The sequence below is a fragment of the Ammospiza nelsoni genome, chromosome 3 (assembly GCF_027579445.1).
Source record: "Ammospiza nelsoni isolate bAmmNel1 chromosome 3, bAmmNel1.pri, whole genome shotgun sequence".
In the NCBI taxonomy this organism is placed as follows: Eukaryota; Metazoa; Chordata; class Aves; order Passeriformes; family Passerellidae; genus Ammospiza; species Ammospiza nelsoni.
The window spans coordinates 101,320,614-101,548,972 of NC_080635.1; the positions used below are offsets into that span (position 1 = coordinate 101,320,614).

Consider the following 228,359-nt stretch of genomic DNA (forward strand, 5'->3'; position numbering starts at 1 on the left):
GTAGTGAAATCTCTGAAGAAGTTGAAATTTTGATGACCCTGACAGACCAAGGTGCCCTCATCTCCCTGCCATTGCTCTGCAAGGACAGACCTCCTGCCTCGCACCCAGGCTCCTTCTCAGGAGTTTCCAGTGCCGCTTCTCTTATCTTGTACCAGTCTAAGCTCCAGAGTGTGTGTGTTAGTCCCTGGCTGTCATCCTATGCTGCCCACTGTGGTGACTGGCAGCTGAATTCCTGATTCTCCAACACCAAATTTTCCTCTGTTTCTGTTTCTTCCTTTCTACTTCTTCCTCTCCTGTTCTCCCTCCTTGCATTCAGTTTATTGATTAGACTTCTGTTTGGGTCTCCACTTTTTTCCTGCAGCTGATTATTTTTCTGACCTCTGTGCTGCATGACAATCTTATCACCAGGCCTTCCAGTTTGCACTAACCCACTGGAGATAATGGAGATACACATCTGTTCAGAGGTGGGAGAAATTCCCCTTGCCTATTAATATACAAATTTATTCAAAGGCCTGCTTTTATTCTCAACTTATCAACCTTCTTGAAGTTTTGCTTGAACAGATTAACAATGTACTAAAAGATTATGGAAACCTTTCAAGATTAAATCCTCTAAAAGGAATTAGGACTTTGGTTTGGAGCAGGATTTTTTTACCACTTGAGTTTTCAGCATTGTGTCTTGGGACAGCCCTGACAGGCATTAGCCTGCTGAAAACTGATGGAAAGAGGAGGAGTTTCCAGGTGTGTAATGGAGGAGCTTCTGTCTCACACACCAGCTGATCACTTATGTGCACAAAGGGCTGTTAGGATTCAAGGCCAGCTTTGGATAGGGGGTCTTGCCCAGAAATGTCTGTATTACGTTTCTTCTATACAGAGAGCTATGAAACATGACCAATGAGAGAATGATATATTAAAATACAAAATCAGGGTGTAGAAACTCAAAAAAGAGGACTGGTTGCAATGCAGCTCTTCCCACAACTGACATCAGTGACCTGACCACAGCTTCAGGTTCAAAGCCACATAGACTCCAGGCCCATTGCCAGGTAGGTTTTTAGAGTAGGGCTGAAGCATTTCTGCCAATCCCTTGGCAATATAATCTGTTGTGGACTCAGGACTTGCCTCAGGACTTGCTCCTCCTCTGTCCCTTTGCCACCAGATTGTTTTCAGTTCCCTCTGCCTTTTTCTTCTTTCCCTTTTGTCAGGTCATTTGACTTTGAAGCTGGGTGCATACAATAAAACAGTGCCCAGCCCTCAGTCACAGGACTTGCAGCAAGGGCAGAGGTAAATAAGAGGTTGCATCTTTGCATGTATGACATGTACAGTGATAGACGTGACTGGACTTTGTCCATGGAGAGCTGCAGTTCACAGACATTATATTCTTTCTGTGTGATTCACTTCTCTTCCCACTAGGGGAAAAAAAAATCCAGAAGAATACAAAACCAATTGTCTGCATTAGAAAAAGTTAATTTTACTTAAGCACAGGGAATTGTCCCACTGACATCCACACAATCAGGGAGCCTGTCTGCACCTAGGTTTGCAGAGTCACAACAGGGTCTCATCCTGTTCCTGTTAAAGAGAGAAAATTTCTATTACATTTCACAATGCCACATTGGTGACAGACCTGTGCCAATAAAGCTTTTTTCCTACAATATCATAGCATCTTGTTTCTCAGTCGTAATGATCAAACATGAAATAGTTCTGCCAACTTTTACATATATGGAACTTATTTAACATACAGGTTAATTGTTACTCACACAAATATTTCTATTCCTACATTACAATTTTGAACAGTATCAAATTAAATAAAATTCACATGAAGTAAGCCTATCCTGAATATGGAAATAAGCAAACAAAATCGTAGTGTGAAGAATCACAGCATGTTTTTATGTGTTTTAGCAACTACACTTCAACTTAAGTAATGACACCAGACTTCAGATAAATGCTGTTGTTTTGGCAAAGTCTTGCTGAGATCAGGGAGGCATCAGAACAATAAATCCAGTCAGTCAGTCAGTCAGTCAGTCAGTCTTTCCTGGGGAGCACCAAGGGTTTTGATGCAAACCTCTGGTATGACTACTGCCACAGAACAACAACTACCATAGTAATTGTTTGGTGAAAAAGGCATAAGTAGAATAATCTAAAAAAACATTCAAAAGAATATATTAATGACATAACTAGGAAGTGCCTGTGATACTTCAATGTTTAGTTTGTTTAGGGCATCAGTTAATTTAGGGCATTTTGAGAATGCCTTCAAGCCAGAGAAACAGCCTCTGAAAGTGATGTGCATGTGAGGTCAAGCATTGTATAGGGAACAGCTGCTTGTTTTCTGTTTTCTCCTTCTTCTCCCAATCTCGCTTTTACCATTTTCCTCAGCCTACTCATACAAACTCCTTTCTGCTCTACCGGTGTCTATAGATGGTCCTGTCCAACTTGCTTCCCTACCAGTTAGTGAATTACTGACGTTCACCCATAATTGCCCACATGAACACATGACTCGGGTGAGCAGAAGGTCCCAGTGATGTTGTGATAGCTGGAGGGGTGGGTGAGGCACTAAGCAGGCACAGTCTCCTTTCAAGGTGTTCCTCTCTGTCCTTCAGTTCAGACTTCAAAGCCCGCTGACTGGCTCCCTGCTGGAGGGAAGGGCATCTGGCCTCCCTAAAGTTTGGGAAATGTTATTGTGCCCAATTCTGGGCTCCTCCATACAAGAGGGACATGTAGCTGCTGTGGGTCCAGTGGAGGGCAGCAAGGGTGAGTGTGAGACTGAAGCATCTCTCTTATGAGGAAAGGCAGAGAGAGCTGAGCCTCGTTGCTGAACATGTGACTGAAGGGAGACCTCATTACTGTGTGTAAATACCAAAAGGGAGGTTTCCAAGACGATGGAGCCAGGCTCTTCTGGGTGGTCTCAACCACTCGGATATGAGGCAACAGGCAGAAACTGATGCATGGGAAGTCCCACCTGAACATAAGGAAGAACTTATTAACTGTGCAGATGACCATGCACTGGAACAGATTTCCCAGAGAGACTGTGGAAGTTCCCTCACTGAAGGGACAAGAGCTGTCTGGACGAAGTCTTATTCCACGTGCTTTAGGACGACCCTGGTTAACCAGGGAGGTTGGACCAGGTGACCACATCGGTCCCTTCCAACCTGACCCACTCTGATTCTGTGGCTCTGTAGCGCTTCTGCTCCCACGCAAATTATTATGAGCTTCCATCATTAAGCTGCAAAGGAGCTTCGCTCCAGGAGAGCGTCCAGCCCTCGCGGAGCCTTGCTGCGGGCCGAGCCCTGTGTTCCTGGCCGGGGCGGGGGCCCGGGGCTGTGTCCCGCTGGCCGGCCGGAGGGGCGGGAGGCGGCGCGGCTCTCTGGGCGCTGCCCGCCCGCGCTCCGCGGCCGCTCGGTGTCGCCCTCGCGGCGGCCACAGCGGCGGCGGCGCCTCCCCCGGGGCAGCCCCGAGCCCGGCCCGGCGGCGGAGGCGCCGCTGGAGGGGCAGAGCGGAGCGCGGCCCGGCGGGAGCGGCGCCCGGGAGCGGCAGCGCAGGTGAGCCCCGCCGGGCTCCGTGTGTGGCTGCGGGGCCGGGGGGCGCGGGGGGCCCGGGCGGGGCGGGGGCGCTGCCGGCCCGGCCGCACAGGTGATGGCGGAGGTGGTGGCGGGACCGCAGCTGGGCACGACCGCGGCGGGGGCAGTGCCCCGGAGCGGAGTCGGGAAAGTGTTCCCGTATTCCAGCCCGGAGACGGACCCCCCCCGTCCGGCAGGTAGGACCCTCCGGGATGCCGCGCAGGTACAGCAGCCTGTGTCGATGTAGGGGCTCCTCGCTTGCGGGTTTGGGGGTGAAAATGAGGAGAAGTAACGCTCTTGTTCCAACTTTTAAGGCCGCGTTTGATGAGAAATGGAAATCTGGCTCCAAGTCATCCTTCCTGTTGTTGACATCACCTGAAAACTCCGCTGGAAATATTTCCACTAGTTTGCTGCAAACATCGCCTCCCCCCGAGGTCTCAACACCTTGTGAGTACACACTGGCTGCTTGTTGAGCTCTGATTGTGGAAATCCATGGCTACGGCGTGTCATTGTTCTGCAGTGTTCTTTTTATTGCAAGCATTAATAAAGAGCTTATCGTGCCCTGGGGTGTTGTGTGTATTACAGCATAGGCTGTAGAGAGCGCTCTGTTTTTTTAAAAAGGCATAACCAATATCTTCATGTTTTTATAATTATATGTGAAGCGATTATTTGGATTTCTGCTTGGTATTTCTGCAATGCACATGACCAAAAGGACATGTTGTCTGCTACTGATATATTTTGTTCACAGGGAAAACACTGAGAGAGTTAGAAAGTAGCTTGCTGGTAGGTGGATCTTTGCCCCCTGAGTTGTTTAAATGAACTTAGAATGTCCTACCAATGTTAAAGGAGCAATTGGGAAGATCAGTAAGTCCACCTCTGTCCAAACACAGAAAAATATAACCATGTCTTAACTCTTATGCAGCATTGGTTAGGCATGGATCAGATCCCCTGGTAGGACTGTTTGAGTCTATGGGTTAGTCTGAGGAGAATGTTATTTACTTTCTTTCAAGGTGATGTGTCAGGCTGTGCAGCTAGTTTTATAACAACTTATTTTGGCAGGCTCAACTTTCAGGTATTGTGTAATCTTCATTCTCCAGATAGCTGGAAAACAAGGTATTTCTGGAGATGTGTGATTACATGTAAGATCTGCAGTTGCATTGCAGACCACAAGACATGGTATAATGACTCTCCTTCAGAACTTCATAACAATTTCTGAGCAAAAAATACTCAAAAATAGTTAAATACACTGCATGTAGCAAAACTTGCAGTTGGATAGCTACATAAAGTACTTACTTGCCTGGTATGTAGATGATGTATGCCTGTTTATCTGTGAGAACCTATCTGCAAGGGTAAATGGGAATTGTGCAGCAGCAGTAGTAATGTCACTGCTTTTCTCTCTGTTTTTTTGTTTTGGCTTGGTTGTTATGTTTTGGTTGGGTTTTTTTTTGTTCGAAAATAAACAAACAAAAAAAATTAAAAAGGAGTTTTATGGTAGTATTCAGCTGGGAAGTTTTCACTTTCCCTTGCTACTTAATACTTACCCAGACAGTGCTACCAACCTCATACAGGAGACTGGCTTTGAACACAAGAAATGAAATAACCAGTAAATGATTGGCAAAAATACAGTGGAAACCTCCTGATCATGCAGGTGTTTTCCTTCAAGATTTTTTCACAGAGGTCCTTTCATTTTTGAGGAACAGAAATTGTGAGAAGTTGTCTGTGCTAGTGGGGCTCCCGTGTTGGCTGATCTGATGTAGTGGCAGCACCAGGCTCAGCCTCTTGCCCTGTCACAGGTGGCATGTTCTGGAGTTCAGATTATCACACTTACCATGTTCTTAGACTAGATGAGATGAATGATACCTGAGTAAATCAGGTGCTTGTAGGGTGTGGTAGTGAGCAATTGAGCCTCAAGCTGCATTTCCCCATGTGTGTTAGCTTCACCTCTGTTTGACTTTGCCAGTGAGACATGTGATGTAAAAGAAAAAGATCTCACTGTCCTTTACTCACTAAATCTGTATAACAGGATGAACAATGCTTATTGGTTTGGATAGGTGGTGTACCAATGAACATTTTTAAAGCACTTTCAGGTTCTTAAATTAATTATACTGACAACTGTATTTATTCTCATTAGTTTCAGATGTGCACTTTCTCTTTTTCCCTCAACAGTTAGGACTTTGGATGAACTGGCAGAGAACTCACAGTTGTATCTTTTTTTAGAGCTGTATCAGTACAACAGGTCCCTGGTGGAAGTATTTTATTTAAAACCACAAATGAGGTGCCATATTTTATTGGCAAGATTGATATAGGGATATATTTGTCAAAGACATAAATTGATTGGAATTGCTTTGGGCAAATAAAAATTTGAAATGAGTATTTTTAGTTCCTTTTGTTTATTCAGGAACTAAATATGTGACTTAAATGATCCAGCCAAAAATACAAGGTGCAGAACTGCACTTCAGAAAGACCTTAATTCATAACAGCAAGGGGCTAATTTTCTTCCCTGCCTCATATCCAGCTATTTTGATCCCAAAAATCTCCAGAATAGCTTCTGAAGTACAATACTAGAAATACTCTTGCATACCATTGCTAACTTGTGAACCATTTAGGAATAGCTTAGTTATTTCTCACTTGGCTACTCCACTCCCTGTTAGCAGGTGCTGATGGAGAATAGTTTGTTACAGTTCATTGACAGCAGTTGTGAGAATAGTGAAATACTGAAATACCCCATGTCTTGCTGTGACCTGTCACTGAATTATGTGTACTGGTCTCTTTCCTTTTGTTTGTATTTGGTTTATCTCATGCTGCCATTCAGAAGACTGTTGGATTTGTGAAGGCAGGTGTTCCAAATTTCAGAAGAGTCAGAATAAATATGCGGACTCCTTGCTTATTTGTTGCATAGCTTTCAAACACATGAGTGTTGGGATGTTCTCTGTGTGTTGCTTCCTTTGGCAGGATGTGCATGACACAATGATGCTTTGTATTCAAAGCTGCTGGTTTGGCCAGACAGGTATTTTTCTTCTTTTCTAGAAAATACTGAGGTCGAGTTGGAAACGTGAAGGTGTTGAGAGTGAAGCAGGAAGGATACTGTTGGTGTGCAGTAGTTTGATACCAAGGTCAAGAATGCATTAAAAAAAAACCAATGATGAAATGAGTGTCAATTTAGGACACATTTTTAGAGGTGTGTGATAAATGAAGCATTAAGGCTGCACAGGACTTTGAGGCTAAAAGCAATCTAGTTTATTACCACTAATAGTTAGTTGGGTGTATCCTGTTGCCATAAATCAATCCCCATTGGATGGCCTAATGGATACAGTACAACAGCTTGAATTCTAGCATTATCCAGATGGGGAGAGGTTGTCTTGGTAGCCTCAGTGATGTACTTCTGATGGAATACCAAATGCACAGATCACTCATGGTACAATGCAGGACTGTAGATTGCTGGCTTGCTCTTGCACTGTTTTACTTTTGATCTTTTGGCAGAGATCCTGCTATGTGTGAAATGTAATTAAAGGTTTTTGGAATGAACAGGAAGACGCTTCCTTCCAGCGAGCACTCGTGTCTTCCTGGTGTCTCCTCTGTGGCTCTCTCCTTCCCACAACCCACACCCACTGCTGCTCCTCCAAGCCATAGGTGCATCTCAGCCAAGCCACAGCCATGGGGGGGAATCTGGCTGTGATTAGGGATGGGATTTGGGCACATCTGTGGCAAGTGGTGGATGGGAGTATCTGGTGTGGCTGCCAGCCAGATGGAGCATACTGGGGCTACAGGGTATCTGGGGTGTGATGTGCTGAGCACAGGTACCGTAGGGGGATTGCCATAATCCTGAAGAAAAATTGATATACTCCTATGCCAGAAAAGTCTAGGCTTTTTAATCTTATGTCATGATCAAAAGCATTTTTGGAGTACTTTTCAAATCATTAAATCATGCCTCCTTCAAATCCTGGATTTAAACAAGCTTCTTCTAACAGCCTATGCCTTCCTCTCTCTCTCATGATTTGCTACCTTCCCCACCTAAACCACCCACTTTGAGAAGTGGCCCCTGAAGATATAGGTTTTGTGTGCATGTCTTGGCATGCTGTTGGACAAAAGCATTTTCATTTGCATTATGGAAAATGCATTTGGAATCGATGGAAGTGAGTTCCTTAAGGGTGTGCATCTTCATTGTGTCTGCATTGCAGTGGGATAATTCCTTTTCCAGTTTGACATGCCAATTGCTTTAAGCCAGTCAGGAATATTTTCTGTTGGTTTTAACAGCATCTGCAATGTGACATCTTAGGAAGATCTGTTGCTAGGTCTATTTATATTGTACCAATACACTTCTGAGTTAAAGTGCCCTAAATTATCTCAGTTGGGTCAGTCACTGAGGGAAAGTGCCATGAATGTATGGTAATTATATATGAGCTTAATATTTGAGTAACATTTTAATAGTGGTCACAGTGAATCATTTTAGGTATGATTTACTTCTGCTCAGAGTTTGATGTCTGTCTGTGCAACAGATGCAGAAATTGCAGCTGGTGCAGAGTCTTGGGCGGGATGTGATCTTTTCACTGTTATCATTACTGTTGCAAATAATTGCACTAACTGCCAAGCAGATCTGTTCCTAACTCGGTATTTAGCATTTTGTAAAGCTTACATATGAGTAATTTTCCTTTATTTTCTGTCTGAGCACTTTTGGGACTTGACTTTGTCTGGCTGAAGTCTTTCAAGAGGATTATGGGATGGAGGAAGTCTTTCTTCTGGCTGCAAAATTATCTGCCTGACATCTACAGTTTTTCATTGATGTTATTGTTTTGGTTTGAATCCAGATTTTAAAAGTGCAGCATTTTCTTATCAGTTTGTTTTTTCCAGACTTTGCAACAGCTCCTGAATTCTTGCAAATATATGGTGGTGTTTTTTCACAGCTTCTGGGTAAAATCCAACTATACTCTTTCAATGTGCTCTTTTTTATTATTATTTCTAAGTTTATGGTGATTTTTAATGGTTATTTTTAATGGTGTAAGTATTGCTATGAATGGCAGACTCAGGTGTGGAGTAAGCTTAAACATGAGTTTGAAGTGTAGTATTTTCTTAATGAACAGTCTGCTACCAAGTTGGATTCTCTTCTTTCCTTGTAAGACTACACTTAATCAGTTTGGAGAAGACAGGTTTTAAGAAATCCTGACCTGGCATGCACTGGGTGAGGCTGTCATCCATTTCACTTACTCCCTGGTGTCTTGACAGACAAGAGGAGGTGCCCCTGCAGGTGAGCAGCTTCACTGCCAGCATGCCTGATAAAGCAGAACTGGATTTGGGGATGAGTGAGGACAGCTCAGTAAAAAGATGGTGTTGATCTTGGCTGCCTTAGTTGCTGCTAGCCTCAAAATAAGCAGGATCAAATTTAATTTATTTAAATTCTAGTAATGTAAAGAGTTTTCAAAAACTTACCAAGTGTCATAGATGCTTTTGACATAGGTGGAATAACAGAGTGCCTTGCATCAGCTGCTTCTCTGTGTGACCTTTTTTTAACAAATCATTCTTTGGTTGAAGACAGTGAGAGGTGGATATCTCTTGCTGACTAGGACAGGACTGTCTGTCTGGGGAGAATTCCTTCAGCTCTTCCATCTCTGTGGCCAGGAGCTGAGCAAGTCCCATGGCTGCAGGAATGATGAGCCTGCTTTGGAGATGTGGGTGAATGGTGTCATGGTCAGCCTCACCAATTCTCATCTCTAGGTTGGCTGTGTTTCATTTACAGGGAGAGATGACACATATTCTCTTTAATGCCTTTCACTCCTGTAGGGCATCTACATCAGTGACTCTGTCAAACTGAGGAGGGAACATGAGTGAATGGGAAACAGCCTGAGAAAATCAGAGAAGGAAGACAACAAATGACAAACATAGCTTGAAAGTTGCTATTTGATAAGAAGAGTTATTTCTTCTCACTTGTTTTTGAGCTTGAAATATGCTGGTTTGACCTGATGTCTTCTAGTATTTCTCCAACCTGATTTTCTTCTACTTAATTATCCTACCTTTGGTTGTCTTATGTTCTCCTTCCTGGAAACTTTTCTAGTTTTGCTAAACCTTTTTAAAGATGAGAAGGCCAGACTGACAACTTCTAAGATGCAATTGCATTTCTTAGATGATTGAATAAAGGTGAGATTGGATGTACTCTCTGCAGTAATTTTTAGCACCCTTCCTGCTTTTTAACTGTGCTGATGCTTTCAGAAGACCAGTCCACTGTCAATCCAGGATCTCATTCCTGAATCATCCCAAGCCCATCATTATGCATATGAAGTTGAGGGTTTTTTTCCCCAGCCCAAATACCAGACTGTGTTTAAATGGTATTTGAATCTACCAGCCATTTTTAACAGTTGTAATCTTTCCCTGTCCCCTTGCGATTCATTAGTGGGTGTAATGAACACAATATATGCTCAATGCAGATGGCTCTGGGGCTGCAGGCTCAGTGTCCTTCTCTTGGGAAGACTGACCTTGTACTGTTTATTTCCTGTCTCACTGGTTCTCTGTACAGATGAGGACTTTTCCTGTTATCCCATGACTGCCTAGCTTTTATAATACTGGGACTTTTTTTGTGTTTGTTTGTTTTATTTCTTTTCTTTCCTTTTAAGCAGCCTTCTTTCCTTTGGAGGGAATCTTTGGGGATTGGACATGAGTTATTGGGAAATCACATCAGTGCAAGTGTGGTAACAGGCTATGTGTATGCTCACCACAAATGTGAAGTAGCTTAGTTTAAAGGTCTGTCTTGTGCCCAAATAATCAACATTCAGCTCCATCTATTTTACATTGCAGTCACATCCCAGCTTGCTTCATAAAATTTTAAGTTTCAGTATTCTGTTTGGGATTTAGTTTTGGTTAAAGAGAACCCTGTGTGTATTACAGTAACTCACTTCTGCTTCTCATTCTTCCTACTTGTCAGAACAGGTTGACTGTTTCTATATTTAGCTCTGCTTTGTTTATTCATCCTTTCTCAATAAGAATTTTACACTTTGTTTACCTGGAAGCAAGATGGGTCCCAATGGGAAAGTGAATGGCAGAATTAAAAGGGTGGTATGAATACTTGCCCTAAGTAGCATGCCGTATCAACAAATCAAAGCAGAATTTGCAGGCATAAGCTCTGGTCCTTGCCAGAGTCTCTTAACTGAAAAAAGCCCTATATATTTTAAGAAATTAATCCCAGATTCATTATCTCCATACAAGAGTATTTTAGGTTGAAAAAAACAAACTCAATTTTTTTTCTCCCTCCTTTCTGTTCCCCTTATCTCTACCCATCAACACGTGGTTGAGAAGTTTAAAAGCAAACTTCTGGATTCCATATTCTTTCAGAGAATTTAGTCTTTCATGTCTATAACTGCAGACATACAAATGAGGAGGATGCTGCTGCTTCATTTACTAGAACTGTGCCAGTTTTTCTTCTTTTTGTTTGTAATCCTGAAAGTAGGATACATGTTATGGAAGACAGAAACATATTCAAAGCTTGCAGAACTTGGATACATGCATTTACAGCTTTTAAGAATGACTTTTTTGAAAAGTTGTAATAATATGAATTAGCTTACATATCATATGTGGGTTTGTACATGCAGCAAATGTCTGCATATACTTACATGGGGTGAGCTGGTTTTGGTGAGCAGACGCACCAAGAAAACAGGTAAGGGTGCATTCAGAAGAACTGAGCACAGCGCTCGAAAGGAAAAAACAAACCAACATTTTAAAGGTTTATTTGTTCTCCTCACAATTTGAAATTAAGACTCTCTCCTTGACTAGGCTGAAATAAGTGTTGAGGTACTCAGGAGCTGTGGTTTAAAGCTAGTTTTGTCTGGGACCCATTCTCAGCCTTTCCCAGACATGGAATAAAGAGTGTCAGTGAAATTGAGAACTTGCTGTGTTTCAGTCCTGTGTAACTCTCGTGAAACACAGGATACTCTGCCTTAGCAGAAAAAGCACTAAATGTGCTTTTCAAGTAAGCTAAGCCAGAGAAGGTTATCAGAGGAGAGTGACACTATGATGGAATTTCTCAGAACATTAGTAAATATGTGCTACAGTGTTTCACACTAAGATGAAGGATTTTTCTGTCTTTCTAGGGGGCTGTATACTTGTCATCTTCCCCAAAGGACTGAGATTTTGGAAAGCATTAACTATATAGGCAGTGTCTTAGTTTGATGGTCATTAATAAAGTCACATTGTAAGTTTTAATACAGCAGCAAGCGTGTGTTGTATGTCTGTCCTTTTTGCCTGTAAAAAGCATAAAACTGACCTTCAGTTGATCAGTTGTCATTATTCAAATTTTGAGAATGAGTATCCACTTTTCTGCTAACAGAAGTTTTTCATGGTTTGTCTATGTTAAGCTTAGCTCAAAATACATATGGTGTTTCAGGGAAAACAGAGTCAGGCAAAGTGTAATGCAAAAGTTAGCAGATTTTAGCAAGTACCATTTGAAAATCACTTCCCTTATGCTCCGCAAGTGGGATTTTCAGGCCTTGCTTAATTAAGGATCAAGAATAAAGTGATACTGAAATAATGACTTTTAAAAAAATTCTCATGATTTGTACTCAAATAACAGTATGGTCCACAGAGAGGTAATTATCAACAAATTGTTTGCAGCAAAATTATAATTAATTTAGTGTATTACATCTTAGAAGGGTAGAACTGAAAAACAAAACCTTCAAGTAGTTTTTGCATTATTAGATAGTTTAAAGATGGGTGCTTATTATCCTGTTCTTTTAAAATTTTATGTTGTATTTTGTATCAGTAATACTGGATTAAAACCTGATTTCCCTGCTTCTGTGGCTCATCTCATTCAGTTCCATGACTGTTTATGTGAATAAGACTCAAAGAATGTGGCTTTGTATGAAAAATATCCTCCCAGAGGGAGTTGTAGTAGGCTCACACTTAATATAAAGGGAAAAAAGACAGAAGTGAATGTTTACGTTTCATTGTCTTGTTGTACAATGATTTTCAGTGAAGTTTCATATTCCGTGAAATTAAATCTGTAGCCAAGATAATATGATATTGGACAATTTTTATAATTCAGCATGCAGGTCTGTGCTGTTGAAACAAAAGGCTGAGTGTTTTTAGGTGCAGATAGCCTGACTAAAAGAACATGTTGCCAAAGAAGTTGCAGTGCATTTTTGATAATGTTGAGCAGAGAGATAATTGTGAACTCTGCATGGTGTGTTACAGTCATGGGAGTAGTTAACAAGATAAAGAAAATCTCAGCTTTCTCGCTGTTTACAAAACTGGCCTTTCTGGAAGGACTGGAAAACAAGAATACAAATATATGATCTGCTTGCATTCTCTTTCTACCCCTCCTTTTTGCCTCCCTGTCTTGAGCCAAAAATGGAAGACAAACTGTAGGAAAACAGCACGAGAGTCAGTTGTCCTTTTCCTTAGTTTTCTATCCCTGTTTTATACCTCACTGGGAGCTGGTGGTTTTGTGGCACCTGCAGCTCCCCTGGGTAGGTGTGATTCAGTCCTGTAGTGCCAGGAGAGAGCAGAACTCCGCTGGTAACTCCTTACTCACACTGCAGAACCAGCAAATCCAGAGATGGAGCAGCACAGCTCAGGAGTGAAGTTTGGTCCTGTCTGCCCTGAGACACCAATGTGTGCTTCTACCCTATTAGGCCACTCCTGTGATTGTAAGGTAATGAAGATGTCCTTGTCCTTTTTACCATTTAATTTTCCCATTTTCTCTTCCTTCTGTGCCTTTTCTAAAAGCTCTGCATTGTTCCCCAATTTCATCTTCCCCCCTCTTTTGTCCTAGTACTTTCGTACCATTGATAACAGAATCATCTGATTTTCTTTGATCTGTTTCTCATCTCCTGCAAATCTCCTGTTGTTTTGCTAGTTGTGCTCCTAACAGTGGTTAATAAGTGCTGAGTCAACACTTAGAACCCAAAAGAGATGTGAATAGAGCAAAAGGTTTTTTTGACAATCCTTTAAGAAAGAATTTGTGAATGGAAAAGGATATGTGTCCCTCTTCCATACCTTTCCAGGCCATCTTTATAGATCAGTTTGATGGTCATGACACATCTTCCAAGGCTATTTAAAGGCTTTATGTTGAGTATTTTCTTCCTCATCCTATCCTCTGGCCTTTATCTGTCTCAATTGCAATCTTATTTTTTCTGCTTTCACTTCAGCTCTAGTATTGTTTTGGGTCTTGGGGCATGTTTCCATCTCTGACTGCTTTCAACTCTCTCAGTTCCAATATCAGTAGCTTATGGGCTTTTCTGGTTGTCTTCTAGCTTTGCTAGGCTTCCAGTCCTTATCAGCGTGCTGGTTTTTTGATAACAACTGACCACTGTGTTCCTTGGTAGGAGTGATGGTTAAGGAATATCTATTTCTATCTTACTGGACAGGGACTGCCACCTTCTTGAGACTTTTATTGTGTTTTTCCTGTATGTTGTACAAGTGAAAATGGAATCTCTTTCAAAAGGGTGTCCTCAAATGTAAGAGGTGCAGGGGTGCTGAGCTTCATAAGGGTAGGGAAGGAGATGGCCATGAGGAAAATCCTGTATGCTTCTGGGAAGATAGTCCAGGAATATGATGTCCCTCTAGCATGATCTGCTCTTCTCTGTTTCTCTGTCATCAGGTTTGGGATTTTTTTGCTTCTTATTTTCTTCGCTCTTTAGGACCTGGGCAACCTTTGTAGGCAGATAATGTAAAATGTTCTCCATGTCTTAACAATCTTGAACGAGCTGGGCTCTTGTAAAGTATGAAGGAGACTCTCAGATATGCTGAGATTTCAGAATATTCATTAACTATAAAGCAGATACACTGACCTGCATGATCCTTTTCAGTACTCAGAATAGACCAAAGCATCTATTTTGACTGAAGACTTAAGGAGAATGAAATGAGTGCAACAAATAGCATCATCCTCCATGGTTCCTGATAGTGGCTGACCAAGGAGTTGCTTGTACTAAGGGATCCTGACTTTACCAAGGTGCTGTAGGTAAGCCCATGTAGTAACACATTTCCAGGTTTTCCTTTCTTTCAGGCTGTGGGAAATATCCACAAGCATTAAGAGGCTGAGTGTCTTTAAAGCCCGTTTCAGTTCCTAGAGATGGCTTCTATTGCAGGACTGCTCCTTTGGGTTCCTGCAGTGCCTGTGAGCACCCAGGGGAAAGGAGGGGGATCAGGGGGCAGTGTGGGGTAGTGAGGGTCATTTGTGTTCATTTTGCACTCTCAGCTCTCCATACCTGACACAAGTACAAATATTTCTGGATTGTGAGCCTGTGACTTCTTGTGTGCAGCCATGAGGGCAGAGTCTTCCCTGGGAGCTGAGGTTCTGTCCTACAGGAGGAGAAGCTTTCAAGAAATGCAGTCTCTGTAGCATAGTTTCTTGAAACACCTAAAATTATATTAGTGGTGATCCTTTGAATCTGTACACAGAGCCTGCTGGTGTGGGAGATTTTTATTTTACCTGGTTAGGTGTTGCATTTCAGTGCAGCAGATGGCATGTGTGTGACAAGTGCCCTTTGGTAAGAGAGTAAACACAGCAAGAAATACACCCCAAACCCCTGGCATTTTCTTAGGCCTTTTATAACATCAAAGCACTCTTGTGCAATGCTCATTTCAGTCACCTGATGCAAGAGCCAAGGTTTTGTGATAGCTGCTTTCTTCTGTTGTTCCTATGTTAGTACAGCTGGCAAGATTCTCAAGATACAGGGAAGAGCAATGTGATATTCAAGGTGAGATGTGTTAATTGAGCCATAGCCTGAGCTGAGAGAGATTAACTTCAGTTTCTTGTCCTGGAAGTATTTTGTGTTGATGCATAGGTTTTTAAAATTAGCTGAGATCCTAGTTTGCAATATAAGTAGCATAGGATGGAAGCATGGTTTTGTTTATTTTGGGCTTGGTGGGGAGGCATTCCTTGCGAATCAAATGCTGAGTTGGGACTCTTGCTCTGCATGGCTTGCACAGAACAAATGAAGGAGGACATTTGGGATCTGGGCTGTTCAGTTGGGTTGGAACAAAAGAGCCCTGAGGTAGGGAATCACTTTTGTTATCTGACTGAGATTCCCACCAGTGAACTTCTGCATGGAGTGGGGAAGAGTCTTCAGCAGAACTTGCAAAGAATTTAGCAATAATAAAGATAACACAGAGGGTGCCCACAACCCACTGAGAGGTCCTTCAGCTCCATGTCTGCCAGTGGTCCAGGCAAGAGGATCAGAATTTTCATTGTTTTGTTTGCATGACCTGTTTGGAGATTACTCACAAACATCACCTCTACAGATACAACTGTGAAGGGCAGCTTGACCTTGTATTACAACTTTATAGAGGAATTTAGATTACTTTTTGCAGATACTGTTTCTTATGGTGGCCTTCCTTCCAGAAGAACTTAGGTAAAGTCTGTGTCTGTGTGGTATCAAACTGTCTCTGACTAATGATAATGGTGAGTGCATTAAACATCAAAGTCTTATTTCTGTTGGGAATCAAGTCCCTAGTCTGGTCCCCCAAGTCCAGAACCTGCTTTATTGGTATGGCATATCCCTTTGGCCAGTTCAGGTCAGCTGTCCTGGCCATGCTCCCTCCTGGCTTCCTGTGTCCCTCCTCACTGGCAGAGCAGGAGACCCTGAAAGGGGCTGGACTCAGGGCAAGCACTGCTGAGCCACATCTGAAACATCAGTGTGTGACCAGCGTTGTTCTCACACTAAATCCAAAACACAGCACTGAACCAGCTACTAAGAAAATTTGCTCTATCCCAGCTAAGACCAGGACAAGGAGAAGGTGTAACAAGAGCGGGCAGGGTGTGAAATGGACTGGTGCAGCTGAAGGCTTTGTGCAGATACTTCTTCAGACCAATTTTATTCAAACCAATGCCAGGACTGTCTTCAGACTGTGTTTACATAAACTAAACTTACTCTTGAATTCTCATTTTGTAGTGTCTGAATCAGCAAATATGTCCTACTACTGTATTCAGCCCAGTATGTTTAATGAAACAAAGTCTTGTACCAAAAGTGCTGCTGTCATTATTGTGCAGTCTGTCCCAGCTTTTCTCAAGTGTAACTCTCATTCTTTCCCCAAAATCTAAAATGGTGAAAGTCTTACTGGCCTGCCACCACATGTCTTCAAAGAACCCAAGGGCATTTTGAATGAGAATTGCTTTAGAATTCCTGGCTTGATTTATGAGGTAAAGAAAAAAATAATCACAGAAACATTATCCTCTAACCTGTTAAAATTTTTTTCTTCAGCTTTATGGTGATAACAGCTTAACTTTTTGCAAATGGAATAACCAATGTTTACCTGTTTTCCACTTAGAAATATAGACTGTCTTTGCTTAAATGTAAGACAGCTTGAGAGAAAGGGAAATGGAATTTCTAGTAAAGGACTAGAGGTCTTTGCTCTAAATTGTGGAATAAATAGACATTCAGGGCCTCAGAATTGGATGTTGGCTGAATATTTTTCCCATAACTTGTCTTTGAGAAATAAAACTGAAAATTTTTTTAGCAGTTTACTGTACTTTTCTAAGGAGGTTTTTGTAACTTGCACAGAGAGACAAACATGGCAGCAGGTTTTCGCTTTTGGTTTCCTCCCATCAGCCCACCAGTGTTAATGTATGCACTTTCTTCTTTCTTTTGATCAAGACTACATGACAGCCACAGAAATAAAGCAAGTACAATCATTCTGCACTATTTATATTTATGCATTCATAATCATAATTCATAAGCATGTTCACAGATATAGAAATCCACTCCAGCCCATGCTGAGGTCACCAATTACAACAGGTGCCCTAAGTCTTATCAGCATCTTCACTGCCTTTCAGAAAGTGCCGAACCTGTTCTCATTTATGCTGTACTCAGCCACTAGATGTAATTTCTCACTATTCAGTAGCACCTCCCTCTCCTTTCCCCCCCTCTAAAAAAAAAAAAGCTTGACTCCCAGCATTCCTCTCATGTCTTACAAATACGTGTGAAAGTCTGTGGCAAGGAGCTGACTCTGTTCCTCCCCACTAGCCAGTCCTCTTCTGCTGCCCTGTATGCTTGTGTCTTCCAGAGCTTATTCCTGTAGTTCAGGTGCTGGAGGAGGTGTGTACCGTGCTTTTAAACACCCTCGAGTGCAAGTCCTGTGAGCATTAGCATGGCAAGTGGTAGGAGAGAGCACAGAGGCAAGGGTACTGCTGGATATTTGGTTTTGGTTTTCCATGGCTTTTATTTAAAAAGGAAACTAAACATGAAAAACTGTAAGAAGAGAATGCTGTGGTGTAAACCTTAAAGACATCCTTGAGTATTTGCTGCTGTGTGGGAGACGTGGCCTGTGTGGTGCCCAGGACAGGCCGTGGCTGGGCAGGGCTCTGGAGAGGTAAGAGTGCACTTTTGTGTGGAAGCCATGACCTGGAACCCCAGAGCAGGCTCGCACCATCGGCAGAAACGCTTGACTAATTCCGGCAGTTCTGCTCTCTCTGTGATTTGCTTTGCAGCTTTACTGTTCATTAACTCCTCCTTGGTGTTACATTAATCCAGGGCAAACAAGTTCCTTGGGTTTCTTGTTGCACTCCCAAATAAACACATTCATCAAAACTGGGATAACTTTCTGCACATACCTCGCTTTTACTGTGTTCTTTTGCATGCCCTGACACTGCACAGAAGTCTGAAAAATATATTTCAGGATTTTTGTTTCCTTGTTTTAATATCTATCTCTGTAAGTGCTATACTGAGGGGTTAGATCTCCAGGGAAGTTTATTTACACTGCACTAGCAATGATCAGTTCAAATGAGTTTAAATCCAAGGAATGAAAAATTATTATTATTGTTATTGTTATTGTTATGTCCCTTGTGTGGTCCAGAGCAGAGCTGTGTCTGAAAATGCAGAGAAAGCATTCTTTGAGAGGAGACTGGCACTCTGTTGCAAAGGTTGCCCAGATTCCAGGTCTAGTACTCAAACGAGACATTTCTTGCCCATATTGGTTCTGCTGACTTTGTTTAAATCTCTTAATTGGTTTTTATAAGCTTTGAATCAGAGCAAGAAAGAGCATATTCTTCTCATAAAAATGGTAGTAAAACCTCCTGCCACTTCTGAAGTGAATTTCTGTATATCCTCATCCCAGCAGGTCTGTCAGCAAACTAACATGGAGTGTAGCAAGGGAACTTGTCAAATAGGACTTTTCCTAACCAGATGAAAATAGAAATCTGTTGTTCTCAGTCTTCAAATCTAGCTTATATAAGAACTCAGATGCCTTGTAAGAGGTCAGCTACAAGACTGTTGATGCAAAATTACAAGTATTGTTCTTGTGTGTAAACAGTTTGTCAACATTACTGGAGGTACCAAAACAGAAAAAGTAGAAAGAAAACGGTACTTACCAAGGAGATAGTCCTACTCTGCTGATGCTTCTGACAGATGTTGTGCTGTGTAGGACAGGAGCAGGATCGATTTCAGATTCTTCATTTCTTTACCTTCTGCTGCTTCCTGCTGAACTACCCTTTTTTTTACCCCATTAGCCTGAAAGACATTCCAGAAATGTCTGTGTGAGGTGGAAGAGTAAGAGTGCCAAGGCTGTTGATTAGTAAGAGACTTTGTGATGAATCTTGTAAAATTGGACCTTTTCATTCAGAGAACAGTTCTCAATTACTGAGTCTTTTGTTGCCTTCTTTTGAATTGCCCGGGAGAGGAGGAGATGGTAAGTGTTGTCCTGCAACACTTCCCTCTAGCGTACCTGAATTACCAGAGGGGTGAATTGCTTTGACAGGGAGGGGGGTGGGTGATGGAAAATGCAGAGGAAGTTGACTCAGTTTGTTAAATCTGGAGATGCAGCAATCATATTACCTCACTTTTGAAACTACACCGTTTTGGGATATTTATATTTACATCAGAAGTTTGATTTTGAACTTGCTGATCCAAGCTGAGAGATGATAATGAAAACTTTCAGCTTTGAAATCACCACTTTTTAAACAAACGATGTTCAGGTCTTACTGACACCCAGTTCCTTGGAATAAATCTGTAAGATTAAATTTTTTGCTATTCTAAACTGTTTTGCAACAGTGTTATAATACTAAGATTTCGTTTATTTGTTTACTAGTTGATACTTTGTTGGAGCTTCATACAAGGAGAATTTGGATTGCATGTATATTTTATCCAGGCTATGTCAGAATCCCAAACATACATTTTTTTCCTGCATAGGGTTTTCCTGCAGTAACAGCTGGAGCACTGTGGTGGTTTCTATCTTATCAAGGTGGTGTGCAGTGTGTGGTCAGGGCTGCAGCAGCTGTGTCCCTGGAGTGCACCTTGGAGAAGTTAAGCTTCATGCCTCAAATGGAAGTATCTGATTGCTAACAGGCAATAGTAATATGTACACTTAGATGTGTGAGCTGTCACTTCAAGAAGGGGCACTTGATGCCATGGAGGAGCTGCCTTCTAGTTCAGCAGGAGTCCTTGCTTGTGAAAGCTTGTGGCTAACAGAATTGAGTCTCACAGACTTGTCTCCAAACCCTTGGTTCTTCATTAGGTCTGACAGGGTGTAATACACATCTTTGAAATTAATCCATTATTTGAAATTCCTGTGATGCTTCTTAACTTAAACACCTTGAGAGAGTGAGAGAGAGAGTGCCTTTAAATACTTTCATATTTTCCTGTGTAATTATTGTAGGAGGTCCCGTTGTTTCCATTTGCAAAGTTTCCTTTTCTCCCAAGCTGAGGTGGGCAGCTCTGCTGCAGCAAACACTGTAGCATCCTTTCAGCATTGCTGCCAGAGCCATCAGTTTCCAGCCTCAAGGGAGCTGCCCTGTCTCCACAGATCCTTCCAGCTTTTTGTGTTGGCTATGGTGCATTGGCTTGGCAGCCACTCTTGTCTGGGAGAGCTTTTTAGAAACTCCCATGCTTATTTTTATATGGAAATCTTCTGGACAAAATCTGTAACTCAGGAGGTAGGCAGCTGCTTTCCACACTCCACCACATTCTGTGTTTCATTTCTTTATTGTGTACAAGGGCTTTGGCTGGGAAGGCTGTGCTCCCTCTCTGTGCTGCTTGTTCTTCTGAGCAGTGGCAGCAGCCAGCATCCCTTCAGATCTCAGAGGAGACCTCAGAATGCAGTGGCAAACACCCAAATCTTTTCAGTGCTGGGGCAATGCCCTGGCAGGGGGCTTGTTGAGGAGCACTGCAAGATACCTGGATAGGGCTACTTCTCTCCATCACCAGGCAAGAAAGGAGAGAAACCAGAAGTGGTTATAGGTTTCAAGAGTAAGGAGCCTCTTCTCCCTGTGCCTGTGAAGGAAGCACCCTGATAGCCCATGCCGCCTGCTGCACCTGATGCAGAGCTGCACTGGTGGCTCTTCCCTTCTCCCTGCAGCCTGAGATGTCAGATGGCCTCTTTGCTCTCTCCCTGATGGTTTTGTTGTGGCAGGGCACCCCAAGAACACAGCTGTTCAGTCCTTCTGAAGAGCTTCCCACATTTATAGGGATAGAGCAGGCCTGCCAGACTCACACAGCACAGAGGAGTGAGTGGTATATGATGAACTTGCTCCTGATTTCTAATGTGAAACCTTGCTCACTGATGTAGGGGGAAAAGACAAGCACATGCCTCTTTTAAAAATGCTTTCTGTGACCAGTTTTTTCCTCCACCCTGCAAAAAATGGTATTGAGGGCATAAATATTTTTTAAGGGAATGAGTCCTGTCATAAACCAACATTGCTGCTTTTGCCCGCCTAAGAAAATTTGCTGTGGAGTCTCTTCTTCCAGCTGGGGAGCTCAGCACTGGCCTCTTGGGAAGCAGATAGATAGACCCCTGCAGAAAATAGAGCTGTAGACATATGCTTCCCTGCAAGTGTGCTGAGATACCCTTTTCTTTTGTGCCAGCAGGTGACAGTCTCCCCTCCCAGCAAAGGGACTTTGTCAGTCTTAACTCTTTAACATTACTGTAAAAGTGAGGCTCTATTCTTAAGGCAAGATGGAAAATCTGGTATCCTCAGTTTTTCTTAGGCATTTCCTAGGTTTTTTTATGGACTCATAGAAACTACTGATTTAAGTCAGAAAATACTGAATATTGTGAAAATTGCAATGTGCATTCGCCCAAGAAGATTTTTGGCTGTATGTTGCACTTTCTCCAGAAGGGTGGGGAATTTTCTGTCCATTCTGAGGATTTGGGTGTTTTGTTTTGTAAACCAAAAAACTGGGTTGTTGCCTAGTGTTGTTGCTACAGATCTCCAAGACGTAGTTCAGGACTGAACGTGTTTTGCAGGATGTTTGCTCTCTCATTGCTGCCCTACTCTCTCTAACCCCAGCTTGCCACTTCCTCCTTCATTTAATGAAGACAGAGGGTTCTTTATTGTATGATAGTCAAAATGTAATATGATAGTGCTGCAGGAGAGCTGGTGGAATGGTACCAGGTGTTTGGTATTTTCTGTTTCAGGGAGATCTGCAGCTGCAAGAATGGCTTCTGTCTTACTCAGTCCTTATGCAGGAAGGGAAGGCAGGTTGGGAATTCTTTGCGGTGTGGCACCTTGTGTGCAGCCACAAGCCTTTCCAGGGGCTGCAAGTTGGTGTGGATTGTATTTCTCAACACATGAAAAAACCTCTGAGTTGGCAAACCAAATAGATGTGAAAACCCATACAGAATCTCCGAAAGATCCAATTTTAGATCATGTTTTTTCATGAGGGAAGTTAGGGGAGATCTGTTTTTGTATAAAGGCACTGGGATTGTTCTGTCCCTGGCCTCTTCTGGAAGAAGCAGCTGAAGTTTCCTTATAGAATGTGCTTTTAGTTAGCTGGTTCTGATCATCTGCTGTAGATATTCCCGCTGTTTCTGTTTTAACTTCTGTTGTGCTCCAAGTGAGCCCGCACATCCTACAGTATTGTCTTTCCTGATGGGCATACAAATAAAGCAGGACTGATAAATTGTTGTTTCAGAACTGCTTCTCGAAAGACACATCCATCATTTTGTGGACAAATTCAATATCCAGAACATGCTTTCTTCATTTTTGAACATATGTCTCAGGAAACATGTTATCCCATGAACACATTGTTCTTTGGAAGTACTGTTGACTGTGCTTATTAATGCATAGTGAAAAATCTCTTATAAAGAGAACTTGCATAGCCTGTATGGAAAAGTACCTTAATTCTCCTGTCTTTAAAGATTACTTTCATTTTGGAGCCTCTCTCCCAGCAACAGGTTTAAAATAAGACACTTATTTATAAGTTGTCTTGAACAATTAAGCCATTAAGGCAGTCTCAAAATGAGTCAATAGCAGTAGCAGCCTCCTGTTCTCTCAGAGAAGGATGTGTAACTTTTTCTTCTAGCTAAATTGTATATCAGAATTTAAAAAAGGCTTCTAGTAAATATTCCCTTGCTGAAGGAATGTTCAACCTGCCACTGCATCCAATTATATTCCCATATGAAACCATCCTTTGACCCACTAGTATCTTGCATTTTTTCTGGCAAGTAGAATACATGCAACATAAGCCCTGAAACTGAATTCATACTACAGTCATTGTGCAAATTAATTTATTTTAGAAGAGCAAAGTATTTCCATATTCTCCCAGTATACATGCTGATTAATATTTTCTAATCTCATTCATACCACATAATATTTGGGTTTGGAAGGGATGCCTGGGGAAGCTGCAGACTTTGCATGCTGCAACAGTGCATTCCAACCTGAAGGAAACTAAATCAGGTCCTCATACACCCTGCTTTCCTGATTGAAGATGAAACCACTTTTGGCTCAGTAGCTTTCAGTTGTACTGCTGATCTCCCAACAGTAGCACACTGCTATCGATTTCATCCTGAGTAATCATTCCACAGCTGCCCTTACATCATTGCCATGTTTTTGTCCTTCGCCCTTGACTGAGCTTTTGAGCAATGAGCATCTGGTGAAGGTGATGACAATGATGAAAATGTAACCATTCAGAAAAAAAAAAAACGCAGCCAAGGATGTTTGCACCAAAAGGTTTGTGTTGGGTATTCAGCTTCGTAGGTGAAGCAGTAAAATCTTGTCAGGAGGTCATTCATTTTGAGAGTAATTGGACAGGGCATTGCAAGTTTTCATCTCCTGTTATGAAGAGTGGTCATGCTGGTGAAAATTTCAAGCTAGTAAAAAGTCATTTCTTGATTTTTCTTTTAAAAAGAGATCAGCCAGGTCTGCAGCCTGTCCTGTGTGGTTTTTTTACCTACTGTATTGCTGACATCATTTGGATCTAGCTGCTGCTGAAATAAAAGGCCATTTTGCCACCTGTGTTCAGCTGCTACCGTGAGCAGAAAGAGAGAAATATTTTGAATCCATCTCTTAGGATGAACTAACTGCCAGGTTAGGGGGGCTGTTTGGACCCATGTGAGATCTGAATAATTGTCATAGTCTAGTTTCTTTTACAGCCCCTTAAGGCAAGTGTTTGTGGTTTGTGATTATTCGCTGTAAGATACAAATCAGAAACAATACGTACATTAAGATTTGGGGACCATTGCATTACTCTAGCGTAAGAGGAGAAAAAAGAGCCTGGGTAAATTTCCTCATGCTAAGGGAATTTCTTGCAACACCCGTTATCTGCAGCATAGATGTCATGAAGTATTTTTAAAAGATACCTGTTGAAATCGAATTGCTGAATTTCTCTTTTTAGTTGATGGATCAGAAAGCCATTACCCTCTTGTACAGCTTTTGCTCCAGTATCCTGCATAGTCCTTTTGCTGAGCAGCGGAAGGCACAGGAGGAAGGAAGGTCACTGCATGCTATGAAACCTCTCCTGCAGCCCTGCATTAATAGATTCCATTTTTCTGGCCTGTGTAATACCTGTCAGCTGGCCCTTGTGCCGTGTTTGAACAAGGACCATTCCTGCAGTGTATTTGGCTCCAGTTTGTGCTGTGGCTGAATTAGATCAAGCCAAACCAATATATAACACTTTTTTCTCCTGCATAGATTGACCCTGGGAGTAAACCTGTTCTCTGGGGCTATGTCTGGTTTAATATATGTGCTAGGTCAAGGTATTAACTGTTAGTCAAAGTTGCTGTCTTGTTCATGGTTCATTACAAATAAAGCAGACAAGCTAACACTCAATCGACTGCTCCAAAGCTGTGTTAATGTTTTCCTTCCTGACACAGGTGGGGACCTGAGCTCTTTCCTCTTAATGGTGGGTTTGTATGCAAGAAGCTTAACTTGTCTTTAAAATCTCACTTGTCAGTAAAAACAGCTGTGTTATGAAATACAAAAGCTCATCTCATCAGTGAAAGAAAATACTCTTTTGCCCTGTAACACAGTACATAACAGGGCAATGTGAAAGTGCAATCCCTCTGTCTAACAGAAATATGTAAGTCAACTCTGAAATGTTAACTGATGTAATTTACTGACCCTTAGTGCCTTTCTCACCTATTGAGCATGTCCCCTAGGCAGTTTGGGAGCTGCCCAGTGCATTAAAGGACACCTGAGATGCTTTGTGTTCCCAAGCAGTGCAGCTGCTTTTGTGGATGCAGTGAGAGCTGTACTCCAGTTTCAGAGCTCCTTTTACCCTGTGGGGGTAACAGCAGCTTTTGATGCTGTTTCTGAGCACCTACAGCTGTGAGATACTTGCAGCCTTGCCCCTTCACTTCTATTCAGAAGTGGTAGAACCACTGTATCACTCGGTGGGTTGGGAGGATGCCTTGTAGAGGTTGCATCTGCTCTGTAACTCCTCTACCCAGAGCAGCACAACTCCTTGTGACTGCTGTGCTCTGCTTTTGTCACAGTGGTCCTTGCTGTGCCAGAAAGCATCCAAATGAGACCTTCCACCCTTCTTTGGCTTCCTCAGGGTAGATTAATTGCACCCTTGAGAGTAGTAATAAATGTGAATTTGAATATTGCTATTTAACTTTTATCTTCCGTTCTCAGTGTTTCGATTAAGGCAAATTAAAAATGAATCACATAGCAGCCTGTATTCTAAGGTCATGCAAGTTAGCAATTTGAATTCATTGAGTATGATGGGGGCATAAAGATAAAATGAGAGGTTTCAGGGGGTCTTAAAATACTAATTCTTTAGGGGTGAGCAAAATAACAGACTGAGATTTGCTAGGCTCAGAGGGATCCTGGGATAATCAAACGATCCACAGGTCTGGAATCCTGTACAGTGAGATCCTAGATAAACATCCAGATATGTAGACTATTAGATAATCCATATTACGTTGGCATTTCTTTGTCTGTGCAAAAAATACCCTACTACCCAAATGGGGACAGAATGTCAGGTACACTTTCACCAGTATGACCACATCTGCTCCAAGTATCCTGTGCTTATTTTAGTTCTGGCTGGAGATTTGTCTCTGGTTTCACCCTCTGCAAGGTGGGATATTGGCATCACCAAATACCTTTTTGAACAGCAAAACTAAATGTTACCTTTTTTGGAAAAAAAAATAGGCACTCAGTCATCTTAATAATAATGATAATTTATTTTTATAAAATATCTTACGTAATTTTCTAAAATCAAAGCACTGGGGCCTAAATAGCTGAGCTTCACTAAGAAGATGAAATGAAAGAAGAGAAGCATCTGGCAGAAGAATGGAGGGCAGTGTAAAAATAGAGGCATATGGTGGTTTGAGTAGTATTAGTAATTTCTGAAATTACATTGCCTATGAACCTCTGCTCCATTCAAAGTAGAAGACTGAGCCAACAGAGCCAATTTTCAGGACTCTCACACAGTGTTCCTTTCTTCATGAAAATAAGTTTGGGGAAATCAGAGGTGCCTTTTGGCCAGCAGAAATTTTTGCCACATGGACAATTCCATAATGTACCCTTAAAAAGTCTTCAGAAAGCAAATCAGTTGGTTTTTTTTTTTTTTTTTTTTTGGTTTTTTTTTTTTTTTAATGCTGTTTTCCTAAAGCATGTGCCCTGATTCATTGTGATTGGTTGGTGTAAGTATTATGGAGAATTTTCCTTGTATAAACACAGCCCTGGTTTGCACATATTTATCTGTATAGCCTGTATGAAGAGGCTGGCTTGCTTGGTGCTGGGTTGTGGAGCTTTTGCCATAACATGGCCTAACATGCATTTCAGAAACATTGATGATTTTTCAAACTTTTAATCTTGACCTTAAGAGTCAGTTTCAAACTTCTATTGTAAACTCCTTGTTTCACGGTTTTTGTTTGTTTATTTCATGGGTTTGTTTGTTTATTTTTGCATTCCTTTGTTTTTTTCTTCTCCTCCCTTACATCATTTTCCCCTACTATCTACTGTCATCGTTTATGTTCCTGCTAAGAAATTTAGCTGGGTGTAGATGGTAGTGCATTCCTGCAGTACCACTGTATGTCTCAGTAAATCTGGAATCAGTGTCTCTAAAGGTTGTAAACCACAAGTGTAGGAAAATGAAATTAATCTTAACAGCACAGAGAAAGCCTCTGTCAGACCTGGGACTGGAATACAGGATTTACATATTCTGGTCACATCACTGCACCGTGCTACCTCTGTGTCTGCTTGCTGTTTTGTCTATGTGATGTTTTAATCTTTCTCATCTCACTGCTCTCCTAATTTGAGTCTTCTCAAACAGGCCAGGTTGCTTCAGGCCTGGCCACTCTGGAGCTGCTTTGGCGAAGGTGTTCATCTGGCTCTCCTTAATGCTTTCCACCATGGTTATAATGTAGGCAGGACACTGACTGCTGCTTCTGGGATCATTAAGATGCTCAGAAATAATATGGTGGGATATGGATATGCTATTTATTAGGAAAGACTTCATAATGTGTAACTGTTATTGTCTATGGAGAATAGGGTCTTCAGGATTATTTCTGATTTATGTAATTGTGAACATGTCCAGCCTGAGAGGTTTTTTGTCCTTCAGCACTGTATTCTTTATTTCCATTTAGGTTTTGGTTTGCTGTGTCTAACAAGTGGTTTTCTCCAGTATTCCTTCTGAGTCAGTTCATTCCTAGTTTTGCGTTTTTAGAGTTGATTATTCCTATGTAAATGTGGAACTTTGTACTTTATTGATTGCATCCTCTTTATTCCAGACCCTTTCTGCAATTTGAAATTACTTTGAAAAGTGACCTCTCTCTAAAGAACCTGAAATTTTCCCTGTTCTGATGTTAGAAAGAGATTTCACAAGTGTTATGTCTGTTTCCTTGATCCCAAATGGAGCTGTTTACAAAATTGGACCAGCATATACATATATAGGAGCCCATCAGAAATTTCAGGATAGTTTGATAAAGAAACCTTCAGAGATAACTACTGAGCTATCGATTCTCTAAACCACTTGGGCACCCAACTCGCACCCATAGGCTGTAATTTCTTAGTTCATGTGTCAGTGTCAAAAGCCTTACTGAATTCCAGATGCATACACTGCTCTTCTTTTTGCCTACTGAGAGGTTTCCCTGTCAAAGAGGAATATTACATCAGACATAATTTTTGATGATTTTTGTGCTGTTAGAGGTTTTTTTTATCTTACTTTCATTCTTGTATTCTACTTTTGGCTGCTTAACCATTTATTTGTGGGTGGTAAGGGCAGGGTGGCAGTTTGGAATTCTTTTAGTTTTTCTTCTTTTCACCTTTTCAAAGACAATCTTGACCTTCCTTTGTAGAAATTGTCAATTTTCTCTCTTCTCAGCAAGTTTATAAATACAAACCTAAACAGATGTAGGGACATTGGTGAGCATTTTAATTGATAATATTTTCTAGAATGTCCTGACCTCCCCCTTTGTTTTCTCTCATGGGCTTCTTCTACAAGAAGACAAGGCAGGAAAATGAGCAGCTATATCGTCTTAGCTGGACCAGAAATCTCCTCCTCCTGGCCTCACACAGTGGCCAGAAGTGCATGGCTAGGGAAGTGAAGGAAGGAAAACTGTCTCTCCTTGACTCCATATGATCCTTCAATATCTACATCATCCTTTTTCTGGATAAGATGGGGTTGGATAACAATGACCTAAGCTTGATTTCCTAAGTATTGAATGTTTGTGCTAGTTTCTGAAGGTAAAACAGTTATTTTGCTACAATGTAATTGTTGCTGGATATTTAAATAATAAATACTTATATCTTCATTAGAACTTTCTGGTAATTTTTCCTTATGTTACCCTGTGACTGCTGTAGCTGAAGTGTTCTTTTATTCTAAACTGTGGCATGGCTTTGAAAAGGGTGCCTGGCCTAGAGAGTAAAGGCAGCTACTTATATATTGTGTGAGAATTGAATGACTGTAACATTAATTTGGGGATATGAACATGACTGATAAAAGGTTTATCTAAAATGGTTAGGCATAATTGTTTATATTTTAAATTAAAACAGTAAGCTGCTTTTAGGGAAGAGAGATGAAAGAAGGATGGCAGACTTTGATGAAACAATAGGAGAGAAATATAAGGTGCTGGATACATTTGGTACGACTGGGTGAACATACTGAAATCATGGTGCTTGGAGCTGAAGAGCTGTAGATTTGTGTAAGGTTTAGAGATTAGTCCATGAGATGTGAGTGTCAGTGTTACTTGTGTGTTTTATGAAACTGATGATTGGGCAGATTAGGCTCTGCAAACACCTCACCAGGTCTAGGAATCCAACCCAATGCTTTATTTGCTTGTAGTTCATCTGTGAATGAAAGAAGAAAACTATATAATTTTATTTCAGTGTTGCTCACAGCAAGTCTGAGAGGTTCTGTTGTTTCTCTTGGTTACTTCAGTTGTCATTATAGCAGTGTTTCAAACACCACTGTCTTCTCTGGATGTGCTGGAAGTCTCCATGGAGAGCCAGCATGGTCAGGATGGGCAATATCCAGCTCTAGGCTGCAGGCTGGTGTGATGCAGGAAATGCTTTGCACTTGTACTGAAGTGATGCAACTTCCTGAACATAATCCAAAGCAAAACAAAGTAACAGAAAGGATTTTTTCTTCCTTTGGCACTTTTGCTGTGATGCTTACTCTGACATCACCTTTCCAGTCATTCATGTGGCATCCCAGGAGAGGCAAGACATGAATTTCTAATACAAGCAATAAACAGGAGCTTTCATTCTCCTCAACTAAATATGTAATTTAATATTGCAGGGACAGAGGATATGTTTTCTTTGGCAGGTAATTTTTAAGAGTCTTCCACACAATTTTTATGCCAAAACACTTCACTTAAGTAATTCTGTCACAGAGGGACATTAAGAAGCTCAGGCAAGAAAGGCAAGACATCTTCTCCTTGGGTTTGAAACAGCTTGGAAAGTAGATGAGGGAGGGAGGTTTACAAAGGCTCTTCCGGGTTCCATGGGCAGGGAAATGTTTTGCACTAGCAGTGCATTTGGATGGGCACAGCAGAGGCCTGTGCTGCTTCAGCTAAGAGCAGGAGCATCCTCTAGGGAAGGGATGAAAGCAAGCTCCCGGCTCAAGGGATGTGAAGGGATGTGTGCCATGGAGCGGTGCAGGCTCATGATGCTTTCTGATGCTCTGGCTCTGTCCTGCATGGGCACCACCAGTCATGTGGGCACCAGTGCCAGAACAAAATGTGGCCTCGTCTGAGTTGCTTACAGATGAGGAACATGTGTGTTGGCCCATCATGTTGTTTATTCTGTTTAAATTTGTTAATGTGTAATAATGTGAGAATTTAGCAAGTTACCCCATTCCTCCCCACTTCCCTCTGCACCGAGGCTGCTGCTTGTATTGTTTCCTTTCTTCTTTTCCTTCTTTCTCTTTTAATGTTCACCAGAAATGTGGAGTAAAGAAGTTTTACACTGCTGCAGCAAGTGTAGCACCTGCCATGTGAAATCTCTGCTTTTCCCTTTGAGTGAAAGCCTTAACAACACTTCTCCCAGACGGAGATTAAGGCCTTGGAATTCCTGTGTGGGGTGAACATTTGATTAACACAGGGTCCTTTTATTGTCACCCTGCCTTTCTGCTCTTCCTCATTAGAAATCAGTGACTCTTCCCCAATTCATTCATGGCACAGAGAAAAGAATGTCTAATTATACATATAAATAAAGAAAATATATAGCATGCATTCAGCTAGTAAAATGAGCTATTTTCCCTCATGGGGAGGGGATTAGTCAGGGGGGCATTTGTCTCCTGCAGCTGCTGGTAGAAGTCTCTGACAGATGGCAGTGCAAAAATAAATAAATAAATAAATAAATATGCACATGCATGTTGTATATCATGTACGTGCACACACAAGTAGGAGAACTAAACACAGTTGCTGTTCATAGCTAATTTTGTGTTATGTTTCTGTTTCAGTGAAGGGATGTGGTGGCCTGGAGTTGTGGGAAGTTTTGCCTTTGAAGATTGGAAATAGTTTTGCTCCTGCAAGCTGCTGTTTCCGTTAGGACTTGACAGCACCATTGGATGGAGAGGATTTATTTGCTGGGGATTATCCAGGGAGGGGTGTGGGGGTGTGTTTTGGCCACAGCATGGTGCTCTGGGGACATAATCCTTCCCCTAAGCAGTTGCACAGTTTACAGAATAGAAATGGGTATGTTGATAGTTTGCTGTAACCCTTTTAGCCCTTATCTCCAAGGTTTTCTCCACTTTTTAGTGATGCAGTGCTTCCAGACACAGCCAGGGTGAATATGTGCATCAGTTCACCTGGGGTAGAGTTCCCCAAGTGCTTTTCTGCTGTTCTCTGCCTGCTGCCTCCCAGCTGAGCAGCTGCAGCTCATGCCAGGGCTGGTGTTTGGGGCTGCAGTTCCCTTCAGCCAGGTGGGAGCACGAGCACAAGATCTGTGGTGCAAAACCGAACCAAAACCAAGCTCTCTTGGACTCATGTTACCCTGTGCCAGGGCAGTGTGGAGGGTCTGCTGATGCAGAGAGAGGTGGGAGCTGCCTGGGGGAGACATTGCAGGTCCAGCTGCTCCTGGAGGGGGTTTGATGGGGAGCAGAAGCTTTCTTCTGGAGTGGCAGGATGGTTGTGTGCTGTGTTGGTGGTGGGAGCAGTGTGACCAGGGCTTGCCTTACCCCTGGAGCTTGGGGTGCAGGCTTGGAGCTGGCTGGAGTCTAGCTATAGGGATTCATGCCAGAGGTGCCCAGAGCAGGGTTACCAGGCTCAGTGTGATAGGGGTGGTACAGAACAGAAGGAGGAAGGAAAAATCACCTTAGGTATCTATAAACCATAATGCAGAGTGTAGAAAGTAATGTGAAAAAAACCATACATATATAAATATATTTCATGTATATGTAAATGTGTCAAATACATATATGTATCAAATTGGTAAGGAAAGTTTTGCTTTGCTCACCTTCTTGGTCTCCTCGCTCAGCCCTGGTGGTCTTTGTAGTTTTGTCATTCAAGTTTCTGACAGAAGTAAGGATCAAAACACAAGCCCCCCAGCAACTGTGGTTCAAGATGAGTTCAGGTGAAATGAACATGACTGAGGCAGATGTACTTGCGCAGGTGCTTAGTGCTTTCTCAATGGGAGATGCTTGTCTGTCCACTGCTGTGGAGGTTCTGCCTTCAAAATGTACTGGATCCACTCCAAACCATAAGGTGGCCATGGCCAGACCGTGCCTTCCTTCATCTTTCAGTTGGTTTTACTTCTGTTTTTAATGTTTCAGCATAGTAAAGTTTTTATTATCCCCACACCTCCCTGAGAAGCTTATTCTACTGCTATGTAAATTGACCTGGTTAATAACTCAGTTTCAGTATTAACTTTTTTAATGCATTGTCACATGGGTACCTGAAACTGTCAACTTTCTTTGGCAGTGGTGATCAAGAACCCAAAACTAAGACCTCATAGAGAGGGTGTTTCCACAAACACCTGTTCAGTTTCTTTGTGGAGGCACAGAACGAGCTTCATTCTTGCAGCTCTGGCAAATGAGCTGTGACACACTCTTACTGCTGCTGCTGCTGCAGGTAATCAGCTAGAGGTTACTTTCCTGAATGAAATACATTTAAATGGCAGGGAATGAGAAGACTCTGGTTTATTTTGATTGCCTTTCCCCATGATATTTGAATACTGCAGTATGTAATATGAACAGTTATATACTAAGATTTTTTCTCCATACAATACCATAAATCAAGAGACAGTTTTAAAATACCCAAATTGCTTTTCCTGACTTTGCCTTTTCTCCTGAAGAGCCCAGGAGCTTATATCTGAATGCTTCAAATGAACATAGTGTTCTATTTATGCTGAATAAAACTATAGATTTTTATGTTGGATAATGCATTTCTGAGGCAAATATCATCACCTGAATGTACAAAACATTTAGAGTCAACCCTCTTTGTTTATGTTTTCATTCCCAGGTCAGTGGTAAAGGAATAGTTATAAAACTGCTCATCAGAGGTTTTGATAAACATTTTTGTATAGCTGCAGAGTGATTAAGATGTAATAACATGTTTGAGATATGTTTGAGGAATTAAGCACTTAGTAACCTAGTACATACAATACTAGCTGTTACAGAACAGCGTGGGTTTCTTCTCCTTACCAAAGAGGTGATAAATTAGGGTGTTTTACTGTGCCAACTCCATCCTTTTTCTTAGGTTCAGCTTCTTTTAAATTGACAAGAATGGGAAAATAAATATGACAAGAATAGGTATAATCGCTCAAAAATTCTTCATTCAGAATGCATGAATATAAATTGGGGGCACAGGGGTGAATTTGGAAAAACAGAATAGAAATTTACTCTGTAATCTGTTTGTAACAGACTCAAATGATAGCAGTTTAAAAAGTGGGAGAGCCTTGGAAGGAGCTGAGGCAGCAATGGAAGCACTTGCTCGCTGGCTGGCTTGTGCATGCAGGCGTGTGTGGCTGCTTGTTTTTCAGACAATTGTGCCAGTGCTGTAAGAGCTCTTGTTTGGCACAGCATCACTTGAGTGCCCTGAGACTGGGCTGCTTGTTTCATCCCAGCATCTGGTGAGATTAAGTATTAGTGCTGCTGTTTAATGAACAGTGTGCGGATGTGCATGAGTATTTGGGGTTGTTTTTGTTTCCTCCGGTTTGTAGCCGACAAAGCTGTAGGGATGAACAAAGCCTCCCAGGCTGCCTACTACATAGATTAATTTACAGCTGCCAGTTTATATTAGTTGTTCTATTTATTCTGCTTCGGTGCTTTTTTGAGGAAAGGAGTATTTCTTAGTCAATTGTCTGGCAAAGAGAAAGGAATTCAAGAAATGTGAAGCAAACAAATTCACGGTAATTAGACAAGCTTTTGGCAGATGAACTGTTTGCTCCCTTTTCTTATGATATTATGGTACATGGAAGGACTGAAGTTTGAAAACAGAATTTAAGTTGACATCTAAACTTTGTCTTTACTCTCTTGTTCTCTGTGTTGGTGATGCTGAGCCTTGATGAATGGCAGCTTTAACCACATCTCTTGTCTGCCTGTTTAGCGTAGCCCTACGGGAGGTTTTGACAGGCACAGCAGCTTATGTCTCTTGTCTCTGCAGCTTTTATGATGCTGTAGATTTATCAGGAATGCTCTTTATTTGTGTTTTCCTGTAACTCTCCTTCTCCCTGTCTCTGCACTGAGTCCTGTTGCTGTGTGCTGCCCACCTGATGCAGCCAGGACTCCTGGCTCTTTCTGCTGTAGATATCCAAAGCTGTGCACAGCCCTGCATGCCCTGAGAGGCAGCTCTGTACATTAGGTGGTTATCAGTTAGTGCACAAAGTAAATAGCTGAGAGTTTATCCAAGAGCCTTATGGAAATGTCTGAATATTGATAAGGCAGACTGACTTATCTTGTCTGTCTTCTAAAACAATTGCTTTGAAGGACTCAAGTAGTTCAGAGTGGGATTAGTTGGTTTACTCAGAGCAGGATCAGGCACACTGGGGGATGTGCTCTTCTTCCCCACCCTCAGTGGAGCCAGTAATTTGTTGCCCAAATTATGGAGTATAAGATCAGACTGGGCTAAATATAATCTGGAATGATCCTGCACAGGTCATTCTCCCTCTTCCTTCTGCTGGGTTGCAGGGTGGGGAATAATGCACTGGGGGCCTCTTTGGAAATCAAGTGGCAGCTGGGAAGACAAGAGACACCCCAGGTGCTGAGAAGAGACCTTCAGGAACAGGAGCCTCTGCTCTCAGGACCCCACAGCGTCAGGGGAGCCCATTCTCCACCGAGGTGTCCCTGATGGACTGTCAGCTCTGAGGGAAGGCAAGGAAGTGAAGTCTCTGTAATTCATTCATAAACCTTGGCAGGTAGCAATTAGAGTATCTTGTGTACTTGGATGAAAGTGTCTAATGAGAGATCTGTCATGCAGAGATAGATACAGAGGCATATGTACATATTTATTTTTTTCCTCCTCCTCAGAAGGTGGTTTTGCCTGACTGTTTTGCTCTGTAGTCGGTGATTAGCAGCAGGCATGACACTGGTACTGTGATCTTTGCTTTCTTCTGTCTTGATTGGACTTTGGCTTTGGAGCTTGCAGGTGCCTCTGATGATGGTGCAGGTGTTTGCTGTGCAATGTGCAGCTTCATTTGAGACATGCTTTCTACTCCTCTTTTGATCTTTATCCTTTTGAAGGTCTTTGAACTGATTTGGAAATACCCTTTAATGAATGGGGTTTTTTTAACTGTTTCGTGTCACGTGTTTCAAGTATATGTGTGCTCCATTAATATGAATTTTATTTGTTGACTGTATCAAAAGTTATTTGATATGTCCTATGTGAAAGATTTCAAAACCTTATTAGCTAATCATGTTGTTTTTAAGATTGTGTAGCAAAGTGGAGCTGGTACCGAATTTCTTCAAAGTATACTTTGACATGCAGTGGGTACTTAGAGATAAAAATAAAAAACCCCAAAATCTTCTAAATGCCCCAAACCCCAAAACAACCAGTGAATTATCAGAAAGAAAAATATTATATGTGAGGGGTTTTTTTTGTTGTAACCAATCTTTAAACTTTAATAATTAATAAAACTATTCTAAACCCACTATTTTTCATAATTTTAATGGAAGAATCATTCCCTCTAAAAACAGCTCTGCACAATATTGAGAAGTAGCAGTTGTATTGTATAAAAAATACACCAAACAATTCACTGTTTTCTAATACTTTTCTTTGTCCTGAATACACATATGTGAAAATATAGTACTTTTTGGTTACAAAGTAGAAATGTCAATTTTTAGTTTTATATTTTGTTGCAAGTGATTGTGTCTTTATTACCAGACATGCTAAGCTTTCACATTCTTGATATTACATGTAAAATTAGTTCTTAAAATTAAATCAATTCCTCCCAATGCCTCACTTGCCAGTTAAATCTGCTGCTCAAAAAAAAAGCTCTTAAGGAATCTTTTTGGACATAAAATCTCAGGGCATGTTGGGTCATTTTCAGAAATGTGAAGCTGAGTGAAATGTTTTTTTTTCTGTTGCAGTTGTGGGAGGTTTTATTCCTGGGTTGAAATGGCAAAACATCAGCCCGGCCATGTGCCCATTTAGCTGCTGGTAGGGTTTAGATGTTCAGAGTTATTTGCTCTGTGGCTGGGGTGGGTTTACAAGTGTGCTGCTTCCTTGGTCACATCCAGCTCCTCTGCCATGGGCTGCAGCTGGTGGCAGCCTGGGGAGCTGTTGGCTGCTGCACTTCTCCCTCTTAGTGAGATGAGAGCCCAGACGTTGGATACTCTTATGTAATACTTTCAGGCAGTATTTTCCTTCTTGGTCTTGATACAAACAAGATGACCAGTCAAATGGTTTTTACCTTAATTTTTGAAAAATATATGGACATTTAAATTGCTTTGCTATTAAATTACTGGTTTTTGTTTATGGAGTCGCTTTCAGAAATTCTGTATGGTTCTCTTTTGTCAAGGAAATTTTATTTCTTGTTTTTTATCATATGCATTGTTTTATGTTACAGCTGAATAAAGAATCAAATTTCTTCATTACTACATGCCATACAGCAATCCTGAGTAGGTGAGAGAGAACTAGAGTATATCTCAGTACCTGGCCTCTTCATTCCATGTAGTTTGTGCTGCTTTGGTAGGCATCTAAAATCATTGCACTTGTTTTGATTGCTATCAGAAGGCAAAAAGTCTGACAAAAGTGCAGAGACACTTGTTAGTTTTACTTTCTCTTTCATTCTTTCCTTCTGCAAAAACATTTATCTGTTTTTTTCTATTACACCACCTAAGTCAACAGAAGCTTCATCCTTGTCTGTGTGAAAGGGAAATTGCCTCCTGTGCAGATGAGCAGGGAACAGGAATCAGACAGTATCTCTGTTAAGCTTCTTTAAACATTTACTAAGAGTTTTAGAGTAAAACCTTTGGCAAATGTTGTGGTTGAAGACTTTCACATCAAATGATGGTATAGGTTTCCTGGTTTTCTTTTATGTCCACAAATGACTTAACAAAAATAATGGCTGTTGACTGTATTATAGAAATATATTTTCAGAACGTGCATCATTAATAAGACCTTGAAAATAATTACTGTGTATAAAACTCACAAAATCCCACAAAAAGACTTTAAATTACATATGTTATTTTTTTTTGAACGTTTTCTTTTCAACGCTTTATTTGCCTTTTTTTTTTTTTCTTTCCTTCTGCTGTTTCTATTGGAGCTTACTCTTAAGAGCACAAATAAAGCAGAAAGTACTTGGGATATTTTTAGGGTTTTTTTTTTTCAGATATCCAGGTTGTAGCTATCCAGTTGCGCTAGCTGATTTTGAACCTTTTTCCCTTTTTATTTGTGCCACAGATGGGAAGCAGGCCGTGTGCTGAGCAGGTAGGCAGTCACCAGCACAGCGGGTGTGCCTTCTGACAGACCTGCCTTGCCTGCCCAGATGTGTCTGTGCATCTGCTCAGAGCAGGATTCTTATGGAAAGGCTGGAAATGGTCAGGAGTGGCAGTGCAGTGAATCCCATATTTGGGATTTCAATATCCAAAACTGAAATGGGACTAATCCCTCACAAACATACACGAAAAGTATGCTTTTTAGTTTAAATTAGATGAGGAAAAGTAGTTCCTGTATTTGCTGATATATTTTAAACATGATGATTTGGAATGAATGTGAGAAAGTGAACAGGTCACTTTGCCAAGTCTTTCAGGTGTTAGTTGAAACATCAGACTATTCCAATTTAGACATTTGATTCTTAAACCTGCCTGTCTGCCTGAGACTCTCTTTTAGGGAATGGAAGGAGACATTTTTTGTCCGAAGGGATGTTATGAATCTCCAAATTAAGCGCCTAGCGTGGACTGCCTTCTGTTTCTTTCTCCATAAGCATGCTCTGCAGTCACTGAAGAGAATTGGTCTGGGCTACCTGTGGATGTGTATCCCCAGTTCCTTGTCCTTTCTGAAGGGTGGTTGTGAGGTGGGACAGTGTGGCCAGCAGATTCTTCTAGAGGAAAAATCTAACAGCCTGTTCATTTGTTTGAATTAATTCCTACATATGGTGATCCTAAAACTCCCCATCTTTAGAGAAAGCTGAGTAAGTGACATTTCATAGGCTGTCCATTCTGTTATCTAAAGAGCTCCTCTGTTTTCATGTGGAGGCCACCTCATTCCCACGGTCACAGTGCTCCAGAGCCCTTTGTTCATCTTTGCCTCTCTTTTTGCCCCCTTTGGATGGAGGGGCATAAATCTCTTTGAAACATCCACCTAAAATGTCAGGGTACTTAATGAATCAGTGACACAGCTACTTGTGCTCATCATGAAACTTCTAAACAGAAAACAAATAAACAGACAGTAAGTTCATAAATATAAAGGTTTGTTTTCCTGCATGAACCATAACAATTCCCTGGTGCCTGTGCCTTGCAGCCTGTCACGGTATCTGGTTTTAATGTGTGTGCCCTGCAGTATCTTTGCAGGTAGCTGAATTGTCCTTCCTTTGGCATCCCTAACTTTAAATGGAGTAAGTTCTATCTGCCTAATCTTCCCCTCTACTCTTTCTTCCCTTTCTCATTTGATTTTCTTCTGAAAAGCAGTAGAGAAACTAACAAAAGAGAGGGAAATAAGATAAAATGAAGAAATGCCATAGTTCAGTTGAACCTATACTTGAATTAAGAACTGCTCCTTTTACAATTCATATTTTGGAGTTGTATTCCAGGGTGAAAATCCCTGTTTGCCTCAAAGAGTGTACATGGATTTTAATAACAAACATTACTCCTAGCAGAAAGAATTTTCCAGCATGCTGTGTTATAGATCGAGATCCATGGACTAAATATTCCAAAATCCAAAAAAATAGCCTAAAGATTTAAAACTGTTTGTAAATATGAACAATAATAAGCCTTGTAGCTCTCTGGGTATTAGGAGTTGGAGTGAAATAATCAAAGTTAACAGTGAATTTCCTGTGATGTAATAGGGTCAAGGATCATACTTATATTCTACTTAAGGTTTTGTATATGTGAGGTTAGAAGTGGTGAAGGTGGTACCAGAAATAGCTTTGCTGCTTTAGTGACAGCAAAATGAATGGTGATTAAAAGGTGCTGGGAATCCTGTAGCCTCAGATGGGAGCTAAGGGTTATAATAACAGTTCAGAAGACAGTCTAGAAACAATTTTTAGCTCTTTCTTTAAGAAGATGGAGGCCTTGACATAGCAAAATATTTTCTCTAAAGGATGGCCAGGCTGTTGTTGTACATGGGGTTTGTGCAATCTAAGCAGAGGTGTGTGAAAATTAGAGGTGATGTCCCTTTGTGGTCAGGGCAAGGGCCAGAAAGCAGCTGGGGCACCGCTGTGCCTGCATTACAGTTGTTTGCCTTTCTCCATCCATGGTAGAAGGGAATGTAACCAATGTAAATCAAAATTTTTTCAATATTTAAGTTATCCAGCAAAGTGTATCCAGCATGGTGACTACTGCAAAGCTTTGTGAGGGACTTGTGGGCTCCTGTTAAGAGAAAGAAATTGAAAGAATGAGTAATGTATTGCCTGTATATAGTGTAAAATAATGAGTGGGAGGAGCAGGGAATTGCAGAGAATTGGCTCCAGGGTTTTGTCTTTCCCTTCCCCCTTGCACCTGGGTGCATCAATAGAAAGGGAGAGCAGTTGTGTAATGGCTTTTTTGCCCATCGCTGTGTGCTGTTGCTTTGACACATGCAATTTACTTGGAAAAGCTTAAGTAGCCTTAATAACAGAAAGTCCCAGCAGAGCTGACACTAATGGTCTCCCCCGTTGTCAGTCTCAACAGAGAGATTAAGAGCTGAATGAACAAAGAGGCCCAATTACTGTCTCCCCCTCTGGACGTGGCCCATGAAAGCAGGTGTGAGCTGTGGCAGTGGCTTTGCACAGACTCTGCCATGCCCTGGTGCGAGGGGGTGGTTGCTGTGCTCTCGGGTTACTGCCATCACTGAGGGGTTTTGCTGCAGCATCACCCCGCCCAGCTTGTTTGCGCTAACAGTGAAGCCCGGTCATGCCCTGATAATGCCCATCATAGAGCACTCTTCAGACACTCACCATCCAATACGCTGTGCTAAACCCAGCCCAGCTGAGTCTGCCATTTTTTCTACTTGGACAAATCATCAAATAATTCCACAGACAAATCATCTTTTCCTTCCCAAGCTCTCAGGGAGGTGGCACAGTGCAGCTCTGCAGGGTGTGCAGCCACAGACAGACGTGTCCCCACTGGACTGGACTTGCAGAAAGGTCTCAAAGAAAACAGAACATTGTTTCTGCTTTCATCCAGAGCTCGGAGCGACTTGGTTAATAACAAAACATGAGCACCATCTGTAAATGGCTGCACACTACCCTTTATGAGTGCTGTTCCTCAAATATATTATAAAGCACAGTGCCAGCTCTCTTTTGCCTCCCTTCACTAGGACAGGTTTGTACAATCAATTCAATATTCAGTTTTAAAAAATTGCTGCTGCATGTGCTATAATTTTGTGTCTGTTTTTTATGGCTAATGTGTGGAAGGCTTTAATTGCAGCTCATTTCTCACTAAGACTGGCCTTTTTTCAGGAATTTTTCTCTTCTTCTGTTTCTCTAGCTTGGCAGACCAAAGATTTCTCACCATTAGGAAATAAAACAAATGTGTTTCAAGAGGGCTCTAGATGGGCTTTACCAACATAAGGTTTGATCGATCATGATTGATTTTGAAAAATATGTACCCCACCTTATTCAGTCTCAGTATTGAGGAAAAACATCATCTTTCAGTGAACAGCTGATATTTAAAGATGCTATCCTGTTGACAAACTGTTAAACCAAATCTGTCTCCCTGGGATTTAAAAGATTAAGACCTAAATAATACTTACAGCATCAGTATCCACATTGTCTAGCCTTGCCAGTCTTTGCTTTATAGCTCATTGTATTTTCCAACATCACTTAAAATACCAGGTACACCAGGTGAATGGTGGAGCTCAACATATTTGTATTTCAAAGGCAGTGAAATAGGTGCTTTGCATTTAATTAATTGAATGTAAGTATATGAACATTTAATTGATGTATATGAACATATTTCATTGATGGTTCTGGAGAGGAGCAACTGCTCTTGTTCAATATAATAACTAATATTTATGCTGCTAAAATATACTTAGTATGCATGAAAAATAATGGGTTTGGCTAAAATCAGGTTAGTACAGCTTTGTGTGTTTTTCATACAGCATAAAAAGGAGCACTGCACATCGAATGAATGCAATATTTAATCTAAAGTGAAATGCTTAACACTCATAGCAGCAGTTCAAAGATGAGGACAGCTTGATTAGTGTTTTAGAGTCACGCTTTCTTAAAATTGAATTCTTGTCTTACTGTGATAATTAAAGTTTTGCTGTTGATCTCCAGTGATTAAATTGGCTCCCTTATATATCACAGTTACAGTGTTGGTTTTTTAAGTGATTTGTGCATACATCAGAAATTGCAGGGAGGGAAAAAAGTGTTAACAATCTTTATTAACAAAGACTTGCATGACTGATGAAAATAGAGGAGTATATAAATTTTCTATTCCCATCAAAACAAAATTTGAAATACCTCCTCCTTAATGGACTGGAGTGCATTTTGGGAAATACCTGTGTATTTCTTAAATCATAAGCACTAAACAAATACGACAGTTTATAAAGAAGTAGTAATGTATTATAAATATTTACTCTACAGCCCCAGGGAGGTTTTTGACAGCATGGGCTTGTCCCTGGGAGATTCGCTTTTTTCTTCCTCCAGTTCTCTCTCAGCAATTGTTTTGAAGAGAATACTGGCAAAAGAAGCTTTTTCATTGTTTGTACTCTCTTCTCCTTTCTTAGAAGCCTTTCATTCTTCAGCAAAGGCAGAAGTTCTTTGCCTGCCCTCCTTTGCTAACCCTTCCACTTGCCCTGATGGTCGTGTACAGTCTCAGACCATTTCTTTGCTTTTTCAGCTCTTCTCTTAGTGTCCACCCTCACGTCTCATTCCTCTGGTTTTGCAAGCAGCATCTGAACCTCTTCCACCATGAGAAAAGACCAGACCATCACCAGTTACATTTGCTCTTTTAGATACCTTCTGCAATTCTCTTCTCCCCCTTATTGCTCAATGTGCTGTCAGTAGTTGTTGGTGGGACAGTGACTTTTCCAGTCCAGCTTTACACATTTCATTCTGGGCAATCCTTTCCTGACCTCTCCCTCCTCAAAGCTGACAATGTGTGCTTCCTCCTCAGCCTCACATCAGCGGCCATCTCTCTGCAGTCCCTGATGTCCTTGAAATCCCGCCCATGCTTTTGTTCTCTGATCTCATACAAGATGTTGGGTAGCGTGCCTGGGCTCCTAAACTGCTCATGGCATTGCTGCTGGGTCCCTCCTACTCTGTCTGCCACTCTGTTCAATTGCTGCTGCCTGATTTTCCTCACAAATACAGAACAGGGATCTATTTCACCTTTTGGACCCTTTGAACTGAGTTTCAGATTGTTAGTAGTCTTTAACAAGTAATATGTAAATTAGCAGCATGTTATGTTAATTTCATACTGTAGATGCTATTTGCCAGATAGAATATTTGTATTGCTGTTACTTCTGAGTTACTTCTGCTAGCCTGCAGTTTTCAAAGAGTATAGATAAGAGATAAGATAACCAAGTGAAATCACACTAGCTGTGTTCCCAATTAACCTGCTGAGGTGAACAGAATGACACACTAATCAAATTATCTTGAATTAGGCTTAATTTTTAGGCTTAATTATGTTTTTGCACGAATGTTTCTGGTTTATTTATGTTTTTTTTTTTGGTTTTTTTTTGTTTTTTTTTGTTTTTTTTTTTTTTTTTTATAAAAAGGAACCTTCTGTTTTTCCAGTTTGTACATGAAATTTTAAGAGCACATAACCTAAGGAACTTGTACCACCTCTGAGACATTTTAGGAACCTGTCTTCAGAGTACACCATTTATTCCTAAACTGCAGTAGCATATAAGTTCATCCAAGCTGTAAGAAGGGATGAGCCTGTCCAAGTTCAGTTTCTTGATTTTTACTTTAGGCTGTGTCTTTTTGCACATCATCTTGAACGTGACTGTTGATAGTCTACCTGTAGTTTAAATACAGTTTATTTATTTGGTTCTTTATATTTCAATTGGTATTTCCAATTAAAATGAAACAGCAAGGTGTTTTCACAAGACCGTGACATTGTCATTGACAACTTAGTCAGCAAAACAGTACCAGAAGGTCAAGTCACAGACATAACTAGTGCTTAGTTTTCCAATGCCTCTATGCTTTTGTACTTAAACATTTCTGCTGATCTGAATGTATTAGGAAAAAGGATAGCAAAAGCAGCTAAATTATGTGGTAATTTTAATTAGTAGGAAAGAGGGATGGTAAGGTCTTCCAACAGCATTTTCTAATTGAAGTCACTGAACTGGCATTTCAGCAATGATTTCTGCTTCAGAGATCAAGAGAGATTATTTATCCTTAGCAGTTTTCAGCACTCAAAAGTTCATGCAGGCCAAGTGACTTCCATCATTCATGAACACTGTTGTGAACTTGTCCCTTTCCTGATTTTATTGATTTGTCACGTGATTTCTGGGAAGAAATTAAAGTCTCTGTTACATTTTCCTCATCCTTACAAAGCAGTGAGAGCTGCACAGTTTTATTTTCAGAGGTCAGATAGTGGGAACCAAACTGGAGAGCTGTGGCTGGAACTTGTTTATAATGGGAAGTGGGTGTATAAACCTCAGGAGGAAAAGCCTGGGTTTGCCCAGGTGTGCAGGCAGCTGAGTGCTGCAGTAAACACTGGTATTAAATTTCTGTGTTCTCAGTCTGCTGTGATTCTCCGTTTATGATGTGTTTCTCCTCACCCAGGAGCAGCGTACAGAGACTTGCTGTTGTTGCCAACACTGGAAAGACTGAAGCTGGCACCCCCATAGTCCTTCTCCAGAGGTTGCCTTGCGAGACACAGCTATAAAATGTTCATCAGAAAAAACTGAACCCTCAATCCTTAAGAGTGAGTAAAATACAAAGGCGACCTTTCCGAATTTTTGTGTAAAATGTATAAAAATAATGCCATGGATTTTGTATTTTAGAAATGCATTCCGGTTCCTGGGTAACTAGGGACTCTTCACAAACTAGTGAAGAGTTTGGACTGAACCTGTGGCACTGGGTTAGGGTATTTACATTGCACTGCTGTGTTCTTTGGGGTGTGTAGTTCCTTGCTTCCTCTGCTGTCCTTGTACGCCTCTTTTGAGCTCCATTTTTGAGGACCAGAGGCTTGAGGAGTGTCAGAGGTTGAAATGGGATTTCCCTGAGCAGGAGGCTAGCTTAGCTAGCTTGAGTTCTTCAAGATAAAGACTGTCCCCCTAGGAAGCCCCATCCTCTGCACAAGGAGGGGTTTCTATGCACTAAAGTGTTCCATTGTTTCTGGAAAACAAGGCACTCTCAGTGCTGGAGGACCAGCTGCTCTTGTGGGATCACTGACTAGGGCTTAGAAAATTAGACCTGAGAGTGTGATGCAATTTCTGAAGTCCATGCAGAAGATAAGTCATTACTCAGATTTGCTGGTACTTTCTGCACCGGTTCATTTTTGCATCTCTTTTCCAATCTGAGTGTTTTCCCATGGTAAGTTAGAGTGCTTGCTCCACATGGTTACTCCTACTCTGTGGTCCCACTGTTCTCAGCTTCCATAAAGGACACCTCTGATTGAAGAGGTGAGTTATTTGAGAACTGTTACCTGTCAGTGTCCAAGGAGAGTCTTTTCCCTCAGAAAGCATCCCTCATTATCATGCTATCACCAGTGCACCTTCTGGTCTCACCAGAGATCTTTCCATTTAGATAATCCCTGCACAGCTGTCTACTGTCACCCTTGCAAGCCAACGTGAAAGCACGATCAGCCATGCCATCAGCATGGAGATATCTTCAAGTTAATAGCACAATACAGTCAAGCAACAAAAAATGTAATCTGGTGTGATGCATACAGCCCATAGAATGTGTGCAAAGCACCTTATTTTTTTAGTTTTATTTTTAAAGTTATTTTTATCCCCTAGATTTATTTTTCTAAAGATTTGGCTTATTTAGGTACTTTGTATTGTGGGATGCTGCTAATGAAAGTAATTGTTTTATTCCTGAGAGGACTGAGGCATATTGTAAAACGGGATGTAACCATCCTTTAATACAATATAAAAGGGTTTCCAGGTAGATACATTCTCTGTTGCTGCCTGAAATATTTGTGGATTTTGGCTCTGCAGGTTATTACTGCTTCTGCCCCTCCTGCTTGTGTAACTGCAGAGAAATGAGTGTTAAAACAGGACCATTGGGCTTGTCACACTCAATTGTGTTCTTGGTGACCCCAGCTTATGAAAAATAGAAACAGCATTTAACCCTCAAATCACTAATGGGGTGGTGGGACAGAAAGAACCTCTAAGCAGTGTGGGAGGGTGGAATATGGAGGAAATGCAGGAACTTCAAAAGGAGAGGAAATCCATGGGGATTTAGCTCCTCTCGGTCCAAAATCAAGAGGATTAAACTCTGCTCAGAGTTGAGTGCCAAGCACTACACTGTAAGAATGGATCTGTGATTCCTACAAGGCAAAGAATTACTGCTTAAGCTGCAGAAATAAGTCTGAGAATTTGGAGTGTGTGCTGGGAAGTGAATTTGGTCTGTCTGATGCAGTTGCAAGGAAAGGCAAAGCCCAGTTCCAGGGCTCTGAGATGCAGAAGTTGATCTGTAGAGGAGATCAGAGGGAATTATTAACTGTGTGGTCATCATGACCTGAAGGGTTAACTGGCCTACAGAAATAAGAAGATTTTGACCACGGGGGGTTTCAGGGATCCTGTAGCACAGAAGTGGTCCCAGGGGAAGAGCAGTAAAGCAACAGGCAGAGTCTGGCATCAATGATGAGCCTTGTCACAAAGCTGGGGGTCAGCCAGACATCCCTGAGGAGGGTCAAAGAGTTTGTCTAGAAGATCTTGTGGAAAGTTTGTGTGGGGAGCTCAACCTGTGTAGGAAACCACAAGCAGTGCAGGAAATAACCAGAGGATTTGGGTAAGAAGTCCTTTCTATGGCACAGAGACATTAGAGGGTGCACAACACACTCACCTGAGCAGCCAAGAGGTGCTGTTAATTTGTTTTTCAGCTGAAAGAAACAAGTAGATGATGATGATGATTTCTCACATCTCAGATCACTGTTTCCTGTTCTTGCAGTTAGAACAGCCAGTAGCAGTTGTTGAACCTTCCTTTCTCAGGATGTTTGCCCCTTTTTCCACTTTTCCCACTTCTTTCACCTTTTCAGATGATAAGTTCCTTGGTTTTCTGCTTCTTGATGGTATCTCAGGATGGCTGTGGTTGCTGGACACCCCCAGCTGCCCTTCAGAGATGCTGACTGCTCTTCTCAAGGATGCTGCTGGCTCCAGGCTCACAGTGCAGCAGGCATCTCCTCTTTCAGCGCACGTACTCTGCTCAGTGTTTCTCTCCTTGCAACCAAGTTGCCTTTAGGGCTGCTCGCATCAAGAGCCCTCTGCAAATATTCTGTGTAGTTTTGAGTACCAAGCCTCAAAAGAACTGTGCCAGGGGATGAGCAGAGAGCTGGAGTAAGTTATCTAGAGGGGAGTGGCAAAAACCTCCAGTGTTTTATCTAGACAAGAAAGCAATGAAGGAAATGAAAGGAGGAAAGGGGACAGGGATCCTCTAGAGTGATCTTCCATACTTCATTATGTTTGTCAATATAGGAGATATATATTAGGTGTCATTTTGATAAACCAGCTTATTTTGTGGGGAATAGAGTATTTTAATTGTCTGGAGTACAGTACTGACAGTATTGAAATCTCTGTTCATTGCCCCAGTTTCTGTGCCTTCACATGGCAGTCCAGTCAATTTGCTGAGACTGCTGACAAATGTATCCTTTGATATGTGTTGGAATCATTTTGTCATTTATGAACAGCTTTGCACTAGAATAGGAGTAGAGACCTTCTGTGGGTGTCATGTAGGACCCTGCACAGCTAGGAAACAGCAGTTTTGGTGGCTGACTTGACCTGACTACCAAAGCAGAATTGAGCCCACGGTCTCAAGAGGAAAAGCTTTGTCACCTTCAGCTGCTGCAGTGTGACCCAAAACACTGAGCAGCACAGGAGGTGTGCAGCATGGGGGCTTTGTGCACTGCATCAGAGTCTTTGCTGTCTTTGCCCTAAACTCTGGATAGGATAGGGTAAAGTCTCTGAACTTTTCTCTCCTTATTAGGATCTCCTCAGAGATGATTTAAAGTTGCTCCCCAACTTCAGGTCTTCTTCAGGTCTCTTGCAAAGTCTGCTGAGGTCAGAGAGAGCCTTCTGGCACACTCAGCAAGTTTGGAATCTTTCCTAAAGAGGTTCCCTGTGTGAATCAGATGCAGCTAATTTAGCTCATCAATAATGGTTTTTTTTCTTGGGAGCTACAGCCAGTTTCTCTACAGCAGCACTGGGAGATCAGTGCATGGGTCTAGGAAATGAGAATTACTGTCCTAGCTGTGCTGACTGGTGGGGTGATTCTATGCAAAAAAATGTGACCTCCATGTCTGCTTCCCTGCTGTGTTCAGTTTCTCTCACTTGCCCATTTTCCAGGGTGTGCCAAATCCCTGGATATTTGTGCTTCCTCTTGCTGTTGCAGTACCCTGTGGTGGGAGGCAAATGGAAAAATCGTGATCTCTTGATGATAATGGTGTGCACCATAACAGGGGCACACACCTCTCTGGGGGTTGCAGTGGACATACTCAGCTCTTCCACCCATGCTTGTCTGAATACACCTTTCTCCCACCCTGGCCTCTTCATCCCTAAGATTTCATCCACTGACTTTCAGCTTGAGCCTTGTTAAGCTTTTAATTGACACGCTGCCTGCCAGACTCTTGCTCTCATGCCAGAAGCCCAGCAAAACTGAGGAATATTGTGCCAATATCCAAACATCTTGTGTAGTCACGTTGTCTCCATGATTCAGTGCTGAGCTGGGTGGCACTGGTTCCCCTGCCTCACCCCACCTCCCCGTGCTCTCCCAAGACATCGGCTGTGAAGGTGCAGGAGGGGCTGTGTCATTGCTGCTGGCAGCTCCTGTCGTGCTTTTCTTGAAGAGGAAGAGCATCTCCAGTGCTCTTTTGCCAGCTGAAAAATATTTTGAAGCTGGTAAATGTGTTCTTTTCTTCTCTGCTGTGTCAGCCAGAGCATTTCCTGATCACTGCCTGGGTGCACATCTTTAATAGTGTGTATAAAAGATAGGATCTAGCTCAAATAGGAGTTTGTGCCTTGGTGCTGGTTGGCATTAGATTATTGTAGTGGTGTTTTCTGGCCTTGAAAAAAAAATCTGTAAGTGTAGCAATTAGTTTTTCTTGAAATTTTCTGGAGTGTCTTTTGCAGTATTAACCTGAGTTACTGTTATGTGCTGTCTGGGAGGGTGTGGGGCTGCTTGTGCTGGCAGGGAAGAGGGTTCAGGTCATACATGGGCAGGAGGAGATCTGTGCACCAGCCCTGTGACATGGCAGCAGCAGGGTCCCCAAACTCAATGACAGATGCTGTCCATGCTAAAGATCATGTGAACCCTTGCAGCACAGGACATGCTTTGGGATCAGAAAAGGGAGAACAGCAGAGAAGGACAGGGAGTTGGTTGTGGAGAGGGTTATGGCACTTTCTGCTCACAGTGAGGTCCTGCAGTCATTTTAATAGGTTCCTGCACAGAGGGTGACAGTGAGGGACAGTTCTCCCGTCCAGAAGCCCCACTATGTGTGATGGTAACAAAAAAACCCCACTCTCCCATGAGCACAGCCATGTGTCTGCTTGGTTCCCAAGGTTAGACTCTGGCACTTCTGTTAAACAGCAGTCAGCTGGAAAGATCTCCTAACTGGTTTTATGCAAATGGGAGCAGATATGTCATGCATGTGTGTTTGCACACTGGCACTGTCCCCTATCAAACAATAGATATTGTTTTGTCATGTAAATAGTGCCCAACTGACAGGGCTTTCTGGGAGTTGAGCTTGCTTGTACTGAGTGGTTTTGACGTGTGTGTATGCAGGTGTTGAAGGAGTGGGGACTAACAAAGCTGTGGAACTTCAATGAGAAAAGTCAAATAAACCCCCCAGATCATGTTATATGGAAAGTGGTAAGTATATAACTTGTGTGTTGCATAAGGGAGATCAGGGCTACATGGCAGAGAAGTAAGTAAGAGGGGAAGAAAAGCAATTGTTTTCATACAAGATTGGTTATGTTCAAGCAATGACTTGAAACTGCCTCTGATCATCATTGCTGGTCTCCGTGTGTCCGTGCTTTTCTCCAGGAGCATTCTGCCTGGCAGGTGCAGCTCTGGAAGTTGGTTTTGGTGGCACCAAGGCATTGCCTGAGAGCTGCCAGGCAGCTGAGGGTTTACACTGAGTGCAGCCAGCAGTGGAGGCCAGGCAATGGAGATGGACTGGGCAAAGCAGCTGGGGAATTGGCGGTCGCTGTCTCTGTGTCCATCGCCGAGCGGGGCTGGCTGTCTGTCCAGCCACCTGCAGCGGAGCAGTGGCATCAATCAGCATCAATCAGTCTGCTCTGCTTGTGCCGGGAAGCCTGATGAGCAACTGTCATGCAGATGCTCCCTGGGAGGCTGCTAAATAGTCATTGTTGTAGTAATTACTAGCAACAAGTGGGGGGGGGGCGGGGGGGGAAGCAGCTCAGAAATTGTTTTCAGATGTCTCAGACAGTGGTGATACTTAGGGTGATGAATATGCAACTATCCATATGAAAACTAAATTATTGTATTTTCCACAATAAAATATGTCACGAAAACAGTAAAATCCATCCCCCCAGACTCAAAGTCTATGTAGATGTCCAGTTCAAAATGTTCCTTTGAACCCATAAAACCTAACTCCAAAAATAGTGTTGATGATGTTGTAAAGGAAAGAAGAAAAGTGTGAATCAAAAGCACATTGTTCTCAACCTGGTGGGGGGCTTTACTGTTTTCCAGATGAAGCTTCTGCTGGCTTTCACAATTACACCTTTGACTGATTTTTAACTGTCTTTTGGGGCAGGAAGGGGTGAGAGGCAGTATCCTCTCTTTAGCAAAATATATATTTTTCCTGAGTTGTTTCTACTGGATCCATGATGAAACTAAAGAAAAATCACTGAAAGGGAAGCAGTGCTGCATGTCTCAGACAAACCCTTTTAAAGTCAGCTGAAAGAAATGGCAGATATATCAGCATCCTGCAGTAAATGATAAGTGGGTTCCAGGAAACCCACTCTTTCTAATGCAATAATCCACTCTGCTGAATAATGCTGTTATTCTAAAGTGAATACAATCTTAGTGTTTACGTCATATTTTATGTATGACAAACTGCTTTGCAAAGAGGCTGGATGAGAAAAAGAGCATTTTATAGATTTTATACTATTATGTACTAATAAAAAAAGAAACCCATTTTGCTGTGAGAGTCAAGCAAAGAAGAGCAGTATTTAGATGTAGGGAATTTTCTTAGAAAGACTATTATTATGAATTAGTAGCTTTTAACTACTCCCCCATAAAAAATTTGTATAGTTCCATATTTTAATATTGGAGTGTTCCAAAATAATTTAGACTAATTTTATTCCACTGTTTATGTTGAATAAAATAAAGCTACAAGATGTTGAGATTTTTTCTTGTACTAGATGCTCCCCAGGGCAGTGGTCACAGCCCCAAGCTTGCCAGAGTTCAAGAAGCATTTGGACAATGCTCTCAGGCACATGGTGGGATTTCTGGAGCCATCTTGTGCGGAGTCAGGAGTTGGACTCGGTGATCTTTGTGGATCCCTTCCAACTCAGGAAGTTCTGTTATTTTATGATTCTGTGGTTCTATTCAGCATAATTTCTGATGATAAACTGAAAAAGAGAATTTGGGATCCCTTGCAGAAAACTGGGGGTCCCTTCTTCTTTTTTCCCCCTTTCATCTTGTACCTCAGCACATATGGAAACTTTGTCTTAGCTATGTAAGCATTCTTTTATTCAAATACCAATTTAACTTAGTGATTGCATTGAGAATGACCTGTGCTCTGGCATTTCATCTTTTCCATTTAGCACAGAGAACTTCTTAAAATTGATTAGCTCACAGCTCCTAAATCTTTCATAGTTTTGGCTTTTTTCTCTTCCCTCAGTGAGAAAGCTGCTGGTTTTAACCCTTCGCATGAACTGAGGGGAATCTGTTGCCTAGCCTTTCAGTAACTGTGATGTTGATGTTTCCTAGACTGTCCTTTGGCTTTTGAAAATCATCATTCCTGTGCTTTTTTTGTTACTGACGTGCAGGCGCTAGGGCTACTGAAGCAGCCTGGCAGCAGTTTGGAGGGGAGGGAGCTGGGGAGGGGAAAGGTGCAGAGAGTGTTTTTGCCAGCTCTGCCAGTTGCATGGGAGAGAGGACAGAGCTGGGAGCTGTACAGCCCTGCCACCGAGCAGCCAGCTGCCCACCCACCCACAGGCTGCTGTGCCACCCCAGACAGACAGACAGACATGTCCTGAGTGTCCGTGGGCAGTGTGGCTCAGAGAGCTGAGAGCATAATCCGTGGGGATGCAGCCGGACCTCAGCACCGGGGGACGGTGCCTCGCAGCTGCCGATCGGGAGCACTGATCCACAGTCAGCCTGTCCTTTTCCACACTCCACTGATGGGGTGAGCTCCTTGTCCTCGGCAGGGATTGACCCACAGCAAAGCAGCTCAACCTGTGGGCATCACATCTCGCCAGTTTCCTTGGAGAGGCTCGGGAAGTAGGTGTTGCTTTCCCAGCCCGCTCCAGGTAAGTAATCTGATCTTAAACAAAGAAGCACAGAGATGGCTGTTTTTCATTTAAAAATATGCTAAAGCAAAATAATTTTTTCTGTTGTTGTTTTGAAGGCATAAGGTTTGAATATTCTCATGCTCTGTGCCTCCCTCGAGCTTCTGGATCTTGGGAGTGATAATGAGGGATTTAATTCTGGGCAGCAGGTGCTGGCAGCAGGGATGCGATGCAGCGCCTGTAATCGTGTTGTCGGGTTCATTTTGCACCATCTGGGTGTGAAAGGAGCAGTCAAGCTTTTAATTGCAGTCCTTGGGCATCTGGTACCTTCCTCCTGCTGCTGGGGGTGCAGGCATGGTCAAGGAAAGACACTCTGTGTGTCTGAGGCACGCAGAGAGTTAAAGCTGGGGGCAGCGATGCCACTGCCAGTGTAGCCACTGTGCTGGGGATGGGTCCCTGGGGAGGGGAATGGGAAGGCTGCTCCCACTTCCACTGTTCACCCATCACCTTTTTTACCAGCTCAGGAGAAAAGGAAAGTTGGTCTTTCAGTTGTCTGGGCTTCCTGTTCTAAATGGACTCGCTTTTCTGAATTGCAGATAATCCCAATTGAGGAGATGTAAAGCAGATGTGGTCATAGGGAATGTGACCTGTTGGTTGAGCAGGAGCCAGGCTCGTGCTGTGACTGCCCTCTGGGAACAGGACCAACACCTGCTGGAGACCTGGGCAAAGTGGGAGATACCCCTAAAAGATCTATTGCTGAATCAGCTCCTTGCTGTGTTTTTATGTATGATCCAAGTGGTGGAAAAGACAAGAAGGCGAAATCCATGATAGCAGTGACGTGGTCACAGTCCATCACTCCAGTGTGGCAGGGCATGGCAGGAGGAGGCTCATGATCTCAGTGTGCTGCAGGGATGGCAAAACTGTGGGAGAGAGGGAGAACTATTCAACTAGGGAGTATGATTTCCACCATTTACCTTGCATAGGTTATCCAGACTTTTCCAGCCCTACATGGTTGAGGTATTAGTGTCTTTCTAGCAGTGTGGCTAAGATGTGATGAGCATCTGTGGTTTCTGCAAACTTGCTCAGAAATATCAGTGTATCAGGAAAATGTCTCATTGAGACTGAGATTTTTGTAGTGAATATCTGTCAGTGACAGTGATGTCACTGCATTGTTTTGCTTTTGTTGTTTTTTTGTTTTTGTTTGTTTGTTTTTTTTTAATTTAAGAGGTAAGAAAACCAAGCAGGTTCTGACCAGAGGTGTTTTAAGATGTCAGTGTACATGCCTCCAGCCAAAGTGTTGGCAGGCATCTTAGGGGTAAGGCTGGGGCGAAACAAGTGATGGCACAGTTCACCTGGAAACTATCACTGCCCAGGCAGGCGCTGGCACAGACACACCCCATCCTCTGCCTGAGGAGCTCCCTGTTGTGAGGTGTGCCCTGCACTGTGTCCTGGTCACGGAGGGGAGCTGTGGGGTGTGCTCCTGGGTTATGGAAGCTCCATTTGGGATGTGATGGGAGACTCAGGGATGTTGGGAGCAGGGGACTGGGAGCATGGGCGGGTGGTGGGAGGTATGGAGGGAGGGTGGGTGTTCCACTTGCTTTGGACGCAGGAGTCACTGGAAATCAAATACTTGAGGAGGTAAGATTGAAACTTGTTTGTTACAGTTCAAATTACTAAGTATAGGCCATCTGTGTCACTTTTAAAATGGTTTGTACTATAATGTATACAGCACTCTGCCAGAGGAGCAGGGTATGATGTGCTAGTGAAGGGAGGGTTTTGCTTTCATCTTCCCTATTTTTTCATTTTACCAGGGTACAAACTGTGTCCATTACACTGAGGGTGTAGGTGAAACAGTCCAGTGGCACAGGGTACAGCACCACCCCTCTGTTGTCCTATGTTATGCTGACTTTGAGGCCCAGAAACTCTTTGTCTGGTTTCTCTAAATAAATGTGTAGCTATTTCCACCTTGCTCCAAACATTTAGAAAGGAAGAGAAAGGTGAGGAAAAGCTAACTTGAATCTTTTAAATGGAGATGGCCTTGCCTAATGCTTATACTTCGAAATCAAGAATCAGCTACCTGGAGTTTTTACTGGCTTTGGCATAACTTTCTATTGACCTCAGAGAAAGCAGTAACTTCTCTGTGCTTTCTAGGGCCTTTTTCTAAGATGCATGTAATATTCTCCTGCATATTGCTCACTTCAAAGGGTGTTATAAGAAATAAAGCTCATAAAGCATTCTAAGATTTGCTAATATAAATCACCTTAGGAGTGCAAATTGAATTATGTTGCCTTCTACTACTACAAATTAACCTACACTTGTAGTTATAGCTGTTCTGAGATGGATTTAAAGGATAACATAAGGGTGAAAGACATTGTATTCCAGTATTGATCTCCAGGATCATCCAGGACCCTGTACCTATTACTCTTTGACTATATAGAGTGTTTTGTACTGGTGGCTGTTAAGGGCCAGTGCAGTGATATTTCAAGAGGGCAGGGCAGATAATTTGTAAATACGCTGGATATCTTGAAGGTGTTTTTCCTGTGCTGAAACAATTACATGCTAAAGTGAGAAAAGCACAAATAAAGCTGAAATCTTCCCAAACTAGGCAGATTCTGGATCCCACAGCTCAAAGTGACCAGTGGAGACATTTTCTGTAATTATATCAGAAAACTCTTTTCAGCTCTGATGGCTCATTGGATGGGTCAGTGAAGCCTGGGGAGACAAACATACTCACAGTTTGCATGATGAGTGCTAAATCTGAGTTGTTTCTGGAATCAGTGGGGAATGATGTCAGCTTGATGGGGAGAACATAATTTCTCAGTGACAGCAAAGATGAGTGTTTCCCAATAGCAGGCTGTGATCTTTCCCAGAGGTGTCCTTGGGATGGTTCAGGGGAGGCTGTGAAGCATTTTATACTCGTTAGGGAACAGTCAGCTGCCTTTAATTGCTGACTGCACTCAATCTTTCCAGGGCAGAGGTTTGTATATGTATATCAGCAGCCAGTAACTATAACCTATTCTTGTTCCTTTGGCCAACAGGAGTTAACCCACCCTTGGCTAATTAAAGACCAGGAAACCTGGTGGGGGGAGAGAGGATGAAAGGGGACCACACAAATGGAAGTTAGGCTGAGAGTTAAGCTCTCAGAAAGTTCAAGGATTTTTGTGCTACTGTCTACATCCCTCCACCTTGCAACAGAAGTGCAGTGTCTTCAGGAGGTTCTGAGGAGTTTCTGTGCTCCCCTCCCAAGCCAATGCCAAGATGAACGCTCAGGGAGGAGCTGCTGTAGTGCTCTGTTTCTGAAAGCTGCCTGACAGCAGTGTTGTTTTCTGATCCATAGGTCCAATGGATGGCATAGCAATAGCATCACTGTCCAGGGAGCTGGAATCCTTCCTCGCCTGCCTGCATGCTGCTTGAACTGATCCCAAGCCTTTGTTTTTGGACTGAAGAAACGTGAAAACCTTTCTCTCCTAATTCATGAGCCAGCAGGATGTGGTCGCCGTGCTTTCAGAACGCCTGCTTGTAGCTGCCTACAAAGGCCAAGTGGAGAATGTGGTGCAGCTTATCAACAGGGGTGCCAAGGTAGCAGTTACCAAGGTAACCAGAGAAAAACGCTTTGCAAAACCCTGGGAACTAATGTAACTCTTCTAGACCATTGTCTGTGAAAATGCCCTCCTAGCTTTTCCAATCTGAATGTGACTGAAGTTAGTGTTCAGATTTCCTTAAAGTTTGCACTTAATAGCTCACACAGATTTGTAGTATAGTGTACGTCTCTGTTTATACCCTTTGCAGTGGGTGCAGCTGTGATCAACACTGAGTCCTTGCAAACACAGTGATACAGACAGAGGGGAGCAACATTTTTCAAAGCATGCATTGACTTTTGAACAGCGTGTGACCTGATGAATGGAGCGATTCATCACTGTCAAGGGAAGGCGGGTCAGGGCATCCGTCTCCCTGGGTGAGGGGATGGGGAAAAGCCACCTCTTGTGGCAGGGTAAAGGGATGCAGAAACTGTTTCTTGCTGCTGAAGTCTCTTGGTGCAGCAGCCTCACTTTCACCCAACCTCTTCATTGGTTTGTTTTGTGTAATCCCTTAGTCAGTTCCAAGCTTGGGGTTTGCAAATTGTGTTCCCTGTACCTTTGACAGAAAAGTCAGAGTCAAAGGATTTCTGCTTAGATATAAGTGAATTCAAACTGATATTCACCTGTTCCTAATTCTCAACATGTTATAAATAATACTCTTAGAAAAGATGAGATGTAATTGCCTGTTGCAGAGAAGGTTTGATCAGCAAAATACCTTAAAATAGCTAGGTAAGTAAAATCTTTTGACCTGTAACATAAAATTTGGGGCATACTGTTTTGATGAACTGTTGTTTGCCCTCCCACCTACTTATATTTGTGTTTCCATATTGGTTTTGAACATTACATATGTATGGAAGCTAATATTTACAGATAGAAAGCACATTTGATAAAAAGAGGAAAAGACAGAATGCTTATCTGTCAGTGACAGTTGTTTTCAGTCCCCTCACAGTGTTTGAGTTGTAGATAATGCTTATTTTGAAAGCTGGAGTGATCCAAGGACAACCTGTGCTTTTAAGTTTTGTTTGCCAAAATAAAACTTGCTGGTGGATATAAAGCCCAGATGTTATAAGCATGAATACTCCAACATAGGCAGCTGTTTGCTTCTGTTCTCCAAGAAGCTCTGTAGCTGAAAAACTTTTAAAGGTAGTCAGCAATAGACCAGGAAATACTGACTTACACATACCTGAATGGTAGCTCAGGGTTTTGTGGCTGTGTTTTCTTTTGTTTGCTTGTTTTGGGGTTTTTTTTTAAGATGATGAGCTTTGAGGCTGCTCAGGGACCTCTGCTAATTAGAATAAGAAACAAATAGTGTAGATTTGACTTTGAAACACAAAACCAGGTTAATTTGATATAATGCAGATTTCCTAGATTTGACAAGGTTTTCTTTCCTATATGACATAGGTGGCTCCCTTGCTTTGTTGTTCTGCCCTGTGTGGAAAATTAAAACAAAGCTCATTTCACAGCAAAATTGTGGCCAGGTGCAAAGTGCTGGTGTTTCTGTGGAGACATGTGCTTGCCAGCCATGCTGGAGAGCTATGAGCTCTGATGCCATGCCTGTAGCTCACCAGCTACTACAGCACTGTTGCAATTCTTTCCTAGAAGTTGTGGGTCATCCCGTGGAGCCAGAGAGGGAAGATGACCAGAGCTGTCCCTGTTGTCCTTGTGGTGCATCCCAGCACACTGACAGACAGGACAGATGAGCTGCTTGGGTGGCCTGGTGAGAAGCCCAGCTCAGAAGAGATGAAGCCAGGTCTGCAGGACTGTGGAGGGGTGCACACAGAGGAGCAGCCAGGGCTGTGTGAATGGGGCCTTTTGGAGGCTCACAGACTCTGACTGCTCCCACACCATCAGCCACAGAGAGCTGAGCTCAGTGCCAACCAAGAGGCCTGAGACCAACCTGGTGCCCTCACCAGAGCCCATCCATCCAGGCTCTGTGATGTCCTGTCCAGGTGTGCGCAGCTGGAGTTTGCATCTGGCTTTCACCCAGCCTGCCAGCTGCACAGGGAGAGCATGTGCAGATCTGCCTATGAAACATTCCCTGGAATAGCTTGGTTTGCTAATCTGATGACACACACAAAGGCTGGAAGGGGAAAGATCTGTTTAAAGTTAAAGACAACGTTGTCACAAGAGTGAGGATGTATAAATTAGACTCAAATATATTGAAACAGGAAATCTGGAGGGGCTTTTTAGCAACAGGTTCTTGTGCAGTTTTCTACTAAGCAGAACAAGCGCAAAATAAGAACAACTTTCAGGATAGAGGTTCTTAATTTTAGAATGGAAATTAGATGGCAGAATTTTTGTAGTGCAGTAAAATAGACCAAGCTTTCAGATAAATTGAAAACCAGAACCCTCTTCTCCCCCAAGATAAAACACATTGCACAATGAAGCATAAAAATAAATTTATCCATGTGCCTGCCTTATATCTGGTTTACCTGTATGTCTTCTGCTTTCATTAGTAGTTTACAGTTTGTTCTGCCTAATTACAAATTACAGGGGTGTGCTTCCAAAAAAGAAAAAAATGGATTTGGTCATTGTCAACCAAACTTCCTGCTGAATTCTCTGCATTTTATTGGTGGAAGATACATGGAGACAAAGCTTTTTGGAGGGAAAAAGTTCCCCCATCACAGCAGGCTTTAAATGTATTTCTGATCCACATCTGTAAGCACAGACTAATTGTTGTGAATCACACCACAGAGCCACAGATTAAAGTGTCCAGGATCTAGAGATAAATTCTAGAGTTCTTTATTAAAAAAGAATTAATCAAGCATATCTTAAGAAAATTGAAGGATATTTTCTGTAACAAACCATTTACTAGTAAATGCCTTATAGCTGACTTGTCCAGTTCTGGTTCTGTCCTGTATGTAAGGTCATATGATGTGGTTAATTATTGCTTCAGTAAGCAACAATTCATCTGCAAAATAGTTTTTCATTTTTGTCACTTCTGGGTAGATGATTTCAAAAGAAAAGAGGAAGAATAGGAGAGAAACAAAATCCAATGGAGAATGCACACACACATGTCCAGGTGCTGACTTCAGCATTATGGTGAGGATGCACTTATTTCATTTTTACAGCATTACCAGCAAGGCATCTCTGCAGGTGGAATCAGTATGGAAATGTGCACATCCTCTGACTCCAGTGAGGGAGACTCAGGCTCATTCCAGATTTGGGGCCTTTTAAAATACGCAAAGAGCAGCTGATGGCCTCTAGGTCCCGCAGGTGCTGGCAGTGTGCCATCAGGGAGCCCACAGTGGGAGGGGGCTGGTGGCACTGCGTGGCACAGGCACTGGGCACTCGTGGTGCTGCTGGACCTCTGCCACCAGCCATGTGGGGCTGAGGCCCAGGGCAGGTGCTCAGCAGAGGCCTTGTGGCTCTGCGCTTCCCAAAGGGCACCTGCTTGGTCAGGGTGCTCTGTCGCTGCTCTGCCTGATGTGACAGAGATAGTTTCCATTTTTACACCTTTTTGTCTTCAAAGGTATGAAGAAGAAAGCAAGAAAGTTGGTCCCTTCTTTCAGTCTTTTTTTAGAGCTCTCTTTTAGTGAAATTACTGACAGCTGCATCTTTGGCACAACAGCCCTGGGACTATTACTGAGCTGATGTGCCTTGCTGTCCTCCCAGGATGCTGTTGTCCTTTTCCTGAGGGTATTGGGTTGGCATGGCCAGGTTTTGGTAGCAGGAAGGGCTACGGGTGTGGTTTCTGTGAGAAGCTGCCAAAAGCTTCCCCAGGTCTGGTAGAGCCCCTGGCAGGTGGCTCCAGGATGGATGTGCTGCTGGTCAAGGCCTGGCCAGTCAGCAATGGTGGTAACTCCAACGTATTTAAGAAGGAAGAAAAAAATGTTACAGAAAAGATGTAATCATAGCTGGGGAGCAGCAGTGAGAACATGTGAGAGGAACAGTGCAGACTCCAAGGTTAGTGGTGGAGGGGGAGGAACTGCTTCATATGGTGGAGCTGAGATTTCCTGCAGCCCATGGAGACAGACCCATCCCAGAGTAGGTGGATGCCTGAAAGATTCCAGTGAATTCCATGAGAAACTTGTGCTGGAGCAGGCTCCTGCATTGATCATAGCTTTAAAATTGAATTCTGCAGAGAATGGATGATTATTCAGAAAAAAAAGCCCTAAAGAAATGGAAAAGGTAGTGCTTCTGTTTTGATTCAGTAATTGTTTGATTTAACTTCTGAAATAGTCATGTTATGAATACAACATATGGCAGCACTTCTGTAACGCTGGGCTACTTTAAGTCAGCTTCAGAGCATGTTGAGTTCTTTAAAGCATTCTCTCTTTTTCTTCTTTTTTAAGCTAAGACAGAAGCAAAAAAATAAATCTGTTTTGGTGCTTTCACATTTTTTCACTCCTTCAGTTTGAAAAGCTATTTGTGTCTGTTTTAAACAATAAATAAAGATAAATTAAAAGGAACTAAGAAACACTTAGGAACTTGCTGAATGCCTCTTGAGGTCAATGAGAAGCTTTCTGCTGACTTGAGTGAGCAGGTTATTCATGGAGAACAGTCCAACAAATTATCAGTGTGAACAATGTGACAGGACTTGGATTTTGCTTTCAGGCTTTTCCAATAAAATGTGGACAGGCATGTTTTTCATGAGTGCAGAATGGATGAATAAATAACAGTCCTTGTGCACCACAAGAGTAGGGTGAGATGGAGAACTGGATGTACCTGCAGAAAAGCACCTACACATAGCTAAACACAAGGAAGGATCATGGAGCTTACAGTGCTAAGGCCCCCTGTATGGGTTTGGTTGTGGAGTGCATGGCAGCAGTGCTGGGAGGATTCTGCCTTTAAGTGCTGTGTATTGACAGCTGCCTGTCAATATCTGGAAGCTGGAGAGCAGATTTAATGCAAACAGAACCCTACCCTTGCATTTTATGCTGAATTTCCCGTGGCTGTTTGCAGTGCTTGGCTGTGACCCATGCACCCCACAGCTACAGCAGCGTGTCACAGTGCCCGGGAGCTGCAGCCTCAGCCCCAATGGGTCCCATTTATTTTGTCAATAAGTCCGTGACACAGGGCCATTTGTATGATTTGTTGCCTGATGGAGCAATTGTTTACATTTGAATAGGAGTCCAAATTGCTGCTTTTTTTTTTTTACATATGAATGACTGGTTTATTGGTTCATTAATCCCAAGTTGCAGCAGTGTCTCATTTGTATTTGTAATAACCCCCAAAACATTACAGTTTATATTTGGCACAGCTCACAAGCTTCTAAGTCAGTAATCTGCATGTAGAAAGTCCCTGGGTTTGGTGTTGTGTCCTTGAAGCGAGCATCTAGGAGACACTCTGGTTTGTATGTTTGCTTTCCCTTATGTATATTCAGATAAACTCCCTCTTCCTCTTTGCTGCTGCCTTCAGTGCAGAATGTGTTTATGGAGGAGAGACACAGAGGGAGTTTTGTCTGTCTGCCTTCATCTTCCTGCACCCTGTATATTTTGGGTAGGATGAATCGATGTGAGAGAAAAACTTGGTGGGCTGGTGGTTTGACTTGAAGACATGAAGGCAAGAGCAGCCCTGACTTGCTGCTGTGGCATGGACTTGTTCAGTGTTTGTCTCCAAAGCTTGCTCTGCTCCAAATTTGTCATCACAGCACAAGTGGCACCCAACTTGCCTTGTATCTTCCTCACAGTTTGTTCTGGATTGGTGTGTGCATGTGTATGTACATCCATACCTGTGTGTAAGTGTATTTGTGGGGGGATTTGATGTTTTTCCAAGTGTTTGCATTGCCCACACTGGAACAGTGTCCAGCTGTACCACCCATCTCTGCTCTCATTTCGGGGTTGCTGGGAAGAATATCTGGCACTGCTGGTTCTTGTAGGGTTGTGATTAATCTTGAGATGATCAGTGCTCTTCCAAAACCCTGAGACTCTAATCAGTGTAATAAGCTGGAACTGATCTTCCTTCCCAGTCTCCTTTCCTGGTTAGTGTCAGTTTTTGTTTACAGTGTCCCCCTAAAGTAGCAAGAACTCAAGGACTGCATGTGTGCAGAAACTCTGGTTCCTGAAGGCCTCTCTTTAGGGTTTTTCAGTAGGTGAGATGCCTCTCAACCTATCTTTCTGGATAGAGAATCTGAATAAAAAAGGATTGAAAATGATCCTGTAGTCTTCCAGTTCAGCCATGCCAGCAGGCATCGTTCATGTGGCAGTTGCCCAGGAAGGTGTGCTTGGTGAGGAAAATATGTCCCTTGTATTCAAATAAACTCCTATTCTGCTTTCATAGCTTGCTTTTAACACAGTACCTTTAACTGCATGTCAGCATTTTTGTGGTGGTTAGAGCTGGTTGTCTTATCAGAACGTTTCCCTGCTGGAATATGCATTCATGTTGTTAATGGTTTCTTTTTAAAGCACATGAGCTGGCTTCAAGGTGGGTTTGTTTGGGATTTTTCCTTCTCCATGCACAGATTGCTATAAATTGTTTTCATGGTGTATTAATAACCTTCCAGGAAGTGAGATGGATGCCTGGATTAGGTGATTTACTTATTGTCATTAAGGAATGTAGAAAGTCAGTTCCCGTAAATCTGAATGTGCTGATTCATAATATTCATAATCCAAACATACTGTTCATTGTTGGGAATGGTTTTTCAATTTAGTATTTTACAAAAATTTTATTTTATTCTTTTTTCTCCCCTTTCTTTTTATCTTTTTATCCCTCTATTGCCTGGGCATTTTATGCCTCCTGCTATTGAGTTAGCTGGAACAACAACATACCCCTGGCTCTCCTCCAGGCTGATAGAGAAGAAAGTGTGGTCAGTGCAGGTCAATGCCCTTCAATAAAGGGACAGGATTTTAGGGACCTGTGGCCAGATAGAGCCAGAGGCACCCAGGCTGGATGGTGCCCAGGGGCAGTGGTGACAACAAAAATGAGCCCTTCCTACACCTTTAGCAGGGCAAGAATGGAAATTTCTGTCATGGGAATGAACTGCTGCTGCCAGCAGGGGACAACATTCAGGTTTTGAGAGATCCACGTGCCATAGTGTGAGGGAGAATTTTGTCCTCAGATCTGCCCCTTTAAGTCAATAATGTTGGACAGTTGATCAACACTTAGTGTTTCTGAAGCACAGCACAACTAATCAGTAATGACACAAACCATTGTGTTGATTCCAACAGTGTTTTTCCTTTTTCTCTGAAAAGGCCAAGTGAACAAGGCTTTACCAGGTATGTGGGTGTGGCGTTTGCTGTATGAAAACAATCTCGTCTTGAGCTTGGTTTATTACATACTTGAAGTAGTTTTCTTTGTGAAGAAGTTGCTTAAAACCTCGGAGAGCCAATGGTTGTTTTCTGTGTACTTCAAGCCAATAGTCAGACAACTCTTGAAGTGTTTGCCCCTTCTGTGGTTGATGTGTCAGGGCTGTTTATGCTCCTTTGCAGGATAAATCATTGGGTGGAAAAATTGACAACAGCACCAGTAGTGAAGATTTATAATAAATACAGGTGAAGAGTCATGCGACTTTTAATGTGACCCTCACAAAATGCCTAGTGGAGAAACCAGCATTCTTTGGGAAGACACTTTGTGAATTTAGCAATTGCTGGAATCCTGTTTTCTTTACTGCCATTAAATAATCTGCAGTGAACAGTTTTAGTGTTGTTGTTTCACAGATCTTCAGGTGTTTCACTCACTTTGAGATTTTACTGAGAGAGAGATAAAAATAAGTATTGTCTAAAAAAACCTGGCGGATCTTTTGTAAATTGAAGTTGATTGTCATACACACAAAGTCACTTGGAGTGACTACCTGCCTTCCATTCATTTTCAGGGGAGCATCTGTCATGTGCAACAGCTCAGTAATTCTTATCTCTGTTGCAAAGACAGCACCCATTACAATATATGAATTAGCCAGTTAGTGCAACTTAGCTGTACAGAGGGAAGGTGAAAGCAGTTGATAGTTTCATGCTCCAGAGGGACAAAAACAAGAGGGTCATGAATTCTGCTTAGGTATGGACACAGAGCCAGATCTGAATTTGTAAGGAAGGACCCTTATGTGAATATAGTATCCCTTTTGTAGAGTGTCAACATTTCAACGTAAATTGAAATGTTGCAGAAGGTGGAGGAGAAGTTTTCAGCTTTCACAAAACCAAGGCAAAGCCTTTGTCACACTAATACATGTCACTTGCTACAACTGCAGGTTTCAGACAGTGAGGTACAAAGAGAAGAATGATGAAAAGGAGATAAAACTATTCTAAACTACCATGCCAAAAGATTAATCTTAAGGTATTATTATTTTCTTCTCATTCATAGCATGGCCGGACCCCCCTGCATCTTGCTGCCTACAAAGGTCATCTCCACGTTGTCCAGGTTTTGTTGAAGGCAGGTTGTGATCTGGATATTCAGGATGATGTAAGTAGACACAACCTTCTAACTTGGGGTGGAGGGGAAAAGGTGATTTACAAATAACAGTAGACACTCACTTCTTTGAAGTGGGATTAAATGGAAACAAAATCTGTCTCTATTTTCCAATTCGGAGACGTAACCTCTATTAGAGATGCAAAAGAGCATGGGAAACAATGTAAAATGTGGTGGTTTTCAGTGAATGGCTCAGTGCTCTCATTCAAGCTGCAGAGCTTTATAAGAGCTCTGCTTGTGCCAGGCTGTGTGAGAGTCATCATCTGCTGCTTCTGGCAAAAATGCTCTAGGAGTTCATTGTGGGAACCTGCTGGAGGACATCAGGTAGGGGACACAACCAATTTTTGGGTTTGCCTGGAGTGGGAGATGCTTTTTGAGTAGGCACATCCCTCAGCATCCAGAGCAGCTGCCCACAGCACAGTGCTGTGCCATGGGGAGACCATGCTGATGATGGCACCATGCTCCATGTGGGGGTGCTCACATCTCTGAGGTGGTGTGTGCTGCGGCATCAGCACAACAGCCAGCTTTGAATTTAGCACATGGTAGTTTGTGTTCATTTGGTAAAACACGTAAATTGCTGGAATTTCTTGGGTTTCTATAAGAGTTCTAATCTAGGACTGGGCTTTAAGGCACTTTGGAGTGACAGGTTATGTGGTTTTAGTACCCTCACTGCTGAAAAAAGGTATATGCTGAAATGTGCAGTAGCAGTTGAATAACCATGATTTCTTAAAATTAATTGCTGACTTCTGATGGCATGCTGGAAGAAGTTGGTGGTAGGGTTGCTTTTTTCTCCTGAAATACATAAGGTGGAGAGCCTTCAAAGGCCATAGAGGCCCAAAGGTGTTAGTAGAGCCACCTATATGACTGGTAGAAGGACACAGGAAATGTCTAGGTGCCTTTTAAAAATACCTTTGGGCATTTGTTTACATCTAGAGAGTTAAAAGTCTGTAGCATCTGGAAAACTGGTTTCTTTTTCTGCTGCTGAGTAGCTGATTGCTTGGGAGACGTGAGCAGTCTGCCTGACGAGCTTGGGACTGGGGTACTGATGTGGCCAGCTTTCTGCAGGGAAACTTGTTTTTCTAGGAAGAAAATTTGTTCCCTGTTCTTTATTCTTTCCCTGTGCCCATCTGAAATGGAGCAGATTTGCAAGTGCAATGGGAGAATCAGTTTATCCAGATGTGTCCTGGGTATGCTTTTTCACTTCTCCCAGCAGAAATGGTTCATTAGGTATTTAAGACAAAATTGCAGACACTTTACAAATACAGCCAGTTTTCCTGAGAAAAGTGATGCTTTAAGAAAGCAAGAGATTCCACTGATTTGGTGAAATTGAGTTTCTGTGGAAACTGTTTTTGGAATAAGTCTGGTTCATTTGTTTTAATCATCTAGGAATAAAGTCTATGCTGTTTATATGTAAATGTGATAGCCATGTTAGAAAACAGTAAATCAGTGTTTAGCATCATTTCAGGTCAGTGAAGAGTCCTGCACTTGTGGAAATACTCAGCTCATAGATGACTTACTGTCTTATGAGCTTAGGGCCTTTGTTCACAATTGGATACTGCTTCTACATGTGGTGATTAATATGGGCAGAGTAGCTGCATACTGGATTCATAGATACTGAATCTTTAAAATATATTCTGATGTGTAGCTCTGTATTTAGGTGTAGTAGTAATTTGGTTGGGATTGAGGAGAGCCTCAGGCATTTCTGAATTTCAAAGGGTGTGTTTGGATTTGTCTTGTAGAAGGAGGAAGTCTAAAACTCCAAATGAAGATTTTTGCTTGCAATAGGTATTAACTAAAATATTTCTGCTTTCCTTTTACATAGGTCTTCAAGAAGGTTCTCAGCTTATGGCTTCTCCTTGTATAACTAATTTTTACAGTTTATGCCCCACAGAATGTTTGTAGTGTCTTTTAGTTGCAATCTCTTGATTATGCCTTCAGTCATTTTTACTGTGTGCTTATGTGGCAGTGAAGGCATCTTAGTCTCAAGTGTTGATTAACATCTGTATGTTTCCTTGCTGTTTTCCAGGAATGTGGATTTAGATTCAGATATGAAAACACCTGTAAGAGTGGGGAGTATTGTATTTAATTGAAATGCAGATTATTTTTTTGATTTTGGTCTATGGCATTGTTGTGATAGCACAAAAAAATCCAAAATTATGACCTACATTTTATTTTTCAAAATAACAAGAGAAACCAAAACTCTTAATTTTTGAGTTTTAATCAAATTCAAGAACAATTTTTTATTTGCCAGATGATAAGCAGAAACTTAAAAGCTGCTAATTGTTTCGGAGAGATTAAAATGCTCCCTTTCATGTTCTACAGATATATTCCCTAAACACGGTAAGAGCCTTAAGAATTAGTTGAAGAATGACCTCCAGTGGCCTGGAGTGGGATTATTATGAATTTCAGCCGGTGGAGTCCAGCTCTGTAGAATATGCCACTCCAGGAGCTGACTCCTTCCTTCTCCCTGCCAATGCTGCCAGCTCCTACTGGGATCCCAGTGCCATCTCTGAGTGGTCCATGAGTGTCCATACAGCACACGCCTCAGGAATAGTACAGGAGAAAATTGTCCCGGTGAAGGAAATCAAGGATGAAAAAAATAAGAGAAACCAGAAGAGAAGGGCTAGGAAGGAACCTAGAAGATCAGAAAGAGAGAAGGAGGTTAGAGCTCTTGTGCATCCCCCCTGCGCTGCGCCTGCCCGGTTGCGGTGCATGCTGCGAGCCCTGGTGCAGGCTGAGCTCCCTCTGCGCTGCATGGCTGCTTGGTGCTCTGTGCTCTGCATCCTCTCCTGCCCTGCCTGCACCCTTGAGAATAGCTGGGAAAACAAGCTCAGTTAAAACAAAGGGCAAAGGCCCCGAAACTTCCCTTCTGGAAGCTCCAGTTTAAGAAGCAGAAAATTAGTTTCAAATGGAACAATAGCCCAGGGTTCATAATAATTTCTAGCTGAATGGGAATGTGCAAAGTGGCTTATTCCTGTGGTCCCATTTCATTTAGGCTGTAATTTGTTTTGTTCATGATTATTTTTCATGCCTTGATCACTTCTGCTGGTCATGCATCATCATTTATTGTGCAAGAATGAAGTTGTTCTTAACTGCGTATCACGACTGCCTCTCTGTAGCAAAAGAGGAGAGCAGCACAGGAACACTGAGAAACCTGAGAGCATATTCAGTTCCCTTTGTGTACAGCTGCTTCAGGATATCCACATATGCTTGTAGGCTCCTGCGAGTATTTAACACTTGGTTATATTTTAACTTTAGAGTATTTTGATTCTTCTACTGTGAATGTAGTGACTTGATTTTATATTATATGACCTTACAAGTGCTGTTCAGCACTTTGTATCAGGGATTGAAGCCATGAGTTTTTTCTGGTTGTTTTGGTTGTTTATTTTTTGGTTGGCCAAAGTTGTGGATGCTCTATCACTGGAAGTGTACAAGGCCAGGCTGGATGGGGCACCCTGGTCTAGAGGAAGGTGTCCCTGCTTATGGGAAGGGAGTTGGAACCAGGTGATATTTAGGGTCCCTTCCAACCCAAACCATTCTATGTTTCTGTGATTTTGGTGCAGTTCTCCAGCAGCCAGATACTCTGTTGATTTCTGCAAACACAGAAGTGAGGAGGCAAAGTGTCACATGGGAGAAGGGCTTTAAAGGAGATTGTACAACTGTTGGATGCTCTGGAGAACAGGAATGGCCAGGAAAAAATGTGGTTATAGTTTGGGTTTTTTTAAATCAGAGAAAGGAAAAATTAATGTTTACTACAAACTAATGTAAACCAAATCTCACTTATTTGGGTCTGTAGAGTCTGTAAGAGAGACTCCAGTAATTCAGGAGAGCTGTCAGAAGTCTACCTGAGACTGTATTGGAAGTCACTTTGTTGTTTCGTTCTCTTGGGGTAAACTTCAGATGTAAATAGATACCTGCCCTGTTTCCAAGTGCCTGGTCCCAGTGGTTACATCCACTGTTTTAGGATAGCACATGAGGAAGCTCAGGGAAATAGTTGCAAACATCAGTACACTGAGCAAATGCCAACAGCCATGCCAACAGAACAGTGCTAAAGAAAGGGTAATGCCAGAGTCCATGAGGAAAAATCAAGATTTAGGTGTCTGCCTTTCTTCAGGACTCCCAGCCTGTAAGCCTCTCCTGAAAGCAGGTGTTTAAGCCCTCTGTAAAGAGCCTGGTTCTCCCCTCTTGAAATGTACCTGCTGCTGTGCAGGAACCCTGTTACAGGTAGAGCTCTCAGATGTGCAGTTCTGCATCCTCTGCATCAGTGCATGCAGATTTCTATCCCAGTCTCCAAGTGTCAGCCTCTTACTATCCCAATGAATACCAAGATTTTTTCCTAAAACTGGAGAACTTTCAACACTGCAGTGCTGCCTGGGCAAGACAAAATGACTGAGCACTGCTGTCTCTGGGCTACTGTGGAAAAACCAGTGGCCACTTCCTTCACTGGCTTTATTTTGAAGGGTGGTGTCTGTACCTGCAACATGCCTGGATCTGCTTCCATGAGGTGTGTGGCAAGAGCTCTCTCAGGGCCAGAGAGAGGAGGGGAGCTGCCTGCAGTGGGGCTGTGCAGGGCCAGGGTGTGCTGTGCCACCCTGATGCAGTGCCCTGTACCTGCCTTGCAAGCTGACATGTCCAGGGCATGGACATCTTGGAGTAGAATTCCCTGAGTTTGAGCTGCCTTCAGGGCTAGGCAGAGTCTGAGGAAGGGGGTTTAAGATTCACCAGTGTAGACCTTAGTGCCTTACTTCTGACGAGCCTCACTTAAGGCTTTTTGGCTTTGGGCCCACATCTGCATTTGGGCAGACTGTTGTTTCTGTCAAGGTCATGTTTCTGTGACACAGCTCTGGAATTGTCTCTCTTCATTGCTACTGATCTGCAGTCTGTTCCTAAGGCATAAATCTCTTGGAAACAGAATCATAAATTGTGCCCAACATAATAGTCTGGATGGTTAATACGCATTTACCGATGTAATTGCTCTCTGAGCCTCTGGAACAGACCCCTAATGCTTTGCTAAAGACAGAATTGTAGTGAGTGCTTCCAGAGACATTTATTTCAGTAATTAATAAAAGGTACACAAGTCTGTGATTACACTGCCTGAAAATTCATGCTGTGAAAAAACCACAACTCATCCGTTTCCTTGGACTCCGTGAAAGGCAAGGCAGGGATTTGCTCCTCTGCTGATGGGAAGGGAAGGCAGGTTAGAGTGCAGTGGTGCAGGCACTGTTATTTATAGGATGGCTGGATGGCTGTGCTCTCCATGGCTGGGTTGCTCAGTGGCTGTCACACAGAAGCCATCACAACCTGGTGGTTCAGCTTCCACAGCACTTTAAGGTGACTATTTGTGCTGAGGTGTAAGGGAACAGTGGACCAGGTGCTGCCCTGTCCTACTGACTGAGGGATCTGGTGCTGGCAGGGACAGACCCTCACCAGGACAATGATACGTGCTCTCTCTTCACTGGGAGGTGCCTCAGTTGGTGAAACAAGATTTGAGCTATCTTTTGACACTCCCTGTTACATGGATGAGGTGCTCATTTTGTCCAGTCAGGGTGTGGGTTGGACCTTACTCTTGGCTGCTCGTGTAGGGAAGGTGTCATAACCAAAGCCCATACCTAGGGCAGGAGGCACTTGAGCCTGCCATTTGCAGAACTTGTGTCCCTTTACCTACGTCTGTTTCAGGGACCAGAATGTATTGTGGGACAAAGCTTAGGCATGGCTGAAGCTGTCCCAGGGCTGCTCTGCATCCCCAGTGTATGGCCCCCCACCATATGGGTTGGGATTACCAAGGGGGACCTGGTCTTGCAGCTGTGAGGTGTGAAGCCCACTTTCCAAACAGACAAATGTTTGTATAAAATTGAAATGAATTAATTTAAATGAGATGCTGTTAGAAGTAGCTGTCATATCAACAAAGCCCCAAAAGCTGAATGTTCTTTGACCTCGCTGCGCTTACTGTGATGTGGGGACAGGAGCAGCCTTGATTTAAACTGTCCCAGTAGGAAGATCCTTAATTACAAACCAAATTCTGTACAATTCATTTCTGCCCCAAATTTGCCTTCTCCACAGTAATTTTCCCAAATGTAAAGCAGCAGGAGCCAATCATTTACTGTTCAGATTCCATCCACTGCAATGGCAGTTGCCATTTTGTTTTAGTCTGTTTTATAATATCTTCTGTGGATTTGCTGGTGCATCAATGCCACTTGGCAGGGTGGGTTGGCAGATTACTTTCCACTTCATGATAGTCAGATAAAATGATTTTTGCACTGTCCCACATGACTCACTACTGCAGTAACAGTAGCTGTGCCATTATAAAAAATGAGATATAAAATTCTTCCTTAGTTTGCTGGTGAGCAAATTTCCATGTAGTCATAGTAACCAGTAACTATTTGACATTTGTACTTGTGAGATGGTATAATTTGGACATTTTCCATAACATTTTGGTTGTCTTTGAATTTGGAACAAATACATAAGTTCAGAGCACTTGCCATGCTGTCAGTTTTCCAATTCTTTTTGTTTCCACTTCCTGGAAGCTTTACTGCCTTTGCTGAAATCCTCTAAAATATATTTCCAGTCACAAGAACAAAAGTAAAAATACCTAACCTCTAGAAACAACAACAAAAAATAGATAGGAGGCTTTTAAAAAGCACCTTCAACACTATTTTTTAAAATCAACTTCATTATTATAAGCCAATTTAATGATTTACTGGTAGGGATTACTGAAAGGTTGTGGTTGGCAATGCTCATTTTTTTTTGTAGATTAATAACTATTTTGGTGTCTTTAGCACAAAAGAACCCCACCAAGAGCAATTTTTAAGTCAGCTGCTAATTGCCTTTGAGAACAAATTGTTCAAATAAGCCAGTTATCTAAAGACTTGGACACTCTAGAATAAAAAATAAAGAAATTCCTCTGATTTCAGTATTTAATATAATATGCTATTATCTGATGAAGAATTTTACCAGAGAAATTTTGTGTCTATTTAGGACTTGATTTCCTGCAAGCTTTTTTAGGACACATGGCATATCTCTGCCCTGTGTGTGTTTGTGGTGACCATCACCTAGATAAGCAGAAATGGATTGGATTCCAAATCTGTTTATTAATCCCAAACAAGTCTGTGTGCAGCTTTGAAGCCTGTCTCTGTTCCTGGATTCAGGCTGTGCTTTGGCATTCCTGGTTCAAAGCAACTTCAAAGGAAAGCCAAGACCAGTTGTTGTGGCAGCAGTGGAGCTACTGCAGCTCATTTTCCCACTGATCCCTGTCTTACATCCCTACACGCCACTTCACAAATCCTTCTCTTGCCTCTCTTTTATCAGGTTCTACCAACATGTACATAAAAACATAGATAATCCCTGATGGGCAGGGACAGTGGTTTAAGTTTCCCGAGTCTTCAGTTTCTAGAAGAATTCTGGAAACTGACCTTGGGCTCTCTAGCTCAGCAAATGGGTTCAGCAGTTGTTAGAGAGGAGATAGATGGGCAGTCAGACAAGATGACCACATCAGCACAGTTTCTTTTGGAAACCTTAAAGGAAATAAACTGATGTAGGAGACTTGCTTGCTGCTGCTATGTGGCAAGTCAAAGAGAAAGGAAAGTCATTTGGACTTCAGGATGGCTCAGTTGCTTGAGTGGAACACGTGGATGATCCTGCAGTTGTGGTTCTCATGGTAAAGTTGCCTCCACTCTTTGCAGTAATTGGTAAATTCATCAGAGGTGCTGAAGAGACCAATCTCATCTCGTGCTCCTTATCCTAAGCAGGGCTGATGGAGCAATCAGAGCCAGAGCAGGAGAGCCTTATCCAGTTAGTGTAAGTCCTGGAGGATCATGATGATGAATTACGACAGCCTGTAATTCCCTTTAGTTCCCTACAGACACTGATGACTGTTAGACACGTAGAGCCAAATGTGTCCAATTCACTGCCTTCTGACACTGCCATGTTTTTGGAATGCTTCAGCACTGTATATGGGATTGTGATGACTTGCAAACTTCTGTAAATGGTTTGTAGCTCTGATACATGCAATAACTTCATTAATCTTGGAAACTTCTATGGTAGTTGTTTAGGGGGACTGTTTTCAAAGACAGCTTGGATTTAATCAGTATGTGTGTTGAAGATGCAGCCCCTGTGTGTGTTGTCTGCATTTGCATTAAGTCAAAGTGAGGTGGGAATTGTACCAATTACAAATGTGCTTCTTTTTGCAGGGTGACCAGACAGCACTGCACCGGGCTGCTGTTGTAGGGAACACTGACATAATAGCAACTCTCATTCAAGAGGGCTGTGCTTTGGACAGACAAGACAAGGTAACAAACAAAACAAAAGCCCTGTGGAATGGCAGCTTTGGCAGTCAGTAATGTTAAGGTCTCAGAGAAAAAGTTCATACTCCTTAGTAAGTGTCTGATGCTTCAGGAGTAATTGGAACAATTACATTGGAAAAAAAACCTGTACCATCTCTTTAATACAAATTACTGGTTTAGTTATGCTTCTAATATTAGGCTGATAGTTTTTGGTTTAAGAGTCTGTTCTCAGCTCATTAAGGGATGAATTAAAGGAATGTACAGCCATACTACACCCTACGCAAAAGGCTGCACAGTTCCAATGATTATCCCAGAAACTTGAGAATCCCAGACTGTAAGTTTAATTTAGGAGTAAATATAACTAATTTCAAGTTCCAGACAAATAGCAATGTTCTTACCCTCTTATAAGAATAAGATAGAAAATAAGCTAGTAGAAACAAAAATACTTTTAAGAGAGTAGGTTGGTTATACAGCCCCTAACATTCTGCTCTTGTGTGTGTGCTCCTCAGGATGGGAACACTGCTCTTCATGAGGCTTGTTGGCATGGATTCAGTCAGTCTGCCAAAGTGCTTGTTAAAGCAGGAGCCAACGTTCTTGCCAAGAACAAGGTGAGACCCATGCAGGAGGAGCTTTCAGTTCTGGTCTAAGGTGGCTGATTCTCAGAACTGGGGATTTCTGGCCATGCCATTTCTCAGCAGGTGGGGGGCCAGCTCTTAGTGGGACTTTTTTCTTCTTTTTCTTTTCATTTATCATGCCTGGATGGTTCATCCACAGGCATTAGGAAATTCATATTTTGACAGCTGACGCAGGAGAAACTCAATAACGCGTTGAATGATACATTAATTACAGCTGAGGAACACTGCCATTCCTGTGGAAATCTCCATGGTGCTCTAATTTATACTGAGGAGATTCATTGTGATTGGTGTGATTTAAAATGGAAATCAATTGTACTAATAAGAAAAAGGTATTGAAAACCTGTTTTTTTTTTTCAGAAATTAAACAGCCAAAGGAATGTAAGCCACAGGGGGAAACAAAAAAAATGTGTCTTTTGTTACTAAGTTTTTCCTAATATATCATCATAGTCTCTTCACAGAATTTTGTAATGAACCTGGATTATGTTCCTTTTGGTATTTATAATACCTTGAGAGCCATTTAGAGGAAAGAATAACAAAGTAAAGGGTTTTAGTTCCACTCTAATTGTTATAACTGAGGGGCACTTCAATTCAGTAATTCAGAAGTTAATGGAATAGTCCAGGAAATGGTGGTAGCAGCCCACGGTGTGAGCAGAGTCAGGGTTTGGACAGCTCTGCCCTGTGTGACAGGGAGAGGGCTTTGGGAGTGCTTTAGGGGATCTCTGAGCATTTTTGGTAAATGTGTCTCTAAAACAACAACTGAAACAGGGCTGGGAAAGAAAGGAGACAGCTGGTCAAAGCCTAAGGTTTAGAGTAAAAAGACATGATGCTTGGGCACAGTGTTTCTGTATGTGCACGAGTGTATAGGCACTATAGAAGCATATATTTGCACAGTTGGGGTGACTTTGTGGTCTGCAATTCCATCATCTTTGATATTATTTTATGTGTATTCCTTCTTTTGTATTACTTCGACTACCAATTTTTATTTACTGTAATTACTTTTGCTGTAATGTCCACCTAGATTTGTATCAAGGATATTTTAGAAAACTTCTCTCATGCTTGACTGTAAGCTTGTGAACCATTTTGCTGCTGTCCCTGGATACGCCTGTCTGTGTATACACATACACTTCTGTACGAAGATGTGGGCTTGAGATGCAAGTCTGGTTATCCTGCATGCTTGGGTGCCTCAGGGAATTAGAAGATTTAGCTTACAATCCAGTTTATGTCAGCTGGAGGCAACCTCTCTGGGAAAGTATGTGCACAAAACAGCTCAGCAGGGTTGATGGCTGAAATATGACTGGCAAACTTAAATACTGCCTGAGCAGCTCCTGTGCTAGTCTTTGATGTCTTGCCCTTTGCATTTTACTCTTTGGGTGGTTTTTAATGGACAAGATATATTGTCTGGAGCTGCTGAAAAATGTGGGAATCATGCATGCTTGCACCTGCTTTTACCTTTGTTTTCAAGAAAAATTAAGAGCTTAAGTCCACATAATCCCAAAATGGTTTCTCTGTTCTGTCAGCTTTTTGTGTTACTGATGACAAGGCATTATCATTCTGTCAGCTTTTCTGGCAGCCAGGGTTGAGTGCCATGGGCAGGAGCATCCCACGGGCTGTTCACTTACACCTGGGTATTGTGTGATTTTGGATGGATGGGACAGATATGGGCTTCTAGATTTGCCAAACCTGTGAAGCACCAGAAGATGGGAAGAATTTGACACTGTGTTTTGGGTAGCTGTATTTCTCCTGCACAGTAGTCACCCTGGAGAAGCAGTTTATTTTCATTTACGTTGGCTTAATAAAACCTTTTCTGCTTTGACAGATCATCCAGTGAGATCAGTCATAGATCCTTATTTTTAGATTCTTCATCAGTCTGTACATTTCAGTGAAGATTCCCAGACTGGTACAACTTGGAGCTTCTCTCCCTCTCAGAAGTTGGTGAGAGATTTGTCACCCCATGGGAGATGAGCCAGATGAGCCACTCTGAGCTCTGACCTTGGCACTGCCATTCTCCCAGAACTGAAGTCCTCACCTGCTGCACAGGACCTCTGCCTTCCCACCAGGGCCAACCTGCCAAACACCAAATGATAAAGGCATTGCAGAGGCTTTTCAGAGATAAACCTGTGAGGGAAAAAAATTGACACTTAAACACAGTTTAGCTGAGAAGAGAAATGTTTGTGTCTGCCACAACTTAGAGGCTGACACACATATTCAGGTCTATAATATGGAAGTGAAGACCTAAGACCACATCTAAGAGTTGGCTTTTGTAATTCAAACCCTGCAGCTTTGATCTGTGTCTTGAAAGCAAAGGGGACAAATCAAAGGACAAAATCGAGGTGAACAGACAGCGTAGTAAGCCTGGTAAATCTTTTCACCTGAGGTGATTTAATTTCTAGCTCCCAAGAGCCAAAAACCCTGAATGTTTTCAGACCAACAAAAACGAAATTATGCCAGAAAAACTTGTCAGACCAATAAAATAGTTCACTGTGTTAGAAAGATAATACACAAGCCAGCACTTCTTTGATTTCTGTCCACTTCTGCACATTTTCTTCTTTGAAGAACCATAGCATGTGATTCTCTGCAGCTTGGGTGGCTTTTTGCCCTCCCTTCTGATCTTGGCTAGAGACTGGTGTGCCTTCTGAACACCAAAGCTTCTTGGTAGCCTAAAATCTGTATCCTGCCCAGTGAGAGCACCTGCAGACCCAGCCAGACTTCAAGCTGGTTTGCATTACAATTGTAAGGAGACAGGAGTTGTGACAGGAGTCTGCTCAATACCCTGCAACAGTCATGACTGGGATCAAAGATCCTATAGCATGGCAATTTGTTTTTTTGCGTCTGTGCATGGGGGAAACCCAAAGCACAAGAATTACAGTTCTTTAAATTAAGTATTTAATACTGCTGTTTGAGACTAATGAACGAGACAGTTTCTAGAGTTCTTTCTTCCTGTAAACAGATTTGACCAATGCAGATATCATTATACTGTCCTATTTGTGCCTTTGTTATATCCCAGGTAAGCCATTGAAGCAGAGATTTCAGTCTCTGGGTTCCTTCATCTCGTATCTTTGGGAAAACAACAGCTTCCCACCCTTGGGCGGATCTTCTTTAGCAAAGATCTGTGAGGGTTTATATTTTAATGCTTATGTCCATTGTCTAAATATGGCTTTTATATTTTCCTGTATTTCTCTAAGGCAGGTAACACACCTCTTCACCTGGCTTGCCAGAATAGCCATTCCCAGAGTACTCGTGTTTTGTTACTTGGAGGATCTCGAGCAGACCTCAAAAATAATGTGAGTTTTGGAAATAACATTTCTGTGTGACTTTGTTTTAGGTATATTGCTTTAACTTGTAGAAATACTCAGAAAGGCTTTAAGCAATGATTTTTATTATAAATTATATTGAAAAAGCCCCACTACTCAACCATTGTATACACCATGCACAGGAATGCTTTTGAGCGTTGCTCTACTTGTACCCATCTCTTGAGCAAGGATAGAAGGAGCCAAATAGGGTTTTGCTGTTGCACAGACAATGGTGAAAGGCTTCAGATCTGCAGATCTTATATACGGCGTGTCTATCTCTCAAATGACTAGATTCAAGGTGGCTTCAGTTTCAGACAGCTTTCCTCCTATTTTATAATGGTTCTGGCCTGATGAAGAAAAAAACAATCTACAAAAGGAAGCCAGATATTTTTGCCCTGCTTGATAACTTGGTAACAGAGCAGGCAGAGAAATGGAAACCTGTGGGGTTTTGTGCAGCTCCTGGGCTCAGCTGCACAAGTGCCACCCTTCATGGGAATGCTGTTCTGGGTGCCACTCATGTTTTCTACATTATGTGGAATCCTAAGTTGAGATTCCAAATTGCATTGGGTTGAGGTTCAGAAGAACAGATTTAATGGGAAAATATAACTAACTCCGGGTTTGTGGTACCAGTAAAACAGCATTTTATTTTTCCAGTATTTCCCATCAGTGGTTAAAGAATTCATGCTCTCACCTCTCCTGACCCCAGCTCTTGCTAAACTTTCCCACCCATGATAGCAGACTTTGCACTGCAGAGAAGACAGCATTGCTGTTCTGTGGAGGTGTGTGGTGTTTACTGCTCTTTCTCATTTAATAGGATTATTTCATCCCTGAACATCATGACGAGTACAGGCTTTCTCACAGTGATTACATGCTCAGAGCTTTGTTTCTGTTTGCAGGCAGGAGATACCTGTCTGCATGTGGCTGCTCGTTATAATCACTTGCCCATCATTAGGGTGCTGCTCAGTGCTTTCTGTTCTGTCCATGAAAAGAACCAGGTCAGTGCATGAACCTCATTGTGACTCTGTGCCCTTTGCATATGGCCAGTTGTTGGGAAGAGGAATTCCTGCCCAAGTAATCCTGCTTCACTCTGTGTGTTCCACTGTACCACCAAATGCCTAAGCTTTTAAGAATAGCCTTAAAGTAATGGCATATCAGTGGTTTATTATTTTGCCATCACATTTGCATTATTTCTTTAAAGCATTGCTTATTTATGAGGTGATTTAATGATCTTATAGCCATTACAGAGACATTGTGAAGCACAACTCACTGACATTTAGATGCTACTAAAGTGCAAATTCCTCTGGAATACTTTGCTGCATTTTGCAGTAGGGGGAATTAAGAGGACATAAAAGTGAAGACAAAGCATGCTCTAAATTCAAAGTAATGATCAGTCCAGCCTAGGATTAATCATCCATAGTTGTTTTATAGGGAAGTAACTGATTGCTGTACCTACAGCATAGCATAATTGGGTAGTAGAAGGGAATGAAATTGGTACATTAAAACATTTTAAATCTGCTAAATAAACATATTATGTGGTGCTTAACTATGTTTTCTCATGTTCCTGGGAAATCTTCCATGTGTAATGGATCATAAAGATGTTTTCTGAACTGTGCATTTAATGTTCTTTCTTCACTATGAGATATTACAGCAAACAAAATAGGTTTCAGCATGTGAAATTTACTATGTAATTTTATTTGGAAATTAGTTTTTTAACTTGCAAAATGAGCTCCGCTCCTGAATATTAAGATGGACTGGTGTGAACCTGGCCCAGAGAGACATCCCTTTCCCTCATTCCCCAGCACTACCTGAAGTTATTTCATATTTGCCCATAGAATTATTTGATTTAGGAGTACACCTCATCTAAGTTAGCAACAGGCACTAGTCCTGAGGAAATCTGATTTTATGAAGGCCAGATGCAAGACCAGGGGGACAGGAAGGCATTGTGCACACGTGTCTGGTCCCACTTGAACAGTTGCTGGCTCTGTTACCAGTGCCCAAATCTGATCCCGGCTGTCTTCACCTCACTGCACCAGGACAAGGGCAGGGCAGTGTGTTAGTGCTGGACCCAGACTGCCTCCTGGCTCTGATCCAAAACCTGTTCTTCCTGAGGAAACCTGTGAGGAGCATGCCAACCATCTCACTGCCAGTACTTACCTGAGTATTCCTGAGTAATGTGATACATCACCACCTGCACACCAGATAATCAAACCTGAAGGGAAAAAAAAGAAGAAAAGGTTGTAGTGGGAAAACTTGTTCTACCCTCAGATGTCGTATCCATTTACTGGAGGCAGAGCTGGGCTGTCTCCAAGCTGCATCATGTGTCACTTGGTTTAGATAAATCAGATCACCAGTGCCCCAGCTGCATTTCTCAAACCCAGGCTGAGGTAGCTCTTTGCCCCCTCCTGTCACCTTCCTCCCCAGTCAGTCATTTTTTATTGACCAGGCCTTATTTAAGCTTAGTTGTTGCATCAGCAAGTGTAGGTTATTTTCCATCTCTGAGCATCTTTTAGGAAAGTGTGAATTCTGTAGGGTAAGACCCAAGGACTGGTGTCACAAGTTTGTTTTCTGCTTTCTGACTTGCAGGCAGGGGATACTGCACTCCATGTAGCTGCTGCCCTAAATCACAAGAAGGTGGTGAAGCTCTTGCTGGAGGCAGGGGCTGATGCATCTGTTGTCAACAATGTAAGCAGGACACAGAGTTTCTCTGGTATTTTATATTGATGTAGAGTCTCTTCAACATTCCTCATTGGTTGTGAAGTGTTGAATTGTATCTGGGTAAATTAATGCAATTACTCACTTTACTCTTGTGCACAGAGTATATACTGAACTTGGTTGGAGAAATTTCATGTTTCCAGTAGCTTGTTTTGAATCAAATGCTGTTTTCTTTTTTCTCTCAGGCAGGCCAGACCCCTCTAGAGGTTGCCAGACAGCACAATAACCCCGAGGTTGCGCTCCTGCTCACTAAAGCATCACAGGTACATTACACATCTCTCCCCAGCACACACATACACGTGGAGCTGAGGCCACTTAATCTTGGGAGGCTGCATCCCCTGCTCCTTGTCTTCTGCTGTGAAAGGTTCCTACATTTCTGCTGGCATTGTGGGCTGGGCTCAGGTCTATTGACATAGAGCCTTTCACTCCCCAAAGTGAGCAAGGTGTGCAGATGAAGCCAGCATGAAGTGCTGTCAGAGGTTTCTGTGTCCTGACTGGCAGAGGCACTTGTTCCCTGCAGTGGCCATGGGGTTAGAAAGTTGCCCTGTACCGTGAAGCTCCTGAGTTGTGTCTCTGCTGCCTGCCTCTGACATATCCCATCCCCAGAAGGGTGGTTGCCACTGGAGGATGCTTTGCAACAAGGACAAAATGTTTATGGCTTGTTTATACTTTGCAGCTGTGTGTGAAATGCTGCAATGCTCTTCAGGCCAGAAGGCAGGAAGGCATGAGACCAGGCACAATCCTTGCCCTCCTCCTTGTCACCTCTGCATGAAAAGGGCTGGGCTTGGCTTGGGAACCAGCCCAAGGACAGCAGAGGAGGTGCTCAACCTTCTAGGGGACAGCAGAGTGCCCCAAGAGACTGAGCTCAGTGCTGGTGTGTTTTCACAGCCATGAACACCCACGTTGCTTGGCTCATCAGTGTCCATCTGGCAGTGCACTCTCCTTTATCTGTTGCCTTTCAGAAAAGGAAAAGGTCTGCTCTGTTACTTGTCTTCTGTGGTAGGAAAGAGCATGACATCACTGAGTAACAGTGTGGTCTGTCTTCAGGTCTCGCGTTTTAACCGTGGGAGAAGCCTGAGGAAGAAGAGAGAGAGACTGAAGGAGGAAAGGAGGGCTCAGTCGGTGCCACGGGATGAAGTGGTGCAGAGCAAGGTACAGCCTGGCATTACCAGCTGGATCTTCTGTAAGGGGGGACTGTCACCAAAACCCATTAAGGACACAGTCTGTTTGGAGCCATCACTGTGCATGGCCCCAGCAGCTGCCCCAGGCAGTTTGTCATGCTCTGCTGCTAAAGCATTTCCCACTCACATGTGCAGAGCAGCTTAAAGCTGGGCAATCAAAGAAGAGGCTCCTTTTCCCCATCTCTTCAACTGCTCTGAACTCCCTGTCTTTGCTTCAAGCAGGGCAGTGTCTCAGCTGCTGATGACACACCAAGCAGCGACCAGCCCCCAGAGAGGAAGAACAATCTGAAGGATAAACCCCGGTCAGCCTCACCAGATCCCAAAGGGAAAAAGAGCAAAAAGAAAAAGCCAAAGGAAAAGGTATCAGTAGATTTAAAACAGCAGAGAGAAAGAAGGGATAGCTGTTCAGAAGTGGTGTGGGTCCCTTTGGTGTGTTGGGGCAGCAGCCCCACCATGCTCCTGGGGCAGAGATAATCTTCAGATAAAAGTAATTTTTGCTGTAATTGTCACAATAAATTTGTCCCATTCCCACCAGGAATAGTTTACCAAGGGGCTCATATAGGCAAAACACTGTGTGAATGTTATGCAGGTTTCAGCACTCTCAGACCCCATCTCCCCAGCTGACCAGCAGGCAGTCCCTCAGCCCCAGAAGAACGTGCCCAAGCGCAGAAGCAAACACCACTGCCCCTCTCCACCCCCTCCCCACGAGGTGCGAGCCTACCAGCTCTACACGCTGTACCGAGGCAAGGACGGCAAGGTGATGCAGGTGAGCCACTGTCCTCACACAGGGTCACACTGCAGCGAGCCTGGGGAGCTGGGACACAGGTAATGGACAGAAAATATGCTCCACTAACTGCACTCTCAGGGGTATGAAATCATGCCTTGGGATTGGTTTTCCTTGCTTGGGCTTCAGCTGCTTTTTGGCCTGAAGTCTGGCAAACAATAAGGTGGTTTTGTGCCTGTTAAAGAAGACATACTTAAGTAGTTTTGATCTGCAAAGATAAGGGGTGATTGGAAATGACATGAGAACTTTCATTATATACTTTGGAACATTAAGAGCTCTGACAGAAGAAAGAAAATTTCTAAGGAAAAGCAGTGTGTGAGAATCCAAAGCTTACTACCTAAACCAAGAGGCTGAGTAATCTCAATAGATTTTGTTCCAGTTCTTTTTGGGTTTTGCAACATGTCTTTGGGTATTCTATATTTACTGGGGGCAGGATTTCTATAGAAACTGAAAAACAAATAAACCTGGAGCTATCAGGTCACTTGCATTTATTCCAGTTTGGAGAATACTATTTTAGTCACTATATTACGCAATAAATTACCAGTAGACATTTATAAGAAAGCATAAGAACAGTCATTAAATTATCCTATAGACACTGTACTCCTGGAAGGTCTGTCCTTTCATTAGCTTCTCACATCCATACATCAGCTCTTTTAAGTCCCTTCCTGTAGTTCAGAATTTCAGCAGATTCTGAAGACCATTGAAGTCAGACTTCTAAGGTTTTACTGGCTGTTTACTGCTTTCCAACCTCTCCATGTAATTGAGAAATTTCCAGACAGGGGCACTATGGAATTATCCTATAGCAGACATCAGGAAGGCTGGGGGACCTTTCATACATTAAAGGCATAAAAGAGCAGAGAGGTGCAGAAGGACTTGGGGAGTAGAGAGGTGCAGAAAGCAGACAGGACTTGTACACAAATCTCATCTGTTCACAAAGATTAGTTTAATAGTGCTAGACTCGCATGCAGTATTTCCTGAAATACATGATACTCCTCTCTCCTTTCCTTTTTTACTTGTCTGTCTTCTTTGATGCCCTGAGGCCATGAATAGCAAACATACTTTCTGAAGTACATGTACTTCTGAAGCTTTCATTAGTGCTCAGCAAACCACCCACCTTTCCCTGCCAAGGGAATAAGCCCCAGTTTATGAAACATTGCTGTGGGGCTAAAGAAGAGAGGGAGGCTCCTCTGCAGACAGAGTTCAGAGCAGCTGCTTTGGGCTACTGGCAGAGCCCCTGAAGGAGCCACTTTCTGCCTTTGGGCTGCAGAGGAAGCTGATGAGGTTTAGCTGTCCTTTCTTAAGGGAGCCTTTTGTGACCATCTCCCAGAGAGATTTAAATGTGGTCAGTGCAGCTGCCCTTGCAGAGGGGCCATGGGATGGTGTCACACGAGTCAAAGGCAGGCACAGGAGTGCCCAGCAGGCAAGGGGCAGCTGAATGCCAGGGGAGTGAGGGCAAACAGAAGCAGAGAGGCCTTGCCATCCAGTACAGAAAAAGGACAGAGCACATGACTGGCATTACGTTTAAAAGCAAATGCACACAATGCACATGCATCCACAAAATCAGATTTTTTTTTTTACAATTGAGAATTACAGAATTGAGACACAGGGTATAAGGCCTGTGTGGTGGTAATTCCCTCAGCCAGCACAGAGGTTCTGAGCTCAGTGCTGCTTGTAGCCCCAGTGAAATCAACACTGCCATTTTAGGGTGTGCCCATACACACCAGATCTATCCCTGTGCAGGCTGTGCTTTTTCAACTCACAGCCCATCTGCTGAGCTGCTGTAAGGTACTGTCAGGAGGGTGAGATATAGTACATGGGATAGAAGAACCCAGGACTGACTGAAGGAGGCTGTGATAATGTTCCAGGTGTGCTAAGAGGGTGGTGGGGTGTAGCAAGTAAATGTATCCTCATCATTTTGATCTGCAAAGGTAAGGGGTGTAGAAAGTAAATGTATCATTATCACTCCTTTCAGGCACCTATAAATGGATGTCGTTGTGAGCCCCTGATAAATAAACTGGAGAATCAGCTGGATGCAACAGTGGAAGAGATAAAAGCTGAGCTTGGGACAGTACAAGATAAAATGAATATTAAGCTGGGCCAGATGGAAAGCAAAACTCAACACCAAGTAAGAACATGACCTGAAGTTCTGCTTGCCTATATGATTCAGAAACATATCCTAAACTTCATTAATATTTTCATTGTAATGATTCATTTTTTGCTTCTTGTGTTGTAAAAGCAAACCTGCACTCTAATACTCAAGTCCAGGGAACTGTGACATTCCACTGGGAATTGATGTTGCAAACTAGTGTCTTGAGAAAAAACAATTTAATGTGTTAAGCGGCTTCTGGTGCTTCTTTAGACAACAAATCTTAAGGGCTTGAGCCATTAAGAGAGAAAGAAGGCAGTCCTATGACTAGTCTGTTCATAATTGTCAAAATCCTCTTGCTGAATTATGTATGCATTGAGATTCAAGATCCTCTAAATTACTTTTTATTTTTAATTTAATAGTTATTCATTGGTAATTTTGTGATTGACCCTCTTTGCAAGCTACATCTAGTTGTAATTAGCAGCATTTTTAGAAACCAAGACTGAACGACAGACTGTAGTTTGATTTGCAGGGTTCAGGGGTGGGAGTTTGGTGTGTCACACGATGATCTCAGCTGCACAGTGTTGTTTCCCCACAGCTCCGAGTTCTGGACAAGCTGATGGCCGAGCGGCTGTCGGCAGAGAGGACAGAGTGCCTGCACCGCCTGCAGCAGCACACGGAGCTGGAGAAGAGTGAGGGGGAGAAGCGGCAGGTAGGGCTTGAAGCAGCCACTCCCTCTTGGTCCATCCCCTGGCAGGTCAGCTCAGGAGTTTCATTCCAGCAGGCAGAAAATATCAGAGATGTGTCACGTCTGTTAAAACAGGTAAAAGAGCTTCAAAAACCAATTTATTCCTGCCCACCATCTTAGTCACTAAACCAAATTTATGATGTTTTTGCAATAGAAATGAGGAATGTGAAATCCAGTCCCACTGCTGTAATTTAATTTGGTGCATCTCTAGTGTGGGATCTACAACAAAATACTGTTTTTCTAACATAGTGATTTGCAAAAATTTCCAGCACTTAATTTTTCACAGTTGTGCTTTCAGCTTTTGCTTCATTAGAGGACATATGCAGGAACATATCCAAATAGTAAAAAAGACAAAGATCTGTGTTGTTCCTTCTCCTTCTCATCCATTTGGTTGTGGGCCCTGGGAATCTCTCCCTTCTTCTCTATCTGATCTTTTTCCCTCCCATGTATTAAAAGGCTGAAGTTCTTTCCTCTGATGTTAGCAGCGCAGCACCATCTCCAAGCTGTGTATTACGGCCAGTAGGAAAGTCCTTTTTGGTATGCTTGTTCAACCAGTAGGACAAGAACAACTGCTCCCATAGAGATCCAGCTCCTGCAAAAACTCACCATTTAAAACCTACTGAGAAATTTGTGTTTCTCCACTCAAACATGAATTTAAAAAACTGTTCATTTTCTCATTATTGGTATTCTTACAAGAACTGAGAAGTACACTTTGTGCTAGGAAAATATCATGAGAGTTTGTAAGACCATTCCAAATCCATGTAAAAAGACTGACAGCTGTGATAATCCTTGCATAGGATACTGATCAAGATACTTGGGTCTAATGTCCACCAAACACTCTTCTCCAAAGAAAAGTACTTACCAAACTAAGGCAGCTTTGATTTTTATTTTGTAAGAGACCTAAGTCTTGCATTGGCTTCTGAACATCTAAGCTTGTGCTCCATCTCCTTGTAATCTTCATTTAAGACACAAGATGCTGGAGTGATACATCACTGAACTGAATTAAGTGATGTCAGCTGTTTCTGCTCAATTAGGTCTAATTGAAACACCTGAAAAAACAGAATTGGGCTTTACTAAACACACTGACTAAATATCCTTGTGCCTAGGAGGGCCTGACCTAAATTTGTGATGTCACATGAACAGTAGGGTGACAAGAGCTACTCCTACTTTAAATTATTTAAATGCATCTGCAGCTGACACTTACTAAGCATCTGTGTAATTTGAAAGCTGTTACTGATTTATCATTTAGTGGGGGACTCACCTTTATGACTGAATGAACAGAGAAGCAGAGGTTGGTGATTGTATAAAGTTGTCTCCCAGAGTGTCTAATTTGAATTTTACTCTTAAAAAATGACCACGTGGTGTTCCTTGCACTTACAAAATACCATTGACTGTAGGTTTAGACAAGTTATCCTTAATAGAGTACTCAGAGTTGAATTGGAAGTAGCATATTCATATCTAAGAGGTGGTAGCTTGGACTAAAGAGACTACCTTTCATAAGCTCGTGCATAGTTCTCCACCTTTTTTGATCTAGAGTCCTTTAAATATTCCCAGTGGCAGCATGCCCATCTGAACAGGGAGTCTAAGCCCATAGATACCCAGCTTGCTTCTCTGTGTCCCTGCCACATGCCCTCAGCAGCCCAGAAACCACAGGATGTCATAATAGGATTATGTAATTTACAGTCTCTTTCTGATAGATTTCCTTGGTTGATGAGCTGAAGACCTGGTGCTTGTTGAAGATTCAGAATCTGGAGCTCAAGCTTTCTGGAGATTCCAGGTCATCAAGACCAAAATCAACTTTGTCCACTTGTGAGTCTCTCACTGAGACCCTGGATACTGACAACAACCCCAACAGTGCCAAGGACTGTAAAGCCAACCAGCCTGTGCTGCAGTCAGAGGGCTCCCACCAGCATTCCTACATCACACTTCCAAACAGCCTCTTGGAAGATGGGGGAAGGAGCAGAGTCCAGATGCCAGAACAAAGCTTTGGGCAACACTTTTGCATTAAACAAGATGGAGCATTGGGTACAACCACGTCAGGTACTTAGCTTATCCCTTCAAGGGCGAGCTCAGTAACTGAGGGGCACTTGTATTATTTATAATAACTCTGGTGGTGTGCTTTCCCCCCTCCATATGCCTGATGGCTTGGGATTTGAATGCCCTTCAAGGCAGCCACTGGGAATACTTTAAGAGGTGGCTGGGTGGAATTCCACTGATTGTTCCTGATGCTTCTACTTTTGCTTCTTTGTTCTTTGAAGCAAAAGTCCTTTGGTGCTTTGAATAACTCTTGGCCCTGCAAGCTTTTGAAGAAAAAAAAAAAAAAAAAAAGAAATGTGCAGAACAGCCAGGTGTCCACAGCAAAGCAGAATGCTACCTGAGCCCTGGCTTCTGTAAGATACAATCTATATGTCCCCTAAACACTAAGCAAAGTGAACAGGCATGGATGCCCCATCAAACAGAAGGGCATATAAAAGATCTTGTGGTGCTTGAGTGTGAGCTATTCTGCATTGAAACAGTTCAAAAGCATAGAAATGTGTGACCTTTCCAAAATTACTGGGACTGCAAACTTTGTAGAAGCAGGGAGTTCCTAAATATCAGCAGACACAACCTACTTTGGAAATCCAGACTGATTGTTGTAAAATGTCCTTCTGATGAAGTCACAGAAGGGTTTGGATTGGAAGGGGCCCTAAAGATCATCTAGTTCTGGACACTTTCCACTGTACCAGGTTGCTCAGAGCCACATCCAGCCTGGCCTTGCACACTTCTGAGGATGGGGCAACCACAACGTCTCTGGGTAACCTGTGCCAGTGCCTCACAGTGAAGAATTTTTGGCTAGTATTTATGTCCTTTGCCTGTTGTCCATTCTTTAATGACTTTCTATTACATCACCTGACTATGAAGATGTGATAAATATAAGCCTGTACTAGGTACACACAAAACCCCATCATTCATCAAACAACGAGGTCTTCTGAGTGCTAAAATAAATGCCCAGAGCTTTTCTTAATATATTGTCTATAATTTGTTCTATAGGTACAGAGCAACAGGTGGCTGGTGGACCAGTTTCTTCTTCTGCCCCTGCTCAAGATGTCAGGCCAAAGGACAAAGCTGTGAGTGCCAGCACGTTCCACAGGTTCCAGCAGGAGCTGCCCTCCTCCGAGCTTTCGGGCTCCAAATTAAGACACGTTAAAGTTCAAGCTGCTTTGCAGCCAGTGACTGAACCTGCAAAGGCTGAACCACAGAGCGGCTACTTCCTTGACAAAGGAACTCAGACGAAGAAGCCCAGCAAAAGCGGGCAGTCGAGGCACAAAGCTGTGCACCACGGCGGGGCACAGCAGGGCCAGGAGCAGCAGCCCTCGGGCCCGCCTGCCCCTCCGCTCAGAGACACCTCCCAGGCCCTGGAGATAACCCAGTACTTCTTCGAGGCCGTCTCCACGCAGATGGAGAAGTGGTACGAGCGGAAGATAGAAGAGGCCCGGTGCCAAGCCAACCAGAGAGCGCAGCAGGACAAAGCTGCGCTCAAGGAGCACATCAAATGCTTAGAAGAGGAGCTGAGCAAATTAAGGACTAAGGTGCAGAAAGAGAGCTAGCACCTGCCAGGCAGCTAATCAAACAACGGGACTCATTTTGGAACCTGCTGTATGGGAATTGGGCATATTGATAGATATTTGTAGTGCCTGTTACATCCAAACACAACACTCTATTTCAGGAGTAGAAATAACTTTGGAAACTCCATAACTGAGGAGAATTCATATGCAAACTATATTGATAACAAAGAGATGCTGCAGATTAGATCCTTTCTTTGTTATTTTCAAGAGTCTGTCAATATTGCATTCTCAGTTTCCAGATGCTGCTTGAAACCAAACTGCATTAGTAACCAAAACTGCTTTCTGAAAAAAGGAATTCCCTTCCACACAGGACACAAGACTAGAGGGTTCTACTGTATGCTACATGTAAACACATTGTGTTACCAGTACTGAAATAAATCCAAGATGTTTGAAAGTTTTTGACAGAATTACTTAGTGATGAAAGGCTATTGATCTTATTTTAGATACTCCCAGGGCCTCTCTCTAGTCAGGAGAGGAGCCAAAGAACCCACTCCAGGTACAAGCCCAGGTAGCTGACAGATGCAGACTTCCAGCTGGGAGAGGGCAGGCAGCTGTGGAGGGAGATGCTAGGGCAAATCATCCCAATAGGTACAGAAGCTTCAGCAGAAGCTTCACTTTGCTTTTCTCTTGGTTTTCCATTATTAAAACAAGTGCTAAATCTGATTTGTCTTTTTTTTAATAGTGTCCTGCTTGCAGAGCTCCTCGTGATTACACTATTGTTGAGGCTCTACTCCAGTAATCTGACTAAGAATTTTGTTTAGGGCATGGATGACAAGTATTTTACTGTAACCATGGTCTGTTTTTTATGTTGAATGTTTTATATAAATGTTTTTTCCTTCAAGCAGGAAATGGCTAAATTGTCTACTATTGAAGAAGCTTGAAAAAGTCCTTTATCTAAGGAAGTGAAAGCTTGGCTTCCTGAATTCAAATTTTATTTTTCTGCAGTCAGGATTTTTTCTCAGGCACCTTGCCCAGACTGTCTACCTTTTTTCCGCTGAATGATTCCTCCTGGTTTTTTCCCTTCTGTCTCCAAAAAGGAGACCAGGCCCCGATGAGTCTACAGGTTTTAGGACAAACAGTCCCACAAAACAGCACTCAACATTTAGTTTTATAATTGTGTTTTGTTAGCAAATCAGAACTTTCATTGACCAATGTTGTCCATGCTGACAGACTCCAGAGAACTTCAAGGCACTGTAACTACTGCATCTGCATCCCTTTAGGGTTTCCTCCTTACACATCTGAGAAGGCTCCATCAGATCCTGCTAGAAATAGAAGTTTATTTACCAGATCATGATAGAACAACTGTTCAAAAACAGTTCCAACACAGGATGGTACTGTTATGCCACGGAGAAAAATATTTTCTGTACTAAGGAGCTCCAAAATAATACAAAATACTTTACAGTGTTGAAGAATGCCATTCACTAATTAGTAATTAAGCCTTTGTCTTCTTAGCAGATGTATAAAGCAAAAAAGTCCTATTATATAACAATATTTTTAAAGTTCCTGTTAATGCACTATCATGACAGGAGAAGTGTATCTGCAGCTATGGAAATACTAGTTTTCTTGCTCTGACTTCTGTAGTCTAACATAGACACTTTGGTATGTTTACAGTTTTGTTTGAGCTACAGTAGGAATGCAGAAGCATGCTATTGAAGTTTTGTATCCCCTGGATGAAGTTCATTTCTTGCCAAGCAATTAAAGTAAGTGTTGCTCAGAAATGTGTGGTGTAACACTTTCTACCCACAGAAAACTGACACAGTCCTCACTTGACTCTGAAGGGGGAACAGAAGATTGGAAACCTGTAAGCTTTTTTTTTGTGGTCATAAAACACAGAAGTGGAATCTGCCCTCTGTGCAGAGGGAGGCTGCAGGGATTGAGTGCTGTCTGTTGGCTGGAGGAGGTGTCCCTTTCAGAAGTTACAGGGCTGAGTTGTGCACAGATCACACACACACTCCAGAGCTTGCCCAAGCTCAAGGGAGAGGCTGTGCCTTTAACTCTACTTCCCATACAGACCACACTCCTAGGTGCAAGTAATTTAAGTAAACCCAAGTAATTACCAGGTAATCTAAGGCAGTAAACAGGCTGCAGGTTACTGATTTTAGAGGTTCTCTGAGGCCAATGAGCGTATGGTAAAAGAAAGAGAAGCATTTTCTGCTAATTCCTTTCTATACCCCTCCCTTCTTCAAAACTCTGAAAGACTTTATACAACAGGTGTGACCTACCTACCTGTCTCTTCAGGTAAATTTACTTACCCTCACAGGTTGTACTTGGACTCTTAAAGGCTTCTGGCTGGCAGTTTTATACCTGGCAAGCCCACAGAGCAGTGGAGATGAAAGGCAGCAGCACTCAAGGCATCAACATCTGTCCAGGGCCCTGTCAGTCCTAGCTCTGGATTACATGCCCACAACCTGGAAATGTACAAACTGAGAGTCCAGGGGGTAATGCAGGCTCTGGGCTCTGAAAGGAAAGCACCATGGTGAGGCAGCAGGGCACAGCCTCCTGATTAAGGAACAGAAATCCAAGCACTGGCTGAAGGGGAATGGAAGGCTACTGTGGTAACTGCCAACATTGGTTATGGCTGTTTAGTCAAAATACCTTTGTGAGCAGCACTTTCTCTTAACATGAAAAATAAATCCCCAATACGAAAATGTTCTGTCAGTCTGTTCTACCAGAAAATGTTAATAAAATGTAAATTTTAAATGAAGCATTTTTAGGTATGTATTTTTCACTGACTGATTGAGGCTCAGAGGCTTCAGTCTATACAGATCTGAACCACAGCTCCTGCTCTCAACTGGGGTCATTCCTCCTGTAGCCTGGAATTCTGTCCTGTCCCTTCCCTGGTGCCAGTGGTGATCCCTATTTACCAGATTTGCTGCCAGTTTGTGCAGCTCAGGAATTCGCAGAAAACCAGCTTTGAAACAGGGGTTCTCCTCAAGGGAACTACAATAGCAGAGAGGAAGAGGGAAGAGATCCTGCATGTCTTGGAATCACAACCTAAAATGGTAAGGTATCAATCTGCTGCTGCCTGTCTAGTCATGTGGAGAAACTCCCCAGGTCATCCAGGCATTTTTAAATTAAATGGAAAAAAAAGATACACCACAGCTCAAGGAAAGTGAGAACGGTTGCAAGCTAACAAGTAGAAGTAAAGTAGTATAACATTTGAATACACAAATAATAACTTTTGCAGTTAGTATTTTTCACCTGTGATTTTTCTTTATATATTGACTTTTAAATATTAGTTTGAAGGTATCTGGTAATAAACATCTCTGGGGCTAAAATCTCCCATTTTCATAAATAAAGACCTCTCCTTTTAAGTTTTATTCAGCTACTACTGAAAATCAACATCTACACACAAAACATTTTTTAATGTTTGTGTGTTCTGGGCCAATATATCCCAAATTCTTTTTTTAATCACAAATTTTGGTGAAAATCCTTGGTATAGTACATGAACAGCTGTCACTGAGAATATTACCAATTACAGCTACCACAGTAAAAAGTAGACAAAATAATCTGGCATATATTTATTTTCCATTGCACTGGCATTAACACAGGTGTTTAACTGCAATTTTTGGTGCTTTCTGCTTTTCCTGCAGCACATGGTACATCATCCATGCAGTTCTTTAATGTCCTTTGTGGTCAAGTGATTTCCACTTCTGAGGGTAGCAAAACTGAGAAATGGATTGAGGAAAGGGGAAAACCAAAACCCTCACTCTGGTAGATTTCCCCTTCAAACATCACCAGGTTGCCAGCAAAGGCTGTCATTGTAACCACATTCTGGAAAAAACACTGTGCCTATTTGCAATAAATAAAAATTAAACTGTCAACAAAATGAAGATCAGGATTTAGCCAGCTTAAGTGTTCTCTGAAGTTCCTGAAGTTGCATGTTGCCTTGAGTAATCATCATCCTGATGGCATCCTGTAAAAGAGAATGGAATCTAGTGAACTGTATGTCTGTACACAGCATGGGTTTTACACAAGCACAAAGACTTTTAATGCATTAAAATACATTCAATAACGTACAACTCTTATTGGCACTACTGTCATTTACTTGTGTGACATAACACAGGTGGTTCAAAACCAGGTAAATAAATGGATTAATTCTCTCCAGTTCCTTAATGTACTTGGTAGTAGCTTTGCTTTCAAACTCAGTTTAAAAGAGGATTCAAACCCCTAACAATGGTTTCTTTATGCCTGTGTGTATTGCCTTTGCAAGCCAGTAGTGAGACCAGCACATGAGCATTATGGAGAGGGTTTTACACAGCAGGTGCTGGTTTCTCTCAACATTATCTAAGTGTCTAAGGCTTTGTCTGCATAGTTCAGCCACCAATTCCTTGGGCACTGGCTAGAACAGGGACTGAACAAGGAAGCAAAGGACAGGATATGTACAAGAAATGTGAAGACTTCTGCATTTCAAACTTGCATCATTATCCTTAACCATCCCATCTGATTGTACTCTGCTTAAATATAGGTTAAATTTAAGCTAAAAAAAGAAGAAAAAAGCTATAAAAAGCTTAACTGTTACTAAGTTTATGTTAATTACCATATATATACAGTTTTCCTAATCTGTGATTTGAGTAAGTAGAGCATTTGTTTTTTTGTTTTTTAATTCCAGATTATTCTCTGGAAATTTGAGAAACATTACTACTGCTTAGAGGGGGGGGAATAATATTTAGAGATGCTGGATTATTTCTTCACATCAATGAGGAAACACTAGCAGGGGACTTTTCACCAGTCCGGAAGCGACACCTACAAAACAAACCCCAAGACACAGGACAGTGCAGTGACCATGCCCGAGGCCAGGCGATCAGAGTGGCGGGTTCCCAATCCTCACCTCTTCTGTAGCATCCTTATTTCTCTTGAATTCCTCCCTGGCCCAGTCCCTTAAGTAGCGGCGATCCTGCTCAGCAGGGACCTCCCGGATAGCCCGCAGGATCTTGCGGTACAACTGAAGGACCTGCTGCCGCCTCAGGAACTGCCAAGGAGAGAGGGAAGTCTGCCCGCCGCCCCAAGGCACTGCTGCACGCTGCGCCCTCGGCGCTTTGTTTTGAGGGGTATTTAAACAACCACAGAGTTCCCCATCGTTTGTACAGGACGCAGTTTGCCCGAGCCCCCGTGCCCCGTACCTGCTTAAGGGTGAGCGCGGCCGGCGGGAGCCGCCCGGCGGCCATGACGCGGCTCCGCCCCTGCCCCGCCACGGGGCCGCCGAGCCCGCCCCGCGCGGGCGGGGCCGAGGCCGCCATTTCCTGCGTCACCGCAGCGCTTACGGCCAGGCCGGGTTGTTTCAGCTTGGATCAATTCAAGGCGCAGACGTCGTAATTACAAAGAGTGGTACCTCTCTTTATTAGTATAGACGATACAAGATGCATAGCCTTTGCAATGAAAAATCACGTCCGTGATTTATGAAACATCCCCAACGCCTGCCTCGGACGGGGCAAACTTCACAGTGTAAAGTGGTAAGGCAGGGATCAGTGTATGGCGTGATTCAGAAAACTCCATGCTGCTATCGTCAGGCAAAAATCGGCAATAATTAAAAAGGATGTGTTAAAACCCCAGAACAGTTTCAAGTATTCAAGTACTTTTGTTTTTTTTTTTTTTTTGGTTGATTAAAAACATGTGCCTCTCCTGCTCCCCCACTCCTTCCTTCCCAGAGGCACCTCCACATGGGTCATGCTGGAAAAGCTTTATTTGTGAGACACCTCAACTTCCAATGCAGAAATGCCTTCCTAGGAACAAGACTGGTTTTACTTATGGCAGGGAGGGAGCAGCAGGAATAATATTACCTCTGTTAATATTACAATTATTTTTTTTTTAAGATAATAAGTTATTACAAGAGAATTTGAGACAAGATTTCCATTTCTTGTGGGAATAGCAGGAGACAGTCTCCCCATTGCATAATTGTCCTCTGATACCTTGGGAGGATGCCCCCAAACCATTCTGTTCTTACACAGTCTCTGCTCCAGGGCAGCTCCTGCAGGATAATCCCAGTCAGGAAGAGCTTTATGAGCCCTCCCATGAAATGCAGTTTCTGTATTTCAGCAGTTCAGCAGCAGCAATCAGGTCTGACCTTGTCTACAAAGCCTAAAGAGTGTCAGAGGCAGTCACCAGCTCAAACCACTGCCTGAGGGCATCGCTCAGAGTCTCTGGGAGCGCGTTCACGTCTCTAAGGATCATGTAGAACGGGAATGGGAATTCTTCCATGTAAGACCTGATTTCAGGCAATTCTCCAGGTCCTTTGAATATAGGTACTTTAATGTCCAAAATAGAATCCTGTAAAAAAAGTGCTGATGTTACTACTAAATAATACACATATTCTATGATCACTGATAGAATTTACCCTATTTTCTAAGTACTTATAATTCTCCTCCTTAGATTAAAAGTTAATAAAATACTTTTAAGATTAAAAGCTCTAAGTGTTCAATGGTAAATCAGAGCAAAAGCTGAACATAAATCAGTTACATTCTTTTGCCCTTTTAGATAAAAGAGTACTAATCCACGAATTATAGGCTAGAAGGGACTAAGCTTAAGCTTCTGCAATACCAAATTCTGTAAATAAATTGTCTTTTCTTAGCATATTACAATTTGCATTTACTGTTGGCACTTTAGTTTCACTAATTTGATGCCTTCCCAAGAGTCTGTAAGCTCTTTAATGCTGAGTTCAATTCATATTTGTGCAGTGCTCTAACAGAAGATTCTTTAGCAACTTCATAGTATTTCAGCAAATACTACAAAGACAAAAAGCAGATTAAACTCCAGCTGTGCTTCTTGTAAAGTAACTTCTCAGTTGCTCAGTGTAGCAGCTCAGAAATTAATAAAGGTTATGGAAAATACCTTTTTTTACCCAGAAAAAAAAGCTTATGAAAAAGACACCCAGAATTTTCACTTGATACTACAGCCAGGTTTCATCAGAACCTTTCAACTGTTTGTCAGCAAGAGAACTGTTAGTTTTTCAACACTAAATATAGCAGATGAGTTTTCTATGCAAAAATAAAGATACAGGAAGAAAACACAAACAACAAAATTAAGAGTCCTTACCACATAATTCTCTATCAGGCTTATGTTTGCTCACTTACTGCCTTACAGAGCCTTCCTGAAACACTCCCAGATATTTCAGCCTCCCAACCAAGGATATCTCAAGTTTTCTTCCCCCATTACCAGATGCAGGACTCAGCTTTCCCAACAGAGGCACTAAATAACTCTCACACACTCCCTTCTGTCTAATGTTTAATCTCATACTGGCTCCAGCCGTCATGTCAATTGGGGACTGCTGTCAGAAATTATCAAGCTGAATCAGAGCTGAGATGGAACAAAGCATCTCTCAAACTCCAAATCTGTCAAGCTGCCAGCTGCTTCCCTGGTGGCCAAGAGCTACAAGCATTCCGTTTGAAGACGGGAGCTCTCGGCCTTTCTGTGGCATGGAAGCAGAGAGGGCTTTTTTTAAAACACAAAAGATAAAAAGCACAGTAGGAAGAAATGTTAGATCTGACAGACGTGGAAAACTGCACTTGGGCTCAGTATCTCTGACCTCTACAGAAGATAAGGTAACTGTATGGCACTATAAAAGACAGGAAAAGGATTTGTATCAGTTTCTCATTCACTGCAGTTGAATACTTCTCCCTTGTTCACTTACCCGGGAATTAGGGTTGTCCAACACTACAAAAATAACAAAGATATTGGCACTCCGAGCTGCTTGAACTGCTGCTGTCACCCGCTCCTTGCCTTCCAAGAAAAGGCCTCTTCCATCTGACACAATCAAAAGCAGCTGTGCTGTTTCTGAGCACAAAGAACATTTCAAACTCCAGTAAGTTCAGAGTAAAACATTTAAAAGGCAAAAACCCCTATTTTGCTGTTTGGCCTGCTGGTATAATGGAAAAAGGAGTATTCCTAAGGATATTAACTCCTCAAATAGAATTCTGTCAAGTCAGTCCAATTAGTCTGAAGTAATCCTCCTGAAACATCATGCATCACACTCATGCTGGGTTCCCATTTCTGAAGACATGTTACTTGACCCAAGTTGTCCCTAGAGTCAGATATATCCCTCTAGAGGCACATTTTAAGTTATGTATTTAATTACACATAAAATCACAGTAATTATAGTCAGGAATGCAAGCCCTAATTGTTACAGGGGGATGCAGAACACACTTCTGCAGACAGGCCCCAGATGTGACAGGACTGTCTTTTCACAGAAGGAGGTGATGAACCCTACAGCCTTTTCTCTTGCCAGCTCCCTAATCCTAAGGAGCTGACTGCTGCTCCATCCCCACCTAGTTTACACACAACTGGATGCTGCTCCCCTTCAGAATATTGTGACACCCTGGCCACCCTGTGGCAAAGCAGCTGTGGATTATAAATCCCAGACTGTCCAGTTTTTGGAATACTTCAACAACAAGAACTTATAAAAATACAAGTGCCACCATGACAAGCATTTAATTATCACAGAGCAATCTTTTAGACTAACTGTGGGGCAGACATGAGGCAAGCAGTCTTCCAGCTTTTCTTGGAAAAAAAAAGCAGCTCGTGACCTAAAGTTGCAGGACAGTGAAAGGCAGGTAGGAGGCAAATTCCCTCCTCAGAGCAATGTGCTTCTGGATACCCAGAGAACTCAAGCTCTCAAGCAGGAGCAGAAGTGTCTAGAGAGTCAGGATCCTTAGGAAGCTGGACAATGCTCCCAGCTGGCACTGTCTACACCTTAACACAGTCTGCAATCAGGAGGTAAAGGCAGACAGGTAATGTGTGCTTTCTCAAAAAGTCTTACACTAAATTTTAGTGACTTACTGACAAATATGAAGTAGGTGTCACCTGGGTTTTGAGCTAAATTTTAACAAAACATTGCTTTTGACAAAGCAAAACCCAAAGCCCCAATGCAAGTGATGTTTCAATCCTAGGAGTCTTCCTGGCAGGATCCTACATCGGGACTGTAGTGAGCATTCCACTGCCATGGCAACAAGCACAGTAACACAAAAAACTCACCTGGATTAATATTTTGAGACAACTGCTGTGCTGCAGCAAACATGTTTGCTGATGATTCTAGAAACTGCAGAGGAAATAGGTACGAAAATCAAGTTATCTCATCTTAAAAATAATAAACTTAAAAATAAAAACATTTCTAAAGAACAGCTTTCTCTCTTTTAAATGCTAAGACAGTCTGAACACGTAACACAGATACAGGTCTTAGAATTTTCCTGTATCAACTCCAGCTTTAAATTTATTAAGTACTTTTGAACTAAAGAATCTTCAGAGAGCCTTCAAACAGATTATTTTTTTCCCCAATACTAGACTAGCAAAGCCATCAACACAGTACACTGCTAATGAGATTAATGGCTTCTTTGAAAATATACATCCTGTTTCTAGGTTGAACTTCTTTGGCTTCAGCCTGAAACAGACTTATCTAGTTTAATACTCCCCATTAATATTAAGAACATCAACAGTACCCAAAATACTTTTAAAGACTCAATACAGATTTTTTTATACTTAAAAGTGGTATACATCAGAACTAAAAGTGAGAAAACACTCTTTCTGTTACAAAATTATGACCATTTTACTTCTTTGTTATCTAACCTGCTATCAGACTCTCAAATACAAAAAAACTAGTAAGTGTTACAAAGTGATAATGAAGCTGCTGATATCTTGTCTGGAAAAGATTGGTAAACCTGTTGCCCTAGAGGCATTTTTGTGTACCTGGGCTATTTTTGTTTTCTTCTGCTGAAACTTGCAAAGACGCAGTATCCGTGTCCCTGACTGGTCACTGAACTGCTCGTGGAACGGGTGCAGCAGCTGAACTGTCTCTCCAAAGCTTCAGAAAACAGGAGAAAATTAGAGCAGGAAACTGGTATTTACATTCTGCTCTGAAGTACTGAAGAAAAGTTAAGATTTCAAATAAACTTACCTACACACAGCAATCTGTCCCACTTCTAGAAGAGTCAGAGCATTTCCAATAACTGCCAGGGATTCATATGCAAGCTATTAAAGAAAAAAGTTGCATCAAAAATAGCATAGTCAATGTTTTACTCAAAGCCCAGTATTAAGTATGAAGAATATTACTGAAATTATTTTTTATCATCTAGAAAGAGAATTGAAAAGACTGCCTAACCTTCTGGCCTATCTTATGTAAGACAGTCAGTGCAATAAACATACACTAGTTCTGCTTGAGGGCTTCAGCTGACTGATTTAGAGACACCACTTTACGTAGGCTAATGAAATAAGTAACTGTTCAGAAGGAAACACACCATTTTAATTAATAAAAATCCTACAAGTGGTCTATGATGAATGGGTATTTAGTGCTCCAATGAACTGCCAGATAAGGAAGTTTCAGACTTTTGTAGGCCACAGCAAGTGGTTTTACAGTGGATATGTACACCTCTACCAAACTTAACAGCTCATCCTTTCAGCTAGTTTTCACTGATCTTATGTTAATAATTCTCTCAGGCATGAAGTGACAAGAGTTCGAGCACATGGACTGGAAAAATAGGTGCTTTGGAATTATCAGACTTTCCAGCAGCCACCAGTCCCGTATGAAACAAGTCAGCAACTACACATCAATGACAGGTGGTTTCTCCATGCTCCTCCCAAGGTTTATTTCACCTGTTTAGAGTGATTGTCAATCATACTAGAGGAATCATCAATAGCCAGGCAGATCTGGTACTGCCGTTTGCTGGGCTTGGTCCTGCGCAGCCAGATCTTGTCCTTTCGGAACTGACTGGCGATGTACGGGATCACTTTGCGCATGTTCAGCCTCTTGCCAGTTCTGTAGTCTCCCCTGAAAGTTGGGAAAAAAGACACAGTGACAGGGGTTCTCAGCAGGTATCTCATTCTGGAAATCCATGTCCTATGCAGCATAGCCATGAAATAATTTTCTTTTAAATACAACAAATATTAGTAGTTTTAATACTGGTATTTCGTTATAGATAAAAATATCCCCACATTTTTAATGTAAAATAGATATTCAGTGTTTTAAAAGAAGTTTACTTCCAGGTACCTAAAATGGAAGGCAGACCTTGAATTTACATTCCACCAGTTTGAAACAAGTCTATATTTCTTTAAAAAATAATCATTTAATGTTATAAACAACATAAAACATTTTGACATTTTACATAATCTTTGACTTAACTTCAAATGGTGAAGTTCATTAATCACCTGTTGCTCAGGAGGAAAAAAAAAGTAGAAGGCAATATCCTCAGGGCGGGTGCCAACTACTATATCATGTTTGCATTTCATAAAATAACCTAATGTTCCTGTACAAGGAAATTGAAGGCATTTGCAAACAGGAATAATTTCTCTAATGCAAGAATGACATAATGCTGCAGTTTTACAGAGGTTAAAGCGCCCCAAACCCACGAGTTTAAAGAAATCAGAAGCCTCAGAAAAACCCAACTTACTTCAACTTGGCAGCCTGAGTGGGTTCCAGGATGAGTCGCAGCTGTTCACAAAGCTGCTGTGATAGAGGAGCTGTCAGTACTAAATACTTCTGCCACAGCTGTGCTGCTTCCTTCTCCTACAACATCACACAAAGAAATTAAAGTGAATTATGAAAGAACAAAACAAGAGGGGGAGCACTGTCTGAAGAAAGAAACTGAACCACAGTGCACCAAGGGGAAGGCAGTAATCAGCTAAAACTGAGGGTGCCTCACATGACAATCTGCATTCACATTCAAAACAAGATCTGAAACAGCATCCTGCTTCAAGAATAATGTAGAATGCTTTTTCAAGTAAGGTAAATGTAACCACAAAAACAGTATCTATATAATGTGATTTTGAGTATTTAAATTCCAGCCTGCTTGGATTCCTCAATGTTTTAGCAGTAAAAGAAGATGAAATAATGCAATGAAGGATTCTTATGACAGTTTTATATTCAAATGAGGTCACGAACCTCCTCTGGAGTTCCAGGCTGTTGTGTCTGCCAAGCTTCCAATTGCCTTTCAAGTTCCTTTCTTAGCTCTTCAGGATCATTAATGATGTACTAGAAGTGGAGTTACAAATTTTATGAGACAGAAAATTAAGTTTACACATCTGGTGATTCCCAAAGTATAGCAAACTATAATGAAAGTAAAATGCATTGTCCTCATTCTTATAAACAAAAAAAAAAAAAAAAAGCCCAAGTACCTCAATGAAGATTCTAAATCTCCACATTTTTTTACGAGTTTCTATGTACATGAAGGATAAACACCTCCCCACAAATATCTCCATATGCAATTTAATCAACACAGAAACAAAGCTAGGAACATCTATGATAATGACACTGAATACAATAAAATACCGAATTTCAAGATAAATCAATGAAATTATCTGGACAAACACCAGATTTATCAACAGCATAATGGAGACCAAACTATTGAACAATACACCTAACTAGTATCTTTGGAAACAAGAGTACACTTCACTTAGATATATTTTTATACAAGCTTCATTGAAACCACTTGAAGATTGAATGACACCATCCTTGTTACCTGGCACCAAATATTATTTGATAAGCCATTCTATTGAAGGACACCCAATAGTGACAGCCTCTGTCCCTGACTTACAAACCCCCAGTTTGGCCAAATAGCAATACACGGTCTGTATAACCTGCAGGCTTACAGACTAAGGAAAATAAGCTCATGACTCCAAGCTCAATAGTCCCAGTAACTTCTCATTCCTCAAGAAGCAGCAGCTGTCCCACTGGTCACCAGCTGCACATTTAAGGAAGGGAGAAAGAACAGAAATGGAGCAGATTTCTCTCTTCTTCCTTCTGCTGAAAGGTGAGAAGCTGCACTTTTCCCCCAGCTGCCTCTTTCCCTTCCCCTTTAAATGGCGCTGCAAGAGCTCCCTCTCCTGTTCCACATTTTGCATGCCAGTTGGAAAAAAACTACAAAGTTCAAAGCCACAATTATTCTGACAACATGACAACACTTGCACTCAGCAGCCTTTTTCCAAAAAGCTGAAATACTTGGCATTAGGGTAGAAATACCGAGTGGAGCTGGCACACAACCTTTCTGTGTTATGCACAGAAACAGTAAAATAGCACGCTCTAAGTATGTACTTAGGACACCATACTATAAGAATGAAAGGTCAATCCTTCTAAAAAGAAAAACACACACTGAAAATATTTTTATTTTATCAACTGCTTATCCCCCACCAACTGCTTCTATCCCATAGGTCTTTATGATAAAATGTGCTTTTTCACAGAAGTTTGCACTGGAAAACTATGCTACAGAAAGCTCTAGGATCTTCTAGGCCATGGTATTTTTGGATTGAGACATTAATAAAAAGCTCAAAAAGATTCTACAATACCTACAATCAGCTGTTATAAAGAAGTATTATATTAATGCATAATGACTGAATTGGCTGGAAAAAAGTAATTCTAGTCTTTTGCATTCACAGAGTTTCATTAACACAGGTCAAACAAAACCATTGTTTTCTCCTGCTGTAGCTGAAAGGAGACAGACTGGGTATCCTACCTGGGGAATGTCCATCAGGAACTGGTGGGCTGTGTGTATGGTCGAGTCCTTGCTTCTCTCTGGCTTCTCTTCAGCCACCTTTGGTAGTTTTTCTGGTGCAGAGTCATTGACATCCTCTGACTCAAAAGTCTGGAGCTCTGGCTCCATGTCACTTGGTCCTACAATCACAAAATTAATTACTGACTTCATGGGTCAACATAATACAAGAAACAATATTGTATCTGTCTCTTTCACAGAGCATCTCATATGCTTTGTACTGCAGCTGACATTTCCTTCTAAAAGAAGTGCCAAATTTTAAGACATTTAATTCTAGGAATGGGATGAATACATCTTGCAACTCACTGGAACAGAAAACCATGCATTTCCTAATGCAAATTGTTTTTCTGTCTTGTAAACTTCTTGCCAAACAAAGTAATAGTTAACAGATATTTGACACCTGACAGTTCCAATGGTGAAGTAAATTTACTGACTCTCATAGTCTCTATGGCAGAATGATAGGAGGTATAAAGTCATATGAGGAGTCAGAAAACCATCATTAAAAATCTTTGCTGATCTTTTACTCTCTGATTTTTTTTAAAGAACAGCTTTCTATAAATCAAAAATCAATTTACAAATAAAGGAATGGACTAGAGAGTTTGTTTCATTACTGTTTCTACTGTACTATGATATTTAACAAATAATTTCTTAAGAACTATTCTAAAGGAGATAAAGAATGATGTTGTAGGACGTTTCAAAGACCAGTTTTTCCAAACATAGTTAGAGAATCATGTGGAAAAACAAGTAGACTGATTACATGCACACCTGTACCATAAATAGAGTCTAGCAAGAGATCTAAGTGATTAAAGCTCAAGGGAGTGGGAGGCAAGAATGTAAGCTTGTAAAACTTGTCTCCCCTCTCCAGCCATGCTTTCTGTTGTTCAAGAAGAAATCTGTTCAAAATTCCAATCTATGATGTCATTTACCTAGATTCATCAAAATTACAATTTCTATTGCAATTGGCAAGAGATACTTCTACCTAGCTTTTTTTTTGAAGGCAGGGTGGGGTGTGTGGCTGACAAGTCAGACCTACCTTGTCTACCAACTACTGCTGTTAGCTGCTCAGTTTTGTTCCCACTTCAGAAAGAAGGCAGTGAGAGTTTGATGCTACCTCACCAGATGTTGTTCAGACCAGCTCCTCAACTTCTTGCTGGTTTGATTTTTTGTTTTTTTTTTGCCAAAAGTTATACATAAAACAGTTGAGTTATGTGGTGCTGATGGCGGTGACACTGGAATGCATTGTTAAATGCCAATTAATTAAGTGAATTGGCACTGTGTTGAACAGCAGGGAAGTGTTTGCTTTTTATTTCTTCAAAGTGGTGGATAAAGATTAGAGCCCATTAACTTGAAAGAAAGCAGTAAACCTCTCTCTCAATCAGTTTAGCAAAGGCTAATGCTGGTTACTGGGCAGAAGTAAGAATACTGCTGCAGAGGAATCAATTTAGAGCAGGCATTCAGCCTTATGAAACATATCTACTACATGCAAATCTGAATACCTACATATACATCTAAAGATCCATATCAGCATGCATTTAGAATGCTTTACAAGTTAATGTACCAGAAGGTTCAGTGGCATTAGACTTCTTTTTTTCTGGTTTCAGCTCTTCAGTGTCTACTGCTCTGAGATCCTCATCTTCCATTTCTGTTTCCATTGCTGCATCTTCAAAGTCTCCTTCTTCCTTCTCTTCAGGAGGCATAAAAGGTTTCTCTTGCTCCTTGCTAGCTACATCTGCACAAAGACAACAACACTTGTGAACAGGAAAGTGGAAGGAGAGGTAGTAAAGTTAAAAAAAAAATTGCATTCTGAGGCCACTGTGTATCAATTTCAGTGAACTTAGAAGAGATCTGAGGCTCAAACCCCTGTTTTATCTTTCATTCTGGTGCGCCGTGTTATGTCAGTAAGCTGTTGCCTTGATTAGCTGAAGTAAGATTTGAAAAGAATAGATTGTAAAGATATTAAGATAAAATTTATTTTTAAAGCCAAAAATCAGTATTTTCAGAAGTGTTACTGTTGGTTAGAGTCTGACTGCACTGTAGCATTTATTGTAGTGAAATGGTGTGGCACCTTTAACCAAAGCAAGATAACTTAAGAAAGCAAACAGGGGAAACTACAGCAAAAACAAGTGTTTCACGATTTGATTCTGCAATGACAACTCTTTACCCCCAGAAATCCCACTGTACCATATGTCTGTGCATCATAGTGTTCAGAGCTTTGTTTAATATGTTCAAATGCATCAGCCTCCTCCACGTTTTGTTTAGGCTGAGCTGCATCCTGCTTTGCTTCACTGCTGGATTCCATGGTTCTCAGTCGCTTGTGGATGCGTTCATTGTGATCTCCCATCGAGCGCTCGTTGTCTGCCTGGCCAGGTTTCCTCTTGAAACTCTGAAAAGGAACAAATTAACACCGTGACCTTCCAGAGAGGTGTAACCCACCACTAATGAGAACTGTGCTCTGACAAGGAGAAACTGAGTCCTGACTATTTGCTGGTCAATATTAAGACATTTAAACAAAAATTTAAAAGAAGAGACCAACCTGTGTATTTTTTATGCTTTGCTTCTGAGAAGCCATCCGGGCCATGCGTGTGGATTCATGGCCTTCTGACTGATTTGCACTTGAAGCTCCAGTTCCACTTTCCTGAAAGAAAAAAAAAAAATTTCAAGTGTAACCAAAAATAGAAAAACTACTGTAAACAAACTCCAGATGTTAAACTGCCGTGCTTTGCTACTTTCTGTTCTGAATGACCAATGGCTCATAACTGCAAGTATAATTCTTGTGGAGAGCAGACAAGCCACTTCTACAGTTCAACAATTATCCCAAACTTATCTTTACAGCAATGAAAGTGCTGGGTATCTACATGGTCTTTACGGTTTTTTTCAGTGAATTTACAACTGGTATAAACTAAGGTCTTATACACAGTTCTTAAAAACTATGGCAGCAGTTCCCTGATTTCAACTTGAAAACACAATTTAGCATTGTGAAAACACAATTAACAAATTTAGCATTTTTAACTCCAACACTTCCACATAATTTACCTCTTTAGACTGGTCTCTTTCTGAAGCCTCTCCAGCCAGCTCAACAGCACTGTCACTCTGCAGATTTTCTTGCCCAGTCTGCCCTTGTGTTTCATGCTCCATTCTTTCCTCAGCCTCAGGGATCTCTTCATCCATCTCTGAATTACCTTTATCCTCCTCTTCCTGAAATAACATCAGATTATTTTAACATTCTAAAAAACACTGAGAACTGTGTGTTACTGAAAGGCACTTAAAGACAAATACAGTTATAAGACACAGTCAGGATGGCCTAACAAAGGGGAAGGCCCGTTTAACTGGATAGCCCTTCTGTGATGAGGTCACCAGCTTAGCACATGAAGAGAAGGCAGTGGATGTAGTTTTTCTGGATTTTTAGTAAGGCTTTTGGACACGTTGTCCAGCTGTGGGATGAGTGGATTCACAGTATGCTGGGTGGATTCTAGGGCTAAAATAGTTGTAGTGAATGAGATTTCATCTTGTGACAGTCACCAGTTCCTTGGGTTTCAGCTCCAGGACTAGTCCTGTTTAATGTATTTATCAATGATCTAGATACAGGAGTTGAATGCTCCATCAGCAAGCTTGCTGATACAAACTGGGAGGTGCTTTTATCCTCTCTTGGAGAATAAAAGGCCCCTTGCAAAGGAGTTTAGATTGATTGGGGCACTGGACTATGATTAATTTGAAATTTAACAGGTCCAAATGCTGGATTCTGCACCTAGGATGGAATAACACTGGGCTCAAGCATAGAGGGAAGAGGAGTGGTTGGAGAGCAGCCCTGCAAAGGGATCTGGGGATGCTGGCCCACAGCAGGCCCTGTGTGAGTGAGCACTGAGCCCTGGCAGCCCAGAGGGCAATCCCCATCCTGGGGTGCATCAAACACAGCAACACCAGCTGGTCAAAAGAGGTGCTGAATCCACTGTATTCAGCATTGGTGCAGCCTCATCTGAGTGTGGTGTGCAGTTCTGGGCCCCACAAGTTAAGAAGGATGTGAAGGTCCTTAAATGTGGCCAGAGGAGAGTAACAAAGGTGGTGCAAGGGCTGGAATGTCCTATAAAGAGCGGCTATGGACTTTGGGCTTGTCTAGTTTGGAGAGAAGGAGGCTGAAGGGTGGCCCCATTGCTCTCTACAACTTCCTGAGGAAGGGACATTGAGAGAGAGGTGCTGATCCCTTCACCCTGGTACCCAGTGATAGGATGCATGGGAATGGTCATTAGGAGTTTAGTATCACTTCTTTACTGACAGGGTGGTCAAACACTGGAAAAGGCTTCCTAGAGAGGTGGCCAGTGCCCCAGAGCTGTCAGTGTTTAAGAGGTATTTGGACCATGTGCTTAATAAATATGCTTAAACTTCTGGTCAGCCCTGAAGTGGTCAGGCAGCTGGACTAGATGATCACTGTAGGTCCCTCACGACTGAAAAAGTCTGTTCCACTCTAACACAAGGCCAAGGAGGCAGCAGGAACACTGACAGCAGAAACACATGCTTAATAAGCAGTTCTTAGTATCTTGATGAAGACTCTCACTGTGTCTATTCAATGTCAAATTTGTTTCAGAGTATCACACAGCACATCCATTTCTTAAATCTCGTATAAGGCAATTAAAAAAAAAAGAAAATCACACTTTTATTTATTACACTGTACCTGAGGTTGAAGGCCTTGGTCTTCATTAGGGATTCCCTTATCTTCAGCAGATTCCTTTTTTTTCTCATCAGGTGGTTGCGACTCTTCCTCTTCTTCTTGTGCATCCTCAGTGTTCTCTGCCTTTTCTTCTTGATCGTGATCTTGATCTTCTTTATCTCCTTCATCTTCCTTCTCCTCTTTATCTTCAGAAATGCCTTCTTCAGCTGCTTTTGCATCTTGATCATCTCCTTCTGTCTCACCAGTATCCTCTGCATTCTGTTCTTCTTTCTTCTCTGCCTCATTTAAATCCATAGGTTTCTCATCTATTTCAAAATCATTCTCTTCTTCTGGATAAAAAAAAAAATCAGAAAGGTATATAAAACTTTCAGTGAAGTATAGAGACAGTGAATATTACAGGTATTTGGTATAAAACTGCCCAGCCTGTCAAAAACCCATAAAATACTCAGTTCTATACATAGAATCTGTGTTTTCTATAGCCAGATAATTCCTTTAAGTCACAGCTGATTTCTAGGTAGCAGTACAACAGGATGAATTCCTAGTAACTTCCTTTAACCTAATATTCCTGAAAGCAAATTGACTTTCGAGAGTACAAATACTTAGAAGTATAATAGAAGAAAAATGAAACCACAAAAGCAACTGGACAATTAACTAAGGAGATTCCAGCCTGAGTTAGGCTGTATCACTTGGGCACCATGAAAAGCATGCTCCACAGTGTGCATGAAAGGGAGGTAAAGAAAAATGTTGTCATGCTGAGTTCTTGTCTGGCCTGCATTTGGTGTGTTGGTATTTGGATGCACAAATGAATTTGTAGCTTACTGGTGGTTACACTGAATCCTACCACCATCTCTCTCCTTTCTGTAGACAAAAAGGGTTCATGATCTGATCGTCCCCCCAGCCCGCTTTCACGTGGCTTTCATCTGGGAATCTGTAGAGATTTTCAGCTGTACCTTCCTCCTCCTCATCATCACTCTTCTCATTACTCTCCAGGTTCAAATTATCAGGCAGGTCCAAAGGTTCAATTTCAGGCTCCTTTTCTTGCTGGCCATGATAAGGATCTACTTCATTGTCATCATACTCACGCTGTCAGCAAAAGAATGAGGGAAACAATAACAGGCACGGACTAAGTGTGAGGATAAGCTAAGATTAGAAACAAGATCCTACTCTCCTCCCTAGGACAAAGACATACTGGATACAATATCACATTTTGATCAGTTAAAAGTGGATTTCCAGTGGTACACATAATCATGCATAAGGAGCAGAAAGATTAATTTCAGCAAATACATTTACATAAACTGGTGGTACTTACAATCACCATGTTTTGTGTTCCAAAGCCAATTTTACTAGCTGAAACATTCTAAACAGAATATGCACTCTTGGAGATGCTAAATGTACTCTTGCATACTAAGGTGTTTCTTTTGCTAAACACAACAGAATTAGATTTTTGAAGCTTTGTCCATCAAAACATCAATTCAATGTAAAGCCTGTTTTGGCAGCTATTACAAGTTCAGCTATTACACATTCCAGAAATCCTTTCTGGAATATGAATCAGAAAATAAATGTGTATTATAATGGATACAGTATGGTTTACTTTTAGCTCTGAAATGAACTTTTTTCAGGGTGCTTCACTATTAAAAAAAAGCCTTTCAAATTCTCAGAAACATGGTATGAGCAACAGAGTGTGGTTTAACAGTAAGATACTCCATTTAGTCCAAATAATTTTTACCTCATCAATCTGTTCATGGATTTTCTCTTTATTTCCACTGTCCTCTTCCTGTTGCTCTTTTTCCTCATTCTTGGGAGGCTTTTTTTTATTATCCTTGTTTCCTGTCCCCAAGTTGTCATCTTTTGCAACAAGCTCTGAATCCTCCTATTAATAAATCCAAAAGAAGCTCAATTAACTTTATCCACTTTTCAAAGTCTTAGTGACATCATCTCCTACTAAAAAAAAAAAGACAATACTCAACAGAACAATTATCCCCTTCTAAGGCAAAAAGCTACAAGAGCAATTGCCATCTAGGTCACATTAAGTTAGCAGAGTTCAATTCCTTTGATACTTTTCCCCCCCCATCTTGTTCCTTATTACCTCATCCATTCCTGGTCCAGTTTCTTCTGTTTTACTACTAGCATCTTCATCATCATCATCATCTTCATCATCCCCCCAGAGCCTTTCATCTAGTTTATCATCAGCTTCAGCATTATCAAGATTGCCCATCTGCTTATCCAGTTCTTCCTCTTCATCTGAATTTTCCTCATCTTCTGTGTACAGTTCAGAATGTGTTTCGGTACAGAAGAGAGAAAGATGTTTTGTTAACTTTAGAAGCAAATAAGCAATCATACTTTGAACCTAAATTTTATCACCACATTCAGTTTAATTGATATAAGCTGCAAAGGACACACATGCACATGTTATAGGAAAACATCAACCATTACTAAACTGATCTATAACTTTTCTTGTAAGTTTGCCATAATGAAAGAACCAAACCTTTTTTCTCCAATTCTCCATCATGCATCTTTCCTTCAAAGTCTTCAGACATTTCAATTGCATTGTCTTCTCCTTCAATGTCTGGTTTAGAATCTTGATCCTCTTTCTCCTTCTCTTTCCCTTTTTGATAATTGTCTTCTATCTAAATCAGTGGTAAAGCAAAAATTACAATTAATCTTGCCTATATATTAAAAGCTTCACAAGCATATTAAAACACACAAAAACATATTGTGATATTAAAAGTATCACAACAAGATCATAAGCTGATAGGCAAAAATAAAAGCCAACATAAATAGGAGATTGAAGATAACTTTGTGTTTCTTTTTACCTTACACATCCACGTCATGGATTTCAAGAGCTTTTTCAGTTTCACTTCAAGTAAACAAGATCAGCCCCAAACACTTGCCTGATCTTCACTTTCTATTTTGTCGCTCACATCCTTCTTGCCTTCCCCTTCTCCAATACCACCATCCTCATAGTCATGAAACTCTGTTGCTCCCTCTCCTGCTTCTTCTTCAAGTAACTCTTTTGGCAAACAAAATCCCTGCAAAGGTGAAGAGAAACTCAAAATCTTCCTCAGTAGTAAGTACATTTTTCAGCTTAGTTTCTACTCAAGACTTTTACACATTAACTATATGCTTGCCATAAAGCCACTGTTACCTCTAATAACTTACCTTCAGAGCAAGCTCTGTAAAAATGCTGGTTAGAACAGAAAGCAGCTTTCCAGTACTCCTGTGAGATGCCAGTGAAATAGTGAGGTAGAACAGGATGAGGTCTGAATATTTGCAGAGCATGGGCTTTAGGCGCACCAGCAAATAGCAGGACTGGTTGAAGAACTACAATTAAAGCAAAAAATCAGCGGTCAGTCATTACTTGTACTTACTGACATGCACCTCCAGAGAGGCTCATGACAGTGACTGAAAACATGCTCAAAGCAGAAATATCAGTAGGTGAGTTTAAGTACTAATTCTAACGTTTCTGGAGCTTTTCCTAGATTTTTCACAAAAACTTTGTCTTCTTACTACAGGAATGTTTAGATGTTTAGCTTTTGCCAGACACTACAGAAGACTACTTTTATTTGTCCCCAGTTTCTCACATGCTTCTAGTTCTAAGGCACTGGGCAAGAAGAAGCAATGCACATTTAACCCCCAAGTAGTTACAATTCCAAATATCTCAAAACTCCTAAGCCAAGAAACTCATAAAAAGAAAAAATTTACCTTATGTTTATATGAAGTGCAGTCTTCCCTGTAAGATTTCAGGATCTCCAGGAGTTCTGAAACACCTAAAATTGCCTTCTGCACATGTAAAGCCTCCAAATCAGCAGACAGATCTTGATCCAAAAGTTTAGTTATATGTCCAGCTTTAATCACATCAAGTAAGGCCGCATCCTCTTTGTTTTCAAACACATAAAAATATGGAGATCAAATCAGACATTTTTAGAATGTTATAGCAAGCAATCTAGAAATAGCCACCCTGTCTAAATACACAATTTCTATTACAATAGTAATTTCCTTGTGTATTGGTACCTCTGACATACACTGTTTAAAATATTAATGTTTGCATGGTTTAAACTCTTCTGCTCCCTACTCAAGTACATTGACAAACTTACCATTTTCCTCTGAAGATTTTTCTTCCTCTTTTCCACCTTCCTGTTTTCTCTCTACCAAACACTGAACAGCATACAGAACAGCATGGATAACAGTTTCCACTTTTGTTGAGAATTGCTCCACAAACTCTTCATCCGACTGTTGATTTCCTTTTGAACATAACACAGGCAGTTTTACATGCTTGTAAACATCAGATTACAGGCTCCTATGTTTCCTTTATGCAAGGACAAATGACAGCACTATGCAGCTTTTACTATACAGTTCTACCAAAATCTCCTTGTTAATTGTAACCTACAATTATGGTGCAGGATCCATCACTAATAGAGATGGTAAAAAAAATTCTACTGCACAAATAAAGTCTGGACTAAATTTTGCAAGTTTTAATTTCATGAAGTTTTTGGATATCAGAAGGAACACAGGGCCACCTTCAGCAATAACCAAACTAATAAATTCTTGTGTCTTTACCAACATTATGAATCAGGTAGAGAAAAATTATCCTCACCAGTGCAATTTGACACAGGAGCAAGAAGCTGTGTTCTCCAGGCTGTGAAGTGTGAAGATGTGTTATTAACCTCTTCTTGTATATACTTCAGGCTCTTGATTAGGGCAATCTGATTTGCAGCTTCCATGTCTTGTCCATTTGGAAGAAACAGGGATTCTATGCTTTGTAACTGGGCTGACACTTCCAGCAAACAACTCACAGCTGATGTGCAAACTTCAAAGTCTTTCCTGCAACAGAAATACCATAATACTGAAACAAGAACAAACAATCCAACTTCAGATTAAGCCTTTTCTTGGTCATGGATAAGGGAGAGGCAGCATATCTTCATCCTGAATTTAGTAAGTAAAAGATTTGACAAAAAGCTTATAGTCACACTTTGAAGCAGAGAGAAAATTAGAAGAATATTATTAAATAGGCTACAAACTTATTTTAAAATGAAAATCTCTTCATTAAATTTGTATTTGAAATTCACCTCATTAGCTAAGGATCTATGGGGATAAAATCCTGAGAGACCAAAGACAAAGTGGGAAGCTGAGACAGAAATTTTTTTCACTTGTCAAGGGAATGGGAGAAGACATACATTTCTTAAAGAGTCAGGCACTGCATTTTGCAAAAAAAATGAATGGAAAAATGTTTGAGGAGCACCTGAACCCACTTTTGAATATATGCATAGGCAAAAATTTTCAAAAATTACTTCACACCTACTATGTGAACATAAAGAAGAGATGTTCATGTGTAGGACTCACCAGGAATAAAAGGAGGTCTCACGTGACTGTTGTCTTACTCTGTCCACCTCTGCTTTCACGGCCTTCACATTTGCTGTCATTGCAGTCAGTTGTGTAGCTACCTGCAGCCACAACTGATCCTTATTCCTCATCCTGCACCCAGGAGGCAACTGCTCAGCTGATACTGGAGACAAGTGCTTTAGATCTGAGGGAATCAGGTCAGGTATTCCTGCAAGAACATCTCCCATTTCAGGGACTGAACTCTGAGCAACGTTGGGTTTCACATCGCTCCTTTCACTGTCACTGCTCTTGGCTGACTCTTCTTTTGGGCAGCACTGGAGAAACCAAGACAGCTCCTCGAGAGCCATCACACACTGCATGCAGAGCTGCTGCAGTCTGTCTGTCCAGCATTGAATACTGTCTTGAGGAGGAAATGCTGCATTGTAGTCTCTGCCAGCAGTCAGCCTAGAATCTATCTCTTGTATACAACTCAGGAGGTTCCTAGTAAAGATGAAAGAAAGAGAAGGTAAAATCACTGAGTCTTAAGTTGTACTTCATTTTTAAAAGCTATATCTTTAACTAAAATTTTTTTTTAAAAATCTAGCTAATAACTTCTCCTGGAAAGACTAAAACAATAGTTTGTTGGGTTTTTTTTAAACGTTGGTTAATTAGTGATTTTTTTCCCTCCCTGAATTATGAAATACTACAAAGCCCTGGAAATCTGATTGTTATGAAAGCATAGTAATGCAGATAAATGTCCACAAAGTTTTACTATTTCTGTGACTGTAAAGCTAAGAAGTTTGTTTAGTTGAGGTTTTCTGTTTATTCATTTTTTTTCAAGTTTCCTGGCCTCACAATAAATTTTGCAGCAGTAATCTCCAGTCCAGAATTCCTTCTCTGTACAAAGGTGCTAGCTCATAACCTGACTTCTAGAAGTTTTATGGACTAGAGTGCTAAGCACAAATATGCTCAACAAAGGTGTCATTTGCAATGACTCTGATGACTCAAGCAATGAAATAAAAGATCACATAGAGTAAGAAAGATTCTTACACACTTTTCCTTTTACAGTTTTGACACAATATCCAGTATGTCCCACCTTTCTAGAATTTTTCTTTGTAAGCTGTTGATGTTTTATTTATTTTGGCTCAAAATACCATCCAGATCATTTATTTGCCCCAGGTCAAGCCAACAACTTGAATGTAAACAAAATTAACTTAGGCCAATACCAAATGAGAGATATAACAATCTGTAAGATTAATGGTTTAACTGTGTAATTAACTACAGAAATTAGTTCACATATATGCCTTACATGTTCTACAAAATTATTCTGATTCCAAAATAGTGGCTGCAGTGATAAGATAAACTTAGATCTTTCCTATCTAGGCTTGAGAGGAGAAGAAATATTGGGAAGCAGAGGAAAAAGCTGTTACTTTCTTCTGCCTTATTTTCCATCTTTCTTGAACTGATCTGCTTACTGTCAAAACTTCTTGCCAACAATTTAACATTGGAAGATGGAAAATACCTGAGTAAGATCCACTGTTCTGTGAGTGCAGCAAGAGATCTCCTCTGTCTCACAAGCATCTGCATGAGGTGTGCAGTGAACCCTTTGCAGCGTTCAATGCTGCCCAGTCCAATATCCTAAACAAAACAGAGACAGAAAAGGTGAGAGGGGACAGTTAGATGAACAACGAGACAACAGCATCTGTGTGCCTCCATTTCACTCAGCAGGCTGAAAGATTATGGTTTAATTGAACAAGCCTTATAAAATTTGCCTTTCAAGTAACTTCTGTAACAGTCACTCACATTAGATTTCATTCCACTGCAGCAATTCTTATCAGGAATTCAGTTCCAGTATTAAATCTACCTTATACAAATAATGATTAAAATCTGAAGAAGTACCAGCCTAAATGCTTTACATTCATGACCAATGCTACAACCATTCATTTTACCAGATATGACAATTATTTTCACTCCTTTCATTAGAAGTGGACACATCTTAAAGCTCAGAATAGATGGTCACAACACAGAGCATAACTGATCACAGCCACATTCCACTATTTGTATCTATTATCGGGTGTGACTTTGATACGATCATGTTGTAAAACAAGAGGTAAAGCATAGTGAGAGGAAGAACATCTGGAAGAGGTGCTTTATTACTGAAATTTTGGAAAAGTTGTTCTGGTATGGCAGAGCTCATTTGTCTGTTCTACTGGTTTTAGACCAATCTTTGGTCTAAAAGATTGAGTCTAAAAGAGACACAGACTCCTGTTACGCCCAATTATAAATATCAACTGATTTCTTCAAGAACATTGGACAACATTGGGATTATTTTCCTTACAAGTTTGGATTCAGCATTTCATGAGTTTCTTCATGCACAAAAATGAGGCAATTAGGGATCTGCTGGGATGAAAGATAATGTACACTGAACAGATCATTAACTTCTTTCCCTAAACCAATTTTGTCCCTACAGAAAACAGCAGGTTTCAACATGCTGCATTTAATGAGAGCTACAAAAGTGTCATATTTAGTATCACATCACACAACACAGCGTTATCTCCCATCACTTTTTTACCACACTGAAATTTCAGTCCAAGCTGGTAAATGAAGTTAACAGAACTAAGATTCTGGTTTTTCTTTGCTGGTTTTACCTTGGCAGGTGCTAACAAGGCTGTCTGGAGCCGTGAGTGACGTGCAAGTGACCGATAGAAGTACTTCTGGCACCCATCCCAGGCAGAAGAAATCTCTGTCAGCAACCTGGCAGAGCACAAAGAGTATGGTATTAAAAAAGTACCTCAGCATGCTGGAGCCACCACATCAGTTCTTCAACCCAACAGTTTTGCTTGAAATCTGTTGTTTAGAAAATGCATCGATCTTTCAATTCTGCATTTTATCTAAAAATATTCTAGTCTTAAGAAAACATTTGATTTTAAAAATAAATTCTAAGAAAACCCTAAGCAACAGCAGCAAGATCTCTATCTTTGAATACCATTTAATGCTTTCATAGTGATATTGTTTTTCTTGCTCCCCATGCAGCTAAATCCAGCTTCATACAGAAGCCTTTCTTTTCACTCTGATACATAAACTAAATGCTTACATCCCAGGACAATAACCACCATGTCTCAATGACAAAAAAGCCCTTGTTGACAGAAAAACAGTTAAAAAAACCTGAAAAAACATCTTTCCCCTAAGAAAACTTTTCCAGTAATGCCCACATTGAAGTATATGTATTTTCTCCTGAAATATCGCATTATTTAATGAAGACAAAACAATGAAGAAATCCCTGAAAACCACAGTTCACTTTCAATAAAATCATTAGCAGTTTATGCTCTAATATACTGCTAGCAAAGCATCCCAGGCAAGGCTGGACAGTGGAGGGCTAACTGAAATCTAATTCATGGAAAGAATGAAACTAAGGGAACAGTTGGTAAAGTGCAAATATAGAAAAAAATGAAATTAAAAAAGCCCCGAATCCTTGCTCAGTTGTACATACCAAACTGAGATGTAATGGGAGGGAATATGCAAAATCCTAAATGAATTACTGTTGAGAAACCCCAGTCTAAATCAACATGCCATAAATTCCATATATTACAGCTGCAATCCACCCAATCTGAGGGTGAGAAGTCCTGGGTACATACGTGGTGTCCAGCTCATGTGTGCAATCCACGGCAGCCAAGGCACTGCGCAAGTCCAGCGGACGGAGGTACAGAACTTCCTGGCAGTTTTCTGAGCGGGACCAAGACAGACCTTTCCGGTATGACAAACCTGGAACGGCATTTCAGCACACACCCTTTGATGCCCTTGTGTTTTGTATGAAAAATGTCACTCACACAGTTGGTAGTAAGACATCAAATGTTCTTATTTTGACAAGTCTTTGAACATGCTGCAAGTTTTGTAATGTAAGAACATGTTGTAGCTCAGCTATCTTGAGCTGAACAACACAGCTGAAATAAGACTAACACAGACCTGTGTACATTAAAGACTTTTCACTGCCCCATGTCCTTTAAGAAAGCTGAGTTAGGGATCATTTTTAAGATATGAAAAGGCTGATGAATGAGTAAAGGTGTAAAGTGTAAAGGTGTTACCTTACATCATATTATGGTGGGTTTAGATATATTGGCAAAGATAGTAAAATACTCAAGAACTCTGTACTTTTAAACCAAGCCCATTTTTAGTGGAAGCTCACCTGTTTTAGCAAGGCTTTTAAAGAGATCTGACAAAGCCCGTTGCTTTTGCATCTGAATATGCTTTGCCTCTGATTTCTGCTTCTCCTTAGTTGCTGTCTGATCAAATGTTAAATTTTGCAGTTCTGCTACAGAAACAATAATACCACCTGTATAGAAGACAACAGACAAAGGTATGAGATTTAAATTTTCATGTACGCAAAGCATTCTCTAGGAAGATATATCTGCACTTTTTTCCTGACTTGTTCCATTTATGGCAGAGAAGTCAACTGTGGTATGGACATCACAAGAAAACCTAACCTGTGAACTGGTCGAGATTTTCCACCAGGTTTAAGAATGAATTATTTTCTGTAACTGATGTACACATTTTCTTCATTTTCTTCGTCAGCTTAGACAGACGATACTGAAGAGAATCTGTATGAAATGTGATGACACCCTGACATTCTGGGAGTGCCTTCTGAAAAAAAATGGAAGAAAATTATACACAAATGCTCACAGCTCTTGTTTGATCCCTAGGAGTAAATTGCTTTTAAAAAGGGCTCAATTCTGCATTTATCTGAAACCCCAAAACATGTTCATGTGATTCTTTCATCAGTTCAGCACCAACACTTGAGAAAAATCGTAACACATGTATGTCAGGCAGGCATTATTTCTGAACATTCAAGTGATCTTACTGTCTTAGATGTTTGTCATTACCTCTATGAAAAAAGTAGTCATTGCTTCAGGTCAGCTTCCTCTGCCTTCCAAGCTTAAAGGTATTAACCTAAATCACTAATGCCCCCAGGGTGTCAGGTAAGAACACCTTCACTCACTTTCCACTAGACAACAAAAACAGTGTGCAAGTAGAAATTATTAAATAACGGAATTAATTCCTCAGCATATCCAAAGCTTTTCAATTTTTTTTTTTGTTCAAATTTTTTTTGTTCAATTTCAATTGTTTGCATGCATCTTCTTTAAGGAATGAAGACAACATGGAGCTGCAAGAAGTGAAACCAATAACCCTGTTAACCAACAGCAACAGGCTTACAAATCACCCACTAATAAACAAAAACCTCAATCAATCAAATACATTAGATTTGCATTAAATTTCTGCCTCCTTGCTTTAGCCTCCTGTACAGGACTTTAGCAAGATCAGCCCTCCTCCTAGTCTGAAAAAACAGAACAAAGCTGAGGGTAACTCAGCATTTCCCACTCACCACCAAATTCTGATGAGTTATGATTGTCTGTCTTCTTGCATCTTGTTAATAAAAACTAATGATATGAATAGGAATCTCTTTCAGGAAGAAAATTAGCTGACTTCCTCTCTGAGCTGGGCAAATTATTTAGAGACATAGTAAACTGAGACTCTCTGGAACAGGATTTACCATGCATCAGCTTGTCCAAGGCAAATGTTCACAGTCCACAAACTGTCAGTCAAGAGCAAACGTGTCAATATAGTGCATTCCCTTATTAGTATCCAAGCCAAAAGTGATTCAGTATTTAATCAGACCTCATATGCACACAAATCCTACAGCTACATCATTATTTGTTTGGGTCCTTTTTTAGAAAAAAAGGGTAATAATAATTTCAACTCCCAAGCTATTGTACTTCACTAGTAGAGAAGTAACAAATTGCTGCAGACGCTATGTAAGCAAATGGGAGATGAGATGTGTAACAGCCTCATCTCTGTGTATCAGACACAGATACAGTGCCAGATCAGTACAGACCATGCTTGTCATCCCATGCTGCATTCCCACCCATCTGCAGTGTTGCATAACACTGAACACAAGTAAGACCAAAAAAGTTTATGATATATTCAAGAGATCTGACACTTACATAAGATTTTCCTGCATTAATCAGTGAAAAGCAATGTATAGATGAGAACAGAGAAACTGTTCTTCCCACACTTAGAATAACTAATTCAGTCACCTTGGTAACATCTGTTCTAGCAGACAGAACCTTTCTCAATGTGTTGTTTAGCCTCTGAATTTTGGTTTCTTTGTCTTCAGACTCTTCTTGCTTTTGCATGCAGTCCAGCTGCTCTTCCTTACCAATCTCCACCAAGGCAGGCTGACACGGCTCATCCAGAACAACTTCAAACTTCTTCATGAATTTAAAGAGAGTTCTAATTACCAAATGAAAGGAAAAAAATTACTGGCTTTTGTAATCCTGGATATCTCTCAGCTGCTGGAAATAAATGTTTTCACTGTGTTGTGAGCAGAAGAAACATTTCTGCATTCAAATGTAACATTATAGAGAAATCATTCAGAAGGAAGGTTTCAAAAAGGGGAGCTTTATTTTAAGTTCTGACTTACCTGCGTATTTTTTCAACTGATTGCTTTATAGCCCAGAAGCTGACATCATTCCACCTGGAAATCTTCACAAATTCCTATTAGGAAAATAAATAATCAATGGGATTACTTATGTAAATGAAATGAACTATTTCTACATCAAAGATGATCTTTAAACCTTATCAGCTATGATGATCTGGTAGCTTTAAAATGCCAAACATTTCAGTAAGTGAGCAAATTATTGCACAGGCATCTTATTAACAAAATATTTGCACTGCATAAAAACTGCTGCATAGCCAGATGTTGTGAAATGAACAGGGGCTTCATCCCTGGGTAGAAACCTTCATGGATAAACGGGACTGATCAAGCATTAAAGCTTTCAATCAAACCCTCCCCCACCTCAAGAATTAATTCTTACCAAAGAAAATGTTTAGTAGGGATTTCAGGGGCTAACAGAACTATTATAGACAAATTCAGATATTATCTGCTCTACTGTTTCTTTGGTTAGACTGATACATTGTCTGAGCCAAGTCTCCTTTTACCTTAAGTTCCTTTTCTATGGGCTGACGAAGTTCAGTGATTTTGGCCTCAACACACTCTGAAAACTGCTTATAGTAATTGTACAGATTCCACAGGATGCTGCACAGAACATCTAGAAGGGAGAAGGGACAGATAATAACAATAATAATCATCATCATCATCCTTTTTTTACAAGAGGGCATTTTTCAGTATCATTACAGTAAATAGATCACAGTACTTTTTGGAAGCTTAGCAACACTGAAAGCTGGGATAAATTGACCAGCAGGAAAACAGTAAAACAGCTCTATTGGCTTCTGTTCTATTTCTGAGCTCAGTGACCTGTCTGGAAAGTCTGGAACACCTGATGGCTGAATACTGGGATGCTGTAGAGGTAACTCATCAGAGGTAATGCTAACAACTTACCCCTTTCTGCTCCTTGAGGCATCAGCAAGACATGGCAGTGGAAAACCAGCAGTGTTTGGAGCCGTGCCTGAAACTCTCCCAGAGTAGAGCCTTCAATGAAAGCCTGCAATGTGCTGACCAGAGTTTTCAGATCCATTTGCTCAGTTCCTGAACATTGCACCAGAAATTCAGAAAGAGAGAGAAAACAAAAAAAACCCTTAAAATATCTACTTGAAAATTGTTGTCTGGTCTTTATAACTTTCAACTGAATATTGAGTCTCAATTAGGAAAAGTTCAAAACAAAACAGGAAATGGGCAGAGAGGGGAAGAATTCTGATTTAATAAGTAAAACTAACAGATGAGACGCTGGAAGAAAGAAAAGGGAGCAAGAAGCAGCATTAAGATAGTGACTGAGAAGGTCACTTATATGTTGAATTTCAGAACCCATTGAGTATTTACAGCATACTTGCTATTCCCTATGAATGAATGGCTTTTTCAGTCATGATAAGCAACAGCACAAATAAGTCACTGCCAGTTCCTTAATTCCTCAAAGTCATGAGGACAGAAATAGAGCAGAAGAATGTAGTAGAGAATACAGTGTCTTTAGGGTATTACCTGTGGAAGAAGACATGTTGTCTTCTTGGAGATGTAATAAAACTGAAGGATCTGAAGCTCATCAAGTGCATTAAGTAGTCATGAGATTGGAAACTTGGCCTCAAGCCAGGATACTGCTTTCATCTTTACAATTCCATTAAATTTGGGGGAGGCAAGGTGCTGCCCCTCATTCCCCTATTTTATGTAACATGAACACGTGCAGACAGATTTGCTAAGAACAGTATGTACCAAAATCTACTTTAAGAATTCTTTAGGCTTTATACAGAATGTATAAAGGTGCCTTTTCCAGTTGCAGATGAAGGCCTCCTACCCTCCAAATCTGTTTGAAATGTTTGTATATGCATGATATACAGCTATCACATTTGTACTTTCTTTTAGATGCTTTGTACAGACATCTTTTCTTTACATCACAACACAGGCCCTATGAGCCACAAGTAGTTTCACAAATATATACAAAGTTCACTGCATATGGAAAACCCTACACAGTCATGGAATTTACTGCAGGGCAAAGAACTATACCTGAAAGTGCATTATCAAATTCTGGCATTTAGGATCTTAATCATACATCCTTAGTAATTACTAGAATAAATTACATTAATTTTAAGGCCAGCACTTACCTTCTGTGTTTGCCTCTGTCTGTTCTTGAACATACTTCTCAATCATCTGATAGATTGAGAACCAGCGCTTTGTGGATTTCTCCACATGCTGCTTCATAATATTGTCCAAACTGATTGACCAGCAACTAGAAATAATAAGAAAAGGGAGAGATAAATCAAAAATATAATGGGTACTTTGGGTTCAAAACAAGTAAAATTTGTTTTCTGTATCTATTAAACTAATGGAAAATTTAGCAGGATGAAAGAACCTGCACATAAGCTTAATATATACAATCAATTTCTGAGGATCACTGTTTTTCTACCATTATTAAATATGAGAGAAGAAAAAAAGAGAGACAGGTTTAAAAGTTTATTTTCTCAGAAATTGAGGCAGACTTGTGGAATTCCTGATTGTGTCACACTGTGGCTTTAAAAATTTCATATGGTCTTAAACAGGAGACTAGACAATAATTTTTAAGGACAATTTAATGATGATTATTAAACAGAAAAAACCTTGCAGGCTCAGGAAACATTTGGATGAAAACAGGAGAGCACTGGTAAAATATTGTTTCTACTTCTCCTGAGGCAAATACATAGAGTCACCACAGCCTAGACACTCATTCTGATCCACTGCAGCTCCTCATTGGTGGTCTCTTGCCCTCACATATTTTCACCATGACAGATACACAGAAGGATGTTCCAAAATGAAGGCAACACTGTATTGGAATGTGCCTCCATGTGGAGATGAAAGCTTACAGTATCTAAGGAAAAGCAGCATGGAAGGACAATCCTTACTTCAACTCCAGCCTGCGCCACTGAATGATCAGCTGTGTGACCAGATCCAGGTGCTTCCGCAGGGACAAGGCCCGACTGGCGTTCTCCTCCCAGTCCTAGAAAAGAAAAATTCCCCTTCACACAAGGCAGAAATGAGTCACTGCTTGGCAAAACTCATTGCATTACTCTGGATTACTGGGTTCCTGCTCTTTAAACTTTCAGCATGGAGCAAGTTCACTTCCCCAGATCCTGACAAGCAGACAGTTTTCATGTACTGTTTGTCATATAGTACCAAATATAGGTAAGGAAACATAAAAGAGAAAAATGAACTTTCCCTTAGACTTCTTCTTACCTGTGCCTTTGCAAGAAGAATTTCCAAGCCATTCAGAAACTTTGAGAGAGGACTAGAAAGTGGAAAACTCCGGATTCTGTCCATCACAACTAACAGCTGCAGAACAAAACCAAAACCATTCAGTAGATGCACTTCACCAGAAGAAGCCATGAAATTCAATTAATATCTATGAGCATAACTGACCCTCACAAGAGATAAGATTTTTTTTTTCTTTTTTACACATTTTTAAACTGTTTTCTCAATTTAGTATAAGATCACTAGGAGTTCAGTAAGGCCAATGCACTTGGAAGGCAGCACAAATTACATAAGGCAAAGAGCTCATCTGGAATCTGAGTTTCTACATTATCCCACAAAATGTAACCTGAAGACAACATAGATGCTGTAAGAGGGACTAAAAATAATTATTCTAAAGCATTATGAAAGCAACAACTTCAGAAGAAAACTGAGTAGAAGCAGCAAGACCTCAGGGATCTTTGAGCTATGGCAGACTGAAGACTGCTTAAAACTCTAAGTTCAGACTTGGCAGAATTCCACTTAACATTTCATGATTAAAATATAACAGTTATAATACATACAGCAATACCTATACCTCTTATGAATAAACAGGTATGACTTCAAAACATCTGCATGAGTAATACAACATCTGTGCAAGCATATCAATGTGCATGCACATGTCTATGCATATCTATACACATATTCACACATAAATGCAATCCTAAAATGCTCCAGTTTCCCCCAAATATTTGTTGAGGTGTTTTTACCTGCACAAGTACAGGATGCTCTGGCCACTCCTGCAGTAGCCCATTTATTTCTTTAGCAAAATTGTCAAGCACAGGTTGGCACTGTCGGACTTGCTGAACATTGGGATGCTGATAGAAGTCATAAGGGCCATCTTGCTGCAGCACAAGATCCGAAGTCACTTCCTCAAAAAAGGTATTGTGGAGAAGAGTGCTCAGCAGAAGTTGGCTTCCCAAAAGACTGTCATTCATTTCAGCACCTAGGAAGCAAGTAAGGAAGACATCACACACACTATTAGTTCTTTTCTCAGTTGAATAGATAAAGTTAGGGGTTTTTTTCCCCCCAGTATCCCAAGCCTTAGCATGTTATCTTTTACAAAGACATAAGACTATACCACTGGAACAATGAGATGGAGTATGGAACACGAGACATACTTAGAGTTTATATTCTCTATTTTATCAGATTTTCTATGAAAGTACAAGGAGTGTTATAAAGACAGGCTGTAATCCTGTCAGAAGAACAGACTGTCTGTATATAAATTTACATCAAGGAGATAATACTAAAAAGCAAGACTCACTGGAAAAGTAATCCAACACAAAAAATTAATCCCACATACATTATGGCTCAGGTGCAAACACAAACATAAGGTACTGTAGAAACAACAGCCCTTATCTGCTTCATCTTAACTGCACACACACCTAGATCAGAACTGAAATACATAGCTGTGCTTTAACAAGTGATGATTCTGAGTTTTCACACATTGTTTAAAAAATTTACACATCAAGTTTTTGCAAATTCATGGTGGAAAAAAACCCTATACTTTTTTTCTTTTTACTTTATATACATAAGCTAAATTTAAAACAATTATTTAATGAATTTCACTGCAAAATTTACTTCTGAGAAATTTCTTCAAGTGCTTTATCTTCCACAGGACTATGCAGATCCTAAGATCAAAATTTCACTCAGTAGTCAATACATTTTTAAACTCTGTTGGTCTTCTATATTACCAAATGGAATTTAAAAATGCATAGAAGAATAAAAAAATCAAAGTATGCCATTCTGAACATGAGACAAATTCTCTGGAAAAAGAATTTTCTTTTTCGTGCATTTTCCCCGTAACAGGTGCATTTCATGACCTGTAATGTCATGAAATTATTTTGAAACAGATCTTTACAAATATAAACCAGCATATCTGAAATACTACTAGCAGTCTTACCAATTAAAGGATAGAATTGTGACACCAGGCATGCACCAGTCTGATAGCAGGAAATAAATGTACTGAAATAATGCTTGGCTTGATGAGAAGGCAGACTCTGTTGATACCACAGGGATCGAGCAAAGTTTAAGCACAACTGCTGATGAACCTTCATTACTGTTTGCATGGAGCTCTTGGACAAAAGGGCTCTGTCAACTTCCAGCTGATCTTCCACTGGATCTTCAGTTTCCATTTTTTCTTCTAAGCTTGGCTGAGCTGTGATATCTTCAAAGTCCTGCAAATTACATGATAATCAAAAATAAATTTTCATTTCTTCCTTTAATGCCTCTTCTCCCTATCTCCTCTTTTGCTTTTTTTGGCATTGCAATGACATGCTAATGATTTGCAGCTGGCACCATACAGAGAGACTGCCAGTCTGAAACTGAACACAGGTGTACAGAACATTTCAGGGTGTAACTACAGCAGGCAGGAGTGCAGTACAGTGAACCCTGGGCTGCTGCCAACTAAACCTCTTTGCAGAAAAAGCAGCAGCAGCTGTGTCTGCTGATAAACCACCTCAACACCCTGTGGTTGCTTGAGGACCTGAACCATTCCGTCCCAGCTGCTTTATTTAATCAAGGAGATCAGCCTTCTCCATACACAGTAGAACCTCAGATGACCTTACTTGCTAAACAAACAAAAATTCCAACTTTTTACAAGTAATTGTATTATCCTTCAGTTATATAATTTGGGATTATTCACCCAAAGCACAGTACAGTTCAAGCCTGGAAATTAATCCCAAAAACATTTTTCAACCAGAAGGTGAAATAAACCACAAGCACATAACTGAATACCTATCAAAATCTACCCCAATTTGGCTTTTGGTTGAAGGAAAAACTGCTTTATTCCTCATGTCATTTACAGCACTTATTTTCAGGAGCAATTTCAGAGGTAATTTTTGTGTTTCTTAACAGAGTTACAGCTATTACCTTTTCATGAAAAGGAAATCTCCTCCTGAATTCTTCTTCTTCCTCTTCCTCCTCGCTCCGTCCCTTCCCGTGGCTTTTACTCCTGTACCTGTACAGGCTGTGTTCCATTGCCTCCTGCTCCTGGGCACGGCGCTCCTGCTCGTCCCACTCGTTCACAATTGCCTAAGGAAACACAAAGCAAGATGCTTCTACACAAGTTAACATTTAACATCATCTCCTGTTCCATCAATGGGACAGCATCTATTTTGCTGGGCTCTTCCCTCCTCTGTGGTCTACAACAGTAGAAATCAAAGCCATCTAACATTTGTGAGTTACCCTCTTAACAAGCAAATGAGGAAAATGTAAAGACAATACCCAACAGAGTACTTGACCAAGTTCTGATCTCCTTTTTTAAACATTTAATAAAGAAACTCTCCACAAAGTTACCACTGGGGTGCATTTTTTTGTGTGTGTCCACCTTTGGGTTTTGTTGCTTGGGGCTTTTCTTACATAAATAAAATCTTTACTAATTATTACAGGCTATTGTTTTATGCCTTGATAAATTCAAACAAGTTAATCTAGTACACTAGATTATCTTTTACAATTAATTGGGAAAAAATTAGAAGATTTTAAAGAACATCATACTAATAATTATCAAGATATGGACTTCTAAAGATCATCTAATCCAACCCTTCTGCCATGGGCAGAGACATCCTCCACTAGACCAGGTTGCTCAAAGTCTCATCCAATCACTTACAAACACTTTCAGGGTTGCAGCGTCCACAACTTCTATGGACAACCAGTTTCTGTGTCTCACCATGCACATTTCAAAACAATTATTTTCATATCCGATCTAGATTTACTTTCTTTCAGTTAAAAACTCTTATGCCCTGTTCTACAAGCCTTGGTAAAAAGTCTCCTTCCCTCCTTTTTATAAACTGAAAAGCCACAACAAGGTCTCCTCATAGACATGTCTTCCCCCAGTGGAACAACCCCAGCTCTGTCAACCTTTCTTCACAGGAGGGGTGTTCCAGCCCCCTGATGATTCCTGTGGCCCTCCTCTAGAGCTGTTTTAGCAGATCCATGTCTTGCACAGGGCACAAGTTCAGAGCAAGACTCCCAGCCATGGGCATCCAGAGCTTACCCGACACAGATGTCTGAAGAGCTGCAGAGATTTCGGGTCCATCTCTCCTCTGGATAGTACATGGCATCGAAGGTGCAACAAAGCATTCACCAGGAGCTGCTCCAGAGTTAGGGAAGGCTGCTCACCTCCCTCAGATCCTCCCTCAGAGTGCTTCAGAGAGAACTTTTTAAGCCCATTAAGTACCCCAACTGAATTCACTGAGCATACAATTTCTGCCCGAGCAAAGTAAGTGGGGAAGGCCCGGCCCACAGAAGGAAATGCCAGCAGAGAAGTGAGGAGGTTGCTGAGGTCAGCTGGGCACACCGAGCTCTGCAGCGCTGCGCTCGCTTCAGAAGCCACCAAGCGCATGCCGTGCTGCAGCTGCACGATGGCAGCCTGCAGGGGAACGATGGCATCAGGGAACACTGCATACTCCTCTGCCAGGCGCTTCCTGAACTGATGGTGTGACTGTTGCCACGATGCCTCTTCATTTAACAGGTTCTGCACAGCCTGCAGTGATTTAGGTCTCTCTCCGCGGAGGAACTGCAGGAGGCGGGCGAGAAGGTCTTGGACTGAGGAAACCTGTGCTATGCTGCTGATGTACTGGTGAGCCTCCTGATACAAGCAATCATACAGAGGAGCTGCAGGCCTGAAGGCCTTCCTTCTAGAGAGACTGCTTATTTGTTCCTTCAACCTTTGCATTCTTTCATGCAACAGCCTGTTAAGAAATAACATTGACCGGTTCAGACATGGGAATATTTTTCATACGAACTTGTTTAAATAGATCTAACATAGCAGTTAGACACAGGAAAAGAATAAGCAGAAAAAACTCTGCTATTTTGTGTGAAACAACAAATAAGGAAAAAACAAGGTACAGCCACATTTAGCCCACACATGCAGATTTCTTCTCTCCTTGCCACTTCAACAAACTTCAAGTACTTTTTTCTTGCTACCTGACAGCTCTGTGAGCATTAAAAAAAAAAATATATTACCACAAGCAATTGGTAAAACTCTGCCATTCAGAACTTGCTTTCAATTATTATCATCTCTTTAAGCAGTAATATGGAACTACCAGAGCGTCTATATGTATAATAATGAAATAAAAAAATTCCTACTAAAAGTGGAAAATAAGGAATAATAGACAGTTGTTATCTTCATGTACACAGAACACACCTGGAAGGCTGCAGAAAGGAAAAAAGCTCTCTTGGCTTAAAATTTCCTCCTGAAGTTCCTCTGATAAAAAAGAACTACATAAAGCCCTAAACATAGTAACAGTGGCTACATATTCTAGTACCAACAGTGTACTCTACTCTGTGTGGTAAGAAATTTAATTCATCCACTGCAACACAGGCAAAGGCTATTGCAAAAATACATATATGTAGATTTCTCCCCAGTAAAAAAAGCTGAAGAAATTTGCAAAATTGCACTGGCACATATAATGGCCTTGAGAAACTACAATGATAGATAATTCATCTCATTTCAACTGACTGATAGTATTGTCACATTTAAGGAAAGTACTGTAATTTAAATGTATGGCATTGTTTTTACTTCTGGGCATGGTTTCAACTTCATCAATATATGATGGCCACTGCTTTAATTGTTCTATTTTCAGCAGTACAAAGTGTACAGACAATTCCTTACTGCAAGTAAGGAGCACAGCTGCTGCTTCTCTACCACCTCAATATGTAAATTGATACTTTAAAACCAGCAACTCTAGTTTCTGTAGAAAGAGTGAAAAACTGTAAAGCTTCAGAGCCTGAGCCCACAAAGATGACATGTCCACTTTAAAAGAGAGGTTCTGTGCCTGGGTGTTACCTGATATGGGGATGAATATAGTTGCTGACTGTTTCATCTTCAATACTTTTTCCTGTATGCAGCTGACATGAAAAATCATGTGTTTTCCATTCACACTCGAGCTGGTATAACTAAAAAGGAAAGAATAAGCCTTTCACAGCGGTTCTTATTTTAGTAACCAAGGAGGTACATCAACTTCTTGGACATTAGAAGAAGTTTTAACGGTATAGTTTAAAAATCATGACCAAGCCAAACTCCTCTGCATTGATTTCATACATAACAAAGGTAAAATCCAACTTGGCTTCATACTCACCTGTTCTTTTGAGTACTTGAGCTTGTATTCTCTTTTAACAGCTGGATCAAACCTGGTCTGTGGAATCCACATCTGGATCTGCACCAAGCCAATGCTCACCCAGAGGCTTCCTCGCCAAGCTGTCTCTGGTAACTCCTGAAGCCCTTCCCCATAGAACTGATGCAAGCAAGTGAGCAGAAGGAACAGGAATTCTTTAGGAAGTAATTCCTGATCAGTGATGCTTTCAAGTATCTTGAGAAGGTACTCATATGCAACAGGATCCTTGAGGTAGAGCTTCTCACAGCACTCCAAAAATTCTTCTTGAAGATCCACTGGAATCAGATCTACCAGGGCAGAGAGCAGTCTGCCTAGCATTATTCCTTGCAGTCTAGCATCTGTGTGTCTGGAGAAAAAGCAATGAGAAAACATTTACACGCAGTAAGCAACCTTCTGTAACATGCTTGATTTAAACAACAGATATATGGAAGAGAGGTCTTAATACCTAAAATCTGCTATTGAAGAGACAGCCAGGTTGGTCCACAGCGCTGTGCTGACTTTGTGAAGCTGCTGTGCTCTCTCCATCCATTCTCCCAGTGTTACATGGGATGATGACAAGACAGGAAGCCCACTCACATCCCACTGGCTTGTCTTGCTGCTGCTAGTTAGAATTTCAAAGAAGCACTTTGAGAAAACAGCTCGGGTCAAAATGCCTGGGCCCTGAATCAAGAGATTAAGAGTTAGATCATTCAGATGCAACTTGCTCTGACTATGCTAGAACTTACAATATTGCTTTAGAAAACTTGAATTAGTCAACAAGAGCATTCAGCCTAGAATTTGATTAGGTTGGAAGAGACAAACCTTCATAGAATGTTTCACATGGGATTTAGAGAAGTTATTTTCCTCTCCTGCAGGCAGTGGCCTCCAAGTCAACCAGTAATCTGGGTCTGTGGTGAAAGTACTGCTCCAAAAGGATGCTAACACAGCATTAACTAGCCGAGATGACAGAAGAGACATTTCTTCAGGGGAGATCTAAGGAGAAACAAAATCCTAGAGGTGAGAATAATGTACAGAGAGCAGAAGAGAATTAAGCACACACGTACAAAGAAAGTATGATTCTGTTTTTCAATAGGGATAGCACAAGATACTCTCCAAGATCCCTTCAAATTCACATAGCATTTGCTTGCATCTCCTCAATGAAGAGTAAATTTCCTGAGGTCATCACTGTCTCCTGTCTGTGAAATATGCAGCATGTTCACAGAGTAAGTTGTTAGAATACAGCCTGTAGTCCGTGACTGTGCAACCTTTTGTTACAATACACAAGGATGCAGAGGCATGAAACAGGTAAAGCCATCCAATACTCTGCTCTGACGCATTTAAAGTGAATTTGTGTTTTACTGTGCTTTGTGGGAACACAACCACTGTATCATAAATATTAAGCAGAGTTATTAAGTGTTCTACAGAAAATGCATCAAGTAGCTTTATCAATCTGTTTGATTTGCAACAGAACTAAAAAAATTAGAGGCATGGGAACAGAGGAAAGCATTTTTCGGCATAGAATTACTTTGAATATATAGATACAACCAGGCTGGCACCTTCCATCCAAACAATTTCCCATTAAGTCACAAATGGATGTATGGAACAATACTACCAAACAAAATAATACAAAACTGTTTTATTTGAGATTTTGTTGTATTTTATCTTTCAAAATTGTGTTTTAATTACATTTTCTCAAGGCTTGCAGTTAATAAGCTTTCTTGTTAAAAGAAGGAAGAGCTTTTGTCAGGCAGACAGAAAAACTGCATGTCAAAAATCTCAGTTATATACATATTTTGAGGAACCTTTTAAAACTTCAGGAAGATTAAGTAAACTAAAGATCTGATTAATTTAAAATAAAATGTGTTCTTACTTCATTCAGGTGCAACAAGTGCCACAGTCCAGAGAGCTGGTGAGAAGCAGCTGGTGTCAGCGTCAGAGAAAAAGCTATGAACTGAGCTACATCTGAACAGATGCTAAAGTCTTGACTGCAGTTCTTCCTGTAGCAGGTAAAAAAAATATAACCTAAGCAGTGCATAAACACTGAAATTAATCACTTGGATGTTGGAATACCAACCATTACATTTCCAACACCTGGATAGTAAAACAAATTAGAATGGCAAGCAAAGTCACCAAAAGGTTAAAATGACAGAGTTCCAAATGTTAGAGAAGAACAAGCACTCAAATAATACTAAGAACACCTGAATCCTTCAAAGCTAACAAAATCTAAACACAAGAAAAAAGGGGGGAAAATGTTATCTCCTGTAGCTAGAAGCTCCATGTTGAGCAAAAACATACAAAATGTTTGGGGACAATGGTTTGGGGATAAACCATTTTCTAGTTTTACAGCTTTTGTGAAAAGTCAGAACTTTGCTGAATTCAAGAGTGAACCCGTGATTCTAGGAGTCTCATTACATAAAACATTACTTTCACTGAAATCCATAAATGAATAGCTTTTTTTTCAGGAATGGTAAACCAGACTAAAATAAATACACTTGGCCCCTTAAAACAACACTAACACTTCTTAAATTAATAATGTTATTTAAAACTATGATTCTATGTGTGTATAGTCTACACAAAAGGAAGCATGCATGTTAGTCTACTTCCTTCATCTCCAGGTCTAATTCAGTTTTTCTGCAGTAGCCCCCAGCAGTACAGTATAAACACCTTCTGTTGATTCCTGATACACATATATCAGTGTGCTGCACAGATATATATGCACATACACACAGGTGTATATAAATCACAAATACATATATACAGATTTACATGCAGATATAAAGCACGAAAGTTATATCTTCTAGCTAGGGATTTGGAATATCATGAAAGGAATACAGGAGTTCTTTCTCCAAACTTTTTCTTACCTTCTTGCACAAGCCTTGGCCACATAATCTGCTGTTAGTTTGTACTGCCAGAGCACCCCTATGTATTCCATTGCAGGCCACAGCTGAACCTGACTGCAGAGCTGGCCTAGCAGGGCAGGGTCTAACTGGTTGGAAATGGTATCTTCAGGAAGCCTTTCTTCTGAATAACTGTATTTGACTCCTTCTGCTTTCAGCTGTGAATGCACAGCTTTCAAAAATAGCTGTAGCTGACCTGTTTGACAGAATAAAAGAGGCCTATAAATGTATATACTATGTTTCTTGTCAGTGAACATTTAATATCTTTTCTATCTGTGTACAAAAGAATGGAGATGGCAGAAATCATCCTGCTGGGCTCTTCACAAGTGTTACCTACCCAGACTAACATCTTCTAAATGACTGGCTCTTATTATCAGGCCATCAGCTTGCAGCAATGCTTTCTTCATCTTCACTCCTGTGGTAGCAATTTTCACACAGCACATTTTTTCCTGCCATCTACTGTCTCCACAGGCCAATCTTAGCTCCAGGATGTTCAGTGGTTTGCTGAGAGCTTTTAACTGAGAAAAACATTCCATGCCCAGTTTATCCTAGAAACACGAGAAGGACAATTTGTTTCAGCAGTGCTAACAAAGCAACAAACAAGATTTGTAACCTCAGACAAAAATAAGATTTCAAATTCACATGTACACAACTAAAGTCTAAGTATATATAACCAGCCTGCAACAACAGCCTAAAAATCATCTTTTAGTAGCCTGACTCAATACAGCAAGAAGACAGAAATTGAAACAGGTGGCTACAATTCCTCCTTGTCAAGTTAGGGCTTTTTCCCCTTCATGAAGAAACTACACAGATCATGCAGACAAATACTACTTCAACTGGGCAATTTACCTAAATCAAGGGCAATAAATACACAAAATACTAAAAAAATACCAGGAATTACTGTCACTTACAAGAAATTATAGTTTACACCTGCAATTTAAGTAGATTTGGAGGCTTAGATATATTAGATGCATTTGGATGCCTAAATACATTTGGATCTTTCTAAATCCTTAGTAAGCACTGAATGTTTTTCAGTCTCATAAAGTAACTATGTGCATTTTTTGATAGCTCAGTATCCTTGAGAGAGAAGGCCATAAAAACCCAGGTCTAAGCACTAGTGACCAACACAACTGCACATGACTACTTGTGCACTCCTTTTAAACAGGGACTTGTACTCCAGAAAATTCACTAAAATATTTAAAAAAAAATTAGTTACAACAGATTCTGAAATATGTGAAGAGCAAACTCCAAAACTGTCACATTTTAAAGGCCTTGTTTTGGGAAGTCATAAGGCAGCCCCATCCTGTGCTGTATAAAAGGAAGTGCACAGGCTGTTCTAAATACACCTATGTTCACTGAATAAGCAAGTGGCATATTGATATTCACAAGCCTCCAAAACACAGCAAGGAGTAATATTTTTATGCTCAGGTCCGCCTTTCTATGACATAAATAATTTATTAACATAGCATAATTAATAGTAGAAATGCTATCTCTGGATAACTGATATATTTCTGAAAAGATATGTACGTTAACATGTGTTGAAATTTTTAAAAAATCAATCTTAAAAATAGGAAAAAAACTGTGTTTTCTCTGTCCTGAAAGCAAGTGCTGTAAATATAATAAAGCCTATCTGGACATTGCTGGAACTACAAATCTTTTGCAAACATAATATTGATACCTTAAAAGGAAGGGGTCTTCCTAGAGACTTCTGTAGTATCTTCATATTGGCTGAATTACCAGCAGGATTGACCAAGCAGCTCTGAATCTGCTGTGAAATGGATTGAATTTCCCTGGAAATCCTTGTAGAGGGAAAAATAAAAAAAAAAGGAGAGACAGATGGGAGGAAAAAAAGCCCACAGTTAACAGAAATTTGAGAAACAGGCAAAAGGATGTATAAGGATGTATAAGTATTCTTTTACTAATGGGGTAAAAATTCTAGATGATCATTTGAGCAAGCAGAAGCACAGTGCTACGAAACACAGATTTTAAAAACAAACAATGTTATTTGCATCACTAATGGAACACAACTTGGGACACTAATCTAAACAATGCTTAGCAGCTATAACACTACAGAAAAGAGTAATTTATACAGCTATTTAACAGAAACAAATCAAAAGCCACCAAACAAAGCCACTCACTTGTTCTGGTCTGACCCAATAAGCATCTGAGGAATCCTGGCAATGAGGTGTTTCATGACCCAGTGCCAGTGCAGAGCCAGGAGTGACAACCCTGGCGCATCCACGGTGACAGAGTCGGAGATGGCCCAGAGCCGGTCCCGCCACAGCGAGCAGCACAACACCTGGAACCAGCCAAGGGGGTACACAGTTACCCCTGCCACTGCTCACACAACACTTCTCACTTCCAGCAGGAGAAAAAGCAAAACCACCTTCACTTGTGTTAACTTCAGAGTCCCACAGCGTTTTGTATTTAGTGCTACACAACCAGGACTCAACTACAGGCTCTCTAAAAACACCACACCAGCAAGGGGAGCTACAGCAGCCAAAACAACCAATCCCTGCACCAAGTCTACAATGTCAAGATTTGAGCAAAATGATTTTCATGGTCTGAAAATGGAAAGGGAGAAGTGCCACCTCTGTGGCCTGCATGTCAGCTGTCCACGTTCTCGCATTCTTATCACAGATAGAAATGGATACTCTGTTTATCATCAGTGGACAGAAATAGGTACTCCTACAGCACACTTCATGCCATCCTAAGTATTGCAGGGCACAAATACAGCCACTGAAACAAACATGATTTTTTGCCTACTGTTAGGCATATTCTGAATACAAACAGAAGCACTGCACTTTATTTCATGGCCACTGAAACTAAAATAGCGTTCTGCACACAATCTCATTTCACCTAATTCCCATAAATGTACTGTGCAAAGTCTACTCACATCATGTGTGTCATCATCACTTAAGGCCACCTGAGTAGACTTCACCCAGTGAAGTACAAATGCATCCCAAAGTTCAAAGAAAGCAGCAAGGTTGACCACGACTACATGAGGAAGACAGTGGTAACTCCCTGGATCTGAGGTTTGGGGAAGAGGAAAAGAAAGGCAGAGAATGAATATTCCAGCTACATCACCTGACACATGTGGGTCAATTTCTGATCACTAGAACCTCTCTAAGATTGAGAAATAAACCACAACCTGAAAAGATCCAAGAAATGTAGCAATAAAAGTAGCCCTTCATTATTTTCACAATACTCTGTTACCTCTATGCATTTTACACATATATTAAAAATCCATAATGAGAGTTGATTCCTTGAACAATTGCTTCTATGCAGCACACTAACTTCAATACTAAATTTTACCCTTTGTTTTAAAAGTAAAACTTCTTATTTACATAAAACAAAAACACATCTGAAGAATCTGGTTATTCTTGTTAGCTGAAGACAGAAGACTATTCCAGTTTCTCTCCACTGTTATTCTTAAGTTTGGTTAATTAAGAGAAAAATCATAATACTGATTACTTCATAGAGGCAGGACATAAATAGATACCTTAGGTATATCTAATTTAAGAATAATGTGTTAGATACCACACTAGTCCTCATTTGACTGCTTTACATTCAGATATTCTTTCTTTGCACACCATGTTAAAAGTACACATTTCATAACAATGCAAATGAACCATATTTCAAATTGACTACAGAACCAAAAGGAACAGCAAAAATCAACCCACTTTTGTGGAAATCTAGAGACATTCTTAAGGCACTGTTTCTTGGCTTCTTGCTGGCAATCAAACTCTTCTCAAGGTAACTTCTCTTTTCTCGGTCAAGAAACAAAACTGCCCTGAAGTAAAAATAAAGCTGCTATCAATCCAACTGTTTTAAACCTTGGCCTTATGAGAATGGTGAACTACAACATGGCATTTGAACTGCAAAGTGACATAATATATTCAGTGTATTATGGAAGAAGCATGAGGTGCAACACAACTAATTACTTGAATATTGTTTCTGTAGAAGCAAGTTTCACAAGGAGCAGATTCCTGACGTCACCAGGAAGGGAAAACCAGTGAGCTGCTAAACAGATGCAACACCACATCCTGTAGGATATGCAAGCAGCTGATTTTTTACACTTTAACTTCAAAATCTGTGCACTTTCTAATCTTATTAGGAAAAACAGTCAAAATCCAAAAGCAGGAGAACTATATAAGTTTTATCAGAGATCTCACACTACTGCTTCTGTCCCTTTAACGCTTTATCCCACAGTTCTGATTTTTCCTTGAAGTACTGCAGTCTGTATGGAATGCTGGGAGCTCTGTTCCTATTTTAAGTGATTGTGTTTAGTATGCTTCTACAGAAAACAGAAGCAAAGAATTTAGATACCTGTACAAAAACCTCTGCTTGACATTTTTGACCACACGTATCAAAACCTAAAATCAAACTTGGCAGACATCTCAAGTGTTTACTCAGCACTGGTTACAGGCCCTGGGCACTCTTTACAAGGTTTTTTTGTAACCCACCGATTTGCTGCAGACTTCAATAGCATAAGAAGCTGATCTGTGTGTTCCATTTCTGTATCAAAGTTCATCGAATTTCTGATGATATCCAAAAACTGCATATTCCATCTTGGATCCAGAGGCATCACATGTTCATCTGGAAAGGCAGACAGGACAGGACAGCAGTGAAACATCACTCAGTTCTCTTCTTGGTCCCCCTGCCTATGCAAGAACATCAGGGAAAGAAAGAAGCAGCCTAGGAGGAAGACAGTCAAACTCTCCCACTCCAGATATCCAAACAGAAAAGCACTAAAGCTGGCTGCAGGTTCTGTAAAACAGAACAGTGACAATAAATTAAACAGGGATTAGAGTTTAGAAACTCAAGTTGGGCTCATAGTCCAGGCAAGACACCCAGGACCATCCCTAAAAGGCCCAATGTCACTGTATGCAGCTTCCATGCACCTAACAAGCTCAGAAAATAAGCCACAGGTCTGAGCTCCCCACAAAACACCAAGGGAAAATTACAGGCCAAGCCATGGGTTTCAGATGGGCTAACACAAATCCTGAGGAGAAAAAGATGAGGGTGCCTAAACTATCAAGTCAGAAATGCAGTGAATATTTGAATCACACATCAGAACATCACTGAGCTGTAGGAAAACATCTGAGTCACAGATACACAGCCAGGACTCATGGGCAGAGCACTCATCTCTAACTTGAATAGAGTAGAATGCATTTATTGCCATATTTGCTGTTCTAGACAGCAAGAATGCTTGTGTTTGTTGTAATTTCTTTTTTTTTGTTTGTTTTCTTTGTTGTACTTTCTTTAATGACAAAGGCAACATGTGTTTGGAATTCAGCCTTTGTTTTGCTACATACACTTCCTAAGAAGGGTTGCAGTGTGTTCACAGAATAAATAAAGGAAGCAATGTCTTACATCCATCTTTTTCAATACCTGTCATAGTTGGCTGAAGCAACTTGATCATGTTACTGACTCCAGATGAGAGGGGACTGGCATAAAAACAACCAAGGGCTACAGCACCTGCTTCCAGCTGAATCCTCACTGAATCTGCAGGTGAAGAGGGGAGAACATGGGGATAAAAGAGTGTTTAGTACAAATAAAAAAAATAACTTCAACTGAGCCAGCACAAGCAGACTGAAACAAATCTGTGCATCGACTTTGGATATGCTGGTTGGTCATAGTTTGTATTGGCTCCATAGGATTTAAATTTAAAAGCACCAGATTTAAAAGCACCAGAATGTCACAGCTGAAGACATAAATCTTATAAGGAGTTCTAGTTGAACTAGTGATACTACATGTATGTTAGTAAAATATGGTTTGTGAAAATCCATGGATTTTTACCTTCAAATCTTCCTCTCAATACATCTATTTTTGTTTTTGAGGGGGATGGGTGTATTTTCTTTACAATAAGAAAAAAAAGCACGCTTTTCATTAATTTTTTACATATTTTTCTACTTTATAGACCTACTTGCCTGAAAAAATGGCAAAATAAAGAGGAAGCAATTAATATAGGGACAGCATATCTGAGATTTCAGACTATAGAAGAAAGCTGAATGTGTGAATTATTTGGACTAATGGCTGCCTAAATGCTCCATGAGTTTAATGTGATTAATTCTGTAATTAAGTGAATAGCTTATCTCAGCTATTATCCTGAATGTTCTTCAGGAAATCTCAGTTCTGCAGTTTCCTGGCTTTCCAAGCATTTGTATTTTAACACCAGAACACAGAAAGCATTTGCCTGCTTTCACTATCACTAAAAAAAATAGTGAACAGGCATATTTACTTACACAGATGAAAAACCGATCCAAAAGTAAATAATTCAGAAGTGGCACAAGCTAAACACATGGCTGAATAATAAAGGATAATGTTTAGCCCAAATCTCCTTATTTCCCTAACATGCACAACCTGTTTCTGTCCCTCCCTGGAGCCTCCATGCCCTTGAATTAGTGTGGATAGTTGAGAGTCTTTATAACCCATAAGTTGGAAAGGTCTGAATTTTTCCATAGTATACCTAACAACTCAGCCCTCAGACAAAGCAAAGTTAAATGATTACATACCAAGCACCTGTGGCAGATTTTTGGCCAAGGAGTTAAGCCATTTAACTCTTAATTTCCAGTCTTGATTGGTTGCCTTTTCTGTGAACAATTTCACTGAAGCCTGGAGAACTTCCATTTCATCCATCCAGTTTGCATCCATCTCAACAGCACTGAACTTGAGATTCTCAGGATTAGTGGAATGCAGAACTTTCTTAAGATCTTGCAGAGTCACTGGTAATGTCCTGAAACACAAACAAGTCCAGCAATCAAGGGCTTGAACTGCCAGATCCAAGAAAAAATATATTTTGCAGGTCAAGATGGTCTGCAACCATCTTTAGGCATCAGTGTAGCAATGCAATGATCTTTCCTCCATCATTTAGCTTTAAAACCAGTTTCCAGCTTCAAATCAGTTGGCAGTGTCTACTATTAGGAGCTCACTGCTGCCAAAAATTCATCCACTATCTCAAGAGAATATGCACAGAATTTCACTGAGAAATTCTAATTGATTTGTGCACCAGAATGGTACGCAAAGTTAAATTTAAAAAGACAGGAAAAAAAGTGTCATTGAGTAAAAAAATAAACAAAACCGAACAAAAATAGCAAACAACACAGCATATTGCTAAGAGTTTACAATTTCAACTTTTTATCTTACTACAAGCTTCCCCACTTGTTTCACTGGAAACAACCCACAGTACCTACCTGTATACCTATAGTTCAGAGGAGGTTATTAAGCAAAGAAGGCAGAAATAAAGTTTTTGCACCAGTGTTGTAGAAACTAACAGCTATATTGCACAAGAAATCATTAGAAAATTCTTTTATATACCCCCTGCATGGGGGTCTCTGCTTCTTTCTGACAGCTCTGTCTGAAGAAGGAAATTTGTGGTTTTACCTGAAGCTAGTGGACCTAAAATTACTGATGAGCAATCAATTACATGAAAGCTGGAAATCCAGAGAATCATTAGTGTACTTTAAACTAGTTCAATGCTCAGGTTTTTGAAAGCTTAGAAGGAAACTGAAGGGAGAAATTTTGGGGCTCTTATTACCTACTAAACCCAGTGTTTGCATTCACATTTTCTGCTAAACAACTCTCAAAATGAGTCAAAAGCACTTATTGAAGATTAAAAAGTCAAGTATTTTGAATGTATCTGGAAGATTTAAGAATAAAGCAGTAAATAATTGAACTTTCATTTGCAGTGGCTGTATGCAAGGTAAAGGTAACAGGAACACAGAGTATGACTATCACAATCTCTATCTGCAAAACATCATGAAGACAGGATTTTGCAATAAACAATGACATGCCATGAATAGTTCACATATATTGTTTCTCTTTTACCAGACCAAAAAAAAAGCTTCCTGCCTACCTGCAGTTTCTGAGGTTTAGTCTATGCAGACAATACATCAGGAGCTGCCCATCACTCTGGACTGTGGAAAGCAGTGAGTCCTCAGCTGCAAACAGACCCGAAGGCAGGGAGTCTGGCCACAATCCCACTGCCAGCAAGGACTCACCCCACGTGTCAGGGGAAGCCAGAGAGGAAGCACGCCTTGTAACCAATTCTAACACAAGCTACAACAAACAACCAAAAAGCAGTTTAGAGTCACATTCAAACATGTAGCATGTATTCAAGCACCAAACCTCAGGAAACTCTTTAATTACACCTATGTATTATGAAATTACTAGACACCAAATCTTCTACAAACACTATATAATGTACACAATGAAAGTACCAAAACATTCCTACCCGAAGTGAAATAACACACTGTGCAGTTTCAGAGAGGAAGGGAATGTGTCTACAGATGAGTGTGCACAGTGTTACAGGCTACAGATGCACCAGTGAATATCCCAAAGTCTCAGCTGAAGCTGTCACTAACTACAAGCCTCAGAGTCCAGACAGGATACTGTTTGGTTCATCTTTCCAAGAGCACCATCTTCATCAGTCTCTGTCTCAGGCATTTAAGAAACAGAGGATCTCAAACACTAGCCTCATGAAGTTACATTTTTCATCTATCTAGATGATCTAAGAAAAGCTTTCAAATACAGGATTTTTACCTTTTGGTTAATCTGCAGTTGCTGTGAGCGGCCATAAACTTCCCAACAGGCTCTGTAAAAAGACTTTGCTAATCCAAAGCCTCTCTGTATTTGCTGCACAATCAATACAGCAGCCTGAAGCAAAGGTGACAAAGATGACACAGAACCTGAAAGATACACAGCAATTAGAGTGATACAAATGTTTAGCAACTGTCTGCCCTTTAATGTGACAAACACCACTTCAGGTATCATGATACAAAACAAGTATATCCTATTGACCTGAAAGCTGAATGGATTCTTCCCAAGGTTGGTAAGAAAATCTGACAAGACTGTAAATAACAGACAACTAGCTCAAAAGAAGACATCAGACAGCTGAGCTGAATGAAACTCAGCTGCAAAGTACAACTTCTGCAAACCCTCTATTTTGCTCATTTTCACTTTGAATACATTGGCTTCCCAATAGCAAGGGACAATGTGCCAGTGTCTGACGTCACCTTACAAAGCACAGCAGTTACCATGTTTCCATGACTGGGGCCTACTTCCTGGGAATGCAAGAAAACCAATCCAAAAGTACCTGATTATAGCTTTATGTGCTTACTTATATCAGCACATAACACCACAAAATAACCAGGGTTTAATACTAAAGACTTCATCCAGATATACATAATGAGCCCATGTTGCTAAAGAATAGTGAACAGACATTTTTACCTGCTATTGCTTCCTTGGTTTCTGAATGCACAGCCAGAAGTGCATCACAGACACTGTCTCCAACTAAACCCAAACCATGCAGGAGTAATTTCAAATCCAGACTGTCCAATATATTTCCATCATTCTCCCCAGGAACGTAAATTTCAATCCCACGATTCCGCATGGCTCTGGATATTTCCCCATGAACTGGATCCATAGAAAGGAAGAGCCTGTTGGATATTAGAAAATCATAACTCAAGTTGGAAGCAGCCTACAACAATCATCCATTTCAACTGCCTTAAATTCTTAAGATGTAACTTAGTTCCTTAAACTATCACTCTGGAACTACCAAATCTGCTTCTCCATAAAGTAACTTCACCTTCATAAAAATGGGAACACGGTATCTAGAAACCAGGGACAGCTACTGAATTTAAATGAGAAATCTGTATGAATAGTTATACTTTACAATTAGACACAGATATTCTGCATGACTTCTAACTTATTATCTGAATTATGTCTGTTTTATCATTTGCCCACTTACAAAGGAAAATTAGACTGTGCCTCCGAGCTATAAAGATTTTTAAAAGTCTTAGCAACAGCTTCAAATAAATCTGTGCTATTTAAAAACCAAAGTACCCAACATTCAAGTAGTTATTACTATCAATAGACATCTCTTAAAAGCAAGGAGGAAAAAGTACTTCTGAGATACAATGTAGTGGAAACAGGTTTCTGAAAAGTCAAGAATGTTTCCAAGTCAGAGGAACCAGAGGGTATCAGTCCCAATATCCTTGTCATGAATTTGTAGTAGGTAGGAACGATATAGAATCCTGTTACATTCTCCTTCCATCTTCCCCAGAGATTACTTCAGATCTGAGAGAACAGACTGTCTATTTGGGTGGTTTGTTGGGTTTTTTTTTAAGTCCTGTCACTGCAGGAAACTCAAATTTATATATGGGACGGAAAAAGCTGGGAAGAAAATTATTATGCCCATATACCAGCTTTCAAAACCAGCATATCTCAAGACTTCACCATCCTCAATGCATCCTCAATTTCATCACAGTGAAACAGGGAAGTGCTGGAGTCCTAAACTACAAATGCAAAATCAAGGCAGAGGCACACTGTTGTGCATTTTCTTGTGTAATAGTTCATGTTGCGACAGGGATATAAAGTAAAGCCTCTTAAGCTTTTATATGCTCACCACAGTGCAGTTTTCTTTCCTGCTAGAGAGTGTCACTGCAGTGCCTGGCAAGCTGAACAGCATTCAAAATATCAGAAGACTGGCTCACTAATAACATTTCTATACTAAACCTGCTATTTGATAAAGAGAAAAAAAAAAGGAGAAACACAAAGCAGAAATAAGTACCTGAAGTTTGGATGAGGAGCTATGGTAGGAATTGTGCCATCTATGACACCTCTCTCACTCATGGTCAGAACACCTCCTGGCTCAAGTAAAGCGTTCAAGCGGTCCAGCACAGAAGGGCTGTATTCAAAACAAATTCATGTGGTCATTAAAAGGTACCAATTTGATCCCTTTCTGATCTGAAATCAAAATGGTACCACAGTTCATTACTCTGTAAGGTAAAAGGAAAACCGTCAAGTGCTAAGCTGTCTGAGAAGGAAGATACTCTTCCAGAAAATCTAAGTTATTGCTTCTGTGTATCATCAAATGCAAAACATTCAGCTGTGAACCACTCAGTAAGAGGCAAAGTCAATCAGGGAAGTCAAAGGGCTCACTGAAGCAAAGCCACTAAAATCTCTTACTTGCAGAAATTAACATTGTCCATTAAGAGCCAGTCTCCAGATTGCAGGGCCTGAACCAACATCCCATCTACCCACTCAAAAGTGCCATGGCTGTTGCAGTTAGCAGCCTGGGCCTGCTGCAGCTTGAAACGCCGGAACTCTTCTACCAGGTGAGCAAACTCTGAAAGGAAATACATCTTACACTGAGACTTACATTAATGAAGTAGCTTCCAGCACCATTCAGGAAAAATAGTAGTTATTTTGTTAATGAACATATATTCTTCCTACTTTTTAGGGGAACATAAGAGCAGAGGCTTCAGCTCCTCAGAAGTTTCCCATAGGCAAAAGCCATGTGAACAGAAAAGGTTTGCAAGTACAAAGAAATACAAAAGAGATTGTACTCCCTAAAGAGGTACTTTTATGCATCCCTTCTCCCTCATTAGATGAAATTTGATGAGTATTGATGCCTTATTTTACACAATGATTAAAAAAAAGAAACAAGAAGGAAAGCCAATATACATACCTGCCTTTGTGTAAGAACTTATTTTGTTGTTTAGTCGCTGGATAAGTACAAGTATTCCCTCCAGTTTGCTCACTAATTCAGCTGTAACACTTCCACCTCCTTCCCCCAGAGATTTGGGTTTGCAATTCAGGATGAAATTGCTCCAAGCACGCAGCACGAGTTCAGCATCATCTGCACAGAGCTCTGCCAGGAGCAGACTGTCCCGTACGAGGGTGCTCACAGCACTCTCCACCTTTGCCAAGAGGCGCTGCCACGGCCTGTTGATATCAACCTGCACACAGGCCAGGAGAGAGTCAGCTCATGCAGAACACCGTGCTGCCAGGGCTCCATTTACAAACAGTAAGCTCACAGCAGACTGGCCACTATTAGGCAGGAAGGAGAAATTCTGCCATATTACCAAACCAGTATTTACCTGCTCAAATCCACCCAGGAGCTCAGTTGTATCCATTGCACTGTTCATCGCCATGATCTTCAGCCGATGGCCGGTGAGATGGGCCAACAGCTCCACCAGACTGGTTTTGCCAACAGCTGCTGGGCCCACCAGGATCACCATCCAGCTCATGTGCACACACTTCATTATAGACTCCAGGGACTGCAGTGAATGATGCAGGAGTGAGAGAGTTCTGCCAGAATGAGGAATATAGTTGCCACGAGAAAGAACTGAATAACCGATCTGAAAGGGACAACAGACAGGCAAATGGAGTTTAGCTGTGCAAGTCGTTTCCTTCCCTATCCCATCACAAAATCCCTTGTCAACAGTTTACCTGAACATTATATGGATTGATGTGAAACTCCCTGGTTCCTGTATACACACTGGCCTCCTGGCCAAAAATGTCTCTGTATACAGAAATAACCTAGAACAGTTAAAACAGCAGAAAGAGACTTATGAGTTCAAAGATTCACTTCTAAAGGTTTACACCTCAAGTATCTTTTCCTCTCAGCTCCACAGCTGTATGACAGTAACTTAACACTGTAAATTACAAGCTCATTTAACTCAAAGTGCAGCAAGCAATGTGAGTGTGAGATGCCCACAGCAACCATTTCATTAATCATGGTTTCCTGAGACTTGACATACTGTAAGCAGTGTTTCTCTTTAACAAAGTAGTGGGATAGAATTTACTTCATAAATAAGTTCTTTCTTTGGTAACACAGAAAAATGTGACAATGTTACAGGCAGGGGACAGTAAAGCCATGACGAAATAGCCAGTCACATACAACCAGTAACTTCAGTTTCACAATCTGACTTTCCAGTTTAATACCACTTAAATCCTGTGAAATTAAACAAAAAGCACAGGATTTCTAACCAAGAGAGGGATAAGTAGGTAGCAAACATTATTTAATACAGAATCACACAAGAGTATGATGTGTTTTAATTTAAGTCCTTTGTTATTCTGCTTGCCTTTATTTACATCAGCTGTCTGCTTTTATACTAATTAAATTGATATTTCAAATGGCAAGGGGAGAAGGTATCTATAGCAAACCCCAAAACTCCAAACAAACCTATTTTTAATTTTAAGAGATAAGTGTCCATGAATGAATTGCAAGGAATCTTCAAAGTGGAGATTGAAACTTGGATTTCTATAAATATATCCTGAGCATCTGAAGAGAAAGGAAGGAGAACAATGGCTCACCTTTTCTTTGTCTTCTCTGGTTCTCATTCTTTCTCCATATACTAAAAACACATGCTGGCCTGGATCATAACATCCTGGTGACTGGTCAACAAGCATAAGCTGGCACCAGCGGAAAAGATCACGTAAGTTGAACTCCCAGGGTCCTCCTTTCTGTCCCCACTTTTTTTCAGCCATTACTTCTTTTTCAATCTGAAAAAAATTGGTAGTAATTAAAAAAAAATAATCATTTATTCCATCCACAAGCTGGTCTTCAAATATTTTTTTAATGCTGATTGAACTTCTGCCTTTGGCACTGCTGACAAGACAAAGACAACTGAAAGACCAGGCTGAATTTACTTTGCTGAAGATATGTTAGGAACTAAAGCTTGATTTAGTTTGTCTCTTACTGTTTCTCTTCACACACAGCTCAATTTTGCCATTTACTGTTGCACTCTTAAATGAATATGCAGTAAGATGCTGACACAAGAGATTTTACCTGAGGTCACAGAATATTACTTTCTCCTGTGTATGAATGTTTCACCTTCTGTGAAAAACAGTGCCTCGTCAAATATCAACAAGGCATCTGATTGTCATGGTACAAGAAATCAGATTTAGTGGTGCTCTTTACTTTCCTCTGCATATATTTCCATCCCTCTTTTTTTACCCACACACTTCTCTATAAAAATGCTTGGAAATAAAACATTATACTTAATTTTTTTCTACTTACTGCATTCTGCCTACTTCTACAGAAAAGAAATTAAAATATGTTTACCTTGTTATTGAAAGCAACCATTTTAGCAATAATGGTTTTATCAATAGCAGGAAACAATGTATTCCCAATGAATTTCATATCTTCTGCTGACAGTGGATCAACATACACCTGTAAAATCAAGAGAATTCAGAGTGTTTTTATCAGAAACCTGCAAGACAGGATCATGATGTAGTTGAAACCAAACAAATAAGCTTGCCTGTGTAAATCTATTAAGAAAGGACTTGGGGAGACCCTTCCTTCCACCTCCTTGTCTGTATGGATTCTGGCATCCAAAAATCTTTGTCGTCTTGTGCTGTACATGAAAATTCATTCCCAGTTCTGGAACATAAATCTCAGCTCTGTGGTCAAAGCATGCATTAAGCCCCTCTAACACAGACTGAGAAGCCAGATTCAACTGAGGAAAGAAAGAAGGATACAATATTAAAGCTGCACAAAACATTTTTGCATAATCTCTAGTCTAATAGTCTGGGATATATAGAAGGCAAAATTCCATTTCATTCCTGTTCTAGAACTAACACAAATTATTACCACCAGCTAGACTGTTATTATACTGGAGCAACTAACACTTCCTTATGTTCACTTGTTATTTGTACTGTGGTTTTTTTCACTGTGATAAAAAACAATTCTCCATTGTAAAATCTGCATTTTCAAGACATTTTTTTCTAAATTTATGTTCATACATTTGTGGCACTCAGGGCATTTTATTTGTTTGTTTGTTTAAATTCAGGCAGTCTCTAGTGGGTGTTGGAAGTGACACACTGCTTCCCAATAGGGGGGAAAAAAGGAGGTTTACAAGGGGCTAAGGAACTGAAGATTTTGCACTCTGCAGTAATTAAGAGTGCATATTGCCAAAAAGGCAGATCTGTCACACACATGGTTGAAAGCACTTGCTACAGGGTACATGAACAATCCTGCAGTGGCAGGAAAGCTTATACTGGCAAGATGGAACTCTTCCCCATCTCAAATCCATAACCAACACAGTATATTAGTCCCAGAAAAACACCTTTTATTTCAGTGAAATTGCATCCATAAAGAACAGTTGTACCAAAACTTCTGTTGACACTCTTCCCTAAAACCTTTCAAATGCAAATCAAACCTATCCTTGGTCTTCTGCAATCATTTAAGTTGGGATTCAATCCTTGTTCTCTTGTCTCAAAACAGTCTAGTCACCACCTGCCTTCATGAAGGGAGGTCATCAGCACTCGTAGGTATTTATTCCACAAGGCAAATCAACCAAATTTGCTCTTCTAGAACATTCCATTTTATTTGTCCCCAAACCTGAACTTACCTCATCTAACACAATCCAGTGTCCAGCCTTTAATGCTGCTAAGAGTGGTCCATCACGCCAGGCAAATTCTCCTCCCTTCCCACCTTCAACAGGCAAGTCTGTCCCAAATAAGTCTGTCACATCCTTTGGGAGAAAAGAACAGAATGGGGAAATTGAAGAATTACAGAATTTAACACAAGTTCATAAACATTATTTGTTAACTTCACTAAACATTTTCTCCCTTTCCTTTTAATACCTACACTTTAGATCTAATTAATAATTTTCAGCAATTGCAAAAAATGCTGAAAGCTTTTTCATTATAGAACCCCAGTGATAAGGTACAATATTTAACAACAAAAATTTAAATTGCAACAAAAAAGCTAAAAAGCCTTAAAGCTAGTTTCGAGTAATGTTGCAGAAACCAAGAAAAACACGGTAGACAAAGAAAAGCATGGCTTCACCTGAAAAGAACAGAAATATCTGGGAATTGGCACTCAATCACAGAAGCTTACTGCTCTGTCTCCTTCCCCCTCCCATTCAGTTCTGAGACCACTAAGACCAAGAAGGAAAAACTGACATTTCAGACACAGTGTCAAAGTTAAAGAGAACGGCACTTTAAAAGTTACACAAAGCTTCTACCCTGCCATAAACACCAAGTAAGGAAGGTAATATTTTATTCTACCGTTTGCTCAGACAGGTTGATTCGAACAAGACAGTTCCCTGAGGCTTTTGCCAGGGCAGCCACCAGGCTGGTCTTGCCCACTCCTGGTGAGCCCTCCAACAGAATAGGTTTGTTAAGCTGTAGGGCTCTTAACAGCCTTTGTGCATTCACTGCTGTAGTCCCAGCATTTAAAGCATAATCTGTCATGTTGTTCCTCTGGAGAACAGGGCCTAAAATAAAGGAAAGATAAACCAGAAAACAATTAAACAATTAAAGAATGTTTATGCTGGAGGTGCTGATAGTATGCCTCTGAATGAGCTCACTCTGTCTGTAAATTTATCTCAGTGCAGCAAGCAATGGAGATCCAGCTTGTATGTCATTCTTGGAGACGTGGCACATAGATTTTATTTGATCCACAGCTACATCTCAGCCCATCTCCACATATTTAAAGTGAATTTTGCAAAAAAGCACATAGACATATGATTTATTCTGCCATGAAACCTCAGTATCTCCTCGTTCATGACTTAAAGTAGAGATCTATCCCTGAACAAACATAAATGTATTCTTGCATTTCATTCACGTGAATCTAAAACTCAGAAGCAGCTCTTGAAAAATTGACACTGAGGGATACAATCCAGTCATGCTCCCACTGCCACTTCTGTGAAGGAACATCCCCTTAGTTAAAACTTTTCTTCTCCTTTATTGTTATTATGGCATACAGTGGGGAGAGAGCACAGAGCTTGTCTGCTGAATTCCAGCCAGTACAGCTCCTTGGACATCACTGCCCCAAATGTGTAATACAGCATTTCTCATGTATAGAAGATATTGATCACCAGTGCATCCTACACAAACTGATACCTGTTTAGTAGGAAAGGGATCCAAAGAGATTCCTTTTGTGAACTAATCAGCAAAGGGGAGCTAAGCTATTTACAAAAAAGCTTTACTTTGTACAATTTTATGCATGACTAACACAATCCACGAATGCCAGGAAGTCCAAATGTGAACAATTAGTACAGCATTAGGAACACACAGGTCCATATGCTAAAAAATAACCAGCTGAGTTAGAAAGCTCAGAGTCATCACTTTTTAGTCTTGTTGTGGTATTTTAAGGGCAAGCAGCAGTGTTTTGTTAGTTCCATTTGCATTCTTTTGTCCCATGAGGAACTGAAATGCAAAAATTAATGATTTTGTCAAAATAGCAGGAAATCTTTGAGAGCCTAGAGCAAGGCATGGCATTAACCTCCATTCTTTTTAGCTTTGTCCTGCTTTCCACACTTGGAACATGGGCCAGGACGAGCTGCAGCTTTAGTTAGTGGAAGTTAACAGGCCTTTTGAGCATGCAAAAGTGACAGAAAATCACAACTCAAAATTTTAAAAAAAGCTTTGTTACACCAGAAAAGTCTATGAAAATTAGGCCACTAAGAAGTAATGAAAAAAGAGAATGAACAGATGTGTCTTAATAAAAGTGACTGAGTTGTAATCTACACACTTGGAGGCAGAAAAGGGATTTTTCTAAAGCTTAAGAACTAATAAATTGTTCTATGATGGTTCAGGTATCCTACTTAGATCTAGTGAATAACAAAACTACTGAAAATACAAATCACAGAATAAATGTCCACCCACTCCCAGTCTCTTGCCTCTTGGAATAAAAAATGGGTGAATTCCCATAAAGTTGTCCATCCATACAAACTCTTTTTGCTTTGTTCTGTCATAAATCTTCAGTTCATTCTTCTGACAATCAGTCAGCTCAAAGAATTGACTCATTTTCTCATGTAAGAATGTCAGGCATTTCTCACGAGCTAATAAAGCTGTATCAGCTGAGCAGGATGTTGTACCTGTAATCAGGAAAGTAAAGTGTGCTTCAAAACATGAACTAGGCACATTCATGTCATGACAAGAAACTCATCCCTTCCTGTGCATGCAGGTTTATATTTTATTTTAATGTTTTCAGTGCTTCCAGTACTATTTACCATGGACAGATGGTTCTGTGAGCCCAGAACTAAGGACACCATATTTCCAACCCCCTTTCTTCTACTGTCACAATCACCCTGATATCTTGCCATAGGCCCCCCCCAGGCTTTCTTTTCTGGCATTTCTTGTGCTTTCCACTTTTCCTCCTCTCCCTTATCTACTATTTATCAGCTGGGCCAGCAGCCAAACACAAAGATGCATTCTCAGCTATGTGCACAGTACAGGCCAGCACAGACAGATGCTGACATGTGCAGTGGGGGAGAGCATGAGAGCATAATATGTGCTCAGGTACTGTGACTGCTCAGTAAAACCACATCAACTCAATAAAAACCACAGGTTTTCTTAATATGCGTGCTAGCCTTTGTAATATTATTAATCCCTGTAATTTACTTCAGCTTGCTCTATTACTTAAACTCTTGCTGAAACACAGAAAAGGCACATGATGTACAGAAGGTTGTCAAATGGAAGTGAAAATGTCTCCTGGAAGAGTCCCATGCTGCCCCAAAGCATTTTGTTTGCATTAGACTAAAAATATTAATACAAATACAGTGTTTCATATTTTCTGCTAACAAATGAGCACTGAAGACTTACCTGACCCTATTCCATCAATATACACCAAACATGCAGCATGGATAAAAGACATCCATGGGGAAATGTTACTGTGGCTGCATCCCTTGGCAGAACTTGACTCATTCTCTGCCATGACATTCATAAAATTAACCCAGGCCAAGATGTCTCTCACGCTGAGAATACACTGGCGACCAAACTCTTGATTAGTCAGCCATTCAACAAAGTCCATCATGAGTTCTGCTATGTCTGCCCCTAAAAAAAATTAAAAACAACAAAAAAACCACCAAATAAATTTGAGTTATCATTTTTTCTGGTCCCATCTGCTACACTGTTTTAAAAACATCTTTAAGGCAGGTACAGCTGCATGAGCAATGTAGATGGGTACTCTTTATCCTAGAAACAGAATAAGAGAAGAGAAAGCTCCTGCCTGAGCTCTGGTTACAGTTCCTTTTAAATTCAGGTAACAAGACAGCATCACATGACTAGCACTAACAGTGAAGCTGCTGGCAGAAAGTGAAGTGCCAGTTCTTTCAACACTCTATATTAAAACCAAGCTGGGACACTGAAGGGCTGGGGATAGTTCAACTACCTGGATGGTGAAGTAAACACAGCCTTGAATTTACTTCTGGCTAGACATATACCATACACAGAGAAGGAAGAACAAAGTCCAGAATATAGCATACTGTCCTCAGGGAGAAATGTAGCAGAAAAAGGGTGACAGTGGTGTACATCCTGTGGAAAGGCTGTCAGCCTCCAAACTCCTTACTTCCTGAGCAATATTTGAGTATCAACACACAGAAATACCTACCCTTGTGCTTTACTGCACCCAGAGACAATCCTGGATGAAGATTGTGTTTTACAATCTGTATCAAATCCTCACGGTCATTGCTCTGCGGACACCAAATTTCTGTAAATCTGTTGCGCAGCGCAGGGGAAAGCTGCAAACAAGCAGAGTGACAGAGCAATTAAATTAAAGATTCATTACAACATCTTCCCTAAAGGTCAGTTAACAACAGCCTTGTAGTCACTGTAATTGTAAACAATAAATAAAATGAACAAGATAGATATTTCCTTCTAATTTTGACAGAGACACTTTGTAAGAAAATCTTTCAAAGAAGAAGGATTTTTAAGACTTCTAGTAGTGGCATCAATGCAGGAAATGGGTGATATAGAAAGTTCAAAAGAATATGGGAAGAAACTGAGGTGGTTTGCAATCACCAAAGCTCCATTTCATTTCAGGACACCATGTATCAAACAATGGCTCTGTATTCTCCCTTTGCTTACAGAGGCAAACCACAACATGGAAATTTGCCTTCAATTACAGCTTGTTTCTTTAATTCCTCTCTTCCTTGGCTGAATTTGTCAAACAAAAATTACTAGCAAAAATGCAATCTAGAAATAAATCCTACTTAAACACATGGCTTCAATGAGTGGTTCTCTACTTCAGAAACCACTTTAAATGGAGTACCCATCTTCTTTTGAGTAAAAGAGCTTCTGGTCCTTTTTCATCAACCTAGCTTCCAACACTGCTTAAAAGTTGTAGGTTTTTTTATTTTACAGGTTTTGTTTTTTTAAACATGTTTAAAATTACTTAATTCTCAACTTCAGAAACAATTTTTTCATTTAATGAAAAAGCTCTTTTGGGATGCGATGTTTATTATTCACTAAGAAACACAAGATGGCCATCACTTTCTGAACAGCATCAAGGAGAAAAATCTGATATGCAACTTTGTACTACCCCAGAGACCTGGATTTACTTGCTTCACAAGTCACAGCTCCTGTACTTGAATATTCTATGTATCAAGCCTAACTCGAGTATTTAGAGGCCTGAAGCTTCTTTTGACATTTTGCTGAGTATTCGTTTATAATGCCAAAGTGATAGCCCACAGAAGTGGCAGAAAACAGATTCACCCCAATCCTCCTTTAGAGTGATGAAGCAGATGCCAACTAGAAAGCACTGGATGCCAGAACTGGCATGATGCATTTTTGTATTGTACCTCCAACCAGTTAATGGTCAGTAATGACCAGAAGATGCATGCTGTACTTCCAGATGTTTTGGCATTTACCTCTTTTTTCCCAAAGTCACCTCCTGGGTTCATGGTCGCAAGGATCCGGAATTTCTTTCCTGCAACTAACAGTTCTACTTCATTTTCCTCATCATCTTGGCCACCTTTTTCAGCAAGTACCAATGTCTTTTCAGCTTCAAGAACACTAGAGAGAAGGTAAAAAAAAAATTGCTTAAATTTTGCTCCACACTTCAAAAGATCACTTAAAAATGAAACTCATATTAATTGGCCTGGATAAACTTTCCTTTACCCAATATAATGGGTAACAGAAAAGACTAAAATGAGGGATACTGCTGCAAATAGATAATGAAGTTGAATTTATATTTTAGTTGTTCTGGGGGTTTTCTTTACACACACACAAAAGAGGGGGAAAACCAGATTTTGTTTTTGGGATTTGACAAGATATTCATAATTTCAAAAGCTCTCTGGCAGGCTGAAAGCATTAATACTGCAAATGGTAAACCAGAGTTTTTACTTTCTAGTTTTATTTGTACCATTGTCCTTTTCAGCGAGAGAGCAGCTCACCTAAGCCAGGAAACAAAAGTGCCTAAAAGAAGTCAGATTTACCCCACTCATGTTTGGATAATGAACACTGAGGATGCTTAGTACTACCACATTTCAGACATACCTGTTAAGTCGCTCTAGTACAGAATCATCAGCTAAAGAAATCTCATCAAGGAGGAAAAAACCCTCCTCCTTCATTGCTAAAACAAGAGGACCATCACACCACTCAAAGAGTCTAGAGCCTTCAGATTCCTCCTAAGAAAAGGAAAAAAAGTGAGAAATGGTAACTGCTCCTTTTTACTTCCATGGTGACACCACCCAAGGTATTACAAACCTGCTCCTTGGCCCTCTGCCGGACTGGTCGCAGCCCTCCCAGGAAGTCTGATGTCTCCATGTGCAGGTGGCAGTTCATTGAGTACAGCTTCTGATCTGCTAATGCTGCAAAGATCTGACAAATGGTGGTTTTACCACACCTGCAACCAAGTAATTTGATTTAAAAGGATGAACTAAAAAAAAGAAGCAAACCAAGCAATCAGCTCACTCTGGACAGGATTCATACTTTCATTGAAGAGCTATGAGGCAAAGGCCCAGCACGCAAATTTTCTTCTGCTCCCTTTCATTGAAAGAAATGTATGCAAAGTGAAGCCATTTTTGGCACAACTGTTGCTGATTTGCACAAGAGACCTTTTAAAATTAAATTAAACTAAAATCAATTAAATTTAAATCAATAGCTGTATTGATGGATTTCTGCATGTTCTAAGTCAAATTTATTTCAGCTTGCCCTTCCAGATACTCAACCAGCCTATCATTTCACTGAACTGGAAATGCTACATGTCTAGACCAAGCCTAAGTCTGATGGAATAAACTGCTGAGCATCTAGTTTTCATTTACTACCCAAATAAATTTTCCTTCCCTCTTTTCTTGCATTTTTCTTTCCTTCTATTCCATAAAAATTTACTCTACAAATTTATTACCAGCACAAGAGCAGACAGTATCTACGTCCATGACCTCCACTACCATATATGAGGTGGAGAAGTGGCAGCAAGATTATATTTTCATTTTCCTACTTTTATGTAACTTCTATGTAGTTACACAATGCAGATGAACCCATCAAAGACACAGGTTAAATGAGATGCATCTGCTTCCCCCCAGAAAGGAACTGTGAAAAACAGCAGCTGCAAGTCTTCCATGAGACAGGCACAAATTAAAAGATCCCAGATGAAAGTAGCACTGAAGCCCACGCAATGCTTTTGTCTCCAGCTCAGTAGCTGGTACAGAACATCATAAAAAGCAAGATTACCCAGTGTCTCCCACCAGCAGTACTGGTTCACCAAACTCCAGGGCTCGTCCCACCAAAATGGCAAGTCTCCTCATCCCCTGAGTCCAGACAACATGGCTGAAATCTCTGTCCATCACTGACATCCATGTGGAATACTTAGCTGCACAACACAAAGCAATCCATCAGCTTCAGTCCATCTAGAGATCATCTACCAGTGGGGCCCCTCGAGGAAACTCACCCAGCAGCTTTTTGACACTTTCCCCTGAGAAGAGAGACTCAGGATATATTTTTTTCTTGAAGTGTTTTTCAATGACATTTTGAATGACATCCACCTCCTCCTGTTTCCTGACTCTGCCTGCCAGAAGCATAAAACCTACCAAACAAAGGAAGAGAAAAAGCAATTACTACCTGGGTAATCAGCAACAAAAATTTACACTTCAGAAGTGGGGACTGGAAAGCAATTCTATAGACACTTAACAAAGCTGGGGCAGCAGAGCTCACCATCATTTGCTAAGTGCTGAAGCCAGTCGTACTCCTTCTGCAGCTGCTCTGCCAGCCGGTACCTCTCGGCCCAGCGGAACAGATCCCGCAGGGTAATGAAGCCGTGCTTCCCGGCAAACACCGTGGAACCTCTGCGGTAAGACTGCCACAAGAACAAATGTGAGGTATCTTCTCATCAACCTGTCCAAACACTTCTAGCAAAGCTAATCACCCCTCTCTGCAGTGACATTGCAAAAAGAAAATTCTATGAATAACTACCTAAAAAAGTTCAGAAAAGTCACAATGTCTAAACACTAACTCCTGTTAGGCAGGTATTTGATGAGCATTAGGAACTAAATAATTTAGATAATGATAATTTTAAGAAAAAACAACTAAGAATAGAATATTCTTAGTTGCTACCTGGAATAAAACTAAATCCAGCTTGTGCTGCAATAATTGCTTTTAAATACAAGGTAGTTTTAGTTACATACTAAGTGTCAAACGTCTGTTGAATACAGGAGAATCTAAACATATCCAAAATTGCTGCTTAAAAATAATACCAAATTTCACATGACCCAAAGATCCCTACAAATCCAATTCTGTGCTTTGGCTCCAGAGCAAGGGATAATTCTACACATTAAATCCCAAGGTGTTTGTTTTTTTGGTGGGTTGTTTTTTTGCTCCTAGCTTTCTTTCAAATCTGACATCACCTTTCCTAACCTTAGTCTTAACCATTGAAAATTAGTACCTTGGTGGGTTCTCTCCGTGATTTAGGATTTTAAATATACTTCAGCTAACAATACCTCCCCCGTGAAGGAATTTCTGTTTCTTTGTGCATGTTACTTTGATGTTTGGATTTATTATACTAAAAGAAAAAAAAATACTCTCATACTTGCAGGTCTAACATGACTTTGACAAGCTTGCTGCAGTAAGAAGGTGGCAAACTGCATCGCTTGTGCAGGATGGTTTCCAGTTCAGCACTTGGCAGTTCATCAAAATGCAGCTCAACAAAACGATTTCTGAAGGCTCGGGACAAAACCTAAAATATGAGACCACACCAGTGTTTGAACTTTTTCCTTTGATATTGCTCATAGATATTCCCCTACACATCCCAAGGAAATAAGGATAGTGTCATAGCATACAAATTAACACACACACATCAACATTGAAAGAAAGCATAATAGACAGACTGGATGATAAGAAAGCTTTCAAACGGACTGGGTGTTTTAAGAGCATAGGCAGCTAGGCATTACAAAGCCACAAGCTTACTCTCCTTACAATGGGAGTATTGGAAGAGTAAAAGTGATAAAACTTTTTAGGCTGAGACAGTTTTATAGGTAAAGCAAAAGGTGCATGTGCAAGCAAAGCAAAATTAGCAATTCATTCATCACTTCACATCAATAGGCAGGTATTCAGCCATCTCCAGGAAAAAAGGGCTTCACCCGTGTTACTTAGGGAAACAAACACTGAACTCCCCTTCTTCCTCCTCCTCCTGCCCCCAGTTTTGACTACTGAGCACAGTGCCATATGACATGGAACATCCCTTTGGGCAGTTGGGGTCAGCTGTCCCAGCTGTATCGCCTCACAGCATCTCATGCACCCCCCCACCTACTCCACAAGTACATGGGGCAGTGTGAGAAGCACAAAAGGCCTTCACAAAAGGCCTTAAATCAGTCCAAGCTTCGCCCAGCAATCATTAAGACATCCCTGTGCCATCAACACTGTTTTGATCACAAATCCAAGCACAGCACCATACCAGTCACCATGAAGAAAATTACCTATTCCAGACAAGAAACAGTACAAAATGGACTTGTACAGCTCAAGTAGAATCTCTTTCCCAGTGCTCTTGGACAAGAAACGCTGATTCAAGTATAATATACATGAAGTTTGGTTCTCTAAATCACTTAAATCATAACTACCTAAAATTAATTAGAAATTCTGTATCCATGAAACAAGTAACTCACCTAAACAGAGCCCAGCTGTACTGACAGTCCACAGCCACCTCAACTCTCTCTCTCTCTCTCGAAATTCATGCTGCTATACATCATAACATTTTCCCATCACACTCTATGAGAGAGATTAACTCCCTGAAGTCTTGGCTACCCAAAAGGAACAGATCATACAGACCTTTCTGCCACCATAGAGACCTGGAGGGTTCTGAGTGGCAAAGAGCATGAAGCGAGGGTGAGCTTTGACAACCTCCTGGGTCTCAGTAATGAACAGCTCCCTGTTATCATCCAACAAGCGGTTGAGAGCCTCCAGAACATCAGTGGGAGCCAAATTCAACTCATCCAGAACAATCCAGTAGCCCTTTCTCATTGCATCTATGAGAATGCCTTGGGGGGAACAGAAAAATGCCTAGTTAAAAATCTTATAAAGCAAATCTAACAGAAGCATCCACTCAGATACTTTCAGCAACCCATTTCATTCAGGATGAACACTAATCCAGAGAAGGAAGCAACAGTACTGTTTAAGTTGTTGTTGGCTTAGCATCTTTAGGTCCCATAGGACAAGCATAAGGAGACTTTCCAAAATTCATTGAAATTCACACAAGTGATTATCATTAAAGTGCAACTACTAACTTTATGACAGGTCATCTCTCTATTGTAATAAACCAGACAAGTTAATCAGAAAAGGGGGAAAAAAACTCCCAGCCACTGAAATGAGACAGGAATTTGGAGTATATGGAACATGCTCACTTACCTTCCTTAAATACCAGCTTTCCAGAGGCATCTGATGTGTAACAGCCAATATATTCTTGGATATCAGTATGCTCATGGTTGTTGATCCTTACACAATGATTCCCAGTGGCAGCAGCCAACCAGCGAATTAAACTGGTTTTACCAACAGAGGTCTCTCCTTGAATCAGTACTGGATGAGTCCTAAAAGCCATGACCAAAATAGTGGGTTAGAAGCATGAGCCATGACTTTCTCACACACAAGATGTCAACATTGTTAAATCACACTACCAAAACACCACCATTTAACTCATTTGGGGTATCCAGGATCACACACTAACAGGGAAATAAAAATATCTTTACTCCCAAGTGCTAACAGCTACCATGAAGCTTTTCATGGCAGTGTGAAATAAGCAGGTTATTCTAACTGCAAATTTCTAGATCAGAATTTAAATAAAATTAGGTATGGCAATAAGATGGTTTAAGGAAACAAAAAACACATGTATAAATTTCAAGTCACTCTATAATGAAAAGTTAACTGTAAAGTAGAAGGAAAATAGACATTATTCATCCAAACAATAAAGATTAGAGGGACACCAACAACTCAAGGCCTAAACAAACATAATTACATTATTTTTTTAAAGCAAGAAGTTAAAACACTTACCCTGCAGAAACAACCCTGACAATGTCCTTCAGATTAAGCTTAACTGAAGGGGTGAGCACGTAACTCTCATCTATTGTAGGTTCTTTGTCCCCAGCTGAAATCCAGTACCCTTCTATAAGTATGAAACTCCCTCCTTTAGGTTTTGGTATTTGCTAAGGAGACATGACAGAAATAACAGATTATACAGATGGGTTTCAATTTGCTAATGAAAACAACTACTGTCACACCACTGCTACATATTCTCTAAAGAAATTTTTAATTAATCCCTGAGCACTCCTGCAGTAACCACTGTCCCCTTGCCACAGAATGCAAATTACAGGAAAAACCTGACCAGATTATTTCAGGGTCATGAAGCAGAAATCTTTGCCAGTGGCATGAAGATGAAAATGTCTCAAGAGTCTTAGCACTGAAATTTGAAGGGCATTTACAAGCAGGAGCTTTGCTTTAATCTTTTTTATCTTTTTATACACATTTTCCAGCATGAAAGGGTTTATTTTGAAACAAATACCCATCTCTTTAACTGGTTTCCCCATCCCCCATGCAAACTCATGCTGGGTTCCCAGCACTACTGACATTCTTCCTTTCCCATAAGAGACAAAGCACAGATGCTTCTTCATATCCATATGTTCTGCATTCAGTCTAAAAATATAAAGCCTGAGAAAGCTTGTCCAAAGTCTGTGAAAGCTTTACAGTTGGAACCACTGCATTAAGCTGTCCACAGTCCACAGTGCTTCAGTTATTCAGGCTTCCATATTTTTTCAAATTAATAAATAAAACCAGCTAACACATCAACATTCAAGCAAAGTAAAAAACTAGAAAAGAACGGCATTAATTTTTTCCACTTCTTAATTTTGTAAAATGAAAAACAGAACTGCAAGAATGAAATGTAGAGGAAAATTGAGGGAAGACAACTCAAAATAAATTCTACGTTAAATACTAGACAGCTCTTCATAATCTTAGTTGCTTACCTGCTTGAGAAGGCTTTTGATGTTGCCAGAGACTATATGCTGGCATATCAGCTTTTGAACCACTGGGTGAGAACCTCTGTCAAGCTGTGTCAGGAAACTCAAACAGAAGCCCTAAGAAGAGGAATTATTTTCAGTGATGAACAAGAAAAATAAGGAAAAAACATACAGATTAAAGAACCATTTCTGTTCAATACTGAACTTAGAGAAGATTATCCTTTACCCAAACAACCTCTGTAGTGAATACACACTGAGCACATGCCAGCCCAGGTAATCACCTCATACAGGGAGCGTGCTATGCTGCCACAGGGATTGGATGCTGCAAATCTCAGGGCCCTGCACAGGGTACGGAGACTGTAGTGAGGTCTGTGGCCAGTTCCATCCACCAGCTTGGTTTCTGCTTCCTTTCTCACAGACAAATAGAAGCTGCAAAAATACAGTTACACAGAGCTGTTACTGATCAGCCCACTGCTCCAAGCAATCAAAGCCCAAGTATGAACACTTCAGTTTATCCCCAACTGTTACTTTTCTCAAAAGCTCCAGGTTAGGAAAGCCATGCCAAGCTCTGCCATCTGTACAGTCAGTGAAGCACAGCAACAGAGTATTTTTAGAGCCGTATTTCTGACAGAGCTTGATACATAGAGAGTGACTATAAACTCCAGATATTCTAAACATGAGATAGGTCACCTCACACTAGGGGAAAGAAAGGTTACTCTGGTCAAACACACAAGACTTTCCTCAGAATTATCTACAGAAGCAAACCATTGTAGTCTCCCAGACATGAAAGAGGACTGAAACAACAATGCTATATAACTGGTGCCACCAAGAAAACAATTCTGAGTTTCAAAAAATTAAAATCTCCTTCCCACAAATACAGAAACCTGCAGAATTAAAGAGATGGATGTCTATACTCTTCTGTTTCCTACAGCTATGCCAACTGCTGCATGGAGAGCATTATAGTGTTTCTCAAAGCAGGCTAACCACAGACTATCACCACATACTTATTTTTTGTGACTTATTTCATCAAGAATTTAAAAAGATTACAGTCAACTTACTTCACAATTCCTTGTACTGTATTTCTGCTCACATTCAAGCTTCTCAGATAATCCATTATAAGAATTTGCAAGTCTCCTTCATTTCTCAATTCTTCTACATAAAGTTCAGTAAACCTGCAAGAATCAAATCAATCTGTAACACTTCAGATACCTGACCATATGGAAAAATCATGTTGTATATAAATCCCATGGCATATAACATTTTAAATTTGTAATTAACAGTTAAAGCTGCAGACCTATATACTGTCCAACCTACAGACAGACTCAAGAAGCAGAGCAGTTGAAAAATAAGGTATTACTAATATTTTCAAGTAATTTATCTGAATTAGTTTAACATCTTAGACTGACAGTGAACAGTGTGATTTAAATTACAAATTTAAACAATTTGCAATAGATACTCAAATGTTACAGCCTAAACAACAAAGTACTGACACAGCAGTAGCTATTTTTGACAAATAGTAGTAGGTATTTTTGACAAATAGAAATATAAATTCATTTAAACTTAGTAAGTTATGCTGATGCTGAAATCTCTTTTCTTCTGTATTACACTCATTTTCTTTCCTTTCACTAGTCTGCAAGAGAGCCAAGAATAATAAAACCTTACTTTGCCACTAATAACTACAAATGACTAGTTACACATAGCTAGTGCATCTCTAGAGTCTTGCCCAGTGTTTATGAATCTGGAAAGGGACTAGCATATGCAACTTTTGGCACTCATGAGTGAAACTGCATCAAGGAGGAGATGTGTGCATACAGGAACAGGTAATGGTACTGAAGAATGGATTTGTCTCAATTCCAATTGCCTTGCCACATTTTAAATGTGCTGAGACCACATATCAAATATTGGGTGCCACCATGCAAATCACCTTCCTCTTGAGTAAACAAGACTGGATATTCAGCTTTTTGCAAGGATCATCAACACTTCTAAGTTAAGAGAAAGGCTGCTAAGCAGACACCAAGCACTTACCTGTCTTTTTCACTCCCATCAGGAACATAATGCTTTTAGCATTATACTGCAGTACCTGGGAATGCTGCAGTAACATTCCCAGGTGCTGACAGCTTCAATGTGAGGAATAATCATTTCCTGTTCCCAATGACAACACTCTACACTACTGCTAGACCATTTGCTCATGGCTCAGCTACTTCCAAGTATTTTGCTGACTCTATTTCAAGAAAAACCTTCACTATACATCTCTCACAGGTAGTAAATGAGTTCATACTTGCATCCTCAGGCTTCAGATAAAGCATTCCTCACTGGGCAACTCCTGAAACTAATTAAACTCTGAAAAAGACAGTGACTATTTTGTCCCACAATCATTATTTCCTACCTGTTTCTTATTCCTAGAGGAAGATTTCTCTTTCCAACATCTGTAGCTGGATTCATGCACGCAAACAAGCGAAAATCAGGGTGACGGACAAGAGGCTCTAAAGCAAAACAGAAATAAAAGGCAAAGTTCATGATAAACACAGGATATTTATATGTTAAATAAGGTGTATTTGATCTAAAGCAATTTTCTATTGCTGCACTACTACATTTCCTCCATTTCCTTCATATCCTTAAAAACGCCAGCATCAAGAATTTTCAGAGAATAATCCCATGTGATTTTATCAGAAGTACCTGCATCTTCACAACAGCCACACGCAAGTAAAACCCTGACTTTTTTATGTGTAGCAAGATGTTGTAACAACACAAAACACTTCAAAAATTATGTCAGCCCTAAACCTGGAACTCATTTTGCCTCTTTCAGAACAATAGCCAGTGCTTCCCTCAGCCAGAAGAAAATAAAGCCTGGGATGCTTACACAACATTTGCCTCTCTCTGTAGCTTTTGAGAGCAGCATTCAGCAACTGTAGTTTTTTATCTTTACATCTCTAAAGGGAGTTAACTTTCTACACAGCAGTGCTCACACTGCTGTTGAGAACAGACCACTTGCAAAGAAGTATGAAATCTACAAAGAGCACATTGCTCTCTTGTGCACATGTTCATTTTAATGGTAAATGATCTCAACTTATTTTGAGCTACATAGAATAGGGGACTCAGCTGAGCACCAAGATAAGGCATAAGCAAGCACAGAAATAGTACCTGTGTCTCCTCTGTCCAGTAACACCAGTGACCCAGATGATCCTTCCAATAAACCACTCAGGCACTCCAAAGTCTCTGCTGCAGCCAAGTTAATCTCATCCAATAAAATCCACTCTCCTTTTTTTACTGCTTGTGCCAGAGTACCCTAAAAGAAAGATCAATTTGTTAAACATGTTGCCAGGAATGAAATGTCAACTGAAGCATTCAGATACTGGAATTACTTGGTGTGCAATCTATGGCTCAATTAGACAAATGGCAATTCCAGACCTTTTACAGGAATAGCAGTTTTACTGCTCTCCCTCAATAACAGCAATCATTTTGCCAGTCACAGAAGTCACACAGTTATCATATCATTGGACCAGTTACCAGTTAGATTGGCTCAAATACAACAGATTTAAGATCCCTTTTTTGTGCAATCTAGCACTGTGGTGCATAGGTGCAATACCACATGAGAATAAAGTTAATCCAAAGAAATCCAAAGACACAAGCAGTATTATGCTCCTAAGGAATCTGTACCCTATTAATTAACACTATATTAAGTCAGAGGTTCTCCAACTACTCACAAATACATTTTTCTATAGAGGACTGGTCAGCATTTCACACACTTTACATGAAATTTGAAAGAATATATTCAGATTATTGGGGTGACAATAAACAAGCATAAATAAACCTCATGGTTTTTCCTAATCACACATAACATCTTCAAAACATATTACAGGTTTGAAACATTTGGAAAAATCACTTCTAGATAAACAGCACAGATTCTTAATATTAAATCCTTCACAGGATTCCCTAGCCAGAAGTAAGACCTACTGGAGACTGATCAAGAAGTTTTTTCTAATCTCCTAGAATTAAAGAGAAGATATGACATACTGATATTTTTGTCATACCAGTCCTAATTCCTGTTATACAGCACTGAATTAATGTGCTAGCACAAACCAGTCTCCACTGCCCATCTCACCACTGCTTCCTTGAATCTGCACGCTTGATTTCATGGAGTTATCATGGCACATGTTTTACTTCACAGCAAGGTTCTTGCCAGGAAGCTACTTATATAATACTGATTGCAAAGTCTTTTAAATACTTCTCCTTATTCCTCCTAGCATCAAAATGCAAATGTCTAAATACCTCAACAAATGCAAAGAGAAGGGCATTTTCTGTCATTTTCATCTGTTGATGAGCATGATTCAGTTTAAGACCAAATGCCTCCCATTTTTCCTTCAGTGGTAAGCCTGCAAGAAGAAAAAATTTTAAGTTTGTACCATCAGAACAGTAGCACAAAAAATGTTTCACAACTGTTTTTTAATCAAGTTGTTTCAAGCAGAGAGATACAAAAGCTCAAGCAACAAAAAAATTTAAGTCCTTCAGATGACAAACCACAAATTAAAAAAATAATTTAATCTTGTTGACTTGGTTTCCTGCATGTGTGGTTTTTTGTTTTTTTAAATTTAACTATGCCCATATGTGAATAGTGCTCAGATAATTTGCTATTCATTCCCAGATGAGGAACAAATACCTATATTGCACATTGTTCCAGCATGACTGTTACCACTGTCTAATTTCCAAAGACAGAAAGAGACATGCCAAAAAAAAAATCCAAATTTCTAACCCTTATGACAGAACAGATTAATAATGAACACTTCAGTATCAATAATTAACACACTATTGCTTATCAGATACAATATTTACTATAGCACTGATTTCAGTTATTTGTTAAAATCCCTACCTGAGCTACATGCAACATCAAAATTCTTTAAGAAACTTTGCAAGATTTCAGCTTGTCTTTATTTTAGGATTGTAAATTCCTGCAATAAGTGCAAGAATTTTTTAAACTTTTTTTTTTTAAACATTTGGGGGCACTTATTTTAATATCTGCATATTCAAAAGAACCAGTTAAAAGAAGAGTGGAGATAAAGTTTGTAATTACTTTTATTTAGCCCAAATGGAAAGAAAGATACAATTTCACTTGTTCTGCTGGTCTAGAACCAGAAACAACTCCAAGCAAGGCAAAGTATCAACATCACCTCAGCCCCAAAATGGGTTGTGAAGTATAAAACAAGAAAAACTTATTCGGAGATAAAACCACTCTGGAACAAAATAAAGCACTAGGCCAGTCAGCATCACTAACAGAGGAACCAAGGCAAAAGAAAGATCTTAAAAATAATTTCTACCCTAAAACAGTTATTACTTTGCGTTTGGTTCTGTTATTGTTGTTTTGCTTTGTTTTTTAAAAAGGACATTTTTGAGACACAGGCAGGTTCCAGGGCTGAAAAGTGGGAATGCATTCACATAGAAGAGTGACACACAAATGAGCAGGACTGCTCCCCAGCACAGCAAACAAGTACTGAGTGGAAACCAGATGTCAAGGGTCACAAAGCAGACAATCTCCACACTCTCAGACATAGCTACCAGCAGAGATGAGTTAGAAAAAGGAAAAACAAAACAAAACCCAACGACTGTTCTAACGCTGTTCAGAATGTCTTGTTGCAATGCTGATATTGCACTTCTCAAAACCAGAAAAAAAAAAAGATGTAACATAGGGGAAGGGAAAAAACCCTAAACTTCAAACAAACCCAAACAAAATTCACCAGTATTCATCTACCCTCTGCATGGTTTAGTATTAATGTGTGTTTGATCCATCTGAAGTCTTACCAGATGCATTTTCTTTTACTTCTTTATTAATAGCAGATTTATGAATATGTTGCATTAGTTTTAGCAGATCATGCCAACGTTTCTGTCTGTAGCAAGTCTGAATGTGTCCCAAGAATGTTTGATTTTTCTTCCTAGAGAATGTCTGATAGAAGAGTTCTTCAAAAGACTCTCGCAGAGGGAGCCAGATCAGCTTGTTATCCACAGGCTTGTAACTGAAGAGAAGCAAAAGAGTAATTATTTATGTGAGACAGTCACCTGTGAACTTAAAAAAGAAAACAAGTCCAAAACCAGTTACTTGAAACAACAATAAGCTGCATGGATGAACCCTTGTTTCTAAAGTTTTTTACTCAACCAATGAACTAATAGAATCGTACATATCTTAATGCACCAGGAGGTGATTTTTGTAAAGACAGGAACACCCTGATAAGTAAAATATTTGTAATGCTACCAAACAATCTGTCCAGTGAATATTACATCAGATGTATATTGAACAGCTTAGGCATTTTTAAAGCCATTGGGCTGTGTTTTTGAATGACTTCATCACACACAGCTCTGCACACAATTCGGTGTAACTGCTCTGCTCTTCAGCAATGACAAGAAGGTTTCTGCATGCAAACATATTTATTAAGACATTTATCCTACTAGGTAACAGATACTGCCCATTTGTTCTGCAGAACAGACAAAACAGTGGTCAGTGACTCACCCCCCTAAGAGATCTGCTGTGTCACTTTGTTGGTTCATGTTGACAACCCTCAAACGGTGTCCTTGAAACAGAGAAGAAAAGCACCATCAACTTGTGGGTTTGTTTGTTGTTTTTCACATTATCTTCACGTAAATTACAATTTTTACACATTATTTACCTGTAATATGAGCTAGGTACTGGACTGCTGAGGTTTTGCCAGTTCCTGTTTCACCAACCAAGAGCACAGGCTCCCCTTTGACAACAGACACTGCAAGCTGTTCAATCAGTACTGCAGATGGCCGTGTGGCAGCAAAGGTATGCTTTGCCCTGGAAAAACAAAGCAAGTTACTCAAACTAAGATTTATCAAGGAGTTCATTTCAATTTTGCCTTTAATAATTTTTTTTTTTTTTTGTGGAGGTTTGATTTAGGATTTTTTTTTAATGTAGGTTGGAAAAGAAATAGTTCTAAGATACCCTTCTAAGATACTCATTTTTCTCAAGATACAACCTAAAAATTCAGGGTTTCCAAATAACTTCCTGGCCAATGAAGTTACCAACACATACAAAAATCTCCCTCAACCAAGGCAGAGCCACCACAATCTTTTTATAACAGCTGTGGATCCACACTCTTTCGAAGACACTCTAGTTCAGAGAAGCTGAAAATCTCCATGCTTTGGCTGCCAGAAGCATGATGCAGACACTCTTAAAAATACACAAGGTAAAACTTGGATTGCAAGGGAAAGAGCTCTCACATTCCTTTCATTAGAATGAGAATACCCAATTCGAATTTTCCTTAAACCCTGTGACCTGCAGCCTATGTGAATTTCAATTCACGTGGAAACTACAGGATATTCTACCTTTGAAGAGTGAGAGCCTGGTTCTGCTTCTTCACAAGATTCACTCTTCCAACAGAGACATCTTGTTCCCGTATTGAAATTTCCGGTTTATAGAGTTCACAGAAGAACTCCACCTGTGAAAAAAGCATCAGCATCTCCAATACTAACGTTGCTTCCACAACAGTAACAACACCCATGCCATGCTACCAGTATTATTTTGCAGCAAGTTAATTTTTAATAGTATAATTCTGTATTTTGGAGGTTTTACATAATCATAACGTAAAACAGTGAAGGACTTCGGAAGTGTTTTTATCTATACAAACAACTTTCAACTTAATAACTTGGTAATAGTCTTTGCCACTGTATTTCTACTTCACCTACTTCCATGGTAGTTCAACAACACAAACTTGAACAATTATTTTAACAATAAGAAAACAGTCTCCCTTAAAAAAAAATCCTTTGTGTAAACAAGGATATTTTGCCACTTGCAGGGAATAATACATTCCTGTAATGAAATAATGCAAAGAAGGACAAAGAGAAAAATCCACAGAAGAGTCAGGGATCCATCTGTCAACTTAAAAGTAACTATAGATGGAATTTGCTTTGCAGACTTCTTTCTACAGTCAGAAATAGTTCACAAAGAAGTGATTTAGTTTAATTTTGTCATTTATACAGCTCCAGAGAGGCAGCTGATTTTGTAATCATGAGTACAGAACAAGTAGCAGTAAAGATCATGTTTCTCGCTGATCTCTCTGTTTAAGAGTTTAATATTCACTGTAAACCATCTAAGTAAAACACATTCTTTGCTACCCTGTGCATATAGCGGTATCATGTGCTTAGGCAGCTATGCTGCTCCAGCTGTGAAATCCTTCTTTTACATCCTGAGGCCATTTGCTCTAAAACAGGTAGCAGGGAACTTTCAGAGAAAAAACAAATGCAGGTGAACAAAAAATAGGATAAAAACAGATCCTGGGATGGAATAGAAAGCAAAAAAAACCTGTTTGGGATGGAAAAGTGAGCATAATTTAAATAAGAAATGGTGTAACATATTTCAATTAATCATAGAAAAATTGCAAGCTATAGAATACTACCAATAAAGATCATGTTAATTGTAGCTCACCATACCTTTTTTTTTGAAATGTTTAGGTAACTTCCAATAACTTTTGCCATTTTCTGTCTGCTCCCTTGATTGGACAACATGGCTGTGAAACAGTCCAGTGCCTGTCAAGGGGAAAACCAACTTCTTGAAAACTAATTTTGTATGATTTTATCTGACAAAGCACCATCTTAATCTAAACGAACTCAAATCCAATCCAACCACTGCAAATAAAACTCTTTCACTGTCCTCTGACGGAGTTAAACAACAGAGTTCAAAAAGATGCAATAAGAACTTCTAAACTCTGTAACGTAGTGGGTTTACACCAAAAATAAAAACTTTTCAATGCCCAACCACAAAAGCTGTTTTTAGACAAATGGACCAAAATGGAGATGGAAGTAACATTATAAGATCTCACATCTCAAAACTGCCTCTGACAGATGCACACCCAAAAAGTCCTCAACCTATACTGTAAACTGATGAGTAGGTAAGAAGAAAAGTAGCCCCATATTACAAGAAAAAGAAAGGTCTCAGCCACATGCAATCCCAGCTGGTATCAGTTACAATTATTTCCCACCATGCCGTTTGTACAACAGCACAAATTTCTTTTAGCACCTTACTGCAAACAACTTTCCTAGTAGCAACAAAAGCTTCTGATCAGAGAGATCACAAACATTCCAACTAGTCCAATTGCTTTAAAACAAAACCAAACAAATTCCCATCTCACATTCCCAAAGAGAGGATTTCGTGAGACATCAATAGAATTTAAGATCAATTTCTGCATCAAGTCTTACCGCACCTCCTGAAAAATATTCACTGCTGTGGTTGAAGAATTACTGTCAAAGTTGCAAGCAATCCTGCTGCACCAATTCAGTAGGTCTCTAAAAAGAAAAAACAAAAAGATTTAGAACAAACATGCCAAAATACACAGCATCTTCTTTCATATTCAGCTTAGGTCATGACATCATCTTGCGGCACTTGCACGTGTAGTTGCTGTGCAAGTTGTACATGGGAAGATACAAAGGACAATAATTCTGAGGAGCAGCTGAGCACACACCAACATTGCTTATAAATAGATCATACATACTCCCATTAAATCATAACTTTAACTGTAAAACTCAAAGGTATTAAAGAGTCCAGACAGGTATAAACCCCCTATTTTTTCAAGATACAGATTCCTTACCAACAACAAGATCTTCCAAAAGGCAAGAAAAGGAAACTTTGTTCTAGAAAAAACTGACATTCTTTTGCTCTACACAAATATCAGGTACTACCCACACCTAGCATTTACTAACTAATTTACAAAGCACTACTGGTTACAGAAATTCCAGATGAGTAGAACTGACATTTGGTAGGAGAAGAAGAAATAATTCAGCATCAAACTACATTTCATCACAGAATTTCTGAAACTAACAGTACATTACAGATACAGTTATTTTCAGTCACCTTAAGTTATAATGCTGAGTGTTCAGCATGAAATAATCAAGATAATACACTCAGTTACTGAAAATGTTATTTTCTAGCTACTGAGATAACACTATAAGCACCTTCCAGTTCTTAACTAGTACCAATATCTTGTGTTAACAATAATTAAGAATAAATTCACATGGACTGATGCCAACAAAGTACTGCATATGACAGAACCCACACATTCCCCCATGCCACCCAAAAAGTAAGTATAGCAAATAGGAAGTTTAAATAATCCAGAATGAGTTTAGCTTCTTTAAATGATATATTAATCATTATTTAAAACAAAAAATCTATTTCCCAGTTTTTCACATTTAATTATTAAGCTATTACCATTCTTTCTAAAAAGTTAAGAAAAATAACAAAACTAAACCCTTCTATCTCTGTAGCTAGCTGGTTTCCAATAAACATGTAAGAAAAGACAACCTTAGAGATAGTTCTCGTCCTTCCAAACTTGGTTTCTTATGTTCTGATCTCGATTCTGATGTTGCTTCTGGCACATGACTGGAGCCAGCAGCACTGTTTTCTGGTGCCTGATACTTGTCTCCAGCAAGGTCAATGAAAATGTTTAGCAAGTGATCTGTCACAAGAGCAAGGTTGGGGTATCTCCTTTGGAGGATCTGAAACCAGACACAAAAAAAAAAGAAAAAAAAATGTAACAAAACAAGAAAACAACAAACCCATCCACATTGGAAAGAAACCAACAGCACCCCAGTTTTCACTGGGAGATGCTTCAATAGATATAGCTAGCAAGCAATATGAAACTGCTCTCCTGAAATCTCTCACCTGAAGAAATCAGAAATTATGACTACTATGATACTGATTTTGATGCCAAAACCAAACTTTTCCAGCTCAGCTCTGCTCCAGATCATTTAATACATTTGCACAAATAGCAACAGGAAGAAAAAAAAGTACATTCAATCTTATCTGAACCCAAATCGTGACCAGTTTACAACTGGTAACAGAAGTCCTTACCTCCCATCCTTTTATTGACTAAATTCATATTGCATTCAAATTATCTACTCACTGTGCTGACAAAGGCACGTTAAGGGGATAATTTTTCTTTTGTAACTTCCTTTCAGCTTTGTTCTCTCCACTAAAGCTTGCCAACCAAAATATTGCTTCTCAAAATTACTCTTCACAGATACAGGCCAGGAAAACTGGTCCTACCCTGCCAGACAGACTTTTAAGATAATCAAAAAAATCACGAGACTTTTTTCAAGGCAAGTAAGTGGGTATACTACTGTGGAATCTAAGTACTCAGTTTATACATTTTTGTGACTTAAGCTACAAAGTTGCAGAAAAAGAATAAAAAGAACCTGGTGGTAAGAGACACAGCTAACACTCAAGTTTTGTTTTTTCATAAAGTTTTTGTAGTTGTTCTTGCCCCACTCCTACCAATTAGCTGACAAATGACAAGAAAGGAAAAAAACCTCACAGATATTTAAGGCCACCTATAATTGTGCTGGCTGCTGAATGAGACCAAAGGAGTGAATGAATTCTACTGAAAAAATTGTCTTCTCCATTCTAGAAAATTCAGAACTTTCTCCCAAACTGTTCTGCTATATACCATTCACTGCGTTTTCCCTCAGCCAAGGTTCTTCCAGAATCAGATCCTGTTTTGAGCTCTGTATCACAAGGAGAATCTCCAGAGAACTGAATTTTCATATGAGCCCTAGGCTGTTTTAATCTTCTGAAGAATTACACAGAGCAAACACCTCCCAGAGATGCTAACAAAAGAAAGATGTTAACAGAAGCAGTTATTTTTAACTGATAAGTGACCAACTATTTTTCAGCTCAAAGCTTAGAACACCAAATTAGAGTAAACTCAATTTTCTTTTTTGCTATTTCTCTCTGCTTTCAAGTCGCTGTGGGCTAATAAGCAGCAAAGTAACTTGATTCTTAGACCCACACAAAGCACAATTGTGTCTGTCAAGGCAAGTTCCAGGAATCTTGGTTCAATTCACTTCAAATTTTCCTGACAAACTGCCTGTTTACTTCAAAATTGGCAGCACAAAGCTGAAATTGTAAGGGTCTATTGTAGAACTTGAAGATAAATAAGGATTCAATTAACTACTGAAAACCATTTATTACTCTAAGATGAAACAATTATTCACATGCCACAATGGAGCAACACACCCCCATACCTCCTTGAGCTCTCCTTTGCTCATGTTATCCAGATGAATTTTGGTCCAGTATTTGTCCAGAAGAGCAGCATGGCTGCTTTGCTGCCTGTACCAACCTCCACCACAGCTGAATATCCTAAATCAAAACAACAATGAAGAAACACAGCATGTTGAGTGTGGCTGAAGAATTCAGCCTTTTCAGTGCATTTCTGTGCATCAAAGGACATGGTACATACAGCTGCTACAGCATAATGCAACAGGCATAAATGACACTGTTTGTCACTGTACTGTCCTGTAGCCCACCTTGCCTATCCATGCCTTCCTATATGCCAAAATCTCCACTGAAATACTTTCAGAAAGACTTAACTTACTGTTAGTTGACTGTCAGAAGCAATATACAGGATCTTTTGTAAAGGGAGAAACCTGACACAAGTGGCCTGTGAAGAACCTTAAAGGATCTGTGATCTTATTGCAGAGGTGCAGAAAAAGCATCTTCAGCCCTGTCCCCTCCACAGTGTTCCACAATTCTTCTTCCTTGTCCTCCAGACTCAGCTCTTTCCATCATCTATTTCATACTCTTTGTTCTTTTACTACAGAAATAACTATGCAGCATGTAAGAAGTAGCCTTGCACATGCAAAGCATCAGATTTGGGGTTGTGGTTTGGCTTTTGTTTTCTGGTGGGTTTTCATTAAATTTTTTCTTCTTTGTTGTATTGTGTTTTGTTTCAATTGTTAAATACTATTTCCCAGCTGGAAACTGCAATAGATTTACAGAATCTACTCTAACAAGCCTAATGAAAATTATAATTTGCTGCTACACAAACTGTTCACTGATGGTTTTGACTGGGACAGAGTTAAATTTCTCTATAGTGTGGGTGGCTGGTGTGGGGCTGTGTTTTACATTTGTGACCCAAGCAGTGCTGATAATGCAGGGATGTCTAAGTTACCCCTGAGCAGGGCTTCCAGAGAGGCAAGGCTTTTCCTGCTCCTCAGGAAAGCACCAGCACCACCCAGCAGAGGGGGGGTGAGGGAACACAGGGAGCTGGGATGGGACATGGCCAGGAGAGCTGATCCCAACTGAATATCCCACCAGGATATTCCATACCAGATTCCCAGCTGACCACAAGGCTATCCCATGTTCCATATCAGCAGTGCCCAGCATACACAGCTGTGGGAAGAAGGAGGAAGGGTGGGGATGCTCAGAGTGATAGGGTCTGTCTTTGTTTGTGTGGAAAGCTTTTGCCTTATCTAAACTCTATTTCAATCCATGACTTTTCCCACTTTTACTCTCCCAACTCCCTCCCCCATCCTGCTGTAGAGGAGTGAGCCAGTGCCTGTGTGGTGCTTAGCTGCTGACCGAGGTTAAACCATGACAACCACGCATAAAGAAACACAAATTCTTATGAAATGAGGCAACCAAAGGAGTGGAACACAGAAGACTCAATTCCAGAAAAAACAGATCAGAAAAACAAATATATAGAAGTAAGACAAAATCAGGGAAATTTGTTAAAGGCTTTGAAATAAACTACAAAATATTTGAAAACCATGTAACTGTCATTCCCCATACAGACCTCCTAATCTTTAACCTTGATACAAATATTACATTTTCCTATACAAAAATCATTTTGACATCCAGGCAGGAGCCACTACAACAGTGAAACAATCAAGCAGAACATATTGTATCTTTCTCTGGTTAGAAAAAGTTAAAAACACCTATATTGACACTATAACTATTTCATAACTATCAATAAACCTTTTTCACACATTCCTATGAGTGGTGTTTTGTCTTGGTGATGGGTTGGTTTTGTAGGGTTCCTCCTAGCAAGGTTCATTTCTTCAGCCTTGCTGAAGCTATTTTTCTGTACAAAGACTGGGATTCACCCCAAGGCTGCCTTCAAGTGGAAAAAAATTTATTTTCACAGTTTCTATGATTTATATTGCTTGTTAACTGGAAATTGCTAGAATACTCCTATAAAGGTACCCTGTAAAAATCACCATGGACTTTAAAAGAGGATACCATGTTCCCAATATCATTTAAGTTTACAAACCTACCTCCTGGTTGCAAAAAATTGGAATCCTGGTGCTACTTTTAAACAGTCACCACGACCAGGTATCAGTAACTCTCTTTTCTCCAAAAGTGGAATCAGCACAGAGATCTGGAGAGAAAAAGAAAAATTATAAAACCCTTTTTTTTTTTTGGTGACACTAACAGACAGCACAACCATCCACACTTATTTCACACTCGAGATGCTGGAGCAATGCCACTGAGCACCATTACATTGCCAGCAACTGCTATTTCCAGAGATACACTTCCAAGTGATGCTACCAGGAACTGCAGAGTTCCCAGCAATTTTAACCAGCAGTGGAAGCCAAAGGTGTAATGTTTACTTACCTTTTTTTCTCCTGTATTCAAATTTAATGGTAAGACAATGGAAATGGCAGCCAGTACACTTCAAGTCCAAATCAAAACGATTAATTTTAAAATTATCAAATTACTTATTGGACACATTCAAATCAGAAGCTTTATTTTGTTTATCTGCCTGAACAAAAATAACCTGTGTCTCAAGGATGACATTCTCAACCATAATCCTTTTTCAGTGTATACACTGCTACCCCAGGAGAGTTTGGTACCTATTTATAAAACCAACCCTTCCCTGGGGAGGGATAGTAATGGTGGTGGAAAGAAAGAAGGGAGGTATGACCACACCAACCCCTCAGCACACAGGGAGCACACAGAAATCCTTTGATATGGACAAAGCAGACAAGATGCCTGCAGGGAGGATTGAAGAAAGGGATTTGGTGAATGCAGGATAATACTCAGGGTATGCTCATCCTGAGTGCACTGAGCTAAATTCACAGAAGCAAGTAAGTGCACAACCTCCTAGCAGTAAACTGTCTGTACATACAAGCTCTATTAATTTGCTTTCTTATGAATTTTCTATTTCTATACCAGAAAGCCTAGAACATAATAAATAAACTGACAGGTTATTCAGTCACATAAAGGATGCTTTATGGAACAGATATGAAAGGAAACAACCAGCAGAATGTCCAGGAGGCCTATGCAACAAAGCACCTCTATCACACCATGCTTGCAAATGACTTGTTTTCAGTAGCCATTACTTCAAGAGGCAAGGATGACTGACTAACTAGTTGTTCTGGAGCCAAAAAAAACAGGAAATCTATTAAAGCTTATAAAGCTTAGTGCAACAGCACGTTTTTAATATGGAAGAAATGTGTAAGGAAAAATATGTGGAAGGGAAAAAAGGGCACACAAACAAAAAAAGTCTTAAGCCTGATATATTGACAATATTCTGTGGTGTTCAGGGCCACATTTGGTTTCAAACACCAAAACACTATTAAATAGACACGTTATCAGACACATTATCAGTGTCAACTCCAGTTTTCAAAGTGAAATAATCTGTGATCAGTGTCAGGGTCATGACTACTCTGTAACAAGGACAAAAACTAATGAGGTGTGCAAACATGTGAACCAAGACAGGTAAATTCTTTCTAAGCCCTTCTAAGCAGCAGCATTTTCAGTGTGCTGCTCCAGACCCCTGGTGATCAGACTCCCAAAACTGCCATCATGGGCAGTAAGAGCAGTACCTTAAAACAAACACAGAGCTACATACCACATCCAGAGGAGCATAATCAATATCCTCCAGGAGTATCCAGTGACCTTTGGTAACAGCTTGTGTCAAGGTGCCAGGCTGCCACACAAACTCCCCAGGTACATCTGTGCACCGGTACATCCCCAGCAGCGTCTGTGACAGAAACAGGCACATCAGAGACCTGGGCACGGCCTCCCCAGGGGAAAGGATGGCACAAACTACCAAAGCTGAGACAGAAGTGACACTTTACCTCACTAAACAATCTGGCTATCTGTGCCCAGCCTTGCACTTTTTTTAAATAAGAAGAAAAGTTTCCCGCCTCTGGTGGCAATTTTACTGAAACTTAATTATTAAAACAAACCAGGTAATTGAAAGTAAATTTATGAGATGTGCCACACTAATTTGTAAGCAATCTAAAGTAATACAGAAAACTGTCTAGGGTCACACCAAGCTTTAGTTTATGTTTTTGTAAAGTCTGTGACTAAGGTAGTAAACAGAACTATAAGGCAAGTTATTCAAAGGTCAAATCCAGTCAAAGCTCTGCTTTTCTCTCAAATTGTAACTTCAATATAAGCACTGCTTTAAAAATTGAGTTTGTGATTTTACTGCTACATATTTTATACCTTGAACTTCACCACTTTGTCTTAAATATGGAGGCCTTACTCTTGTATATGAGAAGATACAGTCTGTGAGATGGTGAAACCAGGTGCTCCATGCAAGCATAGAAAGGTGCTTATGGATGCTAATAAAAACCTTCTGATAACTTCTGGTAAATACTAACCACCTCAAAAACTAAAAATAAATTGTGCCAAACAACATAACTCAAGCTCCAAAATTCTGTATGAAAAACAAGAAGTACATAAAATTATCTACAGGTAGAGCTTAATCATTAATATGTAACTGCAAATCACCTCAACATCCCAGTATCTTACTTTATCTCACCTTTATATCACAAAAAAAGGCATCAGATTAAACTAACATTAGCTCACTTAAACTGAAATAAGTGTTCACACAACCTTTGGCACCAGAAACCTGCTTTTACCAATACAAATCAGTTTTTTTAAATTAAAAAAAATCAATAGTGCTCTTCCACATAGAAAAACCCTGATAAAACATAATTTGAATGATTCAGGTTTAGCAAAATTACGCAAAGAATTTAAAACCTACTGGAAAGAAACAGTTATTTTTCCTGTTTGTTTATTCATTCTCACCAATACTACGACAAGTACTAAAGAGCTGGGCACTGGGGTCCTTGGGTGAAAACATTTTATTATTAGAAAATTAAGTCCATGCTTTAAGTAAAAGTTATGTCACATGATTCAAACACCAAACAAATCCATCAGTTACCTTACTATCAGTTTGATCTCCAAGCTGAACTTTCAAAATATGAGGAGGTTTTGCTCTTCCTGTAACAGCTGCTAAATATTCAATTAAAGAAGTTTTGCCACATCCTATCGGTCCTTCTAATAAAACAGGAGTCTGATATGATACAGCAATAGCAAGGTTTTGAAGATTTGTGAAGGCAGATTCAACCAAAACAAAATTGCTGGTGTTATTTTCCTGTTCAAACATAAAATTTTGGGTTACTACATTTGAAATTACTTTTCTTACAGTTGTACCACACAGAACAATTAGGAAAGTGAGTCTAACAACAAGAAAAATTTTGGCCTGCAGATCTGCATATAAAATAAAATAAAGGAGTCTAAAGTTGTATCTACTAACAGATACCAAAATAGATTTCATCCAAAAGCTATTACAGGTGAAACACTTAATGAAAAGTATACATGCAACTTGATGCCAAGGGGAATTCACACTAAGTTGTCAGTACAGGCACAGTAACTATTCAGTCATAACTCACAGAATCACAAAATCACAGAAGTTCAAGGCTGGAAGAGACCTATAAGATCATCAAGTCCAACCCATGTTCTAACAATTCAACTAGATCATGGCATCAAGTGCCACATCCAGTCTTTTTTTGAACTCTTCGAGGGATGATGACTCCACCACCTCACTGGGTAGATGATTCCAGTATCTGATCACTCTTTCTGTAAAATACTTCCTTCTTAACTTAACTTCCTTCATAACTCATGTCAATCAAATACAATTTGCAATATGAGTGAAATTAAGTCATTGGAATGGATCCAAATCACAGGACAAATCAAACAGCAGTTGCATTCAAACGATGCAAATATGAATATTAAATGGATAAATGTGAGTATTTACTTCTTTCTGTAGAGGCCAAAGCATAAGATCATTAAACTCAGTGAATGAAAAAAGTTATACTCAATAACATTTTCATTTTATTCAAAATGAAATTAATTCAGTTTATGGAATGGTAATTAATCAATGCCACGGATAGTCTCCAAATATTCTGGCTTTAGTCACCTATCTATATATGGCACAAAAATTAGTGCTTTGTGCCAAAAAGCTCAGAGGAAGGAAATCAGAGCATAGAAACAAGTGTCTTGTATTTAAGTCTGACCTTTTTCCAGATATAGCTTCATGTACTTCTCTGGAAACAAGAGAACCTGCTTCCCCTGTTTGCTCCTATGTCTTCATCAGACCTCCTAAACTGTCACTGGAACCTCCCTACTGTAACTGGAACTACACTGTAGACCAGATCAGTGGAACACCTGTGGCTATTAGAAAATACAAGCATTCCTTTCAGGGAAGTTCTCCCCTCCCTCAGAGATAAGAGAGTATTCCTCCAGTAATCCAGTTTATAGCATGGCCTGGCTTCAGCAGAGCTGCAGCAGCAGTGATGCTGCCATGGGAGTAAAAATCTCCTTAAAGAGCTCTACAGCTTCCCCTGCTACAGTGAACTCCAAACCACTCTCTCACAATCCTATTAAAAAAACCCAAAGGCTAAAAAACACTGAATTCAAAAACAGAAGCTGGGAGAAAAACAGCATGGGGAAAAGAGGAATTTGGAGGGGAAATCCTCTTTCCTTGCTTCAGCCACTCAAATAATTCTGGACACTGGTACTCTTTGTTAATTTCTTTCTCCTGTTGTAGATCATTGTTACAAAATCAAACAAAAGAACTCAGCTAAAAGCTAAAACTCATACCTAAAGGAGAAAAACAGTCAGGAATACTGGCTGTAGCTACAAAGAGAGATCTGAAAAGCTTAAGTTAAATTGCAATTTAGAAGAAAAAAGGTGAAATACTGTTTGTTTAAAAATGTTTATGCCTCTGATGGGTTTCCATAAGGCATTATAGTCTACATTACACTTTCTCAAGTGGTGACAGTAAATTCTTGCTCACTTCCTTTCCCCTTTCTCTGTCTTATGGAAGAACTTAAACAGCAGCCTTGTTTTCTTCTTTTCATAGAAGAACTGAGCATATGTCTGGAGAAAGGCTGCATACAAGATGCCTGTATAGCACAAAACCCCTACGCCAATGCAGGTAAAAGCAACTGTCCCAGATCCTGCTTTAGTCAGCTATGGATTGTTACCCCAACTGAGACTGAAGTTATTATGTTAGGCTGAATATTCTTTTGTAGTATGTTTGTACAAACTGCTACATGAAGGTAAAATGAACAGCACTATTGCTCCTTCACTGCTTCACTCCACTGCAGATTTTCTGTGGTGCCAGAATTATGCAACACTAGTTTACAGCACACACTGAGAAAGATAAAGATACTGTGAGTATCTCAATACCATCCAATCAGGAAATAAAGTCAGTTCACTGTACTTAGAAATTCCTAAAACAAAAATGTACAGATTTAACTGTGGATTACATACCTGCTCTTCAGAAACATGCTGTAGTCTGGGCAGCACAATGCCACAGACAGCCACTACACGTGCAGAGAGGTCCCCCGACACAACGTGTCCCTGTGTATAGTGCGGTTCCTTCTCCTTTTGCCAAAATGAGGAGTCTGGATTAGCCAAAACTAAGGCTTGTTCCACATTCTGCAGCTGAGATTCTTCTAGCAACCTGTGAAACCCATGTTTATTAACTCAGCTGAAAGCCATCAAGAAAAACAAATAATGTTCAAGATTTTTAAAGTCCTTACTTCAGTCTGAAATGGATCAGCTCCTCAGGATTGAATATCTTCTTCAGGAAAGATAATTTATGCTCATCACTCATACATGTAACCAGAGCAAGACAGTTGGAAGTATACCTAAAAATTACATTTAGAACAAAATATGCCAAAACAGTTTTAAGGAATGTAGTTTGATAACTGTCAGTTGCATAACAAAACATCAAGTTAGGAAAAACGTGCAGAAAACTTTATTCATAGAAATTATTTTAGCACTATGCTTAACATTCTTTCAGATTAGACAAATATCTCAGAACTGAGGAAAGCAATTCTGTCATGGCACAGTTTTAATTTATTCCCCAATTAGCTAACATTTCTCTGAAGAACTGAATTATCAGCAGAAATATAATAACGGAATGCAGTTTCCTAAATAAATGAAGGTTAACATATGAGACAAGGAAAATGAAGTCATCTCTGGCCATTTTTTTTCTCCTACTATTTCCCTTCCAAAACTGCATTTCATGCTATTTCTAAAGTAAACTTAATGCAATTAAATCAATTCTGAGTGCCTAGAAAAGCCAACAACTCCCAAGTCGTGACTACATAAAGCTGTCTTGCAACAAAGGAACATTTAATATAAATCATAAACCAGTTCTCATTCATTATAATGCTGTTTTTAAATTCCAAGAACAAAGTTTTCAAGGAGCATGATGGGGGGAAGGAAGAGATGGGGGAAAGGCAGAAGATTGTTTCAGGATAAATGTTTAAGAGTCAGTTCATTCACTTACTTAAGACTATTGGTTGAACACCAGGTAAACCAATTCTACTCAATGAATTCCAAGTGCTCTCTTTTTCTGACACTATGTCCTTTTGAAGAGCTTCATAAATGACTGATAGATTTGACAATCTTGGTTCTGCTCTTCCTAAATTATACACCTTACTGAATCTATATGCTACCAACACAATTCAGAATTTATGTTTTAAAAAGTGAAGACTATTAAACATCTTTTTTAAAATAAAAGACACTAACATTACTAAATAAGGTAGAGCATGTGATTAGGCTGAAGGCTTGTGGGCAGACACCTAACATGAAAGATCTTACCAAAATCCCACACAAAACCTGTAACAAGGCAAATACAAGGTGCAGCTTAAACAAGCTACATTTCACAGCTGCTGAGAAATCAACACACAAACAACTGAAAAAAGAACCATCTTGGGCAAACTGAAATAATTGGGAAGATTCTCTAGACCACAGCTTTAAGCACTACTAAGTGCTAGTCAAAAATTCACCTTGTGATAGATCACTACAGCTTTCAAAAGGTCAGTTAAGAAGTACAAACACAGATACCACTGGTATGGATTGCTGGTATTACTTGAAAACGCTTTCTACTGCATGTGAACATTTTTAATTACAATTCAAGACACAGATACAGCTATTCAATGAAGATTTGGAGGTTTTAACTTACCAACGGACTAAAGTGTCATGGCTCCTCAGGAGCGGAACACACACACTCCAGTCCCACAGCTCCCGCAAAACTGAGGGCTCCTTCAGTAAAAACCTGTAGGCAGCCTCCATGAGGTCCCGCAGCTTCATTCGTCTGCGCCCATACCGGACTGTGCTTGCATCTGAGCTCTGCAGGAAAAGCCGCTGGAAAACTGGTGATGTAGTTTTAAAGTATCTTAAAGCAAATCTTCAGAAGAGAGTGAGAGAGAAAGAGAACACAAACATGTAAGTCAGAAGAAAGAAAACCAGACACTAATAAAGACATCAGGGCACAGGTCCTAAGACAATAATTGACAGTCTAAGAACTAAGCCTGTAATTAACTTCATCCACACATGAGAAAGACAACCACTTCAGCAATCAGCTGACAACAGACACTTTGCCTTATTAGAAATCCTTACTTAATTATCAAGTGGAAACAGTACTGCCTTTGGTGAAAACTCTCTGACTGCTCTTGTTTACTGAAAAAGTAATACAGATTCCTACTTAGGCAACTTTATAGTCTATCAGCCTAGAGGTCTAATATTAAACTCAGATATTTTGGTTGTGAACTATTTTCAAACTGTTTTGCTTTTCTGTGGATCACAGGTGAAAGTGAAATTGCATCTTGCAACACATTTAATCAAAACAAACTGTGTTTGAGACTTGTATTTACTTAATAATTATTTCCGTTCAAAACACATTTGTTACTGTGGGAGACAATTCAAATCCTGACACTACCTCTCTTCACCAGGGAACAGTAACAAGCACGTTCGTCTGGCTGAAATGTTAACTGCAATGTTAATGGTTAATGATGACTCAAACAACTGCCCATTTGCAAAAGCATCAGCGCTTTGCTGAGGATGTGCAGGGTCACAGCCCAGGGGAGAGGGGCTGAGCACCCATCACCCAGGGCTACAAGCAGGGGTCTGGGCCACATCCGGAAGAGACCAGTAAGAAGCAAATCCTGCAAGGTTGGATAATGCTTTTTATCATGACAATGTCCTCCCTTACAGGAGTGGCTCAGGTGTGAAAGCTCCCCTCGGGGAAAATACCAGGACATTCACACTGAAAGCTTTCATCCCTTGTGATGGGGCATAACTGGCTCAGCTACATTAGAGGCAGCAGCCATGTCTTGGGAGGAGTCATGAATCAAAGACCCCTAAGTGCCCCCAGGTTCACTTTTAGGAACTTCCATCAGAGAACTGGTCACGATCCACAGTGTTACAACACAGCTAAAACTCTCCTCCACCAGGGGAGGTACCTGGGCCTTCCCACCTGAACCTGAGTGTTTATTAACCCAACAAATTTTGTATTCCGTGGGCTTCCCCCACCTCATGATGGATCAACACTTCCACCATCACTTGGACCAATGGACACCGAAACTGCAACAAGCAAGTCTCACCACTGGCACCATGGGTAGTGACATCTTTCTGTTCTTATCCTCTTTCGTTTCCCTTATTCATTTCCTTAAGTGTTATTTTTTATGCTTATATATTGTTGTATTTCTACAGGTAATAACCAAAACGGCTACATATCTCCTTTCCATTGCAACCAAATGTTTCTAAAATAAACAGAACACCAGTAATAAACACCAGTTCTAAAATAAAAAAAAAACACCAGTCAGTCAGTGTCCTTCTCTCTAATCCATCCCAGTCCATCTATTAACAAAAACCTGGTTTACCCTGCCTCCAGGGGCAGGCTGTAACACTTCCTAAATTCAAACACTGACATCCCATTACTCACGGCATAACATCAGGGTGGTCAGCAAGCAGCTTGCTCATTGCTACACAGAGCCTTTCATGACGATCGTGGTTGATTTGGCCTCCAGCTTTGATAGCTTCTGCATTCCTTTCCAACAAATCGAGCAGGATGGGCCGAAGCTGGCGGCCGATCAATAGGGTACATTCTTTATCCAGCAACAGCTGTGCGAAAGTATTGAGGATGCACTGACGATCCTGCTGAGTCCAAACCTAAAGGAATGGGAAGTGAAAACAGGTTAAATGGAAAATGATTTTGACTATTAACTTCAGAACTATTCATGCAGGAGTCAGGGTGAATTTTACAGGAACAAATAATTCAAAACCAGAAGGGAGTCCAAAAGCCCAAAGCAAGTAGTCAATTGACACAGTTCTCAGTATTCAAAAAAAAATTTCAACACAAAAGGAGTAAGATGCAGAATGATACACTAAACAGGAATTACAAAGTAGTCCCAAACCCCTAAATTATATTTTACAGCTGAAAGATAAAGCAATTTGTATTTTTTTTAAAGAAAAAGATTGTGGAAATGTTGAAACAATTAATATATCTTCCTAGAATTTCCATTGATCTTAATAGCTTGGTCTCATGAGAGCCACAAAACATTTAAGACATTAAACTTAACATTTAAACTTGCTTCATGTTCACTATCTCTTTACAAAAATGAAGCATTCAATCAGTCATGATCACAGCCTTATTTTTATAGTTCTGACAAGAATTACAGCAAGCAATGCTCTTAACAAGAAACATCTTGTATCTGCAGTTTTGAAGTTGAAATTCTTTTTCTTTTTATACTGTTATACAAAAATTGTCATTTGGTTCTTTAAAATACAAGGAAAACATATTGACATCTGCTGGAAGAAAGAAAAAATCCCAAACCAACACACCTTAACCTCACATCTCCCCTGCCTAATGCTCCCAGCCCTCCTAACTTTGTTACTGATGAACAACCCATTTCTTGGGTCTTAGCCTCAAATATCTCTCTTTGAGCTCACGTTATTACCCAAGCATCTCTCCACTTCCATGATGTTTAACACATAGTGCAGTATGAGTAAGTTTGAAAATCAGGATTATGAATTTGCACTGGTGGTTTAGCTCTCAACTCGGATGCTCCATGCTCCCCTCCCTTCCTGAGCGAACCCTTATCCTGTTCAAGACAGAAATATTCTGTAAAATATTCTGTAATATTCAGGTAGTCTTTTGTTTCAGCACCACATGCAGCCAATTCCTGCTTCTCCTAGGCTTTAGTTACTCTGGTAAGACCTGTTCCTGGTCTCACCATCTCAGGGATGGTTTCATTTTTACAAGAGTGCAGCTGTCCTTTGATTATACCAATACACACCCTTCTAGAACACATGCAAACCTGTTCAAGTTCCTTGGTCTCCTGAATTTGAAAAGACATTCATCCCCATACAGCATTAGGAGTACCAGTGAGGTATATATACTACAAGTATCAAGCACATCACATTAATTGCAACCTGTTTCTTACACGGCTCGTGTTTGCTTTTACAGAACATAAGTTTATCTCCCTCTCATCTATCACAGCAGCATCAGAAATAATTTTTAAAATGGAGCAAGGCCCTGCTCATTACAGGGAATCAGATTTTGAGTGGCAAAATGACTAATAAGCTATTTAAAGGCAGAATGGCTCCAAAGAACCAGAAATAAACTCAATTGGAAAAAAAACCCAAAAAGTACCTCAAATTTTCAAATCAATTACATCTTTGGCTACCCAAACAAGGCACAACAGGGTGCCTAATTTATTAACCAGAGCTCTGAATATCAAATAAAGCCAGCTAACAATAAAATAATAAATAATGTGACTGATTCAGTAAAATTTTGTATTTACATGTCTACTGTCCAACAAGTTCATGCCACTTGGCAATTTTGTGAGAAGCAGCAGTTTTTTAATCATTGTGTGCAGTACCCTTAGGACTTATAAAACTGTTCAAAAATCACAGTGGCAACATTTCTCACTCTACAAAGAGACTGCTTATCTGAGCCTAAATGAAAAATGTTATGGAGAAGCAGAATACTCTCAGTGGGGGTTATTTTTAACTAATCATGGCTTTATGAAATACCAGCTTTCTCAACCAATAGCAATAGACAGCTGATCTGAAAGTGTTCAAGTCTGGGATAGTCAAATCTGCACATGGGGTATCAAAGAGGTGCTTTAAGAAAGCATCATGAAAGGCTGTGCCTCCAAGCACACAACACATACACACAGTCTGTAATTGAAGAGACACCTGAAGCAGACACACAGCTAGGACAGACACCTGGAGTCAGACACGATCCCAGTCGCTGCTCCAGCAGCACGATGCACCTCTCCTTCCCAGCTTGCAGAGTTCATGTGCTCATGTTGGAACCCAGGAAATTCCTCTGGCTGCCCTGGAGGGCTCGAGCCCCTGCCCAGGGGGCTCAGAGACCTTGGCACAGAGCCCCAGACCCCTGTAACTTTGATTCAGCCCTTGGAAAAAACAATTACCAACCTTATATGAAGAATTACAAGCCACGACAGTTTAAGTAGAATGATAATGAATTTATCACAGGGTGAAAAATAGATTTTTTGGGGTTTTTGGAATTGGGGTTCAGGGGGCAAGATGGAGAAATTGGGGTGTACCCAGCCTTTCTCCTTCTTCTTCTTCTTGGCTTCCATCTTCTGCTGTGATGTTGGCACTTTTAGATTGGTTTAGAGTAGAAGCTCACTGCCTAACATAGGTGATAGGTATTGGAAAGTAATTGTAAACATTGTACACATAGTTTTTGGTATAAAAAGATAACACTACCCCAGGGGCAGGTGGAGTGCCTCTGACAATCCTGCTGAATGGACCTCGGCAGGACAGGGACAGAATTTTAGCGATGAGATACAATAAACAACCTTAAGACCGAGAAATGAAGAGCTCTGACTCGCTCTTTGACTGCCAGGCTGGGAAAAGAGACTTTCTGACCTATCTCATGGTCACTCTGACCAGCTAGAGATCCCAATGCTCAGAACATACAAAGTACAGAAACCTTTAATAATACCTAGCTTAATCCAAACTCTAAATTCATAAAAGGATCACACCAATGAGCAAGCTGGTGTATGCAATATACATTTCTGCTCAGGACACACAGGTTACACCAGGCACAGATTTAACACTGGGACACTCCTAAAGAGTTGGGAGGGCATGAGGGCCACACATGGAAATCTTTCTTCCCCTCCATCCCAGGAACTTATGTTCTCTCTGTCCTCTCACACAACAGCTGTGTGATTGTGCAGCAACCAACTTAGCAAGATGATCCAAATTAATCCTTCTTACAAAGTCTTACACTGGGTGGGAAAGTTGAATGATTTTCCAAATCAGCAGTCATTCTGGGATCAAGGTAAGAGAAACAACACAAAGGTGTGGCTCAGCCTTGGGAAGAGGCTAAAAGGAAACAGAGCAGCACCACTCTTTGGCAGCTGTTCAGTTCAGCAAGATAAACCAAAACACAAGCCCAAACTCTTCCTACAACCCACACAGCTCAAGGAAAATAAAAAAAAATACCAGGGGTGATATGCAGTCTCACAAGCTGGAACTTCCCGAACCTCCTCCAACACATCCTTGACAGAGTTGGACAGATCTCCCCCTCACAAGAGAGGATGCAAGCAAGAAGTTTCTCATGGACTTTGCATCATTAACATAAGGTGTGCCAAAATCCCAGCTTTTCAAAACATAGCAGAAGGAGATGAAAATGCAGCCCAAGATGGAAGTCAAAGTGCAACACACCTTCCCTTATTTCTAATGCTACATGATGTAAAGTCTTTCAAATAAATCTTTCAAATAAAATGCTGAAGTTACATTTTAGAATGAAAAAACCTCTGCCTTAGTTGCCAGAGCATCAGGACATCTTTCTGACAGACAATGGGTAATTGTGAGAATTTGAGACCACTAGGTCATCTCCTTTTTCCTACATTTAATAATATTAAGGAATAAAGGCATTTCTCAACATCAAATGCTAAGACTGAAGGCCTCTAAATAAATGCTTGGAATTATTATTAAAACAAATTTCACTGCTACATAGGAAAATGAAATGCAAAATGAAGGATGCCAACATAAACCATCAACAAATTAAAAAAGAAAAATCAAGAATGGTGCGCTCAAGAGCTCCTGTCCAGTTAGGAAGGTTGCATAGGCTAAATAGAAGAAACATCCCAAGGGGTCAGGTTCTTGGATACATATATTTCCATATAAGCACTGTGGTAGATGCAAAGGACAGAAACCAGTAAGGGTGGTTTTGGATTAAAGTTCCATTCCTAGGAGTGTTTTAACCTTCTCAGTGATCAACTTCTCTGCTGAAATTACACGATCACAGGCATCCAAAATACATTTGCACAAAATTCACATTTGGAATTCTATGCAGAAAGACTTTCTGGCAGACCTTTGGTAACTCAGAGCCAAAAGCACATTCCAGCAGTTTGTGGAGACCTATTGCTTCTACAGTGTGCTTAAATTATTCAAAAATGTAAACGTGGGGAACAAAGGCTGGTTCAGAGAGCTTTTCATCCCATTCTCCCCATTAAGAGTAAATACAGATATTTGCTGTATCTTTGTAGAGTTCATAATATATAAAAATACTTTACAGAAAAGGCTCTAATTCTATCCCACACCCAGGCACAAGGAACAAAACCTTCCATGACCACATGAACTGTGCCACACCATGAACCTCAAAAGACTGCTCCTTACTTAGCAGCTGTGGGCAAGTTTCATTCCTTTATGGAATACTGTTGAAGAAATATACTGCCAGAAAGACATAACAAAGCTGTAGAGCAAAAAGAGTTCCACATTTCCAGAATGCAAGCTTCCTGGGTTATACACAAAGCAGGAAATCAGGTATGATGTTTAGACATGGAGTTTGTTTACTGGCAAGACAAGCTTAAAATAATCCTAGAGCTGTGGCTTCCAAGCCTAGAAACAGCAATTCAGTTTTCAAAAGGATGTGCCAATGTTAAATCCTGTGCTGTTCCAGGCTCCCTCTATACAATCACTCTTTAGGAATTTCCACCTAGCAAGGCTTTTAAACCCGAAGCATTTCTCCAGAGGGAAAGGGGTCAGTGTCTTTCCCAACCTCGATCTCGGTGACTCACTTCTGGCTCGCTGCTCCATCTGGCTGCCACAGCCTGCACTCACACCATCCCCCTTCCTATTTCGCAGCAGCTTCTCTCTCGCGAAAAGCAACTTCTCGTCACTGCTTCCCACCAATTAGCTTCCACTCAGGAGTGTATATTCGTGTCAATTTTACTTTGATCCTGTCATTTGCAGCGACAGAAGAAAGAGCCATCTGTCTACCAACAAAGAACCTCGAGTACCAGTATGAAAGCCTTCCCCAACCATAACTGCGACAGCAACTCAGGCTGAAAGCCAATATTCTCAAAAAACATGATACTTCAGACTTTTCATCTTCAAACAACTGGGATATTTCCTACACACTCAAAGAGAAACAGAGACTTTGAGCCCCAAAATGTGTACACATCTGAGGGGCTTCAAAAGCTCTATCACGAAGAGCATTAATAAAACAATATCCGATGTGCTGATATGCTGTTACTACATGTCCTCAAGCATTTCAGTGCAAGAAAGGAGATCGGTCTTAACTCTTCTAGAAGGCAGATGTGCCTCTCAGAGCTAAGGCAGCCTAAGCATGAAAGTGACTATAGGACCATGTTTTCAGCATCACTACAACCCGGAGACTGTGATTAAAAAAAAACCCTCAAAGCAAAGTTTAGAAAATCCATGCCTTTTTTTATCCCACATGCTGCTTTAAGGTAATTAAAGAAGACACGCAAAACAGCAACAGGGTAGGGACTAGTCACTGTCTCAGTGCTTGATAACAAAACACCTCTCGCTGTCACGCCTCCAGAGTCACCTTAGGCGGCACGGAATGGACTGAAGATTTTAACTGCGAGGCGAAACGCAACAGGAAAGGTACCAGGATACAGAAGCGGACCTTCCCCATGGGCTGCACCCGCGCACCCCCGACAGGGGCGAGGACGGAGAGAACCAGCACCAGGGAGAGAGGGAGGGAGAGAGCGGGGCCGGGGGCGGCCGGAGGGGTCGGGCACACGCAGAGCGGCCGGGAGGATATGGCGGCACGGGGCAGGCACAGGGGTGCGCTCCCTTCGCTCCACAGCGGCCCATACGAGCCCCTCCCTGACGGAGGGAGTACGGACACCCGGGGGCTGCCACCGAGCGCCGCACCGCCCGCTCCTCACCTGCTTGGCCACGAATCTGCTCAGCTCCACGCCGCTCTTCTCGTTCCTGCGCGCCACCAGCTGCAGGGGCTCGGCCAGGCGGAGCCGCAGCTCGGCCGCCATCCCGCTGCCGCTCGGGAAGCGCCGGGAAGGGCACGGCACAGCGCCGGGGGGGAGCGCGGAGCGCAGCACGTGCGGCGCGCGGCGGACGCGGCACCACCGACTTCCGCTCTGCCGCCGTCACGGGAAGCGCGGCCGCCGCGCCGCCCCCCGCCCTGCCGGACTACAGCTCCCGGCGTGCACCGCGCCGCCCTGCCCCTCCCGCCGCGGGCGCCGTCCGGGAGCGGAGCGAGGCTCTCCCGCTGGCTCAGAGCGCCGGAACGCCGCGCGTGGGGGGCTGCGTTTGCCGCGCCCTCGGCTTCCCCCGCTCTCTGCTCCCCGGAGAGCCATCTGCCGCTGGACTCGCCTGCCCGCGAGCCCTTTAAATCTGCGTCGGGGAGGCGGCCGAGGGCGGGCGGTGACGGACGCGGCAGCGGGTGGCCCCGGCTCGGGCGGCAGGAGCGTTACGCCCCCGGCGGCGGCCGCTCGCGGAGGCCGAGCGCGGCTGTCGGGCGGTAACGATGTCCCTGCAGGGGTTTGCCAGCGAGATCGCCGACAGCAGCAGCCGCCGGCATTAAACCTTGGTCTTCCCGGGAGCACCGCCGCAGCAGCGCGGAACGACACCAGGTAAGCTCGTGTGTGCCGTACGGCACAGCCCCGGGCAGCCTCTAGCGGCCGCGGCCCAGGCCTGCGTGACCAGTGATTGCCGTGAGCTGCGGGCCGGAGCAGGCGGCAGGCTCCCGGCTCGTCCCGCCGGGAGCAGCGCGCGATTTCCCGCGCTCGGGGCCGGGCCGGGATGGGGCCCGCGGCCGGGAAGGGGCGAGGGGGCGGGGCCACGGCCGAGGGGGTGGGGCGCGGTCGCCCCGCGCGCCTCACTTTGGCGCCAACTGCTCCGGGCTGGGGGCGGGGTTTGCCGACGTCACGGCGGCGGATGCGCCGTGCGGCTACGGCCGTTGGCTGGCGCGGCGCTGGCCCCGCCCCCCGCTCCCGGCCTGCGGCACAGCGGCGGCGGCCGGTGAGCGCTCCCGGCCCTGCGCGCGCACCGCACCCGCGGGCACAGCCTGCACGGCTCGGCACGGCTCGGCTGCCCCGGGCACAGCCTGCCCGCCCCGGGCACAGCCTGCCCGCCCCGCGGGAGCCGCCGCCGGGGCTGCTCCTGCACTGAGACCCCCGAGAGGTCCCGAGCTCTTCCGCCGCGGCAGGAACTGGGGCGGGCGGGAGCCCCTTCCTTCCCGCGTGTGCGGGGAGGGCGAGGGGAAGAGCGGCTGCCTCTGAACGGGCTGGGGGCTGCTCAGCGCTGCTGGGCGCCTCTGCCTTCCCCCCTGCCAGCCCCCCAGCCCGGTGCTGGTCTGACTGGTGGTACCACACAACGGGGATTTGCTTTTAAATGGTCGGTAGGGAAGAAATCGGAAATATCAAATCAGTTTATTTTAACTGGGTAAGCTGCACGTTGGGATAAACTGTTCATAGCATGCAGTGCTAATTTTCATATCGAAATTTCTTTGTCGGATCAATAAGTGAGAGTTAAACATCTTCAGGATGCTCATTCAAGTAACAGATAATTTTTTACGTTTCTTGTTGCCTTGATCCAAGAGTTTTCCTACTCTAGTGATAGATTTTATTGAAGAGCAAGGGCCACATGTAGCACAGGTGTAATTTATGTACACCAAGATGGTGCTGCTTTATGTTGCTGTTCTGAAGTTGTCGATTAATCGGTTCCCTTTGCTGTGATGTTTTGCTCCTAGATGGGGAAGCCATAGGGAGTTTGTACCATGGCAGCAGATGAGGATGGACTGGGACTGTACGATATCCGCTACAGTGGTGAGAAGTGTTAGATTACTTTCTGGCTCCTGGGGAATTAATTAAAGCAGGCTTATGCAAATAAATAGGTCTAGAAATAACTTAGAAAACAAAATTGAAGTTGTGACAAATACTGATGAGCTTCAAATGTAATTAAATGGTTGCGGCACAATATCATGCAAGCCCTATCCCATTAGTAAGTTTGTATGTGAAACTCTACCTGTGTACTTTGGATTTCTGGAATGTTTTGAAGGGGTCTGGAACTGGTCTCTCCCCTGTCTTTCACAGCGTCTAATTTAACCTTCAGCTGTATCTTCATGAAGCTTGCATTTGAACAGTGTGGGGCACTGCTCCCTTGTTTGCTGTTTGTAAGAGCCAATGTGCTCCCAACTGCCACAGTACCCATAAGTATGGGTAAGGTTTGCCATTACCTTTACCCAGGGTAATCACAGAAACTGCCACAGTACCCATAATCAAGGTACTCTTTATTTCCAGCTCCACAGCTGGTTGATTTAACACATATTTGGGAGATTCCCAGCCTCAGAAGGACTGTGGATATTGATGCTTTTCTTTATAGAAATAATATTTGTTGCAGAAATTGAGAGGTCTACATAGAGGACGTGAGAGTGATAAGAGGCACTGCAAAAAGACATGAAGCGAAACTAAGATGATTTAGATTAAAATACATTTACAGAATCAGTTAGTGTGTTAGTAGATGGCAATACTAAAGACTAAAATTGGTGGTATTCTGATATAGACTGCTACGATGCTTTCTCTTTAGCAAGAAATATTTTCTTTAACAGTAGTGGTTTTATCATACTGAATCTTTTATTTTTATTTTTGGATTCTATATGTTTTGTATTTAGTGTATTCTAAGAAAAGAGTTTCAAAATTAGATCAATTTTACTTAATTTGTCATTTTAAAATATATTTGCCATATAGTTGGCTTTATGCACAGTTCTTGTAGTATTTACAAGCTGATCTTACAATTTACTCCCTGGTGGCTGATCTTTTCTCCACAGTAGCAGTAGTTTCCTTGATAAAATTCCCCTTTTACTGGTCTGTACTATCACCTCTACTATTTTCTACTGGTATAGAATCACAGCTGTGCTTACTTTATGGGAAAGGTAGAGTTTGCAGTTTACCAAATGACTACTTTAGCTTTTTTTTTTTTTTTCCATTGCTTTAGCTGAAACTTCCCCCTTCAGGGAAGGAGATGAGAGCTCTGTGGATATTTATGATGGCTTGGACAGCAGTTTGTCGGTTTCTGGTAGGTTAATGGTGTCTCACTGCTCTGCTTGGCACATTACAGAGTCTCTGCTTCTTGAGCTGATTTCAAGTAAAACATATTTAGTTTTAAGTTCACATTTAGCTGGTGCAACCTATGCTTCAGCAAGCAACTTGTTTAAATTCAAGACAAATATCTTAGGCTGTATAAATGCAGCAGAGAATGCTTAAATCTGTTTGCTGAATTAAAGACCTTTTTCCTAATATTGGCTATTTGAAGATACTTGAGCATGTGTAGGGGTGCTGAAAACCTTAGCTATTTTATCTGTGCCTTGATAGTAGGGTGTTTTACCTTGGAAAAAATACCCCTATTTTGTGTTTTTGTAAGCTTCAGGATCAGATCCAGCAGTCACTGATCACTAAATCCCCAGTGAGAGATCCAAAACGTTCTTTCAGTGTGATACAGTAAATTCAGGGTATCCTTTAAACCTTTTGTTACTGTCCAAATAATTTGATGTGCTGTTGCAGCACGGGCTGAAGTTCAGACAGCCAGGATACACAAAGTATCACAATACAATTTCAGAAGGCTTTAAGCATTTTCCCATACAGGATAACCTCATATCACATAGAAGGCTTCAGGCATCTACCTTTCTTGTTCTTTAGCCCAACCTTTTACACCCCTCATGTTGCTGCATTGCACCTGAGTGCCCTCTGTTCCTTTGGTGCTGGTCAGTGCCCCTGGGCACTCCCTGGCTCACTGCTGTCAGTGCTGCCCACAGCTGTGCCCACTGGGGGTGAGGCTCAGCCACAGCCCCACTCCCAATTACCACAAACCTGTGCCTACAACATGCTAATGTAAATTAATTTCTTCTTTTAACCTCTTTGAAAGTGAAAAATAAATGGATTCAGCACTTTTTTGTGAGCCTTAGTGTACTGTTTAGTGAAATGCTGTTTCTACTATTTAAGCAATTATTTCTCTCCTGATATTACTGCTGTAAGACCATTGAATTTGTATGAAGAACTGTACTATATCCTACAGACATAAAGCATCTATACATCTATTTTGCATTTTGTATTTCTTCAGTTCATATTTCTTATATGGAGACGCATTGTTTAGTAAACATTAAAGACACAAGGAGCAATAGCAATGCAGTAGAAACATTTTAAATAGTCCAGTTTTCAGTGACCTTGGGTTTTTAAATTTGCGGACAGGGCTGGTGAGATCTTTGCTCTGTACAGATAAGATATTATTTATACATCTGCTTGCATTGTGTTAATAATACTTTTTGCATTATGGTATTGTCCACAGAATGAAAGCACAGCTTTGATAGCAGACTTCATTTATTTGTCTGCAAATGCATCTGTATTTCAGGGGTGTCATAAGCCAGGTCCTCTCAGTGAAGTGTATTTGGTGAACAGGACACCCAGGCTGATTTAAGGAAAAAACACTATAATTAAATAATTTGGATGTTGGCTTGTCAGTTGGTTTTGATTGTTTGGGGTTTTTTTGTTTCACTTTCATTTCACTTAGAGATGGCTATTTCAAGATATCTCTGTGCCTTATTGCAACATGGTATGATATGAGCATGTAATAATTACTTTGTGTGTTGTTACCTTGTAAGTAAAAGAAGTAAAACCAAAATGCACAGACAGTATAGAACTGTGTACAAAATGCAAGATGGTTAGAAAAATACCTTTTTTCTCATGTAATTGCTTTTCTTTATATAGACAATTTTGCTCCCAATACTACACCATCTAGAAGCAGCTTAAATTTATTTGATGAGATATTAATTGAAGAAGGGACTGCAAAGAAAGCATCCTATGATGAGGTATGTATTAATATGGGGAAAAAAACTCCTGATGTTTTGGGGGGGATTTTGTTCCTAATTTCCTTGTGTGAGAAGTAAAGTACAGAAAATGTCAGCATGCTCACATTGTAGGAAAAATAGGCTCTTTTTAAGTAAGTAAAAACAGGAGTGTGCTAATAACCTCTTAGAACAACAAGTTCAAGTGACTGTCACATGATCTGTTCCCATTTCTCATCCTTTGCATGCAGTTCATTTATCAGCTGTGTTATGGGAAAATGTATTGGAATTTCCCTGTAGTCAGCAATCTGGTCAGACATCTGATACAAAGCTAAAATCTTGACATTTCTCCCAACAAGTTTTACCAGAGTAAAGCTGATAAATCTGTGATCTATTTTACATGTTGTTAAGTTCTGTCCTTGAGACTGAGGGTGGCCATGCAGCAGGTAACTGCTTCTAGCAAATCGAGACAATGCTCATTAAGTAGCATCACCAATCCTGGCCTGTAAGACACATTTAAATGGCATGAAATGGACAGGCATTAACAAATGTTACAGAATAAGTAGGAGTGAAACCTCCAGGACTCCACTGAGTAATGAAAATATCACTTTGCAAGTTTGAAAGTTGTTGACTGGAAGTTGTCCATTCTCCTGTGAAAACTTTGTCACTATCTACCTCTAAAGAAGAGCTCATGCCAAATTTATTTCACTTAACTTTGTGATCTCAGCAGGATCGTGTCCTTTGCAGTCTATTTTTGCAGCCCAAGTTTGTTGTAGTAACTTTTTGTTGTGTTTTTCCTTACCTGTTTTATCTTACATGAGATCTGTCAAGAGAGTCCCCATCCATTTGGCTCTCAGAACTCCTGCTCCTTGGCAGTTGTGTCTTTAATTTCACAATCATATGGCTTCCTGTTATTCTTCACCTATTACTGTGAGGCAGGCACACCTAGATTTCCTCTTAGCTGAGTGTTTGTGGTGTTTTAGAGATCTGCATACCAGTCAGAGCATATTGGAGCCTTTTGTTTCAATATGGCTTTCATATGTTCCTTTGGGGGAAAAGCAGAGGTTTGTAACATACATTAATGTGTTAACTGACTATAGATCTTGAGAAGTAACTCTTCTGTATAATTAAGTCCATTTCTGTGCTCTGAATTCTTCTCTTTTTGACAGTTGCAGGCAGAATATGGAAAATGTCAGCAGCAAATTAAAGAGTTGATGAAGAAATTTAAAGAAATACAGGCACAGGTATTGTAGTTCAAAAGGAAATATTGTCAAGATCATGCAAAGTAAATTGAATATTGCTTTGAGAAAGCAATTTCATATGCTTTCTAGACTTGATCCATTGCATGGATGGTTTGTAAAGCATCCCTGTGGATGTTATGACCTTTTTCTACCTAGGATGGTTGGGGGGGATAGCCTACTGACAAGATCAGTAGGTAAATTATTGTTTCACAATGTTGTGTGCATTAGACTTTATTTGGTTAAAAGCTATCTTCTGTCTTCCTGATTAGAAAGTAAATGTGTCAAATGAATAGTTATCAGAAAGGTATCCAGTACTCTTGTTTTTTTTAATGCTCCATGGACAGGGCTGTAGAGGCACCTGAGCTGTCATCAGCACTGGAAGCAGATGTCTGTGTTGCTTTGAGCCTAGAGCCATTCTGATTAGTCTGAGCTGCTCTTCAGCTGCAGCTGGTGTTCCCTTGCTGTGCCATTCTGCAGAGAGGATTATTTGGGGCAATTCTGCAGTGTGCTCTGCTGCATATTGCACATAACTCCCAAAGGTTCTAAGTCTGCAGTGGTAAGCAGCTGCTGCCCTGTGACACTTCTGTATTGTTTTCTGCAAAACTTGTCTGCCTTTCTGAGCAGGCTTTGCTGAGGACAATTATCAAGAGAAGGGACTATTTCTAGGGTTGGCAGGATTCTAGAATATCATCCCTAGAAATGTTAGAATGATAAAGTGCCCAAAGTTGGTTTTGATACTTTAAAAGAGATACAGTTACCCTCTTTCTCTGAAAGTGCTTGAGAGCTACATCTCTCATTTGATGCAGTGACCAAGAAATAAATAAATGTGTAAATGAATGAAGCAAAGAGGTGGATTATAATTTTTTAGCTCACTTGTTTTATAGCATATTTCAATTTTACTAAATTGTATGCTTGAAACTGTACGCATTTCAAGCATATTTCTTGTTAATAAATAATTACCAAGACCACAAACAGAAGCATAAATGTGAGTAAAATTTCAAAAACAAAAAAAGCCTCATACTATTTTGGATCTGAGTAATTCTGATTTCTTTGAAAGATTTTACATATGTTTTACTGTCACTTTGCCAACAATGGGACATTTTCCTAGTGATTGTCTTGCACTGTTTTTCATTACATGGTTGGATATCCAAGCTAATTCTTGATTTTTTTTCTCTCCCTCTCTCTCTTGCTGTCTCTTTTATATATATTTAAAATAGAATATCATTCTACAGAATGAGAACCAGGCTCTCAAAAAGAATATTTCAGCCCTTATCAAAACAGCAAGAGTGGAAATTAACCGTAAGGATGAAGAAATCAGTCATCTGCATCAAAGGTACAAATAGACAGTAGAACTGAAAACATGCTTGTGGTCTGATCATGTTTATATACTTGTTAGGAATTTTTGTGTGCATTTCAAGAAAAATTAATGAAAAAAATTAGTAAATTATCGTGGGGTTTAGAACCAGTAGAATCAGAGGAAATACAGCTCTCCTTTGCCTGATGAGGTCTTGGGTTTCTACTTAAGAAAAGAAGGAGTCCACATGGTGACCATTTGCATGAATTTTTGTTTGCAACCCACTATTCCTTGTGGGTTATCTAACTATCTCACATGTTTGAAAGCATTATCTTACTAGTTTTGAAGCTGAATTGTGTCTGGTTTATGGCCTCAGACATGAATTCCGTGGAACTTCTCAGACAACAACTGAGAAGAAATGAATTATATCGTGTTTTCCTGGCAAGATATGAAATCCTGTCTCAACTGGTGAGGGATAACAAAAAGAGAATTATTTCTGTGTACCACTGATGTTACTGGCAGGAGTTGAAACAGTGAAGTGTGGATGGGAGAGCGGCTGACAGTAAGGTTTCTGAACCATGTAAAGCCAGAGCAGGGATTTGGGATTCAGGATGCCGACGTGTCAGAAGGTTACCTCCTTGTCACTTGGGTCACACATCATTGGTTTGTTTGTATTTTGGTTTGACCATTTGATATTTTCCTGCACCAAAACATTTTGTAAAGAAGTTTCCTTTGAGGTCCCCATGCTAAAGGCTATTTGCATATAAACTATGCAGGTTTCTTTGCTAAATACAGAGAATTACTGGGCACAGTGTGATGGAGATCAAGAGGTTTTTGACATGTGTAGTTCTTTCAGCTCATCAGCTTTCACACAACAGCTGTCATTTTCACACCTTTGAGGGCAGTGAATTTAAAATTAAATTCTTTGAAAAACAACTTTTTCTTTTGAATATTTGACCACTTTATATACTTTACAAGCTCCATTTCAATATCATCTGATGGTGCTGAAAGTTTGTGAACAAGGTATTTCATCTAGATATTTTGGAAGCATCCATCGTGGAAAATTGGCGCCTTGAGAGCTTAGAAACATGCCTTGTCTGCTGCATGGTTTATAGTAAATTAGCTTTTCTTAAGCAATGCATCTATGTGTAAAGATTATTTCAAAGTTAGTATCTCTCAAAGAATTGTCAGTGTTTAGCTCAAAAAAAACCCCTCAAATATAAAACCACAAAACCAGAAAACCACAGCTGGATACAATTACATTAATCACGCATGTATACCCTTTCTAATTTGATTTCTTAAAGTTATTTTTAATATGATGACTTCTCAGCAGTAGCATGTGGCCTTGATGAGGCTTGGTTATCTATGGTTATCTATCTATAATGTGTACTTGTTTTCTGGAGCTTGCAAAAACTCCCACATATAGTTTATTTCCTTATTGATGGATTTTAAATTATTATTATTTTAAATCACTACTGCTGCAAAGAACAACTTTTTTTTTTCCCCTGGGGGAGAGCTCTTTTTATTGCTGGACAATGAAATACTAATTTGAATTGAGATTGTTGACTAGACTCAGTACAGTATTTTTCCATAAATCTTGATTTTTCTTTAGATGAATTTCTTTTGGAAAATGTTTATATCAATTGCATTCTTTTGTTCTGAGCTGATGGAAATTATTAAATGTCTTTTTATATCACCCTTTTTTTCAGCTTGAAATTGAAAGTGTTAACAATTTTTACAGAAACATGGATTCATTGCAGTTCAGCTTTAGTTATGCTTAAATAAATTCAAAAATTTAAAATTAAAAATCTTAAAAATAAGATAACTTTTTTTGTTTTATAAACAGGCTGTCAGAATTTCCCAACCATCGAAGCGTTTTCACCAGAACATACCTTCCAGGAGCAACTAAAACAAAAGATTCCAAATTCAGACCTTCTGATTTTGGTGACAACATGAAGATGGAGCACAGAATGAAGAATGACTGTTCAAAAGATGCATACCACAGTTACTCATCTCACAACACGGACAGTGGGAAGTGTGGCTCTGAGAAAAGGAACACTCCACTTTTGCCAAGGTACCCTCCTGAGGAGCTCTGCAATGATGGTACTCACACGTGTGCACTGAGCTATGACCATACCTCCACCAAGGAGAGCAGAAAGGAAAGGAAAGAAACCAAAAGCAATGAGCAGCACAGCAGGGGAAGTGGCAGCAAATACAAAAGAGAAGTACATCAGAGCACTGGAAATGATGGGGACAGCGAGGAGGGGAATGTGGATCCTCAACAGAAGCTGAAAACCCTCTCAGAGAAGGCTAGTAAAAATGAATTGCAACAAAAAAGTCAGAGCACAAAACTCAAATGCAGTCCAAGTGTGGAAAGAAGAGTAGAAAGGGGTGTTTCTTCCTGGGAGAAACAGACAGCTGGTAAAGACAGATTTCAAGCAAGAGGTGAATTGTATGCTGATGAGAGATCACAAAATGTATTAAAAAAGGACAATAAAACACATGATAAAGGTGAAAAACATGCTGGCCAAAAAAATAAACCGAATGAGAAGCTGCAAGAACAAGCAAGGAGGCCCAGCAGGGGAAGCAGTCCACACTCCAAGAATGACCATTCAAAGAGTCTTCATGAATCACATAAATGTCGTGCAGAAGAGTCTAGAAAAGTAAAGCACACTGACTGCAAGAGAGACAGGGGCACAGATGATCATGGCTCTCGAGAAGGAAGGACTTCACCTTCTAATTCCAGCAGCAGAGAGCATAAATATGCACGCTTGAAGGAAAGCAGCAGCAGACATGAATGGGAAACAGCACATTCCAAATCAGAAAGACACAGAACTGAGGAAAAAAGGAAAAGGGAAAGAGAGGATCAGGATGAAAATAGACATTTTAGAAACGAAAAAAAAGTCGCAAAAGAATTTTCTCACCAATCTGTAAAAGACTCCAAGAAAGGTACCCATGGTACAAAAAGTGAGAGAAACAAATCCTCTAAGCTGGAAGAAACATCCAGAGTAGCAGGCACCTTAAAAGATGATAAGGTACCCAAAACTAAAGGTAATCACACTGGGCAAAAAAACAAAGACTTAAAACTTAGCTTTATGGAAAAGCTAAATTTAACTCTTTCTCCTAATAAAAAGCAATGTCTCTCTGCAATGGATGGACTTAAAACACCTTCCCAAAAAGCCACTGATGAGGGAGGTGCAGAGCTCACACTGCAAGCAGAGCTCTTAGATTGTGCCCACCCTGTTGACTGTGGTCCCACAGGGCACAGTCATTCAGCACTACAGGTTCTGGACACTGCAGCTCAGAGCAGCATGGAACCAGCACTGCCTGTTGCTGCCAGTTCTGGAAATGGAGCCTCGAAAGCAGCAGCAGATCCAGCACGGGCTGAAGCAGTGCCTGCAGTCACAGCTGATGAACCAAGCTCAGAAACCTTACCAGAAGAAGAAGAAGGGGGTCAGGTACAGCCCCAAGCCTTGCCAGCAGCAGCAAAGGTGCTGGTTCCTGATGAGATGGACTCTGAAACGCCTTCAGAAGCAGCAGAGACTTGTGATCCAGCTGAATTGGAAGGCTCAGTAAAAACAGCAGCAATGACAGGTCTGAAGCACCCTGAATGTTTGCCCCTGGAGGTGACAGGGAGTGTGGCAGAGTGTGAAGAGCTGCCTGTGACAGAGGGTGAGATGCAGGATGATTATGTACCAGCAGCACAAGTGGCAGGACCTGAACCTGCAAGTGCAAGTATGGGAGACCTTCTAGAGTCAGCAGAGAAGAAAGAGGAAGATAAAATATGGCTGGCTGCTGACACAGAAAGCTCTGCAGATCAAAGTGGCTCTCAAAATGCTGGCTTAGATGACTCAGAAGCCAGAAGTTCTGGTGACCTGGAGTCCTCTGACATTGCAGATGATAGCAGTGAAACAAAACCAGACTCTTTAATGGAAGTAGTGAGGGATGATGATCACCTGGCTGCAGAAAATGTTGACTATCCCATTGAGGAAAAGAGTATCTGTGAAGTTAATACAAGTACATCTCATTCACTGGACAGAACTAGGATAAGTGATAAGGAGGAACCACTAGTTGACCAGAATACTTGTGATCTGGGGCCAGACCTAGCTGATAACAGTACTGCAACAGCATCTTGTCTCAGTGGTGAGACGTGCCCTGTAACTAAAGAGAGAGTATTAATTAACCCAATTTCTGTTGATGATGACAGCTCAATCCTGAGCATTGATCTCAATCACTTGAGGTATATTCCAAAGGCAATCAGCCCACTGAACAGTCCAATACGTCCCCTGGCTAGAGCACTGAAGATGGAAAGTCCCTGCAAAGGCCTTGTGAAGACTTACAACAAAGGTATTTGCATGTGTATATTCTAATTTGTTTTCTACATAAAACTTAAAAGATCCTCTCATGGAAAGCAGAAACTACTTCTGACTGCTTTCTGAAAAATACAAATTGTGTTTTCTTAAGCTGTGTATGTCCCAGTGGTCCTTTTTGTTAGTGGTGGCAGCATTTAATGTTGCAGCCAGGATTGTATCAATTTAAATATTAGTGCTCTAAAATTGGAGTTGGTCACTATTGACAGAAGACTGCTTGAAATAAGAGTTTTGTATTAACTTACTAAAAATAATACATATGCATTTCTTAATTGTGACTGGTGTTATGTAGATCTCTTTAGGTTCCATTATTGGGTCATTTATTCTCAGTTTGTTTTAGTTTTGAAATTGTTAAAAGAAAAGCCAACTATTGTATGTAAATATTAGTTCATGTGAGAGTTATAATTTACCTGGTGCAGTGATCAGAAAACTTGTTAAAGTAAATGGAAAGAAATTTAAAACCAATGAAAACTGCTACATTTTTATCTTTCCTTTATCTTACACAAATTGATGTATTTGTGAGATAGTTCACATATGTTTGGTGAAATGTTGAGGCCCCTTAAAGCTCAAAATTTGCTCAAAATAAAGTTTCATTTGCCCTTTAAAGCTCAAAGAAATATATTAAACTGGAAGCTACTGAAGCAAACCACCCAAACTCGTTATAGCTCAGGCTTCATGAGCTCAAACAGTTCTGAACAATCAGTCTACAGAAGAGAATCTTGTTGTTCTGAAAATATCTGTTTAAAATTGCATTTTTTGTGGTGATTAGCAAACTGTTTTCTTTTTATAGATTTAATGCCTGAAAGTACTGTTGTCATCTGTCCCTCAAAGAACTTGTCAAAGGAAGTAAACAAAGAAAATCAAAAGCCAGTGAGCATGTCTGATGAACACTTAGAGATGGAGTCTCGGCTGAGTATCTCTTCTGATGAAATAGAAGAAGGTGAAATCATAAGTAGTGATGAAGATAAAGAAAGATCTAAACCAGAGAGAGGCTCTGAAAATACTAAAAAGTCAAGACCGAAAGCTTCTTCTGAGGCACGAAATTTAACCAGCAGCCCACAGAATCAAAATAGCAAAACTGTGCACTGCAATGAAGATAATGGAAAATTTGTTTCTGTGCAAGTAAGCACACAGAAGAACAGAGAGAGGCATAAAAATCAGACCTTCAGATCTTCAAAGAATATGAAGAAAAACAAAACTGTGAGCATTGCTTGTCTTGAAAAAATAGTTCATGTTATTGTTGAACCTTCAAATATACAAGAAATCATGCAGATGCTCAGAGCTATACGAAAACAGATGAGGAAAAGTTATATGAAGTTCAAAGTACACTTCCCAGTTCAGCATTTTCACAGAATTATAGAATCTGGGATCATAAATTTTACAGCATTAATAAGATACTTGAACTTTTCCAAGATGTGTGCATTAGGTGATACGTTAAAATTGAATATCTGTGATATTATAGAGTCAAAACTTAAACAAGTTAAAAAGAATGCAATAGTGGACCGTCTTTTTGACCAGCAAGTATCAGATATGAAAAAACAGTTGTGGAAATTTGTAGATGAACAGCTTGATTACTTATTTGAAAAGATAAGGAGAATTATAATAAAGCTATGTGATGTGGAAAATGAGAGCGAGGAAGGGAAGTTTGAAAGAGTCGGAAAGCAAAACCACAAGATCAGTCATAAAAATGATGTGGAGAGATCTAGAAAAAAGTCCCCGAAAGAGGGTTCTCATAAGCCTGAAGAATATATTTCAAAACAATCTGTGGATTATGAACAATCTAACTGCCACCATGAGAAAAATAAGCCAGGTGCACCAAAAACTGCCCTTACAAAATGTCTTAATTCCATTGATAACACAAGAAATTCCCAAACAAAAGTTCACCTCTCTAAAGAGAATAATTTACAAAACACTCTTACTCCACTGAAGGGTGTTAAATATGAGAAGGAAGGTCTCCAGCTGTCCAGAGATGCTAACAAGTCTGAACTTAGTTATGAGCTTCTCACAGAACAACAAGCATCCAGTCTTACATTTAATCTAGTAAGTGATGCTCAAATGGGTGAAATTTTCAAAAGCTTATTACAGGGTTCTGATCTGTTGGAAAAAAATGGTGGCAGTATCAACAGAAATGACTCTGAATTCAGGACTCCAGAAAAACAGTTTTTAGACAGTCATAAATACAGGGATAATACTGCTGAACTAGAGCAAGACATCAGTGCAAAGGAGGCATGCATGGATTGCAAACTGGATGAGGATATTAGTTGGACTATTGTTTCACCTGTAAGAGCTCCCTCACTGGCATCTAGGTCTCAGATGCCTGTTGATCCAGATGTGCTGGATGAGAGCTGTATGTTTGAGGTTTCCACAAACTCAGCTTCGTGCAAAGAAGATGAATGCAATTTACAGAAGAATAAGTCTTGTATTTCTTCTATCCTCCTTGAAGATTTGGCTGTTTCCTTAACCATTCCATCGCCTTTGAAATCTGATGCTCACCTCAGCTTCCTAAAACCTGAGAATAATTCCAGCTCAGCTCCAGAGGGTGTTGTTAGTGCACATTACAGCGAAGATGCACTTCTTGGAGAGGAGGATGCCACTGAACAAGACATTCATTTGGCTTTAGAATCTGATAACTCAAGCAGTAAATCAAGTTGTTCCTCATCGTGGACAAGTCGGCCTGTTGCTCCCGGTTTCCAGTGTCGCCCCAGCCTCCCGATGCAAGCAGTGATCATGGAGAAATCCAATGATCATTTCATAGTAAAGATCCGAAGGGCAGTGCCATCTGCCTCACCAGCCTCTGAGCAGATGACTCCAGTGAAGGAGGCACAGGCATCCTCAGCCAGGACTGGAAAAGGAGAAATGAGAACGGGGGGAAAAGAAAAGGACAGCCAGAGTGCCACCGTGAAAGGAACTGTCAAACCAGATGTGGTTAACATGGATCACTTGCCTCATGTCAGCACTGAACAAGAACAGAATTCTGCCTTAGCTCAGCCTCTGAAGGAGTCACACAGTAGTGTTGAAAAAGAAGAAACTACTGGCTTGCTTGTAACCTCTAGAAAATCTTCAGACAAAGAGAGCCATGACACTGAAAGCCCAGATAAAGGCTCTGAGCAATCTGAGGCACAGAAATTGCAAGTATCTGAAAACATAAATGAAATGCATGTTAGATCTCAGGATTCTTTTCCTGCTGGATGCAGTAAGAAGTCATGCATAACAGATGGTATTGTTGGTGGAGCTTCATGTCATACAGTGGAATCCAGAGCAGATAACAGGACTCAGGAAACTTCAACAGGAAACTCAGAAGTCAGTGATAAAAAGGAAGAGCTGGAAGAGTGCTTGGATTCATCTGCAGACCTAACAGAAGAGCTTTCTGATGAGACTGTAGCAGGTGAATGTGATCTTGAAACAAAACCCTGTTCGAAGACTAGTGGAGGGTGTCAGATAAGTATAGATGATAAAACTAATAAGAAGAGGAAAAAAGAGACTATCAAAGAGAATTCCAATTCAAAAAGGCAACGAAAAGGAACTGAATCAGCAGGTGAGGGGAGTGATGAAGGTAATGTCAGGATTGAAGATAAAAATTCATCACCCAAGCAATGTTCCAGTAAGAAGAATGACCAGCAGAATAAAGACTCTTCTCCCTCGGCTTCATCTCCATCCTCACCTAGCCTCTATGCCAAAAACATCATTAAAAAGAAGGGAGAAGTAGTAGTTTCCTGGACAAGGTAATTTCTGATTCAATCTGCTTGATTACTTTAGGGTTTTGTAAAACTATGTGAAACACTGAAAAGAAGGAAGAAAAGGGGTTTTAGCTAATGACCAAAGTTATTTGGTAGCTCTACACTCTTCTCTAAAAAGGAGAAAGGGAGCCTGCTTTTATCAATGCAGGATTGCTGTAGGAGATTGGTGTCCATCTCATATCCACATCACCCAAAGCAGGAGTCCTTTTGGTTTTTGTTTGGAAAGCTTATGTGCTGAGGTAACAAGACCTACTGTAATCCACTCTTATGTTCTTATTTCCCCTGCCCGGTTTATTTTTTCTGTCCAAAAATTCCAGCCAGGCTTAGTAGGGGCTGAAGTTCCTTGATGTTCCTATGAGGCATTGGTGACTGGTGAAGAACAGCTAAAGATTTCCCCCTCTGAGGGAAGGCATGAGAGTGAGCAGTTTTCTGGTTTTGGGCCTGAGCTGCTCAGTCTGTGGAAATGGAGCAGTCAACCATTCAACTCAATGTATTCTGATTTGCAGGATGTGGGTGACAAATGAAATGGTTGCCTGTGTTAATAATGCATGCAAAATTATTGTGGTGTATTCTTGTTTTTAAGAAACTGTAGTTGGCAGGTTTTGCTGTTCTTACTATATAACTTGACACAATGAACACTTTATAAAGGGGCTTCTAAAATTTTCAGGATAGACTTTTCTAAACTATAGTTCAGATATAGTGAGTTTCTAGGTAGCGTTTTAAAAGAGAACCAGTTCCTTCACAGAAAAAAGACAGCAAAAGCTAATGTGATTTTTTTTAATGTGCAAATCAACAAGGTAGAAAGAGACTTAAAATTTGCTGTATGAATATGACCGGGTTTTCAGTTTTGCAGGTTTTGTGTATCTTTGAACTTTTATTTTTTTTTAAAAAGACATTTATTTAAATAACTAGTCATTACATTTTTCTTTGAAATTGAAGAAAAAATATACAATTTGTTGAAGTATGATAGGTTTCAGCCAAATAAAATTGCTATCTATACATTTTGCCTAAATTCATTGATGAGACAGACGGGAAATTGGTGACGCACTTCAGAATAGACTCCTGGATTTTTATTCTCATGTGAGCAGTAGATGTGCTCTGAGTATGTTTGTTACATTAAGCCCCTTAGAGAAGTCAAACATCCTTAGGTGAAAGCTTCTGTTCAGCCATGCAAACTGAGGCTGGAACTGCTGACCTCTGAATTTGAGTTCCTTTCAGTTCAAGTTTAAATATCTGGTTTAGAAGCTTAAAACTCTTTGGCTTTGGTTTGGGGCTAGCTCTGTTCTAACAATCCTGCCCTTCCTAGTAGGGGAGCGTAATCTCCTCTACCTCTTGTTCGTACTGACTCTGTCACTCTGTGCTGGTAGAAGAAAGGATCCTCCACAAATTTGTTGCTGCTGTTTGAAGTCATGTTCTATAGTTTGGAAATACTCTGAATTTTATATATACGTGTATGTATTATTTTGTTTGTGTACATTTACACAACTATATGTATTAATGTTTTGAAAATGCACTTTTGCTGTAGAAATGATGACAGAGAAATTTTACTGGAATGTCAGAGAAAAGGACCATCAAGCAAAACCTTTCTTGCCTTGGCCACTAGGCTGAACAAAAGCCCAAGTCAGGTAGGTGATGATCATTCTTGTATGTACTACCAGCAGTATTCCTACATTTACAATTACAAATCTTTGGAGATCATCTGCAAATCTGTTGTTTTCTTCATGTCTTTTCTGGGAGATTCTTGAAAAAAAGCATCTTAGATTCTGCCAGTTGTTACTTCTTAAAAATACACATAGGGATATTATGGGGATTCTTAAGTACCTGTTTGGTTGCTACATTGGAACTGCTCCACTCATAATCCAGGTACAACAGGATTGTTCCATTGTTGGATCAGCACTTAGATAAAGAAAGGCAATTTTGAGAGGCCTGAAGCCTTTGCACACCTTTAATAAATTAGAAAAAAAATTCAGTTTAGAGCTGAGAAAAAGTATCATGATTGTGCAGAAAGGTCATTTTTAATGAAGGCATTTCTTTTTTTCCTTTCACTTTTAATGTAAAAGTTTCAAAGGATGCAGATACCAAATTAATGTAAAAATATTCCCAGAGGTTTGCATCTAACGTTATACTTCGGTTGAATTGTTCTCTTAATATGTATCCTGCAAATCTAGAAATGGAGAAACACATTTGACTCCATTAGGAAATCCTGCATGATTGGGATTTAGATTTTAGGGTATTGTGTTGTATGGTTGTAGAGTTTTTGTGAGGTTTAGAAGCTGTTGGGGTGGCTGGTTAGATAAAATGTTATCTGTGCATTTATGCCTCTCTTCCCAGTTAGTTTGGTGGATCATCAGTATGCTATAGCAATATGTATACAGCAATAAAATGTAGTAGCTTAGAGCTGATTGAGGCCACTACTTCAGCTGTAGCTGTGTTCAGGAAAAAGGCCTTTTACTCTGATCCACCATACCAGTTTTGTGAAATCCCTGTCAGGCAGATTATTCCATGATGAGCAAAAAATACCTGAAGCAACAATTGTACAAGAGGGTAGGAAATAGCCAATAAATGGTGCTTTTTGTGGAGTACAAAATAAGCTTTTGTCTTTACATTTGCATTTTACTCACAGTTATGTGTGCCAAATTCAAGGCTAATTGGCTTTGAAGCCTTAATTTTTCCTCCTTCTTGTAGGGACACCTGTGTTGGCTCTAGCTGTCTTTGATTAACCTGGAAGCTATTTCAAATAAAAAAGGTACAGGAAGACTTCCTAGATCCAGTTAATTTGTTAATGGTGCTCCTAAAATTCTACTAAAATTTCTTCAAAGTAAATAGTGGTGGTCTTAAAAAAAACTTGATGTCAGATCAGTCTGTTGTGGTAGATGTGGAGGTCGGGGGCTTTAATGATATGTCTTTTTTTTTTTTTTGTCCTCTCTTAGGTTTCAGAAAGATTCAAGCAGTTAATGAAGCTGTTCAAGAAATCCAAGTGCAAGTAGACTCAAACCAAGTTTCTTCATGGTTACAGGGCTCAGGTGTTACCTGCAGGGATGGACTGGAGCCACTGCATTCATATAGTGGGATTATGGGGAGCTATCTGAGTCAGAATACTGAGTTTGGTAAATCCTGTGCACTGTTAGTATTTACTTGTCTGAGTTTCCTCTGAACTCCTTTAACAGAGTAACACAGAGGGAACTTCACAAGCCAAGTGGCCAGGAAAGAGAGGGCTTTGACACTGCACATGGGGCAGTATCATTTCAAGGGGGTTATCTCTTATTAGTTAAAGGTGTTCTGTGCGTGCAGACGGGCAAGAGTGGGAGTCATGGCTCTTGCTGCACTTGTTGGAAGTTCTGTGTGTGCTGATGTTGAACTGTGATCTCAAAAAGTAAGAGTGCTTTGGAATCCAGTTGATAGGTAATCCTGGAAAATGACAGGTAGGTCATCTTGGTGACTGTGGAACATATTTTAAGTGAGGTCTTTTTCTTTTAAAATAAGGCAGGGCAATGATAGCAATGATTCCAAAAGTTGCTTATCTAGTAATTGAATTCTGTTGCTCAGGAAGAGGTGGATCTTGCAGCTTGTTCTTAACAGCCATTTGTGACAATTGTTTACTTTCTAGAGATGTAAATCTAACAGGATCTGTTTTCAGAGCAGTCAGTGTGCAGGGTGGTGTAAATGTTACTTTACATGAACGCTCCTCTGCAAAGGCCATTGTGCTTTTCTTTTCCAAATTACATCTGGAAAAGGTACTTTGTTTAGGTCTTCAACATAATAAACAGTCTGTTTTGTTTAAAAAAACCTAAATATCGAGGAGTGATTTTCTTTTAAAAATTGTTTTCTTTTAAAAATTCAGAAATAGACTTTACAGTTTCATAAAATGTGACTTCGTAGTTAATAACCAGAAACAAAACTTTTCCATAAAAACAGGCAGTTTTCAAAAGCTTGTCAACTTGGCATGTTTTGACAGCAATTGCATCTATATTTACACATTGTTTAGTGCATTAGAAATTCATTATGTTCTATTTTAAAAAAATCTGTTATAGCTGTTTCCAGTTTTACTAGAACATACCTAAAGTGTGTGTGTGTGTATTTACGCACACATCTCATACATACTGCTGTTTATCCCAAATTTCTAAAAATGTTTTGTTTTTTCTTCTCTCTGAGAAACATTCCTGGAGGTTGCAGGGGTTTTTGTTTAATGAATTCATTAATTTTCAAGGTTTTATTTTCTACAGAGGATTGGAATTGCTGTAGTCTTTATTCAGTCAGAGCATCTGCTGAGTAGTTAGACTTCATTTAATAGCCCTCACCTAAGTGCATTGCCTTTCAACTTGGATTGAATTGGCTCTTTTTCAGAGTCCAGTAACCATTTCTTCAATGTCAGCATGTTTTTTGTTCCCTCTCCAGCTAATGGGACAGACTTCTCTTTCTAATAAACCATCAGATAATTTGTCAGTGATGTTGTCACTGACCCCTTTGGAGTATGGTACATGTGACCTATGGAATGGATTGTCGTGCTGCCAAACAGTGCATTGTCCTTGTTTTAGGCAGTGCTCTGGAAACTGTTACAAGGAACAACTTGAGTGGGTGATGATGTCAGTTCTGGCAGTCTTCCATCTTTTGTGCTTGTTTCTGAGCATTGCTTTCAATGATCAAATCTCACCTTCCGTGCTTTGCTGTCAGTCAGTGCCTGGTAATTTCAGTGGGGGATCAGTGCACCAGCCCATGCTTGTTCTTAACAAATGTTTGTGACAATTGTTAATTTGTTGGAGATTTAAATCTAACTGAAACTGTTTTCAGAATAATCAGTTTGCAGAGAACTGTTGATGTGTGTGGAAAATTCAGACTCTCCTAAGAGTGTTGTTTTAACCATATCCTTATAAATCAACATGTGCACAGTACTGAAGGCTCTGAGGGAAGTCACTTCTCTCCAATTAAGTGCTTCCTCTCTGCATCAAAAAAGGCAGGCAGTATTTTATTACAAAGTTGTTTATTCCTTATGTGTGTTTACTTACTTTCATATCTGTATAGGTGATGGGGGCAGAGTTCGACGGTTTTGAATCTGACTTGGATTCCTTTTTTGTAAAGTGTGAAACTTGGTTAATGTTCTCTCTGTTGTATCTATGTGTACAGGTTCCTATGTGGTCATGTAAAATATCTGATGTTTGTATATATATAAATATATGTATAAAAATAGAGCTTTGTTTTAGCCAAAGATGATTTTTTTAAAGTATATAAAACTACAGGTTTATTTTGTATAAACTGAATAGTTTGCTTACTGTAAGAGCAATACAAAAAATAAAACTCTAGAACTCACTCACGTGTTCTTGTTGAACAAAGGTTGGCTTGGAGTGGTTTTGTAACATTGTTTGTAATTTATTTCTCCAACAAGAATTTTGATACATATATGCCAAATGTACTGTATGTAATTCTACAGTCTACTTTGTGAAACCTCAGGTAAATCAAAATATTTTCTAGAACTGTTGGTTAATGGCTTGACAGCTACACATGCTGTGAAGCAGCATTAAAAATTCTCCTAGTTTGTATAAGTGAGTAGCTATGTTGATGTTCTGGCCAATAAACATGGAAGTTGTCGGCTGCTGCTCTGCTCTAATTACTGCTCTGAGTACATACTGCTTATTTCTTAGTGAATGTGACTGGAAATTGGAGAATTTCACAAACCACATAAAACCCTTAAGCCACTTAGGAAACAGGACCTACAACTTCAGTATTTTTTCTGGAAACCTGGGGTTATTGTTGAGTGGAATATTACAAAGGATAAAGACCATTTTGTGTCCCAAGACCTTTCACTGGAAGAGTGTAGCTGGTGGCCCTGCAAGATTCTTACTCCAACTTGCTACTGAAGGATAGGTCTACTTCTGTCCAACAGACATATTTTTACAGGATCCTGTTTAATGGATGTGAGTATTCAAAAATTTTCCAGAGTTTAAATTAAGAGAGTGGAGATGTGCATGATAGTGAAATCATGGGGCATTGGCCATTGAATTTTGAGGGATTCTCTCTAAGGCAAAGTCTGTTGGCAGCTAAAGGTGTACATACAACAGTTGTCTTAACTCAGAACACTTCCTTAGATGTCAATCCAGCAACACATAGCTATTCCCATTAAGGCTTTGCTCTCATTGTATTCACTCTAAAACCAGATGCAGAATAATCTTCAGCAATTTGTCTTCATGAAGGGAAGCAGCAGTGATAAAGCATGCTGAGGAGCAGTCTTAAGGATTTCTTAGAAGAGTCTATGAAATCAGTTGAGGCATTTCAAGAGCAGAATTGGCTTTGCTGGGACAGATGGATAGAGCTTCAGGGGTGGCTGTTTGGTTCCTGTGAAAGGTAACTTGCTCAGAAGGAGCAAGTTAGTACCAGTAGTAACAGTACTGTTTGTCTAGTAAAATGGAAAGAAGTTCAAGTGAACTGACTTTTTCAATAAGCCAAGGAATTTCTCACTCTAGATAGTGAGAGTACAATGTATCAGTTTAGTGATTTAGTCTAAAGCTAAAATTCTGTAGTCTCACCATTGCATGTCATTATGCCCATAGCTGAATTGCTTTGGCTGCAGCCTGTTGTCCAGCTCACTGTTCACATCCAATTTGTGATGGGTTTGGTGAGACAGCAGAAAGCATGTGCACTTTGGAGTGGTTTTGACCCTGTACTGTTAGCTTTGTTGTGATGTCAGAATTGTGAAGTATTAGTATAAGGAAATGCTGCTGTGTTATAAGAAAATTACTATTAGTTCCCATATATATATTTTTCTGTTTTTCAAATGTGTGAGTGCCTGACAAGAATGTCAAAACCTGCAATGCTATAAAAAGTGTATTTGGATGTAACACTAGAAGAACTTATTTTGTACTAGCTGGGAGTTCTAACTTAGAAACAAGGGTCCAGCTCCTGGCCCTGCACAGGACAGCCCCAGCAATGTCACCATCTGCCTGAGAGTGTTGCCCAAATGCTTCTTGAACTCTCAGGCTTGGTGGCTGTGACCGCTTCTTTGGGGAGGCTGTTCCAGTGCTCAGCCACCTTCTGAACAAAGAACCTTTTTCTAATACCCAAACCTAAACCTTCCCTGACTCAGCTTCAGGCCATTTCCTTGCATCCTATCACTGGGCACCACAGTGAAGAGATCAGCATCTGCCCCTCATCTTCCCCTCACAAATTTGTAGATTGCAATGGGGTCTCCAGGCTGAACAGACCAAGTGACCTCAGCCAGCTCCCCCTCAAGGCCCTTCACCATTATTGTTGCCCTCCTTTGGATGCTCTCTCCTATAGCTGAATGTCTTCCTCACACTGTGGCACCCAGAGCTGCCCCCAGCACTTGAGGTGAGGCTGCCCCAGTGCAGAACAGAGCAGGACAATCCCCTCCCTTGTCCAGCTGTGCCTGATGCACCCCAGGACAGGACTGGCCCTCCTGGCTGCCAGGACACTGCTGGCTCGTGTTGAACTTGCCATGGACCAGGATCCTTTCTGTGGCTCTGTTTCCAGCCTCTCATTCCTCAGTCTGCACCTACATCCAGGGCCACCCCATCCCAGGTGCAGAATCCTGCTGTCACACACAGGACAGAGTAAATGCCGCACACTGGATTTGGATACTGGGATTTAGTGAATAACCACCAGGACCACCCTCCTTGGCTGCGATGTGCTCCTGCCCCAGCAATATGTTCCTTGGGTCTCTGCTTCCCAGCACTCCTGCTCAGGAAGGTCAGGCATGAGGATGTGCTGGTTCCCACTGTGCTGATTCTCACAGTTGCCTGTTCAGTCACCACTGGCCAAGGTCCCATCTCTGATCTGCAGGATATATTCCCTCCCACCAATCCACACACAGCCTGCTGTCAGCTCACGCTGTGAATCAAGCTGGTTCTGTCTGTGGCAGGAACTTACAGCAAGGGCGTGTCCTGAGGCACCACAGATTCTTGCAAATGCAAACACCACCGTCCCTGTGCCCTCACCCTGCTTCCCTTTCATGCACAATTAATTATATGGTCCATTAACAAGCTTGTAGGAGCAGTCCTTTAACAACATTAATTATTCTGCTGCTACAGCAGAAATGGAAAAAATTGTCCCTGAACAGCCCACTGTCACCTGCCCCGTCCCCTGAGAAAACCAAAACCTTAAACCAGCTTCCCCTGAGGGCAGAGTGAAGTAGGCACTGTGGTTCTGGACCTGCCGAGGGACAGGTGGGATGGGACAGAAATGTGCTGGGCCCAGAATGAGCTGCTTCTGCAGTGAACAGCTCTGACAGGATGGGCACATCATAGGTGCTGCAGCTCTTGCTCTTTTCTCAAGCTTTCACAGCCAGCAGAGGTGAAGAGGGGGCTCCTGAGAAACACCTGGGACTGTGGAAGCTGCTGAAGATGTCAGGTGAAGAGCATCTGATGAGGCAGCACACAGGACCAGGCCTGAGTCAATGCTCTGAGCTGAAGCAGCAAGGAAAAGATTTAAGGACTTGGTGACCAGATTTGGAAAGAAAAGACATGAAAATAAAATGGCAATGACAGGTATGTGAGAGTATATGGATGAGAAAGGCATGGGGAGGTCTGGATGAATATTAATGCACATCTCAGGGGTGAAAATTGTATTCCTACTGCCTGTAAGGCATTTGTTTGTAATGTGTGTATAAGCCATACGTCTGCTGTGTTAGGCTGAGGCTAGAGGAGAGCCGTGCAGCCACCTCAGCTGCTGCAGGGCTCTCAAGGCACATTCAAACAGGACTTTCAGGGGGACATGTACAGCTTGTGCAGGAGAGAAGGATGCAATGGTGCATAAATCAGAGATCATTCCAAAGAAGAGGTGAGGCTTTTCTTGTTTGAGAACTGGCCACTGGTTTGTAGGAGTATCTTCAGGGAGAGGAGTCTGAAATAGAAATCATACATGTCCCTTATAAAATGGAAGAAAAGGGCCAGAAGAGGGCCAGAAGTTCTACAATAAGAGAGGAAAAAACAAGTATTTTGTATTTCCAAAAAATGTAGGCCTGGGCATGGGCAGGAGTAGGCAGTACAAGATCTTAGAATGGGCAACTCAGTTCTGGTGGCTCCAATTTCTCATAAAATATTATTTTGACAACTTGCCTTCTTTTATAAACCTTGTCTCTCACAGATACCCGTTCTGAATGGGCTTGAGGGCAACAATTCAACCCAGCTGATGAGGGGTTACTGTGCTGAATGCCTGTGTTTCTAACTTAAGACTGGAGTCTTAGTTCCTGTGGCCTCCATTTTCAAAGGCTCAGTCTAACACATCCTAAATTAACTCACCAGGCAGCAGGGTATGAAATCGGACATGACCGATCGATCCTCGAGCATTGATCCAAAGCTAAACTAATGGAATGTAAAGAAAATGTAAGACACTATTGTACTGTAAAAGCTGCCTGTTTAGCCATTTTACAAAATAAAACTCCATTTGGGAGCTGGGTGAAGGTGTAAAGTTCAAAGAACTGACTAAAACAAGGCATAGGGACTTCACAAACTGCTGCTGAACAGATTAAGCCTTGGGGGAATGGATTTATTAGATGCCACTGACTACAATAATTGCATGATAATTTTGGCTAGAGGCACCATCCTATCATCCATCCTATCATCTGATGATTTTTAAACTGTGCATGAACAGTTTAGACAGAGTGATCTTGGCACCCAGCTGCACAGAACTGAGAAGCCTGTTCAGTGTACCACGTCTATGCTTGGGCTCTTGGGGAAAAGGAAAAAAAGGAAAAAAAAGAAGATGTCCTAGGACTCCCAAAGAGAGATCTCTGAGAAAAAACAACAAGCAGTTCTGCATGCTCCTTCTGCAATGCTCTAAGAGATTAACCAGGGGCATTCTCCTAAGGTAAGTGGCAGAAAAATAATTCTTTCTAGGGCTGTATGGAGCAGGCAGGTGCCTGTCAGTCTTGAAGCAATGCAAATTAAAACCATGAGTATTTGCATCTTAACATTTAACTTCTGACAAGAAATTAAAAGTTTAATGCTGCTATTTCATACCTCAACTGATGCAAACATGGCATGAATGTCACATAGAAGTGATTTGAATAGTAGCTAATGACAAGATGATTTTTAAAGTAGCAAAATCAAAAAATAGAGGAACTTCCTCCAAGAGAAATGATGGATTTCCATCTGGTTCTAACTGATTACATACATGAATTTTTATTGTTTGAAATAACCATACAAAAATACTTGGGCAGACACAAAGCTAGATGGTATAATGAGAAATATCTCAGGTATGTAGTTTCTATACTGAAAATGATATATTTCTATTCTACAGTGCTAGTGGTATAGAAGAGGCTGTGCTACTAGAATTTCTAGTCTACTAGTAAACTGGAAGTAATGATATAATTGATATTTAAGATTGCTCTCTTACAGTAGACTGAAATTACTCTGTTAGAACTCAATTAAGACCAGGGAAGGGGACAGAAATGGAAAAATTAGAAGCGTGTTGCTATGACAAGGTTGTGAAGTAGTTTGTGCTGATTTCTTAGATATGCTGGCTTTTGTGGCTCTAAACTAACTTCTTTATTTTATACTCAGTATTCACTGTGTCATTATTTATTCTGAAAGTTCTATCAGTGCAGAGCTGAGGGGAAGTGTCCTGGTATCAAGGGCTCACTTAAAGAGTGAATTTATACCATTCCTACAATTTCATTTCTTCTGTTGGCTTTTATAATGCAAAGGTAAGGATAGTTACTTAAACAATGGTGGAAACAACTCCAGAAACAAAACTCTCTCAAGCCAGAGTGATATGTTTAGACACCTCCCTTGCCCTGAATAGTTACATCCACTTTCTGTTCCAGACATAAACTTTCTGTTCCAGTTTCTGCTGCCAGAGAATTTCATCTTTGGGATTAAAACATATTTATCCCTGAATTTACATTGTAGCATCACACATAGGGTTTTGTTGTTTGGCTGGGGTTTTTGCTGAGTCAATCAATTTCAGTGAGGGATCAGCCACTGGCAAGGCAGTGAATATGCCTAAAGCTCCTTTGCTTAACTGTTGCATTGGACTACAATAATTATTGCTGACTTTCTGTTTTCCTCCTGTGTCTCATTGCAATGATATGCGTGGGAGGAAAGGAATGGGGAAACAAGATATTCTGGGTGCATAACAACACCTAAGAGATTGCTTGACTAGATGTGTTTACTCAGCCAGTTCCATGTGTGAAAATTCAAATTTGCAGACCAAAAACAGTCCCAGCAACATAATAATAAAGTCTGTAGGATGCCTATGCTGAGAATGACTTCATTGCCAGTTACAACTGAATTTTTTTACTTGTGGGGTGGATAAATATAGCCTTGAAGCAAAACTGAACTTCCTGGGATCATGTCATGAGCCAAGCCGTATTAATAATGGTGATATCACCCAGCTACGCTATCATTTAAATATATACAAGATTTTGGGCGCATCAACCAGCCAGATCTTTGAAAAACATCTTAGAAATTATACTTTACTAAAGGTTGTGGTTTAGTGGAATTTGGGATGTTTTGAAAGTATTGTAACATAAAAGAAATTCAAGTGTGAACCCTAAGGTAGATATGATCCCAGTTGCTTAAATAATTTATTGTCATATTAGCAGAAAAAGTTCCAGGGGCACAACACCAAACATGCAGGTGATTCACAAATAAACAGTCAAATATCTTGCATTTCAATTCCCCACATTATCTGAAGCTCCAAAAGAAAAAAGCTTCAAAAGAAGCAGCTTGTAAATCAAGCAGAACACAGACCAATTTGCTTGTGAATCAGTTTCTGGGACAGAGACAGTTAAAAAGATTTTTCACACACTCACTGTTAAAAACCTCCACATCGCTCTGATTCAATTACCTCATATGTTACAATTTATAATTAAGATGCAGCAAAACTTGATGCATAAAAATAAAGGTATTAACCCTAGGAGCACTCAGTTTATTGATATTATCCTAGAACTGAGACTGCAAATGTACAGCTATGTGTAAATCAGCTGTGTATTTGTAGTTTCAGAGAGAAACTTGTGAATTGTTACCCAGGTAGATGGGGAAAATGTTGGATGGATGGCACTAAAATTGCTACTACCTTAGGGTAAAAAAAGAAACTAAATCACAGTTATAGGACGCTTCTCAAAACTTTATCCAAAAAAGTAAAGCCAAGAACATAATTTATTGTGGCAAAACTATGCCAAATCCATAGTCAATGTGGAGTGAAGTGGGTGTAGAATTAAACTGTAGTTGGCAAATGATTTGCCAGGTGGGAAAAAAGTCATCTTCACTTGTAGTGGGAAGAAAAGAATATAAAGCTATGGGCAGTTATGAAGTACTGTGGTTTATAGCTGAAATAATATCTCTTAAACTTAAAATAATCTCACATGTACATCTTTGACGAGTAACCATGAAGTTTGAATTAATCTAAAGGCTCAGTAAGCACAAAGTAATGACGAACATCTAAGAGCTCTCCAGCTACCAGAAGAATGTATGTGAAACACAAATATTGAAATTAACAAAAACACCCAAAAACAAACAACAAAAACTAAAAATGGCCACTTCCAAAAGAAATCCACCACTGCAGGAGAATAACTTTTTTTTACTCCCCAGATATGAACTTCTGACCATGGGGGACTGGAACTTGTTGGGCAGCATCCTTGAAGAAGTGCACATCCACTCCACCATAGTTGGCAAAATCTGGCTCACAATCCTGTTCATATTCCGGATGCTGGTGCTGGGAGTGGCTGCTGAAGATGTCTGGGATGATGAGCAGTCCGAGTTCATCTGCAACACGGAGCAACCTGGCTGCAACAATATCTGCTATGACAAAGCCTTCCCTATCTCTTTGATCAGATACTGGGTACTGCAGATCATATTTGTCTCCTCCCCGTCCTTAGTGTACATGGGCCACGCGCTCTACAGGTTGAGGGCCCTGGAGAAAGAGCGGCAGAACAGGAAAGCCCACCTGCGGGCTCAGCTCGAGGACCTGGAGCCCATGCTCGAGGAACACAGGAGGGTGGAGAGAGAACTGCGTAAGCTGGAGGAACAGAAGAAAGTGAATAAGGCACCCTTGAGAGGGTCCCTGCTGCGCACCTATGTCCTACATATCCTGACCCGGTCGGTGGTCGAGGTGGGCTTTATGATAGGTCAGTATCTTTTATACGGGTTTCACATGTCTCCCCTTTACAAATGCACTCGGCCCCCCTGCCCTAACACGGTGGATTGTTTTGTGTCCCGACCCACAGAGAAAACCATCTTTATGGTTTTCATGAACAGCATCGCCGCCGTCTCCCTCTTCCTCAACATCCTCGAAATCGCCCACCTGGGCATCAAGAAGATCCGGAAGAGCCTGTGCGGACAGCCGCTGTGGCCGGCGGGCCCGTCCGAGGAGGATCCCAGCGCGTACAACTCCAAGAAGAGCTCGGTGGTGCCCCCGCCGCCCTGCCTGGCCAGCAACGCGGCCCCGCCGCGCCCCGCGCCCGCGCCGCTCCCGCCGCCCGCGCCCGCCGCCCCCGCGCCGCCCCCGGCCCGGCAGCACCGCGGGCAGCTCCGGGCCACGCCGCCGCCGCGCCGCCGGCACCACGGACAGCACCAGCCGCCCTCGTCCAGCAGCGAGGAGGCGCCGCGGGCCGCCCCGGCGGGCGGAGGGGCGGGAGCGGCGGGAGCGGCCGCAGCCGCTCGCCGGGCGCCCCGCAGGCAGAGCCGGGTGAGCGCCTGCCGCGATCTGGATGAGGAGCGCGGCGACTCCCCGGACAGCGGGCACTGCCCCGGCACCCGCAAGTCCAGCTTCCTGTCCCGCGTGCTCACCGGGAGCCGGGCGGGCAGCGACAGCGAGAGCACCGCCTCCCGCCGCGGCTCCGGCCCCGGCCCCGGCCCCGGCCCCGGCCCCGGCTCCGGCCCCGGCTCCGGCCCCGGCTCCGGCTCGGAGGGGCAGCGCCGCGAGGAGGGCGCGCCCAGCCCGCCGGCCGCCGCCTCGGGACGCCGCCTGTCCATGGCAAGTAGGGCCCGGGACAGCCCGCGGGAGGGGGGCGGCGGGGGGCCGCGGCAGCCCGGGCCGGCCCTGGGGAGGAGGGGGCGAGCCGGGGGAAAGAACGGCTCGGGCAGGACTTCCAGCACAGCCCCAGCCCCTCGCGGCCCCCCGGACAAAGCCAAGCTCCCAAACGCTCGGCCCCCTTCTGCCGTGAAAGCAGGAATACCAGGGAATTGCTGAGTCCCGAGGAGCTCTAAGTCAGCGAATCCCAGCTTCTTTATATACTCATTCCATCATCCCAATCCACTCGACGAAGATTGTCCCAGGGAAAACTTCTTCAGCTCCAGCGAGTGTAAGAAAGAGAAGCCAAGAATGCATTGAGTTCAATGGCACAACTTCTCTCGGTTTCAGGTTTGTCTCAAAGGTGGTCTCCAAGTCGAATAATTGTTCAATGAATGAATCAAAAGATCTACATGTAAAAATCCCCACCAAATAATTGTAATGCCAGAGCTAACGACTACAGAGATGCCTTTTCAGCAGCTCCTCCTTTTCTCTGGCCACGTGCTCTAGGCTTTCTTACAGTCATAATGTTGGCAAGTTATAGTGCTCACATTCAAGAGTCAACAAGGCTTTCTTAAAAGTGATTTGAATTCTGGTGGTCTCAGATCACAGGTTTGGTTCTTTGAGAGCATAGAGGCTCCTTTACAATTGCTTGCAGTAGCAAGCCCATAAATACCTTTTTACAGGGCATGTAATAAACAAGATTACTTCACACAATGCTCAAAGTCATAGATTCTGTTCAATTCTTTTTCCTCACTCTTCCTAAACAGCCCCCTCCCCCCCACTATTTCTTTTCCTATATGCAAAACAAACAAAGCCAACAAACTTCAAATCTTTTCTGGTAAGAAACACAAGGCTCCGTTACACTGCTCATCCAAAAATTGCTTGTGAGTTCCAGTTTCCATGGGATTGCAGTTCCTACAGTAAGCCAGTCAGCATAAGCCGTGTTAAATTGTCACTCAGGTGCAATTTAACCACTTTCCGCTTCAATCTTTCTAATACAGAGAGAGGGCCTAGAGCCTAATCTGTTGATCTGCTGGCTTTAGATACTCAGATAGAAGGATCTTTTAAAAGGTGAATGCAGAAAGTTATTCAAAGAAAGACAGAATTTCAGTAGCACTCTCTTGAGAACTCACAGAAGTTGCCTGGCAGCTTTTCCTAGGTAATGACAATGATTCCACTTTCCAGGGGAGACCTTCAGAAACATATAGTCAGTTTGCAAAACAATGTCATTATTCGTGAAAGTAACAGTCTCCCAGCATGCTGTCTTTGGAGATCATTATGTATAGGACTTGTGCTAGCAATTTAAACTGTGACTGATGAAGGTATGCTGCCTGGTGCTTCCTGCTTACAGCATTCAATATTTAAAAGTACAGGCACTTCTTAATTCCACTGAGGCAAGGTTTTGGCAAATGCACTTTGTTCTGGCACTGCTGCAGCATTTTTAGGAATCCTGATTTCAGTACACAAATATTCTGGTGCATCATAAATATGTTGAACCTGGATATTAAAATCTGAATACTCTTCCGGTCTGTATTCCTCAGTTCCTACATTAACTATTTAATTTGGTCAAAGGCCCTCAGCAATGGTTTGATTTGTTTTAATATTGGTTTCCAGAAGATGATAAACATGTATTAATGATAGAATCACAGAATTATTTGAGTTGGAAGGGATGTTAAAGATCATCTAGTTCCAACCCTCACCCTGTCAAGGGACACCTTCCACTAGACCAGGTTGCCCCAAGTCCCATTAAGTCTGGCCTTGAACACTTCCAGGGATGGGGCATCCACAACTGCTCTGAGCGACCAGTTCCATCACCTTGCTACCCCCACAGTCCCTCTCCAGCTCACTTATCAGCTCCCTTTTACTTACTGGAAGGCCACTATTAGATCACCTTGGAGCCTTCTCCAGGATGAACAATCCCAACTTTCTCAGCCTTTCCTCAAAGGAGAGGTAATGTTTAGATAAAAGAAAAATGTGTATGATTATATTAAAATCGATTGATAATATTTTTTAGTAAGTACTTAAAGTAGCTAATATTAAAAAAAAACTCAAATGAAGCATACAAAAACATTGCCCACTGCTATCCCTGATTAACAGTGACTTGCAACACTAATGCAAAAAAAGTCAAAGTACAGACACTTCTTAACATAACAGTGAATCCACATGCACAAACATACTTTAAACAGACAAAATATAGTCTATTCTAACCGGGATCTTAATAATCTAAGCTGGGTAGCCTAGGAGCAGAATTGACACTATTCTTTGGTTTTCTTTGATAAATTTCCCAAACTATCATCTTTAGTTCCATACTGGTTCAAGTTTTTTTCTTTTTCCCCCTCATCCACACCATTCTGCCAGAATTTGTCTGTAGCATTCTCTTTATTAGGTTCAAAGAGAGAGAAGCATCAACTCAACATTGAAAAGATCACTTCTACACCTCAATAACCATTCCAGCAGCCTCCAACCAAACACATACCCATGTTCTGTGCTAGGACAGCAGGGCAGCTGCAGCTGCCCACAAACACCAGAGTTTTCTTCCTAGCTGAAAGAAACCCTCAAAGTTACACAAAATCCATCCACCTGATAGTGCAAGAGTCTTCAGACAAGTCAACTGCCCTCTGTGAGTTCTGACACTGAAAGCACCAAGCAAGGCTAAGGGTACAATTTATGGATGCTTGACCTTCAACAAGTGATGAGCTTTTTTTCTGACCGGTATTACCAATGCCATTTCCACACCAAAACTGAATCTCTAACAGGCAAATAATAATCATTAGGGACAAATAAATGTGTTATAAGTTACTTCTCATTATGTGTTGGACCCTGTGAAGACCAGGTGATTGGCTGAGTCATATAACGGGATTTCTTTCATAAGTACAAAACTGCATCTCTCAAAGAGAACAGGAAGTTTGCCTTTGGCCTTCCTCTTTGGAGAAAAGGTTATTTTGGACCCTTAGGAGAGAATGCATTTAATTCTTCACTGAAAGCCCCTATGAAAGAGCGCAGAAGGATATTGATTGAAAACATTTGGCTATCAGGATTCCTCAACTTTTCCGGACTTCAGTTCAAACCAGACCAGCTCTAGATCTAAAAAAGAAGAAATGCCCTTCCCGTCGGTAGGATTTACAGACCAACCATGTTTGGCCACAAACTAGAAGGCTATTTAAAACTTCCTTGCCTGGAATTGGTGGAGATGAAGAGCCATTTCGTTGTTTCACATCCAACTGCAGCATAACCCCCTGACAAAATATTTACATTGCAACTGTTTAGTTTTACACCCAAACCACTCACTCTTCATGTTCTGTTCCATTTCTTTCATGTGGCATTATCCAAAGTTAATAATTATTCAGACCAGAAGCCAAAGTCAGGGACAGAAAATCTAAAAACTTATTTGATTTGTTGGGAAAAAAGAAGGCCTTTTTATGAGCCTCTGTTGGTCAAGCTTTAGGTTTATTAGATTCTGAAGACAGACCACCAAAACTGGACCTTCAAGCACATAGCAAAGCAAAGGTGGAGAATCAATGCATGACATGAGGGTTGTTTCCAACTGATTTCATTCCACCTAAACACAATGACAAGAGCATTGCTGACTATACAGATGATCTAATCTCAATAGAATGTTACAAAACTCTATACTGACAGGGGAATCCAGCAACTGTGAACAGCTGAAGTCAGACTATCTGCATGTCTCCAAAACCTTGATCCTGTGGACCACAGTCAGCATGCTTTGAAGTGACAGAAAACATTTTGTTCATTGATAACTGTCTCCAAGCTAATAATTTTCAAGGCTCACTTAGAGGATACATCTTAAAGAATAAACAGTATTTTATCTTCTCAGAGATATTGTGGGTACATACATAGTTCTGCCCTAAGGTTTGCATCTCTCACCACATTTTAACTTTAATTTCAGGGGAGATAGAGCTCTGGAGCAAAAAGGGCATCTTCTGCATGGTGCCAGGCTGTCAGACTCCGTTAGGTGAAGCAGGCCTTAAATGTCAGCTTTTCACACACAACTGAGTGGAAAAAGCTTCACTGAATTTAGTATATCCATAATCATAGCTGACAGACAGGAGGTGGATCCACAAAGGTGTGAGGGAATTATGCTGCTGTCCATAGGACTCTGCACATGAATTATATTCTGAGAAAAAGACCTCATAATTTGCACCAGTCAGGGTCTTGAGTGGTGGATAATACATGCTTAAGCCTGATAAGATTAATAGACTGATACAGTCAAAGATCAGTTTATAACAAGTACTGATACAACTTGTGCTCTCTTGAAAATAGGCAGGGCCAGGAATTACAGCCCAGAATAGGCACCTGGCTCTTGGAGTATTGCACTGAGAGGTATTGTCTCCCAGCATCCACATGCAAGACTGTGTCAAGCCATTAGGACCACTGAATAACTCTTCTTATCTCTGGGGGCATGAAAAGCAGACCTGAGCACTCCAAATGAACAATTAGAGAAAATTGCAGCTTTACTTCCGAAGGCACTGTTTGCCAGAATCAAGCAGTCTGTCTTCCTCCTCACCCATTTTCTGCAAACCAGGGAGTGATTCCAGAATGATCAGACTGCTCAGCTGAGGTGACCACAGCCTGACTTTCCATCTTCAGAGTGTCACAATGTCTTCCCAACTCAATAGCTGAATGTAATCACTTCTACAAAAGCTGGAGGCTGTCTGGTATTTCATTGCTAGCTGCATTGGAAGTCTTTGCTAGCTGTGTTTCCTGCCCTTCTAAAGCAGAGGATTCCAGTTCCATGCTACCTGAGCAGGATGTCCAGCATCAGTTCTTTTTGGTCTTTACCTATGTGATAGCTTTCTAAAGAATTCTATTTTGTTCTCTAAAACCTAGGAGTTTTAATTTGATTAACTGGGATTGTGAATATTTACACTAGATTGACATCTCTCTTCACAAAGGCACCAACTTTCAGATGACTTGGAACAAATGATATTTGCAACCCATGCCTGAGCCTGTATTAAGAGGTTATGTGCTCTACTGTGCTTGTGCTCTTTCTAGAGTACCCAAGGGTATTCCAAGAAGATGGGGGCTTGACATTATCTAATATTTGTGTTTCTTGATGAAGCCATGATAAGTTCCTATATCAAGAAACAAAACTGGAAATCATTAGAAGATGTATAATGATCTTAACAACCAAAATTACTAGAGCAAGACTTCCATAAAGAAATCTTAGGCATTTTAGGCACTCTAGACTTTTGTTTTTCAAGAAGTGCTTCATCTTCCTCATCCTCTCCTCCAGAGTGTCCTGTGCTTTCACAGTGTCATTTTAATAAGTCTGTATTTTTGGCTACAAAGTAACAAATGCATCTTTAAAACAAGACTCCCTTCTTATGATGAATGAAGGGAATAAAATTAACAATGAAGCAGATGGTGACACTGATACTCTCAGATTGCAGAATTAGTGTGAGATAGGGCTGCTGATTTTATTCTTTTGCAGAGGAGAAAGTCTCTAGGGCTGAAATCCTGGTTCTGTCAAAGTTGTGAAAATTTTACAATTCACTAGGTTTGGTTTCCCTCATTGCACTGCTCTTTTATTCCTCCATGCTGTTCAATTTTTTCCTGCTTCTCAATTCTCCATTCAGCTTTGAGCCTCTTACCCACTGGGAGAACTCTTCATAGTGAGCAGGATAGGGAAGAGAAAGCTGCTGTTCAGCATGAGTGCTTGCCATCTTCTTCAGAACAGGGCATGTTTACTCAACCTTTCAGCATCGTGCAAGGAATAAATACTCATTTAACTAGCTCACCTGCTCTTGCTTCTGGGGCTGCAACCGCTTGATAAGAGTGAATGTACGTTGAAATAACAAACCTGATAACCATGGAGGAGTTATTTATACAGCTGAGCTCCACCAGTAAAATCTGCAGGTGGGGTAAGAGACTGGCAAAGCCCTGTGTTCCTCTAGGATTTCTGAGAATCCATAAAAGTATTCACATTTACACCTGCTGTGACTACTGCTGGTTTTGTACAGTTTTTCAGTGTAAACACCTCTTTAAAAAAGAAATAAATCCCACAGTACTTGTATTTTATTCTGCCCTGGAGCACTCAGAAGAAACTTGTGGTGATGACAGCAAATATACCAATTTTCCTGCAAAAGCCACCTGGCCACCCAAAGGTAATCATTCACCACTTGCACAAACACAGATAAACTTTGGGTATCAGCAGCAGTTGAGCACTAATGAACCTCTCTGAGGATCTGTGCAAAAAAAAACAAATAAGCTGGGTTTTAGAAAGCAGAACTTGTTTAATTTAGTCCATCTTTGTAAGGTTTTAAAGAATGTATAAAAGATACAAACTTCCTTACCAGGTACAGGAAGAGCTACTAGGGTGGGTTCACTGATTTCAGACAAATTACTAAATCACATAATTATAGAATCAGAATGATTTGGCTTTAAAAGGACCTTAAAGATCATCTAGTTCCAACCCCCACACCCATGGGCAGGGCTGGGTGCCCATCCCTCCCACCAAACCACGTTGCTCAAAGCCACATCCAATCTGGCCTTGAACACTTGCAAGGATGGTGCATCCACAATATCTCTTTTCCAATGCCTCATCACCCTCACAGTAAAGAATTTATTCCCAATGCCCAATCTAAACCTATTCTCAGTTTAAAGCCGTTTCCCTTTGTCCCATCACACACCCTTGCTAACAGTCCCTCTACAGTTTTGCTGTAAGCCCCCTTTGGGTACTGGAAGGTGCTGCAAGGTCTCCCTGAAGCCTCCTCTTCTCCAGGCTGAACAACCCTAACTCAGCCTGTCTTCATAGGGCAGGTGTCCCAGCCCCTCTGGCCATCCTCCTCTGGACTTGCTCCAGCAGGTCCATGACATTGTTATACTGGGGTCCCAGAGTTGGATGCAACACTCCAGGTGAGGTCTCAGAGGAGCTGAGTAGAGAGGGAGAATCACGTCCCTCAACCTGCTGGTCACACCAATGCATTAATGTATTTATTTTGGTTCAAAATCAAGGTGTTTCCCCTCTTCTCACCCCCCATTAGCATTGAACAAAGCCCTACAAGGTAAGTATGTTGTCAGCTAAACACCAGATTCCCTTAACGAGGTACATGCTGGGGTTAATTACTATGATAGCCTTTCTTTTTCTCCTTTAAACCAACTCAGTTTTGTGCTTTCTTTCTCTTGTTATCTTTCAGAGCATGCTCCTAGAACTATCATCCATCATGAAAAAGTAACGACATTCTAAGGAGAAGAAATAAACTAAGGGACTGAGTACAAACTGCCTTCAGCAGAGAGATGAAAAGCAGATTTTCTGTCATTATGTTCCCCTGTCCCACTGCTGTAATGCTAAATTGATAACACAGTTTGAAAAAGCAAACACTTTATTCCTCCATCTCATGCCAATCCCAGCTGTGCTGTACTCTGACTGCTGGTGTTATTGGGTAGCTCACTCCACAACTCAAGATTTCTCTCACGTAGATTGAGCTGATCTTGCCAGTGTGTGCTGCCACTGCAGAAACAGCCTTGTGTCTTTGGGGAGTGTTTTGGGATGCACAGCTTGTTGTGCATGCTAGTGGTGCTCATATCAGAAACCAGGCTGATCCACAGAACTTCAAGGTAGCCTAAGACCCAAGGCACTGACAAGAAAGGAATAGTTTGATTTGAAAGTAACCTGGAAGGCTATGTGGCCTCTATCTCTCCAGACTTCAGCAGCTGATGAATAAAAAAACAGAAGAAACACTCATGGAATCTGAAAGGACAGAAAAGTAAAGAGAGAAAAAAACAGCTGAAGAATATCTGCAGCTTTTCTGCCTGTGCTAATGCAATCCTCAAACTCTGATAGAGCCTTTCCATGCTAACGTGGCCTCCTCATAGCTAATGCTTTTTTATTCAAAATTGAAACTAAGTGATATCAGACAATTTACTTTAAGTGCAAAACATCTATGCTTTCCAGTTTGCTGTTTGAGAAGATCACATTGTGGTCACAAAGATCCTATTTTTTTCACAGCCTCATTAACTCATACAGAAGAACTAAAAGACAAGCAAAGCCAAAAAGAGCTCATTTCAGTTTGCCAGTACAGCCTAACTGCAGAGGGTTGGCTTTCTGGGTTCTACGCAGCCCAAGGAAAAGCAGCTCTTCCACTGGTGTACTTGGAAAATAAAGCACCTTCTTCTGACTGTCCCTGATCCTGTTTCTGGCCACATACCTAAAGCTGCTTTTATTTGTCACAGTTCACATTTCACAGTTCACATTTGCTATCATCTCAGGAGGGAATGATGCTTGGAACAAGTTTGTTTGCTATGCAGTTTTCCCTATGCATAAAAATCCTCCATGACTTGACAACTCTAAGGCAAGGCTAGCAGAAAGTAGGACTGCAGGAAAATAACTCAAGCATAAAGATTGCAGTGTTTTGGTTTTTTTCAAGAGCACATGATTTACATTCATATTCTGTGATGGTGGTCACAGGGGTTTTCAGGTGAGGGAAGAGATGAGAATGTTGACTCCATGTTCAGAAGGCTTGATTTTTTATTTTATGATATATGCTACATTAAGACTATACTAAAAAGAATAGAAGGAAAAGTTTCATCTCAGAAGGCTAGCTAAGCTACGAATAGAATAGAAAAGAATGAAAACAAAAGTCTGTGGCTCGGACAGAGAGCGAGAGCAGCTCTGCCGTGACTGGTCACTAATTCCAAACATCCACACGAGACCCATCACAGATCCACCTGTTGCATTCCTCAGCAGCAGATAACCATTGTTTACATTTTGTTTCTAAGGCCTCTCAGCTTCTCAGAAGGAAAAATCCTAAGAAAAGGATTTTCATAAAAAGATGTCTGTGACAATATTCTGCCTCACTAGAAACTCATTGACAATTTGCCTGTGCATGTGTTCAGAATTTTAAGGGAAATACTTGAAATGGAGGCCATTAAATGCCAGCAACAACTGAGGGATGAAGAAACTTCTTTGCTAATGTACTCTGTCTGCTGCCAGGCTGCGTAGATGTGGTGGATACAGCCTCTGACAGATTTAATGGGGTGAGAAGCCTTCTTCATATATGCTCAACAAGAAGACGTTGAGGTTGGTGGCCAAGGGAACACAATTGATGGTCTTCTGTCTGGTGATAAAAAAGCCTGGGAACCTCCCTCCAGCAGCCTGACCTCCTGCTCATGCCACAGAGTGTCATCCCAAGTGTGTGGGCCAGGGCAGGATAACTGGTCATGCCATTCCCCCTCCCTGGGTCTGCTCCTGCCAAGCTGCTGAGCAGGCTCCCAGCTTGCATCCAACACAAGAGAGAGGTGGCAGATGTGGGACCCCCACAGCAAAAACACCTCCTCACTGGACCCCATGTCCTGCTTGTGGTAAATAGCATCTAAAACTGTTGTAATTCCTTCTTCCCTTTCTGGCTTTCCTGCTAATGGTCCATGGCACAAGTTTTCTCTTTCAGGGAGGAATACTACAGAGATTTTTTAGCTATGTTTTGTTTCTACACAAACCTCTCTCAATTTCTCTCAGGTTTTCCTTAAAGGGGAAACAAACCTCAGCCTCTTCCCTTACTTTCCAACAAGTACACTGGCATTTTAGAAGTCCAAAACAAAGACTGAGCAGAATTGCCTTAAGTCATGTACTAGGGGAATGAGTATAGATACAGCTTATTTGATCTTCCAAAAAAACTTATTTCATGTTTGCAACGGAACACCCTGGGCTGTTCCTGCAGATCAAAGGTAGCTTGGATCCCTGGATCAAAGACTGCTAGTGAATTAGCAGTGGGACCATGTGAGTAGAAGCCTCTTCATTAGTCCAGAGATTCACCTGGCAGTAACAACTGTTTCCAACCCACCCTGCTGCATTTCACTACAACCTGCATGTTAACCAAGCCCCGAGTTAACGTCGATTTCAGAGTCACGATGAGACAATTTACAATACATAATGATATGTCTTTATTTCATCAACAGAAATGGTGTCTAGACAAAATTCAGTTAACACTAGCAATTCAAATGAATGAAAAGGGTCAGGTGGTTTTTTTTCATTTTTGTTTTTTTGCACAATACTGTATTTACAATGAGTAAATGACATTTTAAATTCATTAGTTCATAGCAATGCTTTCTTCCAAAAAGGTAAAAATTCTTAGTAACAGAGAGTAAGCATCAACAGCCACCTCATTTATTTATACAATAAAAATCACAAGAAACCACAGTCACCTAGAAAAAAAAATAAAGACAAGCTTAAGAACTAGTACAATAAAATGATGCATTGAATTAAGTTACATTAATCGCATAGAATTTGTGTAAAAAGTATGTAGAAAAAACACCTGATGTAACCTGTTACAGTCATTGACCAGTTATGAGAGGTACAGAGGGTTATACAGGTAGATATGTGTGAAAACTGTCCATACTGTTTGACCTGGGGAGGAAGAGAAGAGGGGTTGCACCCCCTTGCATACACTGATAAAACCCTGTTTTGAATATGGCCTCTGAAGTTTGTAAGGCATATATAAGAGGTGCACTTGTAACCAACTGGTTCTGGAACAAACTCTTAGGGCATCCTCACCCTTGAAATCAAAGGTGATGCTTGCAACTTTGAGTAAACAACCACGCATTGAGTATAACCAAAGTGTTTAGTATCATTCCTGCTGGTCTGAGGGATCCAGAGAGCTTCAGGCAGAGCAAGCGCAGCAGTGAGAACAGGACTGAAACCATGCACATTCCTCTTGGGCGCATCACAGCCGCAGGGTACCACCAGCCTGGGCAGGGGGTGCCAGCCACAACCCCAGCACGGGGCAGCTGCTCCCTCCTGTGCCCACATCCCCGAGCACGGGCTCCTCCGGCTGCAGGGATGAGCCCACTGCCCACTGCAGCCCCCACCTGGCTCCCTCCAAAGCGGGGGAGTCGTTTGGGCTCGTAGCCTGGGACCATCTCTGCTTCTAAGCAATCAATGAAATCAAACACTGCCAGTTCCCACTGCTATTTTGGGATGTTAGTTTCTTTCTGCATGCCCTTAATTAGCCAAAAGGGACAACAGTGGCACTGCACGAACCACACAGCGACTGTCAGTTATGGCAAGGGCTCTGCCCACAGTCACTTAAGTTTGCACAAGAACAGGAGTCATCTAACTGGCTTTTTAGCAGTCATTTGGTTGGGGTAATAAGTTTATAAAAAAGGTATTTTTAGCATTCCTTCCTGCCAAAAAGTGATTTTGTTTGCAAAAATGGCAATATTATTAATGTAATACCTTAAAATGCTCATCAATAATTGACTTTGATATAAATAATACCTATCTTGGTGGAGTGTAGGAAAATACTGTACACTTAATCTTTGCAAGTAATGCCATTAAAATTTTAGGAGTAAAGGGAATGATTATTCTACAGACCACCAACAACAGATCTTTTAAATATACACACAGTATTTGAACATATGCATATACACATATATTGTATTCTACAGCATCAGACCTGATGCCTGAGTCATAAAATACTCCAGAGAGTATTATAAATATACATATATGTATTATAAACAGGAAAATACACAAACACACACTCTGACTAGAATTATAGATGTATGTATACATACATACATACATGTATTCTATATATGGATGCAAAATTAACATGGACTGTGTTGGCAGAGACAAAACTGAAATGAAGTCAAAATCTGTTGAGAAAATTTTTAACAGGAAAGAGAGCAGAAATTCTTTATGTTAATAGTTTGAGTTTCACCTCACTTCTGATAAAAATAAAACTGCTCCATACTTAGCAGATCCCCTCCTTATGCAAAGCTGTTGCTCATACTGAGTTAAAACTTCTCAAGGCAGCCCTAAAATAGAGACTTTTAAAATGCTGTAGCCATGGGCTACAACATTCACCCAGAGGCACCTTCAAAAGCATCTCAGATCAGGGAAAAGAAAAGTGGAAGCAGCACTCCTTGTTGCAATGGTAGAGGATGTCAAGTGGAGCAAAATGTGAGACTGTGGAAACCTGGCAAACATCCACTCTGTCTCACTGCAAAATACACTATGGGTCTCCTATTCTGTGAACGCACCCCTTGCTCTTTCCTCAACACCACAGCAGTGGATTAGAAGACACAGATGAGGATGTGGTGTTGATTCTGGAATTGCAAGGCTTCACCATGCTTTCTGCTAGTGGATCAGTTTTCATTTTATTACAGGATTATAGTGATTCCAGCATGCAGATTTATTTTTTTTGTTTTATTTACTAGGCAGTCATGAAGTCACATATTAAAAAAATTAACTATATATCTAGGCATTTTAACTTCTATTTAAGCACTCTTTAGAATACAGACATGATGAAGTGTCACACTCCAGATTAACAACCACAGTATCAGCATTAATCATTTTTCTGGCAGGAGTTAATCCACTTAGCAAAGTTACGTATCTCGTTCCCACTCTGCTTTTTAAAGAGAAGTAGCAGTTAGCATACTAATCACTGTGGCTTGCTTTTGCAGCACATTTTACTTCCTTGGGAAAAAAAACAATACAGGGATTAGATCCAAAAATATAGTGCATCTTAAAAGCAGCATATACCCTTAGAAAGACATTTAATAAATTACTTGTACAATATATAAAATAATAGTTTTATACTGCAGCATCAAACTCTTGACGCCTGAGTCATCACGTTTGGAAGTCAGTGATATAAATACCGGGATCTCCTGATAATACAGCCAACATTTTTGCTTTTGTTTTGTTTGTTTTCTGTTTTGTTTTCACTCTTTTTATTTTAAATTTATTTTTTCACTACCTTTTTGTTCCAGAATCAGCTTGCAATGAGCTTTAATTGTGTTCAAGGCACCCCCAGAGAACGCAGAGAAACAAACACATTATATAGTGTAGTACTCACCTGACAAAGCATAACAAGCCTAAATGAAATGAGGTTTCCTGGCAATACAAGTATAGCAATGGCAGAGGAAAAGGAGGACTAGATACAGCCTGGACAGAGCTCCAAGGACTCACGTGCCCATGGGAGCAGAGCAGTGCTCAGAGGGGAGATAGGGTCTCACCATGCCATTCCCAAGCAATGCCCAGCAGGAGAGATGCTGCATGTATCCTCTTTGACAAATGCAAAGAGATTCTTAAGATCACAGTGACCACTGGCCAAACTCTTAGAATTCTGCAGTCAGATTTTTTTTTCGCTCTTTCCAATGATGTTTTGTGGTCATTGGTTTGACCTTGTGAGACAAGAATGGTCGGGTATGTAAACTGATGTCCAGGTCTGAAACTAATTCTCCCAGTATTTTCCTTTACACGTTAGCCCAGTAACTGCTTTGAAAGCCACATGGTTCAAAATAGCAAAAAAACCTCAAAACAAAATAGAAACAAAAAACAACCACCACCACCACCAAAAAAACCCCACTGAAAAACCATGATACATGTAAATATAGGAAGCAATGACACAAAATCAGCCACTTCTAATGAGAAAGAATGAAATCAAACATCCAGAAAAGCTTGCAGGGGAGGGAAAGAGAGAGATGAGAGAAAGGTTGAGGAAGAGACACTTATTTGAGCAGTGGTTTTAAACATCAGTTCCCAAGGTAGAGCAAATCAAGGGACCCAGCACCAGCATGAGGCCAGGTCAAACCTAAGAGCTGCAGCGCAATGGGTTGTGGGGGTGGGTTTTTTAAACCGTCGGAATGAGGTCAAGAGTACCAGTTGCACATGAGTTGTTAGTAGAGTAAATCTTCATGTCAGGAAGCAAGTTAAAACTTGGTTTTATACTCATAAAACATTCTATCTATTCATATATATAGGAGGTCACTTAAAAATAAAAAAGGCAACAGAAAAACATCTTTAAAATACTGTGTCAGTTGACCATTCCCTCCCGCCCACCCCCAACCCCCCCCCCCCACCCCAAGTAGCCATGACTCTATAATGTGATTCACATTTAGTTTTAAATTCTAGCTTTCACCATGGTCTCATAGAAACAAAACTTCTCTGCGAAGCACAGAACTGCTTTGCAACGTCAACAAATTGAAAGGAAAATCAAATCCCACCCCCCCCACCAAAGAGCTTCTCAGTGAAGTTACCTGCAAAGGATGGTTGGGAGGGGGTTCAGATATTTTTAGGTTAAGCTCTTTTAAAAAGAAAGGACAACTCCTCCCCCTTTTTCAACCGTCTG

General features: G+C 40.9%; 5 protein-coding genes across 7 annotated transcripts; 3 read left to right on the top strand and 2 right to left on the bottom strand.

The window, feature by feature from the left end:
• Positions 1–3,439: 3,439 nt before the first annotated feature.
• Positions 3,440–88,255, top strand: ANKRD6 (ankyrin repeat domain 6). The gene is made up of 18 exons (XM_059467732.1): positions 3,440–3,530; positions 3,863–3,995; positions 43,444–43,585; positions 54,637–54,893; positions 63,113–63,211; positions 71,404–71,502; positions 72,006–72,104; positions 75,314–75,412; positions 76,318–76,416; positions 78,005–78,103; positions 78,319–78,396; positions 79,181–79,285; positions 79,537–79,674; positions 79,904–80,080; positions 82,071–82,223; positions 82,783–82,896; positions 84,630–84,972; positions 85,963–88,255. The coding sequence occupies exons 4-18, from the start codon at positions 54,774–54,776 to the stop codon at positions 86,517–86,519; spliced, it is 2,379 nt and encodes a 792-aa protein (XP_059323715.1). The 5' UTR covers positions 3,440–3,530; positions 3,863–3,995; positions 43,444–43,585; positions 54,637–54,773; the 3' UTR covers positions 86,520–88,255.
• Positions 88,256–90,043: 1,788 nt separating this feature from the next.
• LYRM2 (LYR motif containing 2) lies at positions 90,044–91,768 on the bottom strand. Its single transcript, XM_059467733.1, has 3 exons — positions 91,661–91,768; positions 91,369–91,509; positions 90,044–90,453 (listed from the first exon to the last, which is right to left on the bottom strand). Exons 1-3 carry the CDS (start codon positions 91,703–91,705, stop codon positions 90,373–90,375), a joined length of 267 nt encoding a protein of 88 aa, XP_059323716.1. The 5' UTR covers positions 91,706–91,768; the 3' UTR covers positions 90,044–90,372.
• An 85-nt stretch (positions 91,769–91,853) lies between these two features.
• Positions 91,854–184,890, bottom strand: MDN1 (midasin AAA ATPase 1). The gene is made up of 102 exons (XM_059467727.1): positions 184,756–184,890; positions 178,515–178,741; positions 176,754–176,978; positions 175,321–175,428; positions 175,049–175,241; positions 172,653–172,865; positions 171,327–171,458; positions 169,747–169,850; positions 167,716–167,830; positions 165,995–166,188; positions 164,901–164,982; positions 164,131–164,226; positions 163,027–163,139; positions 162,348–162,496; positions 162,191–162,251; positions 161,488–161,699; positions 159,964–160,067; positions 158,836–158,980; positions 158,081–158,177; positions 156,753–156,866; positions 155,976–156,123; positions 155,701–155,811; positions 154,733–154,884; positions 154,094–154,272; positions 153,518–153,726; positions 152,283–152,429; positions 151,412–151,553; positions 151,149–151,283; positions 150,932–151,070; positions 149,966–150,104; positions 149,756–149,886; positions 149,128–149,272; positions 147,870–147,999; positions 147,083–147,313; positions 146,158–146,355; positions 144,542–144,750; positions 143,881–144,003; positions 142,789–142,986; positions 142,593–142,700; positions 141,842–142,030; positions 140,975–141,064; positions 140,623–140,883; positions 140,211–140,481; positions 139,709–139,868; positions 139,311–139,427; positions 137,969–138,177; positions 137,282–137,427; positions 136,596–136,798; positions 135,256–135,476; positions 134,132–134,245; positions 133,204–133,336; positions 132,421–132,530; positions 131,634–131,767; positions 130,876–131,036; positions 130,416–130,536; positions 129,075–129,285; positions 128,702–128,933; positions 127,711–127,837; positions 126,663–126,833; positions 126,307–126,521; positions 125,826–126,207; positions 125,534–125,643; positions 123,740–124,436; positions 122,617–122,778; positions 121,649–121,922; positions 120,456–120,691; positions 119,695–119,790; positions 119,364–119,458; positions 118,590–118,714; positions 117,379–117,525; positions 116,979–117,088; positions 116,461–116,534; positions 116,075–116,270; positions 114,467–114,623; positions 114,169–114,315; positions 113,621–113,747; positions 112,634–112,739; positions 111,508–111,623; positions 110,007–110,486; positions 109,261–109,487; positions 108,761–108,907; positions 108,369–108,541; positions 107,826–107,987; positions 107,558–107,695; positions 107,152–107,293; positions 106,753–106,925; positions 106,393–106,536; positions 105,617–105,749; positions 104,670–104,995; positions 103,037–103,198; positions 102,537–102,638; positions 102,185–102,386; positions 101,562–101,732; positions 99,968–100,125; positions 98,401–98,490; positions 97,910–98,025; positions 97,116–97,290; positions 96,421–96,494; positions 96,213–96,327; positions 95,505–95,568; positions 94,165–94,307; positions 91,854–92,804 (listed from the first exon to the last, which is right to left on the bottom strand). The coding sequence occupies exons 1-102, from the start codon at positions 184,855–184,857 to the stop codon at positions 92,616–92,618; spliced, it is 16,719 nt and encodes a 5,572-aa protein (XP_059323710.1). The 5' UTR covers positions 184,858–184,890; the 3' UTR covers positions 91,854–92,615.
• Positions 184,891–185,280: 390 nt separating this feature from the next.
• On the top strand, positions 185,281–205,909 carry CASP8AP2 (caspase 8 associated protein 2). Of its 3 annotated transcripts, none has more exons than XM_059467728.1 (10): positions 185,281–185,460; positions 186,579–186,663; positions 187,823–187,903; positions 189,589–189,689; positions 190,835–190,909; positions 192,124–192,239; positions 194,047–196,547; positions 197,361–200,292; positions 201,833–201,932; positions 203,238–205,909. In XM_059467728.1, exons 2-10 carry the CDS (start codon positions 186,606–186,608, stop codon positions 203,292–203,294), a joined length of 6,021 nt encoding a protein of 2,006 aa, XP_059323711.1. In that variant the 5' UTR covers positions 185,281–185,460; positions 186,579–186,605; the 3' UTR covers positions 203,295–205,909. The 3 variants fall into 3 exon arrangements, with proteins under 3 accessions (XP_059323711.1, XP_059323713.1, XP_059323714.1); XM_059467730.1 differs by having other exon boundaries at positions 186,579–186,654; XM_059467731.1 differs by having other exon boundaries at positions 186,579–186,651.
• A 4,071-nt stretch (positions 205,910–209,980) lies between these two features.
• GJA10 (gap junction protein alpha 10) lies at positions 209,981–214,664 on the top strand. The gene is made up of 3 exons (XM_059467688.1): positions 209,981–210,123; positions 212,850–213,691; positions 214,621–214,664. Exons 1-3 carry the CDS (start codon positions 210,074–210,076, stop codon positions 214,662–214,664), a joined length of 936 nt encoding a protein of 311 aa, XP_059323671.1. The 5' UTR covers positions 209,981–210,073.
• The last annotated feature ends 13,695 nt before the right edge of the window (positions 214,665–228,359 follow it).

Bases quoted from the DNA above. Each gene is read 5' to 3' on its own strand.
- ANKRD6 (XM_059467732.1), top strand. From the start codon at position 54,774: ATGAGCCAGCAGGATGTGGTCGCCGTGCTTTCAGAACGCCTGCTTGTA. The intron at 76,417-78,004 runs GTCAGTGCATGA...TCTGACTTGCAG, and splicing joins CTGTCCATGAAAAGAACCAG to GCAGGGGATACTGCACTCCA. The intron at 78,397-79,180 runs GTACATTACACA...GTCTGTCTTCAG, and splicing joins TGCTCACTAAAGCATCACAG to GTCTCGCGTTTTAACCGTGG.
- LYRM2 (XM_059467733.1), bottom strand. From the start codon at position 91,705: ATGGCCGCCGGGCGGCTCCCGCCGGCCGCGCTCACCCTTAAGCAG. The intron at 91,510-91,660 runs GTACGGGGCACG...TCTCCTTGGCAG, and splicing joins CCGCGCTCACCCTTAAGCAG to TTCCTGAGGCGGCAGCAGGT. The intron at 90,454-91,368 runs GTGAGGATTGGG...TCTCTTTTACAG, and splicing joins ATAAGGATGCTACAGAAGAG to GATGCCATCAGGATGATGAT.
- MDN1 (XM_059467727.1), bottom strand. From the start codon at position 184,857: ATGGCGGCCGAGCTGCGGCTCCGCCTGGCCGAGCCCCTGCAGCTGGTG. The intron at 119,459-119,694 runs GTAAGAAGAAGT...TTTCTTTTCTAG, and splicing joins TTCTTCTTGCAAAGGCACAG to GACTGGGAGGAGAACGCCAG. The intron at 102,387-102,536 runs GTTGGTCTCTTC...GTTCCTTTTCAG, and splicing joins AAAGCATAAAAAATACACAG to AGTTTCAAGAGGAAACCTGG.
- CASP8AP2 (XM_059467728.1), top strand. From the start codon at position 186,606: ATGGCAGCAGATGAGGATGGACTGGGACTGTACGATATCCGCTACAGT. The intron at 186,664-187,822 runs GTTAGATTACTT...CCATTGCTTTAG, and splicing joins CCGCTACAGTGGTGAGAAGT to CTGAAACTTCCCCCTTCAGG. The intron at 200,293-201,832 runs GTAATTTCTGAT...CTTTTGCTGTAG, and splicing joins GTAGTAGTTTCCTGGACAAG to AAATGATGACAGAGAAATTT.
- GJA10 (XM_059467688.1), top strand. From the start codon at position 210,074: ATGCTCCTTCTGCAATGCTCTAAGAGATTAACCAGGGGCATTCTCCTA. The intron at 210,124-212,849 runs GTAAGTGGCAGA...TTTACTCCCCAG, and splicing joins ACCAGGGGCATTCTCCTAAG to ATATGAACTTCTGACCATGG. The intron at 213,692-214,620 runs GCAACGCGGCCC...TCTCGGTTTCAG, and splicing joins CCCGCCGCCCTGCCTGGCCA to GTTTGTCTCAAAGGTGGTCT.